This window comes from Syzygium oleosum, unplaced genomic scaffold, assembly GCF_021117445.2.
Source record: "Syzygium oleosum isolate NSW1041296 unplaced genomic scaffold, Sole_v2.1 Sole_v2.07, whole genome shotgun sequence".
NCBI classification, from domain to species: domain Eukaryota; kingdom Viridiplantae; phylum Streptophyta; class Magnoliopsida; order Myrtales; family Myrtaceae; genus Syzygium; species Syzygium oleosum.
The window spans coordinates 11,506,069-11,746,301 of record NW_026607491.1 but is presented as its reverse complement, the minus strand read 5'-3'; the positions used below and the strand labels follow the sequence as shown (position 1 = coordinate 11,746,301).

The 240,233-nt window shown below is 41.2% G+C and overlaps 22 protein-coding genes, 2 long non-coding RNA genes, 1 other non-coding gene and 2 pseudogenes across 49 annotated transcripts; 14 read left to right on the top strand and 13 right to left on the bottom strand.

Moving 5' to 3' along the window:
* Nucleotides 1-1,625: 1,625 nt before the first annotated feature.
* On the bottom strand, nt 1,626-6,434 carry LOC115685426 (staphylococcal-like nuclease CAN1). Its single transcript, XM_056313475.1, has 11 exons — nt 6,135-6,434; nt 5,943-5,998; nt 5,683-5,797; nt 5,436-5,546; nt 4,795-4,982; nt 4,632-4,688; nt 4,393-4,552; nt 3,879-3,947; nt 3,710-3,802; nt 3,036-3,664; nt 1,626-2,954 (listed from the first exon to the last, which is right to left on the bottom strand). The coding sequence occupies exons 1-10, from the start codon at nt 6,294-6,296 to the stop codon at nt 3,449-3,451; spliced, it is 1,227 nt and encodes a 408-aa protein (XP_056169450.1). The 5' UTR covers nt 6,297-6,434; the 3' UTR covers nt 1,626-2,954; nt 3,036-3,448.
* An 8,924-nt stretch (nt 6,435-15,358) lies between these two features.
* LOC115685112 (staphylococcal-like nuclease CAN2) lies at nt 15,359-18,374 on the bottom strand. 4 transcript variants are annotated; one of them, XM_056313476.1, is made up of 9 exons: nt 18,032-18,361; nt 17,841-17,896; nt 17,581-17,695; nt 17,333-17,443; nt 16,674-16,861; nt 16,512-16,568; nt 16,273-16,432; nt 15,763-15,882; nt 15,359-15,686 (listed from the first exon to the last, which is right to left on the bottom strand). In XM_056313476.1, exons 1-9 carry the CDS (start codon nt 18,311-18,313, stop codon nt 15,588-15,590), a joined length of 1,188 nt encoding a protein of 395 aa, XP_056169451.1. In that variant the 5' UTR covers nt 18,314-18,361; the 3' UTR covers nt 15,359-15,587. The 4 variants fall into 4 exon arrangements, with proteins under 4 accessions (XP_056169451.1, XP_030466014.2, XP_056169452.1 ...); XM_030610154.2 differs by having other exon boundaries at nt 15,763-15,831; nt 18,032-18,356; XM_056313477.1 differs by lacking the exon at nt 17,333-17,443 and having other exon boundaries at nt 18,032-18,374.
* An 11,379-nt stretch (nt 18,375-29,753) lies between these two features.
* LOC115685619 (staphylococcal-like nuclease CAN2) lies at nt 29,754-39,878 on the bottom strand (annotated as a pseudogene).
* A 5,318-nt stretch (nt 39,879-45,196) lies between these two features.
* LOC115683370 (cytosolic sulfotransferase 3-like) lies at nt 45,197-45,628 on the top strand. The gene has a single exon (XM_056313378.1). The coding sequence runs from the start codon at nt 45,197-45,199 to the stop codon at nt 45,626-45,628; it is 432 nt and encodes a 143-aa protein (XP_056169353.1).
* Nucleotides 45,629-46,965: 1,337 nt separating this feature from the next.
* Nucleotides 46,966-49,478, top strand: LOC115683708 (arogenate dehydrogenase 1, chloroplastic-like). 3 transcript variants are annotated; one of them, XM_056313178.1, is made up of 7 exons: nt 46,966-47,265; nt 47,393-47,561; nt 47,678-47,833; nt 48,492-48,574; nt 48,677-48,746; nt 48,938-49,074; nt 49,199-49,478. In XM_056313178.1, the coding sequence occupies exons 1-7, from the start codon at nt 47,084-47,086 to the stop codon at nt 49,200-49,202; spliced, it is 801 nt and encodes a 266-aa protein (XP_056169153.1). In that variant the 5' UTR covers nt 46,966-47,083; the 3' UTR covers nt 49,203-49,478. The 3 variants fall into 3 exon arrangements, with proteins under 3 accessions (XP_056169153.1, XP_056169154.1, XP_030464195.1); XM_030608335.2 differs by having other exon boundaries at nt 46,975-47,265; nt 49,000-49,074; XM_056313179.1 differs by lacking the exon at nt 48,938-49,074 and having other exon boundaries at nt 46,967-47,265; nt 49,229-49,478.
* On the bottom strand, nt 49,409-55,217 carry LOC115683118 (protein RETICULATA-RELATED 5, chloroplastic). The gene is made up of 7 exons (XM_056313177.1): nt 54,503-55,217; nt 54,132-54,261; nt 53,123-53,653; nt 52,035-52,142; nt 51,290-51,838; nt 50,279-50,392; nt 49,409-49,851 (listed from the first exon to the last, which is right to left on the bottom strand). The coding sequence occupies exons 1-7, from the start codon at nt 55,159-55,161 to the stop codon at nt 49,705-49,707; spliced, it is 2,238 nt and encodes a 745-aa protein (XP_056169152.1). The 5' UTR covers nt 55,162-55,217; the 3' UTR covers nt 49,409-49,704.
* Nucleotides 55,218-69,743: 14,526 nt separating this feature from the next.
* Nucleotides 69,744-74,904, bottom strand: LOC115683517 (uncharacterized). Of its 4 annotated transcripts, none has more exons than XM_030608145.2 (9): nt 74,781-74,904; nt 74,042-74,242; nt 73,317-73,384; nt 72,938-72,991; nt 71,815-72,066; nt 71,674-71,736; nt 71,018-71,086; nt 70,881-70,926; nt 69,744-70,126 (listed from the first exon to the last, which is right to left on the bottom strand). In XM_030608145.2, the coding sequence occupies exons 1-9, from the start codon at nt 74,812-74,814 to the stop codon at nt 70,065-70,067; spliced, it is 849 nt and encodes a 282-aa protein (XP_030464005.1). In that variant the 5' UTR covers nt 74,815-74,904; the 3' UTR covers nt 69,744-70,064. The 4 variants fall into 4 exon arrangements, with proteins under 4 accessions (XP_030464005.1, XP_056169380.1, XP_056169381.1 ...); XM_056313405.1 differs by having other exon boundaries at nt 71,674-71,742; nt 71,830-72,066; XM_056313406.1 differs by having other exon boundaries at nt 71,830-72,066.
* Nucleotides 74,905-75,704: 800 nt separating this feature from the next.
* LOC115676030 (uncharacterized) lies at nt 75,705-77,528 on the bottom strand. Its single transcript, XM_030598916.2, has 2 exons — nt 76,597-77,528; nt 75,705-76,495 (listed from the first exon to the last, which is right to left on the bottom strand). The coding sequence occupies exons 1-2, from the start codon at nt 77,460-77,462 to the stop codon at nt 75,856-75,858; spliced, it is 1,506 nt and encodes a 501-aa protein (XP_030454776.1). The 5' UTR covers nt 77,463-77,528; the 3' UTR covers nt 75,705-75,855.
* Nucleotides 77,529-79,071: 1,543 nt separating this feature from the next.
* Nucleotides 79,072-79,953, top strand: LOC130138666 (uncharacterized). Its single transcript, XR_008817005.1, has 2 exons — nt 79,072-79,329; nt 79,399-79,953. It is a non-coding gene; the product is annotated as an uncharacterized LOC130138666 (long non-coding RNA).
* A 1,284-nt stretch (nt 79,954-81,237) lies between these two features.
* LOC115671261 (transcription elongation factor SPT5-like) lies at nt 81,238-82,267 on the bottom strand. The gene is made up of 2 exons (XM_030592780.2): nt 81,999-82,267; nt 81,238-81,640 (listed from the first exon to the last, which is right to left on the bottom strand). The coding sequence occupies exons 1-2, from the start codon at nt 82,265-82,267 to the stop codon at nt 81,238-81,240; spliced, it is 672 nt and encodes a 223-aa protein (XP_030448640.2).
* A 2,064-nt stretch (nt 82,268-84,331) lies between these two features.
* On the top strand, nt 84,332-85,388 carry LOC115668141 (PRA1 family protein B3-like). The gene has a single exon (XM_030589643.2). It carries the CDS (start codon nt 84,480-84,482, stop codon nt 85,140-85,142), a length of 663 nt encoding a protein of 220 aa, XP_030445503.2. The 5' UTR covers nt 84,332-84,479; the 3' UTR covers nt 85,143-85,388.
* Nucleotides 85,389-90,517: 5,129 nt separating this feature from the next.
* LOC115666064 (laccase-12-like) lies at nt 90,518-93,713 on the top strand. 2 transcript variants are annotated; one of them, XM_056313324.1, is made up of 6 exons: nt 90,518-90,704; nt 90,835-90,986; nt 91,143-91,387; nt 91,748-91,876; nt 92,140-93,069; nt 93,191-93,713. In XM_056313324.1, exons 1-6 carry the CDS (start codon nt 90,606-90,608, stop codon nt 93,319-93,321), a joined length of 1,686 nt encoding a protein of 561 aa, XP_056169299.1. In that variant the 5' UTR covers nt 90,518-90,605; the 3' UTR covers nt 93,322-93,713. The 2 variants fall into 2 exon arrangements, with proteins under 2 accessions (XP_056169299.1, XP_030443714.1); XM_030587854.2 differs by having other exon boundaries at nt 90,522-90,704; nt 92,113-93,069.
* Nucleotides 93,714-101,531: 7,818 nt separating this feature from the next.
* Nucleotides 101,532-106,744, top strand: LOC115674302 (SNF2 domain-containing protein CLASSY 1-like). 2 transcript variants are annotated; one of them, XM_056313543.1, is made up of 5 exons: nt 101,532-101,715; nt 102,433-102,547; nt 102,856-103,103; nt 103,875-105,386; nt 106,290-106,744. In XM_056313543.1, the coding sequence occupies exons 2-4, from the start codon at nt 102,496-102,498 to the stop codon at nt 105,378-105,380; spliced, it is 1,806 nt and encodes a 601-aa protein (XP_056169518.1). In that variant the 5' UTR covers nt 101,532-101,715; nt 102,433-102,495; the 3' UTR covers nt 105,381-105,386; nt 106,290-106,744. The 2 variants fall into 2 exon arrangements, with proteins under 2 accessions (XP_056169518.1, XP_056169517.1); XM_056313542.1 differs by having other exon boundaries at nt 106,263-106,744.
* A 3,526-nt stretch (nt 106,745-110,270) lies between these two features.
* On the top strand, nt 110,271-114,869 carry LOC115674092 (chorismate mutase 2). Its single transcript, XM_030596459.2, has 6 exons — nt 110,271-110,585; nt 112,147-112,371; nt 113,208-113,294; nt 113,402-113,545; nt 114,123-114,215; nt 114,545-114,869. The coding sequence occupies exons 1-6, from the start codon at nt 110,286-110,288 to the stop codon at nt 114,773-114,775; spliced, it is 1,080 nt and encodes a 359-aa protein (XP_030452319.1). The 5' UTR covers nt 110,271-110,285; the 3' UTR covers nt 114,776-114,869.
* LOC130138687 (uncharacterized) lies at nt 110,478-112,269 on the bottom strand. The gene is made up of 2 exons (XR_008817018.1): nt 112,152-112,269; nt 110,478-110,651 (listed from the first exon to the last, which is right to left on the bottom strand). It is a non-coding gene; the product is annotated as an uncharacterized LOC130138687 (long non-coding RNA).
* Nucleotides 114,870-115,976: 1,107 nt separating the features above from the next.
* Nucleotides 115,977-124,470, top strand: LOC115673604 (SNF2 domain-containing protein CLASSY 1-like). 11 transcript variants are annotated; one of them, XM_056313541.1, is made up of 9 exons: nt 115,977-116,599; nt 116,942-117,072; nt 117,170-117,197; nt 117,812-117,926; nt 118,233-118,480; nt 119,254-120,702; nt 120,871-121,017; nt 121,246-123,165; nt 124,315-124,470. In XM_056313541.1, exons 4-8 carry the CDS (start codon nt 117,875-117,877, stop codon nt 123,157-123,159), a joined length of 3,810 nt encoding a protein of 1,269 aa, XP_056169516.1. In that variant the 5' UTR covers nt 115,977-116,599; nt 116,942-117,072; nt 117,170-117,197; nt 117,812-117,874; the 3' UTR covers nt 123,160-123,165; nt 124,315-124,470. The 11 variants fall into 11 exon arrangements, with proteins under 11 accessions (XP_056169516.1, XP_056169514.1, XP_056169515.1 ...); XM_056313539.1 differs by lacking the exon at nt 124,315-124,470 and adding an exon at nt 124,047-124,124; XM_056313540.1 differs by lacking the exon at nt 124,315-124,470 and adding an exon at nt 123,700-124,124.
* Nucleotides 124,471-130,528: 6,058 nt separating this feature from the next.
* LOC115670434 (abscisic acid receptor PYL4-like) lies at nt 130,529-131,906 on the top strand. Its single transcript, XM_030592079.2, has one exon. The coding sequence runs from the start codon at nt 130,820-130,822 to the stop codon at nt 131,492-131,494; it is 675 nt and encodes a 224-aa protein (XP_030447939.1). The 5' UTR covers nt 130,529-130,819; the 3' UTR covers nt 131,495-131,906.
* A 5,662-nt stretch (nt 131,907-137,568) lies between these two features.
* On the bottom strand, nt 137,569-140,956 carry LOC115665301 (protein trichome birefringence-like 33). Of its 4 annotated transcripts, XM_056312933.1 has the most exons (8): nt 140,884-140,956; nt 140,774-140,809; nt 140,434-140,683; nt 139,852-140,077; nt 138,877-139,048; nt 138,577-138,776; nt 138,293-138,451; nt 137,569-138,088 (listed from the first exon to the last, which is right to left on the bottom strand). In XM_056312933.1, the coding sequence occupies exons 1-8, from the start codon at nt 140,884-140,886 to the stop codon at nt 137,749-137,751; spliced, it is 1,386 nt and encodes a 461-aa protein (XP_056168908.1). In that variant the 5' UTR covers nt 140,887-140,956; the 3' UTR covers nt 137,569-137,748. The 4 variants fall into 4 exon arrangements, with proteins under 4 accessions (XP_056168908.1, XP_056168909.1, XP_056168907.1 ...); XM_056312934.1 differs by having other exon boundaries at nt 140,774-140,954; XM_056312932.1 differs by having other exon boundaries at nt 140,434-140,809; nt 140,884-140,938.
* An 8,155-nt stretch (nt 140,957-149,111) lies between these two features.
* LOC115666014 (protein trichome birefringence-like 33) lies at nt 149,112-153,636 on the bottom strand. Its single transcript, XM_056313454.1, has 6 exons — nt 153,456-153,636; nt 152,739-152,958; nt 151,955-152,126; nt 151,389-151,588; nt 151,124-151,282; nt 149,112-149,575 (listed from the first exon to the last, which is right to left on the bottom strand). The coding sequence occupies exons 1-6, from the start codon at nt 153,634-153,636 to the stop codon at nt 149,236-149,238; spliced, it is 1,272 nt and encodes a 423-aa protein (XP_056169429.1). The 3' UTR covers nt 149,112-149,235.
* Nucleotides 153,637-182,969: 29,333 nt separating this feature from the next.
* Nucleotides 182,970-190,874, top strand: LOC115662235 (cytosolic endo-beta-N-acetylglucosaminidase 1). Of its 2 annotated transcripts, none has more exons than XM_030584434.2 (12): nt 182,970-183,281; nt 183,336-183,875; nt 184,564-184,701; nt 185,223-185,332; nt 185,422-185,533; nt 185,624-185,731; nt 186,935-187,047; nt 187,280-187,361; nt 187,724-187,804; nt 188,784-188,839; nt 189,487-189,622; nt 189,817-190,874. In XM_030584434.2, the coding sequence occupies exons 2-12, from the start codon at nt 183,339-183,341 to the stop codon at nt 190,525-190,527; spliced, it is 2,184 nt and encodes a 727-aa protein (XP_030440294.1). In that variant the 5' UTR covers nt 182,970-183,281; nt 183,336-183,338; the 3' UTR covers nt 190,528-190,874. The 2 variants fall into 2 exon arrangements, with proteins under 2 accessions (XP_030440294.1, XP_056169067.1); XM_056313092.1 differs by having other exon boundaries at nt 183,218-183,234.
* An 8,616-nt stretch (nt 190,875-199,490) lies between these two features.
* Nucleotides 199,491-200,570, bottom strand: LOC115662426 (LOB domain-containing protein 12-like). The gene is made up of 2 exons (XM_030584605.2): nt 200,241-200,570; nt 199,491-199,902 (listed from the first exon to the last, which is right to left on the bottom strand). Exons 1-2 carry the CDS (start codon nt 200,394-200,396, stop codon nt 199,531-199,533), a joined length of 528 nt encoding a protein of 175 aa, XP_030440465.1. The 5' UTR covers nt 200,397-200,570; the 3' UTR covers nt 199,491-199,530.
* Nucleotides 200,571-207,642: 7,072 nt separating this feature from the next.
* On the top strand, nt 207,643-210,164 carry LOC115662336 (ferritin-3, chloroplastic-like). Its single transcript, XM_056313093.1, has 8 exons — nt 207,643-208,074; nt 208,176-208,259; nt 208,361-208,421; nt 208,557-208,644; nt 209,280-209,341; nt 209,455-209,520; nt 209,623-209,686; nt 209,789-210,164. Exons 1-8 carry the CDS (start codon nt 207,755-207,757, stop codon nt 209,839-209,841), a joined length of 798 nt encoding a protein of 265 aa, XP_056169068.1. The 5' UTR covers nt 207,643-207,754; the 3' UTR covers nt 209,842-210,164.
* Nucleotides 210,165-211,092: 928 nt separating this feature from the next.
* TRNAK-CUU (transfer RNA lysine (anticodon CUU)) lies at nt 211,093-211,165 on the top strand. Its single transcript has one exon. It is a non-coding gene; the product is annotated as a tRNA-Lys (tRNA).
* A 328-nt stretch (nt 211,166-211,493) lies between these two features.
* On the top strand, nt 211,494-220,218 carry LOC115671244 (eukaryotic translation initiation factor 2 subunit alpha homolog; annotated as a pseudogene).
* A 241-nt stretch (nt 220,219-220,459) lies between these two features.
* LOC115672161 (peptide-N4-(N-acetyl-beta-glucosaminyl)asparagine amidase A) lies at nt 220,460-222,517 on the bottom strand. Its single transcript, XM_030593932.2, has one exon. The coding sequence runs from the start codon at nt 222,454-222,456 to the stop codon at nt 220,630-220,632; it is 1,827 nt and encodes a 608-aa protein (XP_030449792.1). The 5' UTR covers nt 222,457-222,517; the 3' UTR covers nt 220,460-220,629.
* Nucleotides 222,518-228,183: 5,666 nt separating this feature from the next.
* LOC115682171 (protein VAPYRIN-like) lies at nt 228,184-229,691 on the bottom strand. Its single transcript, XM_030606688.2, has 2 exons — nt 228,850-229,691; nt 228,184-228,740 (listed from the first exon to the last, which is right to left on the bottom strand). Exons 1-2 carry the CDS (start codon nt 229,582-229,584, stop codon nt 228,306-228,308), a joined length of 1,170 nt encoding a protein of 389 aa, XP_030462548.2. The 5' UTR covers nt 229,585-229,691; the 3' UTR covers nt 228,184-228,305.
* A 4,873-nt stretch (nt 229,692-234,564) lies between these two features.
* LOC115670237 (uncharacterized protein At5g39865-like) lies at nt 234,565-236,443 on the top strand. Its single transcript, XM_030591494.2, has 2 exons — nt 234,565-235,224; nt 235,545-236,443. The coding sequence occupies exons 1-2, from the start codon at nt 234,860-234,862 to the stop codon at nt 235,951-235,953; spliced, it is 774 nt and encodes a 257-aa protein (XP_030447354.1). The 5' UTR covers nt 234,565-234,859; the 3' UTR covers nt 235,954-236,443.
* Nucleotides 236,444-240,233: the final 3,790 nt, after the last annotated feature.

Sequence of the window (240,233 nt, the reverse complement as noted above, 5' to 3'; positions counted from 1 at the left end):
TTGTACTTTTTCATGAGATAAAAAAAATTTGGGCCAAAATTGGACCCGATCTAAAGTTAGTGTTTTTTTTATGAGACAATAAAAGTTTAGGCCAAAATTAAAACTTGAACTAAAATTGATGCTTTTTTGTGAGATGAAAAGAATTGGGCAAGAATTTGGATCCAAGCTAAAATTGACGAAAAGAATTAGGTCTATGTTTACGTAATTTGAGGACCGACCCACTTCTTTTCTTCATGGCTGGAGTGGACATCGATTCTCAAAATGATCTTGCCACCCATTTGGGTCTTAATCAAGTTTTGGCCTTGTTTTGGTCTAGGATTTCATGACACCAGGCTTTCTTAATTCACTTGCAGTCTTGTTGATCATTGTTTATCGTTCCCGAGCCACGATTTATCCTCTCTTGCATGTTTTCTCTTAGTATAGTTACCTTCACGAAATCCTAGACTGGCGCACCTTGCACGCTTTTGATATGTAAGGATCCTTTTTGATGCATTGAGTGACTTTGGATCCCTGTGATTTTCTGAGGATTTATTTTCGGCATTATCAATGTTTAATCGTAGCTACACCTTCCACAACCGAATGGAACAAACAGAGCTTCGTACATTAGATCCTTCATGGGTCTTATATGATGATTTGGCTAAGGCTGTTCGAGCTTTTGCATTAGATTAGCATACACACAACAGATGATAAAGCATATTCTTCTCTATATCAGTCGGAAAGCTACGAGTAGATCGTAGTCCCTGTACATCAACACTTGGCCAGCTGCATTTCCCCATAATGCCAAAAGGCTGAATCAGAAGTGGGTGAAGTCATCTCCTCTGTTGACACCTAACTTTTGGCGAGATAGTTAGTCGTTCGTTACATAAAAATTAGGGATCGATCCCGGTCCCTAGAAAAAAAAATAGTTAAATTGCATATAGATTAGGAGCATTTGAATTAGTATTTAGGCTCGTATAGTTGCATTTGTATTGGACCAGCGAATGAATTTAAGTGAATGGTTTTGAGCTTAATTAATTGGACTCAGCCCGAAAGATTGAATGTTTGTCCAAGTCCATTGACTACATATATAGCCGAAATTTGCATTATAGAGCAAGTTGGAATAATTGAATTATCAAATTATTAAATAATATACTTGGAAGATAATTCATATTATTCTATGAATATTCAGCTAGAGGAAGTAATCAGAAAATTGCCTAAGTTGAGTATCAGAATTAGGAAATAATATATCTGGACTCTTGCAAGATAATCCTGGCTAACTCTTATAAATAGATGTGTTAGGGTTCACAATCGGAGAGCCACAAAATTGAAGATACACGATCATAGAGAGAGAGAAAAGGGATAGAGTTATTTCCCCACGGCATTGTCCAAACCAACGACCTCCCATCGTCATCTATCGCTCTGGTCGTTGCTGTCCAAGCTCTCTCCAATGCCAAACAAGCACTGGCGTTAATCCGAATACTCTCTGTTGATCTCAGCTAGTCTTGCTATATATTCCAGTGTTTTGTTTTTGACCTCCCATCACATAGACGGCCACACATGTTGAAAGACACGGCCACAACGAGGTAGAGGGAGCATGTTCAGCAGCATAGACGGTCACAGAAAAAGGGAGCCGCAAGGAAAGGACGTTGAAAGAGATAGAGAAGTGGTGTTGATTTCTCTAAGACAGCATTACACGAAGTAGGAGTCCTCACGGAAAAAATCAGAGAGCTCTTGGCCATCAAAGCACTTGCACAGAAGTCCATTGGCCAAGTGGGACGCACAAAACACAGACAAGGAGACACTTGGCCGTGAAGAGGACTTTTGGAGGCACACGTTGAAAAGCGTCAGTGGAGAGATTCAATCCATTCACGCCACACATCTTCCCGGGCATATCCCAATCTTCACCACCGCCGGTACCGAGCCGAGTCCCATTCGGTCGGCCACCGTCGCCATGATCCGCAAACCCAATCCCGAGTTGAGTTCAAATTTGGAAGTTGTCCGCGAAATTAAGTAAAATTCTCATCCAATACTCTTAAAATATTTGATTTTCTAATTTTTCGGTGTTTGAATATTTCGTGATATCTTTGGTGGATTGTTAGAAATCTTTGGGATAATGTATGCAGTATCCGCAATATTTAAAATACCCTAAATTAGGAATTTTTTCCTAATTTGGCAACTTACCTGGATGATTATCTGATATTGACCCTAAGGTAAGGTATGATACAAGGTGGTGCGGAAATCGTTATCTTATCCATAATCACTCGGATACGATAACGGATTTTATTCCCTTTCCAAATTCAAATGGTCGGCTTTCGATCAATATCCACGATCCTGTGGATATGATCACTAGCCATAGTCGTTTTCCTAATTTGAAGATGATAAAACAAATATTGCGGATCGCGTGGATTAATTTCGATCATGGTGGTTATCTATTTGTTTGATTTTATTTCCTTTAAAAGAAAATCCCAAAAAGATTAGTTAGGATTTGATTCATTTTTTATTATTATTATGCATGCGTAGGATGTGTTTATGTAACTTGCTTTGAATAGAATAGGATAGCCTAGATTTGCTAGAAAGATAGGATAATTTTCCAATGTAAATTAGGATTTAAAGTAATTTATTTTCTAGTTTAATTTAGATATTATCTTAATCTTGATAGTTAATTTAAGGTAATTTCTAATTTCGAATTTTCATTAAAAAAATACCAAAAAGAAGTCACTTTTGAATAAGTTAAACTGTCTTTCTAGAGTAGATCGCATGTTTAATTTAGATAAATTTTAATTCCAAATTTTATTGAAAAAACACCAAAAATACCTCATTTGCCCATCATTAGAATTAGATTCATTTAATCGCATGTCATATAGTTTTCATGCTAGGTTTAATTAATTGCATGTCATACTTTGCACGTCATGGTACGTAGGTTAGTTTTCATTTAATCAAGAGAAAACCAAACAAAAAATATATCGAGTGAAGTGCTTGTTAATTAGAAATCATAATAGGACTGTTTGTGTTATTTTCTAGCTAATAATGCAGATGCTTACGTTGCTAAAGAGTACATTGTTCCCCTAAACTAGTAATTTATTTACTGCTTTCTAGGTGTTAAATTGGTGAATTGCGCACCTACATGGTCATCTCACATGTTAACGACTAGGTAATAAAATGGGCTTGCTTAAACTTTTTTTTTTAAAAGAAAAGGTACCGAAAGGGCGTTAGATTAAATATGGCGTGACCAAGTCCCCGAACTCAAAATCTATAAAACATATCTCCCTATGTTTTATTTGGGTTTATAATCGACCCACCGCAAATAGATTAGTGGCGACTCCAGCATGAAAACATTTGGATGTTGAGAACTTAAACTCTACAACGCGAATTGGTAAAGCTTGGAAGGGCTTGAATTTAGCTTAGACTTAATAATCGCGAATTGGTAGAGCTAATTTGGCTTAGATTATACATTCGTGAATTGGTAGAGCTAATTGGTAGAGCTAAGTTGGCTTACATTATATATTCGAGAATTGGTAGAGCTAAGTTGGCTTACATTATATATTCCCCTAAGTTGGCTTATATGACATATTCGTGAATTGGTAGAGCTAAGTTGGCTTACATTATATATTCCGCTAAGTTGGCTTATATGACATATTCGCGAATTGGTAGACCTTGGGAGGGCGCTTAGACTTAATAATCCATTAGCCGAAGCCTTAGGTGGTGCACCATCGAGGTAAGATCGCGACATCCCCTCTCGTTTATTCTTCCTCCATTCCCATGGCTCCTCAGGGTTTGGTGAAGCCCACAAACCTACGCGCTTTGCCCGTGCATTCTTCTCCCACTGCTCATGCAACATTCAAGACAGATTTCAGATCACATATAGCCGGGTACAGCAATACGAAGAATCAGTAGGCTACCTTTGCAAGCTCTGCACGTTTGTCGTAGGCTGTGTAATGCCACGCCATCCCTTTCTTGAGCATCAACTCCTGTGGTTGGAGATGGAAATGAATCGAGGAATTGCACAGGAAAAAGTGGAACTGACAATAGAGTGCGATTACAGAAGCGGCTCAACAAACATGCTGGTATGTAATCACTAGAAGCCATTGTTGATATGGCAAATTTGCATTTGCTATTCCTGCTCAATGGGCAGGCTTTGGCTCGTCAAGCCTGACCTCCCCCAGAGCATTAAGCTATGGTTCAGTTCAGCTGTCTGCCCGAGTCCAACCATGAAATGAAGTTTCCATTTAGAAAACAAAAGAAAAGAGATTGATTGAGCGTAAAGCCAGTTTGATTCATTAGTCTTTGTTCAAGCATGTTCGGTCATTTAGCTCGTCTTACTCGCCTTGGTCTGATTAAAATTCCTGACTGATGACTCGTAGGCCATTGAATATACTTGTCAAAAAGTAGAGGCTAGGGAGAAGTCGTGTTTACCTGTACAAAGATGCCGTTGCAGTATATATCTACTACACTCCGGTTGTATCGATCTTCTCCATACACAAGAACTCTCAAACACTTTCCTTCAACAATCTTTGCAAGCTCGTCCTTAGCCTCTTTGCCGTATGGCATCTCACCCTCTGGAGCATCTATCCCCCTGTTTCATAAGGCAATAGTACTTGGAAGAATAGACAGAAAAATTTGCCAATTAGAATGCGTCAAATGCCTGGTTTTACCTGAGCCGAATTTGGTACTTCCGAGCAAGGACTTCCTCATTCTGAACATTTATTACCCTACAGATAGACAACTATGATCAACCAGTGAATTACTCGTGCAGGGATAGAAGAAATGTGACAGACGAAAATCGTGACTGTTTATATTGCGATCAGGATAACATACCGATATCCAGCTTCAATAATACTTTCGTGCAGTGCATCTGCACGAGTGAAGTCCCTCCGAGCATGGGCTTCTGATCTTTCGACGGCTGCGATTTGGACTTCTTGTGGGACCAAGCACAATTCTCTCGGATCAGAAGTCCTAACGTACACGGTGATGCCGTCCCCATCTGTCACAGCTCTTGCATCCACCTGGTAAAAGTTTACCGAAGATATTCAGAAGATTGTATCACAGCTGTATTTGTTGTGAGCTTCACTCTGAGTCTAGAGATCATTTCTTCATGGGCTGATGCTTATAGGAGATGTGGTGTTGTTAGATCTGTCCAGAGTTGGGATAGTGAGTTGGAATTAGATATCTTGTCTAGAAGACAAAATGACGTGTTGCATAGATTCAGTGATGTTAAGCTCGCAAATTTTGTGTTGCCTCGATACTTAGAAACTGGAACTTGTTATAGTTGTTGTGCTTGCAGCTGATGATACTGATGTTACACTTGTAGCTGCCGGTGCTATGTTGTAGCAGCTCTTTTAAGTTAATCAATGATTTGCTTGCTTACATAGCAAAAAAATTGTAGATATTCAGAAGATGCCACAGACAAATACACAGAAAGAGATTATGGAGTGTTGAGAAAATTTTGGGTTCATAACTGGAAGTGTGTGAAACTCAAACTTCACTCCTTGAGGCAATGCCACTGGAACTTCACCTGCCGTCTCAACCAGGGTGTGCGGAAGAGGTAGACCATAGAATGCCAATAAACCCTACCACATCAGACAAAGTACAACAGCCTAAAATTAGAAAAAGTGAAAACAATCAGCTCCTTAATTCCCCTGAGGATAATGGGAGTGAAAGCTAATGAAAAAATCCAAGATTTTGACTTGTTTTTGGTTGATTTACCTCAACATCAGCCTTCTGGTGTTTCTTCAGGGTCTGGAGAACAAGCCTTGATGCTTCTTCAGGTGTTTTTGGAGGTGGATTTGATTCTTTCCATGCCACTACTAGCTTTCTATACCTTCATTTTCATTTAAAAGTTGCAGCAACCAAAATATAAATTTTGAACTTTAAGATTGTGATATCAAGCTAATTTCTTCAGGACAGAGCAGAATCCCATTTCAAGAAACTTAAAAGTACTGTAAGTGTAAAGCAAAACAATTTACCAACGAGTTTGAGCTTTGCTGGAAGAAACCACATGGTTGGTTAGCCCTTCAGGAACCTTCAGACACTCAACAGTATTAGAAGAAGAAAACAAAGAACAGGAGAAAAAAGTTGCACACATATTCATCCTACTCCAATCTCAACCCCGAAATGAGAGTATGACTCGGTCACCAGTATCAGGGAAAAGAGCTTGCCTTGGAGGTGATTTCGAAGTTGAGCAGGTCTTGGGCAAGAACCGAGACGCCGACGGTCGTGGCAGAGACGCCGTGAGGGCCAAGGGAGTCGGAGTCGCCGAAGACGGACGGCTCCCAGCAAAGGCCGTTCAGGAATCTGATGTCCTTGCCCAAAAGATTCATCTCCGGCAGCTTGAAGCGCGACGACGATGGAGAAGGAAGAAGAAAGAAAGAAGCTGGGAGAGAGGAGAGAGATGAACTTTGGCAGAGGAGGACAAAGGAGCCGTTGATTGGTGGCGCGTTGACGAAGACTTTGCGCTTCCTTGGGGGGATCCATAGGTAGTTGGCAGTTCCGAGCTTAAATAGAGGATAATCAGACAATCAGTTCCTGAATTTTAACCTAATATATAATGTGATAATTGAAATTTTAATTTGTTCAATATAATCTATAAACTTTAGCTTAATGTTCAATATTATCCCTGCACTTTTAGTACATGTTCAATATAGTCCCGAATTATGTGAAAATGTTTAATATATATTGAATATTTTCACATAGTTCGGGGACTAAATTGAACATATACAAAAAATTCAGGAAAGATATTGAACAAATTAAAAATTCAGGGATTACATTGCACATTGAGTTAAAGTTCAGAGATCACATTATATATTGGGCTAAAATTGAGAAACTATTAATGTTATTTTTCCGCCTAAATTACGAGCATCAAAGGGAAAGAATGACTCTCGTTGTTATTCGCCGGTAGCGTGAAACTTTTACCAAAAGTTTGGTCCAGCTTGACTACGGCGAAGATGCTATTCGATGTTCATCTTTATTATCTTGACAGGTTGACACAATCATGCCTTCCTCAATTTTGCCTTTTTTTTTTAATCCCATTAATGTTGGAGTGTGATTGAATGAGGCATCACATGAACATGTTCCCACCATTGGAGGACTCGACCCGACTCGACCCGTTTTTCTTTTCTCCATGGTTGGAGGTGGGACATCGATTTTCGATACGATCTTCCTACCCTTTGGTGTCTTAATTGCGCTTTGGCCTTGTTAATATGTGCAAATTCACTTTGGGTTTAATCTAGTGTTAGTGAATTTGGTCCGGTGGATGTCTCGCATGTGATCTTTGTGCCCGATGTGGCAGGCGTTTTTTATAAAGGGAAAATGTTAAAAAAAAATCCCTTAGTGAACTTGTTGAGGGTCATTAAATATCTCTGGAAAATAAGCAATTATTTATTAACAATAATTAGCCTTCTTGAACTGTGTATTTCTTTCAATTTTTAGAACATATTGAAATGTGTTTTGCCTTTTCTTTTTTTTTTGGTTAGCTTAATCAGTACCTCAATTACACTTATTAACATTATGCACATAATTGCAATATTTAGTCAACACTAGGCCTATATGACATGACCGATCAGTAGAAATGCTCTAACACTCCACATTTGTCATATATTCCATACATCACACTAGATAGATATCATATTCATGGAATACGATTCACTTTCAAGATGCCTTGGTGGTGAAATGGTAGACACGTGAGACTCAAAGTCTCGTGCTAGAGAGCGTGGAGGTTCGAGTCCTCTTCAAGGCATAATATTGAGAATACTCATTGAATTGGAATAAGTTCGGCAGTGGATCACGAAATCTTGGCGATCTTCTTTATCTAATGAATTGGAATTTTATTTCCCTCCGGAAAAGTCTGAAAAGGTTTTGGTAAGGGTGAGCATGGTGCATGTTGGGCCGGTCCAGCACTTAACCCAAGGATTAACCCACACAGTGTTGGTTTCTAATTTTTGGGATCAGGGACCGACCTTGTTGAGACTAAAACCGAGATTCCAAGGTCAACCCGAGACCAACCGATTCTTTTTTTGTTTTATTTTTTGTATTTTTTGAAAGGACAAACATACTCTTTGAAATTATATATATTAAGCAATTAAACTGCAAAGACCAGTACAAATCAAACAGAAATCTAAGATAAGGCAACAACAAAAATCTCCACTTATCAAAAGCAACAAATCATAAAAGATGAACACGTGAAATAAAATTAAATAATAAAAAGTTCAAAATACGTAACATAAACCATGAATTATATAACTTCATATCTTATTCGTTCTTAAAAGATTGCTTCAAATTTGAATACCCGAAAACAAAACAAACAACATAAATAGTTAATCCTTAACAATAGTTATATGGATTTATCAAGTTCACATAAATATTTAAATACTAACATATAATTAGTAATTGCGAAATCAGTATATCATCATCATCAAAGTCCGCAAAATATAACCTCATTTTCCGATACAAAAATCCAACCAACATTATCACTTAGGACACCTAAAGATATGTGCAACAACCAAAACCACGTTTATCTAGTCAAATGAATGACTAACAAAGCAAAGTCAGGACATGATTTAACACATGCAAATATTAAAGGAAAGAAATTCATTATCTGCTTCAAGGAAAAGCACACAAGCAACAAATATTTAACAATAGTTATCTGAATTTATCAAGTTCACATAAATATTTAAATACTAACATATAATTAGTAATTGCGAAATCAGTATATCATCATCATCAAAGCCCGCAAAACATAACCTCATTTTCCAGTACAAAAATCCAACCAACATTATCACTTAGGACACCTAAAGATATGTGCAACAACCAAAACCACATTTATCTAGTCAAATGAATGACTAATAGAGCAAAGTCAGGACATGATTTAACACATGCAAATATTAAAGGAAAGAGATTCATTATCTGCTTCAAGGAAAAGCACACAAGCAGCATATCATCAGACGACTATTCGAGGTTCAAAAAACATAAAAAGCAAGATTTCTCATGAGCATCATCACCAAATGGACTTTACTCTGTAGATCAAGATGAATTATCATCACCAAGAAAGAAACTTTTCTGGTGAGCTTAAAGCTCTCGGATTAAGCACAAATCGAGAAGCGGAAAGGGAGATATGTTCATTAGAAGTCCTAAAAATTATTACGAAAGTTTAATTAAGTATTAAAACTTGTAAAAAGTGTAATTAAATTCTAAAATTTGTTAATTAGTTCAAATGAGTTCTAAAGTTAATACCGTACCCCCGAGATCACTTCTCCGTTACATTGCACCTCACGGGAATACGGTGGATACGATCCTCCTCATCTGACACGTGCTGGTATGCCAGGTCAGGAGAGAGCGGGCCAGTAGCTTCTCGAAACGTGTCCGCACCGCTATTTTCCACTGTGCACGCATCAACTTCTTCCCGAGTGTACGGACGATGCGTCAAGCCTCGTCCTTAGCAAACCTGTGAGGGCTGGTTCCCTCGCACGTTTCGAGAAAGCGGACCAGTAGCTTCTCGAAATGTGTCCGCACAGCTGCTTCCCCTTTTTTGTTCTTTTCTTTCTCCTTTTTTCGCGTTCGCTTTTAAAAGTCCTTTTCCACGTCCCCTTCCTAAGAATCAGCGTCAGACGACAACATGCCAACTTTAAATAAGATTAGCTTGGCCACATGCAGCTTCTTTATCTTTGCTTCTTTTATATCTTTTGCGACAGTGGAGGCGAGCTCAGCGGTAAAAGCTGTTCGATTCTTAAAGCACTTCATTGCTTTGGGCTAAAGAGGAACATTCTTACTAATGTCTGATTATTGTTATGTATTTACTTTAAAATCAGTGTCCAACGACACTTATTGAACAAATTACCAACACTCATGAACGAGACACAAAATTTTGAACAACTTATAAGCACGTATTTATCATTTACTTTTGAATTAAAATTGAAAACTTTTATCTCGGTTCGGAAAGCAAATCTAAGTCTATGCGAGCGTGTATTTCTGCTTCATAGACGTATTAATAAAGATAAAATGGTATGTTGCATTGTTGGTTTGGGAAGCAATCGACATGCCCTACATTCTACACTAGCATTCCGCACATGACAGCCAGCAAATGAAAGGGATGGGATGATTAGAGAAAGTTATAGTTTAGATCCAACCCAAATGAATCGAATGAATCTCGATCCTAAGTATCATGGAATCCATGTGAGGCCCATTTCACCCAAGACACATGCTTTGTCAGTTCTTCTATGATAGATTGCTCCATACAAAACTTTCACGTTAAGTAGATATGTCATACGGGTGGGTCGGGTCGGGGTTGTGTCAGGTCATAAATAGTTCGACTTAAATTGACCCATTTAACCCATTTATAACCCATTTATCGCAATGCAAATTTTTTGACCCATACCCGATCCGACCTATACTCAACTTATACCAGATCCAACCAATTTAACTAAATCTAAGAAAACTTGTTTGTTATGATTTTTATAAAAAAAAAAATTGTAATTTTAAAACATTTTTATGCAATACAAATCTAATGGACAATTTATATATATTTTTTAAATTGAGATTCCGTTAGTTTCGCAGGAAATGCGACATTTCTGGAAAATATATTCTAAAAAGTCATTTGATTTTCCGATATTTGGCTGAAACCTGAAAATGAATTGAAAAATAATTTCCGCCGTTTGGTATGAAAAATCTAATTTGATTTTCCTCTGTGCACTCATTTTAATAATTTTTATTTTTATTTTTTATAAATCGTGTTTTAATTATTTTTCTTTTCTTTTCTTTGTTTCCTTTTTTTCTTTTCTTTTTTTCTTTTTTGTTCTTCCTTCGTCGATGGCTAGCCACGGCGAGCTCAAGGCTCGCCAGAGGCCGGCAAAGCCGAGGCCTCACCATATCGGCAAGCTCGAGCTTCGCTGACCTCTGGCGAGCTCATCCCTCGCCTGTGGCCGACTGCTGGCTGTCGCCATGGCTGGCCACCGGTAGAGGAAGAAGAAAAAAGAAAAAAAGAAAAGAAAAAAGAAAAAGAAAAAGTATTTAAAAAATAAAAATTAAGAAAATTAAGAAATAAAATAAAATAAAATAATGACTTGTTTATGATTTACTTAAGATTGTTATGTAACCCATTTATGACCAATTTAATACACATTTAAGACCCATTTAGTTAACAAGCAACACATTTATGATCCATTTAAGTTTACTATTAAAACTAAAGCCAACCCATTTATGATCCACAATCATTAAATATGAGTTACTATATGGGCTATTGACCCATTTTGCCACCTCTAATGTTAAGTATTAGAGATAATTAGATACTCATATAAAATATAGCTTTTATAATTCTATATTCGTATGAGTAAAATTTTTATAATTCGATATATCTGCGATGGAATCTCTATCCGTATGAGTAACATTTTTTAATAATTCAGTATATTTGCGATGGTATTGAAGTGTCGTATGGACACTACATTTGGCCAAAAAAGGCACCATAAAAGGTTGTAGTAAACCATGTGAGCTTCCAGATCACATTTCTAGCCCCTAACAATAAAAAAATCTCTGCTATTTATTATATAAAAAAAACAAGTGGCAGCTCTGTTTGGAAAGGCCTCCCTACGGACTTCAACTATTGTGTCCTTTATGAAAGAATTCACTCAAGCATAGGTGAATATCAATGTGAAAATTCATCCCTCAATTTTAGCAAATGTCTAGATTTAATCAGTTCATAAATTTGCAGGGTATTCCACGAGCTTTCCAGTAGTTAGATCTCCACGCCCATGCGTCTGAATTATCAAAAAGAAAGTTTTCACATTTTTCTAAAAATCAAAATATACATTCTTCCAAAACTATCATTGCATGAAAAATTGAAACTACCCACTAGAATCTCTTCATCAACAAATCACTCGATTCACACATCATTAATGACTGGTTATTATATATCCAAAAACCGATTTCTCCCTTCACACGTAACTCGCATGTTGCATTGCCACTAGTCACTCCTAATTTAATTGAAGATACGATCATTCTCTTTTTTTCCATTAAACCGTGGCTATCTTTTCGAAGCACTTGGCTAATTTTAATATTTTCTCTCTCATATGTGGTAATGACGTGACTAAAACGATATCGTTTTGGCCCAAATTTGATTTTTAATACTAATTTTATTTAAATTAAATTAAAAAAAACTAAATAAAAAAAATAAAAAAAAAGGAGGACAGGCGGGGAGGGAGGGCTTCCCCTCCCTGCTGCCATCGCCGCCCCACCATCGTCGGGAAGGGCCAGCGAGGGTGGGGGGATGGCAGGTGTCGCCGAGACCCGGCCAGGGGCCGACGACCCTCGCCAACAGCAGGCGAGGGGTCATGGCCCTCCTCCAGATCGGGCGAGGGGTCGCCGGCCCTCGCTTGTTGTCGATAGGGGTTGTCGACCCCTAGCCGGGACCCGACGACCCCCGCCTACTGTCCCCCTACCCTCACCGGCCCCTCCCTGCGATGGTGGGGCGGCGGCGGAGAGGGCAAGCCCTCCCTCCCAACTTGTCCACCTCCTCCTTTTTTTTTAAAAATTTTAATTTTAGCTTATTTTTTAAATTTAATTTAAATAAAATTAGTATTAAAAATTAAATTTGGACCAAAACGACGTCGTTTTGGTCACGTCATCGCCACGCGAAAGTAAGAAAATATTTAAATAAGCCACATGTGACACTCTGAAATTCGACCATTTTCGAGATATATAAAATGATTATTTCATCAATGCATTGTTAGTTAAATCTGGCTTTGAATTAATCACTCATGAGAGGACTAACCATCAGGTAAAGGCTATTGAGGAATTAAGTATGCACAACCTGAGAACTCGACCATGGATTGACAATTCGACCATAAGGATTGACGAGGGACAATTTTGAGCCATTATAGACCGATCAAGGGATGGCTATGGAATGATTCACCAATAGTATATAATCGGATCGTGGGTGATTCCACTTGACCATTGTATGGATCGCAAACAACCCTAAACTAATTTCTAATGATCGTGTGCTACAAAACTAGCGATTGGCCCTCGCAATTACATGACAACCGAGATCACCCATGACTCGAGAAAGCTTAAATGTGGATTGATATTGAATCAACCACGGGTCGATTACGCGTAACTCCTAAAAGCTGCCCGTTAGTTTAAGATACACTAAAGTTGCAATTGATCGATTTTGATCATAAATTAGAATACAAATTTGGGCGTCGAACTTTCAAGAATTTCAAAACTAAACTATTGGACGTTGCCTCATTAAACCCACCTATTTATCAGTTCACTCGGAATTCTTGAATTAAGTGAAATTCGGACTGGTTTTAGAAACGACCTTTGATGATGGAGTGAAATTGAAGGAGACCTCATGTGATCATTTTTAGGAGTGCAATTCTCTTTCAAAGGTACAAACTTTAATTCGAATTTCCATTTTGAACTAAATATTTTTTTCGTAAAAAAATATCAGTTTTGGTTCGAGTTTGAATTCTAGGCCAAGCCTTTTTTTTTCGGTCTTGTAAAAGAACACAAAATTTAGCTCGGATCTTAATTCTGGCCCTAACTCTTTTTGTCTCATTAAATAGGTCCCGCTTTCGGCCGGTACCCAAATTCGGCACCCGTCAAGCTTCCGTCCAATGACGTGGCAAAAGATCATTCCACGTATATTTGGCTAAAACTTGACATGGCTAGATTTGGGTACCAACTGAAAGTTTGTACTTTTTCATGAGATAAAAAAAAATTGGGTCAAAATTGGTCCATTGCTAAAGTTGATATTTTTCTATGAGACAATAAAATTTTGGGCCAAAATTCAAACTCGAACTAATGTTGATGCTTCTTTTACGAGACAAAAAGAATAAGGCAAGAATTTGGATCCAAGTTAAAATTGATGTTTTTAAAGGGAATTAGGTCGACCGACCCACTTCTTTTTCTCATGGCTGGAGTGGACATCGATTCTCAAAATGATGTTGCCACCCATTTGTGTCTTAATCAAGTCTTGTCCTAGTTAATACGTGCAAATTTACTTTGGGCTTAATCTATCATGAGTAAATTTGGTCCCATGTCAACGGACATCTCACATGCAATATTTGCAACAATGTAGAGCGCATTTTCGAAGCGGAAAATGTTAAAAGTGTCCCTAGTGAACTTATTAAGCATTCGAAATTTTTTTTTTTTTAAGCATCATTAAAAATACTTTGAAAATATAAAGTTATATGACAATATGCACATGATTCCGACATTCAGGGTGTATTTGTTTCACAGAAAATTAATTATCTATAAAAACATTTTTCAAAAAATAATTGCTTGTACAGCTTATAAAAATGAATAAACAAAAATATTTTCATCGTTCAAGAAAATATTTAGAAATAAATTATTATCGACAACTAAAATATTTTCACTTACTAATTGTTTCAAGCAATCATTTTTAGAAAAAAAAAATTCAAATCATTCATTTTGGGTTTCTCTTGTTTTTAAAAGGTTTTAGGCTCGCCTTTACATGATTTGGTGACTAGAGTCTCATGCGCCGAGGCTTGATATTGGGCCTTGGTTAGAGTGTGGGCCCATTTAGATTCTACTCATATTGCTATCGTTTGTGGGATTCTAATTTCTGTAAGTACTTTATTTTCAATCACTTTTGCTAAAGATCATATTTAACCTGAAATGCTCGAGATAAATTGATTGAGGGATAACCCGTAAGACAATCCAACAGCTAGTACCTTCTTTGGTTAATCAGATTAGAAATCCCATTGAGCTGTTTTCCTTTTTTTAATGGCAATGGACGGTACAATGATTCCAATGAGCAAGTTTGCTGTCGAATTAGGTTACGGGTATTGTTAGCTAGTGAGGGCCTGACTGCTCTTTGTCGTTGGTCTATTTGGTCCGAGAGACCTCCGGTGCTAGGACCATTAAGCTTTTCGATGTACTATGCCCGCTCAAGTCATCGATAAATGATCTAATAGCTGTGATCAGTGGAGCTCCGAATTTATGTGACAATTTCTCTGTGTACTGTTCGGGCACCACTATTTGTATCAAAGTTTGGAGCAGTGCATGCCATTGCCAATCAAATTAATGTACCACAGATGCCATTCGGATGCCATTTAAAAACCAAAAGAAAAAAGAAGGCGATATCTCTGTAAAAAGCAGAATTAGTCATCCTTCCACGTGAAACCGGGCTTTCTTTCACTTGCAGTCTTGTTGATCATTGTTCATCTTTCAGTAGCCACGATTTACTCTCTTTAGCAGGTTTTCTCTGAATATAGCTCCCCTTCACGAAATCCTAGACCGGCACCTTGCATGCTTTCGATATGTAACGGCGTCCTTTTTGACGCATTGAGGGACTTTGCATCCCTGCGATTTTCTAAGGATTCATTTTCGGCATTATCAATGTTTAATCATAGCTACACCTTCCACGACCCCGTTGAACAAACAGACCTTCGTACATTAGATCCTTCACTGTTCTTTACATGATGGTTTGGCTAAGGCTGTTCGAGCTTTTGCACTAGATTAGCATACACACACCAGATGATAAAGCACATTCTTCTCTATATCAGTCGGAAAGCTACGAGTAGATTGTAGTCCCAGTACATCACCACTTGGCCAGCTGCATTTCCCCAGAATGCCAAAGGCTGAATCAGATTCGGGTGAAGTCATCTCCCCTCTCGTTTATTCTTCCTCCATTCCCATGGCTCCTCAGGATTTGGTGAAGCCCACAAACCTACGCGCCTTGCCCGTGCATTCTTCTCCCACTGCTCATGCAACATTCAATACAGATTTCATATCACATATAATCGGGTACAGCAATAAGAAGAATCAGTAGGCTACCTTTGCAAGCTCTGCACGTTTGTCGTAGGCTGTGTAATGCCACGCCATCCCTTTCTTGAGCATCAACTCCTGTGGTTGGAGGTGGAAATAAATTGAGGAATTGTCCAGGAAAAATTGGAACTGACAATAGAGTGTGATTACAGAAGCAGCTCAACAAACATGCCGGTATGTAATCCTAGAAGACATTGTTCCTATGGCAAATTTGCATTTGCTATTCCTGCTCATTGGGCGGGCTTTTGCTCGTCCAGCCTGACCTCCCCCAAAGCATTAAGCTATGGTTCAGTTAAGCTGTCCGCCCAAGTCCAACCATGAAATGAAGTTTCAGTTTAGAAAACAAAAGAGGAGATTGATTGAGCGTAAAGCCAGTTTGATTCATTAGTCTTTATCCAAATATGTTCAGTCATTAAACTGTCTTTCTCGCCTTGGCCTGACTAAATTTCCAGACTGATGACTTGAAGGCCGTTGAAATTACTTGTCAAAAAGTCGAGGCTAGGGAGAAGTCGGGTTTACCTGTACAAAGTTGCCCTTGCAGTATACATCTCCTACGCTCCGGCCATATCGATCTTCTCCATACACAAGAACTCTCAAACACTTTCCTTCAACAATCTTTGCAAGCTCGTCCTTAGCCTCTTTGCCATATGGCATCTCACCCTCTGGAGCATCTATCCCCCTGTTTCATAAGGCAATTGTTCTTGGAAGAATAAACAGGGAAATTTGCCAATTGGAATGCATCAAATGCCTAGTTTTACCTGAGCCGAATTCGGTACTTCCGAGCAAGGACTTCCTCATTCTGAACATTTATCACCCTGCAGATAGACAACTATGATCAACCAGTGAATTACTTGTGCTGGGATAGAAGAAGTGTGACAGACGATGAGCGTGACTGTTCATAAGCCATCAGGATAACACACCGATATCCTGTGTCCACAATACTTTTGTGCAGTGCATCTGCACGAGTGAAGTCCCTCTGAGCACGTGCTTCTGATCTTTCGACGACTGCGATCTGGACTTCTTGTGGGACCAAGCATGATTCTCTCGGATCGGAAGTGCTAACGTACACGGTGATGCCGTCCCCATCTGTCACACATCTTGCATCCACCTGGTAAAAGTTTACGGAAGATTTTCAGAAGATTGTATGACAGCTGTATATGTTGTGAACTTCACTCTGAGTCTAGAGATCATTTCTTATGGGCTGATGCTTATAGGAGATGTGGTGTTGTTAGATTTGTCAGAGTTGGGATAGTGAGTTGGAATTTGATATCTTGTCTAGAAGACAAAATGACGTGTTGTATAGATTCAGTGATGTTTAAGCTAGCAAATTTTGTGTTGACTCAATACTTGGAGGTCTGTAGGAACTGGAACTTGTTATAGTTGCTGCACTTGCAGGTGATGATACTGATGTTACACTCGTAGCTTCTGGTGCCATGTAGTAGCAGCTCTGCAGCTTTTTTAAGTTAATCAATGAAATGCTTGCTCACATAGCAAAAAAATTGAAGATATTCAGAAGATGCTACAGAGCAAATATACAGAAAAAGATTATGGAGTGTTGAGGAAGTTTTGGGTTCATAACTGGAAGTGTGTGAAACTCAAACTTCACTCCTTGAGGCAATGCTGCTGGAACTTCGGCTGTGGTCTCAACCAAGGTGGGAGCAAGAGGTAGGCCATAGAATGCCAATAAACCCTACCGCATCAGATGAAGTACAACAGCCAAAAATTAGAGAAAGTGAAGAACAATCACCTCCTTCATTCCCCTGAGGATAATGGGAGCGAAAAGCTAATGAAAAACCCAAGATTGTCACTTATTTTTGGTTGATTTACCTCAACATCAGCCTTGTGGTGTTTCTTCAGGGTCTGGACAACAAGCCTTGATGCTTCTTCAGGTGTTTTTGGAGGTGGATTTGATTCTCTCCATGCCACTGATAGCTTTCTATACCTTCATTTTAATTAAATAGTTGCAGCAGCAAAAACAAAAACTTTGAACTTTAAGATTATGATATCAAGCTAATTTCTTCAGGACAGAGCACAATCCCATTTCAAGAAAGTGAAGAGTGCTGTAAGTGTAAAGCAAAACAATTTACCAACTAGCTTGAGCTTTCCTGGAAGAAACTACATGGCTGCTTAGCCCCTCAGGAACCTTCAGGCACTCAACAGTATAAGAAGAAAAAAGCAAAGAACAGGAGAAAAAAGTTGCGCACATTTTCCATCCTACTCCAATCTCGACCCCGAGATGAGAGTGACCAGGTCACCAATATCAGGGAAAAGAGCTTGCCTTGGAGGTGATGTCGAAGCTGAGCAGGTCTTGGGCGAGAGCCGAGACGCCGACGGTCGCGGCAGAGACGCCGTGAGGGCCGAGGGAGTCGGAATCACCGAAGACGGCCGGCTGCCAGCAATGGGAGTACAGGTACCTGAGGGCCTTGCCCAAAAGATTCATCTCCGGCAGCTTGAAGCGTGACGACGGATGGAGAAGGAAGAAGGAAAGGAAGAAGCTGCGCGAGAGGAGAAAGACGAATTCTTGCAGAGGATGATGACAAATCCCAAGTAGGAGTTGCATTTGGTGGAAGGACCGTTGATTGGTGGTGCGTTGACGCTGACGTTGACGTTGACTTCGCGCTTCCTCTGGGAGGGGGGGGGTCAAAAGGTCGTTTGGCAGCTGCGACTTAAAATTACGAGCATAGAAGGGAAAGAGAGGACACGTGTCTCGTTGTTATTGGCTGGTGGCATGGAATTTTTAACATAGTTTGGTCCAGCTTGGCTACGGCGAAGACGCTCCTCAGGTTGAGGGTAACGCAATCATGCCTTCCTCAATTTTGCCCCCTTTTTTTAAATCCCATTAATGGTGGGGCGAGATTGAATGAGACGTCACATGAACATGTTCCCATAATTGGAGGACTTGACCCGACCGGACCGACTCCTTTTTATTTCTCTATGGTTTGAGGTGGAACATCGATTTTTCAAATCGATCTTCCTACCCATTGGTGTGTTTTAATTTCGCTTCAGCCTTGTTAATATGTGCAAATTCACTTCGGGTTTAATCTAGTGTTAGTGGATTTGGTCCGATGGACTTCTTGTAACATTTGCCTCTTCTTTTTGACCAGGTCAAAAGACTTAGGCTGAAGGAGGATTAAAAAAAAAAAGAGTCAAAAAGTGAAGATAAAAGGAAGAAAGCAGTGGCTGGTCGCGGGAGAACAGAAGAAAAACAGAGGAAAAGAAAAGGAAAAAAAGGAGAGGAGAAAGGGAAGAAGTGAAAGGGAGGGTTTGTGCGCACGGGTCCTTGCCGAGCCGTTCCGACTACGTAACGCAATGACTAGTAAGTACTCGCAACCCTTGTTAGTCCTATCGGAGTAATTTTTTTGTTAGGGCTCGGAAATAAGAGTAATGTGGAATTTGAGCTGCGCAATCCAAGTTTTTGGGTTGCCAAGTCTTAAATATCCATGAAAATGAAAGATTGTGGTGTTGTGGGGTTGTGCGTTTTGACGGATATCGATTCGGAGTTATGGTTTGTCCGGAATCAAATTTTCAAGTTGAGAGCATAATCTGGAATTTTGTGAACAGTACTTTTCAGGGCTTTTTTTTTTTGTCATTTTCAGGCTGTTGTTTGGGTTGGCTGTGTTGGGACATCCATTATATGCTGGATGAGTTTCACTTTGACTATAAGAGCGCGCAAAACGGAGTCCGGTGGAGGAAGTTATGGCGCATGGAAATTTGGCGCGCAAGTTGTTCGTTGTGGTTGGCATTAGATTTTTCCATTGAGCAAGCCGTCATAGGCACGTGGGTGTCGGATTATTGGCTAGTTAGCCTTAGCTTATTCAAGTCACGCGTTAGGGGGAAGTATTACTCGGTTTTGATTTGTTTTCCGTATGTTTGATAGGATTTTGGAACCGTCGGCTCGAGTAACACATATGGGTTAGTTTTTGGATTATCAGGTGAGGGACATCATATCTTCTATGAATTTACAAATTCATATTTTGATAATGAGATATGATTTTTAATACAGTGGAGCATGTTTTCTGCATAAATTGGATCGATCATTTACTACCTTCTGTTGATTGTGAAATGAGTTGAAAAGTCTTATGATGTTATTGAAATGAAGCTTTTGTGAATGCTTATATTAAAGGTTTTGTGAAGAGGATTAGCCGAGGGCTATTCTTGTTGCGAAATGTTTTGTGAAATGGATTTATTGGTGTTGATTATGGATTTCTAGATTGAGTTATAAGATGCTGCTGCTCGTATTCCTATGTTGAGAACCCGTTGAAGGGGGGTGTATGCATACCGTTAGAATATCCTTCTGGGCCAAACCGCCGGCTTATAATAGGTGATAGACCTTGCTCAGAGGGGTAAACTTGGTCGCCTTTGTCACGGCGTTAAACTTGACCATAGTTTGATGACGAGCATGAGATTGGTTGATGGATGAACCATCAACGTGTTATGTGATGAGATTAGTCAATGGATAGACCATTGATGATTGGCTATTGTTGTTAAGTGAGTTTTTATTGAGTAATCTGATACGAATGACTTTTATTGAAAAGTTATTATACCTTTAAGATATTTTTGGCTATATTGTACATTGAGTTTGAGTTATGGGCTGTGATATTTTTTATACTATTGCATGGTGATTGTTCGATCCGCTTAGAAGAAATATGTTACTCACTGAGCCGTGGTAGCTCACCCCTTATCTTACATACCTTTCAGGTTCTTCTGCTGGCCGCAAGTAGGGCGTGAGCGGGCGTTAGTCGGAGGATTTCTTTTTGATTGTGGGATTTTGGGTACGTCGTACATAGTGACGTTGCGCTATTGGAATAGCTTTTTTGTTGGATTTGTATATTATCCTTTTGATGGTTTAGAAAGCTTTGATGTTATTCGGGTTTTGTTTAAGTTGAGGCTGCGTCCTTTGGGTGAAAGGACGGCCGTGTTATGATCCCGTTTTGGTTGTGTTCGGGGTGTGACACTTCTCACATGTGATCTTTGTGCCCGATGTGGCGAGTGTTTTTTATAAAGGGAAAATGTTTAAAAAAAATTCCCTTAGTGAACTTGTTAAGCGTCATTAAATATTTTTGGCAAATATGCAATTATTTATTAACGCTAATTAGCCTTCTTGAACTGTGTATTTCTTTCAATTTTTAGAACATATTGAAATGTGTTATGTCTTTCCTTTGTTCCTTTTTTTTGGTTAGCTTAATCAGTACCTCAATGACACTTATTGACATTATGCGCATAATCGCGATATTTAGTTGACGCTTTGTCATTTCCCTCTGGAAAAGTTTGAAAAAGTTTTGGTAAGGGTAAGCATGGTTTGGATTAGGCTGGGCGAGCACCTAAGCCAATGACCAACTAGCACAATATTAGTCCCTAGTTTTTGGGATCGGGGACCGATCGTATTGAGCCTAGGACTGACGACTGGACTGACCTTGTGGGTCCAGTTTGGTTCTAAAGTCAACCTGGGACCAACTAATTATTTTTTTGTTTCATTTTTAGTATTCCTTAAAAGGACAAACATACTCTTTGAAATTACAGATATTAAGCGACCAAACTGTGAACACCGTTACAAATTAAACAAAAATCTAAGATAAGGCAATTACAGAAATTTCCACTTGCTAAAAGCAACAAACCATAGAAGACGAACACGTGAAATAAAATTAAAAAAATAAAAAGTTCAAAATACGAACATAAACATGAATTATACACTTCATATATTGTTCATTCTTAAAAAATTTCTTCAAATTTTGAGCACCCGAAGAAAAAACAACAAATATAGTTAAAACTTAAATATTTAAGTGCTAGCATGTAATTAATAATTACGAAATCGGTATATCATCATCATCAAAGTCTGCAAAATAGAACCTCATTTTCCAATACAAAAAACCAAACAACATTTATCACTTAGGACACCTAAGAAATGTGCAACAACCGAAACTACATTTATCTAGTCAAATGAATGACTAACGAAGTAAAGTCAAGACATGATTTAACACATGTAAATATTAAAGGAAAGAAATTCACTATTTGATTTAAGGAAAGCACACAAGCGGCATATCATCAGATGAGACTATTCAACGTTCAAAAAACATAAATAGCAACATTTCTCACGAGCATAATCATCAAATGGACTTTACTCCATAGATAAGGAAACATTATCGTCACCAAGAAAGACATTTTTCTGACGAGCTTAAAGCTATCATATCAATCACAAACGAGGAAGCGAAAGAGGAAAAATAAATACACAGCATATACCGGGAAATCGCATGAGCTTGAAGCTCTCTAATAAAGCACAAACCAGGAAGCAAAAGTGGAAAAATAAAAACCCAGCACAAACGGAGAACTCGCACGAGCTTGAAGCTCTCAAATCAAGAACAAGCGGAGAATTCACCAGTTGAGCTGCGTTCATGGGGTGAGGAAAAAGAGGTGAGCAAGCTGCGTTCGTGAAGTGGGCCAAGAGAGGTGAGTGATGTTACCAGCTGAGCTGCGTTCGTGAGGCGAGCGAAGAGATGCCACATGATTTTTATTTAAACAACCCAAATATTCTGCTATTTTCATTATTTATTATTTGCATCCAATCCATTGAAGGCAATCTCATCCTTAACGAAACCCCCAACAAACTCCTCCGTTATCTTTATTCTTACCCAAGCCCTAAGAAAGAAGAGCACAAAGATGACATCCGTAATGGAAAACTCACGCCTTTAAATCTAACAAATTCTTCCATACAGAGTCATCACCTTCGTCACCACTATAAATCAGCAGCCTAGAAGAGGAGGGGCCCAGGACTTGGACCATGTATACACACACAGGATTGGTCCGGGTTGGACCATCCCCAAAGCCCCTAGGTCACTTCTCCGCTACATCGCACCTCACGGGAATACGGTGGATACGATCCTCTCATCTGACACGTGTCGGTATGGTTACTCTTACCAGGTCAGGAGAGAGCGGACCAGTAGCTTCTCGAAACGTGTCCGCACCGCTGTTTTTCACTGTGCACGCATCAACTTCTTCCCAAGTGTTACGGACGATGCGTCAAGCCAAGCCCTTAGCAAACCTGCGAGGTCTGGTTTCCTCGCACGTTTCGAGAAACCGGACCAGTAGCTTCTCGAAAGGTGCCCCGCACAGCTGCTTTCCTTTTTTGTTCTTTTCTTTCTCCTTTGTCGCGTTCTCTTTAAAAATCCTTTTCCACGTCCCCTTCCTAAGAATCAGCGTCCGACGACAACATGCCAACTTTAAATAAGATTAGCTTGGCCAGATGCAGCTTCTTTATCTTTGCTTCTTTTATATCTTTTGCGAAAGAAGAGGCGAGCTCAGCGGTAAAAGCTGTTCGATTCTTAAAGCATTTCATTGCTTTGGGCTAAAGAGGAACATTCTTACTAATGTCTGATCATTGTTATGCATTTACTTTAAAATAAGTGTCCAACGACACTTATTGAACAAATTACCGACACTCATGAACGAGACGCAAAATTTTGAACAACTTATAAGCACGTTGTTGACACCCAAAATTACCCCTGGTGGGAGTGGGCCGTTCATAAGTTACAAAAGATATAAAGTACGGCCCACATAGCATAGAGGTGTCGACAAGTTCAAAATCACGAGCCTTGTACGTGACATCGACGAGTTCAAAGTCACGAGCCTTGCACGTGACGTCGACGAATCCAAAATCACGAGCCTTGCACGTGACGTCAATGAATCCAAGACCATAAGCTTTGCACGTGATGTCGACGAATCCAAGACCACAAGCTTTGCACGTGATGTTGACGAATCTAAGATCACGAGCTTAGCATGTGACGTCGACGAATCCAAGATCACGAGCTTTGCACGGAATCATGGTAATACATGGTGGAAAATTCATTTACACGTGTCAAAAGGTAAAGATATGACCGTGGGCGTGAAGATCAAGGAAGAAATAAAGAAACACGTGGAAGAAAATTAGCTACTATGTGATGCCCAAGGGGCATAAGCAACATCGATAAGTCAGGAAGCGGTTAAAACGCGAAACGTAAGGAGGTGGAAAACGACTTTCAAGGAGAAGTGCGGTCAACAGTTATCAAGCTGCCCTATAAATACTCAAAGATTTCCAACGAAGAAAGGACCTTCTAAAAAAAACAAACACAACACATCTTTTATCTAATTTTTATCCTTAACGCATTAGGAGTAGTTTTAATCGTAGCCTTCAGATTCTTTGTCGTAGATTCAATTCCGACGAGGGTCTTTATCAGGTTCAGCATTGTTGATTAAATTCCAATGTTGTGCCACCAGTTCAGCGTCGTCGATTAAATTCCGGCGTTGTGCTTAGAGTATAGCTGTTGATTAGATTCCAGCCATATTCTCTTAAGCTACGTTATTGATTAAATTCTGGCGTACTTTGAAGTTGTGTCGTTGATTAGATTCCGACAGAGCTTAATTTTAACGTTTGCAAGTTATCGTTTCATTGTTAGTATTGTCGAGTCTAGCATCATATCAAGTCAGGGTGTAAGATCTAAATTGAGATTAATAAACGCATTTGACATTCTCTGTCCAAGCTTGATTCAGGACCCTAGTCTCCCTTAATAAAATCCGAAACGCAGCTTTCGGTGAAAGATTTTCGACGAAGTAAAAATCGGCGAAACACACGTATATATATCATTTACTTTTGAATTGAAAATGAAAACTTTTATATCGGTTCGGAGAGCAAATCTAAGTCTATGCGAGCGTGTATTTCTGCTTCATAGACGTATTAGTAAAGATAAAATGGTATGTCGCATTGTTGGTTGAGGAAGCAATCGACATGCTCTACATTCTGCACTAGCATTCCGTACATGACAGCCAGCAAAAGAAAGGGATGGGATGATTAGAGAAAGTTATAGTTTAGATCCAACCCAAATGAATCGAATGAATCTCGATCCTCAGTATCATGGAATCCATGTGAGGCCCATTTCACCCAAGACACGTGCTTTGTCAGTTCTTCTATGATAGATTGCTCCATACAAAACCTTCACGTTAAGTAGATATGTCATACGGGTGGGTCGGGTCAGGGTTGTGTAGGGTCATAAATAGTTCGACTTAAATTGACCCATTTAACCCGTTTATAACCTATTTATCGCAATGCAAATTTTTTGACCCATACCCGACCCGACCTATACTCAACCTATACCAGATCCGACCAATTTAACTAAATCTAAGAAAATTTGTTTGTTATGATTTTTTTTTAAAAAATTGTAATGTTAAAACATTTTTATGCAATACATATCTAATGGACAATTTATATATATATTTTTTAAAATTGAGGTTCCGTTAGTTTCGCAGGAAATGCGACATTTCTGGAAAATATATTCTAAAAAGTCATTTGATTTTCCGATATTTGGCTGAAACCTGAAAATGAATTGAAAAATAATTTCCGCCGTTTGGTATGAAAAATCTAATTTGATTTTCCTGTGCACTCATTTTAATAATTTTTTTTATAAATCGTGTTTTAATTATTTTTCTTTTCTTTTCTTTGTTTCCTTTTTTTCTTTTTTGTTCTTCCTCCGTCGATGGCTAGCCACGGCGAGCTCAAGGCTCGCTAGAGGCCGGCAAGGCTGAGGGCTCACCATATCGGCAGGCTCGAGCTTCGCTGGCCTTCGGCAAGCTCGTCCCTCGCCCGTGGCCGACTGTTGGCCGTCACCGTGGCCGGCCACCGGCAAAGGAAGAAGAAAAAAGAAAAAAAGAAAAGAAAAAAGAAAAATAAAAAGAAATTAAAAAAATAAAAATTCAGAAAATTTTAAAAAATAAAATAAAATAAAAAATAAAATGTTTATGATTCACTTAAGATTGTTATGTAACCCATTTATGACCCATTAAGTTAACAACCAACACATTTATGATCCATTTAAAGTTTACTATTAAAACTAAAGCCAACCCATTTCTGACCCACAATCATTAAATATGAGTTAATATATGGGTTATTGACCCATTTTGCCACCTCTAACATTAAGTATTAGAGATAATTAGATACTCATATAAAATATAGCTTTTATAATTCTATATTCGTATGAGTAAAATTTTTATAATTCGATATATCTGCGATGGAATCTATATCCGTATGAGTAACATTTTTTAATAATTCAGTATATTTGCGATGGAATTGAAGTGTAGTACGGACACTAAATTTGGCCAAAAAAGGCACCATAAAAGGTTGTAGTAAACCATGTGAGCTTCCAGATCACATTTCTAGCCCCTAACAATAAAAAAATCTCTGCTATTTATTATATATAAAAAACAAGTGGCAGCTCTTTTTGGAAAGGCCTCCCTACGGAATTCAGCTATTGTGTCCTTTATGAAAGAATTCACTCAAGCATAGGTGAATATCAATGTGAAAATTCATCCCTCAATTTTAGCAAATGTCTAGATTTAATCAGTTCATAAAATTGCAGGGTATTCCACGAGCTTCCCAGTAGTTAGGTCTCCACACCCATGCGTCTGAATTATCAAAAAGAAAGTTTTCACATTTTTCTAAAAATCAATATATACATTCTTTGCAAAACTATCATTGCATGAAAAATTGAAACTACCCAGTAGAATCTCTTCATCAACAAATCACTCGATTCACACATCATTAATGACTGGTTATTATATATCCAAAAACCGATTTCTCCCTTCACACGTAACTCGCATGTTGCATTGCCACTAGTCACTCCTAATTTAATTGAAGATACGATCATTCTCTTTTTTTCCATTAAACTGTGGCTATCTTTTCGAAGCACTTGGCTTATTTTAATATTTTCTCTCTCATATGTGGCGATGACGTGACTAAAACAACATCGTTTTGGCCCAAATTTGATTTTTAATACTAATTTTATTTAAATTAATTTTTTTTTAAAAAAAGAGGAGGACAGCGGGGAGGGAGGGCTTCCCCTCCCTGCTTCCACCGCCGCCCCACCATCATCGGGAGGGGCCGGCGAGAGTGGGGGGACGGCAGGCAAGGGTCGTGGCCCTCCTCCAGATCGGGCGAGGGGTCGCCGGTCATCACCCAGACCTGGCCAAGGGTCACCAGTGGCGGCCCTCGCCCGATCTGGGGGAGGGCCTGCAGGCCCTCGCCTACTGTCGACAGGGGTCGCTGACCCCTGGTTGGGGCCCGGCGAGCCCCGCCTGCTATCCCCCCACCCTCGCCGGTCCCTCCTGGCGATGGTGGGGCGGCGGGGAGGGAGGGCTTGCCCTCCCCGCCTGTCCTCCTTTTTTTAAAATTTTTTAAAATTTTAACTTATTTTTTAAATTTAATTTAAATAAAATTAGTATTAAAAATTAAATTTGGACCAAAACGACATCGTTTTAATCACGTCATCGCCACGTAGGAGTAAGAAAATATTTAAATAAGCCATATGTGACATTCTGAAATTCGACCATTTTCGGGATATATGAAATGATTATTTCATTGATGCACTGTTAGTTAAATCTTGCTTTGAATTGATCACTCATAAGAGTACTAACCATTAGGGAAAGGATATTGAGGAATTAAGTGTGCACAACCTGAGAACTCGACCATCGATTAATAATTCGACCATAATGATTGATGAGGGATAATTTTGAGCCATTATAGACCGATCAAGGGATGGTTATGGAATGGTTCGCTAATAGTATACAATCGAATCGCGGGTGATTCCGCTTGATCATTGTATGAATTGCAAACAACCCTAAACTAATTCCTAATGATCGTGTACTTCGGAATTAGCGATTGGCCATCGCAATTATATGATAACTGAGGTCACCCATGACTCGAGAAAGTTTAAACGTGGATTGATATTGAATCAACCACGGGTCGATTACGCATAACTCCTAAAAGCTGCCCGCTAATTTGAGATACACTAAAGTTGCAATTAATCGATTTTGATCATAAATTAGAATACGAATTTGGGTGTCGAATTTTCAAGAATTTCAAGACTAAACTATTGGACGTCTCCTCATTAAACCCACCTATTTATCGATTCGCTCGGAATTCTTGAATTAAGTGAAATTCGGGCCGGTTTTGGAAAAGACCTTTGATGATGGAGTGAAATTGAAGGAGACCTCATGTGATCATTTTTGGGAGTGCAATTCTCTTTCAAAGGTACACACTTTAATTCAAATTTCCATTTTGAACTAAATATTTTTTTCGTAAAAAAATATCAGTTTTGGTTCGAGTTTCAATTCTGGCCCAAGCCTTTTTTTTTAGGTCTCGTAAAAGAACACAAAATTTAGTTCGGGTCTTAATTCTGGTCCTAACTCTTTTTGTCTCATTAAATAGCTCCCTCTTTCGGCCGGTACCCAAATTCGGCACCCGTCAAGCTTCCGTCCAATGAAGTTGTAAAAGATTTAATGTGTCATTCCCCGTATATTTGGCTACAGCTTGACATGGCTAGATTTGGGTACCGACTGAAAGTTTGTACATTTTCATGAGAAAAAAAAAATTGGGTCAAAATTGGACCATAGCTAAAGTTGATGTTTTTCTACGAGACAATAAAATTTTGGGCCAAAATTCAAACTCGAACTAATGTCGATGCTTCTTTTACGAGACAAAAAGAATAAGGTAAGAATTTGGATCCAAGTTAAAATTGATGTTTTTAAAAGGAATTAGGTCGACCGACCCACTTCTTTTTCTCATGGCTGGAGTGGACATCGATTCTCAAAATGATGTTGCCACCCATTTGTGTCTTAATCAAGTCTTGTCCAAGTTAATACGTGCAAATTTACTTCGGGCTTAATCTATCGTGAGTAAATTTGGTCCCGTGTCAACGGACATCTCACATGCAATCTTTGCAGCAATGTAGAGCGCATTTTTGAAGCGGAAAATGTTAAAAGTGTCCCTAGTGAACTTATTAAGCATTCGAAATTTTTTTTTAAGCATCATTAAATATACTTTGAAAATATAAAGTTATATGACATTATGCACATGATCCCGACATTCAGGGTGTATTTGTTTCGCAGAAAATTAATTATCTATAAAAACATTTTTCAAAAAATAATTGCTTGTACAGCTTATAAAAATGAATAAACAAAAAATATTTTCATCGTTCATGAAAATATTTAGAAATAAATTATTATGGACAACTAAAATATTTTCACTAACTAATTGTTTCAAGCAATCATTTTTAGAAAAAAAAAATTCAAATCATTCATTTTGGGCTTCTCTTGTTTTTAAAAGGTTTTAGGCTCGCCTTTACATGATTTGGTGAGTAGAGTCTCATGGGCCGAGGCTTGATATTGGGCCTTGGTTAGAGTGTGGGCCCATTTAGATTCTACTCATATCGCTATCGTTTGTGGGATTCTATTTTCCGTAAATACTTTATTTTCAATCACTTTTGCCAAGGATCATATTTAACTTGAAATGCTCGAGATAAATTGATTGAGGGATAACCCGTAAGACAATCCAACAGCTAGTACCTTCTTTGGTTAATCAGATTAGAAATCCCATTGAGCTGTTTTCCATTTTTTAATGGCAATGGACCGTACAATGATTCCAATGAGCAAGTTTGCTGTCGAATTAGGTTACGGGTATTGTTAGCTAGTGAGGGCCTGACCGCTCTTTGTCGTTGGTCTATTTGGTCTAAGAGAGCCCCAATGTTACTACCATTAAGCTTTTCGATGTACTATGCCCGCTCAAGTCATCGAGAAATGATCTAATAGCTGTGATCAATGGAGCTCCGAGCTTATGTGACAATTTCTCTGTGTACTGTTCGGGCACCGATATTTGTATCAAAGTTTGGAGCAGTGCATGCCATTGCCAATCAAATTAATCTACCACAGATGCCATTCGGATCCCATTTAAAAACCAAAAGAAAAAAAGAAGGCGATATCTCTGTAAAAAGCAGAATTAGTCATCCTTCCACATGAAACCGGGCTTTCTTTCACTTGCAGTATTGTTGATCATTGTTCATCTTTCCCTAGCTACGATTTACTCTCTTTTGCATGTTTTCTCTGAATATAGTTCCCCTTCACGAAATCCTAGACCGGCACCTTGCATGCTTTCGATATGTGACGGCGTCCTTTTTGACGCATTGAGTGACTTTGCATCCCTACGATTTTCTAAGGATTCATTTTCGGCATTATCAATGTTTAATCATAGCTACACCTTCCACGACCCCGTTGAACAAACAGAGCTTCGTACATTAGATCCTTCACTGATCTTTACATGATGATTTGGCTAAGGCTGTTCGAGCTTTTGCACTAGATTAGCACACACACACCAGATGATAAAGCACATTCTTCTCTATATCAGTCGGAAAGCTACGAGTAGACTGTAGTCCCAGTACATCACCACTTGGCCAGCTGCATTTCCCCAGAATGCCAAAGGCTGAATCAGATTCGGGTGAAGTCATCTCCCCTCTCGTTTATTCTTCCTCCATTCCCATGGCTCCTCAGGATTTGGTGAAGCCCACAAACCTACGTGCCTTGCCCGTGCATTCTTCTCCCACTGCTCATGCAACATTCAAGACAGATTTCATATCACATATAATCGGGTACAGCAATAAGAAGAATCTGTTGGGATTTTGGAACCAAAATCCCATAGAATTGAATGAGAAGTGTGTGGTTGAAAGTGTCCCACATAGGGTGAAGAGAGATAGGAGATGGGTTCAAATAGTTGAGCCTCACAAATGGGTTTGGGCCTCAAGGGGTACCCCACTTTTGTGGAAGAGAGAGGACCTACGTCAAGCTAGGTCGGTCCACCCCCCGCGCGCCGCTGCCGCCGTCCGGCCGGCTCGGTTCCGTTCCGCTCTCTATCGGTGTCTGATTGACCGAGTAAGTCTGATAGGTTTCACTAAGGAAAGTTCAAAGTCTCAGACTACTTATCTTGATGCAACGTTTTCTTATGGAATAATCGCACATTGCATTTCATGCATACACGAAGAGTCATGATATCTGAACTTCTCATTCATGTGGGGATTGTTGGGATAGAATTGAATGAGAAGTGTGTGGTTGAAAGTGTCCCACGTAGGGTGAAGAGAGATGGGAGATGGGTTCAAATAGTTGAGCCTCACAAATGGGTTTGGGCCCCAAGGGGTACCCCACTTTTGTGGAAGAGAGAGGACCTACGTCAAGCTAGGTTGGTCCACCCCCCGCACGCGCCGCCGCCGCTGCCCGTCCGGCCGGGTCCACTCTCTATCGATTTTTTATTTTTTCCGAACAGACACGTTGCCCCACTTTTGTGGAAGAGAGAGGACCTACGTCAAGCTAGGTCGGTCCACCCCCCGCGTGCGCGCCGCCGCCGCCGTCCGTCCGTCCGGCCGGCTCGGCTCGGTTCGGTTCGGTTCCGGGTCCACTCTCTATCGGTTTTTTATTTTTTCCGAACATACACGTTGTGTAGAATTTATTTATTTATTTATTTTTTGGACAAATAAACATGTCTATTCGTGAGGTTCGGTTCGCCCGAACGGAAAACCGAAGCCCTTCGCGACTGTTCACGAACCGAACCGGTTCAAGTCAACCTTCGCTACTGTTCACGAAAACTCACAACTCTTCATTTTTCGCCACTTGAATAAGACCTAACAGTTTAGTTCGGAATAGACATCACTTCGTGGCATTCATTTTTCCCGACGCACTCTAGACATTTTTCACTTCATCAACTTGTGCGATTGTTCTGCAAAATTGCCTTCGAAGGAGTCCTCCGGATACGTACCACTTCGGAGGAACGAGATCCGTTCTATCCTGGAAGACGATTGTCCAATATCCTCGGATACTGATTGAGGGGCCAAATTCGTCTTAAGGACACGACGTTATTTCGTTGGGCTCGGATCAACATTTTGCTTATTTGTTTGCACTGCTTTCAGGTTAGTTTTCCTAACGTTTGATTTTAATTTCTGATATACGAACTTAGCTGAACAACAATCTTAAGACGAATTTGCTTCGGTTCTGTTCGTATATTCTTATGTGTTGTTCGTTGAGTTTTTCTGTCCAATATCGGTTTGCCGTTTCTTTAAGTCGAACCTTTGTTTTTTGTATGTTCGCTTAGTTTTTGCCGAATTTCTATCACATCGTTCAATTCTGCTTGTGTCGAAATTCTATTACAATATTCGGAAATTTTCGTATTCAGAATACGATTCTCTTCGTACAATTTTTCGATTCTATTCGTGAACAAATTTTTTCATTTCTGTTCGTATTGAAATTCTCAATTCTGTTCATGACCAATCGATTCTGTTCATAGTCATATATTTCCGATTCTGTTCGTGAATATGTTCTGTGTTTATATTTCAGAAATGGCTTCGGCTTCGACTCCGGTTAATCCTATTCCGAATCACGGAGAAAAGCCAGAAAAGTTCAATGGTAGGAATTTCAAGAGATGGCAACAAAAGATGTTGTTCTATCTCACGACCTTGAACTTGGCTAGATTCCTCAATGAGGATGGTCCTAAATTGGACGTTGGAGAGACAAATAAAGAAAAGCTTGCTGCTGTGGATGCATGGAATCATTCTGACTTCCTGTGTCGCAACTATGTCCTCAACGGTCTGGACAATACTCTCTATAACGTCTATAGTCCGCTAAAAACGGCTAAGGAGTTATGGGATAGTCTGGACAAGAAATACAAAACCGAAGATGCCGGATTGAAGAAATTCATTGTCGGTAAATTTCTGGACTTCAAGATGGTTGATTCAAAGACCGTCTTAAGTCAGGTTCAAGAGCTTCAAGTGATTATGCATGATATTCATGCTGAAGGAATGACTCTAAGTGAGACATTTCAAGTGGCTGCCTTCATTGAAAAACTGTCACCATCCTGGAGAGATTTCAAGAATTATCTCAAACACAAGAGAAAGGAGTTGTCACTTGAAGACTTGATTGTTCGGTTGAGGATAGAGGAAGACAATAGAAATTCCGAGAAGAAAGTTGGCAGCAATTTGGCGGTCTCAAGAGCCAATGTTGTTGAAGAAGGATCAAAACCCAACAAGAAGAGGAAAATGCCTAGCAAGTCTGGAGAGGGATTCACCCAAGGCCTGAAGAAGTTCGTTGGCAAGTGCTTCAACTGTGGCAAGTCTGGATATCGAGCCAAAGACTGCAGAGCCAAGAAAAGACAAAAAACTCAGGCTAATGTGGTGGAAGAAATTTCCAATGGTGTTGATGATATCAATCTAACTGCCATGATATCCAAGTATAATATGGTGGTAAACCCCAAGGAGTGGTGGATTGATACTGGAGCAACTCGTCATATCTGTGCAAACAGATCGATGTTCTCGACCTACACAACTGTGGGGGGTGATGAAAAACTTTATATGGGTAATTCATCAACCTCTAAGGTTGAAGGTGTTGGAAAGGTTGCTCTAAAGATGACATCTGGGAAAGTTGTGACACTAAATAATGTGCTACATGTGCCAGACATACGCAAGAATTTAGTGTCCGGATCTCTTCTTAGCAAGAATGGCTTCAAGTTGGTTTTTGTATCCGATAAGTTTGTACTCTCCAAGAATGAGATGTATGTAGGAAAGGGTTACCTCAGTGATGGTCTTTTCAAGTTGAATGTAATGACTGTTGTACCCAATGATGTTATGAATAAAGTTGTTTCTGCTTATGTGCTTGAGTCTCCTAATTTATGGCATGCTAGATTAGGACACGTTAACTATAAGTCGATAAAGAAATTAATGAATATGGGACTGTTGCCGAAATTTGATTGTTCAAGTGAGAAATGCCAAGTGTGTGTTGAATCTAAATTTTCTAAGCCTCCTTTTCATTCTGTAGACAATAGAGTCTCAGAACCTTTAGATTTGATACACACAGATATATGCGATATGAAATCAATACCGTCAAGAGGTGGTAATAAGTATTTTATCACATTTATAGATGACTGCTCGAGGTATTGTTATGTTTATTTGCTTAGTAGCAAAGATGAGGCTGTGAATGCTTTTAGAATTTATAAGTCCGAAGTTGAAACTCAGTTGAATAAGAAAGTTAAAATGATAAGAAGTGACAGAGGAGGTGAATATGAATTTCCTTTTGAGGAAATTTGTACTGAGTTTGGTATCGTTCACCAAATGACTCCTCCTTATACGCCGCAATCTAATGGAGTGGCAGAAAGGAAAAACCGGTCTTTAAAGGAAACAATGAATGCATTGTTGAATAGTTCCGATTTACCACAGAATTTGTGGGGGGAAGCTGTTTTGACGGCGAATTTTATTTTAAATAGAGTACCCCACAGAAAGACACAACAAACTCCTTATGAGAAATGGAAAGGCAGAATGCCTAACTTGAATTATCTCAAAGTGTGGGGGTGTTTGGCTAAAGTTGCGGTTCCTAAGCCTAAAAAGGTTAAGATAGGACCAAAGACTGTTGACTGTGTCTTTATTGGATATGCTCAGAATAGCAATGCATATCGTTTTCTTGTTCACAAGTCAGAGATCCCAGATATACATGTTAATACGATCATTGAATCAAGGGACGCTTCGTTCTTTGAAAATTTATTTCCGTATAACATAGTATATGAACCAATTGATAATAACAAGAGGCCTCGAGATACTATATCTAGAAGTGATCCAATGGAGGATGAACCTAGACGTAGTAAAAGACAAAGGACTTCCACGTCTTTTGGACCTGATTTCTTAACGTATCTGTTAGAGAATGAGCCTCGGACATTCAAAGAAGTCAGACTTCGCCGTAAGCCCCGTTACGGAAAGAAGCTATCAATAGTGAAGTTGAATCCATATTGTCAAACCATATATGGGAATTGGTTGACCTTCCTCCTGGTAATAAACCACTACAATGTAAGTGGATTTTCAAGAGGAAAATGAAAGCGGATGGTGCTATTGATAAATATAAGACTAGGCTTGTAGTAAAAGGATACAAGCAACGAGAAGGTCTTGATTATTTTGATACTTATTCACCTGTTACTAGAATTACATCTATAAGGATGTTAATTGCCATAGCAGCGGTGTATAAGTTTGAAATCCATCAAATGGATGTTAAGACGGCCTTCTTAAATGGGGATTTGGAAGAAGAAATATATTTGGAACAACCCGAAGGGTTCATTGTTCCAGGACAAGAGAAGAAAGTATGTCGGCTTATCAAGTCACTTTATGGATTGAAACAAGCACCGAAACAATGGCATGCTAAATTCGACCAAGTCATGTTGTCGAATGGTTTTAAGATTAATGAGTGTGATAAATGTGTATATGTTAAGAACACTCATAATGGTTTTGCCATTTTGTGCTTATATGTAGACGACATGCTTATAATGGGCAGCGATAGTGAGGTTGTTAAGGCGACCAAACGCATGCTCACAAGTAAATTTGATATGAAAGATATGGGGGTTGCAGATGTTATTTTAGGAGTTAAAATCCATAAAACATATGGAGGATTAGCTCTATCACAATCCCATTATATTGAGACGATTCTTGGAAAGTGCAAGAATCTAGATATTGTACCAGTAAAGACTCCGATAGATGTTAATTTACATCTTTCAAAGAATACTGGTGAAAGTAAAGCTCAAAATGAGTATGCTAGTATACTAGGCAGTTTAATGTATGTCATGAACTGTACTAGGCCGGACATAGCTTGTGCGGTTAGCAAGCTAAGTCGATTTACAGTTAGTCCAAATGAAAATCATTGGAAAGCTATGAAACGTTTATTGGGCTACTTAAAGCATACTCAAGATTACGCTTTGCATTACACAGAATATCCGGCGGTACTTGAAGGATATTGTGATGCAAATTGGATAACCGGCACTAAAGACACAAAATTGACAAGTGGATATGTATTCACACTTGGGGGAGCGGCAGTGTCTTGGAAATCATCCAAACAAACTTGTATTGCTAGATCCACTATGGAATCAGAATTTATTGCTTTGGATAAAGCAGGTGAAGAAGCAGAGTGGCTTCGAAATTTCTTGGAAGATATTCCTAATTGGCCTAAACCGGTGCCCGCTATTTGTATACATTGTGACAGTCAAGCGGCAATAGGAAGGGCAAGGAATGTCATGTATAACTGTAAGTCTCGACACATACGTCGAAGACATGACACAGTAAGACAACTTCTTTCTAGTGAAATTATCACCGTTGACTATGTGAAGTCAAAAGATAATATTGCAGATCCATTGACAAAAGGCCTAACTAGAGAGATGGTTGCAAAAACATCAAGGGGAATGGGTTTAAGGCCTATAAACAAGTCATCATAGCGGAAACCCTACCTAGTTGACTGGAGATCCCAAGATCTAGGTTCAAAGGGACAACTAAGTTATGAAGACAGTGTAGAGTACTGTCAAATTTTTACTCATTCCCGGATGAAGACAGTACTAATATGTGAAGGTTAAGCAAAAGCTTTTAATGATTCTGAATTGAGTATGTGATATACTATATGTTTAGAAATCACCTATGTGAGTGTGAAGTGAGGGCCGCTTCTGTGAGAATTGAAAAGGCCGAATTCTCTAAAACACTCATGAGACTAGGCGGTGTTCATGGCCAAAACGAACACAACAGTGAGAACCAATTTTGTTCGAGAAACAGTTGTGTGATTTCTATTGTCTAGGCTTACATCAAAGGTCGACAGTTCAAAGACATCAAGTCTACTGATTGACTGAGTAAGTCCGATAGGTTTCACTAAGGAAAGTTCAAAGTCTCAGACTACTTATCTTGATGCAACGTTTTCTCATGGAATAATCGCACATTGCATTTCATGCATACACGAAGAGTCATGATATCTAAACTTCTCATTCATGTGGGGGATTGTTGGGATTTTGAAACCAAAATCCTATAGAATTGAATGAGAAGTGTGTGGTTGAAAGTATCCCACATAAGATGAAGAGAGATGGGAGATGGGTTCAAATAGTTGAGCCTCACAAATGGGTTTGCCCTCCAAGGGGTACCCCACTTTTGTGGAAGAGAGAGGACCTACGTCAAGCTAGGTCGGTCCCACCCCGCGCGCGCGCCGCTGCCGCCGCCCGTCCGTCCGACCGGCTCGGCTCGGTTCGGTTCCGGGTCCACTCTCTATCGGTTTTTTATTTTTTCCGAACAGACACGTTGTTTAGAATTTATTTATTTATTTATTTATTGGACAAATAAACATGTCTGTTCGTGAGGTTCGGTTGGGTTTGGGCCCCAAGGGGTACCCCACTTTTGTGGAAGAGAGAGGACCTACGTCAAGCTAGGTCGGTCCACCCCCCGCGCGCGCGCCGCCGCCGCCGTCCGTCCGTCCGGCCGGCTCGGCTCGGTTCGGTTCGGTTCCGGGTCCACTCTCTATCGGTTTTTTATTTTTTCCGAACAGACACGTTGTTTAGAATTTATTTATTTATTTATTTTTTGGACAAATAAACATGTCTGTTCGTGAGGTTCGGTTCGCCCGAACGAAAAATCGAAGCCCTTCGCGACTGTTCACGAACCGAACCGGTTCAAGTCAACCTTCGCTACTGTTCACGAAAACTCGCAACTCTTCATTTTTCGCCACTTGAATAAGACCTAACAGTTTAGTTCGGAATAGACATCACTTCGTGGCATTCATTTTTCCCGACGCACTCTAGACATTTTTCACTTCATCAACTTGTGCGATTGTTCTGCAAAATTGCCTTCGAAGGAGTCCTTCGGATACGTACCGATTCGGAGGAACGAGATCCGTTCTATCCTGGGAGACGATTGTCCAATATCCTCGGGTACTGATTGAGGGGCCAAATTTGTCTTAAGGACACGACGTTATTTCGTTGGGCTCGGATCAACATTTTGCTTATTTGTTTGCACTGCTTTCAGGTTAGTTTTCCTAACGTTTGATTTTAATTTCTGATATACAAACTTAGCCGAACAACAGAATCAGTAGGCTACCTTTGCAAGCTCTGCACGTTTGTCGTAGGCTGTGTAATGCCACGCCATCCCTTTCTTGAGCATCAACTTCTGTGGTTGGAGGTGGAAATAAATTGAGGAATTGTACAGGAAAAATTGGAACTGACAATAGAGTGCGATTACAGAAGCAGCTCAACAAGCATGCTGGTATGTAATCCTAGAAGACATTGTTCCTATGGCAAATTTGCATTTGCTATTCCTGCTCATTGGGCGGGCTTTTGCTCGTCCAGCCTGACCTCCCCCAAAGCATTAAGCTATGGTTCAGTTAAGCTGTCTGCCCAAGTCCAACCATGAAATGAAGTTTCAGTTTAGAAAACAAAAGAGGAGATTGATTGAGCGTAAAGCCAGTTTGATTCATTAGTCTTTATCCAAATATGTTCAGTCATTAAACTGTCTTTCTCGCCTTGGCCTGATTAAATTTCCTGACTGATGACTCGTAGGCCGTTGAAATTACTTGTCAAAAAGTCGAGGCTAGGGAGAGCTTGGGTTTACCTGTACAAAGTTGCCGTTGCAGTATATATCTCCTACGCTCCGGCCGTATCGATCTTCTCCATACACAAGAACTCTCAAACACTTTCCTTCAACAATCTTTGCAAGCTCGTCCTCAGCCTCTTTGCCGTATGGCATCTCACCCTCTGGAGCATCTATCCGTCTTCCTCATTCTGAACATTTATTACCCTGCAGATAGACAACTATGATCAACCAGTGAATTACTTGTGCTGGGATAGAAGAAGTGTGACAGACGATGAGCGTGACTGTTCATAAGCCATCACGATAACACACCGATATGCTGTATCCACAATACTTTTGTGCAGTGCATCTGCACGAGTGAAGTCCCTCTGAGCACGGGCTTCTGATGTTTCGACGACTGCGATCTGGACTTCTTGTGGGACCAAGCATGATTCTCTCAGATCGGAAGTGCTAACGTACACGGTGATGCCGTCCCCATCTGTCACACATCTTGCATCCACCTTGTAAAAGTTTACTGAAGATATTCAGAAGATTGTATGACAGCTGTATATGTTGTGAACTTCACTCTGAGTCTAGAGATCATTTCTTCATGGGCTGATGCTTATAGGAGATGTGGTGTTGTTAGATTTGTCCAGAGTTGGGATAGTGAGTTGGAATTGGATATCTTGTCTAGAAGACAAAATGGCGTGTTGTATAGATTCAGTGACGTTTAAGCTGGCAAATTTTGTGTTGACTCAATACTTGGAGGTCTGTAGGAACTGGAACTTGTTATAGTTGCTGCACTTGCAGGTGATGATACTGATGTTACAATTGTAGCTTCTGGTGCCATGTAGTAGCAGCTCTGCAGCTCTTTTAAGTTAATCAATGAAATGCTTGCTCACATAGCAAAAAAATTGAAGATATTCAGAAGATGCTACAGAGCAAATATACAGAAAGAGATTATGGAGTGTTGAGGAAGTTTTGGGTTCATAACTGGAAGTGTGTGAAACTCAAACTTCACTCCTTGAGGCAATGCTGCTGGAACTTCGGCTGTGGTCTCAACCAAGGTGGGAGCAAGAGGTAGGCCATAGAATGCCAATAAAGCCTACCGCATCAGATGAAGTACAACAGCCAAAAATTAGAGAAAGTGAAGAACAATCACCTCCTTCATTCCCCTGAGGATAATGGGAGCGAAAAGCTAATGAAAAACCCAAGATTTTCACTTAGTTTTGGTTGATTTACCTCAACATCAGCCTTGTGGTGTTTCTTCAGGGTCTGGACAACAAGCCTTGATGCTTCTTCAGGTGTTTTTGGAGGTGGATTTGATTCTCTCCATGCCACTGATAGCTTTCTATACCTTCATTTTAATTAAATAGTTGCAGCAACAAAAACAAAAACTTTGAACTTTAAGATTATGATATCAAACTAATTTCTTCAGGACAGAGCACAATCCCATTTCAAGAAAGTTAAGAGTACTGTAAGTGTAAAGCAAAACAATTTACCAACTAGCTTGAGCTTTCCTGGAAGAAACCACATGGCTGCTTAGCCCCTCAGGAACCTTCAGGCACTCAACAGTATAAGAAGAAAAAAGCAAAGAACAGGAGAAAAAAGTGGCACACATTTTCCATTCACTCCAATCTCAACCCCGAGATGAGAGTGACCAGGTCACCAATATCAGGGAAAAGAGCTTGCCTTGGAGGTGATGTCGAAGCTGAGCAGGTCTTGGGCGAGAGCCGAGACGCCGACGGTCGCGGCGGAGATGCCGTGAGGGCCGAGGGAGTCGGAGTCGCCGAAGACGGCCGGCTGCCAGCAATGGGAGTACAGGTATCTGAGGGCCTTGCCCAAAAGATCCATCTCCGGCAAGCTTGAAGCGTGTTTACGGATGGAGAAGGAAGAAGGAAAGGAAGGAGCTGCGCTAGAGGAGAGAGATGAATTGCTGCAGAGGATGATGACAAATCCCAAGTAGGAGTTGCATTTGGTGGAAGGACCGTTGATTGGTGGCGCGTTGACGCTGACGTTGACGTTGACCTCGCGCTTCCTCTGGGGGAGGGGGGGTCAAAAGGTCGTTTGGCAGTTGCGACTTAAAATTACGAGCATAGAAGGGAAAGAGCGGACACGTGTCTCGTTGCTATTGGCTGGTGGCATGGAATTTTAACATAGTTTGGTCCAGCTTGGCTACGGCGAAGATGCTCTTCAGTTTGAGGGTAACGCAATCATGCCTTCCTCAATTTTGCCCTTTTTTTAAGAATCCCATTAGTAGTGGAGCGAGATTGAATGAGGCGTCACGTGAACATGCACATGAACATGTTCCCATAATTGGAGGACTTGACCCGACTGGACCCGACCCGTTTCTGTTTCTCTATGGTTTGAGGTGGAACATCGATTTTTCAATTCGATCTTCCTACCCGTTGGTGTGCCTTAATTGCGCTTCGGCCTTGTTAATATGTGCAAATTCACTTCGGGTTTAATCTAGTGTTAGTGAATTTGGTCCGGTGGACTTCTCACATGTGATCTTTGTGCCCGATGCAGCGGGTGTTTTTTTATAAAAGGAAAATGTTTAAAAAAAATTCCCTTAGTGAACTTGTTAAGCGTCATTAAATATTTTTGGCAAATATGCAATTATTTATTAACACTAATTAGCCTTCTTGAACTGTGTATTTCTTTCAATTTTTAGAACATGTTGAAATATGTTATGTCCTTCCTTTGTTCCTTTTTTTGGTTAGCTTCATCAGTACCTCAATGACACCTATTGACATTATGCGAATAATTGCAATATTTAGTTAACGCTTTGTCATTTCCCTCCGGAAAAGTTTGAAAAGGTTTTGGTAAAGGTAAGCATGGTCCGGATTGGGCTGGTCCAGCACCTAATCCAATGACCAACTAGCACAATATTAGTCCCCATTTTTTGGGATCGTGGACCGACCCTATTGAGCCTAGGACTGACGACCAGACTGACCTTGTGGGTTCGGTTTGGTTTCAAGGTCAACCCAGGACCAACTAATTATTCTTTTGTTTCATTTTTTGTTTTCCTTAAATGGACAAACATACTCTTTGAAATTACATATATTAAACTACCAAATTGTGAACATCGTTACAAATTAAACAAAAATCTAAGATAAGGCAATCACAGAAATTTTCATTTGCTAAAAGCAACAAACCATAGAAGACAAACACGCGAAATAAAATTAAAAAATAAAAAGTTCAAAATACGAACATAAACCATGAATTATGCACTTCTTATATTGTTCATTCTTAAAAGATTGTTTCAAATTTTGAACACCCAAAAATAAAATAAACAACAAATATAGTTAAAACTTAAATATTTAAGTGCTAGCATGTAATTAATAATTGCGAAATCGGTATATCATCATCATCAAGGTCTGCAAAATAGAACCTCACTTTCCAGTACAAAAATCCAAACAACATTTATCACTTAGGACAACTAAGAAATGTGCAACAACCGAAACTACATTTATCTAGTCAAATGAATGACTAACGGAGTAAAGTCAAGATATGATTTAACAAGTGCAAATATTAAAGGAAAGAAATTCACTATCTGCTTTAAGGAAAGCACACAAGCGGCATATCATCAGATGACTATTCGAGGTTCAAAAAACATAAATAGCAGCATTTCTCACGAGCATTATCATCAAATGGACTTTACTTCGTAGATTAGGAAACATTATCATCACCAAGAAAGAGATTTTTCTAACGAGCTTAAAGCTATCATATCAATCACAAACGAGGAAGCGAAAGGGGAAAAATACATACCCAGCACATAGCGGGAAATTGCATGAGCTTGAAGCTCTCTAATAAAGCACAAACCAGGAAGCAAAAGTGGAAAAATAAATTCCCAGCACAAATGGAGAACTCGCACGAGCTTGAAGCTCTCAAATCATGCACAAACCGAGAATTCACCAGTTGAGCTGCGTTCACGGGGTGAGGGAAAAGAGGTGAGCAAGCTACGTTCGTGAGGTGGGCCAAGAGAGGCGAGCGATGTTACCAGCTGAGCTGCGTTCATGAGGCGCACGAAGAGATGCCACATGGTTTTTATTTTAAACAGCCGAAATATTCTACTATTTTCATCATTTATTATTGGCATCCATCCCATTGAAGGGCAATCTCGTCCTTAACGAAACCCCCAGTAAACTTCTCCATTATCTTTATTCTTACCCCAAGCCCTATGAAAGAAGAGCACAAAGATGACATCCGTAATGGAGAACTCACGCCGTTAAATCTTTGCAATTCTTCCATACAGAGTCATCACCTTCGTCACCACTATAAATCAACATCCTAGAAGAGGAGGGGCCTAGGACTTGGACTATATATACACACATGTCCAGGTTGGACCAACCCTAAAGCCCCAGGACTGAGGACCAACCCGCATAGTATCGGTTCTAAGGATTGGGCCAGGTTGGGCCGGTTTAGGAATGATGCTCACCCCGAGGTTTTGGGCTCACTTGAGACCACTCGGTGCTGCTACGATCAATAAGCTGCTTGGTGTACTCTTCTCGTTCAAGTTGTCGAGAAATGATTCTGACGGATTCATCCTTTTAAGTCGAGTGTCTTCTAACCATCGATCCACAATGTTCGGGCACCCACGTTTGTAGCGGAGTTTGGACCAGTGCATGCCATTGCCATTAATATAATTCATCTACCCGCATGCCATTGCCATTAATATAATTCATCCACCCGCATGCCATTCGGACCCCATGAAAAGAAAAAAAATACAACAAGAAGGAAGGCAAGATCTCTATAAGAAGCAGAAATGAGCCATCCTTCCGCATAACACCAGGCCTTATACTATTACTGTAATATATGGGTTTTGACCCAGTCAAAACAAAAAAAAATAATCAAAAAGTCAGAAAGTCAAAAGTTGCTACAGTGATGCTTTGTTTTCCTCATTTAAGCCGAGAGCTTGCTCGGCCGAGACAGAGAGAAAGGAAAAGAAAGAAAGAGGAAAAGAGAAAGAAGAAGAAGAAGAAGAAAGAAGAGAGAGAGGGTTTGGTGTCACGGGATCTCGCCAAGCCGATTCGACTTCGTAACGCAACGCCCGGTAAGTGCTCGCGTCTCTCGTTCATTCAATCGGAGTATTTTCCGGGTTAGGGCTCATATTTCGGAGTTATGTGATATTTGAACGGCGAAGTCCGATTTTTGAGTCGTTGAGCTATGAATATATATAGAATTGATAGTTTAGGGTGTTGCGGAGCCGTGGGATTTTACGGAACTCGATTTGGACTTACGGTTTGCCGGATATGAATTTTTGAAGTTGGCCGCGCAAGGTGAACAGTGCGCGACCAGCGGCTTTTAGGCCGATTTTCGTCGGTTTTCGGCTCGATTTTGGGACGGCCACGTTAGGGTTTTTGTAGTGCTCTAAATGGGCTTTCTATTGACTATAAGCTCGCTTGAAACGGGGTTCGGTGGAAGAATTTATGATGCGATCAAACTTCGCGCTCAAGCTCCGCGTTGCGGAAGGTTTTGGATAATCGCTTCGGACAAGCGATTTGTGGGTGCCTTTGAGTTGTCTTGTTAGCGTTTAAGTGCCGTTTAGCCATTTCGTAGTTATCATAGTATTTACTTGATTTTGACATCGATTCTTGTTTAATTATTAGGATTACAAGATCGTCGGTTCGAGTGAGCGTCGTTGTTTGATTTTTGGGGATTCCAGGTGAGTGGTGATATCTCTTCTTTGAGTTTATAAACTCATATTTTGAAAGTGATAAGAATTTGAGTAATCGTACGAGTTGTGAAAGAACATATTTGTTGCATAAAAGTATGGATCGGGCATTTACTACTTTTTAGTATTTGAGAATGATTTGGGAATCGTTTTGGAATTGTATTGTGAAAGGATATATATGTGTATTGCATTACGAACTAGTTTATGAATGAGTTCGGAAATGATTTAAGAAATGCTTTACGAAATGTATTTCCGACAGATGAGCCGTGTTGCGAGAAAGTTATTTATTTGGTTTGTGAAATGTATTCGGGATTGGATTTCTGATATTGGATGATGATTGTTTGATACTCAATATCGCTGTGAGCCCATTGAGGGGCTTTGGGGGTATGCATACCGGATTAGGATATCCTTCTGGGCCGAGCCACCGGCTTTGTAGGTGGAGACCTTGCCAAGGGGGAAATCTTGGTAGCCTTGTCACAAGGCTTTGTGTCGTGACCATGGTTAGATATTGAGCAATAGATTGATCGATGGAATGGACCATCGACGTTTGATGTGATATGAGATTCATCAATGGAATAGACCATTGATGTGTGATTTGAGATTAGTCAACGGAATGGACCATTGACGTGGTTTTTAATAGAGATTGATCAATGGACTTGACCATTGATGTTTATGATGATTTAAATGAGTATTTTATGAATTGTATAAAACTTGTTGAAATGAAACTACTCTTATGTGACTCGATATGTATTTTATATCTTGAGTTTGGCTATTGAAATTCTGGTATGACTTTATGTTTTCATGCATAGTGGTTGCTCGATCTGCTTAGAAGAGATATGCACTGCTTACTGAGCTGTGGTTGCTCACCCCTCTCTTTCCCCAATCTTTTCAGGTTTTTTGGTTAGTAGCAAATAGAGCGAGAGCGATGTCGTGGGGAATTTTAGGTGGTTTGAGGCTGCGTCCTTGGGTTGGAAGGACGGCCGTGTCATCCCCCATCTTGGTAGGTTTCGGGGTGTGACAATTACATAGCTTGCTTGCTTTGCTAGCCAGCTAGCTTTCCATGGCCGAAAGTCACCTTCTTCGTGAACTTGAAATCCTCCAACGTGGTGTCGCATCTGATGTTCAGTGGTGGACTGATGCTGCTCGAATCCATTGGAAAGGCTTTTGGCTCCGGCCGGAGTTTGTTAAAGCTTCTGTGGCCATAGGAAAAGAGTTCCGACCTCTTGCATCGGATGTAATCCTAGCTTCCTTCCCAAAAACCGGCACAACATGGCTCAAAGCTCTAACTATCGCTATCCTAGGTGAGAAATTCCTATCCGAAGATGCCGATCCGTTGTTGTTTCACAACCCTCATGAGCTCGTCCCTTTTCTTGAAGTAGAAACCTTCGGAGAGAATCCAAATCCGTCTCGGAATTACTTTCACGATCTTTGTCCTTCCTCACCGAGAGTCTTTAGCACTCATCTTCCTTGTTCAATCTTGCCCGATCAAATCAACAGCTCGGGCTGTCGAACGATATACATCTGTCGCCATCCCGCCGACACTTTTGTCTCGCTTTGGCACCACCATGAGAAGAGATTCGGAAGGACAACCACCATGGAAACGGCCCTTGATGAGTTCTGTGAAGGAAGGGTCCCTTCTGGTCCATACTTTGATCATGTGCTGGAGTATTGGAACGAGAGGGGGAGAAGCAATAATCTCTTGTTCCTGACATACGAGGAGCTTAAGAGAGATCCTCACGGGCATGTGAAAAAAGTGGCCGAGTTCTTGAATTGCCCACTAAGCTGCGACGAGGCTGAGCGAGTCGTAGAAAAGTGTAGCTTTGAGCGGCTGAGTAAGATGCAGGTTAATAGAAATGATAATGGAAGAGTTCATTGGAGTGGCACAAAGTTCGGATCGTTCTTTCGTAGAGGAGAAATTGGAGATTGGAAGAACCATCTGACTCCGGAAATGGCGGAACGGCTTCATAAGATTGCAAGCGAGAAATGGGTTGGATCTGGTTTAGAGTCGAGGTTACTTGCTGAATAACCCGTGTTAGAATAATTAAATATTAAAGTATGTAATCATCAAATAAATTAAGTTTTTAGAAAAATTTACAGTAGTCCCACAATATGTCACAATTCGAATTGATGTCCAACGATCAACTTGATGATGGGGAAATAAAGAAAATCATGTTCTCTTTTCCTTGTATCAACTATTATACGTGTATGCATTTACATCATAAAATTTGCCTACGTCTCTTCTCTTGATGTTAGTTCATCCGCATCGTTGCCACTGAAAAAGACTGCAGCAGACCATAGCATGTGCTAGTAGGGATATGGATGGAGACAGATGACGACGCGGACGCAAATAGCTAAATATCAAGATCTTTCCACGTTGGACGAGAAACAATCCAAAAGGCCTTTAGGCTCCATTCGTTTAGTAAAAAATATTACATTTCTAAGAAATATTTTTTACGAAATCACTTTCCTGAAAAATGACATAATTTTTAGGAAATTACTTTCCTGAAAAATGATATAATTTTTCGACGTTCGGCTGAAATCTGAAAAAGTTTCAGAAAAATTTTCTGTTGTTAGGCTTGCACTACTTTTAATAATTTTTTTATTTTTTAAAAATATTTTTAATCTTTTTGTTCTTTTTCTTTTTCTTTTTTTTCCTTCTTCTTCTTCCTTAGCCGGTCTCCGGCCACGGCGGCGGACGGCAACCGGCCAGGTCGAGCCTCACCGACCTGTGGCGAGGCTCTGACCTGCTTGATCCGGCGCGACAGAGCTCGCCCAAGGCCGCTTGGGCGAGCTCGGGCCTCACCAGATCCGGCGAGCTGGGCGAGGCTCGAGCCTCACCTAAGGTCGCCAGACGCTAGTGAGGCTTTGGTGACCTCGGGAGAGGCTCGAGCCTTGCTCGACCGGCCTTGGGTGAGCTCAGTCGCGCTGGATCTGGCAAGGCCCGAGCTTGCCCTACCAGCCTTGGGCAAGCTCGGCCGTGCCGGATCAGGCGATTCGGAGCCTCGCCATAGGCTGGCGAGGCTCGACCGGTTGAGGAAGAAGCAGAAGAAGAAAAGAAAAAGAAAAAAATGAATGGTGAAAAAAGGAGGGGGAAAATGTTTTTCTCTTATAAAAAACGAGGAAGTCATTTTCCTCAAAAGTGAAGGTGTTTTGTTCATAGGGGGACAATATTTTCCGTGGGAAGTTATTTTCCGTGAAACGAGTACCGAAAAATCCAGAAAAATATTTTTCGGAAGTTATTTTTCAGTGAAACTATCGGAGCCTTAACGTGGACCTCAGATCTCGAGGGAACAACTTAGCAGTAATTTCAGCAAAAGCACGCAACCGATATCTTGGGATTCTCCAATATATAAAACGGTCAAACGAAAGAAAAACCTCCGCTATCCTTGCTTTGCCCTGGTCAAGAACGGCTCCGTAAGGACACACCCACAAAACAAATTCGTCCTCTGCTACTACCTTCATTGGTTTTGCTCTCCACACAATGTCTGCTTCCGTTTCTGCTCCTGTCTCATCTTCCGGAAACCTCAAAATAGGAATCGTTGGCTTCGGCACGTTCGCGCAGTTCCTGGCGAAGGCCATGATCAAACAAGGCCACTCCCTAAGAGCGACTTCGAGGACTGATTATTCTCAGCTATGTGCTGATTTGGGCATCGCATTTTTCAGGTATTTATGCTCTTGTTTGATATCGATTTTGGGGATACACACACATTATTAGCGAATACATGCGCACGCGAGTTTTCAGTTTTCTGCAGATGTGCAAATGCTTAGTGAATTGGGTGACCTATTGCAGTGATGTGGCTGCATTTCTTGGAGCAGATAATGATGTGATAATGATATGCACATCGATCTTATCTTTCTCCCAAGTTCTGAAGTCGATGCCGTTCCATTCACTGAAGCAGCCAGCACTATTCGTTGATGTACTGTCGGTCAAGGAGCATGCAAGAGACACCCTCTTACGAGTATAAGAGCTACCCTACACATTGGACATGCCTACTTATACATGACAAATTCCTGTGTAAAAACACCAAATACCTGTATATATCACTGTACTCAATTATAAGACTGCAATCTGTAGGTACTTCCAGAAGATTCAGATGTGCTGTGCACTCACCCGATGTTTGGGCCAGAGAGTGGTAAACATGGGTGGAGAGATCTTAACTTCATGTATGACAAAGTTCGAGTGAGGGAGGAGAATACATGCTCAAGCTTCCTCAAGATTTTCGAAATCGAGGTACCCTCTAAAGGCATATCCTCAGCTAGCCTCGTACTTCAGCACGAATAAGAAGATTTCAAACATTTCATCATTACCTTCACAATCTAACTATGAAATACACTTGCAGTGAGATAGATCAATAGAGAACTAAGTTTATGCTCTGCTCTGTGTCCTTCATTCTGCCCAACCAGCATATTCGAGGTCAAAAGCCAAGATTGCTAACCGAACCTTCAATTTTTCTTAATTTTATTTTCTGCTTTTCAAGTAGAACAGATAAGACAAGGTTACTCGCCACAAGTTAAGAAGAACAATTAGTATTGACTAAATTCACTGGTCTGCATAAACGAACTATGTAATCTTTGAAGACCTCATAGTCCATTTAAAATAGTCCTAGATAGATATTTAGTGAAAGGGTCATCAATGTCTAGAACCTGATACAAATTGGTCATAGAGTCATTTATGCAGATCCCCAGCCAGCCTTTCTCTGGGTGAACTGACAATCTATTCAAATCGAAAGTAAGTGGTGTTCTTGATAGTTGATACAAACTAAGCAACGTAATATACTCCATCTCATGCTCAACCCTTGCCAATTGCCATCTAACGATATTTCGGCAGACCAACATGAGGCATATCTTCCAATTACAAAATGAATATCTATTCTTTGTGAATGTGTCAGGGATGTAGGATGCTTGAAATGTCTTGCACAAAGCATGATGAGCTGGCAGCGAAGAGTCAATTCATCACCCACACAATTGGCAGGTATTTTCAATTCCCAACAAACTAATCATCTTACAATTTATTCCCAACTCCTAACTAACTGATGATCTTACAAGAAGCACTGATGTTTTCGTACACGGTTAGAATCTTGTCGGAAATGGACATCGAATCGACACCGATAGATACAAAGGGTTTCGAAGCTCTTGTTCAACTGGTAACGTCAACTAGCAAATTCTCCATTTTCATAGTATTGTAGTCGTCTCTGTTTCTTTGTGTCTTTTCGAATGGACCTATCATAAATGTATCATGCGTAAGGAAGTAAAAGATATCCAAAATGAGAGCAGCAGTGCGTGAAAAGTGAAGTTTGGATTTTTGTAATTCCAAGTCTCCTTTTTCCTCTATCAGCTCCGGCAACAAAAAAACCATTGTCTTTTGATACGACATGCTGACAGTTTTCATAACCGCAGAGGAAGAACACAGAGAGCGATAGTTTTGATCTGTTCAGTGGGTTGTACGTCCAAAACAGATTTGCGAAGCAAGAGGTATGGAGCTGATGCATTTCACTCGGAAATGATACATATCAAGTTTCAGTCTGATCCTACGTTTTCGAAGCAGGAATTTACATTTTACCTCGGATCATTAATGAAATTTGTTTTCGTAACGCAGCTAAAGAACCTAGAGCTTGCCTTTGAGAAGTTGAAACACAAGCTGCCGAAGAGGAATGTTGAGGAACAGGAAGCAAACCAGTAGTGCTAGTATGATGAGGAACAGCTGCTAATAAATTTCTTTTTCACAACAAATTTACTGCTTATGGGAACAGTTTCTTAGCCGTAGAAACTGCAAACAAAGTGCCAGTCGATTCACTCCAGAGAGGTATTATACTGAGAGACATATTGTCAGATTTCTATTTCTGGAGAAATACAAGTTCTACACTGTTTTCAGTACCGTACATTCTAGGCCCGGTGTCAAAACCGTGTTATGTTTACAGGTGCAGTCTTGCATTATCCTCATATGAACTCGTGAATATTTGAAAGAATAAGACTTGGCAATTTACAGTTGGTCAATAGAAGAAAATATCAACTATCATTGTAAATGAATGAGCATTTCTCTGCCACCAGCTCGCAAAAAATAAAGTTCAGAAGACTGCAACAGCATAGCGTCAAGTTATCACCTCACTGGTTCTTGATTTCGTCACTGCCAGCCTCTTCTGTTATGTTGCACTGCAGCGTAGCTGGGTTAGCCGAATCAGGTGTCTGATAAGAAGGCTCTGTACTCTTCCTACTCTGCAGGCCCGTAAAACGAGCAAGATCGACCCATTGCTGCAGTATCCAAACAAAAAACCACGCGTCAACACGGTCCATAATAATAAAACCATCCAACGGCATTATCATATTGGTGGTGGTGGTGGCTAAAAAGCAAAGGTAAGAGGGAAAACATATGAAGGATAAAAGATGCAATAGTCATGATCGCAGTAAACTGAAAGAACCCAATTTCATGACAGAAAAACAGAGATCATCTACATCTATGACACCACTCCTAGGAGTTCCAATAGAGCACAAATCGCTGGGCTTGTTGCATATAATAACAAGCTTTTGTATGTTTGTGGTTGCCCACTTTATACCCAGAGAAATAAATACGGCAAAATCTCCTAGTTACATGGTTTGCAGCAAATACGTTGATAAGATGTGCTTTTGCACTGAACTAATACTTGGGATATCTGTGGGAAAAAAGTATCACGACCCTAACCTGAGTTCCCCAATAAGAGTTGATAGTCCGTGCTATAAAGGAGAGCATATTCACAAGCAAAGTTTGGGAAGAAAATTCCTCTGATATCCGATGCTCCACAATCCCAGCAATAATCTGCATTAAATGGGTCTTTAATGTAAAAATCAAAAGAATATGAAGAGAAGCTTACATTGAACAGGACATAGTACATCACTTTTATTTCACAAATCAAAGGTGCCTGGCACTTGTTGCCATTTCAGTTGCTTCAAGCTAGATTACCTCTTAGTATTGGGAAATGCAGCAAAGCCAAACGATGACAGATCTTGAGGACATTTGAAGCATGCAAATTAAACTATCGGTTTTGGTTGTAACCTCTCAGTTTAGCATGTCAGGATCATAACACGCTCCCTGTACTTTACATCACATAAACATTGATAGCCTAATTAAATAAAATGATAGAAATCAGTGGATGCCCACTAAATTAGTTAATAAAAGTTTTATTTCCCTCCTCACATTTAAGCACTTGATATTGGATATTCAATTGACATTTAAGTTGTTTGGTATTCGTTTTTAAATCACATAACTTGCATGTGCCAAGTACACTAGTCATATTGTCTATATATGTAAAATAATAAAAATGGATATGCATTTGGATGTGTTATTCAGGTACATTATAAGACAATCTGCATACAACTAGTTGCACGGGGTGGAGTTAATGTTCAGTCAAATAAAGACGAAATTTCTAGCTGGTGAAGCCAACTTTGAAGTGCAAGTCACAGCAGTTGCATTTTCAATTATGGTTGAATGCTAAGTGGCAGCGAGATTATTACCCCACACATCAACCATTTACTAACCAACTAAGAACAAACTATGGAAACCTGAGCAAACTAAAGGTGTGAACCTTGTGAAGGTTGATAACCAATTAATGCTCCAAGAGCCGATTTTCCCTCCAAGCACAGTCCCAAAAAGAAATGAGTGAAAACACGCATCTCTTAGAGGAGTGGTTTAAACCTAGAGCAAGCTACCACTGACCTGATACCGGAGATTTGCTGAGGTTCCAAGAAAGCATCCATAGACAATTGCCGTTTTCAAAATTGGCGATCTCTTGTTCTGTTGTCCTGCAGCTAGAGCAGGATTAAGGTATCTCCGGAGCGCATACAAAATGTTTGAGGTTGCCACAGCACCAATACTTGAAATAATTCCCACCGTGCCAAGTTTCAAACCACCAAAAAGCACTGATGCAATCCGATGGCTCACATTCCAGTCCTTCCCAGCAAGGTCCTTTTGAAATGCATTATCTGGAATAGACCCCAAGATACCTCGCAAAGGATCCATACTATCTGGCATATTCATTTCATCGGCATATGAAAGAAAGGAAATAGTTGGGGCAGGAAGCCACACAGTGAAGAAATCAACAACTGATCCTCTCAAAGTGTCAGTGATAACATAGTCTAGCTCTTCAAAGAAATTCTCTTTACGTCTCTCATACTGCGCTAAGAGTGTGGTGGTAATTGATATAGCCTCCTCAATAGCTAATCTATGCAAGAATTTGGGGTCCGCCAATAGTCTCTCCCTAAAACCCTGCATCAAAGTCACTTACCATAATTATCTCATCGTGGTGATGACTGAAGATAATTGTAACTATTTACTATAGTGACATTGTACAAATAAACAACAAGACAATCATACCACAATGTAAATTTATCTACTATAGAGTAAAATCGTGACAAAATCTTACATTGTGAAACCGGAGAAGCAATTTAAGAGAACAGCCTACCTGAAAGCGGTGAGTGAGCTCCGCAATTAGAGGATATTGCTCTAAATCAAAAAAGTTCTGCAAGACCTCTGGTGATACTAGACCAAGATCCAATCCTTTCTGAAGATCCTGATGGCAATATCATATCATCACCATCAGAAAGCAAGGTCTTTCATAAAGCTGAGACACTCGTGCGCAAACACTTGAGAATATGAAATTGTCAAAAAATATCTAGTTAAAGCCAATTACTAAGTACCAGAACAATCTTGAAAATATCAGGTATAGTTAAGTACAAATCAGCTCTAGAAAAAGGATCTAAATCTAGGACTAAGCCAAAGAGAATAAGTTAATCAGTCACTATTCGGTACAGTCAATAAAAAAGTCAAGACAACGAAGTAACTGCGACTATCAATGGTGGCAAATTGGCTCAACATTTTACATGAGGGAACCATCACCTGGGTACTTTTACAGTATTAGTAGGAATTTGCAACCCTTTAGCACAATAGTGTTAAGCCATTTCATTTTTTTTTTTTGTTTTTTTTTTTGGTAACCCAGGAACCCCCCACACGGCCGACAGCCGAGGAGGTAAACCCGGGGTGACGCTAGCGCAGGACCCACCACCACGACGTCACGCTTAAGAATCCCTAACGCCAGCGCTGGGATTCGAACTCCTACCCTTCGTGGGGGGAGGGGAGCCCAAAGCCAGCGCAGCCGCTAAGGGCGGTGGTTAAGCCATTTCATTTTTAGTGAGATATTATAGAAGAATTCTATTAGAATGGCGGCATTGTCAACAACATTCTTGTCCCAAATTGCCTATCCATTTTACAAGCGTGAAATCATCAATCCTTATTTAAATAGTCCAAGAGGTCAAAAGATCCTTTTTCCCCCTTCTTTTGAAGATAAGGACAAAAACCCCATGAAGATTAAAATGATGTGCTCCTAAATAGGACAAAAAAAAAAATAGGACATCAAAATCTCGTGCTTGAAAATGATTCCAGTGCTTTGCCCGAACATTGTACTTAACCTGAAAGCATCATGCATCTAGAAGACCCAAAAACAATACACATACGCTGATCATAAAAATTCAAATGCTCATAGAACAAGCAAACCTGGGGTAAGGCATCTTGCTTCCTGCCTGCCGCATTCATTACTCGGGCAATTTCAGCACGGTCAAAACAATTTCTGCTGCAGGGTCTAGCAGCTGAATACCACAGAAAGTCTGCAACAGGGACTTCTCCTTCTCTTCGTATGTACTGTCTTTCTGGGTCCAGTAATATAACAACTTGGTTTTTCTTTTGCATCTTCCTTGAAATTCTTGCTGGCAGTCCAGTCCCCCTTGGTCCATATGTAACGTGACTTGCCCCAGTCATTACAACCAGAACTTCATTGGATCCCACGTCTCCTATTGCTTGTAAAATTATCTGGGACATGCTATATTCTTCAGCCACTCGTGCTTGTGCAGATAGATACGAACTTGGACCAAAAGGGACTCCTTGATTTGGAAAATTCATGTCGATCGATGATCTCCGTGAGATAGAAGTAAAACCTGTAATGAAGCCTGAACCAGCAGGAGGAGCATATATTTTACGCTCAGCCTTAGAAAGTCCGCGAATGCCTTCAGCTTGAACAGTCCTCAAGATCTATTCAAGGAAAAATCAATAAAGAAGCCTTCTATGAGTATCCAGAACCGTCAAAGTAGGCCAGCACATGATAAAACTCTCATTTGAAGGATGGCAGCACCTAGTATGGTTTATAGATGACAGAGGCGGATGACAAATTAAAGAAATAGTTCTCTCTCCCAATCATTTTATCAAACCGTAAAGCTGAATCCAATGAAAACAGCAAGTTGCTGCAAGCGAAGACTTCCAAAGAACACATTCACACTAAGCTACTTCAGATTTGCATAGAATTCCTAAGATTTGATTAGCAATTGTTTATGGTGGCAAAATGGAAGCATAACATAGCCTCACCTCCAGCATCTCACTGTGTGGAAATGCAAGCAAATATGTTCAAGAATCAATCGCCAGCATGAGATTTAATCTTGGAACTGAGCGCATGCAGAAAATTGTTACTTGGCTATATGCCATGGCCAATATAGCTAGCAAGATATGGTACTACCTTTAGTGGAGTACCACAAGCAACGATGCGAATTCCATTGTCCCGGCAATAACTCAATAGAGGCTCATACTCCTGCCATCGCTGGGGCGGCCAATGCTTCATCAAAGACTTCAACTTTTCCCCATCAGTCCTATCATATGGTTATACCGTCTTCATGATCAGTAAACAAAAGATCACCTCTTGCTAAGTTTTCATGGTAAAGAATAAAACCAAAGAATCTTGAAGTATTCATCCATTGGCTCATCATATTTGAAACAAAAGTATCGACCTTTTCAAAGATTAAACCAGAAAATCACTACAACTGTCAGCTTCAGTTCTGCTAAATAGACAATAATGACAATACCATTCGCATAAATTTGATTAGCACAAACCTCTTATCAAGGAACTGATTGACCTCCTCCTGCAAATTGCTGGGGAACGCCTCCATTGCCACTGAAATCGACTTTTCGCTCTCCAAACACCGCCTCCTCAAATTCTTCACAATCTCAAGCTCCAACACCTTGTCATCGCGAGTCGGCACCTGCTCCGCCTCGCCCAAATACACAATCTGGGCATTCGACAGCTTCTCCCACACCTTGCTCTTATCCTTCCCCACGGCCATCGGCTCCCCAGTCACCGTGGCATCGTATATCCTCGAATTTATCACCTCCTCCTCCTTCTCCGCCGCCGCAGCCAGCGCGGGCGAATTCTCCGCGGGCGCGGGCGGGCCCGCCGCGGGGGAGGCGCTCGCCGGAGGTTCGTTGACCGGGAGCCTCTCCTCCGCCCGGGTGACAGCCGACTGGAGGAACGAGGCCCCGGCGACCAGGAGAGGCGCGACCAGCGCGGCGCGTCTCGTGGTGGCCGGAGCAGCCGCCGCGTCGCCGCGGTCGCCGGCGAGCTCGGAGGCGCTCCGGCGGCAGGAGACGGCGGGGGCGGGGGCGGGGCGGCGGAGGGGCGGCGGGGCGTATCGGGGGCGGCTGGCGGAGGGGATGTGGAGGACGGGCGGATGGGGGCTGAGGGCTCGGTGGATGTGGTGGTGGTGGGCCATCATTTTTGGCGGCGAGGGAGCGGCGGCGGCGGCGGCGGCGGCGGCGGGTACTTATATTATTAGCTGACCGTGGAAAAAATGGATAAAATTTGTTGTTTTTATATTCTATTTTCTTGTGGACATGACTCCAATTTCTTTCTTGTTTTTTTGAAAACCTGATACGACCGTGACGTGGGAGTGTTATCTGTGCCTTGAGGTGTCGTTTTGGGCGACTTGTTTGCATGTGGAACACAAGAATTTGTGCATTTAGATTTGAGGTGTCTTTGCCTCTTTTTCGTTTTCATTTCTTAAATAGAGGTTGTAATGTTGTAATGTGTGTCGCTATCGGGAAAAGAAAAGAAGCTTGATTTCCGAACAATGGTGCATTTTTGCATAAAATAGTGAAAAGCCCCGGACCTTTCCTTGGACTGTCAAATCTAGGAAAGGTAAATGGTACATCCCAAATTTTCCTTCTATTTTTTATGTAAACAATTATCGTGTTATGTTTAAATAAAAGTTCCACACTAAAATTAAAGTAAAACGTTATCGACTTGTCAAAGATGAGTGTTATGTTTTTTTTCCTTGGGTCAGATGACGAGTCTTATGTTATACAGCGCATCATGTGTGCTTTGCATTTTATGATTTTGGCATTAGATTGAGCATACCTTGGATTACATAAATTTAATGAAAGTTTCATTATAATTGTAAAAGTGCCACTAAATTGATGAATGTTAGGATGGTGTGATATTGTCGCATGATTACTATATAGTGAAATTGCCCAAAAATGCCTTTAGTCACACAAATATTAATTTATATATACATAAGGCTCATATGCTTCCTCATAGTCATTGACATTTTTTTCTCTCTCTTTCACAGCTCCTTATTACACATATAAATTGCAACATCAAACTATAGATGGCATGATCCATGACAATCACTTTAACCTTTGTTAGATAATACATTGAGTGTAAGAACTGCGAGAGTTAAATCTCATCTTGATCAACCACTTGTAACTAATTTGGTACGACATATTCCTTAGTTTATCACCTAGTTTATTACTTGCAAATTACATCATTTCTTTTAACATCAGCAAGTTGACATCAGCAACGATGAAGTCAAAGCATGCTTTAATATGGAAACTCTCCAGGTAAAGATAGAAAGGAGTTTGAAAATGCTTTAAACATGGAATTGGCGAGTAACTATTTCAAGGACCAATAGTAGAATGCCATGAGGCCTGAACTAGGACCCAAACTTGGAAACCTGCCCTTGAACAAGCCGTTTCATTGAATCCACACCTGCAAGTAGGGGAAGAAGAGAGACAAGAGGGTTAGGTTTCAATCTCACCGCAGGAAAAGTGCCAAAAAAGTCCTAAACATTTTGCATTTGTGCTAATTTAATCCTAAACCTTTTTTTGGTGCCAATTCAGTCATAAATCTTTTGCATTGGTGCCAATTTAGTCATAAACCTTTTTTTGGTGTCAATTTAGTCATAAACTTTTTGCATTTGTGCCAATTCAGTCCTAAACCTTTTGTCTTTGTGCCAATTCGGTCCTTCCGGTCAATTTTGGCCGGATTTTGCTGACGTGGATGCCGACCGGCCTGCGGTCGGTCACCGGCGCTGATGTGGACAACTTTAATAATATTTTAATATTTTTTTAACTTTTTTCTTTTCTTTTTTTTTCTCTCCCCTCCCTCCAGCCAGTCGCCGGTCCGGCGACCGGCCAAAGGCCAGAGGCCGGCGCCGGCGAGGCTCGCCCACGCCCGCCACTGGTGAGGCTCGCCCTTGCCGGCCACTAGCGAGGGCGGCCTCGCGCTGGGCGAGGCTCGAGCCCTCGCCCGCCCATGGCGAGGCTCGCCGCCGCCGTCCGGCAAGGGCGAGCCTCGCTGGCTGGCCGGGCGAGGCCCGACCTCGCCGAATCTGGGCGGGGTCGAGCCTCGCCGGCCCCGGCCTCTGGCCTCTGGCCACCGGCCGGTTGCCGTTCCGGCGACCGGTTGGAGGAGGGGAGAGAAAAAAAAAAGAAAAGAAAAGAAAAAAATTAATAAAAATTCAAAAAAAATATTAAAATATTATTAAAGTTATCCACGTCAGCGCCGGTGACCGGCCGCCGGCCGGTCGGCGTCCACGTCAGCAAAATCCGGCCAAAATTGACCGAAATGACTGAATTGACACAAAGACAAAAGGTTTAGGACTGAATTGGCACCAATGCAAAAGGTTTAGGACTAAATTGACACCAAAAAAAGGTTTATGACTAAATTGGCACCAATGCAAAAGGTTTAGGACTGAATTGGCACCAAAAAAAGGTTTAGGATTAAATTGGCACCAATGCAAAAGATTTAGGACTGAATTGGCACAAAAAAAGGTTTAGGACTAAATTGACACCAATGCAAAAGGTTTAAAACTTTTTTGGTACTTTTCCCATCTCACTGCCTTTCCTCTTTTCTGTGTGTGGTCAAAGATGAAACGATCTTTTGGCTGTCTTTATGGCTTCTCTACTTACATTGAGATATCCGTTGCTATAAATGATTCTCTTGCGCCTTTTCGGGGCCTGCAGCAGGGCATTATGGGTATAATCTTCATGGCCATTAAATGAGTAGGTTTCGGTTGGGAAAACGAAATAAGCATTTCGGTAATAATTTTCTTAAGAGATGATTTCTTAAAAAATGAACTTGACAGCTAGAATTAATGACTTCATTTTTTGGATTAAGGTAGAAAAAATATTGCATTCTAAACATGATCGAAACAAAGGATTCAAATTTCATGTTTAGATCATATCAAATGAACGGCCTTAATCAGTTGGGTATATCATCTAAGAGTCGCAAGAGCCCATTATATTAAACTCAACGTCTCTCATTTTGCGATTTCCTCTTTCCGAAGAAAAAAAAAACAAATTTATGGCATGTCCTCCCACAAATCTTATTATAAGCCATTAGGTCGTTCAAGGCACATAAGTCTCTTTAGCCGCCATGACGATTGAAGCTTCGGTGCTTCTCCTTCGCGTGAAGTCAAGGAATGCAAAACGAAATAGAAGAGTTTAAGTTCTCAAAAAGCGAAATATTGAGTAATAAATACTACAAGATAGAGTTTAAAATGTTACATCCTAATTTTTTTTCTTTTATCTATTATGTGATCAATTATTATGTTATAATTAAATAAAAGTTCCACACTAAAATTAAAGTAAAACACCACCATTTCCTCTTTCTGAAAGAAAAAAATAATAATAAAGTCATGGCGTGTCCTCTCACAAATCTTTATCCTAGCCACTTATAGGCCGCTCAAGCCAACATAGATTGCTTTAGCCGCCGTGCTAATCGAAACTTTGATGCGCTTAAACTTCTCCCTCACGTGAAGTCAAAGAATGCAAGACAAACTAAAAGAGTTTTAAGTTCTCAAAAAGTGAAATATTAAGTAATAAATGCTATAACATAGAGTTTAAATGTTAGGATAAGTGCATTGGAGGTCCTAAGTTGTCACGAAAGTATAATCAAGTCATAAAACTTTAAAAAAATGCAATTAAGTCCTAAACAAAGTTGCGAAGGTGCAATTGAGTCCTAAAACTCTCAAAAAGTGCACACAAGTCCTAAAACTTATCAAATTTGTTCAATCAAGTCCTTCCGTTAATTGCACTTTTTGAAAGTCTAGAACTTGATTGCACATTTATGACAAGTTTTAAAACTCAATTACACTTTTTGAAAAGTTTTAGGACTTGATTGTACTTTCCTGACAAGTTTTAAAATTTGATTACAAGTTTTAGGACCAATTACACTTTTGTGATAAGTTTTAGGACTTTTAGTGTACTATCCCTTAAATGTTATATCCTAAATTTTTTTCAATTTTTATGTGAGCAATTATTGTATTAAATGTAAAAAAAGTTCCACGGAAAAATCAAAGTCAAACACTATCATTTTCTCTTTCAAAAATAAAAATCGACTTGTACTCTCAAAAATCTTAATCCTAACTAAAGTCAACATAGCCGCTTCAGCCGCCGTGTTAACCGAAACTTCAGTGCACTTAAGCTTCTTCTCCACATAAAGGCAAGGAATGGATGATAGCCAAATTAAAAGTAATTACTGGACACTACAACTTCTCACTTAAAAACATTGTACTCTTCTCTTCTCTCTTCTGCCTTTCTTTTTTGGATAATGACACAAACAGTCCTTGAACTTTGGCTCAATGTGCAATTTGGTTCATGAACTTTTAATTTGTTCAATGTAGTCCCTAAACTTTAACCTAATGTTCAATGTGATCCCTGAACTTTCAATTTGTTCAACTTGATCCCTGAACTTTTAGTAAATGTTCAATTTAGTCCCTGAACTATATGAAAATGTACAATATAGTCCCTGAACTTGAATTAATGGAAGGACTACATTCAACATTTTTATAAAGTTCAGGGACTATCTTAAACATGTACCAAAAGTTCAGGGACCACATTGAACAAATTGAAAGTTCAAGGACCATATTAAATATTGGGTTAAAGTTCAGGGATTACATTGAACAAATTAAAAGTTTATGGACCAAATTGCACATTGAGTCAAAGTTCAGGGATTGTTTGTGTCATTTTCCCTTTCTTTTTCTCTAGTAACGGAGACTAGGATAAGATTTGCAAGAAGAATTGCCTGATTTTGTTTTTGTTTCGGAAAGAGAAAATGATAAAGTGATTTTAACTAAAAGTAGATTGAGCTAAATATAATAGACTTTTATAACTTTTTGGCTGTTGGATAGGCCCAACTAATCGGGTCGTCCACAAAGGTTATAAAACCTAAACCTACTTAATGGCCACGAAGATTATGCACAGAAAGCTCTTTTGATGGTGTCGCTCGGGCTTTATTTGCGATTCTGCCCACAGGCGCCTTTTTAAGGCAAAGAGAACCATTTACGGTAGCGAAAATATCACGATAACTAGACTACAAAGACTATTAAAATCAGTTGGACATATACAATAGCTCAAAAGTCATCAAAGCCCATTCATTATATTAAGCTCAACGTCCTCACTTTGTTATTTCCCCTTTCTAAAAAATAAAACAAACTAGGCCGCATAGGCCGCTTTAGCCGCAATGCTTATCGAAGCTTCGGTTCGCTTAAGCTTCTTTTCCACGTGAAATCAAGGAATCTAATACGAAGTCAGAGAGTTATTTTCAAAAAGCAAAATATCAAGTAATAAATACCACAACATAAAGTTTCAATGTTACATCCTAAATTTTTTTCTAATTTTATATGTAAGCAATTATTTTGTTATATGAATAATTGAAACCCTGCTCTATTTTAGTACAACCGGAGGCCGAGACTCGCTTTTTTGGTTCATGCTTGTGCTGAGTCTGAATGAGCCAGTTCATGTTGCGACTTTGGATGCAAACCTGAGTCTGACTTTTTTTTTTTCCTATTTGTCAACACCTATAGAGTGTTTGATGAAATGCCTCTTAGGTAATGTTTTCAGAACGGTATCTGTTCAAGCAGATTACTGTCGTATGCATATCTTTATTTGTTTTGATGGTCATTAGATATAATTTGGTAGAGTTTTATCATTAAACTCGATTTCGATGGCCTCGATGACCTTTTAGTCATTGGATATGCCCAACTGATCGGAATCGTCCTGTGTAAAATCCATAAAGGCCATTAAAGATCAGTTGGGTATATCCAACTATCAAAAAGTCATCAGAACCCATTATATTAAGCTCAACCTTCCTCACTTTGCCACTTTTATGTTTCCAAATAAATAAATAAACCCGTGTCGTCTTGCAAATCTTATCAAAGGCCATAGGTTTAGCTACCATACTTATCGAAGTTTCAATGCGCTTAAGCTTTTACTCTATATGAAGTTAAGGAATGCAAGACGAAGTAATAGAGTTTAAGCTTTCAAAAAGAAAATATTAAGTAATAAATATAACAACATAAAGTTTCAATGTTACATTCTAATTTTTTTTTCTATCTTTTATGTCAGGAATTATTGTGTTATATGTAAATAAAATCTCCATATTGAAAATAAAGTAAAACACCACCAATCTTAATCCTAGTCAGTTAGGCCCCAACATAGGTCACTTTCGCTGCCATGTTAATCCAAATTTCGGTGCACTAAAACTTTTAAGGAATACAAGATGAAAAAAAAGAGTTGAAGTAATCAAAAAATAAAATATTAAGTAATAAAAACTACAATATAGAGTTAAAATGTTAAATCTTAATTTTTTTCTTCTATTTTTATGTGAGCAATTATTGTGTTATATCTAAATAAAAGTAAAGTAAAACAACATATTTTCCTTTTTTCGAAAAAAAAACCTATGGCGTGTCCTCTCACAAAAATCTTAATTATAGCTAGTTATGTCATTCGAGCCAACAATCCGTATTGTTAATCAAAATTTCGATGCCCTTAAGCTTCTCCTTCACGTAAAATCAATATGTGCAAGATGAAGCAAGAGAATTTGAGTTATCAAAAAGCGAAATATTAAGTAATGAATATCACAACATATAATTTAAATGTTACTTTCTAAATTTTCTTCTATTTTTCATGTGAGCAATTATTGTGTTTTATGAAAATAAAACTTCCATACTAAAATTAAAGTAAAACACCATCATTTCCTCGTTCCGAAAAATAAAAAACAAATCATAACTTATTTTCTCACAAATCTTAATCCTAAACACTTAGGCCGCTCAGGCCAACATAGGCCGCTTTAGCCGTAGTGTTGATCAAAATTTCGATACGCTTAAACTTCTCCTTCATGTGAATTCAAGGAATGCAAAATAGCTAAATTGATACTAACTACTACCCACTACAAATGCCTAGCTAAAATCTCACTCTTCTTCCTCCTCTCAGCCTTTGCGGAATCGGCAGTCATGCATGGGACTATTTTATTTTGAAAAGAGCAAATGAGAAAGTGATTTTAACTTGACGAAGGTTGAGCTTAATATAATTGTTTTGATGACTTTTTGGCCATTTGATATGCTCAACTCATCGGAGCCGTCCATGTAGATTATGAGTCGAAACCTACTCGTTTGTTTGATGGCCATGAATATGCTAGATGTACAAATAAGAGATCTTGTTTGACCATGCAGGGAGAATCGGACACCACCTTGCATTTTCGATCATTCGAGGAGTGATGTTTGGGCATGATCAGCATGTTAATTTGCGCTTGTGTGATGCATTACCTCGTGCGGCGTGTTTGCAAGATCTTAGGAGGTCATTAGAAGAAGAAGCAACCGATATCGTTGAACGTGTGTAGCTTCTTTGTCAAAACCAAAGCTCTGTAGGTAGTAATTGGGAAACATGGTATCGTTTTTTTGTGCCTTTATGCAAAGCAGTCTGCAGTCAAAGAGAACCATTCATGGTATCAAAAACCTCACCGTAAGTAGAATCCATAAAGACTACCAAAATCAGTTTTCAAAAATCATTAGATCCCATTATATTAAAGCTCAACGTCCCTGACTTTGCCATTTCCTCTTTCGAAAAAATAAAAAACAAAAAATAAACCAATGTCGTATCCCCTCATAAATCTTATCCTAGGCCACATAGGCCATTGGCCACGGCGATAATCGAAGGCTCGGTTTGCTTAAACTTCTCCTCCATAAGAAGTCAAAGAAATGCAACACGAAGTGGGAGAGTTTGATTTTTCAAAAAGCGAATTATTAAGTAATAAATATCACAACATAAATTCATTCAATTTTTTTTTTGTAATATTTATGTGAGCAATTATTGTGTTATATGTAAATAAAAGTTCCACAATAAAATTTAAGTAAAGCACCACCATTTCCACATTTCGAAGAAAAAAAAATGATGTGTCCTCATAAATCTTAATCCTAGCCATTTAGGCCAATTTAGCCATCAAAATTTCAATACACTTTCTTCTCCACATGAAGTCAATGAATGTAAGATGGAGTATGAGAGTTTAAGTTATCAAAAAATGAAATATTAAGTAATAAAAACCACAATATATAGTTAAAGTGTTAAATCTTAATTTTTTTCTTCTATTTTTATATGAGCAATTATTGTGTTATATCTAAATAAAAGTAAAGTAAAACAACATATTTTCCTTTTTCCGAAAAAAAAAACCCATGGCGTGTCCTCTCACAAAAATCTTAATTATAGCTAGTTATGCCATTTGGGCCAACAATCCGTATTGTTAATCAAAATTTCGATGCGCTTAAGCTTCTCCTTCACGTAAAATCAATATGTGCAAGATGAAGCAAGAGAATTTGAGTTATCAAAAAGCGAAATATTAAGTAATGAATATCACAACATATAATTTAAATTTACTTTCTAAATTTTCTTCTATTTTTCATGTGAGCAATTATTGTGTTTTATGAAAATAAAACTTCCATACTAAAATTAAAATAAAACACCATCATTTCCTCGTTCCGAAAAATAAAAAACAAATCATAACTTATTTTCTCACAAATCTTAATCCTAAACACTTAGGCCGCTCAGGCCAACATAGGCCGCTTTAGCCGTAGTGTTGATCAAAATTTCGATATGCTTAAACTTCTCCTCCATGTGAATTCAAGGAATGCAAAATAGCTAAATTGATACTAACTACTACCCACTACAAATGCCTAGCTAAAATCTCACTCTTCTTCCTCCTCTCAGCCTTTGCGGAATCGGCAGTCATGCATGGGACTATTTTATTTTGAAAAGAGCAAATGAGAAAGTGATTTTAACTTGACGAAGGTTGAGCTTAATATAATTGTTTTGATGACTTTTTGGCCATTTGATATGCTCAACTCATCGGAGCCGTCCATGTAGATTATGAGTCGAAACCTACTCGTTTGTTTGATGGCCATGAATATGCTAGATGTACAAATAAGAGATCTTGTTTGACCATGCAGGGAGAATCGGACACCACCTTGCATTTTCGATCATTCGAGGAGTAATGTTTGGGCATGATCAGCATGTTAATTTGCGCTTGTGTGATGCATTACCTCGTGCGGCGTGTTTGCAAGATCTTAGGAGGTCATTAGAAGAAGAAGCAACCGATATCGTTGAACGTGTGTAGCTTCTTTGTCAAAACCAAAGCTCTGTAGATAGTAATTGGGAAACATGGTATCGTTTTTTTGTGCCTTTATGCAAACCAGTCTACAGTCAAAGAGAACCATTCATGGTATCAAAAACCTCACCGTAAGTAGAATCCATAAAGACTACCAAAATCAGTTTTCAAAAATCATTAGATCCCATTATATTAAAGCTCAACGTCCCTGACTTTGCCATTTCCTCTTTCGAAAAAACAAAAAACAAAAGATAAACCAATGTCGTATCCCCTCATAAATCTTATCCTAGGCCACATAGGCCATTGGCCACGGCGATAATCGAAGGCTCGGTTTGCTTAAACTTTTCCTCCATAAGAAGTCAAAGAAATGCAACACGAAGTGGGAGAGTTTGATTTTTCAAAAAGCGAATTATTAAATAATAAATATCACAACATAAATTCATTCAATTTTTTTTTGTAATATTTATGTGAGCAATTATTGTGTTATATGTAAATAAAAGTTCCACAATAAAATTTAAGTAAAGCAACACCATTTCCACATTTCGAAGAAAAAAAAATATGGTGTGTCTTCATAAATCTTAATCCTAGCCACTTATGCCAATTTAGCCATCAAAATTTCAATACACTTTCTTCTCCACATGAAGTCAATGAATGTAAGATGGAGTACGAGAGTTTAAGTTATCAAAAAACGAAATATTAAGTAATAAATACCGGAATATAGAGTTTAAATGTTACATCATAATTTTTTTCTATTTTTTATGGAGCAATTATTCAGTTATATGTAAATAAAAGTAAAGTAAAACACTACATTTTCCTCTTTCCAAAAAAAAAAAAAAAACGGTCGTCTCTCCACGACCTCTAAATAGAATCATACCAAGGGACAGACGCTCAACCATCCCAAAACTCCGTCGAATTTTTGTTCGATCTTTCATTTGTGTTTTTTGCAATATCATTCGGTTTGCTTTCAATTTTAACTTTCGTGGTAGGTTTGCATTTGATGATGTATCTTGTGAATATGGCTATGAGTTATTCACAAAAATAGCCTGGTTTTATTTTTGTTTCGGAAAGAGGAAATGATAAAGTGATTTTTAACTAAAAGTAGATTGAGCTAAATATAATGGACTTTTATAACTTTTTGCTTGTTGGATAGGCCCAACTAATCGGGCCATCCACAAAGGTTATGAAACCTAAACCTACTCAATGGCCACGAAGGTTATGCACAGAAAGCTCTTTTGATGGTTTCGTTCGGACTTTATTTGTGATCCTGACTGCAAGCACCCTTTTAAGGCAAAGAGAATCATTTATGGTAGCAAAAATATCATGGTAACTAGAATATAAAGACTATTAAAATCAGTTAGACATATACAATAGCCCAAAAGTCATCAAAGCCCATTCATTATATTAAGCTCAACGTCCTCACTTTGTTATTTCCTCTTTCCAAAAAATAAAACAAACTAAGCCGCATGGGCCGCTTTAGTGGCAATGCTTATCGAAGCTTCGGTTCGTGGAAGCTTCTCTTCCACGTGAAGTTAAGGAATCCAAGACGAAGTAAAAGAGTTGTTTTCAAAAAGCGAAATATTAAGTAATAAATACCACAACATAAAGTTTCAATGTTACATCCTAAATTTTTTTCTAATTTTATATGTAAGCAATTATTTTGTTATATGAATAATTGAAACCCTGCTCTATATTAGTTCAACCGGAGGCCGAGACTCGCTTTTTTGGTTCATGCTTGTGCTGAGTTTGAATGAGCCATTTCATGTTGCAACTTTGGATGCAAACCTGAGTCTGATTTATTTTTTTCCTATTTGTCAACGCCTATCGAGTGTTTGATGAAATACCTCTTAGGCAGGGTTTTGAGAATGATATTTGTTCAAGCAGAGTCCGAAGGCATGTTACTATCGTGTGCATATCTTTATTTGTTTTGATGGTCATTAGATATAATTTGGTAGAGTTTTATCATTAAACTCGATTTCGCTGGCCTCGAGCCTCTCCCTCATATATTCATCTTTCATTTCTCCAAGGGAGTGGAGTGGCATGGATTTGTTTTTGTTTTGTAAATAGGAAATGACAAAAGTAATTTTAACTTGAAGGTGATTGAGCTTATTATAATGGGCTTTGATGACTTTTTAGTCATTGGATATGCCCAACTGAATAGGGACCGTCATTGAAAGTTATGAGCCGAAACATATTCGTTCGTTTAAAAGGTCATCAAGATTAGACCCAGAAAACTCCTTTAATAATGTCACCCTAGCTCTATTTTCAGTCTTGCCCAAGCGTCCTAAAAGGCAAAGAGAACCATTTATGGCAGAGAAAATCTAAAATCCATAAAGACCATTAAGATCAGTTGGGCATATCCAACGATCAAAAAGTCATCAGAACCCATTATATTAAGCTCAACCTCCCTCACTTTGCCACTTTTATCTTTCCAAAAAAATAAAATAATAAACAAACCTGTGTCATCTTACAAATCTTATCAAAGGCCACATGTTTAGCCGCCATACTTATCAAAGTTTCAATGCGCTTAAGCTTTTACTTTATATGAAGTTAAGGAATGCAAGACGAAGTAATAGAGTTTAAGTTTTCAAAGAGCGAAATATTAAGTAATAAATATAACAACATAAAGTTTTAATATTACATCCTAATTTTTTTTTTATCTTTTATGTTAGGAATTATTGTGTTATATGTAAATAAAATCTCCATATTGAAAATAAAGTAAAACACCACCAATCTTAATCCTAATCAGTTAGGCCCCAACATAGGTCACTTTAGCTGCCATGTTGATCGAAATTTTGGTGCACTAAAACTTTTCTTCCACGTGAATTCGAGGAATGCAAGATGAAAAAAGAGAGTTGAAGTTATAAAAAAAATGAAATATTAAGTAATAAAAACCACAATATAGAGTTAAAATGTTAAATCTTAATTTTTTTCTTCTATTTTTATGTGAGCAATTATTGTGTTATATCTACATAAAAGTAAAGTAAAACAACATATTTTCCTTTTTTAGGAAAAAAAACCCATGGCATGTCCTCTCATAAAAATCTTAATCATAGCTAGTTATGCCATTCGGGCCAACAATCCGTATTGTTAATCGAAATTTCGGTGCCCTTAAGCTTCTCCTTCACGTAAAATCAATGAGTTTAAGATCAAGCAAGAGAATTTGAGTTCTCAAAAAGCGAAATATTAAGTAATAACATATAGTTTAAATGTTAGTTTCTAAATTTTCTTCTATTTTTTAAGTGAGCAATGACAGCTTATTTTCTCGCAAATCTTAATCCTAAACACTTAGGCCGCTCAGGCCAACATAGGCCGCTTTAGCCGTAGTGTTGATCAAAATTTCGGCACGCTTAAACTTCTCCTCCATGTGAATTCAAGGAATGCAAAATAATTAAATTGATACTAACTACTACCCACTACAAATGCTTAGCTAAAATCTCACTCTTCTCTTCTCTTCTCTCTTTTATCTTCCTCTTCGCTCTAGTCACCCTTCCCCATTCGGAATGACGTAGGTGTTGCTGCAGATAAATTAAAAATGAAAAGCAAAAAATAAAATAACAGAGCACGCTCTTCCATAAGCTTAAATCGACCGACCTCGAGCATATCCTGTCTTTCATTTATCCAGCGGGGACCACGAACTTTGGGACCGTGGATATTCATCCGGTCATTAAAACTTCTATCTCCTCTAGCAAATGGACGATGGTCCTCCTTTTGTTGAGAACTCTGAATACTTCAGCCAAATAAACTTCCTCCTCTCGACCTTTGCGGAATCGACAATCATGCAGGGGATTATTTTATTTTGAAAAGAGCAAATGAGAAAGTGATTTTAACTTGACGAAAGTTGAGCTTAATATAATGTGTTTTGATGACTTTTTGGCCATTTGATATGCTCAACTCATCAGAGCCGTCCATGAAAATTATGAGCCGAAACCTACTCGTTTGTTTGATGGCCATGAATATGCTAGATGTACAAATAAGAGATCTTGTTTGACCATGCAGGGAGAATTGGACACCAACTTGCGTTTTCGATCATTCGAGGAGTAATGTTTGGGCATGATCAGCATGTTAATTTGCGCTTGTTTGATGCATTACCTCGTGCGGCGTGTCTGCAAAATCTTAGGAGGTCATTAGAAGAAGAAGCAACCGATATCGTTGAACGTGTGTAGCTTCTTTGTCAAAACCAAAGCTCTTTAGGTAGCAATTGGGAAACATGGTATCGCTATTTTGTTCCTTTATGCAAACCAGTCTGCAGTCAAAGAGAACCATTCATGGTAGCAAAAATCTCACCGTAAGTAGAATCCATAAAGACTATCAAAATCAGTTTTCAAAAATCATTAGATCCCATTATATTAAAGCTCAACGTTCTTGACTTTGCCATTTCCTCTTTCGAAATAACAAAAAACAAAAAATAAACCAATGTCGTATCCCCTCATAAATCTTATCCTAGACCACATAGGCCATTGGCTACGGCGATAATCGAAGGCTAGGTGTGCTTAAACTTCTCCTCCATAAGAAGTCAAGAAATGCAACATGAAGTGAGAGAGTTTGATTTTTCAAAAAGCGAATTATTAAGTAATAAATATCACAACATAGATTCATTCAATTTTTTTTGTAATATTTATGTGAGCAATTATTGTGTTATATGTAAATAAAAGTTCCACAATAAAATTTAAGTAAAGCACCACCATTTCCACTTTTCGAAAGAAAAAAAAATATGATGTGTCCTCATAAATCTTAATCCTAGCCACTTAGGCCAATTTAGCCACCTTGTTAATCAAAATTTCAATACACTTTCTTCTCTACATGAAGTCCACGAATGTAAGATAGAGAAAGAGCGTTTAAGTTCTCAAAAAACAAAATATTAAGTAATAAACACCGGAACATAGAGTTTAAATGTTACATCATAATTTTTTTTCTATTTTTTATGGAGCAATTATTCAGTTATATGTAAATAAAAGTCAAGTAAAACGCTACATTTTCCTCTTTCCAAAAAAAAAAAAAACCGGTCCTCTCTCCTAGACCTCTAAATAGAAATCATACCAAGAGAAAGACACGCTCGACCATCCCAAAACTCTTTCTGTTTTTCGCAGTATAGAATCATTCGGTTGCGGTTTCAATTTTAACTTTCGTGGTAGGTTTGCGTTTGATGATCTATCTTGTGAATATGGCTGAGTTATTCACAATAATGCACTCATTTGAGCGTAACTTGTATGTGATTTCAGTTGCAATTGCACCCATGTTTAATTTTCCTATGTCTAATTTCCATTCATTCACTTTTAATTTTCCCCTTTAATTTAGGAATCACGCTGAATTTCCTTGTCATTTCTCGTCTGGCACTTCCATTTCTTTACCGTTTCCTGTGCTACACTTTAGTTTCTTTTTGATTTCCGGTTCCCACACTTAACTTTCAGGCACTTTATTTTCCTTAGAATACGACTGTAATGGTCATTTCTCCGCATCATTCTGGGTGCTGAGAGTGAAGGTTTGAAGCCTCATGTCGCTGTGGTGAACATTTGTTGGACTTTCTAATACTTGTCATGGAAGCTTTTAGATTGGCCTACAGCCGCAAACACAAATTTATTTGCAAACAAGTACTGCTGAAAGTTTCGAGGCAACTTTGGCGAATGGTTACAACGGTACCCGAAAGCGAACTCGGATCGTCATACTTCATTTGGAATCTGGCTAAAGCAGCAGCCATGATTGCCGCGAGAAACATCAACAGCTAGTCTAATGTACCAAAAGGAAATTCACCATCTCACATTCTCCAGGCCTAGTGATTATTTCTGGATCTTTAGCAATTAAGACTGATTTAAAGCATATGGAGAAAAAAAAAATTACATGTCGCCAGCTACATCATTGCACTGAAATGATGCAAAGAATAATGGGACCGGAGAGGAAATAAACTGCAATCCTTAAACCTCTTTAAAAAAAGGTGTGAAACCCAACAGCGGACAGCGCGCCGGCTCACTTGATACTATGAAATGCTGGCAGGACAGCAATGAGAGGATCTCCATAACCAACAGGTTCTGTAAAATCACAAATCCATCACGGGGAATGACATCAGGTACGCACAGGAAAGAACACCCCAAAGCATGCATCATTTCTTGGTACATCTGTGAACTCTTAAAATTAGTCCATGGAATACTACTAACCATGATAATCACTAGTACGGTTCATTTTTCACCAAGTTCAGTTCCCATTGTTGTCAACCAACTCACCCATCCAAACACATGCAAGAAACTTCATGTTCTTGACGTCCTAGACCAAGTCAATTTCCAGCACAAATTCAATCTTCTAGATATGGCTTATTATGCTAAAGCAAGTGGAAAATGTATTCACTGTCCTTACCAAAAAAAAAAAGTATTCACTGTATATATTTCTTTTGGATGTATTACTATCTCAAGTTTATCATATTATCCCAGCTTTTCAAAAGGCATCTAAATGACACGAAGTATATTCAGAGGATGTAATATAGGCCATACGTACTTCGACCTCAGAAAGTAGCAAAATTTACCTTTTCTGGCCCCAAAACAAGGCAACAACTATTCGGAAATAAGGAGAACTCACCATACGTACATTTCACATAATGCTTATACAGGGGGATCTTAACCTACTTAAATTACAATATAACTAATGAAGTAATCAGTATCAGGATGTGCTTGCTAATCCTAGAATTGCTCACTGCTTGCAGATCAAACAGCCTTACAGAAGTACAATTGTGGCATATTAGTCGAGTAGAGAAAGGAAATTGTTGAAACCAAAGATCACAGAAATTCGTACCTCCATCATTAACTAAGAGCTTCAGAACTTCTCCAGACACATCTGACTGCTCAAAGTAAATTACAAAGAGTTAATAGGAGAAAGTATTGCGGATACCGACGACATCATTTAAATATACGTGTTTCACCAGGAGTTACCTTAACCGGAAGTTCAGTTCCAAATTGATCCAACCATCCTATCACCTGTCCTTCCTTAATTACATCACCCTGTGATAAGACACTTGTTAACTTTAAAAAATTGAGGCAAAGGTGACTGAAGACATGGGCAACAAGTGACAAAATTATCTCGGATATGCCACACTGTCATTATTTGATGATTTTTGACATTTCACCGTGAGAGTAAATCTTCACAATATTGTCTGAAAAAGGGATTGATAGCTAGCACAAGCTCAAAGTGCAAAGATTTGAACCCTAAAAGGCTACCAGTTTCCTTTCCTGAGGCGGATTTCCAGAGGATACAAACTCTTCTATATTGCAGGTTAGTAACAAAATGCCAAGATCGGTAACATGGATCTCATCACATGCTGCACCTGCATCTTGGTCATGCATTAATTTTTTTTTTTTTTTTGAAAGGGTATTCCAAGTATTGAGGAAATTAGAACAGATTTTTAAGCCCCGAACAAAAGCTCAAATTGAGAAGTACAGGATCGGAATTTAATTGCTAATCAGTCATATTAGCTTTTGGTCAAACCAACCATAAGGGATTCCATCAAGAAATGGTGAGTTTGTCCGGTTATTATTAAACTTCATAACCCAAAGAAAATAAAGCTACACTACTTTATTGCAAATAATACCTCTTTACAACTAGGAGGCTGCTTTTTCCCTTTCAATGTTCTCCCCCGTCGGAATGAACCAACCTGCAACTAGTAGCATGAGACACATAGCAAATCCCACGTTATCATAGACAATCTCTACGATGCAGATAAAGCACCCACCGTAGGAGAAGATACTAGAACATATCCACTTGATCCTGATGCTTCCAAAGCTGCCAACTTTGCAGAATTTCCGAATAAGACATTTGTAAATGGATTTGTCTTCTCTGGAGAAGGTTTTGGTGGTGGAACAACTGCACCCGATTTCTCCATTGGTTCAGATGGGATAGGCGGTGGTGTTGTGGGTGATGGAATGGAAGTGAATGCTTTTGTGGCCCCTAAATTCCGCTTCACTTGCATTTCAAAGTCTCCAATCTAAGAAGGAGTACAAAGTTAAGTCACAGATTTACTGACCTCATGTGAAAGGCTGTCCTCTGAATTAACTGATATTATTAAGATTCACAGGACTACTCCTCTGCAATTACTGTCGTCATAATTTGAGGAACGCAAGGATTTTATTCTGGATTACAGTACAGATGATATCTGAAAGCAATAATGCTTTCTTTTACTACGCTACCCAACACCCCCCACCAAAAGTAAATAGTAATATGCATGTTTTGTCTGGTCTGTCTGATGATTTTTCCTTTATCATTTGAGATATCTGCTGTCAATTAGGCAACCTGAACATTCTCTGTTTCTATTCAACATCATTTAATCTTTTTCCTATGATCTCTTTTCCCCTGCTTCCCCACCGCCCCAATTTTCGACATAGGTGATTATACATGCCAGGCTCAATAACAATCGAAAACACATGCTGTGAAATCAAAATATTGCCTGCCATCAAAATAGGCACGTGGATTTTTTATAAACCTTCTTTGGGAGTACCTAACAAAATGTCTACGCCTAAAGTGAATTATATTGCTACATCCACGTATCTCCCAGAATACAACCCACCGTCCCAGTTTCAGTATTGAAGGCAACATTCACTAGCATCCAACCAAAGAACGTCAGCATTCAAGGACATTATAACTATAGATGACACATCTTATATGTGACTAGTGCAAAAAAGTAATATTACATTTATTGTTTATCAACATACATGGTACTGCTTCGACCAAAAAAAAAAAACATACATAGTACTGCAAACAACATTGTGTGTCATGAAGAGAACCTTCATGACAATACTTGATCTCAGCATTAAGGCAAGTGTCATACTACCATCTAGCCAAGCAACAATGAGTGTTACCTTTAGTTTTAGTTCAGCAATCTCAGTCTCGTCACAAACCTCCAGTAGCAATTCCTGAAATCAAATTGATTAGCATGGCTCAAAGTTAAAATCAGCTACATTTGTTTCCCCTTTGTGCTTTTTTTTTAAACCTTTTTTGCCCGGGGAGGAGGGGGGGTGGGTGTTATACAGTTTTCAAAGATATTTAGTTTAAAAAATGCACTTCTCTTGCAGTTTGTAATAAGGCTTCAAGTGCAAATCTGAATTGCAAGACACTCTTTTAATTGTCATAGCTAAGCGACTCTTAAAAAGGCGTTAAAGGGACCATATGAGAAGACAAAGCAGTTGAAAATGATACCAAAAAATATAAAACCGAAATGTATGCTTCAATGAGACCCACCTCAAAACCACTAGGAAAAGTTGCCCTTGGCAAAGCAGTCTTGTTCTTTGAGTCTTGAGTGTTGCCTTCTGATGGGGAAAAAGCATCATGCCTCAATATCAATTTAGATGGAAACGTCATCAAATGCTAGGATAATTATGGAGGGAGTTGTTTTGCATGAAATACACAATAGACAGTCAAGAGTTTTGGAAAATCAGAATGCCTTTCGGGTGGAGTTTCTCAGTTCAAACAGGTCAATTCAGAGACATGACAGCATGCTCGATATAAGCAGCAGAAAGAAAACTCAATACAAGTTCAGCCACAAGACAAGTCCATGCTACACTTGGTCAACTCATTCAGTGCTCCAGTACAGTAAATATACTCCCTTTGGAATGCATATTTTGCTAGAGGAGCAAAATTTTCTACTAGCAAAAAGTAGATCTCATTGTTACGTTGTAAGTAAAGTTTCTTACTTAAAGTAGAAACCCATGAACTAAAAACTAGCATGGGAGGATATTACAGGAAACAGTGAGTGGAGATTTCCCTGCAGATAGTAGGTTCAGAGAGCAGGAATATCCCAACCATGTGAATAACAAGGTTTTCATAGTTAACAGACACCTAATTTCATCATGCCAATAACACAAATAGGACATGCCATACCAAGGGAACAGATTCAAATGACACTGGTCAATTTCCCAATCAGATAACTATAAAAGGCAAGTCGACTTGAAACAGATAAATCTAACCACTGGACTTGGCCACGCCAGTAGCTTCCGAAGTCTTCACACAGGATACAATAGCTGCACTCCTTATCCTTAAGGGAGCAATCCCATGCGCGGCAAAACCTTGGATGCACAATTTGTTCGAAGGGGGCGCACATGATTGCACGGGAATCGCTCCAGGCTTATGAGGTAGCGACTCCGCGCGAGATAGAGTCCCCGCAAAATCTGCAATTCCAAACACTCAATAAAAATCGCTACCTGAATATTATCAACTCCTTCACAAATGCTCGATCCCTATTCTAACTTAATTTCATCTGCGCACACAAACGCAAACACCACACAACTATCGCACGGCGAATGCGAAGCGAAACGACGGCCATCCAGTAATATATATATTCACAGAACGGATCGCCAAATCAGATTCACCAACGCCGCGGAAATCACAAGCTTCACGAACATACACAAAATCCGTCACAGGTGCGGATGCTTCGAGCTCGCTCGGCAAAAGGACATCAACGACCACGAAACAAGCTCAGCGCGATCCGAGCTGCGAGCTCCGTTTCAACTTCGGACCGACGAAACCGAGCAAAACAGAAAACACTCCAGAGTCCGCAGCAGCAACAACAACATCGACGAAACACGAGAGCTCAGAATCAATCCGGTCCGGCCCGGCTGCATTCGAAACTCACGGCGGCGCAGCCCAGGAGCCGCTTCGCAAAAGGCGAAAAGGTAAAAAGCGGGAACGGCGGCGGGAGATACGTACCGTGGAAGGATCGCAGAGCGGCGGAGGACTCCATGGAAGGGGGAAGCACGGAGCGACGATCGAATGGACGAGACGCGAATGCGAAATCAAATGCAGCAAAGCGGAAATGCCGGAGATGAGGTGAGATGAGGAATTTATTGGCTTCGATTTTCTTCTTCCTTCCTTTTTTTTTGTTTTTTTGTTTTTTTGGGGGCGTTTGTGTGGGGGGAGTGGGTTGGTTTGCGCAGTTGGAGACTACTGAGCTGTTGTTATTATTAGCTTCGAAGTGTCCGCCCTTCTCCCTTCCCCAGCTTTAGCTCCACCGTCGCTAACGTGCGCCCGGAGGTGCCACGTCACGTTCATTTTCTTTTTGGGAACATGGGATTTAAGGTTCATGAATTTTGATCAATGAGATCATGCCGTTCTTGAATTTTTAATTTATTCAATATAGTTCCTAAATTTTCAGTACGCATTCAATCTAGTCCCTGTTACACCAAAAAATATATATATAATCCCTGGGCTAAATAATTCGAAAACTAAATTGAATCAAGGTATATAATAATTCAATAATTAAGATTGAACATTTATTAAGAGTTCGGGACCATATTGACCAAATGTCCGTTGAGCTAAATTTCAAGGACAGCATTGGATATTGGACCAAAGTTTATAAATTATTTGTGTAATTTTCCCTTTATTTTTTCAATTTATCTATGGAAAATGAGTGGGTTCGGGCTACTAGCGAGTCGGGCCTCATTCTTTTGCCGGGTCCACTGCAATTGCTTACCAACGGTACTCTCTCGTAAAAGTCCAAGGATTCCTTTCGAAATTTTTGTACTTTCGATATTCCTTTCAGAAAAGATCATATTCCTTATTTGATCTCGCCAAACTTATATGCTCTAGTGATTCGAAAGTATTTGTTAAATACTAAGCACTCAAAGACTACAATTAGTAAAAACACTTTTGATATAATTCCTTTTATTTACAGCAATTTCAGCCGAGGTGGAAAAAGGGCATATTGTGAGCGCATTTTCTATTATATAACGAAAAAAGCCAAAAAAGTTCTGCCATAAATTATTCTCGTGCTATTACAAATTGGCTAAGCAATCGTAAGGTGTAGGGTCTCCCTAAATTCCAACCTCCTAGTCTCACTATAGGATGTCCTATGCTTATTTGGCCAATAACTTAACCAAATCCAGCCTCTTATCTCCCACTCCATTGTCTTTCCCATGGCGCTTTTGCATAGCTTCCACTTCACGCCCTCGCCGTACTCGTCGCCGGCAAAAACAACTCCTCCTTGTCGAGTGAACGGCCGATACGCGCTCGAGTATCGGTCTTTGAACCAAGCCTTTGGATTGAGCAAAGCAAGTCTCGAGGGCTTAGAAGAGGAGACCTCTCTTCCATCAATTGGGTCATGGAGAAACCAATTCAAGTTTGCACTGTAGCCCAGGACAGATTCCTCAAACTTCCATGGCTTTAAGCTCGTGGTTATGGTCTCTCCGGCCGAAATCTTGAGACCCAAGTAAGAGTTTGGTGGTTCAAATCCCGCTTCTATGGCTTTCTCCGAGCTGATCTCTCTTGTTGGGTTCTCCGAAGACTTGCCCACCGAAACACTCAGGATGTTGTTCTGAACAGCCGGTGTTAGTTGCAGCGATATTCTTGAAGGGAAGTGCTTTTCAGATGCTCCTACCCCTTGTTCATTCATGAGAGTTTCGGATACAAGTCGAACGATGTCAAACCTAAAGAAAGCACATGAGCATAATTATCACTCTTCTATAGAATCAAAACTGCGTGTAAGAAATCACTACATGATCATCAAAGAGTGTTACTGAAGTAATACCTTATGTTATCCGTGTCCACGAACACATCAACCCAATTCTCTCGGATCGTCAGTTTGTAATTGAACTGGATTACTCCTTCAAGCTGGTTATAGTTCAGAGAGAAAGCAAGCCGTTCATCGATTGAGGGATTGCTCGTATTCACCACGTCCATCGCGATGATCGGACAATAAAGATGAACTTTCCACATCCCGAAAGCCGAAAGCACATAGGAGAAAAGCGGGGACGGTGCTTTGATCATGTGGTTCATAGATTGACGCTCTAGAATCCAGTTGGTGATCGCTAGGTTCACGGATCGCATCCACTGCTCCTCTAGGTTCGGTCCAATGAAATTCATGAGCAGTTTCGACTCGTTTCGCGATCGACAGTTGATCAAGTGACCCTTGAGACTGTCGAGACATGAGGAGCGGAGATTCGCAGGCGCCTCATAGATGCAAATCAAGAGCGAGAGAGTGAGGAAGGCCAGGTTAAAGATGTCGCTGAAGTAGGAATACGAATAGGGTTTCGGGATCTTCGGCGAGGACGTAGAAGAACCGTTCTTGTACGAGCCGTAGCGGAGAACATCTTCGATGAAGTTGCAGAGGAGACCGAACATGGCCTCCTCATCAAGCAATCTGGGAGAGCTAGGGTTGATTCTATACAGCCTCGAGGTCCACAGAGATATGTGGAGGTTGAACTCGAAAGCGATAGAGAAGGTGACGGCGGGCGAATCGGGGTTTCTGGAAATGGAGAGACTGAGGGATGGTTGGGGTTGAGAGGAAGAAGAAGAAGAACACAGGCACAAGGACAGCGATTTCGTCCTCCATTGAGACAGTGGAGGAAGGCTTTGAATCCAAGCATGTACTTCTGGGAAGCTGCAAGAAGCCATTGATGAAGAAAAGAACTTCGTGTTTTTGCGTGGGTGAGTCTTGTGTGTCGATGATCATATTGGATATATAGAGAGAGTGCTGTGCTGTTTTAGGAGTTGTAAAATGTCAAAATACAGGTGATATATGCTATAATTACTCTTATTAAATTATTAAGGGATTAAAAAAAAGGGGGAACGAAGAAAATTTGCACAAATTTAATTAGCAACCTTATAAATTTGGGGGTTAGGGGTGGGGATGTTTAGTTTTAAGTATTAGGTTCGGCTTCCACGCTCTACAAAGAGACAGAACAAAAATCTGAAAGTAAGTTGAAAGTTAGAATATGATAAGACCAAAAAAAAATCTTATAAATTTAAGAGGAATCCGGATTTATTTGAAACTTATGTGGTTTTATAGATTATGATTAGCACAAAACAATGAATTATTCTAATTTAATGCATCCTCTATTAAATAAGTTCCTTGGATTTCTTTTGGACTCTTTTAGCATTTTTGTCAAAGGGCATCGTATTCCCTCTTCTTTTTTTCTGCCTAACTTGGGGTTCGTCTCGCGGGAAACTCCCAATAGGCACTATACTTTTATCCTTAGCGTCTATGACCGATTAACAAAGTCATGGACCGGATTTTGATGAGAAAAGTGTTAAAAAAGTCCTAAACCTTTTTATACAGTGCCAATTTAATCTTTTCTACTAATTTTGATCGGATTTTGCTGACGTGGAAGTCAACTGGCTGACGTGACACGGCCGGCGTTGACGCGGATAATTTTTATTAATATTTTTCGGATCGGCAACCAGCTGGAGTAAAGAGGGAGAAGAGAAAAAAAAAAGAAAAAAATTCAAAAAAAATATTAAAATATTAATAAAATTATCCACGTCAGCACCGGTCGGTGTCTACGTCAGTAAAATCCGGTCAAAATTAGCTGAAAAGACTGAATTGGTACAAAGATAAAAAATTTAAAACTCAATTAACATCAATGTAAAAAATTTAAGACTTTTTTTGTACTTTTGCCTTCCATTTAAGGAGGAAATCGATTGGATAAGGGTGACACAGAGAGGATGAGAGGGATGATTTGATTGATTCCCTGCTTTATCAGCTAATGGACCATAAACAAAACGTGGGGTTTTAAGCTGCTAATTTTTATCATTATTTGATGGGAAAATTTCAAATAAGGCCCCAAAGTGAATGAGTTTTCTCAAAAGAGGACCCAAAGTGAACGTTGTCTCAAATAAGGGTCTGAAGTGATTATTGAGTTTCAAATAGGGGTCTGAAGTGATCATTTGATCTCAAACAGGGGTCTGACTCGCCGGTCGGCGAGCATGTGCTTATTCCGGTGGCACGAGCAAGGGTATTTTTGTCCAAAGCCATTTCTTTTTTTTTTGTTTCTTTTTCTTTTCCTTTTTTTACTGTTCATCTTCTTCAGGGAGCAAGATTGTGAGCATCATCCTCGTCATGGTCATGGTCAGGTCATCAATGGCGGCCACACGACCCATCCTGTCCATGTGGTCTCCCTCACCTCCAGCACTTACGGCATGCTTAGGCTGGACAGCGACGAGCGAGGGTTGCCTTCGCCACCGACGCCCCGGCAACAACAAGAAATCACCGTACAGCGCAGAAGATTGAAGGGAGGGTCGCCGGCTCGCGGCGAGGAAGCCCTAAAGTCATCTATGTGTGGGAGCTCATGGAAGGCCTCGACGCCGGCGAACCAAAATGGGAAGACTTCGAGCCCGAGGCCGCGGGGACTGCTCCGAGGTCTCGCGAGCATCGACGCGAAGACTCCACTAAAGTTCATGAACCAGATTGGTTCTCCGAGGAAGGCAAACACTTAACGGAGGCAAGGAAAACAAGGGGAACGCAGAAAATGGGTCGAATCAGGTACGGGGAGATCCGATGTCATCCCGATTCGTAAACAATCCACGCCTGAATTGCCTTCCCACTCTTTAGATTCAGATCTAGAACTTGAAGTTCTGACGGCGTCGAGCTCGATAGCGAGGAGGTAGTTGAAGAACTGACGTTGCTGGCGTTGAGGAGGCCCAGATATTGGTTGGGCAGGGCTCAGAGGTCCATGGTAGCAAAGACGGCGAAGGTGAGGCCATGGCCGTTGAGATTCGAGTGCTCGGTGACTGCAATGAAGACGAAGGAGGAGACGTCGCCACCCTTTGAGTTTTTGAACTGGAACGGGAGTAGTAGAAAGCGTGGCCCATCAGGCGACTCGCCTCGTTGGTGAGCTTGAGGACGCCATTGTTGTTGAAGAAGAAGATGGAGGTGAACTCAAGAGCTGCAACTTTCCTCCAAGCGCAAGCATGAAGAAGATGAACAGTGAACAGATAAAAAAAGAAATATCTTTGGACGATTATGCCCCTAGTTGTGTCGCCGGAAGATTTGAGGTCCTTATTTGAGACTAAATGATCACCTCGGACCCTTATTTGAGACAACGTTAACTTCAGGTCCTCTTTTGAGAAAACTCATCCACTTTGGGGCCTTATTTGAAATTTTCCCTCTTTATTTTGTCCTAAATAGCTACCAAAATCCTATCCTGACTTTTATTATTTGGATGACCAAACGCATCTTTAGATTGGCAATATTTATGTTCTTGACAACAATTTCTTTTTCAGAATTAGTTTTTTACATTTTAATTCCCCGGATGAGTTTTTGATTAGATGAACGCGTTTGATAATTGCACAAAATTTATATTATCAGAATAGAGAAAAATAGAAAAGCGCTTGGTACGACCCTAAAATATTTTTATGATGTGGATTTTTAATAATTTTTTGAAATTTTTCTAATTTTTTTTTCCTCCCTTCTTCTTCCTCCTCTATTCTATCGCAAGAAAAAATTTTAGGGTCGTACCAAGCGCTTTTCTATTTTTCTCTATTCTGATAATATAAATTTTGTGCAATTATTTCCTTACCAAAAAAAAAAAATTTTTGTGCAATTATCAAACGCGTTCATCTAATCAAAAACTCATCCGGGGAATTAAAATGTAAAAAACTAATTCTGAAAAAGAAATTGTTGTCAAGAACATAAATATTGCCAATCTAAAGATGCGTTTGGTCATCCAAATAATAAAAGTCAGGATAGGATTTTGGTAGCTATTTAGGACAAAATAAAGAGGGAAAATTTCAAATAAGGCCCCAAAGTGGATGAGTTTTCTCAAAAGAGGACCTGAAGTTAACGTTGTCTCAAATAAGGGTCCGAGGTGATCATTTAGTCTCAAATAAGGACCTCAAATCTTCCGGCGACACAACTAGGGGCATAATCGTCCAAAGATATTTCTTTTTTTATCTGTTCACTGTTCATCTTCTTCATGCTTGCGCTTGGAGGAAAGTTGCAGCTCTTGAGTTCACCTCCATCTTCTTCTTCAACAACAATGGCGTCCTCAAGCTCACCAACGAGGCGAGTCGCCTGATGGGCCACGCTTTCTACTACTCCCGTTCCAGTTCAAAAACTCAAAGGGTGGCGACGTCTCCTCCTTCGTCTTCATTGCAGTCACCGAGCACTCGAATCTCAACGGCCATGGCCTCACCTTCGCCGTCTTTGCTACCATGGACCTCTGAGCCCTGCCCAATCAATATCTGGGCCTCCTCAACGCCAGCAACGTCAGTTCTTCAACTACCTCCTCTCTATCGAGCTCGACGCCGTCAGAACTTCAAGTTCTAGATCTGAATCTGAAGAGTGGGAAGGCGATTCAGGCGTGGATTGTTTACGAATCGGGATGACATCGGATCTCCCCGTACCTGATTCGACCCATTTTCTGCGTTCCCATTGTTTTCCTTGCCTCCGTTAAGTGTTTGCCTTCCTCGGAGAACCAATCTGGTTCATGAACTTTAGTGGAGTCTTCGCGTCGATGCTCGCGAGACCTCGGAGCAGTCCCCGCGGCCTCGGGCTCGAAGTCTTCCCATTTTGGTTCGCCGGCGTCGAGGCCTTCCATGAGCTCCCACACATAGATGACTTTAGGGCTTCCTCGCCGCGAGCCGGCGACCCTCCCTTCAATCTTCTGCTCTGTACGGTGATTTCTTGTTGTTGCCGGGGCGTCGGTGGCGAAGGCAACCCTCGCTGTCGCCGTCCGCCTAAGCATGCCGTAAGTCTTGAGGTGAGGGAGACCACATGGACAGGATGGGTCGTGTGGCCGCCATTGATGACCTGACCATGACCATGACGAGGATGATGCTCACAATCTTGCTCCCTGAAGAAGATGAACAGTAAAAAAAGGAAAAGAAAAAGAAACAAAAAAAAAAAAGAAATGGCTTTGGACAAAAATACCCTTGCTCGTGCCACGGAATAGCACATGCTCGCCGACCTGCGAGTCGACTCCGTTTGAGATCAAATGATCACTTCGCACTCCTATTCAAACTCAATAATCACTTCAGACCCTTATTTGAGACAACGTTCACTTTGGGTCCTCTTTTGAGAAAACTCATTCACTTTGGGGCCTTATTTGAAATTTTCCCAAATAAAGAGAAATATAGCTTGGATAAAAAAATTCTAGAGAGGAGTGGGATAGGCCAGATAGAATTTCTCTTATCCAAGAAACGCGCTTTCACATATCAACCTCAGCATCGTCCGCATCCTCATCCTCATCCTCGTCCTCTTGCTCGTCGTTGTCAACCTGAGCCTCTAGATCGAAGAACTCCGACCTCAATCTCCTCTTCGCACGTTGCCTCTTCCTGTCGCCGTCGCTGAAATCCTTGTCCTCCTCGTCGTCTTCCTCTTCCTCCTCCGCGTTCTCATCCACAACGTGGTCTATGAAGTTCGATCTCCCCCGCGTTCTTCCCACCGCCAGTTTTGCCGTGGTCTTCCTCCTCTTCTTCATCTTCCATGTCGTCTTCCGGGACTTTCTTTCCTGTTCTCATAGTCTTCCTCCGTCTCCCGCGACACGCCATGGCCAGCGAAGGATTGGATTAGATTGACGACGAGGGAAGTTGGGTATTGATTGAAGCAATCCAAAGGGAAACATTCAAACAACATACAGGCTCTGAATGAGTTAGGTGTCACTCAGTGATATTGCTGTGTGTGAGTTTACTGCTTCGATTGCAAACGTTGGGTACTGATCTAGATAGAGTCAAGTTGCACATCTGAATTTGAGATAAGTCATATAACCTATTCGATGAAATGTCGATGAGAGTTCTCTTTTCCTCGGTGCTTCGGTTTACTTTGTTCTCTGTGACTTGGATACTAGTTTGGTTATGTAACTGAATTGTGTAACCGAAAGCCTCTGGATTTATTTTTGAGCTTGAGGTGTTCAAATAGCACATGTCACAATTGTTTAGGTGTTGATGTAGAGAAATCTATTATAATTGCAAATTGTTCATCTGTGGAGTCGTAGCTTTTCTTTCGCATAATAACTACTGCTCTGATTCGGATCGAGAATCTATTTCACATGCGATGGACATGTTCGAGTATCGTTTGTATCATGCTCGTGATGTACATGCAAGTACATGGTGGTTTATTTCGGTTATCGCTATTAGCTTGCAAAATATTCATTTCAGGATGTGCTATTTGTTGAATTTGTACACCTGCCACATTGTAGGCTCGCGGAACGTGATTCTTACTGTTCATGGCTCAAATTTACTAGATTCATTGCTGTTCTTGCTGTACCTGTTCAAAAATATGTTAGTTTCTTGGCTATGAGTGCTGTATAAGTTCAGCATATGCTGGATTCTTGGCTATGAATGTTGTGTATGTTTTTAACATGCTGTCTGTGACTTAAATTGGTTGGATTCATGTTCATGTTGTCTTTATATTGATATCTAGTTTTTACCAAATAATGGATATGATAAGATATAAAAATATCCAACTTTAGATCCACGGTTCACCAAACAGTCGATAGGATACGATAAAATTCTTGGACAACCAAATGCAGCCTCAGCCATTTGAAACTCATTCCTAAACGCAGTCATGGACTCGTAACAGTGACATTGTAGTCCAATAGGGGTGTCAAGACCAAACACTATACCCAAATTGAAACACGAACCGACCCCAACCGGCCCAAAATTTTAAGGTATTTTTGGTTCGGTTCTTATTATGTTCGGGTACACAGTAATAAAATGGGTATTGTGATATGTTTCAGTTCGGTTTGGGTCAGAACACGAATCGAACCGAAACACGTTACTTTACCAAAACTGACTTGAAACCCTAAGTTTTAATTTGCGATACGCTCTCTCTCTTACGGAACGATTCGTCTCCATCTACATTTAATACTTTTTTTCTTTATAAGTCTTTATCGCCTGTCTTTGTTATGGAAAATTTCTATTCACTGAATTTGGCAAGGGACTTGGTACGCTTGGATTTCACCGGTTTCACTGAATCTAGCAAGTCTCCAACATGGTCAACAGTTCCATAGCCAGGTTACAAAGTGCAGTTTGAATTTTGACCCATTTGTCGAAAATGCTCTTGTGGAAACATATGCTAAATGCAGAAGTTGCAAGATGCATCTTGTACTAATGTCTTGGTTCACTGGATGCAAATTAATCCTTGTCATTGAAGTTGCGAGATGCGTCCAAACATCTATAAGGAGACTTGAGTCATGAGGAGTTGACGTGATTCTATGGCTTTTAATGTTTTGTTTGAGATCCGACCCGACTTGACCCGGTCAGATCGTGTGGCTATATCTTGTTCGGGTCTTGTCTCGGGTCGAGCCAATCACACATGTTCAATATTTTTGGGTTGGATCGGGTATTATGAAAATCCGACCCGACCCGACCCATTAACACCCAATGAGTCCAACATTTTAAGTGATTTTTCCGATTAAATATCATTTAAGGCCAGAAAATAATTGCAAAACGCCCACCATGAAATTATTGGGAACCCCGTCGGCGTCGCCGCGTCGGTGGCATTCGCTTACATTGAGTCGCCCATACGACGTCGCAACACAGGCCTTTTAGCTTCTCGCTATCATCAGATCTCCCTTCCTCTCTCTCTGTGTCTCTGCTTGCGCGCTTCCCAGAAGATCTCCGTCCATCGCCGTCGCAACTCCTCCCCCTCCGCGCGCGGCCGTCGCCGCCGACGCCCCGCCACGCGCCGCGATGGCCTCAGCCCCGACCCTCCCGATCTCCTCCCAATCCGCCGCCGCGGGGGCGGGGGCGGGGGCTCAGCCCCAGCCGGCCATCGCCACGCACGCCCTCCGCGCGTTCGTCTCCCGCCTCTCCTCCTCCCTCCGGCAGGGCCTCTCCCAGCGCCGCCCCTGGTCCGAGCTCCTCGACCGGTCCGCCATGGCCCGGCCCGACAACCTCACCGAGGCCGCCTCCCGGATCCGCAAGAACGCCTCCTACTTCAAGGTCAACTACATCGCCCTCCTCGCCGTCGTGCTCGCCCTCTCGCTCGTCACTCACCCGTTCTCCCTCCTCGTGCTGCTCTCCCTCCTCGCCGCGTGGATCTTCCTCTACCTGTTCCGATCGTCCGATCAGCCGCTGGTCGTCTACGGCCGCACGTTCTCCGACCGCGAGGTGCTGGGGATTCTCGTCCTCCTGACCATCGTCGTGGTGTTCTTGACCACCGTTGGTTCGCTGTTGATCTCCGCGTTGATGATTGGAGTCGCTATCGTGTGCGCGCACGGTGCGTTCAGGGTTCCTGAGGATCTGTTCTTGGACGATGAGCAGCCTGCAAATGCCGGATTGCTGTCGTTCCTCAGCGGTGCCGCCTCGTCCGCTGCCGCAGCGGCTGCACCGGCAGTTGCCGCACGGGTGTAGAGCTGGGTTGTATAATCGATCTATGGGGTTGGTCAGGTTAATTTGATCTCCCTATCCTTTTAGTATGGTAAAGTGATGATTCATTTGTTGTTAGGGTTTTGGACTTGTTTTGGTTTAGGTCGGTTTGATTCTTGCGTCAGAATTCGGTGTAAGATCTTGTGACTTTTCTTTGATGAAGTTAGATCTATGAATTCTTCTAAATGTGAGATCTTGATTTCTTTTCGAAAATGAATTCTTTAATCCTGATACCTTGAGTTTCTTGATCTGTTATTCTGTCTTCCAATATTTGGAATTCGATTTGTTTATGGTGCATTTCTACTTGGACTCGCTTATTGTGCAACAGTTGGGAATCGGCTTGGATGTTGAAATTCGATCTAGACGAATGATTATTTTAGGTTGATGAGTGAAGAGAACTGTGGGAGCAAAATACTTGTGATGAGCTCTGAAGCTTTCTGTATAGTTTGATGAGTTTTGGAAGTTCCTCTAATCAGAGACTAATTTAAATTGGATATTAGGTACCTATAAGATATGGTGAGCTGCCCAATTTGACTCTTTTTATCCAGGACTGCACATGTAGTTCTTTTTGCGGTTTGAGTTTTGATAGATTTTCTGTATTCGTGGTTACAATGGAAGATTTGGATCATATTGTCCTTTCCAAGAATAACGAGGATGAAGGGAGCTGCCAACACTGCAAGATATACCTGATTATTTTGGAAGATGTTTTGTGAACTGGAGTTTGCTTCAGTGAAGGCCTAGTTAGGTCTATTAGCATATACTTGCTTATTTCTTGTTGGCCCAAAATGTTTGCAGGGTGCTAACAATAGTCATAGGGTTCTTTGTTGGTCTTCTCTCCATTAGACCTCAAGTGAATGACAAATATTGGGCACTGGAGTGCCCATGCATATATATGTACGTTCTTGGTGATCTATCAAAATTGTAAGGAACATGTATGAAGATTAAGAATTCAGATGGCTCTGGAATTACCGGTACTTAATGTGTCAGTCCTGCCAACTTAGTGTTAATGCAGTTCCGGCATCAATTCATTTGGCTTTTAGAATTGTTTCAAGGTAAATTATGATAATCTCAGGTTATTGACATATATAGCACTATGGTTAGGGTGGCGTTGAGATTGAATTGGATTTTGGAGGTTGAGTTGAGCTTTGGGAAGAAAGGGTTTGTTATGCTCTGCCCGGTGTGGGGGGGGGGGGGTGTTTGTTTAGTCATTCATGCTCAATTTAGGAAGCGTGTGGTTAATGATGAGCTAGGTTTATCACAAAGCATTCACTTCAAAGAATTCTCCAATAATTTTGACAGAATGAATATAGGAAGTGGGTGGAGTCATGTTTCAGCAAACATGTGTCTCAACAATATTCTAAAATTGCATTGTATATATATGAGTAATGTAACTATATCCTGCTGGCTGCCTCCGTAAAGGATGTATGATCTAATGTGCATTTGGATGTGGATTCTGCCATAATCAGTTGTACTATTGTTTAGCCAACAAGGAGTCAACATTTGGTGCTGGTTCAGTGAGTTTATGCTTCTAGTTAGTAAGACCATCTTCGTGTCATATAGTTCATTTGTTTTAGTAGATCAGGACCTGTCTGGGAAACAGAATTACTACCCTACTACCATTTTCAAGAGGCTCTCAATGTGCTTGCCAACAAAATGGAAGATCCTGCTGAAGTTCTTTACGTTTTCGGATCACAATGCTAAAGTCGTGGAGATTTAGGAAGTCTTAGATGCATATGTTTTGTTGAGCTATTTCCTGCAGAATCACGTCCTTTGTTGTAATGGTTTATAGCTCATACCTATTTTAATTCTTTCAACTTTAATTGAAGCTGAAGGTTGACATGAAATGGGACTTTGTCCGGCATCATTTGTGGTTGGGTTCAGTAGGAGAGGATGTGCAGATCAATCTTGTGTTTGCTGGAGGATATTGTTAAAATTGTCGAATTTCAGGTCATATCTGTTGCATTGAGGGGTGTGAAAATATTGTCTCTTGCAAATCATGTCTCCTCTCCTGCTTTGTGAGCATTTTGTGGTTCATGCACACTAATTCACCGAATATATCGTAGAGACTCCAAAAGCTGTTGCCTCACTAATGGCACTGGGACATGATGATCGTTTTTGCAATTTCTTTACAAGAGACAATAGCAAATTGGTACTGAGTTCTGGATTTGCCATAGTCTTAGAACTCCGATGTACTGTTTATTCTTCTCAAGTACGACCAAATATTTTGTCGACTGTTGCGTGCTATCTGCTAGGAAAACATTTACTCGTACTGTATTGTCATAATTTATATCAACTACATTAAAGAAGAATGTATGCTGCAGTTGCTTCTGACCATGGCTTTACCATGGCCCTGCACCTATCCGGGAAATTTAACCTTAAAAAAGATTCACTTGGATGGACTTCCAATTGATTTCAGTACATTGAATGAGAGGCGAATCTGAAGCCGGAATTAGGGAGGAGAAGCTAAGGCTGCGCATGACAACTTGCCAAACAGTGTTTGATTCTGTTATTTTGTTTTCAGAATCAGTTTGGGAACAGAAATGCGTTTGTTTAATTTTTTGATTCTGGGCACAATTTTGTCAAAAATTGTTCCCAGAATCAGTTTTGGAGCAGAATCAAGAATAAAAAAAAAGTAGCTTCTTGATTCTGGGAACAATTTTGAGAATCAATTTTTTTTTCTTTTTCCTTTTCTTGGTTTTTAATTTAGCTTCCAATATCCGGCCCGAGGACTGCCCTCGCCGGATCTGACAAGAATAAAAAATTTTAATAAAAAATATTATTAATAAAAAATATTTTACCGGCCATGGCCGGCGACCAGGCCATGGCCATAAAAAAGAAAAAAATATATTTTTAATAAAAATATTTTAATAAAAAAATATTTTACCTGCCATGGCCGGTGACCAAATCATGTCAAAAAAAGAAAAAATATATATTTTTAATAAAAATATTTTAATAAAAAATATTATTAATAAAAAAAATATTTTACCGGTCATGGCCAGCGATCAGGTCATGGCAAAAAAAAATAAAAATGTATATTTTTAATAAAAAAATTTTAATAAAAAAATTATTAATAAAAAAAATATTTTACAGGCCATGGCAAAAAATATATATATATATATTTTTTAATAAAAAAATTTTAATAAAAAAATATTTTATCGGCCATGGCCAGTGATCAGGTCATGGCAAAAAAAAATAAAAATGTATATTTTTAATAAAAAAATTTTAATAAAAAAATTATTATAAAAAAAATATTTTATAGGCCATGGCCGGCGATCAGGCCATGGCAAAAAAAAAGAAAAAAATATATTTTTAATAAAAATATTTTAATAAAAAAAATATTTTACCAGCCATGGCCGGCGACCAGGCCATGGCAAAAAAAAATAAAAATATATATTTTTAATAAAAAAAATTATTTTACCGGCCATGGCCGGCGACCAGGCCATGGCCCAAAAAAATAAAAATGTATATTTTTTAATAAAAAATATTATTAATAAAAAAAATATTTTACCGGCCATGGCCAAAAAAAATAAAAATATTATTAATAAAAAAAATATTTTACCGGTCATGGCCGGCGACTGTGCCATGGCCAAAAAAAAAAAAATACTTTTAATAAAAATATTATTAATAAAAAATATTTTACTAGTCATGGCGGCAGAGCAGGCTATGGCCAAGAAGGAGAAAAAGAAAAAAAGAAAAGAAAAAAAAGAAAGAAATATTAAAATATTTAAAAATATTATTAATAAAAAGAAATTTTGTGGTGTTACCAAACGCATTTCTGTTTTTTTTCTATTCCAGGGATGGAATTTTGGGCCGTTAACAAACGCCTTAAAATGCTCGGATCAATTCCGGCACGTAATCAAAAAGAATCATTTCGAGCAGTAACTGCTCCTGCGCACGTATCAGCATGTCGCGCAGCCTAATAACTGCGCAAAAATTGGATTGGCAAGCCTATGAAGACAGAAGTTTACGAATTCGGTCTGAATTTTGTTTAAGAGCTGGCTCGTGTTACCAGCAGTAGCTAGCCTTTGGATTGTATTGGTGAAAGTTGTACCCAGACTCTATGGTTGTCAATAACTTTCGTGTTATATTACTTCTGTTCTGGCCGACAAGTGGAAAAATGAAACATGATTGGTTCGTTACCCTACCAAGAGTTTCCAACATCTGCATTTCACGAATACGATGTCCTGAAGAAGTTCAATTCCAACAACGATTCTGTCCTCCTTGTCCTGGATTCTCAATATCTCATTCCCCTACGAACTTCTCACCCACCATAACCAACACGTGCAAGGAAAATGAAATATCTGTAACTTACAGTAATAAAATAGCGATGAGCAGACGACTCAACATGCAAAACTTTCTCTCAAATCGTTTGTCTTTCTATTCTGGCATTTCTTTGTGACAAGTATAACTCGTTATGGAGGCTTCTGTCATCTCAAGATTCTCAGAAGTCAATGGCCAACTTTAGTGGCTCTTTCCATTGTTTCGTCTTCACCAATCTAATCTGTCTGTCATTGTCTTTTATCACAAGACTGAAACATTTTCTCACCACGTTCCAGTACCATATTTCTTGCGTTTTCTGTCCCGTCCGCTTGCTATGATCATCAAATGAAGCAAAAATCGTAAGGAAATACCTCGTCTCGACATTATTCTATTTCTGGAAGCTCCACAGAAGAAGAAATGGAAGGGAAGAATTGCAAGAAAGATAGATGAAGCATTATTCTATCAACCAACAGCAGTAATCCCCTGTAAAAAATATTACGGCGATTACTGTCGCTTCATAGAGAACATACCGTGATGCACCGGGTGTGAAAATACTTGTATCCGCCATGCTTAAGGACTATTGAGCCACTTTCCTAATACTGAAGTTAGTTCTTTTATTTTTTATGGTGCATTTTCAGTGAATTAGGACATGTTAATCGTCAAAATGATAATTGAAGACCTTCTCTAACTTGTTGGGTCAAAGGATGTATCAGGCATTATACTTGGTCACTTCTTCTTTTTCTTCTGGTAAGACTCTTGTATTGCTTGTCAAACCTCATAAAAAATTTCAATGGGAAATGAAAAAATTGTAAGAGATCTTTCCCTTGCCGCCGCACGAAGTTATGCTTTGTGGAAATTCAATCCTAAGGGTCACTAGCTTTGCTTAGTGGTGCAAGAAACTCAGCTCGCCTTCTGATAGGCTGATTGGGTGCAACAGATTGGACTGTAGGTTTGATGTATGTGGTAACCCCTTTACATCACCCTGTATTATAAATCAAAACCTAATCTGCCAACCCCCCAAACAACTCTCTTTATCCCTGCATTATCAAAACTGTAGCTAAAGAACAAGTTAGCTTAACTTAAAAGTATCCAGAAAAAGGGAAAAGAAAAGGCTTTATATAAAGAAGAGCCTGCTTTCAATTCAGAATTCCCTCCGCATTCAACAGTTTGTACATGCTAAGCTGAGACATGAAAGTTCTCAAGAAAGGCCTAATGCATCTTGTCATTCTCTTTGCTTCGATAATGGTGTCAACCGTGGTTGCGAAGATCCAATACCATGATTTTGTAGTATGGCTCTGAAAGATATGCCTTCTCTTTTGATTTTTCACTGGTTATGTGGAATGTGCATAAGCATGCTTTTTAGGAACTAAATATTGGTTTCTACTATGTAACTTCGCCTAGTTACTACTAATTTTAGGTTCAAGCAACACCTGTGAAGAGGCTATGCAGGACGCGGAGTACTATCACGGTGAACGGGCAATACCCGGGGCCGACCTTAGAAGTTAATGACGGAGATACTCTTGTGATTAGTGTCGTTAATAGGGCTCGTTACAATCTCACCATCCACTGGTAATTGCAAATTTGACACGCTTATAATACGCATGACAAGTGTGTTATTTTTTACGCTTGCTTTTGTTTGACCCAAAAGAAAGGATTTTCGTGCATGCATCGTCGCTTCTCATAGTAGTTGTTGTTTGAACACGATCTTCCTCGATCCTATTCTAGGCATGGAATAAGGCAGATGAGAACAGGATGGGCCGATGGACCAGAATTTATAACGCAGTGTCCCATTCGACCGGGAGGAAGTTACACCTACAGGTTCACCATTGAAGGACAAGAGGGTACGCTTTGGTGGCATGCGCACAGTTCTTGGCTTAGAGCTACCGTCTATGGTGCTTTGATCATCTATCCAAGAGAAGGATCTACTTATCCTTTCGCAGAGCCAAAGCGTGAGACCCCCATTCTGCTCGGTAAGAGCTTGAACCTCTCTCTTTTCCAAAAGCATTACCATGTAGAAGCAACCTCGAACAGACTCATTGATAGTATATATACTATGAGATGTGACAATTGAGAATCACTAGTATTTAGAAAAGAAAACTATGATACGTGCCGCATTGAGTTCATGAATAAATTTCTCATTTCTGGTGATTCTGGAATAATTTATTAGCTCTAACTGTGATGCATTTTTATTCTAACAAATTCAATGCTACATGTTTGCAAAAGGACATCAAATAAAAACATGAAAAGTTGTCATTCTGTTTTCAGAGTGATCATCTTGATGATGATGATGATTAACTCGATAAGCTAAAATCTGTGTATCATGGAAAAAGGTGAATGGTGGAATGCGAATCCCATCGATGTAGTGAACATGGCAACTCAAATAGGAGGAGCTCCAAATGTATCGGATGCATTTACTATTAACGGTCAGCCTGGAGATCTTTATAGCTGCTCTAGTTCAGGTTTGTTCTCATAATTGAATCCCTTCCTCATTATTTTCAAAAGCATCACCAAATCTATGAAAGATTTTATTTGTCAATGCTTGTGCACTTGCCTTTCTGCCAATTTACTTGTGAGCGAAAATTCGGATACAACCAAAGAAATGTGTCAAATTTTGGACTACATGTGTATGCACTCTCTAAAGTTGCTTTTAGCTTCAAGTATATGACCATGCATGTTGGGTCTAATTGCTATGCAGAAACCATTATAATCCCAATAGATACAGGTGAGACCAACCTCCTCCGGGTCATCAATGCTGCGATGAATCAAGAGCTCTTCTTTGCCGTGGCCAAACACCAGCTCACTGTGGTCGGAGCCGATGCATCCTACTTGAAGCCCTTCACCACGTCGGTGATCATGCTCGGACCAGGCCAGACCACTGACGTCCTGATCACTGGAGACCAATCCCCGGCCCAATACTACATGGCAGCGCGGCCCTACCAAAGCGCCCAAGGTGCCCCGTTCGACAATACGACGACCACGGCCATTCTCGATTACATTTCCGCCCCTTGCCCATCTAGGGGCATGCCAAGTACACCTATAATGCCCACTTTCCCAGCTTTTAATGACACGGCCACGGTCATAGCCTTCACTCAAAACTTGAGGAGCCCCAACAACGTTCCGGTACCCACTGATATTGATGAGAGCCTCTTCATCACCATCGGTCTAGGGCTCTTCAATTGCCCACCGAATTTTAGCACCAACCAATGTCAAGGTCCGAATGGAACCCGCTTCGCATCTAGCATGAACAACGTGTCGTTCATTCTTCCTTCCAGCTACTCCATCCTACAGGCTTACCATCAGGGAATACCTGGGGTGTTCACGACGGATTTCCCTGCGGTCCCGCCTGTGCAGTTCGATTACACAGGTAATGTTAGCCAGTCGCTCTGGCAACCCGTTCCAGGAACCAAAGTGTATAAGTTGGAGTACGGGTCGAACGTGCAGCTCGTGTTACAAGATACTAGTATAGTGTCAGGCGAAAATCACCCAATCCACATTCATGGCTACAACTTTTATGTCATTGCCGAAGGGTTCGGAAACTTTGATTCTGCGACCGATACTGTGAAGTTTAATCTTGTCGACCCTCCCATGAGGAATACGGTTGGAGTACCTGTGAATGGGTGGGCAGTCATCAGATTCCTCGCCGATAATCCGGGTAAAAAAAAGAAGAGACTCTTACATATTTATGGTAATATATGTAGCTTCTTTTAGCAAGTATTATCTACAGTGACAAGACTAACTTGGATCAAAATACATTTTTGGATGGCAAAAAACAGGAGTCTGGATAATGCATTGTCACTTGGATGTACACAACACATGGGGTCTTGCAATGGCCTTCCTGGTAGAGAACGGTTCTGGAGAATTGCAGTCTTTAGAGTCTCCGCCAGTGGATCTACCTCCATGTTAAAGAACAAAATTTCCAGAGGAACAAAATGCCCAAGTTGCGAAGCTTGTTCATAATGAGCTATAACAGGATTGATAAGTAATTTTCCCCCCTTTTTTGGCTATTACTAATTTTTCTGAGGCTAGGGATTAAATTTTTTTCCCATAGATAGATAGTTTCATCTTCTGGGTTCTTTTTAATGTATTTTTTTGCTAATTGATAAAGCAATAGGATTGAATTTGTATATGCGTTTTGCCATTGATAAGACCCCCTATTCAGATGACATTTTTCTTTTCCAAGCTGTCTCTAATTGTATCCTTGCTAAGAAGTCAAAAATGCCAATCTTCATGACAACCTGGTGGAAAATGAATGGAATTCTAATAGTGATGACTTACCAGGTCAATGCACATTCCAATTATTTTCTTGTTTGCATTTCAATATTCTACCGAGAACATCAAGATTTTCCCATGGGCAAATGCGCGCGGAGATGTTTAAAAAACTAAAACATAGCTAACAATTTCTCATCATAAGAGCTGTGAAGTATATATTGCTCTACTTCAACTATAGGAAAAGGAAGAAAAAGCTTACCAGGGGTCTTGATACGAACTTGGGTGGTTGTTTCAAAGGCTGGAGAAGAAAGTACAGAACTTGAGAAATGACGTTTGCTAAGATAATCTGTGCCAGAACACCGAAAAAGTGTGGTCCAAAGGGTTCCCTCCTAACCATATGCCCCTCGAAACTAGGCTATTCTCTAACCTCTAGCAAATCTGGGTTCAGCTCTGCAATATGCTGGCCATTTGGAAGCTTCAGAGACAGGACCCTTTCTCCTGTTAATGCCGCGAAATTGGGAAGTTTCTCAATCCGCCATGCAAACTGTGTTCCTCGGGCCAAATCTTTTATAGTAAGGATCTCATGACAACAGTCCAACAACAACTACGCAGCAACGAATCGAATCGCACCTTTGTCCCTGTTGGTGAATTCCCTAATAGAGAGAACAATCAGAAGTTGCAGCAGCTAAAGGCAGAATGAATTTCCGGGAACAACTTATTAGGAGTTTCATGTTTGATTTCAGTGAGTACGTTTAACTGGAGGCTTGTTGCATTTTTTTTTTGGTCGAAATAGAGATATCATTTTATTAAACCCGAGCCCACCTACAGGAGTAAGGGGCATCAAAACACAGGATTTCCCAAAGAGGGAAAGGGGGTTTACAAACCCAGTTTCGGGAGAGGGTCTTACATCTTGACGCCTTTACAACCCAGTCTGCTAATCTATTTGAGTCACGGGTGCAAAGGATCAATTCTAGACTCTAAAAAAAAGCCAAGAGGCCAATAATCAGTGATAATTGGCTCAACATCCCAATGATAGAGGGAAGAATCTCTCAAACAGCTTATCAACGTTGAACAGCCAGACTCCAGCATTAGTTTTAAATGAGGCCGATCAGCAAAGTGTTTGAGGGCATAGAGATAGGCAAGGGCTTCGATTTGAAGGGCGGAAGATGTTCGAACTGATCGCGCAAGGCCTTCCATCAATCTTCCTTCTGAATCGCGACATACACATGCAATTGCCCCTTCCATGGTCCCTGAGAGGTGAGATCCATTGATGTTTAACTTCAGCAAACTAGGGTCCGGTGGTCTCTCTCTCGGTTTTAAGTTCAGCGGTACTGCTTCACGCTTTAAGTTGCTTCTATTCCACTTTGCGTAATTACAATGCATGTCTAGAGCCGATTCAATTATGTTGATTGGGTTCGTCTGCTCATGATGGAATACTAGGGTGTTATGCGCTAACCAGATTTTCTAGAGGGTGACTGCGATGATCTCGAAAGGTATGTTTTTCTGGGTTATATCATTGTAGTTTTGCAACCACTCCTCAAATCTAGTGACTTGTTGGTGAGAAAAGTGGATGTTGAAATAGGGATTTGACCAAACCTGCTTTGTCTTGTCGCAGAGAAGGAATAGATGCTCGACTGTCTCGGGCTTTTTTTGACACAATGGGCAAAAAGGTTCAAATAATACTTTTCTCTTGAACAAGTTTACCCTTGTAGGTAATGCATCTTGGCAGACGCTCCACATGAAAAGTCTGATTTTTGGGAGTGTTTTTAGCCTCCAAATTTTGCTCCTTAGATCGTTGGGTATTTGGTAGGAAGAAGAGGGCTGCCCAGAGCCATGTGTGGTCTCATTCTTTCGTAGCTCATTGTATCCGCTTTTGATAGAATAACAACCGGACCTATTTGATGACCACACTAGCGAGTCTTCTTTCGGGGTAGATGGTAGTGGAATAGCTAGGATTTCATTCACAACTTCTTTATCGAATAAGTTGTGTAAAAGTTGCTCATTCCAGAGATGTTCCGTTGGGGCAATCAAATCTGCTATCATGTTGGGTTCATGTTGATTTTTTGGTCCTCCTAATTCGCCCCTTTCTAGCCATCTATCTTCCCTGATTCTAATAAGTTGCCCGTTACCCACTTTCCATCTCACCTCCTTCGAAATGGCATCTCTTCCCATAAGAAGGCTCTGCCAGCCCCACATTGGATGAGAACCCTTAACTGCATGCCAGAAATCGATATTTGGAAAGTAACATGCTTTTAGAACTTTGCACCATAATGTACTTGAAGTTTGAGAGACTCTCCAAGCTTGTTTTCCTAGCATTGCTTTGTTAAACATGATGAGGTCTTTGAAGCCCAAACCTCCTTTATCTTTCCTTTGCTTCAGTATCTCCCACCTTCTCCAATGAAGGTCGGCTTTTGATGCATGTGTTTTCCACCAGAATAAAGCTATCTTCCTCTCTATGGCTTTGCAAATGGACACTGGGATTTTGAAAATGGACATCGCATATTGTGGTAAAGCCTGTACGACCACTTTTATCAAGATTTCTTTACCCGCTTTGGAGATAAAACTTTCTTTCCACCCTTCCAACTTCATGTTTACTCTCGCAAAAATCCATGCGAACATCTGTTTTTTTGTTTGACCCCAATCGGAGGGGATTCCTAGGTACTTCCCCATTTTGTCAATCTCCAGAACTCGCAATTCTTGGGCGATATTCCTTCTCAATTGATGCGGGCACCCTGAACTGAAAAAAACTCCTGATTTGTTGAGGTTGATTGCCTGACCAGTTGCAAAGCAGTACTGATGTAGAATGGAGGATAAGTTCTGGCATTCACTAACCTTTCCATCCACAAAGAAAATAGAATCATCTGCAAAAAGTAAATGGGAAAGTGTCGGACAAAACCTGTTGAGCCTAATTCCTCTAACACTCTCATCATCCACAGCTTTCTTCATGAGTGAGGAGAGTACGTTTGCAACAATTATGAATAAGTAAGGAAATAGAAGGTCTCCTCGCCGAAGACCTTTCGAAGGCGCAAAGAAAGGAAGTGGTTCTCCGTTAAACTTGACACTAAGGGAGGTTGTAGTGACACATTGCATAATCCATGAAACCCATCTCGCACTGAAACCCATCTTAATCATGTATGCCTCAAGGAAGTCCCACTCAACCCGATCATAGGCTTTTTTCATGTCCAACTTGAGGATGGCTTGAAATTTCCTTTTCATCTTCCTGATTCTTAGTTGATGTAGGACTTCCTGAACAACTAGGATATTATCTTGTATTTGTCTGCCGCTAACAAAAGCGCTTTGCTCCTCCGCTATCATATTAGGAAGCCAAGGTTTTAGGCAATTTGCGGGATAAGTACAGCGCAAGTGCCATAACTTTTGTACGGAGGACACTTAAGTGCTATAACTTTTTTTTGGCTCACTTGAGTGCCATAACTTTCAAAAATATGATCACTTAAGTGCCACTTACGAGCTGGTCGTGAGGGCCCGAAACCGCGACTTTTCCGGCCGAACAATGACCTTCCCTGTGAGGGGAGCACCGCCAGCTTGAAGAGGGGGTGTCGGTGAATCATTCCATGGCCTCCGTTCATCTCAAAATTTCCGTTTTAGTCTCCGTTGACGAAGGTAAAAATGCTTCGTAGTCACACATTTATCGAGCCGATTTGTGTGACTACAAAGCATTTTTACATTCATCAACGGAGGCTAAAACGGAAATTTTGAGACGAACGGAGGCCATAGAATGATTCACCGACACCCCCTCTTCAATCTGGTGGTGCTCGCCTTGCCGGGCAGGTCACCGTTTGGCTGGAAAAGCCGCGGTTTCGGGCCCTCACGACCAATCCCTTTGACAAGCTGGTCGTGAGGGCCCGAAACCGCGGCTTTTTCGGTCGAACGGTGACCTTCCCGGCGATGCGAGTACTACCAGCTTGAAGAGGGGGTGTCGATAAATCATTCCATGGCCTCCGTTCGTCTTGAAATTTTCGTTTTAGCCTCCGTTGACGAAGGTAAAAATGCTTCGTAGTCACACAATTTATCGAACCGATTTGTGTGACTACGAATCATTTTGACCTTCGTCAACGGAGGCTAAAATAGAAATTTCGAGACGAATGGAGGCCATGGAATGATTCACCGACACCCCCTCTTCAAGCTGGTGGTGCTCGCCTCACCGGGAAGGTAATTGTTTGGCCGGAAAAGCCGCGGTTTCGGGCTCTCACGACCAGCTCGTAAGTGGCACTTAAGTGATCATTTTTTTGAAAGTTACGGCACTCAAGTGAGCCAAAAAAAAGTTATGGCACTTAAGTGTCCTCCGTACAAAAGTTATGGCACTTGTGCTGTACTTAGCCCGGCAATTTGCCAAGACCTTGGAGATAATTTTGTAGCCGAAATTGCATAAGCTAATGGGCCTGAACTAGTCTAGTGTTTTTGGGTTAGGCTTCTTAGGAATCAGAACAATATGGGTTCTGTTCAGGTTGGGGTCAAGATGGCCAGATTCAAAGAAAGTTCTCACCATAGTGAATACATCGTGTTGGATGATGTCCCAATGTTGCTGATAGAATAGCCCATATAAACCATCTGGTCCCGGTGCTTTCTTTGCTCCCAACTGGAAAGTTGCTTCATTTACCTCCTCCATTGGTACACTTCTCAGCAGACTGCAATTCATTTGATCCTCCACTAAGCTAGGACACTGTTCTAGTACTGGGTGAAAGTTTCTTGGGCTCTTGGTGGTGTATAAAGACTTAAAGAACTGCTCCGTCATATCCTGTAGTTGCTTTGGATCTCGACACCATTCCTCATCCGTTAATTTCAGCATGGAGATCTTGTTTCTTTGTCTTCTTTGTACTATGGTTGCATGGAAAAACTTGGTGTTTTTGTCTCCCTATTGCAACCAACTTATCCTTGATCTCATTCCCCAAAATATTTCCTCTTGTTTCCTGAGTTCATCTATTTGCTGGTTCAAGAACTTCACCCTCTCTCTATTGTAGTGCACAGTTGGAGCATTCGTGATCTCCTGTAGCTCCCTTTTCAGAGATTCAATTTGACGTTTCGCATTTGAGAACTTCTCTTTGCTCCATTTCGTTAAAGCTTCTAATACTCTTTGTAATTTCCTCAAGAGTTTCTCATTTTCCAATCCAGGTATGCTCCACATTGACTAAACAACTCTTCTACATTCTTCATCTTCTAGCCAGTATGCTTCAAACTTGAATTCCCTCTTCCTTTTTATGGTTGTTGCTGATAATGAAAGTAATACGGGACTATGATCCGAGCCGACCGCAGGAAGGGCAAGAACTTGTGCATTTGGGTACATTACTCTCCACTCCACATTGCATAGAACTCTATCAAGTCTTGCCTTTAGTTGGCGACAGATGCTCTTCGAAAACCTGAGACAGCAAATGGACGAAAACATTCTCAGCTATGGGAAAGGGCATTCACAATCAGAATGTTACGACAAATCAATTGTTAATCTAGGCTGATGTACTGTGAAGTGATTGTGATTTGTAGCAGTTATCTTAACAAAAAGCCATGTCTAATGTGTTTACAGCCATCCGTAGAAAAATAATTTACTCACAATTTTGTATATGTTAATCTGTTTCTTCTTCGGTGGAATTATCTTCTATTGTTAGATTTTCCATCTCTGGAATTACCACAATTAAAATGTAAGGTTAAAATAAAACGACATACGTTGTGCAAGCCAAAAGCATTGTTGGATTACTTCCCGAAAAGCAACTTGTTTATTGCTTGGGCTTTTAAAAATATGTCTAAACTCTCTCAAATTGATGCCACATTTTTTAAGTGAAAACAGTGGTAACCCAAAGGGCAGCGTTAAATAGGTAATTAGTTTTTTAAGGCATGTTAATCCGTTAAAGATTGACATGACATGACACACTTTTTATAGCAATGATGCTAGTGAAAATTTCAATAAAAAGCCTTAAGTGGAGGTAGTTTCTTTTTTTAAATGGTTTAGAATAGATCTTATCTCAAATAGGAGTCCGAAATGACCAATGACATGACTTACTTTGGCGGCTGGAGCACAAGCATTCTTATTCAAATTATTATATTTTGACCTAGTATTAATGTGTAGGTCGGCCGATGAGTTCGGGCCCTTATTTGAGATTAAGTTGACTACTCCAAGCTTCTATTTAAGATAAGGTCCACCTCATGTCATCTTTTGTGAAAACAGCACTCTTTTTTTCTATGAGGTATAAACGACGAATCTATATATCGCAGAGGTTTCATTACTTGGGTAATGAGAGCTAAACAAAATTGACACCGATTTGATAAATCAGGCGATTACTTCGGAGGCCGGACGTTCATTTCCAAGGCATTCTGCGACAATTTCCTCTTCGGGAGATTTAGATTTTCCATCTACTTCATAAAGCATTTTGAAGTTAACCTGAAATGATATGTCCTCTTGTTAAACAAGTCTCCTGAATCCCACAAAGCGGAGGCATTTCCTCCGACGGTTAACGTGGGACACACGTCGCACGTATTTCGAGCGATCCACGCATTTGTCCTGTCTAGATACTAAGAGTGAGCGGTGCTAGGTTCCGTACAAGTTCCATCTAAAACTTGAAATCTACCTTACATGCTTTGGAACCTGGAACCTATCTTGTCATAAGTTCTAAGGTCGGTTCCAGGGTTTACCTAAGTTTCATTTGTATTATCAATTGAACAATTGCAATGAATCATCACCTTTAATAACTACCACTTGCTGCTACAATCACTGACCACGACTTATATTTAGACACATGAGTATTATGAAACATTAACAAGTCATAAAATGAAAGCTTAAACTAGTGGTTTCGGATTATATACTCATCATCTAACGCTATGGAACATCGTAGGATCACGCGAAGACATAGACAAAAAAAAAAACACAAAAATACTTGTTAAGGTTCTTACCTACCTAAAATCTGGTAACCTACCTATCGAAACATATTTATCAATTTTTGGAACTTAGTCATTGCCCTGCATACCTTGGAACTAGAACCTATAAATTCCTACCAGTCAGGTTCTCAGGTTCTACTTGGAACCATGCTCACCACTACTAGACACGTGAGAAAGATGCTTAAGGTTAATTTACAAGAGTTCTCAATTGAGGGCTAATGGATCCGACCATCTTCTAATTTGGAAAATCTATAAAGTAAGAGGAATCAACATGGAAATTATAGTTGGAGACGACCAAATTAAATTTCTCTTCGACAAGTGAATTACATATGCAACGAGGAATCGAGAAGCTATCGAGTGATGCTGCTGCAGTGAATTTTTTTGTTTTTGTAAATATATATTATAAATTATAAAAGTTCTTCTTCTATTTCACCTTTTTGTAACGAAATTTTTTTCATCCCGCTCCTAAATCTAAATTTGCGAGTCCACCAGCTGGTGTAATTTTCTTATGACTTGTATTTTCCCTTACTGTTGATTCCATCAGTCTGTTCGTCTGCTGTTGGTAATTTATACCGAAAATGATACAAATAATCCATGAACTTTTGATTTGTGCAATGTGGTTTTTGAATTTTAGCACAATATGCAATGTCATCCTTGAACTTTCAATTTGTTTAATGTAATCCCTAAACTATATGTAAATATTCAATGATATCCTTCCATTAATTCAACATCAAGGACAACATTGAATATTTTTATATATTTCAGGGATTAATTTGAATATGTACAAAAAAAATTTAAGGATCACATTGAACATCACATTGCAAATTAAGTTAAAGTTTATGAACTATATCACTATCCCTAATTTATGAAAAAAATTTATAAAAATCTGTTCTGACCTGATCGTCAACTTCACCACTATAGAACGACGTCAAAGTGACGTATATGAGCGATATCTTTGCCTGGAAGAAACTTCATGCGAGTATAAAAATTCCATAAATATATTCTCCCACCCACTGCCTCTGACTTGGTCTGCATAAAAAGTCAGTCTCACTTTGATTTCATGTCATTTCATATCATCGCTCCCACGAAATTCTTCTTCTTCACCCAACTGCTACTCACGGCAATTACACTTTGGTCTCTCTCCCTCTCTTCCTCTCAAGCTCAAGCCAGTGTTGACATTACATCACATTTTTACAGACCAACAAAGGTTCTACACACAAATCTTTAGTTGTAAAAAAGAAGTTTCACGCCGCAGTTTCATATTTGTTTTTGATTTTCGCTATTGTCTTTGCAATCACTTTGCTGGATGCTCTTGAAAGGTGAGAAATCCATGACTTGGTATACAGAAAATTCAGAGTGGCCTGCTTCAGTAATTAGGAAGAAGCTATGCAAGCCAGTGCCTAAATTGACTTTTACAGTTCTTCTTTTTTTCTTTTTCATGTTTTTTATTATTATTATGTATTGTTCTGATCTAGCCTCATCTTGATAATGAAAGTTCATTTGTCAGTATGATCTGATCAATCAAGTTTAGCGTCTCGAGGTCGAAACAAAATTGATAAAGGCAGTGTCAACATATACTTTTGACATATGCCATGGATTGATTTCGTGAGAGTTCCAATTTTTCGTTCATATGGTTCTAACATGGCTCAAATCGATAGTTTGACATTTTCTGTCCTATTTTATCTCTCTTTCCTGAGAGATTAATCCTGTGGGACATATGTTAATCTTCACAAGCAATTATCTTAGGCATAGCATGTTCTGCATTTAAAGAGAAGAGAAAGGTAGATTTATACCACACGGTGTATCTACCGTTATAATGGCAGTGGTTGGCCTAGGGATGATGATGTCCCAATAATTAACGCACATAAGTTGTACTCTCTTTAGTGTTTCAATGTGCTGGGGCTGATGGGGAAACACTTCTCAGGTACATGATTCTTGACCAGTGTTTCGTTGAAAGCTAAAGAAAGCATTTTACTGCTGGAGAATTATGGGAAGGAGAAGGGATTTATATCAGTCCAAGCATCCATTTAATGAATACCGTAACCATTGGCTCTCAATCTCGTTTTCTTCTTTCGTTTTGACAAATCTCCTGATTCAAGATTAATAGCAGACTTGTCTGGCTTCATCCATGCATGATATATAGTTACCGTTGAAGTGCCACACAATTGCGTTAACTGATTTAACCAACTTTTGATACTGCTATAATCGAAAGGGACATATATGTGATTTCATGGCAACCTGATGAGGCTGATATGATTAGTTTCCTTATAGTCCTAGACTTTCTTTTATAATGGCAATAAATTGCAAACGTTTAATTTCTAGTATCCCGTGCTTTTCCCGATGTCAGCTTTTGAGGCTTTGTGCGCGGGATCATGGCAACCTGTGGAATCAATAAGAATTAGCCATGGAAGAATGATCATATGCACTGTTGATGACCGGTATGCAATTGAGGAAAGTGGACCTTTCACTAACGTACGGATAAAGTCACGCCAAGCAACTTTATCTGACTGTACCTGCTTTTTGAGGCCTGGGGTGGACATATGTGTGCTTTCTCCTAGTGAAAAATCAAATGGCTTTGGAGAACTTCAAGAGCCTGTAAGTTTGCCTGCTTGTTTAATAGTGTTCTCTCTTGGAGCATTGTCGCTTGAAGCTTGTGCTTGCTGTGTTTATACAGTGAGCTCAATGGGTTGTTTGTGCATTAGTGCTGTCTCCTTCACTCAAGCAACTCGAAAGGTTTCCTTTTCAATGTTACTATTATGTAGTACTTCTTTCCCTGAAACATAAATTGATTCATATCAGACATGATGACATTCATCCAGATTCAGGGTAGTCTAATTGTACTGCTGGTGTTTCTGCATTAGTTGATTACACATCTGCTTGATATTGGAGGAGAAATTGTTATTTCCTATTTGCAAACAGTGACTTGTTGAATCTGAAGATAAAAACTACTCATTTTTGCCGCCTTCTTCCTCATGGTTAAGCTGTTTTTTTCTGCTAATTCTGCCATTTGAATACTCATATACAAAAGGCTCGACACTCAACATAGCATCCTATTTGAGAGGATTCATATAGGTGACACCACTTAAAAGGCTTAATTTTGTTGTTGCTGTTGTTGCTGTTGTTGTTTTATCATCAAGAACATTGGAAATAATGTTTTCCTCACTGGGTTTGGTGCTTTCATAAAAGGTCTTATTTCAGACTAAGTCTTACAGCACAACAATGTCCGATCCATGATATAATCAAGTATATTCCCTAATTATGGTCATTCGCATTTTAAAATTTTCGATCTTGCTTAAGTTGGAAATTCAGAATATCTAGTGCAATAATTCCTTCCATAAATCTTAAGCATTGTACTTTCTTTTTTAGGGGTGGGTTGATGCACGAATAAGTTCGATTGAGAGGAAGCCTCATGAATCTAGATGCTGCTGTCAGTTCTATGTGAAATTGTACACTTCCAAATGTCCTCTTGGCTCAGAAAAAGGAGTACTTAGTAAAGAGATTACTTTAGTAGGAATAGATGACATCTGCATCCTCCAAAGACTCGATTCTAAAGATTTCAAAAGCCAGCTATATCGGTGGACGTATGCCGAGGACTGCTCTTTATTGCAGAGAAGTAAATTGCTTCTAGGAAGATTCTTAGCCGACATTTCTTGGTTACTTTCCACATCAGCCCTGTATCAGATCATTTTCAATGTAAGGTCACTGCACAATAAGATTGTCTACGAAATATTTGGTCGTGATGGAAGAGTCTCTTTCAATACTGACAATAACTTGAGAACCTTGAACTTCAAAGTCGAAAATGAAGTTATGATTCCTATTGTAGTCCAGCACGTTCCAACGAAAACAAGTGAGGCAGGTATTGCTTTTGGAGAACATGAATCAGTGCTCGAGCTCTTCTCAGATGTTATGGACTTGAGACGCTCCAAACGTAGAAACATTCAGCCAGAGCGTTTCCTCGGATGTGATGCATCCCAGTTAAACATTTCCTCTCATACTACAGGGCTATACAAGGTTGATAAATGGAACAGTATTGAAGAAGATACTCTTCCTGGTTTGCAAAGCTATACTCTAATGATGAACCCTGCAGACATGCAACAACAAGTGCTGTCAAAGCTTTACAAGTCTAGGTACCATGGAGATCCTCGTGAGCTACAGCTTTTGATTACACTTGGCTCCATACATCCTTGGCTGGTCAAAAATGCTTGCTGTGCCAGCAAATTTTTTAGCAGAGATGAACTGATGCCGCTAGAAAAGCACAAGTTTGATATTAAAGAACCAAAAGTGAAGTTCGTCCTTAGCCTTGCGTATCTCGTTTTTCAGAAGGAGAAGGTTTTGATCTTTTGCCACAACATTGCCCCCATACATTTATTTCTCGAAATTTTCGAGAACATTTTTGGGTGGCGGAAGGGAAAAGAAGTTATGGTCCTCACAGAAGGTCTGGACCTTTTCAAGCAAGAGAGAGTGATTAATCAGTTTCAGGAGCCCGGTCATACCTCAAGAATACTTCTTGCCTCTATGGACTGTGCTCAAGGTATCAGTCTGACCGCAGCTTCCCGGGTGATCTTACTGGATTCTGTGTGGAACCCGTCAAAAACCAGGCAGGCCATTACACGGGCCTTTCGGCCTGGTCAGCAGAAGGTGGTTTATGTGTACCAGCTTCTGCTGGTCAACACCCCGGAGGAAGAAATGTATTGGAGGATCGCATGGAAGGAATGCGTGTCAAGCATCATTTTTAGGAAGGCATTTGTGGAGGACCCCTCTTGTTGGCAAAGAAACAAGCTCGAGGACGAGATATTGAGAGAAATGGTGGAGGAAGACAAATCGAAATCCATTCATGCGATTATGAAGAATGAGAAGGCTTCAACAAACTAATGAAAGGTGAGGTGTTGTTTGGCTGCTCAATGCACATTTTCTTGTAGCTATGCAAACTTGGACTTGCATTCACATCCTTTTCTTTCTTTCCTTTGAGGAAAAGTGCTTTCATATGAATGGCTTGGAGAAATAAATGTGTTCACGACGTTGAAGTTGATCTGTTTTCATTTAAAACACCCAAACCAGCTACCGAGTAAGAAAGTAAACTTAACCTGACGAACATGGCAGGTTTCATGGTAGCAGAGCATATGAATTTAGGTGTTCATGTATTCAAGGCCATCAGTTTCCTTTGGTTCGGCGTTATCTTTATTTCTCCAATCTTTGAGTTTCCACCTTTCCTTTGCTTTCATCATGGCAACCGAGAGAAAAGGGACATATTGCGTTTATGTAGTGACCTCCTGTTGTAGTTCTACGATAACATAATCGATTACCTTTTTTATTCACTGCTATAATTTTACCGACTGTATGTCTATACTTAATTCATCAGCCGTTCACATTTTCCTTTGGAAGCATGATGAAATTTATCTTGATTTTTTAAAGGATAATTTGAAGGTGAAAACACTCACACTAACTCAAAACTCAAGGAAGAGAAGAGACGAATAGGCTTTTTCTTTTCTTTTTATTTCACCTTTTGCACCTTATCAGAAATGATCACAAAACTTGCCTTTATATAGGCTTGTAACAGGACTCTTACTCTTGAATGACCCGTAAATATATCTAGCATAGAAACACGAACGGTCAAGATGCATGTATGTAGGAAATTCATGAATTTGGTTTAATTACTAACAATTTTCTGCTTGGAGTGGTTAGTGTCGTTACCATTTCCTCCCTTCTGTCATTTAGCTACTGCTGTGGTTTCCTTATACATTCTTATTCCTGCAGTGAACAAGTGGGAATAATCACAAGTAGGTGCTACTGCTGCTAGTAACCAGCATCAATATTGTATGAATAATCCAGAAGAAGAAGAGGAGGAAAAACAAAGAGAAGACAATCGACGGGTTGCTCAAGGTGTTTTGGCAAGCTCTCTGATGAGAGCTAAGCCTTTGCTTTAATAGATTGCAAAAGCATCGTGTTGTCTGCATTATTGCCGTGTTTTTTAATCTTGTATCTGGAAGAACTTATTGACTGGGAAAATGACAATGTTGTACAGTGTAGGAGTAAAAAGACTTCGGCAAAAGGTGCAGAGGAGGCTTTCTAGGCCCCAGTTTGGCGTTGAATATTATTGATCAATCGTGGGACTATGGTAGCTTTTTGAATTATCTGTGAGTAATTCAGCCTATCAAGGGTATTCTATGATGATGAAACAGGTCTTGAACCTCGGCTCGTTAAATAGATAAACAATCTGAAAAGGAAATGTTTGCTTATGCAGCCACTCTTCCAGGTAACCTTCACTGGGTGGACTTGTCCTCTTTCTGACATCAGGATTAGCGATTTGCGTCGGCATTGTGCTTTTAATTTGCGCAAATCTTTGTTAGCGCAAGATATGACGTGATCCTCATTCTGCATATTGGATAATCGAACTCATGTTGGTTCACGTTAAAATCAACTCAAACGGACAAACGGACATGGTTGCGTCAGTGTTACATCTTCTATTCTCCTCAACACTGATCGACATGCTAAGTTATGGTTTTCCTATTGCGATGCCCTTTCTAGTTAATGGATACCCTATGCTCCTCTTTCGTATCTGGGTTAGGACACTTCGGTACTTTCTTTCCCCCTCCCTTTCCCCAGCTTTCCAAACATAGTGCCGGTGTCTGTGTAAACGCAGTTGTTTCATTTTTTTTAACGACAGTTCATCAAAGCTTTCATTTCCTTGGCCAGAGATTCCTATCTATCAGCTTGATCCGTCAAATCGCAGGCTAGGAGTATTATATTTAGAATTTATTGGGACAAAGCAACACAAGGCCAAAAACAAACAAAAAAGAAAAGGATGAAGAAGGCCTGCAGCAAGTAATTGGAGGATGTCTCTCCATCTGACCCCACAAATTTGCTCTTTTAGCTGTAGTTTTGGAGGATCTTCTTCTCCACTTTGTCACGTCAAGTTTTGGTGGGGTTTTAACAACTATGGAGACTGCTGCGGGTGGGGCTGGGTATGAAATGTCAGTATCAAGATCATCTGAAGATTGGACCAGCAAAGCTGACCCATTCCATCAACTAAAGACCATATACAGAACTATAGAATACGTTGGCCCAATTAGTTCCATTCAACTTATTGCATGTTATCATTAGAAGCTGAATTTCACCCCTAAGATGCTTCTTTAACCGAACCCTAATTCCAAGTTGACAAGTTAGAATTGATTTATTCCACCATGAAGCTATTCATGGATTCTCTTTTTTCTTTGGCTTATAATTACATTCATTTCCTTCACTCTAGTGGGTTTTTTGGAATATTAGGTAAAAGGATCAACATGCCCCATTTTTATATGACATATTAACCACAGGATCTTAATGAGTTGATGATATCTTAATTGCAGACTCTATGGGTTACAATTTTTTTTTTTTTTTGCTTTTCTCTAGATTTTTGGTCATATTATTTTCCCAGTTTTCTCGTCTGTTAGATCACGCATGGAAAGATTTATTGCTATATATATGACCACCTTCAATGTATGTGTATTTCAACAGAAATTTGTGTCATCATTATCTAGTTTCTTTTTCCATGTTGAAGTAAGTGAGTTTTTTTTTTTAATCATGGTTAGGCCTAAAATCACACTAATACTCTCAAAAGTAGTTGCGAAGCATCTTTATGTTTTTTCTGGGAGAAAATTATCAAAAAAGTTCAAAACCTATTGTACTTTTACCAATTCAATCGTAAACATTTAATTGTGTTAAATAAGTCATAAATCTTTTTACATTGTCAAATGAGTCATAAACCTTGTCATATTTTGTCAATTGAACCCATGTGGCCAATTTTGACCGGAAGTCGCTGAGATGAATATCAGCCATCCTATGTGAGATGGACGATGCTAACGTGAATATTTTTTCATTTTTTAATAATTTTCAATTATTTATTTATTTTCTTTTTCCTTTCTTTCTTTCTTCTTATTTGCTTCTTTTTTTTACTGTTTGGCGAGGGCAACGAAGCTCTTGTCGGCCACATTAAACAACAAAACTCTTGTCGATGAATGGAAAAGAGCGTAAGAGGGATGGATTTTGTGTCGTTATCAAACGAATTTCTGTTTCGGGAAAAGAAATTTTATGTCGTTATCAAACGCATATTTCTGTTCATAAACTTATCCGGGAATAGAAACAAAAATTTGGCCAGAAATCTATTTCTGAAACAGAATGATTATCATTCGCGCTCTTAATACGAACTTGAGTTGTTGTTCAAAGGCTAGGGAAGAAATTACAAAACTTGAGAAATGATGTTTCGTAAGATTATATGTGCCATGAACACCGACAAAGTGTGGTCCAAAGGGTTCCTTCTGAACCATATGCCCCTCGAAACTACACTATTTTCTTAGGGCATGAATGATAACATTTTTCTTCCCCGGCCCTATTTCTGGTTGAAAATAGAAAAATCTATGTCCCTTTCCCGAACGAGTTTTTGGGCAAAAAGTAGCGTTTGATAACAATACAAAATTTATGTTTCTGTCGGCCAGTGAGCGACAGTGGCGACGATGGGCAACCGTAGACAAGCGGTGGCGGCGAGCGAGCGGCGGCAGCAGGCAGTGACAGCGGCAAACGACCAGTAAGCGGCGACGGGCGGCAGCCAACGGTGAGTGGGCGGCGGTGAGCGGCAAGGATAAGCAATAAAAGAAAATTGTTAATTATGTTTCTGTTGCAAAACTAAAAAAGTAGAAAATTGTAATGTTTCATTTCTGTTTCAAATCTATTTCAATTCAACCCAAAATTTGTCCCAGAAATATAAAAAATGAAATTATTTACCAAATGGATTTCTGTTCCAAACCTGTTCTTGAGAAAAAAAATAAAAAGAGAGGGAAACATAATAGTTATCATTCGCACTCTTACCAAACGGAGTTTCGTGTTTGATTTCAATCGGTACGATTTACATGTCTAATGTATTTTTAGTCATTGATACAAAATGTTTTCCTCACAATTAATGTGCTGATCAAATTCTATTGTTGGACTTACTAAGAATAAACAAAAATTAAAATGTGAGGTTAAAATGATACATGTTGTGAAAGCTGAAAGCATTTTATGGGTTAATTTCTCAAAAAACATCTTGTTTATAGATCTAGGATTGCTTTTGAGGTTTGACGTTCGTTTCAGTGGCATTTTGCGACGAAACCCACTTCGAGAGATTTGGATTTTGCGTCTACTTCATCAAGCATTTCAAAATTAACCGGTGAATAATGACATAAATGTTTTCCGGACTTTAACCTAATGTGTAATATGGTCCATAAATTTTTAATCTGATTCCCGAACTTTACCCATTTAGTCCCTTAACTATACAAAAATATTCAATATTATCCTTTCATTATTTCACATTTAGGGACAATATCAAACATTTCTATATCGTCTAAGAACTAAATTAAATATGTATCAAAAGTCCAGTGACCATATTGAATAATTTAAAAGTTTAGGGATGACATTACACATTGAGTTAAAGTTCGGAGATCACATTAAATAAATTAAAAGTTCAGGGACTACATTATACACCGAGCCAAAGTTTATGACCATTTGTGTTATTTTTCATATCTTCCTTTTTTTTTTTTTGTTTGGGTCGAATTCCATAACTGCCTTAAACAAGTGTTTTAATCCCACAAAACGGAGGCATTTCCTCGAACAGTTAACGTGCGACCCACAAACTCCGAGTGATCCGCGCGTTTGTCCTTGTCCCAGCTTTGCTTGTACGCGGACGTCTGGCCGACCCCACGAAGACGATGCCCCGGTCGCTTTTTCGTTTATTTTTCTTGTCATCTAAGCCACGCCAAGAAAATTCCCATGTGCATCGTGCAAGAACGTCGAGAAGAGAAGAAAATGCCAAGAAAAGAAACAGCGAAGCCGTTGCACGAATTGATTGGGAATTTATTGCCAAGAAAGTTCGGAGCTTGGTCCACCAACCGTGGCTCCTTTCGGAATTCCTTCGCGACCAAGTTTGCGCCTCTATCACGCGTTTCCATCTCCCATCTTGTGTTGCCGTGTACGCTCTCATTTTTATCGGGAACGCCATCTGGTCGACACCCACATCGTAGCTTGTTCTTCTCCTGGTTCTTGCTCGGGTTCTTCGAGAAAGTTGTCGAGGTTCGTGACTTTTTTGTTCAAACACTGCTGCCATTGAATTGAAGCGCGCGTTGGCAACTGTTTTGACTTAGTTTGGTACGCGATATGCTTTGCCTTGTCTCTGTTTGCTGCTATTTTTCTGTGTCCGAGAATGCCGGAAGAGGCGCTGCTTCATTTTGCATCATGCATTTGTCGGGAGGTTTGATTATCAGCATGATGCAAATTTATCTATATGTTGGTTCTGGTTCGAAACCGCTGTACATTCCGCGGTTTCGAATTTTCTAAAATCTGAGTACTTTGGTCTTTGCTTGTGGTGCTTGTTGGTTAGATTTAAGCATGGAAGCTGCACATTTTATACAGAGTGGCCGAATTGTGCACTCTCAAAGGCAGCATTTTTTCAGCTTTTTTCTTTCTTGTTGTTAAATTGCTAGTCTGTTTTGACATGAGGTATGCGCATGGAGTTTTTCCTTTCATTTCTCTGTGGTGTTTTCCTTTCATTGCGACCAAGTTTATGGAAAATGTGGAGTGATATATGGGATGGAAGCATTCTTGTGTGGTACTGTTCTTGTTAGTTAGCATGTAGCATTAATTCTAGAATATCTGTAGAGTGTCCAATAATACTAGGAAGGGTTCAAGTAACACGTATTGGCAATACATCGAAAAGATTGATTGCAAAACCCAACCTAAGTTTAACTTCATTTTGTTGATGAACTACTTGAAGCCACACAAGTTTGGTGTCCCCAAATTTGGTTCTTTGGGCACATCTTGGTGTACTGACTTAGCTTAGAGATTAATTACTCTTAACATTCTTGGATTACTATGGAGAGAAGTGTTAGAATCAGTTCTCCTCAAAGATATACCTGTGGAGGACTAGGTGTCAACCTCAGCAGAGTTATGAAAACTGTTTCTAGAAGTCATATGACTCTTTAGCCTTTCTTGGCTTTCTCATTGTGGCCTTCTTTATCCTCACCAAGTTCATTCATAAATTTCTATATGGAACTATAGTAGATGAGAATTAAATCCTGCCAAGCTTAATCAGATTTTGATTTCGGTAAACAATTAATGCCTGTGCCGTTGAGATTGTTCGTTATCAAGCTAAGTTGCCAATCTTCTCAATCATTTCATCCAAAATATCTACCCAAAGGTAGTTCCGTTGCAATTTCAAACTTGAGAAGAGCTACTAAGTGATATCATGACTCTGAAAGAAGATGCATCGTGACCCAGAAGGACATTTTGTTATGCAACACCACTTTCCCCTATCAACAGTGTGAAGTTTAGCTATGAGACTGTATTATGAGCACGGACAAGATTTCCTTTAGAGCTTTACTAGTCACAATGAGATTGTTCTAACCATTAAGGATGAAAATCCGACTTCTAGCTCCAGTCATAACATTTGCTGAAAGTTTAGATTTGCTAAGGTGAACTTTTTTAGCAATCTTTACATCCTTTGATTGTTTCTATCATAAAGTCCATCATTTTATTGTTATGTAGCTGAATATTAATTGTAGTATTGTCTAGCATAGCTGCTGCTACTTTGTGTTAATAAGCAGAGTGGTATTCCTTAATTTGTTTTGTCTTACAGTCCACGGCAGACGGCATGGAAGTAGCAGACTCCAATGTAATGACACTTGAAACGGTGAGAGACTCCTTGATCAGAGAAGAAGATACGATCATATTCTCTCTCATTGAGAGAACTAAATACCCCATTAATGTCGGTGCTTACGATAAATCCAAAACTGCAATTTCTGGGTGCTCTGATTCATTAGTAGAGTTCATGGTTAAGGAAACAGAAGCTGCTTATGCTAAGGTAAGATGCATTGTGTTATTGTTGTCTCATCAATTGTATGTCTTTGAGTCATTAATATCGTGATTTCTCATTGAAAGTCTTTTCTTTGGCAGTTTGCCTTTTCGTTTTTTTTTCTCCTTTAAAAAGAAAAAACCTCGTAATTGTTCCTTTTTCAGATCAATAAAAGTTGTATAATGGGCTAGTTGTGATTTCCTTTTCCCCAATTAACTTCCTTTAATGAATTTTGCTTTAGTAGATTTTTAATTAGTGAAATAGCCATTTTGGACATATCATTTGCTTTGATTGTTAGTTCAATATGCTAAAAGAGAGATATTCCCTTTGGCTTCTATTCTGAAATCGCGGATCGGGACTTGTTGCATTGCTTGTTTTCATGTGGAAGTTTTCTATTTTGGGGACAGAGCAGTCCTTTCTGCTTAGGGATGTGGTGTTAGTAGATAACCAAATGTCCAAACAATAAAATTGATTCTATCAGCAACAGCTTATATCCTTTCTTAGTGCCATGTCCATCAAAAGAGAAATTAAAGGTCGCAAGTCTCTGGAAGCCTGTTTAAGGATCTTTAGTTCATTGTCATGTCCATTTTAAGGATCATATTTCTCCTGCAAACATTGCATAGAGAAGCACTTGTAAAATGGCGTATGTCGTATGTGATGCCTCTGCATCCTACTGTCATATGACTTCTGTAGATATGACTATTGCATGATTGCAAATGAAATGTCCACACTGGTGTCTCCTTTTCCAGTTTTCTGAACGTAAAATTGCTTGACTAGCTAGTTATGTATATCATTGTCTAGAATCTAGATGCTTGTTTTACTGAACATGGCCTAGTATGAAACAGTGCGGTCGGTATGAAAACCCAGAAGAACATCCTTTCTTCCCTGATGGCTTGCCAACCTCACTTGTGCCGGCTTTCAACTATCCAAAGGCAATTCTCTTTTCTGCTCTTTGGTTTGCCCTCTCCATCAGACAACTCTGGATAAATGCATTGCTTCTCTATTGTCTTTAGATTTGTTGGACTGATCCCAATTACAGATTTTGCATCCTGCAGCTGCTTCAATTAATGTAAACAGTACTATATGGGAAATGTATTTCACTCAACTGCTTCCACTGATTACTGTCGCTGGGGATGATGGCAACTATGCCTCTACGGCTGTCAGTGATCTTGCATGTTTGCAGGTAAGAGTGCCGATGAAATTATCACAAGTGATTGGAGTACTGAACATATTATATGTAGTCTTAATAAAGGGGATTTTTTTTTCTTTTTTTGACGAGAAACATAAGTTCTTGAAAGGCTGGAGATTTTAAGCTCTCTTTAGGAGGTCCAGAGTTCTTGTTGGAGTAACGAAAAGGATTCTGCAGGGCATTTATGGTCTCCATCCCTCCATAAGTATTTCAAACATATGAATACACCCAATTGGAAGTGGTTAAAGTATTGACCAACATGAAACTAAATTACATGATATTGATTGTACTACTTTTTGTAAGCCAAGGTGTTTCGATTAATTGGTGAAGTAATAACGAAACATCTTGGAAGGCATAATTATCTTATGGGTACTTAGTCTGTAGTTTGTAGATAATGGCTAAATGACTGGAATGTAAAAGGTCGATCTTTGATTGATCCAACTACGTGAAAACAAGATGCTACTACTTGTGCCAAAGAACATGATCACAGACGAAGTTGATCCACCCTAATGGTATTTGGGCTTCAGTACTGCTGGGACTATGTGGACTGATGTTAACAACTGCCTTGCAGGCCCTCTCTAGAAGAATCCATTATGGAAAATTCGTGGCTGAGGTTAAATTTAAGGATGCTCCTCAAGAGTATGAGCCTGCAATTCTTTCCCAGGTATGTCGATCTTTTATGTTTAATTGTTGAGAAAAGTTACTGTCTTTTCCATGTCAAAATACGTCACAGAGAGAAAATTACTGTGTGCCAATATTGTGACCGAATACCTAGTTCCTGTCAAGTTCGGTAATGTTTGTAGGGAACCAAACAATACGCAATTGGCCAGTTTGGTATAGTTTGGTTTTCAGCTTTAAACAAACAGCGAACAGCCATGGAACTACAGAGTCAATAGCTTTTGGATTTACTCTAAACTGCAAATTAGTCCGCATCCTGAACTTACGTTCTCTAAGTCAGCAACAACTCAATGGATTTGGTCTCCCTCTTTCCAGGATAGAGATGCTCTGATGAAGTTGCTGACCTTTGAGAGCGTAGAGGAGATGGTGAAGAAGAGGGTCGCCAAGAAGACAATGCTGTTTGGGCAGGAGGTGAGCCTCGATGACAATTACCATGAGAAGAAGCTAAAGATCAATCCCGTCATTGTTTCTCGCCTCTACGAAGAATGGGTGATGCCTTTAACCAAGCTAGTGGAGGTTGAGTACCTCCTACGCCGCCTAGATTAATGCATACTCTGTACTGCAACTCTGCACTATGGATCAAGATCATACTTATCTTCCTATCTTTTGATATTAAAGAGCTGAGATCATGTGTAAGAAATCGTGGTGGAGAAAGCATTTATCATGGTTATCCCGGCACGATTTGAGTTTTGGCATCTTCGGATTCTTTTCTATCCTGCACATGCATAATCCAAGTTATGCAGAGTTTCTCTGACCCCTTTGTTATATGAGAACCTGGAAGTACAACTTTAAGGTGTATGAAACTCTCTCTCTCTCTCTCTCATGTAAGATAAAGACAAGGTTGTCTGCACCTGAAAAATGCCTTCCAGCACAAAAATCCTGAGCTTTGTTGCCATGCAGGGAGCAACAGCCCGGGTCTCCTGAGGATGTCTGGTCAACTGAGGTAGCAATAATTAGAATCCAATGACAATATTAAGACCATTATATTCTTCAGCAAAAAAATAAAATAAAATAAAACCTAATAAACAAAAACCGTTATATTTTATTTCCAAAGCTTTCATCTTGGCCCAATACAGGCAAAATTGATGCGGTCAAATTAAAGAGAATGCATTTGAGCCTAATATCACATTGGACGCCTATACTGTCCCTTTTTTGTTGTGTCTAGACACATGATAGAACATGGTTCAAGTAAAATTTACAAGAGTTCTCGATCGGGGGCTAATGGATCCGACCATCTTCTAATTTGGGAAATTTATAAAGTAAGAGGAATCAAAATGGAAATTATAGTTATAGATGACAAGAATTAATTTTCTCTCCGACAAGCGAATTACATGTGCAACAACAAATCAAGAAGCCGGAGTGTAATGCTACCCCGTGCTTATAATTTCTAAAATAATTTCTTGTGTTTTTGTCTTTTTTATTGAAAATATTTTTCATCTCGCTCCTAAATCTAAATTTGCGAGTCCACCGGCCGCTGTACTTTTTTTTTTCCCTACTGTTGGTTACATTAGTCTGCTCGTTTGCTGTCATGTTCATCCAGTTAAGATCTAGCATTATCTTTGCCCGAAAGATATTTCATGTGAGGATAAAAATTCCTTTAATATATTCTCCTACCTTTTTCGGAAAAAGGAAAGAAAAAAAGTCTGACAGAGAAAAAGAAAATGACAGAAGAAACCAATACGGCCTCTGACTTGGTCTGCATAAAGTCAGTCTCACTTTCATTTCATCTCATCTCGTCTCATTTCATCACTCATACGGACCTCTCCTTGTTCACCCAACTACCACAGCTCATCAGCGATCACACTTTGGTCCCACCTCTCTCTCTCTCTCTCTCTCTCTCTCTCTCTCTCAAGCTCAAAACAGTGTTGACATTACAGGACATTTCCCAGACCAACGAAAACTTTTACTCACAAATCTTTATCTGCTAAGAAAAGCAAAAACGCCCTCCAGTCCACTTCTCTCTGTTCCTTCATCGTTTTCATATCATCATTGATTGCCCAGTAAACGGAGGCAGCGAGCAAGAGAGAGCATTTACTTTTTCTACCGAAAACAAGAAAAAAAGCAAGACCCTTTAAAGCTTTGCTTTTTAGCAGTCAGAAAAAGAAAATAAAAGTTGTGCAACCTGCACAGAATCCAATTCTCACTGTGTGCATAGATTTCTCCGTTTCACTGTCCCTGTCTCTCTCTGACTTGCCACTCTCTCTCCCTCTCTCTCGGTTTCTACAATTTTTCTTTACTCTCTCTTCAGCTGCCTGAAGACTGAACCTATCAACGCCATTTCAAGACTCTCTCTCTCTCTCTCTCTCTCTCTGTGTTTATTTTGGAGGGGGTCAAACGATCGCCGGAAATCTGTCACAGTCGCCGGTTAAAGTAATTACAGCTCTCTTACTTTCCTGTGAGCTGTTCTTTCATTATCTATTTTTCATTAATTAAAGGTTGCGACTTCTGCATTGCATTTTCTTGCGTGTGTCATGTGTGTTATCAAGCTCAAGCTTCTGAAACGTACTTCGTTTTTGTGACGATCGCGAAGATGTAATCTGCATCATTGCGTTCAAGCTGTCTCCTTACTTTTGTGGGTTGAAGCCAGAATTTTTTCTCTTTTCTTTTCGTGTGAGTGGATACCCGCTTTTACATATGTTGAGCTTTTCTGTATGACATGATTTTTGCTGTAATTTGCTTTTCCGAGTAAGTTTTTTTCTGTCTTTCTTTTAGGCCCCGATATAGATCGATGGCCATGGAAAGAAGGAAAAGGACTGTCATACCATTTTTGCATAGTTAGAAAGTTAATGCTCCTCTTTGAGGGTACAGAGCATCGTGTTCCTTATAAGAGGGAAATGAAAATGGTAAGTGAGTTAGGGCGTGAAGTTTTTCTTTAGTTGTAAAATAGAGTTTCAAGCTGCATTTTCTTTTTTTTTTTTACTTCCGTTATTATCTTCGCAGAATATATTTTGCTGGATGCTCTGGAAAGGTGAGAAATCCATGACTTGGTATACAGAAAATTCAGAGTGGCCTGCTTCAGTAATTAGGAAGAAGCTATGCAAGCCAGTGCCTAAATTGACTTTTACAGTTATTCTTTTTTTGTTTTTCATGTTTTTTATTATTATTATGTATTGTTCTGATCTAGCCTCATCTTGATAATGAAAGTTCATTTGTCAGTATGATCTGATTAATCAAGTTTAGCGTCTCGAGGTCGAAACAAAATTGATAAAGGCAGTGTCAACATATACTTTTGACATATGCCATGGATTGATTTCGTGAGAGTTCCAATTTTTCGTTCATATGGTTCTAACATGGCTCAAATCGATAGTCTGACATTTTCTGTCCTATTTTATCTCTCTTTCCCGAGAGATTAATCCTGTGGGACATATGTTAATCTTCACAAGCAATTATCTTAGGCATAGCATGTTCTGCATTTAAAGAGAAGAGAAAGGTAGATTTATACCACACGGTGTATCTACCATTATAATGGCAGTGGTTGGCCTAGGGATGATGAAGTCCCAATAATTAACGCACATAAGTTGTACTCTCTTTAGTGTTTCAATGTGCTGGGCCTGATGGGGAACCTTTGGCAACACTTCTCAGGTACATGATTCTTGACCAGTGTTTCGTTGAAAGCTAAAGAAAGCATTTTACTGCTGGAGAATTATGGGAAGGAGAAGGGATTTATATCAGTCCAAGCATTCATTTAATGAATACCGTAATCATTGGCTCTCAATCTCGTTTTCTTCTTTCGTTTTGACAAATCTCCTGATTCAAGATTAATAGCAGACTTGTCTGGCTTCATCCATGCATGATATATAGTTACCGTTGAAGTGCCACAATTGCGTTAACTGATTTAACCAACTTTTGATACTGCTATAATCGAAAGGGGCATATATGTGATTTCATGGCAACCTGATGAGGCTAATATGATTAGTTTCCTTATAGTCCTAGACTTTCTTTTATAGTGGCAATAAATTGCAAACGTTTAATTTCTAGTATCCCGTGCTTTTCCCGATGTCAGCTTTTGAGGCTTTGTGCGCGGGATCATGGCAACCTGTGGAATCAATAAGAATTAGCCATGGAAGAATGATCATATGCACTGTTGATGACCGGTATGCAATTGAGGAAAGTGGACCTTTCACTAACGTACGGATAAAGTCACGCCAAGCAACTCTATCTGACTGTACCTGCTTTTTGAGGCCTGGGGTGGACATATGTGTGCTTTCTCCTAGTGAAAAATCAAATGACTTTGGAGAACTTCAAGAGCCTGTAAGTTTGCCTGCTTGTTTAATAGTGTTCTCTCTCGGAGCATTATCGCTTGAAGCTTGTTCTTGCTGTGTTTGTACAGTGAGCTCAATGGGTTGTTTGTGCATTAGTGCTGTCTCCTTCACTCAAGCAACTAGAAAGGTTTCCTTTTCAATGTTACTATTATTTAGTACTTCTTTCCCTGAAACATAAATTGATTCATATCATACATGATGACATTCATCCAGATTCAGGGTAGTCTAATTGTACTGCTGGTGTTTCTGCATTAGTTGATTACACATCTGCTCGATAATGGAGGAGAAATTGTTATTTCCTATTTGCAAACAGTGACTTGTTGAATCTAAATATAAAAACTACTCATTTTTGCCGCCTTCTTCCTCATGGTTAAGCTGTTTTTTTCTGCTAATTCTGCCATTTGAATACTCATATACAAAAGGCTCGACACTCAACATAGCGTCCTATTTGAGAGGATTCATATAGGTGACACCACTTAAAAGGCTTAATTTTGTTGTTGCTGTTGTTGCTGTTGTTGTTTTATCATCAAGAACATTGGAAATAATGTTTTCCTGACTGGGTTTGGTGCTTTCATAAAAGGGTCTTATTTCAGACTGAGTCTTACAGCACAACAATGTCCAATCCATGATATAATCAAGTATATCCCCTAATTATGGTCATTCGCATTTTAAAATTTTCTATCTTGCTTAAGTTGGAAATTCAGAATGTCTAGTGCAAATAATTCGTTCCATAAATCTTAAGCATTGTACTTTCTTTTTTAGGGGTGGGTTGATGCACGAATAAGTTCGATTGAGAGGAAGCCTCATGAATCTAGATGCTGCTGTCAGTTCTATGTGAAATTGTACACTTCCAAATGTCCTCTTGGCTCAGAAAAAGGAGTACTTAGTAAAGAGATTACTTTAGTAGGAATAGATGACATCTCCATCCTCCAAAGAATCGATTCTAAACATTTTGAAAGCCAGCTATATCGGTGGACGTATGCCGAGGACTGCTCTTTATTGCAGAGAAGTAAATTTCTTCTAGGAAGATTCTTGGCTGACATTTCTTGGTTACTTGTCACATCAGCCCTGAAACAGATCATTTTCAATGTAAGGTCATTGCACAATAAGATTGTCTACGAAATATTTGGTCGTGATGGAAGAGTCTCTTTCAATACTGACAATAATAACTTGAGAACCTTGAACTTCAAAGTCGAAAATGAAGTTATGATTCCTATCGTAGTCCAGCACATTCCAACGAAAACAAGTGAGGCAGGTGTTGCTTTTGGAGAACATGAATCAGCGCTTGTGCCCTTCTCAGATGTTATGGACTTGAGACGCTCCAAACGTAGAAACGTTCAGCCAGAGCGTTTCCTCGGATGTGATGCATCCCAGTTAAACATTTCGTTTCATACTACGGGGCTATACAAGGTTGATAAATGGAACAGTATTGATGAAGATGAAGAAATGTCTCTACCGCTCTCTGAGCTATTCGGTTTGCGTGCAAAAAGTTCAGGTGAGCATGCAGGGTTTAAGAGAAGGAAGTGGTCCCGCAAAAGGAAAATCACGAGAGATCTTGTTGTGCATGAGAAGTCATTTGAATCAAGGGAGGAAAAACAGGCCGTTGGTAAGCGAAAAGACTATCGCGCTGAATTAAGCACCAGTAGCCGAAAGGATTACCAAAATCGACTTGCTATTGTTCCTCTGGGTACTGAAAGTGATCCTATTGCCCTCAATCAATATCATCCACGAGCCAAGATCCCGAGAAATCGTTCGCGGGTGAACGATGAAGATCCGTTGTATTATTCTATGCAAAGTTCATTGGTCGACCAGGGTAGGAGTTTTCCTGATCTAGAAGATATGGAATTCGAAACAAGATGGGTCGGGAGTCCTTCAGGCAAGAAAATTCAACGGAGAAAGTACCACCAAGTACAAACCAAAAGAGAGTGTCTGACTGAGGAGAGAATCTATGGCCAAAGAACCTTAAGTGCTGGCATGTACAAGGATCTCATAAAGTCTTACATGAAGAGCATTGATTCCACAGTAACAAACAATGAAGAGCCGCTTTTGGTAGATCAGTGGAACAGGTTGGCCAGCAGAAACCATGTGGATCGCCGATTTGAGGTGGAAATACCCTCACCAGTAGAGGAAGTTGAAGACCCCGAATTAGAGATGTTGTGGAGGGAGATGGAGCTGTCCATGACATCATCATACCTTTTCGAGGAGAACGAGGTACATATTTTTCAGTTGTTATCTGGCATCTCTACCATTTAATGTGGGAATGGTAGGAATAAAGGAAGCTTTATCACTTGAGAACTAAAAACTTCACAGTTTCTTTAGCATACAATGTCAGATGCACTATCAATACGTTTGAGCCTTATTAAGTAAATTTCTTTTCAGGGATTGAAAGCTGAATCATGCAATGAGTATGTGGAAAGAACAATTAATCCCTGCCACCACGAGAATATTCTGGATGAGGAAATCGGGATTTTATGCAGATTGTGTGGTGCTGTGATCTCTGAAATAAGGGATATTTCACCAGCATTTGTAAGTCATTGACATTTCGTTTCATGTACACTTTCTTTATCTGCCACTCCACATTTGGCAGTGCCTTGTCCAAAATTCTTCTAAATGTATCAACTGGTGGCTGTTGCCTTCTAGATGGGGCATTTAGTGAATTCTTGCACCTCAATCCGTCATTGCATGTGATATGTCTACAGTTCCACTTCCTCCTGTTGTCTCTGATGCATTTTTCTCGACTATATGTACCTCTAGCTGCCATCGGCGACCTGGACAACAGACCACAAGACAAACAACGAACAGAACCCCGAACAAGATCAAGCTGAAGATGAAGGTCTAGATGTCTTCTGCAAGAATGATGCTTCGGACCCAAAAGTAGCAGAAGAAAATGAGAACGTATGGACCCTAATTCCCGAACTAAGGAAAAAATTGCACATCCATCAGAAAAAGGCTTTCGAGTTTCTGTGGCAAAATGTGGCAGGATCGCTGCTACCAGCTCAAATGGACACGACGAGCAAGAAGACCGGTGGTTGTGTCATATCTCATACCCCTGGAGCTGGAAAAACTTTTCTTATAATCGCATTTCTTGTCAGCTACTTGAAGTTGTTTCCAGGAAAACGACCATTGGTTCTTGCTCCGAAGACGACACTGTATACCTGGCATAAAGAATTTGTCAAGTGGGAAATCCCAATACCTGTCTATCTTATCCATGGTCGTCGAAGCTACAGAGTATTCAGGCAGAAAAGTATTTCATTTGCAGGAATGCCAAAACCTGGTCAAGATGTTATGCATGTTTTGGATTGCTTAGAGAAGATACAGAAGTGGCATGCTCATCCCAGCGTGCTTGTGATGGGATATACCTCCTTTTTAACTCTAATGCGAGAAGACTCGAAATTTGCGCACAGAAAACACATGGCTAAAGTATTGAGAGAAAGCCCCGGTATCCTCATTCTAGATGAGGGTCACAACCCCAGAAGTACCAAATCCAGGCTGCGGAAAGTTCTGATGAAAGTCGAGACGGACTTGAGAATATTGCTCTCTGGGACGCTCTTTCAGAATAATTTCTGTGAGTACTTCAATACTCTTTGCTTGGCAAGACCAAAGTTTATTAATGAAGTGTTGAGGGAACTGGATCCAAAGTTCAGAAAGAAAAAGAAGAAGAAGAAAGCACAAAACTTGTTGGAATCTCGAGCGAGGAAGTTCTTCATCGATAATATCGGAAACAAAATCAATTCCAGCAATGGCGAAGAAAGGATACAGGGCCTAAACATGCTGAGGAATATGACAAGTGGATTCATTGATAATTATGAAGCCGGAAATTCAGATACTCTTCCCGGTTTACAAAGCTATACTCTATTGATGAACCCAACAGACATTCAACAACATGTGCTGTTGAAGCTTCACAGGATTATGTCCAAGTACCATGGATATCCTCTTGAGCTAGAGCTTTTGATTACACTCGGCTCCATACATCCTTGGCTCGTCAAAACTGCTTGCTGTGCCAGCAAATTTTTTAACAGGGAGGAATTGATGCAGCTCGAAAAGCACAAGTTCGATATTAAGAAAGGGTCAAAAGTGAAGTTCGTCCTTAGCCTCGTGTATCGCGTTTTTCAGAAGGAGAAGGTTTTGATCTTTTGCCACAACATTGCCCCCATACATTTATTTCTCGAACTTTTCGAGAATATTTTTGGTTGGCGGAAGGGAAAAGAAGTTATGGTCCTTACAGGGGACCTAGAGCTTTTTGAGCGAGGGAGAGTGATGGATCAGTTTGAGGAGCCCGGTCATCCCTCAAGAATACTTCTTGCCTCTATAACAGCCTGTGCTGAAGGTATCAGTCTGACCGCAGCTTCCCGAGTGATCTTACTGGATTCTGAGTGGAACCCGTCAAAAACCAAGCAGGCCATTGCACGGGCCTTTCGGCCCGGTCAGCAGAAGATGGTTTATGTGTACCAGCTTCTGGCGGCAAACACCCTGGAGGAAGATAAGTATCGGAGGACCACATGGAAAGAATGGGTGTCGAGCATGATTTTTAGTGAGGCGTTCGTGGAGGACCCCTCTTGTTGGCAAAGAAACAAGCTCGAGGACGAGATATTGAGAGAAATGGTGGAGGAAGACAAATCGAAATCCATTCATGCAATTATGAAGAATGAGAAGGCTTCAACAAACTAATGAAAGGTGAGGTGTTGTTTGGCTGCTCAATGCACATTTTCTTGTAGCTATGCAAACTTGGACTTGCATTCGCATCCTTTTCTTTCTTTCCTTTGAGGAAAAGTGCTTTCATATGAATGGCTTGGAGAAATAGATGTGTTCACGACGTTGAAGTTGATCTGTTTCCATTTAAAACACCCAAACTAGCTACCAAGTAAGAAAGTAAACTTAACCGGACGAACATGGCAGGTTTCATGGTAGCAGAGCATATGAATTTAGGGGTTCATGTATTCAAAGCCATCGGTTCCCTTTGGTTCGGCGTTATCTTTATTTGTCCAATCTTTGAGTTTCCACCTTTCCTTTGCTTTCATCATGGCAACCAAGAGAAAAGGAAAATATTGCTCTTATGTAGTGACCTCCTGTTGTAGTTCTACGATAACATAATTGATTACCTTTTTTATTCACTGCTATAATGTCACCGACTGTATGTCTATACTTAATTCATCAGCCGTTCACATTTTCCTTTGGAAGCATGATTAATTTTATCTTGATTTTTTATAGGATAATTTGAAGGTGAAAACACTCATTAACTCACAACTCAAGGAAGAGAAGGAGAAGAATAGGCTTTTTCTTTTCTTTTTATTTCACCTTTTTCACCTTATCAGAAATGATCACAAAACTTGCCTTTATATAGGCTTGTAACATGACTCTTACTCTTAAATGACTTATAAATATATCTAGCATAGAAACACGAACAGTCAAGATGCATGTATGTAGGAAATTCATGAATTTGGTTTAATTACTAACAATTTTCTGCTTAGAGTGGTAAGTGTCATCACCATTTCCTTCCTTGTCATTTAGCTACTGCTTTGGTTTCCTCATACATTTTTATTGCTGCATTGAACAAGTGGGAATAATCACAAATAGGTGCTGCTGCTGCTAGTAACCAGCATCAATCCTGTATGAATAATCCAGAAGAAGAAGAAGAGGAGGAAAAACAAAGAGAAGACAATCGAGAGGTTGCTCAAGGTGTTTTGGCAAGCTCTCTGATGAGAGCTAAGCCTTTGCTTTAATAGATTGCAAAAGCATTCTGTTGTCTGCATTATTGCCGTGTTTTTTAATCTTGTATCTGGAAGAACTTATTGACTGGGATAATGACAATGTTGTACCGTGTAGGAGTAACTTGAAAAGACTTTGGCAAAAGGTGCAGAGGAGGCTTTGTAGGCCCCAGTTTGGCATTGAATATTATTGATCAATCGCGTGACTATGGTAGCTTTTTGAATTATCTGTGAGTAATTCAGCCTATCAAGGGTATTCTATGGTTACGAAACAGGTCTTGGACCTCAGCTCGTTAAATTGATCAACAAGCTGATAAGGAAATGTTTGCTCATGCAGCCGCTCTTCCAGGTAACCTCCACTGGGTGGACTTTTCCTCTTTCTGACATCAGGATTAGTGATTTGCGCCGGCATTGTGCTTTAAATTTGCGCAAATCCTTGTTAGCGTAAGACATGACGTGATCCTCATTCTGCATATTGGATAATCGAACTCATGTTGGTTTACGTTAAAATCAACTCAAACGGACAAAAGGACAAGGTTGCATTGGCGTCGCATCTTCTATCCTCAACATTAATTGACATGCTAAGTTATGGTTTTCCTAATGTGATGCCCTTTCTAGTTAGTGGTTATCCTATGCTTCTCTTTCCTGTCTGGGTTGGGACACTAAGGTACTTTCTTTCCCCCACCCTTTCCCCAGCTTTCCAAACATAGTGCTGGTGTCTGTGTAAACGCAGTTGTTTCATTTTTTTTAACGACAGTTCATCAAAACTTTCATTTCCTTGGCCAGAGATTCCTATCTATCAGCTTGCATATCCGTCAAACCGCAGACTAGGAGTATTATATTTAGAATTTATTGGGACGAAGCAACGCTAGGCCAAAAAAAGAAAAGAAAAGAAAAGGATGGAGAAGGCCTGCAGCAAGTAATTGGAGGATGTCTCTCCATCTGACCCCACAAATTTGCTCTTTAGCTCTAATTTTGGAGGATCTTCTTCTCCACTTTGTCACGTCAAGTTTAGGTGGGGTTTTAACAACTATGGAGACTGCTGCGGGTGGGGTTGGGAATGAAATGTCAGTATCAAGATCGTCTGAAGATTGGACCAGCAAAGCTTACCCATTCCATCAACTAAAGACCATATACGGAACTATAGAATACGTTGGTCCAATTAGTTCCATTTAACTTGTTGCATGATATCATTAAAAGATGAATTTGCCCTCCTTAGAAACTTCTTTAACCAAACCCCAATTCCAAGTTTTTCTTCTTCTTCTTTTTTGGGTCTGTAACCCTAATTCCAAGATTCGACCCCCAAAAAAAAACCCTAATTCCAAGTTGACAAGTTAGAATTGATCTATTCCACCATGAATCTATTAATGGATTATCTACTTTCTTTGGCTCACAACCACATTCATTTCCTCGACTTTAGTTGGGTTTTTTTGGAATATTAGGTAAAAGGGTCAACATGCCCATTTTTTAATGACATATTATTAACCACGGGATCTTGATGAGTTGATATTTTAATTACAGAATCTATGAATGACAATTTTTTTTCTTTTCTCTAGATTTTCTGTCTGATTATTTCCCATTTTTCCCGTCTGTTAGATCACGCATGAAGAGATGCATTGCTATTGCTATGGCCACCTTCGATGTATATGCATTTCAACAGAAATTTGAGTCACCATTATCTATTTTCTTTTTCCATGTTGAAGTACGTGAGTTTTTTTTTTTTAAATCATGGTTAGGCCTAAAATCACGCTGATATCCTCAAAAGTAGTTGCGAAGCATCTTTATGTTTTTCTAGGAATATACCCTTTTACACAAATTTCGTTAAAGGGAAAATACATACATACATACATACATACATACATATATCAAGCGTTCTATTTTAATCTGTTTCCTTACCAGGCAAGTGTTGATAAAGATCTATAGCCAATAATTCATTTGGATGGACTAATTAAGAAGGAATCAATCAACACTCCAATATTATAAACCTTAGAGAATTTTCAGTTTGAAAGACTAATTGATTAACTAAATGGATGTGAGAATGTAGCAACCCTAGATTACTGTACTTGTCTTTTATCTCAACTTAAAAATAACTTTTCCAAAATGTCACGAATTAAATGTAGTTTATACGTGTTCATCACAAATAACGGTAATAGATTTGACGTCAGTGATGCTCCAAAATGGAAAAAAAATTAAAACATATATTGCTAGAGTAAATAAAACTTCACACGAGTCGTCTAATCCACTATTGATTTGAGGATTTAACTATTCAGTGTTTCATTAATCATCAAATCAAGAGTGGAAATGGTCGCCCGGGGAAAATTATATTCATACTGGCATTCTATGCTACTATTCATTCAAATGAAAAATTGCCAGAAGGATACCAAAGGATTTCTGAGGACTATTAATATTGGAATATATATATATATATATATATATATTAAATATATACATATATTTATTCAATTTTTGTTTTCGTTTTAAGCATTCACGAACCACAAGTGGCTCTTTGCAACTAGCAAAGATAGGCTCCAAAGGAAGATAAGGGCGCGTTTAGCAATCGGCCAAACAGTAGCTATTTATATTCTTTTGTTCCCAGATTCAATTTTGGAACAAAATTTTGTTTGGTAAATTTTTTATTCCCGGGCACAAATTTGCAAAAAATTGTTCTCAGAATCAGTTTTGGAACAGAATCAAGAAGCAAAAAAAAGTTGTTTCTTGATTTTGGGAACAAGAATCAGAAATGAAAAAGAAATTTTTTTTTCTTTTTTTTCTTGGTTTTCTTCTCTTTCTTCTTCTTCTTCTTCTTCTTCTTCCTGGCCTGTGGCCAATCGCCAGCCGTCGGTCGCCGGCGATCGGCCACAGGTCAGGGCTGGCGAGGGCGTCGCGGCCCTCGCCAGATCTAGCGTGGGCAACCCTCACCACGGCCCTTGCCCAGGCCGTTAGCCACCCTCGCCCAAGCCGCGAGCCACCCTCGCCGAATCTGGCGAGAGCGGCCCTCACCCAAGTGGCAAGGGCCGCGATGCCCTCGCCAGCCCTAGCATGTGGCCGATCGCCAGCGCCGGCGACCTGGCCATGGCCAAGGAAGGGGAAGAAAAAAAAAAAGAAATATTAAAAAATTCAAAATATTATTAAAATATTATTAATAAAAAGAAATTTTGTGGAGTTACCAAATGTATTTTTATTCTTTTTTTACTCCAAGAATATAAATTTTGGGTTGTCATCAAACACTTTCAAATGCTTAGAAATTATTCCTGGGCACAAAATAAAAAAGAATCATTTCTGAATAGAAATTATTTTTGAGAACAGAATGGTTACCCACTGCACCCTAAATGTCTTAATGTCGGGTCAAAATCAAGAAGAGAAATGGGTGTCTGCTGCCCATACGGCTGAATTATGAACTTGTCGATGCTAGCTAGGATTCTTTGGTGGGGCCCAAACTACCACCACCTCTACTAATATGTTTTGCCCCGTACACATATGACCCTCAAATTACTTATATGTGAAGAAGAATGTTAAATTGTCACACCATTTGATTAATTTAATAATTAGAGACACCCCTCTCTTCCCGTCTCTCGCAAATCCATTTAATAATACGCCGCGTATCAAAATTGATCAGCGTAACGCTTAGTCGGCGCATGTCGATTATTGGTAAATTTACTCGAGAGAAGATGAAAGTACACGATATGGGTCGAGACTTTGAAAGACGAGCTTGATGATGGAAATGGTCGTGACTTGTGAGGGGAGTTATCATGTGAAGAAGTAGGTTCCAATCAGCAAAGAACTCATCAAGTTGTCTCACCAAACAGCAAAAAGAAGAAGAATAAGAGGGGGGCAAAAGAAACCCATCAAGTTGATCGAAGTTGGTGGGGGTTAGAAATTCGAGGGAAAGGACAAATGAGAAGGGGTTCATCCGAGAGGAATCATTATGTTAAAAGCTGTGGGAGAAGTTGATTAAACGGCAAAGCCAACTACCATTCGAGAGAGATGGATAGATAGATAGAGAGAGGGATGAATAGTAGAGTAAGATTAGAGGGTGAAGTGACCAAACGGGACGTGCAAACTGAGGCTAATTAAATTAAAGACATGGGGAAAGGTTTCAGAAGAAACTAGGGCAAATTTTCTGCATTAAATTTGATGTGTTGGGTGCACGTTATTGATGCTGCTACGAGATGCAAATGTTGGTGCTATGGTCCCGTCGAGAAAGTACGTGCGCGTGCATGCACGCTTGCACTGAAAGTTGTTGCATGCGGCTACGATTAAATGATCCTAACCTTAATAATTCAGTCGAGAAATCTAACTTTGTGCCTCACAGCCTCTCGACAGACCGATGAATTACGACGGCTCCATTGTCGAACAGAAAACTACAGCTTGTGAGGGGGAACATTGCTCGTTTTGTCATCTGCTGGAGACATAGGAACAACCAACGTCTCAACTTGTTACATTATTTCAGCAGGAAACGATGGGCCTATCTTAGCTTAGGGTTCCACGCACGCTTAAAGATAGTCCACTTGCCAGTATTTTCTTTTTTTTTGAATTTGTGCTAACTTTGGATGGATCTTGAGACCCCCAGAAATCAAATCAGCGTCATTTTTTTTAATATAAGTTATTAACTATATCAAATTGGTCTCTGAGCCAGAGGTACAATCAGTCAATAAACCTAAGCACCTAATTAAAGTGACCGTGACTAAAAAAAAAATGACATACACATATAAAAAATATAGCCTTATTGGCAATTTGGTACATATCCACCATTCCCAAGTTGCTCACCGGTTGGAGTGGGATGTGCTTTTTTTGAGCTCTAATTTAGGCTGCACTAAGCCCAAGTATATATACTATTCAAAATTTTAGACTTCAAAAATGCCGGATTGACTTTCGTTTTTCTTTTTCTTTCACTTATCTCTTTTCGCCTTTTCTATAATCTAATCTTGAAACTCCCGTATTATGACTTTTTCTAAATTTGAAACGCCCGAAATTTCGTGATAGTCGAATGTACACACGTATATTTATTCCGTAATTCTTTTCCATAGTTCTCTTAAATCTAAAAAAATGCTTTCGATTTCGGCAGAGTAAAAAATGTATTATCTTTTGCTTTTGTTTAACTGTAAATAAACAGGCCCGGTTTCGAGGATTAAATAAGGTTATGGCAATTTTTATCACGGTCGCAGAAGGTCTTGACCGCAAGTTACACGGTTGAACTTTACGCCCAAATCGTGAAGTGTTCATAAGCAACAAGCAAAAAGGAACTCATGTTTGCAAGACTACGCAACACATGGAAGATTTTTCACGAGTTATACTTATTACTCGTCAACCTTGTCACCGTTTTTCTCCAAATAAAATCTTAGTCAAAATAATTTATGATTGCAATTATATTTAATTATTTGAGAATATTATGTGCGCATTTTTTTTTTTTACTTTTGCCAATTTTTAGGACAAAGGGTCACTCGTTAGAGCACTAGACGGCTATCGTTGGATGGCTTGACCGAGGAAAATTTGATTTTGTTTGACCTGGCTGCACGTAAACTTCTCTATCGAATGTACACTAATGGCTTTGTTGCCGGCCTAAGTCGCCAAATCGAAGGTAAATACAATAACACAGAACAGGAACATTATCTGGGAAAGTTCGGGACCACACGCCGAATTTTCTCACGCGACATGGTCAAACCCCAAACCTTAATTAGCGGCAGAAAGTACCGTATTCAAAGCTTAGACTATAATCTTTTCAATTTTACATAATGCTTATGTAAGAGATGATGTTTCTCTCCCTCTCTCCCTCTCTGTGATATTACTTCACATCAAGAAATTCCTATATGACCCGTAAAAGTAGCTAGATCGACGCGATAATGTTTCCAATGTTGCATATTTCTCGTAGATTTGTAATATTGTATTAGGGTTTTTTGTTGCTTTAGTATCTGCTGACACACAGTTAACCGGTCGCTAAATTCGAACCAGTGCATATGTTAACGGTCAAACAATGCTTAGGGGAAAGTTGTTGTGTTTCTTAACTATGAAATTCTCAATTTATTAATATGGTCTATCCTTGAAAAGAGAGAGTATCGACAATCGAAACGCGCGGTTAATAGCGAATGCACCAGAAGCACACCCGGTCTTTACTCAAGTTTCGTCCACCATATCCCAATAATAAAATGGGAAAACTTGTATTTGAATAAGAACAGATGGTCTTGAATAATGAACCGGGTAGGGTGGCAATATGGTAGTTTCAAGTGGAGACGTGGATAATTCACGTGAACTAAGTCCAAAAGCAATATGCAAGTTGACGATCAAGTTGCTTGGTCCGTCGTAAGTTGATTGATAGGATCACACACAACACACACACATTGGCATTAATCTCGAAGCCCAAAAGGCTTTAATTTCGTCTCCTTGTCTTATTTATTCATTTCTTTTATATCCCCCAGTTGAAGAGCAAAACCAGTGCAAGTGGACAAGAAATAAAATGAAACCCCTCTTTCTTTTCCTTTCCTCTTTACTTACTCCCATAAATACACCTACATGCATATATTTTCCTCAGAATTTTTCATGTATTCATCATTCTGCTATAAACCCTAAATTTGCTTCTCCATTCGCATACAGAGAGGGAGCCCAGAGAGATCGAAGAAATCCAGAAAATGCCTTCATCACTACAACTACATCGAATCAACCCCTCCCATCCCACCACTGTGACCGCCTCCACCGCCGCCATTGCTGCGAACTTCCACAAGCAAATTAAAGTAGTTGATGTCACGAGCCGAGCTGACGGGCTTCCTTGGTTTGAGCCGGTACCGGAATCTGTGGCCCAGTACCACACCCACGCGGTAGCCCCGAACCAGTGCTGCTCCGCTGTGGTCCAGACTGTCGACGCGCCTGTCTCCGCCGTGTGGTCCATGGTCCGCCGCTTTGACAACCCGCAGGCGTACAAGCACTTCCTCAAGAGCTGCCACGTGATAGACGGCGACGGCGATGTGGGAAGCCTCAGGGAGGTGCACGTGGTGTCGGGCCTCCCAGCGGTTTCGAGCATGGAGAGGCTCGAGATCCTTGACGACGAGCAGCATGTGATGAGTTTTAGCATTGTCGGGGGCGACCATCGGCTTGCGAACTACCGGTCGGTGACCACACTCCACTCCACGTCGGATGGGTCGGGTACGGTGGTGATCGAGTCCTATGTGGTAGATGTGCCTCACGGTAACACAAAGGAAGACGCATGCGTTTTTGTGGAAACGATCGTTAGGTGCAATTTGCAGTCTTTGGCACAGATCTTTGAGAGCTCAGCCAAGAGAAGCCAGCTAAAAGAGTCAGGATCATGATCATCATTTAAAGTTTTAATTGGTGGTCGCTTTGTTTTTGCTTCTGATACGGTTCAGGTACGCAGATCTCGGGTACCCGGCTTTGGGAATTCGGTTAGCTTATTAAGCTATCTCAGGTTGCACATGGTAGAAGAAGATAGAATATTATCACTGGTTTCTTTTCTTTTTTCCGGTCCTGTGTCAATTTGTTTCTTCTCTCTCTCTCTCTCTCTCTCTCTCTCTCTCTCTCTTTGTAGAGCGTTTCTTCATTATAATTTACCCATAGAAGAAGGGTAAGAACTCATCCTTTTATTTTTATTTTTATTTTTTTGTGGACATTACATGTCTTCTCGCTTTTACTTTTGACTTCGGGGTAATTACTAGGTTGTATTACTTTTGTAGTTTTTTGTGGATTTTAAATGGACATTGTGAATTTTCTTGCTGTTGGTAAGTTTATACTTTGCTCCCTTCTCTAAACAAACGTTATACAGACTTGGGAAAATCAATAAAACCTAGTTCTTGCATGAGGCTCTATATAAAGGAGCCAAGGGACTTGCTACTATTGCCCTTACAAACGAATGAAGATATTGTTTAGAGATAGTGCCAATATATAACTTAAACAGTCGTCCAATTGATTGCTCTCAGTGCATAGTACTAAGTAAAGGTAATAGACCTGCAGTTGCAATATCAATGCGTATGCCGACACAGTCAATAACGTCGGTAGCAAGAAACGAAGCTATGAGCCCAGGTCCAACATTAAAAATCAAAACAATCTCAGCAACACATTAACCCATAAGTATAATACTTCAATATGTATTAAGAACTCTTATTCCATAGATAGCATTTGGAGAGTTTAATATATACATGCTGAGGTTGCTCGCTAGAAGCGCGAGAGACATATGAACGAACTGTTTTCTAAAATCGAGAAAAAGATCGATGTTTCCGTTCAGATATTATTCTGTACGAACAGTCAGTTTACATCGGTGATATATATAATATATCTTCACCGGTTTTTGAAATGTTAGATACATACGACGCGAGCATTCCGGACATACGGTCCATTAAAATAAAATATATAATGCAGGTGTAAAAAAAGAAAATCCAATGTATTTACAAGCCACACGTCCTTTTGAGTTCTTTAAAGGGTGAATCCCCTAAAAAAACGCCAAACTTTAGGTCAAGTCATAAATCTGCTTCGAACTTTTTTTTGTTTCAGAAAAAATCCCAAACTTTAGGTCCAGTCCCAAATTTGCGCCGAACCTTTTTTTTGTCTCAGAAAAAACCCTAAACTTTAAGTTCAGTCCTAAATTTGACCCGAATTTTGTTTTATGTAAAAAAAAAAAGCAAATTTCAATTTTTTTTCAAAAAGTACCCCCGTGATCCAGTCTCAACTTGACGTGGCACTTCCACGTCGATAACAAATCCCCATCAACAAAGTAATGGGGCAATAGGTACAGACCGATGTCGCATTTCCACTTCAATAACAAATCAAATCAAATAAAAATTGTTGAAATTCTCCAAAATAAAACTATTCTAGGATATGAAAGTTAGGGACGATAACAAATCCATCCCAAATTTTTTTTAATTTAAAAAAAAACATAATTTTTAGGTTCAGTCCAAATTTACTCGGAACTTTTTTTTATCTAAAAAAAGCCCCATTATTTTGTTGATGTGGATTTGTTATCGACATGAAAGTGCCATGTCAAGTTGGGACTAGATAACGAGAGTATTTTTTGAAAATAAATTGAATTTTGGTGATTTTTTTTTACACAACAAAATTCGAGGCAGATTTGGGACTGGACTTAAAGTTTGGGGTTTTTTCTAAGACAAAAAAAAGTTCATGACAGATTTGAGACTAGACCTAAAGTTTGAGGTTTTTTCGGAGACAAAAAGAAAGTTCAGGGTAGATTTGGGACTTGACCTAAAATTTGAGGTTTTTTTGGGGAATTAGGTCATTCTTTAAAGCATAAATGAAAGAGCAAAGAGCCAGGGTGGCGGGATATTTTCATGGAGTCGGCAATGATATTTCTGTAGGCAAATCTGGGAAGCACAGTCATCAACAGCTGTGGAAGGAGAGAGAAAGAGCTAAAGGCAGAGAGAGGGAGGACCAAAAGAAAAACCCTGGTAGGAACTTTCCGTGCAAGTGCATGCGAGGCCATGTTGGGGTTTCATTAATGGTGTAAGGAAGAATACCAGTCTATTTATAAAAAATGAATGGGGAGGAAAGGAATCGACATCTTGCATGCAACTTGACCTCCTTAAGATAACCCAAGTTGATGTACGAAACAAGAGCAAGTTGCTTGATTTCGCTTTGCCCTTTTCCTTTCTTTATAAATATTCTCTAAGTGTTGGGGGTGGTTTTGGCAAGTGGGGGGCAAGGAGGCCTCCCCATCAATCGAGTGGTGTGGTTCCTCGTTTTTCTCTCGCGAGAATATGACCGATTCCAACCCATATTTCGTTTTTGTGTGCGCTCCACGAATGAGTTGACAACTCGAGACTTTTCGTGGAGAGAGGGAGAAAACAACTCACGAAATTTCTACCAAGAGTAATGGTCGGAATCTAACATATTCTTGTTATTGTTTGGTGCCTACTTGATTGGAGTTTCAACATTTATTGGAGCAAATTGCGTGGTCGTCGACTAGGGAGAAGAATTAATTAGATGGGAGATGCATGCCATCTCCAATCAGACAGTTTTCCAAATTTACTTCTCTTTATTGTGTGCTTCAGTAGAAAAGAAAATTGTTGCGGCGCTTTAAAATTTACTACTGATACGGGCATACAATTGAATATCGAAAAGTCCAAGATTGGCGCAGTTGGGTAGGGGCGTGAGGGATTTCCAGCGCAAGAAGTGGGCTTCGGGCCTGTTTGGTTCGGCTTTGGGGGAATGCATTTGGCAAAATGCAAATACCTTTGAGTTAAAGGGGTTTTCCGAAATGCAAGTAGTGTTTGGTAACGTGTCTTTTAAAATCACATTTGAAAACAACTTTGGTCTAAATACCGTTTGGTAAAATCTTAATTTTGTAAAGGACTTTTGCTAATATTTTTTTAAAAAAATTTTTTGGCCTGAACCAGCACCGCCGGCGACTGTCCGGCGACTGTCCGGCAGGCCAAAACGGCCGCCGGCCAACCTCCGGCGGCCAGATCTGGCCGCCGCCAGCCTCGCCTGAGGTCGGCCGACCTCCGGCGACCACCGCCTGGGGGTCGCCCGACCCCGGCGACCACCGCCTGGGGTCGCCCGACCTCACGCAGCGCTTGGGTCGCGCGATCCAGATCTGGGTCGCGACCCGAGCGCCGCCTGAGGCCGAGCGACCCCAGGCAGTGGTCGCCGGGGTCGAGCGACCTCGGCGACTGCCACCTGGGGGTCGGGCGACCTCCGGCGACCGCCGCCTGGGATCGCTGACCCCGGCGACCGCCGCTGGATCCGCTGACCTCGTGCGGTGCTGGGTCGCGCGACCCGCATCCGGGTCGCGCGACCCGAGCGCCGCTCGAGGTCGGGCGACCCTGAGCGCGGTCGCCGGGCCTCAGCGACCCAGGCGTGGTCGCCGGAGGTCGGCCGACCTCAGGCGGCGGTCGCCGGACCCTCGAGCGGCCTCCGGTGTGGCTCCTTGGGCGCGATGAACAAGAGCGGAATGAACAGTGCCACTTGCATTCCGAAAATGCTACTTCCCCAATGCTCCTTCAACCCTCCATTTAGCCAAAGGCCCTTAGGAAGCTTTGGAGATGCAATTGCATCTCCTCAAAGCTTGCAAAAAAAATTGCCAAACAAGTTTGCATTTGCCCAAGGGCCTTTAGAGCCCCAAAGCAGCATTTGAATGCTAAACCAAACAGGCCCTTCATCTGTTTGAGTCTCACCAACTACGTGCAAATTGCTACCGGTTAAGGCTAAGAGTTTGGACCTTTACCAATTTAGAGACAATTGTTGAAAAAGTCATAAGCTTATATTGTACGACGCCCAATTCAATTATAAACATTTCAATTTAGACCAAATTAAATCCAAATCTTTATGACGATTTGTCAATGTAGTCCTCCTGACCAATTTTGGCCTCAAATCGCTAATGTGGACGCCGACCATTTTACGTGGCACGACTGGCTCTGACGTGAATAGTTTTTTGTAATTTTTAGAAAAGAATTCTGAATTTTTTTATGCATTTTTATTTTTTCGTTTCTTTTCTTTTCTTTTTCTTTCACTGTTCATCTTCCCGAAAGGGCCAGTAGTGATCAATCAACTACCGGCCTTGTATATCCCCTATTTTTTTAGGAAAACAATAAAAAACAAAATATTCATAAAATTTTAAAATATATATTAATCGTCCACGTCAGCACCAGCCATGCCACATAGGTAACTAACGATGACTAGACCGCCACATCAGCTATTTCCATTCAAAATTGGCCAGAAAGATCGAATTGGTAAATCTTCAAAATGTTCCGAACTAAACTGGCCAAATTGAAAATTTTAAGACTGAATTGATAGTTATACAATAGATTTAGGACTTTTTGGATAATTTTTCTACCAATTCATGAGATTTGTAAGGTGTTTTAGGAGCTTTCAAGTAACCAGGTCTCAATTCCCGTGCCCTATATTATAAAAGAAGAATCTCAAAAATTAATAATCATTCCATTAATTGGTACCAATGGAACAAGCTCAAACACCAATCTACAAGAGCCACTTGAGGTAATTACCCTTTCACTCGGAGTGAACAAAAATAAGCTGAAACATAAGTTCATTTTTGCCATATTTGAAATATTTTGTCTGTCAAACAGATTGAGTTAGTATACACAATACTAGCAAATGTGTACATGCATTGCGCATGTAAGAAATTGACATTTAAAATATTTATAAAAAAAAACACCGGTCGAGAAATATTTCAATCATCGAATAATTGAACGAAATTAGTGATGAAAATACACAATACAAAGACATTGTACGAACATACGTGGAAAGAGAAAATTGTTTCAAAATTTAAGATCTTTGTAGGAATGTTGTCGTGGGATAGAAAAATCTTCCGATCTCAATATCACTACACGCGAGGATAAAATAAAATCATGTATTTACGCATTCGCTCACGTACACAATGCTTATAAAAATAAATAATTAAAGACAATTAGTTGAAGAAAAAAGCGACTGAGATTAATTAAAAATAAGAGTTTCCTTTTGCTTTATATAATCAATAATTATTAGACCATTGAAGCATAGTAAAAGGAAGCACTTTGGTAGCATTTGGTGGAGAGCAGCCCAAAACATCTAATCTCAGACGTGGATTGTCGACTTCATTCCTTTCTCTTTTTGCTCTCTTTTCTCTATCCCTCTTGTTTTTTCCCACATATTTTTATTTATTATTTTTATTCACATTTCTTACTTCCAAAATGTATTTTCGTGAGAAATTTACCTTCCAGCCGGGAACCCATCGTTGACGTTTCTGATATCAATTACTTGAGATCATGTCGCTTCAAATGTTAGTAGTTTGCACCACCATCCATATATTGAAAGGATAATTTCTTTGTATTGTCTAGACATGACCGAATGTTTCTGTAATTTACATTAAAGTGAAACTTCCTTTATCTGCGTAGCGATGTATACATAGCTGTACGAATTCGATCGTTAAATAGTTACTCAGAACATATCTACATTCTTCAAGTTAAGTTATGTAGATCTAATGGCGAAGTCCACCATGACCATATATCCATAGACACAATGAAATACGTAATTTCCGACGATATGCGTGTATTGGAAATATTTTTCGATAGAATCGTGATGATTTAAATAAAAGTTTGGACTCGTGATTTCCGTGCTAGTATTTACGTGACCCAGAGAAACATTTATCTCTTAGCAATCTCTAACACACCAAATTCCAATTGGTAGTATAAGAAAGAAGTGATTGACTTGAAGTCTCTTAGCAAAGTCGACTTCGATCACCCAATTGAACGGTGGGATGGTCCAAACGGAATATTCAACAAAGCCCATGAGATTGGACTTCGTGTTTTGGTCTATTAGGCCGAGCAGGGCCCATTCTAAAAAAAACCAATAGTAACCATAAAAATTAAAAATTTAAAGAAAAACTTATTTTGGAACTCGTGAATCGTGACCTCCTACCATATCTTAAAAAATAAATTCAATACTTTCAAAAAATTTCAAATTTACTATACATGAAAGCCAATTGCTGGTAGCTGCCCTTCCATTCCTTTGTCTATAGTGTTTTCCAGAAAAATAAGGAAGAAGATCAAGAACATATTCATTTGATGACAGAACCCCATTTTCTGGGCACTCCCCATGATCATCAAGGATAAAAGAGCTTAGTGAAGAGAAGCTCGTTCCAAGTATCTTGAAGGCCGGGCAAGCACCAATGCACGCAATCGGCATAGCTCGCGGGGTTGGCCAGTTGCTCGGCCGTGAGCGGATTCCACTGCTTCTTGTAGATGGAGGTGTGCGCGTCTCTGCGATAGCTTGAGAGCTGAGTGATGTTGAGGAGCGTGATGGGGACTTTGGTCTTGCTGAACACCTCCCCGATCACCCGCATCACGCTCTTCCGGCAATCCGAGCCCCAGTAGTTCGGGTCCTCGATCATCGTCGTCTCGTTGTAGCAGTTGCCGCCTGGTTCGCCGCCCCAGTCGATGCTCCTGCATACCACCACAGCGTTTGCAGAAATCGTCATCAAGATTTAGTTTGACAGATACATCGTTACATGCTACAGAAAAACGCATCGTCATGTGTATGTGCAGAATTAATACGGATTCCATTTAGTTTGTGCCAACTTTGTATTCTTATTGAATCAAATTCTGTTAGCTGAATGAAATGGAAGAAGATAGGGAATCAGAACTCACTTTCCATGTGAAGGTGACATGCTAACAAAGAAGACCCTTGTCTTTTTCGGGTCCATATTCATTTGAGCCCATCTCAACATGCTATTCATTCCCATTCTGTAAGCATCCTCTGTTGACAGCTCCACCACATCCTTCACCTCATCATCGAATGAACCTTTCCTACAGAGAAGTAAAAGTAAAACCACAATTAGATCTCCCATTTCAATTTGATTGGGTCACAAGGAAAGTCAAAAGAATGAAAAGCAAAGTCGAGACATATTAGACGAGAGACGTAGAGATATTACAGGACTTTCATCGTCAGCCCGGTCATCCACCATAGGTAGGTATTGAACACCATCATGTCGGCTCCTTTCCAATGCTTCCCATGCGTGTTGATCGACCCTTTCCTCACGATCCGATCGGATATCCTGTGAACTACTGCGTCATCTGAATTCGACTCCAGAAGAAACGGTGCCCAGTAGAATTCGATCGTCGCATTGTAATCCTATAACCGAAAGCGGATAATATGTCACAAATAAGAACGTGCCTTAATGTGAGAACATTAGTGGTTTTATGTTGGAGATCCGCAGAAACCAGTTTCGCACCTTCGCAGTGAAAACAGTGAGCGAACCGAACGTTTCCATCGATTTGGCGCCTTCAGGGATGGCTGATTGGAGAAGACAAACCATGGACACAAACTGTCCCCTATTTAGCGAATCTCCGACGAACATCATCTTCTTCCCTCTCAGTGTCTCAAGCATTAGTGTGGCATTAAAGCTGCAATCATTATTTTGGTGACAAAGTCATGAAATTTGATCATGGGAATCATAAGATGATACTGGACAATTCTGTTCACGAATCAAGTGATCTCAAACGTCGAATGATGTAGTGCCCCATTAGACACGGGCAATCAATGCCTAAGATTTTGGCCTGGATTACAATTGATCGAGTTTATGCAGGAAAAATCTTCCCAAAAAGAAAAAGTCAAGGCCTAAAAAAAGTCCGGACTTTCTTTCCTTATAAGCGAGGACTTTGACCCTCCCAAAAGGATCAAAACAAAGAAGCAAAAAGGTGGGAATAGTATAAGAAAAAAAATAGAACAAGAGATGCCTAGACGTGCAATGTGCTCAGCCTGCAGATCTTCAATACTCTCTTGGGTCCAATGCGCCATTTAATTAAAATAAGGACTTCGACGCACTATGCACGCATGTTCGATGATTCTCACAAAATTGTAAGTGGAATTTTTGCAAAATTTTCCGGCGATATCCAGATAATTATTAAAAAAAAAAACTTAGACAACAAAGGAAAGTAGGACGTATGTGAAAATCAAGAAGAAACTGGAATCTAGAGATGTTAAGTGAAGTGAATATGGTCAATTTCGTGAGAGACCACTCCTCACATCTTTCCTTTTAGAGTAGTATAGATAGGCGGAGTAGAACAATGCAAAGTCGCCAAACAAATTAATTGGCTTGGAATTGCTAAACAGAATTTGTTTTGTGGACTATGAACAAATATAACGAGGTGAGATTTAAGTTCATATGGACTTTTTAGGCATATATTCTTTGAGTAATGGAATTTACCTGGGAAGATTACAGCCATCAGGTTGCCATCTCCAGAACTGATACTCCTTATCAGGCCTTCCATGTTCTTGGCAAGTCAACTGAGGCTGGATGTACGGACAATCCGATTCTTCATAATGGGGTCGCGTCGACTTGTCCCTCACCCACCTCCCTCTGAAGATATCGCAACCTTCCTCTGTCTTCCCAATGGCAAACGGCAACGAACCTGCCTCGCCACTCTTCCTCTCTATTTAGGAAGAAAGAAAAAACATTGCCAATACAATTTGGTGAAGAACTTTTTGAACGTAAATAACTCTTATGCAAGATATATGTTAAACCGCGGCATCTAAAAGTTGTAATCTGACCCTGATGCCTCAAATGATGCAAATAAAGTTTCAAACAATGCCACGCTTAAAGTCGGAATGATCTGACGACCGAATCCTTGGTGATCGAAATGATCGTGGCTGATGGCAAACCAAGTTTTTGTACTCTACGTATACTCCAATTCTAAAGAATCTTTTGATTTTTGCAACTACTAAGAATTAATAACATGGACGAAGATGATGCAACAGTTGAATTCGGTCAGCAAACATGTGAGCTCACCGGCTGTGGACAGAAGCCAGGTCGAGACGGAGCCGAGCTGGAGCTCTTGGTTGAACATGCACATGAAGTCTTCGCCATATAGGACCGTGACGAAGAGGATGAAGGCCAATAATGTGAAGAGGTACGGAGAGAGACGTGCTTTTCTCAGCACAGAAGGAGAAGAAGATGGAGATATAGAGATGGGCGGCTTCATTATCTTAGGTCGTGTCTCTCTCAGACTCTGTGATGGAAAGCTTCTACTCAAATACAGCTGTGGATGATGAGTTGTCGCATGTTCATTACTTGGGATTTTTGAACGAGTATAGGAATGATACAAGCAATGCCAAAGGGTAATGTTCACCTGACGTGGATATGGTTGAATCTTCACGTTGATCATCTGGGAATTGAACTGGGGTCAGAGGTGTTTTCAAGTTATCTAGGGTTATGATGGAGAGGTTAAGTAAATCTCACCATCAAGTTCACATTTTCTCGCTAGAAGAAATCCTTCCACTGAACCATGCTCTCATACAGTGATTAGCCTTACTTCTATTTCCATAGCTTATACTTATAGCTGATATAATATATGCTTACATCAAGTTGATGACAGGTGAAGTGGAATGAATAGTTGCCATCACAAAAGAGGAGGGCGTGATGATGAAGAATAGCACTGACCATCAAGCTTAAAGGAAAACTATGATGTCGCTTGGCTGCTAAGGCAAGGTCACCGGAAAAGATTGCACATCATTATCATTACTTTATATATGCAACTATGTAAATACAAGCGTGTGATGTTCAAATAAAGATGAAAAGCTTTGGGACAAGTTAGGGTTTTTTATATTATATTTAATCTTCTTTCTAGAGGTTGTAGGTGAAGAAAAAAACATTTGGTGATGTTTCAGCATTAAAATGATTGGTCACTCTTTTAACTTGCTTCCTCACTCCAATAGTCATTCCCCATTAGTCAATATTCAGATCTCAAGCCACGTATATATTAAAAGGCTTAATAGCGAGATATCAACCAAAATCATAGTATAGAATTCAATGATGTTGACGTTAATAATGCACATTGAATCTTCAATTGATTCACGGAATCATTAGGAGCTCTTTAATCTATTTATGGTGCGTCGTTTGTTTTGCTAATGAGTGGTTGCACATTCATGATCGACGAGTTCTAATGATGGGACTCGGTCTCGCACAATCGACTGGTGAGATTTAGGCTGATTTTTATCTCCCTTTCATTCGCATAATCTTTTTGGTCGTTGGGTTTTCATTGTGCTCAACTACAAAAGAATTTTTTAAGTTGGATATCTAGCTCGTGACCACAAGAAAGAGTTTACCACAAGCTAGACACTACAAAAAAACCAAAATTTTGCCACGGAAAATTAGCGACGAAAAATTTTTCGTCGCTAATTTACGACAAAATTTGCGACAAAAAATAAACTCGTCGCTGATTTGCGACGAAAAAAAAAATTCGTCACTAATTTGCGACGGAATTTGCCACGAAAAATATATTCGTCGCTAATTTGCGACAGAAAAAAAAATCCGTTGCTAATTTGCGACGGAAATAACTTTGGCGGGACGTTCCTGACTATTTTTATAGTTCGTCGCTAATTAGCGATGAAAATAAACTTTCGCCGCATATTTCCAATTATTTTTATAGTTCGTCGCTAATTAGCGACGAATTCAAATTCATTGCTAATCCCATCACAAATTAGCGACGAATTTGAATCTGTCGCTAATTAGCAATGAAATTAGCGACGAACTATAAAAATAGTTGGGAATGTGCGGCGGAAGTTTATTTTCGTCGCTAAATTCGTCGCAAATTAGCGACGGAATTAGCGATGAAGTATAAAATTCGCAGCACTTTCCCAACTATTTTATTTTCGTCGCTAATTCCGTCGCTAATTAGCGATGAAATTTGCGGCTAATATTTTTTCGTCGCAAATTAGTGACGGAATTTGCGACGAAAAGTAAATTCGTCGCTAATTTGTGACGGAATTTGCCACGAAAAATATATTCGTCCCTAATTTGCGGCGGGAAAAAAAATTCGTCGCTAATTTGCGACGGAATTAGCGATGAAAATAACTTTGGCGGGACATTCCGGACTATTTTATAGTTCATCGCTAATTCCATCGCTAATTAGCGACGAAAATAAACTTTCGCCGCACATTCCCAACTATTTTTATAGTTCGTCGCTAATTAGCGACGAATTCAAATTCATCGCTAATTCCATCGCAAATTAGCGACAAATTTGATTCCGTCGCTAATTAGCGACGAAATTAGCGACAAACTATAAAAATAGTTGCGAATGTGTGGCGAAAGTTTATTTTCGTCGTTAAAGTCGTTCCAAATTAGCGATAGAATTAGCGATGAACTATAAAATTCGCGGCACGTTCCCAACTATTTTATTTTCGTCACTAATTCCGTCGCTAATTAGCGACGAATTCAAATACGTCGCTAATTTGCGACGAATTAATAAAAATTCGTCGCTAAATTCGTTCCAGAACAATGTTCGTGGCAAAAGTAAAAAAATTTTGTGCAAATTAGCGATGAATTTTGCCACGAATAAGTTCGTCGCAAATTACTAACCAAAAAAAAATTTGGTGGCAAATTAGCAACGAATTTTGCCACAAATACAGTTCGTGGCTAATTAGCCACGAATAATTAGCGACGAATTTTGCCACGAAAAATTAACGACGAATTTTGCCACGAATAATTAGCGACGAATTTTGTCACGAATACAGTTTGTGGCTAATTAGCGACGAATTTTGCCGCGAATATATTTCGTCGCAATTTAGCGACAAAAATTGAAATTTTTCGTCGCTAAATTTTTCGACGCCGAATTGGCAACGAAATTTTTTTTGTCGCAAATTCGTTTACCTACGAATTTTTCCATTTTTTTCATGGCAAAATTCGTCGCTAAAACCTACTTTTTTGTAGTGAGAATGCTAGATAATAATCAACGAACCTTATAATTTATATCATCCTAATCTAGGTTAAAATTTCTCAATTGTCGGTCCTTGGTGTGATTATAGTATTCTCTACTGTCCAGGGCCAAAAAGAAAATATATCGTAAAGAAAAATTACAAAAAAAGTCATAAACATATTGCAATTGTGCAATATCAAACACAAACATTTTTTAATGCCAATTTAGTCCTAAACCTTTTGCATTTGTACCAATTCAGTGTATCTGGCTAATTTGACTGGCCGGAGCTAACATGGACGCCGGATGTCCTACGTGGCGCAGCTAATGCTGACGTGAATAATTTTTAATAATAATTTTAATTTTTTTTCTTTTCTTTCTCTTTTTTTTCTTCCCTTCTTTATCTAGCCGATCGCCGGACCTCAGCGATCAGCTAGAGGCGAGGGTCGGGAGGTCAACCTTGTCGACCTCTGGCGAATCTTGTCCCACCGGCCACTGGCGAGGTCGACGAGGCTGACCTCGCTAGATCTAGCGAGTTCACGCCTCGCCCAGCCATGGCGAGGCTCAACTAGTGAGGGCATGGCGAGACTCCGTCACCTCATCATTGCTTGCAATGTATGTTGCCTCTCTCTCTCTCTCTCTCTCTCTCTCTCTCTCTCTCTCTCTCCATTTTTCAATTTGCTCTTGTTCGAATTGATCGTTTGAGGAATTGGTAATCAGATGTGACTGACTCTTCTTGATTAGGGCATCTGGAGTTCATTTGTTGATTCTTTCAATCTGTCAACCTCACCCTCACCCTTGCTGGTGGTTGACGAGGGCAAGCTTTGCTAGAGGCTGGTGAGCCTTGCCTTTGGCCGGTCGCCGAGGTCCAGTGACAGATTAGAGGAAGAAGGGAAGAAAAAAAAAGAGAGAAAGAAAAGAAAAAAAGGAAAAAATAATTCAAAAAAATATTAACATGTTATTAAAAATTATCCATGCCAACGTCAGTTGCGCTACGTATGATAGCCAGCTTCCATGTTAGCGTTGGCCAATCAAAATTGGTTGAATGGACCGAATTGACACAAATACAAAAAATTTAGGACTCAATTGATAAAAAAAAATAGATTTAAAATTGAATTGACATAATTGCAATAAATTTTGGACTTTTTGTTAATTTTCCCTATATCATACGCACAACAATCAATTATCTATTGTCAGAAAACTGAATAATAATAATTATTGCCAACACTTACCAAGAAAAAAGAAAAGAGGTAAATATTACCAACAGGTAGAGGTGTCAAAATGGGTCTTAAACCCATATATGACCCATTTAAAAATAAATGGGTCATATATGGGTCACTTTAATTTTAAAGAGTCAACCTTAAATGGGTTTTAAATTTTAAAGCTTAAAGATAAATGGGTCTAAATGGGTTGAGTTTGGAACCCATGTCCAACCCATCTACTAGACCCATCCACACTCTCTCTCTTTACAAAAATATTTAAAAAAATCGAAATTTAATTATTTTTATTTTTTCTCTTTTTCTTTTATTTTTTCTTTTTTCTTTTCTCTTCTTTCTTTTTCTTTTTTTTTTATTTGGCCGACCACCGGCCACCGGGACGGGACAACCTCGCCGATCTGGCGAGCCTCGAGCTCGCCCGATTCCGGCGACCTCGAGGCTCGCCCTATCCCGGCGAGGCTCCAGCCTCGCCGATCTAGCGAGACTCGAGCTCGCTGGCCTCGGGCGAGCTCTACCTCGCCGGATCTGGCGAGGTGGAGCCTCGGCTGAGGCCGGCGAGACTCGAGCTCGCCCGAGGCTGGCGAGCTCGAGCTTCGCCGGCCTTGGCCGAGGCTCAAGCCTCGCCGATATGGTGAGCCTCGAGCTCGCCTGATTCCGGCGACCTCGAGGCTCGCCCGATCCCGGCGAGGCTGGAGCCTCGGCCTCGCCAGATCGGCGAGAACGAGCTTCGCCGGCCTCCGGCGAGCTCGTCCTCGCCTGGCCGGCGACCGGTGATCGGCCAAAAATAAAGGAAAAAGAAAAAAATAAAAATAATTAAAAATTCGATTTAAAAAATAAAAAATATTAATTTTTTTTATTTTCTTAGATAATGACTTTATGAAATATATTTTCTAGAAATGTCGCATTTTTCGTAAAACAAATAGAACCTCAATTTTAAAAAAAATTATAAAAATTTTTTACTAACTTTGTATTGCATAAAATGTTTTAGCAGTATAATTTAAAAAAAAATCATAAGAAACAAGTATTCCTAGATTAGGTTAAATATAAAAGTATTTTAGCAATATGGGTCGGATCGGGTATGGGTGGGGTATGGGTCGAGTCGGGTATGGGTCGAGATATTTACACTATGAATAAATGGGTCATAAACGGGTTAATGGGTCAATTTGGGTCGGACCATTTATGACCCGACCCAAACTCGACCCGACCCACCCGTTTAACAGATCTAGCAACAGGCAACCATCAGATCTATTAAACTATAAGAGAAATGTAAATATCCTTATCTATCATCCTACGTTCGGATGAACAAGCATGTGTAACAAGTGATCCCTACTCATCAATTTGATGAGCGATGCTGTTCAATTATGCATGTGCTCAATTCATACATGTGTTACAAGCAATCACTTTAAAAAATATATTTTTTAAATAGTTCATTTTTGGTGATGGTAAATTTGCCCCTTTGCACAAAGGTGAAAGACTGAATATTTAAGCCCAACGAGTATCCATTGGACGAACGTGCTTGGATTTAAAAATTATTCTAGCCTTTTGTTGGCCAAATAACCCTAGCTTATTTTTATTTTTATTTACCCTAGCTTATTTGAGTGTTGGACAAAAGAAGGTTCTTTTTCTGTCGCAATGTATCTGGTGCAAAGTCTAAGGACATAGTTGCCGGGACCAGAGCCTCTAGATCTGGGGCGATGAAAGGGGCGCAATGCTCCTTTACAGGAATATATAGTATATATCGTTTTCGTGATGCATTTTTCTTTTGAAATAGAAAAAGTTTGAATCGAAAGAAAATGGGAAATTACTTGCATGGACTTGGATTCCCAAGATCTAATTGATCTTGTGGGACTCACGTGAGACTCACAAAATCAACGATTGTGATCTACCCGGCCTAATGGACCCATGTCCAGGAAGAAGTTCCCAAGAAAATGAGGTCCAACCTTAAACAAGCAAAACCTCAAGCTTCTAATATCAGAATGCATGAAGAATGTTACATTAACTCTCTCTCTCCCCCTCCCTGAGTTACGACCTTTTTTCATCTCTTCAACTTATGAAGGGAATGGATTTGACCTAGATCTCTCCCTCCCCTCCCTTAATGCTTTTATTTTTATTTCCTCTTGTTTATTTCCTTACTCTCCCAATCTAATTTTAGATCTGGGAGCTTTGCTCTTCCGATCTGAGATTTGTGAGCTTTTCTCTCCAATCTATTTCTAGATTTAGCATTTTTAATGCATAAGTACTTCACTTTCAGTTTTAATGGTGTTCACAGCAACTTTGGAATCAAATTTGTGCTCATTCAATGTATTTTTTGTTAAAAGTTTGGCGTCTCGTACTTGCTAAATGCCTTGCTCTAACAGGTGTTAGATCTGAGTTTGTTCAATATGTTTATGTTGTCTCCATGCGGTGATGGTATTGAGGACGCCGAACCTAGGCGCACACCGTCGAAAGACAAAGCCATAAATACATATGGTGATCTCGATGTGTGCTCATCACTGATGATACTATGTGATTCGGCGATCGGCCGCTGATGCTTTCGCTTGGATACAGTTACAGATCTATTCATGAATCACAAGCATTTGATTATCTCTACCAACTATGCTCTTATGGTGTACCTTGATTTTTGGTTCTTAGTTTGTTTTGGAGCTTTATGGGCTTGCCTTGTTATTGTGACTTTTGATATTTCCTATAAATCCCATAATGTATCATTTTGGTAAGGGAAAATTTCAATTTAGTACCCAAAGTGGGGTCATTTTCTCAAAAAGGGGTCAAAAGTAGACAAAGTGTCAAATAAGGGTCTGAAGTGCCCAATCAGTCTCAAATAGGGGCCCGAAGTGCCCAATTAGTCTCAAATAAAGGCTTGGGTTCGCCGGCCAGTCAAATGCTCACCGGCCGGCTAGCACGTCACTGTTCCGGCGATTGGAACAGGGGCAATTTCGTCTTTTACTCTCTCTTTTTTTCTCTTTTCCTTTTCCTTTTCTTCTTCTTCTTTTTTTTTTTTCTCTTTTCACACAGCCTCAGGTGGAGGCCGCCCTCGCCAGCAAGGGTCGGGCGAGGGTCGCCCGATGCCGGCGGGGGCCTCCCTCGCCCGCCCAGCCCAGGCGAGGGCGGCCCTCGCCCGCCCAGCCTAGGCGAGGGCGGCCCTCGCCCGCCCAGCCTAGGCGAGGGCGGCCTCCACCTAAGGCCAGCCACCTTTGCCGGCCACGGGGCCGGCGGAGGGAAAAGAGAAAAAAAAAAAAGAAGAAGAAAAGGAAAAGGAAAAGTGAAAAAAAAAAAAAAAAAGACGAAATTGCCCATTTTCCGATCGCCAGAACAGTGACGTGCTCGCCGGCCAGTGAGCATTTGACCGGCCGGCGAACCCAGGCCCTTACTTAACACTAATTGGGCACTTCGGGCCCCTATTTAAGACTGATTGGGCACTTTAGGCCATTATTTGATACTTTGTCCACTTTGAACCCCTTTTTGAGAAAATGACCCCACTTTGGATACTAAATTGAAATTTTCCCTTTTGGTAATGGATGGAAGTTTTTTTTGACAAAAAAAAATATCCGAATGCATGTGCTAATATGAGTTAACGAAATGGGCAATCTAGATCTAAGGTTCCGTTCATTTCACGGAAAATAACTTTCGGGAAAACGTTTTTCGATTTTTAGGCGTTCGTTTCATGGAAAATGAACTAACCATGGAAGACATTTTTCCTCAATGGACAAAACACCTTCAAAAGTGTGGAAAATGTTTTCCTTTTTTTCCCCCTCCTTCTTTTTAATTATTTTAATTTTCTTTTTTTTTAAATTATAATTTTAAATTATTTTTTCTTTTTCTTTTTTTTTCTTTTCTTTGTATCTTTTCTTTTCCCTTTTTTTTTTTACCTTCTTCTCCAGCCAGTCGCTGGCCACAGCAAAGGTCGGCGATCGGCCACAGGCGCCACTCTAGCATCGCCGGTTAGGCTCGAGCATTGCCTAAGGGAGGCAAGGCTTGGGCCTGCCAGATCGGCACCGCTCAAGCATCGCTAAAGGCAAGTGAGCTCGCCGTCACCTCGCGAGCTCAAGGTCTGGCGAGTCTGGCGAGCTCGAGGCGGCAGCGAGTTCGCTCGCCAACCTCTAGCGACGCTCGAGCATCGCTAATCTGGCGGCCGCCCTCAGGCGACACTCGAACGTCACTGATCTGACTAACTCAAGCCTCACCGCCCTCTGGCAACGCTCGAGCTCGCCTGTGGCCGGCGACTGGCTAGAGAAGAAGATTAAAAAAAATGAAATGAAAAAAAGACAGAAAAAAGTTAATTAAAAATAATTAAAAATCGATTTTAAAAAAAAATTAAAAGTAGTGTATGGAAGATTTGATTTTTCATACCAAACGGCGGAAAATATTTTCCGAGGTTTTTTTAGATGTCAGCCGAACACTAAAAAATCGTATCATTTTCCTGAAAAATAGCTTTCCGGAAAATGTTTTTCAGAAACGTTATATTTTCCGCAAAACGAACGGACCCTAAATTTTACTTTTTCTCCCTCCCATCATACCAAAAATAGTTCGAATTTTCTCCGAGACTTACATGGGAACCCCCCAAAAAATCGAACTTTACAAACTTCAAAGCAAATTCAACAGCTACCCCTTCCATATAAGTCTCCCCAAAAGTCTAACTATACATAAAAACCCATTTCACTCCACGTTTCCTACTACTCGGCACCATCAAGGATAGAAGAGCTTCGTGAAGAGGAGCTCGTTCCAAGTATCTTGAAGGCCAGGCAAGCACCAATGCACGCAATCGGCATAGCTCACTGGGTTGGCCAGTTGCTCTGGAGTGAGTGGATTCCATTGCTTCTTGTGGATGGAGGTGTGCGCGTCTTTGCGGTAGCTCGAGAGCTGAGTGATGTTGAGGAGCGTGATGGGGACGTCAGCCTTGCTGAACACTTCTCCGATCACCCGCATTATGCTTTTCGAGCAATCCGGACCCCAGTAGTTCGGATCCTCGATCATCGTCGTCTCGTTATAGCAGTTGCCGCCCGGTGCGCCGCTCCATTCGACACTCCTGCAATTTTACATATTGTTTTGAGAAATCATTGCGGAGATTTGGTCTTATCCAATGTTTATACAACGACGTAAGAAGAATGATGATTTTGATTATTTCCTCGGCTTCGTAGATCCAATGGGCATGTGTGGATAGAAAATGCAAGTCGCGAAAATGCGGACGGAGAAATTATAGAGCAAGTCCTAAAATTTATCACAATAATAAATTTTAATCGTAAAACTTTAATCTTGTTTGCGTAAGTCTTAAAAGTTACAACTTTGATGCACTTGAATTCTTGGCTAGAAAATGCCACGTGACTTTTTTCAATCCTACGTGGCTTTTATTAAAAAAAAAATGCTACTTAGATTTTCTGTTCTCGAAAACCTAACAAAATTAACGGAATGACTAAAAGGGACGATCATGGCAAGTTTTATAACTTAAATAGACACAAAAAATTTAGGACTCAATAACAATGACAAGTTTTTAGACTCCTATCAAAAAATTGAAAAAATTAAGGGAAAGTACAAAAACCCACCTCACTTTTAGCCCAATAATTACTTGCATATCTGTTGTTGCAATATCATTTCCATACCTCTAAGAAAAACCCCTTATTGAAAAGACCAAATTGCCTCTCCTTGCAAACTCATTCTAAGCATCTTGCTTAGAATTTGGGTGGTTTGGTTTTTAGTTGGTTTTGAGCGGTTTGGGGTGGGTGAGAATATACAATTTGAGGATAGGTATTTATTGAAAGAAAATGTGTTTTCGTAAATAGTGACACAAGGACAATAGCTGTGAAGGTGCAAAGTTGTCTCCAAAGGTGAATTTAAGCGTGCATTTGGTATTTTAAAAAAGGGAAAAAATCACCAAAAACCCCAAACTTTTTCACTTGTGACACATTTACCCCGAACTTTTTTTTGTGACACCAAAAACCCCAAACTTTGTTATTTGTGACACATTTACCCCAATATACATTGTCCATGGGCATTTTCGTCTTTTTAGCTTTTTCTTTTTCTTTTTACTTTTTTTTTTCTTTCCGGCGAGGGCTGCCCTCGCCGGAGTCGGGCGAGCCTCGCCCTCGCCCTCGCCCGGGCGCCGGAGGGCGAGCCTCGCCCTCGCCCGGGCGAGCGAGGGCGAGGCTCGCCGGCGTCGGGCGAGCCTCGCCCTTGCCTGGGCGAGGAGGGCGAGCTTCGCCCGACGCCGACGAGGCTCGCCCGGGCGAGGGCGAGGCTCGCCCGACGCCGGCGAGCCTCGCCCTCGCTCGCCCGGCAAGGACGAGCCTCGCCGGAAAGAAAAAAAAAAGTAAAAAGAAAAAGAAAAAGCTAAAAAGACGAAAATGCCCATGGACAATGTATATTGAGGTAAATGTGTCACAAATAACAAAATTTGGGGTTTTTGATGTCACAAAAAAAAGTTCGGGGTAAATGTGTCACAAATGGAAAAGTTTGGGATTTTTGGTGGCTTTTTCCCTTTAAAAAATAGAGGTATGTAAGCGATCGTTGGTAAAAGGTGAGGTATGCTTTTGGTATTTTCCAATAATTAATGGAGATTGTAGAGAGAATTAGAACTCACTTTGTGTGTAAAGGAGACATGGTAACAAAGAAGACCCTCGTTTTCTTGGGGTCCATATTCATTTGAGCCCATCTCAACATGCTTTTCATCGCCAATCTATAAACATCCTCAGTCGACAGCTCCACAAAATCTTTCACCTCATCATCAAATGAACCTCTCCTACAAAAAGAGGGAAAAAAACAACAACAATCAGATCACTTAAACATATGTCAAAATCAGTAGAAACAATGGAAAGATCTTGATGCAAAAGAGAGGGAGAAATTACAAGACTTTCATCTTCATGCCAGTCATCCACCATAGGTAGGTATTGAACACTATTATATCAACTCCTTTCCAGTGTTGCCCATGCTTGTTGATCGAACCTTTTCGCACCATCCTATCCGGTACTCGGTGCACTATTGCATTGTCTGAATTCGACTCCAGAAGAAATGGCGCCCAATAGAATTCAATGGTTGCATTGTAGTCCTATACATATAAGCGAAAATGAAAAGGTGATTGAACAAATGCTTCATGCATAAATATCACTTGAATTTCTTCTTTTTATCAAACTACAGACCTGAATGGATCAGTAGGTCTTATTGCCGAAGTGATTATCTATGTTTAGGATGAAAATTACCATCACATACTTGAGAGTGAAACATGCGAAAATCATTTCAGGGAATTCAATCGACTTGTTGCGTACACTCTATCGCAATCAACAACCCTCAAGTTAAAACACTTCCTCACTATAGTCTATTGACTCCATCTTAAGTAACTTCTTAGCACTAAACCGCTCTAATTTCTATCATTAATCAAACTGTGCGGCAGGCGAAGGAGGGTTTCCCTTCTCACCTTGGCAGTGAAAACAGTGAGTGACCCAAAAGTTTCCATTGATTTGGCACCTTCAGGAATGACTGTTTGGAGAAGACAGACCATTGACACGAATTGTCCCCTGTTTAATGAATCTCCAACAAACATCATCCTCTTCCCTCTCAGTGTCTCGAGCATTAGTGTGGCGTTAAAGCTGCGCCATGAAATTTCATTCTATCATAAGATCTATAGCCATGAGGTCATGTTAAGATTCTGTTGAAAAAGTAATAATGAACATGGATAATTCGCATGAAGCTCTAATCTTATTAGAATGATCTTTGGTTAGACATTAGACTCCTTACGTCCAATGGTGAAGCTTGCACATGTAAGAAGGTCAAATGTACATGCACGGAAATGATCGTCGTGAACAGATGGTGGCAGCCAATTTCAAAGTTTTCAAGAAGAATATATAACAAAATCATGCCTAGACGTGCAATGTGGCCAGCTTGGCATGCATAGTCCACCTTTCTGAGGTCAGAACAACAATTCAACGAATAAATAATATTCAATGGGCAAATAATGCAGACCAATTATTAAATTTGCATGAAAACTCAGTAATTGAAATGCTCACGGTATAATAACCAGCTCTAATGCACACTCGTCACGCCTCAATCATAGATAGTACTTTATGAATTAACAATTAAATAGATGAATATGTATATATCTCCAAAAGAGACAAACAAGAAACTCCTAGAGCCTTATGCAATGTATAATGAATTAGCGTGGCACAAAGAAAGACCTAAACAAGGGCGATTAATGAGTTTACCTAGGAAGAGAGCAACCGTGAGGTTGCCATCTCCAGAACTGATACCCCCTATCGGGCCTTCCATGAGCTTGGCAAGTCAACTGGGGCTGAATGTACGGACACTGCGATTCCTCGTAATGCGGCCGAGTTGACTCATCCCTCACCCACCTCCCTCTGAATATGTCGCAACCTTCTGCCGCCTCACCGATTGCGAACGGCAACGCCTCATCATGCTTCTTCTCTGTTTAATTAATCCCGCCGAAAGCATGAGAAGAAAAATGTCATCAGTAGGTTCGTTGGAAAGCTTCTCGCAAGAGTTTAAACTATCTGGTGGACGTGTATTAACGTGAAGTAGGAGTAAATCCCATAAACAAGAGCAATATGAGAGCAATACATCAGCGACAAGAACACAAGATAAATTAAGATGAATGAAAATATGCTGCATTAGCTGACTCATTGAAAAAAACTCGAAAGTCGACTCTACATACATGTTACACCACCAAGTACTGATGATTTTAACCATCTCATGCTTAGTCGGGATGGTTTAACGACCGAAACCTTGTACTTTGAGCGACAAAAACACACGGCCATCGCTGAGATGACCCTGAACAAGTGTTTTTGTTCTTAAAAAGACTACTATCTTTCTTTGTTCACTGGCTACGATAAGATAAACGCATGACAAATTGACAAAGACGATGGAGAGGTTCTTAGGTACAACAAAAGCGTATGAAAACTCACCAGTTCTTGATAGGGGTCGGGTCAGTTGGAGTTGTTGGCCAAACATGCACAAGTTCTCGCCGTAGAGAACCGCGACGAACAGAAGGAAGGCTAGTGAGATGAAGAGATATGGGGAAAGAGGAGCTTTTCTCAGAACAGAAGAAGGTGAAGATGAAGATGATGCTGTGATCAGTGGCTTCATTCTTGTGTTCTCTTCTGTCTCTCTCCTTCTGTCTCAGTCTCTCTCTCTCTTTACGACTGACGGAGAGATGAGTTGTAATAACATGTGACGTGTGTGTTTGGATAAACGTAGCAATAGTATATACTGGCGAATGAGGTGGAGGAAATAAAATTAATAAAGTAAGGAATTTTATATTATGGAAAAGGTGGTTGGTTTCATTTTCTGCGCCAACTCAAAGAGAGTAATATATTGAATTGATGTGAGAGTTGGCGACCCAAGGGAATTTTACTCATTAAGTTTATGAATTATGAGGCAATTAGGGGGAAACGACTAGAAAAGTCATAAGCCTATTTTACGGATATCAATTTAATCTCAAATCTTTTGATTTGACCAATTTTTTTTGGCCGAGTTAGTCCTAAACAAATTGATAATTTGTCAATGTGGTCTTTCCGACCAAAATAAATTGCTAACGTGGACGCCGGTTATCTTACGTGGCACGGTTGGCACTAACACTGACAATTTTGAAATTTTTTGAACATATTTCTGAATTTTTTATTTTATTTTATTTTTTTCATTATGGCTAGCGAGTGTCGCCGGCTACCCTCACCGATCGCAGACGAGGGCTGCGATGCCCTTGCCTAGGCAAGCCTTCACTAGATCCAACGAGGGCGGCCCTCATTCGAGGCCGACAACCTCTGTCGACCATCGCAAAGGCCCAGAGACCAGTGGAGGGAAATAGAAAAAAAAAAGAAAGGAAAACAAGAAAAAAAATTTAAAAAAAATTGCAAAAACTATCCACGTCAGCGTCAGTCATACCACATAGGACAACCAGCGTCCACATCAGTGATTTCCAGCCAAAATTGGGTGGAAGAACTATATTGGCAAATAGTCAAAAGGTTTAGAACTAAATTGACACAATTGAAAGCTTTATGACTGAATTACCAGCTTATAATAGATTTAAGACTTTTTAAACAATTTTCTCAACAATTAGGAGGTAAATATAAAGTCTCACATGAGTCTCCTGTTCTGTTTGCTAAAAACCGGATGTAGATTTGTGAAGGTAAATTTTAAGTAAAGTTAGTAAATCTTCAATTTTCACAGTAATTAAAATTGACTGGCATTTTTTTATCCAATCAACCATTAGTAGCTTACTAAAAAAATAATGATTTGATCATCCTCAAATTTAGTATCTTGTAGTACGTTACCAAGTGCATTTAGATATGACAATTGGACCCGTCGATTAGTTAGTTACTTACCAATATAATGATTTTATGACACTCACGTCCAATAGAAGATTACCATGTGTTTTAAAATTTTATGAATGAGCTCCATCAATTAATTAAAAATTTATCAAGTAAATAGCAATTTTACCATCTTCATAGTAGATTACCAAGTATTACAAAGTTTTACAATATCGATCCGTCAAGCGGTTAGTAACTTATCAATGAAACAATGATTTATCACCTCACATCCTGTAGTGAAATGCCAAGCACTTCAAAATTTTACAATCTGGCCTCGTCAATCAGTTTGTAACTTATTAATGAAATAACAATCTTAACATCTTCAATCTAGCATCTACTAACGGATTACCATTTTTTTTTTATTTTACAAATGGGTCTTGCAAGCGGGTCAGCCAATTAATTATTAATTTAGCAATGAAATGATAATTTTACTATCCTCAATTCTAGTACCAAGTAGAAAACTACCAAATGCTTTAAGATTTTACAAGTGGGCCTGTCAAGCAATAATTTACCAGCAAAATAATAATGTTACCGCCCCATATCTCCAATAGTAGATTACCAAGTGTTTTAAAATTTTACTAGTTCGTCCATCTACTAAGTGGTAAAATTCAAAAGAAGTTGGTAACTTACTATTCGACTTGAAGTTGATAAATTCCTCATATTCTATTGGTAACTTACAAAACTATAAGTGGGCATTCATTGGTAATTACTACTTTTCACTGGTAAGATTTCATCTCGAGTGACAACTTCCTAAAGAGGATGATAAACTTTGATCAATCTCATATATCATATCGTATTTCGTTGCCCTAAAATCGAGCATACATTGGTCGATTACTAGTTTCACTTGTACTTTACTAACTTCAATGGTGGAATCGTACAACTTCACATCAAATTTGGCATTGCTAAGTTCCTCAAATGTTAGATAACTTGCTATTCTAAAAGTGGTCTGTATTACCTCTTAAGTTTTTGCTTGAGTCATAAATTTTGTTAAAAAAAATTGATAACTTGCTAGTGCATCTAACATGTGTAAATTGCTAAATTGTCAGTAAATTAACATCAAGGTATTTGACCAACATGTTGCTAGCGAAAATTATTCAAAAAGTCCTAAACCTATTTCACTTTTGCCAATTCAGTCATAAACCTTTCAAGTTTGCCAATTGAGTCCTAAACATTTTCACTTCTTGCCAATTGAATCTATCCAGCCAATTTTGGCTGCTCGGAGCTGACGTGAACGCGGGCCATCCGGCCACCACTGACGTGGCAATTTTCAATATTTTTTTTCGCATTTTTTAATATTTTTCTCCTTTTATTTTTTTTTTCTGGCCTTCTTCCCTCTGGCCAGTCCGGCGACCAGCCAGAGGCGAGGGCCAACGAGGTCGACCTAGCGGTCATGACCCAGGCGACGGTGAGGTCGGCCTCGCCCAGCCAAGGCGAGACCAACCTCGCCGTCGCCTAGGTTGCCCTTGCCTGGCTCACGAGCCTCACCCAGCCAAGGCGAGGTCGGGCGAGGTTTGACCTCGCCCCACCAAGGGCCAACGAGGCTCGCCCTCGCCAGTGGCCGGCGGGGGCGAGCTTCGCCAGAGACCGGCGAGGTCGACCTCGCTGGCCCTCACCTCTGGCCGGTTCGACCTTGCTGGCCTCTAGCTGATCGCCGGACCAGCCAAAGGGAAGAAGGCCAGAAAAAAAAAATAAAAGGAAAAAAATAAAAATATCTTAAATTTTTCAAAAAAAAATATTAAAAATTACCACGTCAGCGTTGGCCGGACAACCAACGTCCATGTCAGCTCCGAACGGCCAAAATTGGCCCAATGGACTCAATTAGCAAGAAGTGAAAAGGTTTAGGACTCAATTGGCAAATTTGAAAGGTTTAGAACTAAATTACTAAAAATACAATAGGTTTAAAACTTTTTGGACAATTTTCCCCATGTTGCCAGCTATACTATATTGCCGACGAGATTTAGAATTTACTAACCATATTACAAAGAAGGAAAAAAAAAACATATTAGAAAATCACTATGCAGGGAAAGGAAAAATGACACAAACAATCCCTGAACTTTGGTCCAATAAGGAATGTGGTCCCTGAACTTTTAATTTGATCAATATGGTCCCTAAACTTTAATCTGATGTGCAATGTAATCCCTGAATTTTTAATATGTTCAATGTCATTCTTAAACTTTTAGTACATGTTCAATTTAATCTCTGAACTATATGAAAATATTCAATGTAGTCTTTCCATTAATTCAAATTCAGGGACTACATTGAACAGATTAAAAGTTTAAATCACGTTACACATTAGACCAAAGTCCAGGGACCGTTTGGGTCATTATCTCTGTAAAGAAACTCGTTCCTTTTTTGGTAAACTGAATATAAGAATTCTGCACATAGTGCACATAATCTAAGAACAGATAAATTAGTAGATTTTAATATATTCGCACATCACAAGAAATCAAAACATAATACATTACATTTTAACAGTAGCCTCAATATTTAGATACCCGCCAAACCCCTAATGAAACGGTTGCAATAATGCATAATTTAAATCTAGGGAAAATTCCAAATGAGGGTCTAAAATACCTTCATTTTCTCAAACAAAGACCTGAAGTGGGCATTGTCTCAAATAAGGACCTGAAGTAGACTAATCGTCTCAAATAAGGGCATGAAGTGGCCAAATCATCTCAAATAAGAACCTTTGGCCGGCCAGTGATTATTCCGTTGTTGGAGAAAGGGTATTTTAGTCAAAAAATTATAAGTATGTTTTTTTTACTTTACTTTTCTTTTCCTTTTCTTTTTTCTTTTTTCTTTTTTCTTTTTTCTTTTTTCCTCTTCCCTCCCCAGCCGTCACTACGCCTAGCCGGCAAACTCCACCGGCCTCAGGCAAGGGCTGCCCGGCCCGCATCGGGCGAGGTTGCCTCACCTGGGCTAGGTGGGCAAGGACGGCCCTCGCTAAATCTAGTGAGGACAACCTCGCCAGACCCGGCGAGGGCGGCATCAAGCAAGGGCCGCCCTCGCCGACGTAGGGCAAGAGTCGCCCAGCCCGCGTTGGGCGAGGCCAGCGGAGGTCGTTGACCCAAGCCAAGAGAGGAAAAAAAAAAAGAAAAGCAAAAGGAAAAGGAAAAGGAAAAAAAAGAAAAAAATTCAAAAAAGTAAAAGACGAAAATACCCTTTGGTTGGTGAGGTCAGGTCCTTATTTGAGACTAATATGGTTACTTCATATCTTTATTTGAGACAAGATCCACTTTAGGTCTTTATTTGAGAAAATAAGAGTACTTCGTGCCCTTATTTGAGATAAGGTCCACTTCAAGCCTTATTTGAGAAAATGAATGCATTTCATGTGCTTGTTTGGAATTTTCCCTTAAATCTATAATACTCGCTTAAATGATTTGCAAAATTAGGAGAACGCCAAAAAAAAAATTGTTGGTTACGGGGTCTCGTGACTCCCGTAACGAGTGGTTAAACATTCATAATCAGCTCCTTGTATCACATTTGTCACGGAGGACAGTCCACATGTGCTAACAATTATAGAATTAGTAACGTGGCCATTTTGTTAAAGAATCCCACGAGGCTGACAACAGAAAGGACAGCTTGTAATTAGAGACCATAATGTTACTTAACATATTCTTGTACCTACTATTATTATTAAATCGATTTGTGACTGTTATGGCTTATGAATTTGTCTCTAAAATGTCATGGCGTGCCCTGTTTTTATTATATAGGATTCGAGTATGCTTCGGTATGCACGCGGCTTGGACCTTGAACTTTTATTTTATGCAATCAAATCCTCTATTGTTAAGCGATCCGGCTCAATAAGTTTTATTTGCTCATTTAAGTCATCCGATGTTCTTGATTTGTGCAATCGAGTGCTTTCTTTACACGTTGTAACTAAAATTATCGAATTAGAATTATTTTTCCTTTTTCCCAAATTTGTTTTTTGCTAATTTGACGCTCGTTGGGTGCCACCTTACCGTTGTGTGACGTTCTTTTGCCGCAATAATAATGCCATGTCGTTAATTAATACGACAATTTGAAGGGACGTATCGAGAACCGAAACAGAACGATCACGCAGAAAACAGAGAAAATAGACGATGCACGAATTTACCCAGGTTCACCCTCAATTAGGGCTAAGTCCTGCAAAGAGATTTCACTATGTTTTCGGTTTACAGCCACTCAACTCGTTACAATGATAAGAAAAACGAGCAAAATATATATATGCCCCAAACGGGCCCAAAACCTAAACCTATATGAAATCTCTTAATCTCGCACTATACGGGCCAGCCCAAACCCGTTGAGGTTTCGGGGGCGCTACCCCCGAGCCCCCGCCCGCTCACCGGCGAGCGGGCAGCCGTCCCGCCACGGGCAGCGGAACCCCCGTCGGGGCGCCCCCGAACCCCGCCACTGACCGGCCAGCTGGGGCACCGTGTCGGGCGCTGCCCCGAACCCCCGCATTCCGCACGCATGGGTCGCATGTCGTCGGACAACACTTCAGTTTCCCTAAGCTCACGTGGGCGTACCCGGTGTGAGAAACAAGGGTCCCCGAAGTATTCGCCAACTCCAACATTCTCCCACTTGGTGGATACTTCGTGCAAATGAGGGCCTTTCCAATATCATTCTTCTTCAATCCAATCGCAGTAGAGCACCATTCAAACTTCGCACCTGTGACGGCTTTAGTAAGGAAGTCAGAACTATTTTCTACCGTGTCGACCTTTACAAGCCGAACCTCTTTCTTCTCTACCTTTTCTCGGATGAAATGATATTGTATATCAATGTGCTTTGTGCGTGAGTGAAATGCTGGATTCTTAGCTAAATAAATAGCCCCTTGATTATCACATCTCACCTCTATGGCACCTTGCTCAAAACCGAGCTCCAAGCACAACCGCCGTAACCATACGGCCTCTTTTCCAGCATGAGTAAGAGCCATATACTCAGCCTCAGTAGAAGAAAGCGCTACCACGCTTTGCCTCCTGCTCATCCAACTCAATGCAGCACCAAACAATGTGAAAACATATCCGCTAGTGGACCGTCTACTATCAATATCTCCACCCCAATCAGCATCTACATGGCCTACGATATCAAACATGTTTCCATTCCCTGTACCTTCAAAACATAAAGAAAAATTCAAAGTTCCACGAAGATACCTGAAAACTCTTTTGATCGCATTCCAGTGTTCTCTACCTGGGTTAGACATGTATCGACTCAAGACTCCCACTGCTTGGGCTATATCCGGACGCGTGCACACCATAGCATACATCAAGCTACCCACTGCACTCGCGTATGGAATTCGGGCCATCTCTTCAGCTTCTTCATCCGTTTTTGGACATTGTTCCGCAGATAGCTTGGTCCCTAAAGGTATAGGGGTACCAACAGGCTTGCAGTCTATCATATTGAATTTCTTCAATATTTCTTTTATGTATTTCTCCTGCCCTAGCCACAGCTTCCGTTTCTCACGGTCCCTCCTAATCTGCATGCCCAAAATAAAATTTGCAGGCCCCAAGTCTTTCATTTCGAACTTTTTGGCCAGCAAACTCTTCACAGAATTCACCATCTTCACATTATTCCCGATCAACAACATATCATCCACATATAGCGTGAGAATGACAAACTGATCGCCAGTTCTCTTCACATAAACACAATGGTCAGAATTTGAACGCACAAAATTAAGCTGGTGCATGTACGTGTCAAACTTCTGGTACCACATCCTCGGTGACTGCTTCAGCCCATATAAAGACTTTTTCAATTTGCACACCAAATTCTCCTTTCCTCTTACTTCAAAGCCTTCTGGTTGCCTCATATATATCTCCTCCTCCAAGTTCCCATGAAGGAATGCCGTCTTTACATCCATCTGTTCTACCTCAAGATCATATGCAGCTGCTATAGACAGAACAAACCGTATCGAGGTCAACTTCGCCACGGGAGAGAAAATCTCGTCATAGTCAACTCCCTCAATCTGAGAGTACCCCTTGGCTACAAGCCTAGCCTTGTACTTCTCTACAGTCCCATCCGGTTTCAGCTTTCGCTTGAACACCCATTTACACCCAATTGCCTTTCTATCCTTAGGCAATTTACACAAGCTCCATGTTTCATTTTTATCAAGCGACTGCATCTCATCTATCATTGCGAGCTCCCACTGATTCGCATCATCCATAGATCTCGCCTCTTTTACAGAACTAGGATCATCTCCGGTAATGCTCAAAGCATGAAACGTACTTAAAGCACTAAGTGAGTATCGAAGTGGTACCTTTCTTTCCCGCGTCGATCTCCTGAGAGCCGGCATGCTATCTGTATCCAGGTCTTCATCTGAATATGCATCCTCGACTTCATTAACCGAGTCCCCTTGCTCCGATTCAGAATCAGACTCTACTAGCGTGCCTTGTGGAACCATCTCCACAGTTTCAGTTTTAGGACTTTCTTCAAGCACTACCACTTTCTTGGGCTCATCACCTTTCGTGTGCCGGCTGGGGTTGTGATTCACGAAAGACAACATCCTGCTTGTATACAATGGTCTTTGATTCGGATTCCACAGCTTATAGCCCTTGACCCCTTCCTTGTATCCGACAAATATGTTCTTCTCAGACTTGTTGTCAAGCTTACCCCGCTTCTCCTTGGGTACATGAACATATGCGTCACACCCGAACACCCGAACATGGGACAGATTCGGCTTCTTCCCAAACACTGCCTCATATGGTGTACGATCCTTCACTGATGAGGTCGGTGACCGGTTCTTCAAATAACTGGCTGTGGCTACAGCTTCTGCCCAAAATTCTGACCCTAAACTTGCCCAACTCAGCATGCATCTTGCCTTTTCTATGAGTGACCGATTTAATCTTTCGGCTACCCCATTCTGTTGAGGCGTATATGGAGTCGTCTTCTGCCTTGCAATACCATTATCCACACAAAATTGCTCGAACTTATCCGAACAGAATTCACCTCCGTTATCTGTACGAAGGACCTTGATTTTCCTGCCCAATTGGTTTTCAAACAAAACCTTAAATTCTCGAAATTTGTCGAATACATCTGATTTACTTTTAATAAAATAAATCCAACTATATCTCGAAAAATCATCTATGAACGATACATAGTACCTGGATCCTCCAATAGATGGAGTCGGAGTAGGTCCAAAGACATCGCTGTGAATCAGCTCGAGAACCTCAGTTGCTCTTGTACCAGTGTGTTGGAAGCTAACTCGGTTCTGTTTTCCATGGAGACAGTGTTCACAGAACCCGAAACCCATAGAGCATTTTGGAATTCCTTCTACCATCTGACTTGAAGCTAAGGTAGACAGTCCCTTTTCACCGATATGCCCTAACCTCTGATGCCACAGCATGGACGTTTCATGTCCATCTTCCTTGGCCTCTTCAGAAACGAACCCGCTACCAACAGTCACTGTTTCCCCGAGCAGCTTGTATAATGTCCCGTAACGGACTCCTCGTGCAATCACAATAGAACCTCGAGTCATCTTGCACGAATCCTTATCACAGCTGAAAATAACCCCTGAATCAGCCATCGTACCGACTGATAACAAATTTCTACTCATCAAAGGTATGTGCATCACGTCTGGAATAGTCTTCACCGTGCCATTACTCATCCTCAGCTTCACCCTGCCACGCCCGACAATTTGAACTGTAGTATCATCTCCGAGCATGACATCCCCACCATTATATTGCTCATATTCACAAAACCAGTGTCTATGAGGCGTCATGTGGTATGAAGCACCGGTATCGATCAACCATATATCCTTGTCTGACTGCGCCATACATGCAGCAGCCAAATACATATCTCCTGCATCGACCTCCTTTTTACCCGAGGATGATTCAGCTTCTTTCTTAAAAACTGGCTTGTTTTTACAGTCCCGCTTCACATGGCCCCACTCTTGACATTTCCAGCACTGTACCCTTCTCTCCCTACTCTTCGATCGCCCACGAGATTTGGATCTGGATCCTCTCGGATTCAGAGTCTTATCTGCTGGCCTTCCCCTGGCCGCCAATGCCTCTTTACCGGAATTTCCCGATCCCTTTCTTCGTGTCTCCTCCGATAACAAGGCAGAACACACACTTTCATACGATAATTCCTTATCCCCACCACCGATCACCACAATCAGGTTATCCCATGAATCCGGCAGTGAACAGAGCAGTGTTATTGCCTTATCATCATCTTGGAACTTAACACCGATTGATACGAGTTGACTAATCAATGTGTTAAAGTTATACAGATGTGCAGAAAACGAGTCGCCCTCATGCATCCGAAGATTATACAGCTTTTTCCTCAAAAACAGCTTATTAACCAGCGACTTACTTTGATACAATGACGACTCGGTTTACGCCATAGGTCCCCGGGCGTAGGTTCCCCCATCACGTTTGTCGAATCGAGTCTGCGAGACAAAGCCGAATCAAACCCTTTGCTCTTCGATCAATCCGATTCCGGTCTTCAATCTCCTTTGGATCTGCCGGTTTGGAAGTTGAATCCGTTTCCCTCACCGCTTCCTTGCCTATCACGACACCAGGTTGCGCAGCAACAGGCCTTTCCGTTTCGATTGCCGACCAAAGATCTCGATCACAGAGAAGATCCTCCATCTTCATCTTCCACAGATCAAACCGCGTTCCGTCGAATTTTTCTATCTCAATTCGTGATCCTCCTGACATCTCGAATAAACCCTAATTCCTCGAACAACTCCGGCTCTGATACCAATTGAAGGGACGTATCGAGAACCGAAACAGAACGATCACGCAGAAAACAGAGAAAATAGACGATGCACGAATTTACCCAGGTTCACCCTCAATTAGGGCTAAGTCCTGCAAAGAGATTTCACTATGTTTTCGGTTTACAGCCACTCAACTCGTTACAATGATAAGAAAAACGAGCAAAATATATATATGCCCCAAACGGGCCCAAAACCTAAACCTATATGAAATCTCTTAATCTCGCACTATACGGGCCAGCCCAAACCCGTTGAGGTTTCGGGGGCGCTGCCCCCGAGCCCCCGCCCGCTCACCGGCGAGCGGGGCGGCAAATCCGCTGACCGGGCAAATGGGAACCCCGTCCGGGGCGCCGCCCGAACCCCCGCCCGTCACGACCGGGCAACGGGGCACCTGGCGATGTCGGCTGGCGCCCCCGAACCCCCGCATTCCGCACGCATGGGTCGCATGTCGTCGGACAACACTTCAGTTTCCCTAAGCTCACGTGGGCGTACCCGGTGTGAGAAACAAGGGTCCCCGAAGTATTCGCCAACTCCAACACAATTTAGGTAAGAGCAATTGATCAAAGGATTTGATTGTACGGATAGAGAAAGTTAGAGGACTTCATTGTAAAAAGAAACTTAGAGGACCAAATTGCACAAATCAAGAAGCTTGGAGGACCTAATTGAACAAAATAAAAACCAGAGGATCAAATTACACAAACACTGAAATTTAGAGGACTAAAATCGCACTTAACCCCGTTTTATATATTGGATTCTTTAGTAATGAACATACTAGAAAGTTATCAACCTATCAAAAAGAAAACAAAAACTAGAAATTTATCTCACACCAAGTCCATTTCATGAATGAAAAATTTACGTTGTTTGCACATGCTTCCCCGTTTACTAGCAACTATATTAACGATTTTCCTATGGTGACCATAATCAATTAGGTTCTCAACCTTCATCTTGTTTGTGACCATGTTGGAAGTGATATATTATAACATCTGGAAGAAGACCACCATTGATCGTTCATGTTGCAGAAAATTTGATTGATAATGTTCCTTGAAGATGATCCTTTGGTAGATGGCCAGAAGCTAATATGATCTCAGCATTTGGCATCTCTCAGGGGCTTTATTGAGACTACTGTTTTTGTTCTTTCCGTTTTCGACTGACCCAGATGATGGAAAAGGCAATTAACTATGAATCACTACAGAATTTCAATTGATTCATGTGTCGTGACGAGAGATTCTTTACCAGATTGGTATTATGAAATATGCAGCTTAACGGATGAGCATGTCCAGTGGAGGCAAGCGATACTGAAAAAATGTTAAACCATAGCGCAGCTGTGAAGTATATATCTTAGTTGGGATATTACATTTGACCCGCTTAATCCATTGAGCCAACTATCAGGTGTAGTTGCATATCTGCTTTGAAAAAGAAGTTATCGATGATCTTTATGGAGTAAGTTTCATAATCTATCCATTTCAGCCAATTTTGATTCCTAGTAACAGATGGACAGAATATAGAGATTTCAAGCAATCTAACTCTAGGAACGAGTATTCAGCATCATGAATATGCAGTGACCTGCCTGCCATGTGAACAATGAACACTCAATTCATACTCATTTGCAACAGACGCCACTTTGGAACACTCAATGTTGTGCATAAGTAGGCATCTGTGTCTGCGTGCGCGTGCGCGTGGGGGTGAGGCAGATTCAGACGGACAGAATCGTCACTTGCCATTGCCTCGTCAACTAGTACAATACACTACTCTCAAGCAACGCCACCCAATGACACTCCACCTCTGTCTTTCACTCCCCCTTCAACTGACAACGAACAAGACAAGAATTTTTGTACAAGGTATAGGTATAATGTCCAGAGGTCAAGAATCAAGAAAATGTACCTCAGCTGACTCTTAGAAGCCTGGACAATAGTCCCTGAATTTTCTGTAGTTCATTGAAAAGTAAGATTGGAATATAACGAAGTACATCCACACCTGAAAAGAACATTGTGTCAGCAACGAAATTTCAATCTTCTGCATATGTCCTTGACTTCATCTGCAAGCAATCTCTTCCCTTCACTAGTCAAATTCCCAAAGGAAGCTCTTACTGAAAATATAAGGACAGCAACCACTCTGTTTGTTTGAGGGGCACATTGTTCACGAAGCACGTGATTTCTCACTTTCGAAATGTGATAAATTGTGGAATGCCAAGCTAGTTTGATTAACACGGCATTCATACTTTTCCTTTTTTAAATGTTGAAGAGCCCAAGCAAGCTCCTGAGTCTAGTCTCCAGCTGACCTGTTCAGATTTCATAAAACCAGAATCCTTTCCCGTATCAATTTCGAAAAGGAGCATTAAGAGAGCACATGTTCTCTTGCTTCAGCTTCTTGCTTGCACAACAAACATTTCTCATCAACAGAGCACCACTTCCTCATTCTATCTTTAGTTTGCAGCCCATCATGAATAACCAACCAAACAACAGGTCTGTGCACTGGACCTTACTTCTTTGAGGGTTAAGCAGTTTCAAGCTTCCTGTTGAGGAAACTTCCCATAATAGAGAACCTTAAGTTGATAAACCTTCTGTTTTTTTTTTTATCTATGGTAGGTTCAGTTATGAAATTACAGTTTCTTTCTACAGTATGGCGACCTCTCTGGCTTTTCTTTTGGGTATAAATCCGTTCTGCTGACTTTACCTTCCATAACAACTTCCAGTCTGAACAAAAGAAAATTTAGTGAAGAAATCATGCTGTCCAGCCAACTAGTGCACCAGCCATATATCTAGGACATTCTGCATTTTCTCTTCAAAAGTTCTTTCTTGTTTCGATCAATATATCTACTCCCTAGTTTTTAGTTTCGGTGCCTGAGTTTTGTGATTATTATGGAAATTTAATCTTTGTTTGGATGCTTTGCCTAATATGACAGTGGACAAGTTGCCGGTTGAAAGGAAGGGATTTACAGTTCGATTCTTAAAACCCTTGGGATACCTTTGTAATGTTCATTTCATCCACATGTAGCGTTTGGTGGTTTCTGGTCATGTGGTCAACCTGGAAGGATGTAATTCTTTGAAAAAGAAAGCGATAACAATAATGTCATAATGCGCAACACAAGTAGAACTGGGAAGAGATGTTAACCCACGATCCGTCAACATTCATCGTCAGAAGGCCTTTTCCCGGCGGCATCCACCCAATTGGTAAATCACCGCTCTTCGTTGTTAAACTCTTGGGTGTTTGGGACTGCAGCGCGAAACTCTTATGTAGGGCAAGGGCATCATCCACGATTGTACCTGGATTTGGGTTGCGACCTTGAAAAACATAGGAATTTCGAGCTTTCCATATCAACCAAAGTATACCAGCAACCAATTCTCTCGAAGGTGCGTTAATTCCTACTGTCATAGGCTCAAGAATCCATTTGTCCATTCTTGTGATGTTTCTCAGGAATGTATTGATGTTTATTCTTGGATCTGTCCATATAGCCTTGGTCCACTCGCACAAAATGAACCGATGTTCAACTGTTTCTAGAGCTTGTCGACATAATGGTCAAATCTGATCAGGTAACAGCTTACGTTTATGCAAATTCTCCTTTGTGGGTAGTGCGTTTGGACACACACTCCACAAAAAGAATCATATTTTAGGAAAAGAACGCAGCTGCCAAATAGCATTCCATAGAGCACAGGGAGGCTGATAGGATGATGTAGCTTGTATTGTGTTTGGTGCTTTGCTGGTTGACTGAATGATATTGTATCTGCTCTTAACCGTGAAGGATCCATCCCTGTTTCCTGTCCAAATAAGCTGCTTGAATTGGAGTAAAGAGGGATAGTTAAAATTTCCTATACTATGCGTTCTTCAAAGAGCCCTTCCAACTTTTGTACTTTCCAGACCTTTGCTTCATGATCAATAAGCTCCATCACCATTTTAGGATCTTTCCTAGTCGCCGGGCCACTAACGACACCAGCTGAAAGCCACCTGTCCTCGCGAATATTGATACTCTTCCCATCACCAATCACCCATTTTATATTCTAGCTAACTGCATCTCTTCCCAATATCAAGCTTTGCCACCCCCAAGACGGACGAGAACCTTTACTAGCATTCCAGAAATTAACTTCAGGAAAGTAAATTCCTTTTAGGATCTGACTCCACAATGTTGAAGGGGATTGTCCTAGTCTCCAAGCCTGCTTACCCAGCGTGGCCCTATTGAAATCAATGAGATCTTTGAAGCCAAGTCCACCATTATCCTTCCTTATTTTCAATACTTCCCATCTCTTCCGATGAACTCCCGATTTAGAGGCATTTTGTTTCCACCAAAAGAAAGCAACTTTCCATTCAATTGCTTTACAAATAGAAATAGGAATTTTAAATATAGACATGGCATATTTTGGTAGCACCTAAACCACCATTTTGATCAACACCTCTTTGCCAGCTTTCATCAACAACTTCTCTTTCCATCCCTTTAACTTCATATTGACTCTTGCTAGGATCCAAGCAAACATTTCTTTCTTTGACCGATCCCAATCCGAAAGAATTCCTAAATATTTCCCCGTCTTCTCAATGATTGGAAGTCTCAATTCGCCATGTTACTTTTTAGATTCTGAGGACAACCATTCCTGAAGTAAATTCCGGACTTGTTTAGATTAATGGCTTGACCTGAGGCAAAGCAATATTGATTCAACAAATTTGCCATATTTTGACACTCTCTGATAGTACCATCCAAGAAGAAAATCGCATCATCCGCGAACAACAGATGAGAAAGTATAGGGCAATGTCTATTCAATTTTATCCCCTTTAAACTCCCATCCGCAATTGCTTGGCTCAATAAATAGGAAAGCACATTCGCCATGATTATGAACAAGTACGGTGATAATGGATCTCCTTGCCTAATGCCTCGGGTTGGGTGGAAGTAAGGCAACGGTTCCCCATTAACCTTCACACTAAAAGTAACTGTGGAGATACATTGTTTTACCGAAGAAACCCATCTTTCACATAATCCCATCCTCAGCATACATGCACATAGAAAATCTCATTCCACCCGGTCATATGCCTTCTGCATATCCAATTTAAGAAGCACCTGGAATTTTCTTTTCCTTTTACGAATTCTCGGAGGCTTCAATCGCTGGGATATGTTGAGACGCTCATGGAGTGTCGATTGCTGGATTCGCGAAGAAAATTCAAGCTGATTTGGCCGAGTTCGCTGAAACCCTAGCTCTGCGAGAAGCACTTCGGTTTTTGACTGAAGAAAGGAAGTTAGGCGCATGTTGACACCTATTTTTAATTTGCCCAAAATTAATTACACAAAATTTAGGAATTAATTTTCTTTAATTCCTAAAACAAAAAAATATTTCTATTTAAATGCATTGCATATAGACATTAGGCATATGTGCATTAATAGGGCCTATTAGAGCATATTTTCTTAAATTTTAAACTAAAATTTAAAAAAAAAAAAAAACGAAATCGATTCGGGCCGGGTCGGGGCTGGGCCAACCCGGCCCTTTTCTTCCTTTTTCTTTTTTTTCTTTTTCCTCCTGCGCGGGCCCAGCCCGTTTCCTTTTTTTCCTCCGCGCGGACTGGGCTTGGCCCGGCCCAACCCCTTCCTCTCTTCCTTCTCCCTCGCCGGTCGCTCTCTCCTCCCCTGTTCTCCCCTGTGCGCAACCGAAGCGTGACGCACGGCGGCGCCGCTCCTCATCGTCGTCATCCGGTCAGAGGAGGCCCAGGCGAGCACGCCACGGGGACCGGCCATTAAGGCCGATCCCGTCTTCCCCGTTTCCCCAGTGCTTTCTCTCCTCTTCTGCCCTGTCTCTCTGCACCCTCTCTGCACCGGCCCCCCCTTTTGCTCTGCTCTGCACCGGCCTGCCATGGCCGCGAAAGTCGCGGGGCAGATAGGCCGGTGCAGGCCGTCGTCATTGCAGACGTAACGAAGCCGGGGGACGCCGTCGTTCGCCTATAAAATCGAGAGAGAGAGAGAGAGAGAGAGAGAGAGAGAGAGAGAGAGAGAGCCAGGGTCGGCCGTTTCAAAAAGACAGAGAGAAAGAGAGACTGAGCAAGACAGAGAGACCGAGAGCTCTTCCGGCGACCGCCGTACTCGCACCGCGCCTCAGCCATCCATCCCCGCCGCCGAGCCGACGGCGGCGACACAGTGAAAGAGAGAGAGAGCCCCCGGTCGGCGAAACACAGAGAGAGACTGAGAGAGACAAAAGAGAGAATAGAGGGAGAGAGAGGGAGCCGAGAACCAGCCGGAGCTAAAGAAGAACCAGCAACGGTCGTCGACGCCGCCAGACTAGCCGGAAGCCGCCCAGACGCGCCGTCGACCGGTGAGCCCCCCTCGGCCGCGAAGCTCCCCTGTTTTCCCCTGATTTTTGGCTCGGTTTGGCCGGGACTCGCGCCGGCCGTTTCGCGCGAATCCCGGCCCATACCGTCGTCAGTCCCGACTCCTAGTCGCCGTCGGAGGTGAACCCAAGCCGCTGGAGTCGACCGGATCGCCGGAGGAGGTCGGAATCCCCCGTTTTTCCACGCGCCCGCCAGGCGTTCGACGAAATGCCTCAACCACGCCGGTTTTTGTTTCATCGCCGGCCGGCGAACGGTGGTCCGACGGCGGCTCAGGTGAGTGGCACAGCCCACAGGCGGTCCTAGTCGGGCGATTTGGGGGCGGCGCTGGCCTGGGTCAGCCGGCGGACGGCCAATTTTGGCCTCTCCGGCGCCCCCCTCCCCGCGAGTCTGTTTGTTCGGGTCGGATTCGACCCGAATCAACAGATCCGACCCGGGTCAACGCCCGGGTCGGATCCGTTGACTCGGGTCGGTTCCGACCGACCCGGATTGACAGTTCCGACCCGAGTCAACGCCCGGGTCGGATCCGTTGACCCGGGTCGGTTCCGACCGACCCGGATTGACCGATCTGACCCGGGTCAACGCCCGGGTCGGATCCGTTGACCCGGGTCGGATCCGACCCGACCCGGTTAATATTATATTATATTTTATTTTATTTAAAAAACATTTAAAAAAACATTTTTTTAAAAAAAATTTAAATTTTTTTTTCTTTTCGAAAAAAAAAATTAAAAATTAAAAATTAAAATTTTTTAAATTATGTTATATCTAAGTTTTTAATCTAATGTGATATTATTTTGTAAGTTTTTGTCTTATTTAAATTAGACAAGCCTGAGGTTGCGCGGTAGTATTTTGCATGTTAGTTTTATTACCGTTGTATTGTTATGCATGTTTTTAATACAATTGCATGAGTGTTGTATTTTTGAATGTCATCTGACTTAGTTAAGGTTAGAACCTTAGGATGCATGCATTGTTGTGTTCCTGACTGCTAATCGTTTCTGATTATGCACTCGCTTGATCACCTCGCATGTTAGGAGAAAGGTCCTAAAATCAATCCAAATTGCCTGACAAATGTTTTTAGAAATGAACAGGGTAAAATGGTACCGAAAGGGCATTAGTTATCCAACTAGTGTAACCAAGTCCCCGAACTCATTTAACCTCTGGTTTGTAGGAATAGGGTGATTCTCCCATCACCCTATTTGGATTTCTAATCGACCCACCCCAAATCGATTAGTGGCGACTCCTTGATATAAACCACTTGCATGTTTAAAAAAAACTTAAACCCTAAGTCGCGATATGGTATGGGCTTGGGAGAGCCCGAGTTAAGTCCCAAACCTAGACTTAGCACGTACCAGGTGAGCCTCCCTTTTCTGCATGTCGTTTAAAAAGGGCTCAGGAGTTCGGTCGCGATAGACTGGCGACTCCGCTGGGGACTTGCATTTTTTTCAAAGTGGACTTAAGCCAAAAATTTTTATCTTGTTCAAAATAATTTTTGTTTGGCAGCAAGGACTCCAGGTATGATCCCGACATTAAGGTGTTATTTGTCTTGCAGGTTCAAATTGATTGTTTATAATTTGTTGTGCATGCTTTAATGATTTAGCACTACACCGTTGCACACACAACCACGCTGCCGGACCTGGGCCGCGATAGGGCATGTTAGGATGGTGTTAAGAAAGATACGACCTCGAACGCGAGCCCGCGATGTAGAGGTTGCCTTTCTTTTCCCCGAAATTTATTTCTAAAAATCGTAAAGAAGTATCTTTAGCCGCTATTCGCGTGACTATAAGATATTCCTTTCGATTTGGCCGAGGTTAAAAGGACTTGACACCAACGCGAGACTGCGACGGTCGGGCACTCTTTAACTTCATGTTGCTTGAGCTGAGTCTAGATAGAAATCGAACCTCACTCCTCATGTGCATGTTGTTGCGATTGCCATGGTTCAAGGAAAGGTATATATTCTATCCCTTCTCATTTTTTTTTATATATATACGGCCTACTTATTCAATTGATTTGTTACTATTAGGCCACCCGTTGATTGCAGTCTATATACCAGGGATACGCTTATTGCGGAGCTTGTCCGTAAAAATAAGCGCCTCCGAGAGACCGTGATTTCCCCATCGTTTATAAAATGAGTATCCGGGAAGGGCACCCTTTTGTTAAAAGCCTCTGTCTTTTATATTTCCTAGTAATTATGTTCAGGGATTTTGGTTATCTCCTGTAAAAATGTTTATGGGTTGTACAAATGTTAATATAGCTCGGGCCGTTTTTTTTTATGCTTTAAATAAAATTTTTTGCGCCCTAATGACACCACCGCGGCCTTCGGCCCAGTGGTATCCGGGGATGTAGCGCAAACGGTCCGAGGCGACCGGGGTTCGAACCCTGGGGACGCCGCCTGTAATGTTGATATTAATAAAAACCCTTTTTTCTCATTTTTTTTCTTTGCAAATAAAGAAAATATGCAATAATAATATGACTAATTCATAGAATGATTCTTTATTAAGCATTATACTCATGCATATATGCGTTTTCGCAGGTAGCTACAAAAAATGGCCGAAGAAAACGTCCGTCTCAACAACATGGAGGACGAGATAAAGATGGTCTTCAATGCGATCCAAAATCTCACAAAGCAGGTGGAATCCATTCAGGGCAAACTCACACCCACGCCTGCAGCAATTGAAGTGGTGTTACCACCACCGTCTACTGAAAAAGACAAGACCTCCGCCAGCGATAGCAACATGCCCCTGCTAGAGGACGATCCGCTTCCCATTGCCGTCGGAAGCCCGAACTTGAAGTCGCACCGATGACGTATCAGACAAACGCCTTGCAAAGGTCGAGGAGATGCTTGAAACAGCTACAAGGCCCGCAGAATGCTGTCCCATTTGACCTGTCTATATACAAACGCGTCAAAGTACCAGAAAAATTCAAGATGCCGGAATTCGAGAAGTATGACGGTACCTCATGCCCCAGACATCATTTGCACATGTATCATGTGCGGATGACCCAGTACGTTGACAACGAACCCCTCATGATTCAGACCTTTCAAGCGAGTTTGACGGGGTCAGCCCTGACATGGTATATGTCGAAGGATGTAGATACTTTTAAGTCTTGGGATGATGCCGCTGATGCATTCCTCAAGCATTATCAATTCAACCTCGACGTCACCTTTACTCGTGACGATCTGGAACGCACTGAGAAGAAGAAGAGTGAGTCCTTCAAAGAGTATGCCGCCAGATGGAGAAACTTGGCCGCCCAGGTTACCCCACAACTCACTGATCATGAACAAGTGAAATTGTTCATAAAGTCTCTTCCATATGAATACAGACACCGTCTGGTTGGTGCCACTGCTGAATCCCTTAATCATCTTGTTCCTGTGGGTGAACTAATCGAAATGGGATTGCGGAGGGGTGGTTTACAGACCCCACTTCCACAAGCAAGAAACTCGGCATGAAGAAGGAGAAAGAACCCCTGACAGATGCGGATGTTGCATACACCCAAATCGTTCGTCCTTCCCTAATGATTCAGATGAGCAGTGGACAACAACCGGCCTCAGGCCGCAAACCGCCCCAAAGGCGAAATAACAAAAAGCAGTTTACGCCACTCCCTTTGCCTATGTCTCAGATCCTGCCTATTCTCCTGGAAAAGAGGTTGCTTGCTAAAGAGCCAAAGCGTGAAAATCCTGAGCGTTTCCCCAACTACGATCCCTCCAAGGCATGTGACTATCATTTGGGTGAAATGGGACATTCTGTCAATGACTGTGCTGTCTTGAAAAATAAGGTCCAGAAATTGCTGGATGCAAAGATATTTTCATTCCGCAACGCACCACCCAATCAAGCAGGAGGCACGGATGTCGTCATTGAGTAAACTGTAGACTCAATTTCCCTCCTTTAGAATAGAGGCATATTTAATAGTTTGAATCCTCCTATGTATGAGCTTTTCTTGCTTTCTAAAGTCCCAGTTGTTTTCTAAGATTCCCAGTTTTCTGAATTTGTAATTATGCTTGGAATTTTAGTATTGCAATTTCCATTCCAACAAATGTAATTCGCCTGAACTATTCAAAAGAATTACAAATGTTTTGTTTTGAGGGCCTGAGGAAGTATCCCAAACCGGCCCGTTGATGATATCCAGCCATGTAAAGGAAAGTGTTCTGAGGCCCGGGCTTCCTCATGCTTCCTTGTTTCTAAGCTTTTGAAAATAAAACAAATGTTTTATCATTTTTCAAAAGGACAAAAAAGAATAGTGGAAAAGCATGCGTGCTCATAGCCCTGTTTGTTTTTCTAACGCGCTCACTTCGTGTCTCAGAGCATACTCCTTTTTGATTTATTATTACGAAAGGGACATTTGGAAATGACACAAACTGAAGAGCACATCAGCCCCTGGTAATGATCGCGGACCAACTCATCTGATAGGAGCAGTCCAAGCGAAGATCATCCAACCTTCAAATAAAGCATGGGGCAAATCTCATTACTATCAGTGGGTGATATCAGCCCCAGAAAGTCAAAGAGAATGCTAAGCATTCCTTGACTCCATGCTGAGCGGAACATCATTTCGTATAAAAGTCGGGGGCAGATCAAGAAAAGATTATCCCTTTTGAAAGAAAAGGTATGTCTTATTCCTTAACAAATTTTGGAAATGACATTCCATCCCTTTTCTTTTGCAGATAATGAACTGGGGAACATGCTAGACTCTGACTTGCTAGCGAGCCGGATAGAGCACCAATGCCGGGACCTCTCGAATGAAACATGACGAAGAAGTGCTTAATTGGAAGAGTAGACTAGGGGGCATGCGATCTCCCAGTCCATCAAAAAGGGTGTATTTCGTTCCTAAAGTTCATCCACTTTAGCATAGAAATGACATATCTCTTCCTTTTACATAGGACAAAATTGAGTAAAGAATACTCATGGTACAAGCAGCTGGAAAGGACTTTACATATGACAAAATGGCGTCAAGGCAGATCCTGACAACCACAGAAGTCTCGATGGTAGTCATGCCCATGTTCGTCAAAGACCTTTAAAGTAGAGATTAGCTTTGCTGCGAAGATCCCCATGCAAGCAATTGCACATACCCTGTGCATGTCAGGAATCCTATGATTCCCGAGAAACTCCCCGACGTACCGGAGCCGCATTGACACAGCATCCGCTGACAATAGAACCCTCTATTCGGGAGCACCCCTAATTATAGAGGATCTCATTCGAGATTCATGACCAAGAATATGGAGGAGCAGACTGACCAACAAAGTAAAGAGGAGAAAAGACTCTGCTAGCTTTGAAGGCAAAATGGAAGAAGGGTAATTTGTATCGTTCTCAATTTACCCTCAATTATCTCATTTCTAACATAAGCTCATGTTTTTGTCAGAAAAGAATTATCGACATCCGAGGAAACTCAAAGAGTTGTCAATATAATTTCAAATGAAGGGAATCACGAAGGGTAATGTTGTATCGTTCCTAATTCCTATTCCCTCAAAGAGCCGTTCATTAACACGGTCTTTCTTATTGCTTTACAGGTTTACCTCGTCGCCGCTGCAGCGTAGGTAAGTATTTCTTTCCCTTAAAACTTTAAGAGTTGAAAGAATCAAAAGAAAGAGGAAACATGTTAAAGCAAATAAATGCTTAACCTTCCCCCAAGTGCATTGCATGTCTTTTGGAAGGAATTTTGCATGGTAATTTTACCTGTTTAATTCACCAATTCCCTGTGAAAATCTTGACAAGTCGACGAATGGTGTCGAACTGCTCCGATGTATTGAACGAGGTGTGTCAGGATGATGAGAGGCAATTCTTAGCCTAAACACATTCTCAAGTACCAAACCCTTGCAAGATAAGCGAAAAGGTTTCACTTCTACAAGGTAAAGAGATTTCTCGCATAAGGTACGGTAGCCAAAATGACGAGAGGCAGTTCATTTCTCTGCCCCATACACTACCATTAATCCTTTGCTTGACCATTTGAGCCCATACACTTGGAGGTTCTTTTTAAATCACCCCTGTCAAGAACCACCCCATATTGGGGCAGCTTGAGGTAAACCAGCATCACAGGGAGAATTTAAATTCAGAGGGAGCAAGAGGAGCGTCCCTCCCTTTCGATCACCACTCCCGTGGTTTCGGCCTCGTCGTCTTTACGGATCAGAGGTCCTCGACAGAGTCCTCCAAGACAAGCACACCATCGACGGCTGAACAGTCGAGACTAAGAGGGCTTTGTCAAGAGAGAAACAGCAAACTAAAGCTTGTCCAAAATGCCAACATCTTATTGATAACAGTGATGAGCAAGACAAGAAGGATGAGGAGTTTGTAATATCTAAAATTTTCTATGATCATCAGCTGCAACAGCTCTCACAAGGTGACAAAGATGAATAGAAATTTTCTTGCTCTCATTTGCATTAATCTTTGAGTGTTTTTATTGCAGATGAACTTTCACAATAATTTAAGTGCCTTAGGATGACGAAGAGCGGTTCTTCTTCTATCCCATACACTCATATCCCTTGCTAGCCCAATTGAGCCGGCGATTTCATTTCGTACCAACCCAGTTGGTGATCATCCCCTACACCGGGGCAAGGCAAAAGTCACCACAGCTTGAACATCAGGGTCCAAAGTACCGAATCAAGATGAAGACTCCAAGAGCCTAATAACATTATTCTGCTCAAACTTGTTTAGGCTAGTCCTGACAACACCAAAAGAGCAGCAAAGAATGCTGAAAACTAGGGGCATGAAAAAGCAGTGTGCCTGGTAAAAGCAAGGCCAATGCCCATGAATAAACAAACAAAGAAAAAGAAAAAGAGAAGAAGAAAAACGATGAAAAGACAACCCCAAAGGTTTAAACTCGAGTTCTTCTTCGATACAAATTCCTACTTTAGGAACTCTGTCTTGACAAAGATCTGTCACATGATAGATGAAGACAGGCCTATTCTTGATAAAGCAATTGGAACAGAGATAGAATGGTATCCAGGAAAATGCTGGACGCAGAAGCTTCTCAAGAAAAAGTTGTCAAAGAAGCTAAAACACGGGATTACCCAGGGAGTTTTCCAAAAGAGTCCCGACGGTGGAGAAAAATGCTGGTGACAACGCTAAGATGATCACCAATTTTCACCCTTACACACATTTTTGAGCCTAACGATCCTTTCGTTTCTCAACCCGTGAACTGAGACCACGTTACATCCCTCATGAAGTCTCTTCTGATTAGGGCACTTGATTTAACGTGGAATTTCAAATGTTTATAAACAACGCTCGAGGAAGTGCGAGCAAGACTATTTCTATCTCGTTTTGCAGGGTTCTTGACTTGTAAACCCGGAGATAATTGCAGAATATTTTCTTCCATGGCCTTGACTCGGACAGTGTCCTTCGTTAAGCCATTGACCAAGCCTACATTACGACCCTGAAGAAGACCTCTCAGATTGGCAGCGTCGTACCACTTGCGAGAAAACTCAGACCCTTGTTGATGTGATGACGGTCAGATTGAGTGTTTTCGATGTTCCCGCATTAATGGACGGGACAAATAGCCCTTTTCAATGAGAGCGAGTGAAAAGTCCTTTCTGACTGAGGATCCCTCGTTCAGCATCTCGAGAAGTCCACCTTGCGAGCGAATACTGTCTTGATTGATAATTACCCTCGGTGGATGTTTGGTGATGCAAACATGGCAAAATCATCATGCATGAACTTTCAAATACACATTCTAGGATAGCCTAGCTTGTCTATCCTCGATGAATGCATGCATGTTTGCGCTAACCCTCTTTGACAGGTAAAATATCCTCAAAGACTCAAAGAACATATGACCTTTGGAGCGTCTCCAAAGATGTCACGTAAAAATTTCTTCCGCTCCCCAAGTGGAATTGACACAAAGATGCTTTTTTCGCTCGTAGTTCTAATCCCAAGTGATAGAACACGAAAATTCGGGCGCTGGAAAAGCCCTCATTATCATCACGAAGAGATGCCCCGAAAAGGTCGGGTATTCAAAGCAGATGATACATCAAACCTCCGGTAAGAAATCCCAGGTATTTCATCGATTTCTTTTCAAACTACCCAGAAGGTAAACGGGGTGTTTCTTTGAAAAAGAAAAGCATCTTGACTAGCTGGTCAAGATATTTCATACGATATTCAAGAATAGCCTCAATTGTCTATTTCTCCGATGAATACGTATGTCTTTGCACAAAAAAAACTTGTCTGACAGGAGACACGCCCTTAAGAGGCAGGAACGTGCCCAGGTAAGTACATTTTACCCATGCCGGTTCTAAAAATCTAGGTACCTATGATTGTTATGGTACCCCCCTCTGAACATCGGATTGACCCTGTTGTTCACCCTCTGAACATCGGATTGACCCCGTTGTTCACCCTCCTGAGCATGGGACTGACCCCCATGTTCACATCAAATCCTCGGGCGAGGACCCCCAGGTGCTCATCGTTTGAGCCTTTTCAAGACCTGCTGGCGAGGACCCACCAGGCAAACCATCAAATCCTCGGGTAAGGACCCCCAGGTGCTCATTGTTTGAGCCTTTTCAAGACCTGCTGGCGAGGACCCACCAGGCAAACAATCAAATTCTCGGGCGAGGACCCCCAGGTGCTCATCATTTGAGCTTTTTCAAGACCTGCTGGCGAGGACCCACCAGGCGAACAATCAAATCCTCGAGCGAGGACCCCCAGGTGCTCATCGTTTGAGCCTTTTCAAGACCTGCTGGCGAGGACCCACCAGGCAAACCATCAAATCCTCGGGTAAGGACCCCCAGGTGCTCATCGTTTGAGCCTTTTCAAGACCTGCTGGCGAGGACCCACCAGGCAAACCATCAAATCCTCGGGTAAGGACCCCCAGGTGCTCATCGTTTGAGCCTTTTCAAGACCTGCTGGTGAGGACCCACCAGGTAAACAATCAAATCCTCGGGCGAGGACCCCCAGGTGCTCATCGTTTGAGCTTTTTCAAGACCTGCTGGCGAGGACCCACCAGGCGAACAATCAAATCCTCGGGCGAGGACCCCCAGGTGCTCATCGTTTGAGCCTTTTCAAGATCTGCTGGCGATGACCCACCAGGCGAACAATCAAATCCTCAGGCGAGGACCCCTAGGTGCTCATCGTTTGAGCCTTTTCAAGACCTGCTGGCGAGGACCCACCAGGCAAACCATCAAATCCTCGAGCGAGGACCCCCAGGTACTTTGTCAAAACAAAATCCAGTCAGTCAAGGCGACCGAAGAAAGGTTCGGGTCCTAGGCAGACAAAATCCAGTCAGTCAAGGCGACCGAAGAAAGGTTCGGATCCTAGACAAAAGCAATCCCCGTCAAGGCGACCGAAGAAAGGTTCGGGTCCTAGACAAACCATTTCCCCCCCGTCAAGGCGACCGAAGACAGGTTCGGGTCCTTGACACACAATATCAACTATCTGGAATTACTCTACCCTTCGGCAAGGTAAGTAGCCCCAAGTATGTTTTTATTTGCTTTAGCACGCATCATCTTATCGCATCATAAAAAATGGGACTCCGGTCTCGCCAAAAATAACATTTATTGAACATGCATGGGCCAAATTTAGGTGCCATTTTATCTTTGAACGTAACCTCTGCGAGCTCAATCTCTGCGAGCTCACCTTCAAAGAGGGGCAGCTGTTGACACCTATTTTTAATTTGCCCAAAATTAATTACACAAAATTTAGGAATTAATTTTCTTTAATTCCTAAAACAAAAAATATTTCTATTTAAATGCATTGCATATAGACATTAGGCATATGTGCATTAATAGGGCCTATTAGAGCATATTTTCTTAAATTTTAAACAAAAATTTAAAAAAAAAAAAAAACGAAATCGATTCGGGCCGGGTCGGGGCTGGGCTGGGCCGACTCGGCCCTTTTATTCCTTTTTCTTTTTTTTCTTTTTCCTCCTGCGCGGGCCCAGCCCCGTTTCCTTTTTTTCCTCCGCGCGGACTGGGCTTGGCCCGGCCCAACCCCTTCCTCTCTTCCTTCTCCCTCGCCGGTCGCTCTCTCCTCCCCTGTTCTCCCCTGTGCGCAACCGAAGCGTGACGCACGGCGGCGCCGCTCCTCATCGTCGTCATCCGGTCAGAGGAGGCCCAGGCGAGCACGCCACAGGGACTGGCCATTAAGGCCAGTCCCGTCTTCCCCGTTTCCCAGGCTTTCTCTCCCTCTCTGCCCCGTCTCTCTGCACCGGCCCCCCCCCCCCTTTTGCTCTGCTCTGCACCGGCCTGCCATGGCCGCGAAAGTCGCGGGGCAGATAGGCCGGTGCAGGCCGTCGTCATTGCAGACGTAACGAAGCCGGGGGACGCCGTCGTTCGCCTATAAAATCGAGAGAGAGAGAGAGAGAGAGAGAGAGAGAGCCAGGGTCGGCCGTTTCAAAAAGACAGAGAGAAAGAGAGACTGAGCAAGACAGAGAGACCGAGAGCTCTTCCGGCGACCGCCGTACTCGCACCGCGCCTCAGCCATCCATCCCCGCCGCCGAGCCGACGGCGGCGACACAGTGAAAGAGAGAGAGCCCCCGGTCGGCGAAACACAGAGAGAGACTGAGAGAGACAAAAGAGAGAATAGAGGGAGAGAGAGGGAGCCGAGAACCAGCCGGAGCTAAAGAAGAACCAGCAACGGTCGTCGACGCCGCCAGACTAGCCGGAAGCCGCCCAGACGCGCCGTCGACCGGTGAGCCCCCCTCGGCCGCGAAGCTCCCCTGTTTTCCCCTGATTTTTGGCTCGGTTTGGCCGGGACTCGCGCCGGCCGTTTCGCGCGAATCCCGGCCCATACCGTCGTCGGTCCCGACTCCTAGTCGCCGTCGGAGGTGAACCCAAGCCGCTGGAGTCGACCGGATCGCCGGAGGAGGTCGGAATCCCCCGTTTTTCCACGCGCCCGCCAGGCGTTCGACGAAATGCCTCAACCACGCTGGTTTTTGTTTCATCGCCGGCCGGCGAACGTTGGTCCGACGGCGGCTCAGGTGAGTGACACAGCCCACAGGTGGTCCTAGTCGGGCGATTTGGGGGCGGCGCTGGCCTGGGTCAGCCGGCGGACGGCCAATTTTGGCCTCTCCGCGCCTCCCGCGGTCTGTTTGTTCGGGTCGGATTCGACCCGAATCAACAGATCCGACCGGATCAACGCCCGGGTCGGATCCGTTGACTCGGGTCGGTTCCGACCGACCCGGATTAACAGTTCCAACCCGGGTCAACGCCCGGGTCGGATCCGACCCGACCCGGTTAATATTATATTATATTATATTTTATTTAAAAAAAATTTTAAAAAAACTTTTTTTAAAAAAAAATTAATTTTTTTTTGTATTATTTTTTTTTCTTTTCGAAAAAAAAAATTAAAAATTAAAAATTAAATTTTTTTAAATTATGTTATATCTAAGTTTTTAATCTAATGTGATATTATTTTGTAAGTTTTTGTCTTATTTAAATTAGACAAGCCTGAGGTTGCACGGTAGTATTTTGCATGTTAGTTTTATTACCGTTGTATTGTTATGCATGTTTTTAATACAATTGCATGAGTGTTGTATTTTTGAATGTCATCTGACTTAGTTAAGGTTAGAACCTTAGGATGCATGCATTGTTGTGTTCCTGACTGCTAATCGTTTCTGATTATGCACTCGCTTGATCACCTCGCATGTTAGGAGAAAGGTCCTAAAATCAATCCAAATTGCCTGACAAATGTTTTCAGAAATGAACAGGGTAAAATGGTACCGAAAGGGCATTAGTTATCCAACTAGTGTAACCAAGTCCCCGAACTCATTTAACCTCTGGTTCGTAGGAATAGGGTGATTCTCCCATCACCCTATTTGGGTTTCTAATCGACCCACCCCAAATCGATTAGTGGCGACTCCTTGATATAAACCACTTGCATGTTTAAAAAAAACTTAAACCCTAAGTCGCGATATGATATGGGCTTGGGAGAGCCCGAGTTAAGTCCCAAATCTAGACTTAACACGTACCAGGCGAGCCCCCCTTTTTTGCATGTTGTTTAAAAAGGGCTCGGGAGTTCGGTCGCGACAGCGCACGTTCTATTCTGAACAAAAGTGGAAGTGATCTGCGGGAAGGTACTCTTGATCTACAAGTGGTCCTACAAAGTGATAGCTTATCAACAGTTGACTCCATATCAGGTTGAATCCAAAGCCCGTGGACTACTCGTCTCTTAATTAGTGAATGTAGGGGCCTCTGGGCCCATCTCAAAGGAGTTGTTGCGGAAGTTTGTCCAAGAGAAGCTAATTACTGTGCCGATTAGACTGCTAAAGCTCATAGAATAGGGTCTCTCCGTATTAATTGGCTCTCTAAACCCCCAACCCCTTTTTGGGATTTATTATACTTAGATGCCCAACTATGTTGTTCTTCAAGTTCTAATACTTAATGAGAATGTTTCGCAAAAAAAAAAAAAAGTAGAACTGGGAAGAGTGCAGCTTGTATAGCACGACCCTGGTTGTCCCTTCTCTATTCAGCTAAAGTTTTTTTTTTTTTTTTTGGTCGGAATTCAGCTAAAGTTGTTTTGTTGACATTGCTTCGTGTTGTGGAGGGAAAGCACGAAGTCCTGACTAAGGAAGGCATCATGTCCTGACAAAGGAAAGAATCGTGTCCTGACTCTTTTCTCTCGCCGTTACAAGTGCTGCCAAAAATTCCCGAAAAGAAATTTCATGGATTAATCATTCAAAATGTTGTCAGATCATCTCATTACCATATGCGTTTAAACTCCCGAAATATAGTAGAGGTTTGAACTGTGGAATTGAAAGAGAAGGCATTATGTCGACTGTTTCAAAATCGTCGATGAATCCCTCTATCGCAATGGAAGATCGCCCATAGCACCATATGACTTTGTATTTTACCAGTTTTAGTGGCAGTCTTTATGAACATTTTTATATTTTTGTGACAGGGGAGATGAGGGAAAATTTAATCTTTTGAGCATTTTCTACTCTCTCATTTTGCCCACCTAGACTTCCCAAACAAAGCCTTCAACATGCCTGGATACTGCTATTGCTTTTGTTCGTTAGCCTCATCCTGTGAAAGTATCCTGAAGATATTAAACGTTATGACCCATGATGTGACTAAGGCTGAATCATAAGTGCGTATAAGCTCATTTTCGCTTTGGTTTGTAATTCAGCAATTATGACTGAAAATATAGTCATCCTCACCGACAAATATGAGCTCATTTTCACTTTGAGCCGTTTGAGGGGCACCGGCAGATATACCATCTTCTCAGATTTTGGCGATGTGTAATCCGGAAAATGAAACGACAGAGCAAACTTTGCAACTAATACCATCGCGGAAACGTCCTTCTCTAATCGAGAGATTTCGAAGAAAAGTTAAGGCTGCACTGTAACTGATGAGAAACTAAAAATTAGAGGTGGGAACCCAAAAATTTGAGGGAAAAAGCAGAGACGGATTCGCACCGTGCGCTTCATTCCAACGCAAAGGGGCAAAGCCCACGACGCCTTGCGCGATACGGGGAATGGTGAAGTCAAGTCGTCGTCCCCTCGCAAACGGCTTGTACGGGGAATGGTGAAGTCAAGTTGTTGTCCCCTCGCAAACTGCTTTACAAGTCAATCCTCAAAAATATCTAAAGACCATGAACCGAGTCAAGAGCATCCAAAGACGAACAAGGCACCGCCCTCCTATGTTCCCTCTTCAGTTCTTACTCGTCTTCCTCAGCACCATCTTCCAAAGAATCAAGATCTTCGTTTTTTCTCTCATCATGTCGGAAAACCTCAAGAACCACGACGAACAAGAAGAGCCACTGTCCACTGCGCAGGACCCTGATCCGTTCAACCCGGTCTCGCCATCGACCCCCATATCCTACCCGATGAAGACCCTTGAAGAGCTCGAATCTCGCTCCTACTTCGAATCTTTTCACTACCCTTTTAACTGCGCCTCTGTTTCTCTCCAGACAAGGCATGGTGATTTGCCCGACAGGCCGAGGATCCTGGTTTGCCATGATATGGAAGGTGGGTATGTGGATGATAAGTGGGTACAAGGTGGGGACAACCCAGACGCTTATGCAATATGGCATTGGTACCTCATGGATGTCTTCGTCTACTTCTCTCATAATCTTGTCACTCTGCCTCCTCCTTGTTGGACTAATGCTGCTCACAGACATGGCGTTCGGGTAATCATACTTCGTTCATTTGCTGATGTTGAGAACATGGTTTGGATTTTCTTTTTTGATGGATTAAACTTTCTTTCTGGTGGGGTTCCCAAAAAGTTTATTCTTTGCGTTGCTTTTAGGGGATGGGATTGTGATGAGGTTGAAAAGAGCTGCCTGTTTCAGTGTCAATAGTAAGTTTGGGTAAATGAATGATTGCGATTTGCAAAGAGTTGGACCAATTTGTGCTTCTAGGTGCTCTGCTGTATGAGGCCCATAAGGGGAAAAGTTTTAAGATATTTCCACAAAGCTTCGCAGGAGTACATGAGTGAATATCCAATCTAGCTAACTTCTACTGTTCAGATTTTCATTTTGTGTCTAGTGAGAATAGGAAGACTCTGCCCCTCCTTAGTCTTCTGCTTTTATATCTAGGCTCTTCCATTGATGAATTCCATGGCACTTGGTTTTCCTTTTTCATGAGGAGGCTTTGGCAAATGATGATTGTGCTATCTTAGCTATCGCCACACTTACAAAAATCAATTGAAAACTTATACTTGTGTTGATGTAGATTTTCCTTTTTTTGCCTTGACATTAACTGGTTGGGGGTAAAGAAGTAGGTAAGTGGGAGTGTATATACTTTCTTACAGTCTATGTGTTGAGTAAGGTGATGGTAATTTCACTTTTACTTTACAAATTCTGTCAATGGCATTAGGTATTGGGAACATTCATTGCAGAATGGGAAGAGGGACGACTTACTTGCAACAAGCTGCTTTCAACAAAGGATTCTGCTCGGATGTATGCTGAGCGCTTGGCAGAACTTGCGGTTGCATTGGGCTTTGATGGATGGCTGGTATGTTGCCCATAGAATAAATATGTCTCGGACCAAATACATCTTTCTTTGCCAGTTTTTTTTGGTCATGAAAGTTTATGTACTTTTAGTCTCATATAGGGAAGGTTGGATGATAGTGCCATAGCATTCAGCAAATCTATACGGTTTATGCATGTGATTTTGATAGAATCATGAAATCTCACTTTGAGAGCACAAAATCTTGGCTTTAATCTGCACTGAGAGTGTTTTCTTGTGTGTGTGTGTGTGTGTGTGGAGTTTCAGCTTTGAGGAGATCGGAGCAGAATAACTGACATTAGGATGATAAATCACCACTTTCTCCTAAATATTCTGCCAGGGAATATGCTATGCAGACGGAACTTGTCTGTAGATTTTTTTAGGGAACTATGCCTTTTAAGAGATATCATATCATGTCAACAAGAAAGCGAGGAATAATTGAGTGTCATTGTACCTTCTTACTTATGGTAGAGAGCCAAGAATGGCCTTTCCTTTACAAAGCTGACTGAGTAATCCTTTGTTTACAGATCAACATGGAGGTCGACTTAAAATTAGAGCAAATCCCCAATATGCTAGAATTTGTTGGCCATTTGACCCAGACAATGCACTCCGCAGTGCCTGGATCTTTAGTTATTTGGTCGGTTTTGGAAATCCCTTTTTGGCTTACCTTATACTCCTTTTTTATATCTGTAAAAACGAATAGTTATATTTATTGTTTTTATGCAGGTATGACAGCATAACCATCAATGGCAATCTTAGCTGGCAAAATCAACTGAACAACTACAATAAACCTTTCTTTGATCTTTGCGATGGCATTTTTGTAAATTACTCATGGCAGGTACACCTCATTCCTTTCTTTTGACTATGAACTATTTTTTGTTTTCGTCTTGACTTTAGTTGTATGGAAATTCTCATATGCATTATGCAGGAAAACTATCCGAGGCTTTCAGCTGCTGCTGCAGGTGATAGGAAGTATGATGTTTACATGGGCATTGATGTATTTGGAAGGAGCACTTACGGTGGGGGACAATGGCAGGTGTGTAATATTTTAGTCTCTCCACACACATTGTTTTTTCCTCCTCGTGCCATAACTTTTTGGATGCTTACTGTTTTCTAGTTTATAAGGCAGAAGATAGTCAGATAAAGTTGCAACCTTTGCATATGCTCGTTAGTCAGATAAAGTTGCAACCTTTGCATCTGCTCTATACTTTTACGGTTTTAAGCTTTATATATGTAGTTGATCTTCTCTGAAAATTATAAGTTTCCCTTTAATCGGATTCTTTTATCTGATCATGGAGAAGGAACTAGTCTGTGTAGAAGAAACAAGCTGTAAAATTTTAAGGCCTCTTGGCCACATGATTTCTAAAAGGATGAATGAACAGATCAAGCAGTTCAAAAGGACCAAAGGAGATCGAGTAATGTAATAAGAGAAACTCTGAACTGTATCAAGTAGGTAATCTTTGAACAGCAGACAACGGTGAGCATTGTCATGGTATTTAAATGGAATACATGATGCTAACGAAGCCCCCACTTCCTTTTGTGAGATTTCGTGGGACTACCGCCAATTGTTCTAAAAACTTAAGCTGTTAGAGGAAGGTGTGGTTTAAATTATAATTATTCTAACACTCCCCCTCACGCGTAGGTTGGACTTTTGCCTGAGCCTAAAGCATGAAAATATGTAATTGGAGAGGCAAATAGGGACCCGATAAGATTTGAACTCGGGACTTCCTGCTCTGATACTAAGTGAGATTTCGTGGAACCACTGCCAACTATTCTAAGAGTTTAAGTTATTAGAGGAAGGTGTGGTTTAATATTTAATTATTCTAACACCTTTTTAGACCCCTACCACATTGTCACTGCTAACTCATGAGTATGGCAAATTAAAAATGTTTATGACGTTCAGCTTAGAAGACTTGAACTTATAGTTTTGGAATGTCAGGGACCTTTAGTCTTGTTGAAACCGTTTTGGTTCTTCCAGTCCTTGATTCTTGAGTTATCTCATGGGCATTTTCTTGTTTTTTATGAGCTTGACCTCTAAATCCTTCAAAATACCAGATGCATTCTAAATAGTGTAGCAACGGTATTAGCTTGTCATTCAAAAAAGGTTAGATCATATTCTTTTTTACACAGTATAATATGAGGTATTAAATTTAAATTTTCTGGATATGATCTCTTTGCAAGTCTTGTAACCATTGGCTGTGGAAGCATTCTACTACATAGGATTCCTTTGCTCATACAGGCAAATGTTGCACTAGATGTGCTGAAGAAGGACAAGGTTTCAGCAGCTATATTTGCTCCAGGATGGGTCTATGAGACTAAGCAGCCCCCTAATTTTGAGACTGCTCAAAATCAGTATGCTTTCTACTTCATAATTTCCTTCTAAGCCCTTATAAACTTGCATCAAGCTCAAAGTGCATCAGTTTGTCAATTACAGCTTTAGATGCTAAGTTCTCTCCCAGTTCATATGTGTAAATGTTGCTACATCATAGATTGGAAGCTTCTAATCATAGGTTGAACTTTTCATTATACGACAAGTTTCATCATCTTTTCTTTCCTTTTCTTTGTCATACCTTGCAATTGGCAGTTGGTGGAGTCTTGTTGAAAACTCATGGGGAGTACTGCAAAGATATCCAAAATCACTACCATTTCACTCCAATTTTGATCAGGTTCTGACTACATTTGACTCATGTCTAGTCGATACATTTGCTTGTTGCTCCTATGCAAATCTCGTTCTGCAATGACAACTAGAACTCTGGCTGGAATCTAGTAATAGTTTTCCAAGGTTAATAATTGATTTGTACAAAAGTTACTTTTTTTTCTGCTCTTTCTTCAACTTCGGATCATGATAAGTCATTTGATTATAATGGGTTCTAGAAAGATGCTGTCATGAGATTGCACTTTCCTTCTAGTATAATCAAAGTTGAGGCATACTCAATGATTCAACATACCAACATGCAGCAGGAGCCTGGGTTTTATAACTGATTTATTTTTCTGAAAAAGTTTTCTTCTCTTCTTTTAAATGATGCAGGGTCGTGGCTATCATTATTCTGTTGATGGGAGTCAGATATCTGAGGCATCTTGGTGTAACATTTCTTGCCAAAGTTTTCAGGTACCTATGATTTCAGGAAAAGTTTAAAATTATATGAATCTTCTTTCATGTGTAACTAAAATTAACTTCGTTCTTATCTCATGAAGAACAACAAGATCTTGCCTTAATTTGTATGCTAATCAGCTATTAATTGGTGTTACAAGTGATGTCTAGATTGGATTAAGGCAGAAATAAGCGAGACTATTGAGACTGTAATGTCACAAGGATGATATATATTCAAAAAGCTGAAATATCTGGATCCTGAAATTCTTTCTGAATTCTATGACCCTTGTTCATCATAGTACTATGTTTAAAAGACGGTCGAAGTTCAATTGTCCTTTTTATGGCATAGTGGAATCAGTATAACATGGTGTTGTGGCCACTAGGCTAAAATGCCTAAACCAGTTACATCACATGAAAAGCAGCAAGAAAAGCTCCATTACACAGTTGCGTTAGAGGTCCACAGAAGTTTGGTCGAAACTTGATGGCCTGATGAAAATTTTACGTCATGGGTATCACCACCGATGTCTCAGTCTCACCTGCGTTCTTCTGGCTGAAAAAGTGCAAGTTCTAATTAACTCCTTTGGAATTGAAATGTCCACCAGTTTGCTGAACATGCTTAATACAAGCTCTCAGCGTTGGCTCTTGCATCTGTCTTAATGACTTGACTAATGCACGCCAGAGCAATCTCATATTATTGTCTTGTAGTCAGGAGATGAATTAGAAAATAGCTATGAAGTTGTTTAATTCAACTTGTGAGATATGATGTTTCTACACATCAACGTAAGCTCAACCCGAAGAACTCGGTGACAACCAGAAAATTTGGAATTCGTCTATTGCTAATGATCTGAGTCTGAACTTGACATTGATTCTACTCTTTCCACTGTAGGCTTTGTAGAAATATGCTTATTTGAGTTGAGTCCTTAGGCCACGGTATATACTGAATTAAACTCGTGCTTTCTTTCTTCTCATGTTCATTTATGTGATTGATATTTGGCAGCCTTTTCTTGAATTCCATGGAGATGGTACCGTCAATCCCATTGACGTCAGTGTGAAGTAAGTTCTAATGGTCTTAACAAAAATTTGCCAATAATTTCTGCACGGTTAATCGCTTCGAATGCAAGGGTAGGGCAAATGACAAATATGCACTTACTGTTAGGGGGTTGTTAAGTTTGCGAGTCGCTCTTTGTATAGGAAATCACTAGTTTACCTACGCAGTTAAGGCTTCATTTATTGATCAAAATAGGTGTATATCAGGCAAAAGAGGTTCTGGGTATTGAATTGTTATGATGTCCGGGCTGAAATCGAGGATGAGATCTGGATATGTGAAAATAACTCGAAAATCCGCATGTATGCAAGCTTTGGACATTCCATGTATCTTTCTTCTTTCTCATTATTTTCCTTTTTTATAGATCTTTTTAGTCACATCTGTTTCCCACATTAGTTATTACTTTGTCATCCTAAAGCATTATATTGCAGAAAGCCGACATCCAGTAGAATAATATAAGAGGATCATGACCTTGAAAGAAGTGATTGGATGAATACAAAGAGAGCTGATCTCAAAAAGAATAATCAAAGATCTTTCTTCTGTTTCCCTTTCTTGCTATCTATTGATGTCAGTTCTGCGGTCTTATTATAGCTAGATTTTCAGTATATATGTATTAAGAGGGACCTCTAATCGAACAAATTGTGCAAATGTTAAGTCTTAAGGAAGCATCCTTCAGCGGAGGAGGGAATATCACGTTTAAAGGAACTCTCGAAGGCAATGCTTATTTCACGACGAGGCTTTTTGAGGCAGACCTTCCTTTAGGAAATTTACCGATCTACTTCGCTTATTCGGTAAGCCATCCCTCTCGTTGAAATTCTAGTGCTCGAAGAAGTTTGCAGCTTTCATCCTCAAAAGGAGGTCCATATATCATTGTGATAGTGATTGCCAACCGAAATGCAAAAACCACTCGGATCTTTTAGTGTCTGAAGCAGCTAAAATTATGAGCAAGGTTCTCTTCATGTTACAATCGTTTCTGCTTTTGCAGGTAAAATCGGAGGGCAGTTCCCTGGTGGGCCTTTCCCTGGAATTTTCCTCGGAAAAGAATGAGAAGAACACTGTACTTCTCGCATCCCATGGAGATGCTTTAGATACGATGACTCAGTTCGTCAGTAGATTCAATGAAGTGATCATGCCACATCGGGTTATGAAGCTAGAGAGCTCCCCGGGATGGGTCATACTAGAGAGTAGCATATTGATGGACGGATACACCTTGACAGGAATCCGCGCTTTATGCTACAGGCCATTGAGTATGACATCTGGATCAGATGACCGATCAGCGGAGTTTTATGCAGTTCTCGGTCACATTACTATCAAGACTGAGGAGCACAAGTCGTTCCTTCCGCCCTCTAGCTCGTGGCTAGTCGAGGGTCAAGATATCAAGTGGTCCTCTAGTTCTCAGGGTTCGAAGATAGTCAGTCTCAAGATTACATGGAAATGGAGAGACGGTGATTCTCCATATTTCAGTTATAATGTGTACGTAGAGGAAATAACCAAAGTGAAAGGTACAGGCCCGAACAGAGTCATGTCAGAGGGTGCACCGAAATACCTCGGAGCAGCACAAGTTAGGTCCTTCTATGTGTCCGATCATGTTGTGCCGCCAAGCGTCGCAAGTCTCAAATTCATCATCCAAGTATGCGGTGTCGATGGGGCTTGTCAGAAGCTGGACGAGTCTCCATCTTTTGCTCTCGAGTGTTGAGGCTCTTTCCGCTTCTATCAGACAGCATATTCATTCTCGATCTCCTCTTTGTTGCGGGAAGGACGATTTACTTCGTTCCCGTCGATTTCAGCCGCCCGATGACTACAAATCGACTGTCTGCGATGACTAAGTAATATACGAATTCTACGTCCATGTCGGACGCGCTTTCAAGTGTCATAATGACTCGTTAGCAATGCGTTGTATCAAATTGTATGTTCATTATTAACGAGAACAATATAATAAGGATGATACGCCTAGCTCTTAAAGTATGGATCGATTCCGGTAATGTGAACAATCATGTCATAGGAGAGAATGGAAGTGCAATTTCGACTGTTTTCTGACTTTAATTGATCGGGCTGACACAAAACATATTGCATACCATATTTATAAGGGAAAATGACATAAACAATCCCTGAACTTCGGCTCAATAAGAAATGTGATTTTTGAATTTTTAATTTGTTCAAAGTGATCCTTAAACTTTAACCTAATGTGCAATGTGATCCTTGAACTTTTAATTTGTTCAATGTAGTTCTGAACTTTTGGTATATGTTCAATTTAGTGTATGAACTATATGAAAATATTCAATGTAATCCTTTCATTAATTCAAGTTTACTGATTACATCGAACATTTTTATATGGTTAAAGGACCACATTGAACATTAAGCTAAAGTTCAAGGACTACATTAAACAAATTAAAAATTTAGGGATCACGTTACACATCGAGCCAAAGTTCAGGGACTGCTTGCGTAATTATCCTTATTTATAATGCTGATGGTACTTAGATTGTAGTGATTCAAGAAAAGTAGTTATTCTAATTATACCAAGAAAGGTTGACATTATGCAACAGATTCAGCCCAAGAGTTGGACAAACGAGAAGACTTCGTGGTCCATAGACATTGAATCGTCTCAATTGCTTTCTGTTTTTAGTCTTTTGATCTGACGCATAATTTGACTGTTGCCTCTTAGCTTTTTGTTTTAGGGTTCATACCGTGTTCATTATTTTCAGCTCGCAAGAAAGGAATTTTGATATCGCAAATCAAATTAGAGGCGCCGGAAGGAGGAGAAGAATTTAAAGCGGGGTGGGGTCCAACGGGACAAAGATATATGGTTAATCTAGGTGCTAAAAACCAATAGCTGCCGCAGTCATGTACAATTTTGGCATGTCCTTGTGGACTTTGAACTAAGGAGTCTGCTTGTCGGGGGCTCCCATTTGACCCTGTTGTGGCCACTTGGTGAAGATTCAAAGTAGGGTTGTTGCCAATGATCAAAGGGAAGGTGGACTTGCCATCATCCAACTCGAATGAATGATTTGGGGTTTCTTTTTACAGTCGTTTGTCCCGGTTGCTTTGAAACTTGATTTTACGATTATCGCGTTATGATACAATTGAAATCCTCTCATTAGGACGTCACGGTATATGTCGGCGCATGCTTGAAACCTGGTCGACGTGCAAGTTCACTCACGGTGTTGATATTGTATAGCTGCGACAACATCGATGAGCAAGTATCGACGGTAGGAAAAGGAGCGATTAAGAGAAATCAACAATCGGAGGGGAAATTGTCCAAATAGTCCTAAAGCTATTGTACGGAGACCAATTTAATCTTAAACCTTTTAATCGTGCCAATTTAGTCCTAAACCTTTCAATTGTGTCAATTTAGCCATAAACATTTTTTATTGATTTCCCAATGTAATCTTTCTAGCCAAATATCCAAATAATAGGTTTAGGACTAAATGAGCAAATCTTCAAAGGTTTAGGACTAAATTGACACAAAAAAAAGTTTATGACTAAATTGGCAAATCGTCAAAAGGTCTGAGACTATAAATTGGTTGCCGTACAATAGGTTCAGGACTTTTCAAACAATTATCCCAACGATCGAAATTCTGAAATTTTGTCGTTACATTAGGCAATCATTTTTCCAAACGTTAAGCAGGTAGCAATAATAATCGAATCACTCGGTACGATTCAAAAGTTGTATACATTTAAATGAAGTTAAGCAAGATCACGGGCTTCATTTAAATAAGTATATGAACACTATGCTAGGGCAACAAAAGTGAGTGTGGACATTAAGATTCATTTTAAAATGACTCGAGAAAGAAGGAAAAAGGAAGAACGACAAGAAAGGGGAACAAAGTAAACAAAGTGAAGTGGACTAAATAATATATAATCAAAAGAAACCAAGATTTGCTTTGGAAGTATATTACATTCGACCTCGAGCACTCAAGAGCTAGAGAAATAATAAAGAAAAAACAAAGACATATCCCCCATGTCAATAAAGAAGCAACCTCGAGGTTGATTGCTGAAAAAAGGAGGATGCATGCCTTTGTCTTCTTATGCTGACTTTCCATATGATTTCGCCTCTCCTTTTGTCACCTATTTTCAACTTTGTTTGACACTTGCTTAACCTCTCCAATCAACTTACCTGATATTTCCATGTCCAAGAGATGCAATTGGGCATGTCAAGATGAGCACGTGAACTTGAAAGACAAAGCTACCTGAGATCATCTTTGGCATGTCACCATACAAACCCTAGCTAACCCCAATACGGAAGACGAAGACTTGAGATTATTAAAGATGGTCGTTCTACCATTGACGATGATATTAGTCTAAGCCAATGACCGGACGAATGATTTGGGTTGATCGTTTACCTAGGGTTCTCCAACCCGATAATAGACAATCAGGGTTTTAGAATAGGAGTAAGGATTGCTTTCAGAGGGTTTATATGGGCGATGCAATCAAGCACTAATCACAGCTCGCACTTTCGAGTTGCAACATTGGTCGAACATCTTTTACTGTCGCCATGCAATACTTTTTCCGTTTTCTAAACCATAGTTACATGTCACATCGATCGAATGTTCTACTTTCAATACTTTTTCCATGTACAAATGATTTGAGACGGTACGATGTACTGTTGATCATTTACCTAAGGTTCTCTGACTCAATAATAAGCAACCGGGGTTTAGGATAGGAGTAAGGATCGCTTTTAGAGGATTCTATGGGCGATGAAATCAGGCACTGATCACAGGTCGCACTTTCGAGTTGCGACACTGTCCAAGCACCTTTTGCTGTCCCCGCGCAATTCTTTTTTCCGTTTTATAAACCATAGTTGCACATCACGTCGACCGAATGTTCTACTTTCTATTTCTCCACTCCGACTTTCTCTAACATGTTGATATTATAAAAGTAGAATTATTATCGCGGTATTAATTTCTTTGACGTGTTGATATTTTAACCATAGCTTCACCTCAACCGCATCTAATCAAGATGGATAGTGGATGCTGCACTTTGTCTCGATTCAAGCCAATTATTTCGTTGCTCATCAACTGTGCTCTTGTCGTCAAATCACTCAGACGCCACCATCTCCTCTTTTGAAACGTCGCATGATCTCATTATCTGTGTTTTTCCTGTGCTTTGGAAGACTAACAACAATGTTTTGCATTGAAATCCCAGGTTGCTTCGACTGCTCTCTGAACCTCTCGCCATTGTTCTCAGCTTGCAGCATATAATAATGCAACTCCATTGTCCTGACTCACCCAGACGTTTGGGTCAAAATTCAAAAAGCTTACGCACAAAATACTGATGGATACGTCCATGATAAGAACCTGACAGTTTCCAATGAAGGTAGACCGAAAGCTGCTCTGCGCATAGTCATGCACAATAAATTTCACCGATCCAGCAGGAGGATTCTACTGTTCCTGTTCCTAAAACAGCAGATTTTTTTTTTATACATGGTGGTAAATTTCTAAAAGAGTTTACCAGTATTAGGAACGGTTGCTAAAACAAAAAGTTAGTAGTCATCTGATTTTTTATTGATAGCTTATCAATACTTTTGTAAAAATTATCAACTTTTCTTATATCTTTTACTAACTTTTTTTTAATCTTCTTACCGACACATTAATTTTATTAACTACTATATGAATTTACCAATCTTTGTTTAGGTGATCTACAGATTTATTTTTATTAAGTTGTCAACTAATTTTGAGTGAGTAACTCTTGTTTGAGTTACTTACCAATGTTTATTTGGTTTTTTTATAATTTACCAATTTTTGTTATCGTTTATCATCTTATATTTGTCTCTTTCACAAATGCCTTAAATCTATCTACCTTATATAAATTTCACAAACTTTATTTATGAGATTTACCATTTTCTTCCTGTTAGGTTACCAACTAGTTTTGCCTTACCAAGTCTCATTTTAGTTCCTTAAGAATCTGTTGTATATATGGTTTTTGTTTAAAATTTACCAACTTTTCAGACCAATTTTAATTTGTCTTGATTACGGATCTTTTAAATTTATTAGCTCTTTTTAAAAGTTGCCGACCTTAATTAGAGTGTTACCAACTTTCATCATATTAAGTCAACAAGTAGTTTTGCGTCACCAATTCTTATTGAAATTAGTTACCATTATTAATTTCCAACTTCTCTGATCCTTAACAAAATAAAAATTCTCTAATTTTTACAACTTTATTTACCTTACTTACCAAAGCCTATCATTTACATGAAATTGCCCAACTTTATTTGAGTGACTTATTCATTTTCTCTGATTAAGTTGATAATTAATTTTGAGTTACCAAATTTCATTTGAAATATTGCCCTGCGTTATCAAGAACATCTCTCAAAACATGTATATGTGAAATTGCTTATTAATAATTTCTTTTCGTATTATATCCAATTTGCCAACTTTTTTACTTTAGTTACCAATTTTTTTTATTCTCATTTGCCAACATTTAAAATTTACCAACTCTTTTTAGAAATTATTGATCTCCAAGTTAAAATGATTACAACTTTTCTCAATTAATTTATCATTAATTTGCGGTTTATCAACTCTTATTTAAGTTAGTTACCAAGGTTTATTTGATTATTTAAAATGCAAGTCTCTCTTTTCTTTGACCAAACAAGGCTTCTCTTATCATTATTAATTAGCTTTTATTTACATTTCTGACCCACGAATTAAATGTTCTAACTATTATGTGAAATTATCAAACTTCATTTGCGCGACTTACAAATATTTCTCCAATCAAATTACTAACTAGCTATGGGCGATCAACTTTCATTTGAATTATTTACCATCGGTCCCAATATAGCAACCAAGCGGGGGCAAATTGGTTGACACGTAACCAAGTGTGATTTTTCAAACTCTTTTTGCGCAGGTACAGATTTTGAAACTTCTACAAGCTGCAGATTTTGAATCTTCTGCACAACTGTGTGAGCGCAACGAAAGCAACAATTGCAGTTCAACTTCTGCAATACAAGTTCCACTGTTGCTGCCCCCACAGCAGAATTAATAACCATTTCTTTCTGCTGATGCCCCCACAACAATGCTAGAGTTCTCGCACCCTCCATTGGCCCCATAGTGACTTTTACTAATCCCTTTGGCCAAGCACGTTAGGCAAAACCACAATCTCATGCGTTTGCTGAACAAACAGCTTGTTAGAACACTTACAATGACAACCCTTATTTTTCTCTCAAACTCTCCTGAGTGTATACAAAAGAATAACAAGTATTTAAAGAAGATCTACAAATAAACTTTCAAATAATAATTGCAAATTTGAGCCCTTGAGAATGAATGTGTATTCGAACATTTGCATGTGCAGTAATTCGTCCTCCTATTTTCACACCTTTATTTCTCAATTTTCATTATATGAATCTCGAGTTTCCTTCAATGATATTGTTTCTAATCCACGAAATCAGCTGTAAAAAATATCTTCCAATCTATCTAGGTGACCCGCCTGCAGAGAATCTTCTACTTATGGCAATGTCACTTATGATCTTTGATCAGCAATCAACTCGATAAATAATAGAACATCTTTGCCAAAGTTAGATATGCTGCGATGAATGATACACCAAGATCATATCCACAAGCTGGGTCTTGAATATTTATATCTCCACGAGCTTGATTTATATATGGAAACTCTTATATACGATTTTCTACGACAGTTATACAAAGTAAATATGGATGGAGCTTAAACTCGATTTTATTGAGATTTGTTTGAGATGATGGTAGAAACATGAATGGCACTCCTTTGTTGACTTATAACCAAAAAGCTAATCTAGAATCTTTGAGTCAGTCTGTTTAATCTCTTTCTTCTTGTAATTTTCTCTGACCTTCTAAAACTATTCTACTTAGATACCGACACGGAATAGTGTCGGGCGACGGACAATGAAAAAGATCATCACCACGAATTCTTTTTTTTAAAATGAAGTTTGCTTTTTTAATTGTACTACATGAACTGAGCACTTTCTTGCACTGCCTCCCACGTGAATAAAGTATAGCAAAGGAGAGGTCGCTATCTGCATGTTGACTTGTAACGTAGAAAAATGTCTTTGCCTTTTCCTAGAAAGTTCCGCACAATTCAAAAGCTTCACAAATCTTATTCACCGTGAAGCTAGAAAATTAAACCAGCACAAACTGCTCATTTACGTAAGAATTGTTAACATGGAGGAATGAGAGATTGTTATACTTCATAAACGCTTTTATTGGTATGAAATACCAAATATATTATATTATTGTCAAGTTCTTAAATACTCATTGATCATATTTTAAACGGATGACATATCAATCCAAAACGTTTATCTCTATAAACATAATGCGAGTGACAAAGCTATGTTAGTCTGCACGGTTACATGTCGGTATCCGGCTTCACATCACTAACGGTGGGTTTAGCCATATACATAATCTAGTTAATACCTAAGTAGTTTTCGAGATGATGAAATCAGCCGATATCTATATATATATTTCATCCTTTGATTTTTCTTTTTTTTTTTTTTTGAGACTATGAGTTTTTAGTTTGACAATTTCAATACCCTACTTTTCTCGGAACCCCACCTAAGGAACTTTTACATTTTACTTTATCTCGCTTATGTGGCGATAAAGAGGGAGAGCGAGGTAGGGGCCATCCTCTTGTCTTTAAAGAATTGACAGTTCGAGTCTTGAATCCATCATCTCTTGCCATTTATGCTCCTGGGGGGGATTCACAGATGTAGGGGCCTTCCTCAACTCTGCGTAGTTTGAGGCTTGCTCGAGTGGTGGAGACAAGGCACCACGTTCTTGTCTTCCAGATATTGACAGTTCAGGTCTCGAGTACATTCATCTCTTGCCATTTATACTTAATGGAGATTGATAGATGTAGGGGCCTTTCCTTATTTGCTCCAGTGGAAGAGATCGCACCATCCTTCTGTCTTCACTTAACTTTTTTGGGTCCCGAAGTGGAGAACTTCCATATTATCAGATAGAATACCACCACCAATGTCTCCTCATGGATAATCTACACATTTTCCTTACTCTTTGTGGTTGTACATTCATTAGCTAAGCCTCTTCTTAATCGCAATTATGAGTTCGAAATCATTTTCATCCGAGACTCATTGACGCATAATGTGACATGATCATCTTGCTGCAAGATTGGATTAGGGGATAATCATCCGAAATGTCCTAATCATATTGTGCGGCACTCAACTCAATTATTAACTTTTCAATTGTGCCAATTTAATCTTAGGGTTTTGACGATTTGCCGATGTAGTCATTTCGGCCAATTTTGGCCAAAAATCGCTGACGTGAAAGCTGGCCGTTCTATGTGGCGCGGCCGGCGCTGAAACGGATGATTTTTAGATTTATTTTCTTAATTTTTTGAATTTTTCCTTCCCTTTCTTTTTTTTCCCTTTTCTTTTACTTTCACCTATGGCCGGTAATCGACGAGAGCTGCCCTCGCCCACACTATTTGGGGGAGGGGTGGCTGGCAACCTCACCTAGCTAGTCCCCAGCCATTGCTGAGACTGATCATCAATGAAATGAAAGGAAAAAAAAAGGAAAAAAATTAGAAAATCTAAAATAAATTGAAAAACTATCTACATCAGCGCCGGCCACGTCACGTGGGACAGTTGGCGCTGAATGGACCGCCACTATATTGGCAATTTCATAAAAAGTTTAGGACTAAATAGATACAATGGAAAAGTTTAGAACTGAATTAATCGCCGTACAACATGTTTAGGATTTTTTGGACAATTTTTTCATAGAATTAGTGATATTAAGTCTTGTAACTTCGTGAATTGTAATTATTAGAAAAGTATTTTTGCATAAAGGCCCCCATTATTTTCGGAAACACAATATTTAGTCCTTCGAAATCAAAAATTTATGGCAGTCTTCGCTAATAAAAGAATTTCTTGTCCCAACATGTTCAGCTACCTTCGAAATCAAAACTTTTATGTGCGTGAACCAAATATATTTGGACTATTCAGTTTACTTGGGTTCACTAAGATCTGCTCTGAAATAATGACTTCATAAATAATTTTCCCCAACCACCCACCGCCCACTCAGACTAAGATTTGCTCCGAAACCACCACCAAACCATTTGCCACTATTCACACGTTGATTTATATATATAGACAGAACGTACAAACACTATGGTTATTTTTATTTTTTATTTGGTATGACTTAGACTTCAGAAATTTGTTTTATACTTTTTAGCAATTTATATAACGTACACCCACCGTATAAAATATGTTTTTATACAAGCAGTCGCGAAATTGGAAATTCTCACCTACTCATGAAATGAATACACCTGTACACGTATCAACGCCTAAACACCGCTTGTGTAGTTTTTGATTTTTACACCGCCGGTCTTACTTTTTGGAATTATACGTGAGTTTATCTTAGTATACCATACTAAAACTAGTTATTGAGAGGCTCTTATATTTTAGGATCTGTAGAATTGATTGCTTGCTTGCTTTCTTCTCACATGCTGTCGTTGGCACACTTTGCATTTGATTACACTTGCTTCATGAACAACAAAGTAAACGAAAGTTACACTTTGAACTTTCCCCTCTTCTTCGCGGTGTCTTAGTAAATTTGTCAACATCGAGTAATGCGAGTGGGAGTGTGAAAAAGACAGCTGAACAGTTTATGTATCAGCGGGGATCATGCTGGTCTTTATGCATACAAACAGTTGAGCACAGACTCGCTAGGGAGGGATCACTTAAGAAATACTTCTTCATTATATATCAGAATATCATATGCTAAGAGACCACGTCGTGTCCGAGAATGGTCTCTCTCCTGAGAGAGTGGTCCTGGGTTACATTGCCTGAAGAGGCCGGGGAGAAGCTAAGGAAGTGGGCGAGGTTATTTGGGAGAAGGAACGACGACGACGATGACTTGTCGTCGTCGGGGGCGTCCATCATGCGCGGGAGCTGCATCACTGACGAGTCTTGTTGCATCTGGATGCACAGGATCTCTGCTTGAGCCACCGCGAGCTGCATCTGCAGCTGAGACACCTGGTTCTGCAAGAAGGAGATGGCGCCCACGCATCCGTAGACCGGGTCACGGACCCTCGCGCTCGCTTCGTACACCAGGCTGCTCACCGCGTCGGCCCTCTGGTGAACCGGAAGCTCCTGCTTTTTATGGCAGATCAAAAGGGAAATCTTCGTTACATAGACATTCGCAGGAATTGATCCAAGACTAGATAAGGTTCGAAGTCACGTCATAGATGTTGATAGATGCATGTTGTCAAGTGTTAGTTACAGAAAGGAGACTTTTTGACTGACAAATTTTCAAGCTTTTTGTGGTCTACCGTTTCTAATAGCAGTACATGTCCCTAGGTATCTATGGAAAAGACTATTTTGTAGTTGCATAATTGTTCGTTGTCATGAGATTCGAAAGCTAATAATACATGTTCCTAGAGAGCTGTAGTGCAACAAGATGTGTGAGAGAGAGAAAGAGAGAGAGAGACCTGCAACATCTTGCTAATGTTGCTAGCACCAAAGACCTTGTGAACGATGGCGAACTTGTGGGGGTCGTCGGACGGGAAGTAAGGAGCGAAGATACAGTCCTTCGCGCACCGGCGCCTCAGCAACTTGCACGACGCGCACGGCGAATGCCCTCCCATTTTTTTTCCTCTCTCTCTCTTTTCTTATCTCTTCTTCCTACGAAGAAGAAGATAGACACATAGATAGATAGATCGACAGACAGATCTTGGAGAGTTGTTGCTTCTGAAGATGGAAAGGAGGCCGAGCTAGTGGTGTGGAGATCTGTCTTTTGCTTAGGAGAGGCACACACGTTGATACACAGAGTCTTTGTTAATTCAGGAAGATGGTAGAGGAAGAGCGACATATATTTATAGAAAAATGCCTGAGGCCAAAAGGATTGCATGTGGGAGAGCCTGAACTTTCCACTACTGATGTTGACAATGATGTGAGGGAATGACTGCATATTGTGTATATGACATCATTATCATGTTTCATACAAGGAGTAAGGTCGGCCCGGAAAATACCACACTAATGCCGAACTTTTTAAACATTCTTAAAACCGGCGGAGGATTCACAAGAAATTACCCAACTCGATGCATCCATATCCGGCTCTGAATACTTCCAAACAGTCAGAATGAATCAACTTTTGTATCGTCTTCATCTTGCGTGCTTTCGTTCTCTCTCCCTCTCCTTCTCTAAGCAACTCATCCCCGTAATATTTATTACCGAGAAACGAGATAAATTCACCGTTTCGACCGAGCGATTTTTTCTATCATTGCCCATAACCTTCTTATTCAGGTCATATCACAGACAATGGACGTACGTTGCAACGTTCATGCGCCGCTTCGAATTTGACGTTGCAAACGCGCCTCGTAATTTCACTAATTAATTAAGGAAAACACCTTGTTTTTTATTTAAAGAAATGCCCTTTCCTTTGCCAATCAAGCTGCAGCATTTACTAGAGCGTTCCTGCTGGCAAAAAAACACACCATAGGTTTGAACGCGGCCGCATGGCTACGCCAAAAGACAAACTTAAGTCGTCGCCTACAAATCTTCCCACGGCCTTGAAACATCGTGGCCAAAAGCCAGCGTCGCGGATAATCTTAATTTATTATCACGATATTAACCCTGTCTTGTCTGAGAAAAAACCAAAAGAGGAAAAACACAAGTTCGAATTCGAGAAGAAGGATCTGAAAAAGCCCGAGGAGAAGGAGAAGCAGTGGGCTCCCTCCCCCGGCGCATAGAAAAGCTGGGCCGCCCCTCTGGCGGCTAACCCCCGACACGTGTCGCCCCCGAACGGCCACCTTTGACCGATGCCTCTCGGCCGAGTGAGTTGTGATTGGTTGGTGTTTTTATTTCTTTTGGCTCTTTTTTTTTTTACCTTTTTATTTGCTTGTCTTTTTGCTCTGTTTTACTGTTTTTTTGGGGGGGGCTCCTATTTGGTTGCATGGTTTCCACGTCCCTCTCCTCAAATTCTTGCATTGGCGGCAATCTTCTTCAGCTGGATAAAGAGGTCCAAATTGAGTGGCGATTGTTTCGCTGATAATTTCGTGATAAGGAATGAAAACCATTTTCAAGAAGGAAAGTTTATTTTCGCCTGTTTAGTAGCTCACGAAAAGTGAATTTCTTTCTTGTCATCATAAGGGTAAGTTGTTTTCTTCAATCTAAACTTATTATTTTCAAATCGATAATTTCCATAAAAAAAAACAGTCACGTTCCCGATTCCAATTATTGGAACCGGTGAGTGCTGGTCCGGTTTACCGGCCATCCGAACCACACGGATCGGACCAGCGTGTAAGTATATTTCGACTCGGGAGGGGGCTCTCTCGGTCCACAATAAAGGGAAAACGTGAGGGGAAAAAAAGTCAAGAGAGAAAAGAGGGAGGAGAGCAGCTTCTAAAGTGGGGTCCTTTACAGAAAAAGAAAAAGGGGCAGGATAGACAACAGTCAAAAGAAAAGGTGCAAAAAAGGGAGGGCTTCTTCTTCCTTTTGGTGTTTCGCCCGTGCTTCAACCTACAATGCTCGGCCGCAACCTTGAGCCGCCGCCCAGCATTTTTCCAAGCACCGCCACCTGAACCAGCTGAGTCGCACTTCTCTCCGGCGAGTGCATGAACCGACTAACTCTCCAGTTTGCTTCGTTGTACCCAACCGTGTCACGCCTCTCTCCGGCAAGCATTGGAACCAACCCGACGAGATATCTATATTTTTTTTTTAATTTATATGTTTTCAAAACCCCTTTCTAGCCCATTTCATGAACCCTCCTGGGAACTGGACCGATAGTCTAGGAACCGGTGGCGGTTCCCAGTTTTCATTTTGTGGAACCGGCCCGTGCGAATCACCGACTCTGAAACCGATCACCCATAATTTTCTATAAATCGAATAGTTTTTCATCATCCAAGCACCGGAAAGTCTGAAAACAATTTCCTAATAACAGTTTTCCTTCCAACAAACGGATACTAAAACTCATGAAGATGAGGAGTTTTGAGCATTAAATTCCACATAAATGAAATTTTAACCGTGAATCCGGACGGTATTTTGTAACAAACAAATAAATACATATTTTATATGTATGAGACCTTCAAAAACTATAAATAAAAAAAAGACACGTCAATATTTCCGTTTAACCAAGTTGGACAGAATTAATCGAATGACTTGATTTCACCAATTTGATAAATTTTAGGACTTAATTACACTGTTTTTAAAATTTTTGGACTCAATTATACTTCCGTGATAAGTTTTAGGACTTTCAGTGTGCTTATTCCTAAAAATTTGCACATAGTCAAGTTCCTACAATACAGGGGGCTGGCTTTCGGTGCATTTCTTTTTTAACCTTTGGGTAAATAGTACATACTTACAGATTTTTCATTTAGACATTGATATTCGCTTTTTCTAGCTTGACTAGCTTGATAATTCGGGATATGTAGCACGTGTTGTTGCCAATTGGGCTTGTCAAGATTGGATCCCGACATCGCACAAGTTGTATGATTAGTTGGCGATGATGATGACCATAGGGCGAGTGGATGGGACCTGCATGAGTACCGTGCGAGTGATACAAAAAGCTTTAATCCATCACCAAGCGAATTAATTAAGATAATTTCTTGCCGACCAAATTAAAACAAAAAACAAAAGATTAGAACATTAATTACACCTGACAAGGAAAATTATGTTTTGAGAACATTTGAAGTATAGTATTCCAAACTATGAAAAATGTCAAACTTACCCTTTCCATCAAAATTGTTGACAATTACATCTTGCAAAACCCCAAGTCCTAGCTGAAACCCCTTGGCATTTATGGCCCGTCGCGTGATTCCAAGCTAATTCTTGTAGTCTTCCAAAAGGAAAACAGCAGATTGGGACTTGGGGGGAGCGTGTGTTTGTCGAAATTCATATTCGACTGGTTCTTTACCGATTGTTCGACTCTTTGCTCGCACAGCCTGTTTGTATCGGCGCCCATGCAGTGCTTTGTGAGCCGAGAACACCGAACCAGCCTTCTTTCTATAGTTGTTCCTAAAAATAATGTAGCAAATAACATATTCGTATCGGATCGTATAATACTCAGTTTAGTTCGGGCGTCTAGTTCTTTCAGTGAGACACGCAGAACACTTTGGCACAACTGATTTCGGTCTCCCATGATCTCATTAGAAGAGCAGCATCAGCTTCCAACTAATTTATGCACACAAAACCAACCCCACCATCAGAACTCCTCAGAATTATAAAATTCCTAGCACAAAAGAAGTCACTCCTACAAACCAATTGTATCATTCCTTATGCATCACTCACTCTTCATCCCAACGCCATAAAAGCTCCACTCACAAGGATACGAGAGTACGGGAGAATTTGGTTCATGAGACAAGCGTCTTTCGAAATGCGATCACGAACCATGCGCATCACGTGTTTGCGTTCGGGTCCATTGCTACCACTTTGGTACCAATCTGGTGGCCCAAGGCCTTGTTGAAATGGGCTCCTGCTGATGCCGATGCCGTTGCAGGCCCATTTTAGTTTAACGAATGAACGTCGGACAGCCCATTCCCATAGTTCTCATGGGAAGAGCCGTTTGCCTTTTACCACTAGGTCCGCCCTGCCATGCACCTTCGGAAGCTGGTCACGACCATTTACGTCCGGGACCATGCACGGGATGTTGCCACGAATCGGCTCTTTTCCTTTTTGATGTAGGTATGTCATGGCAACCGGCAAGAGCTACGGCGCGGAGACTCGAACCCGCCCCTCGGGCCCCTTGGTGACATTGGGCCATTTTCCACTCCCATTTTGTTGCTCTTTAGCTCGACCCTTATACATCCTCCTTTGATGCGCTTCATGTAAACTCGCACGATACAATTTCTGGCAATTGTTGTTATATAAACTCGCGCTTGGATTAGGTGGGAACGGGCCTTGGAGTCTGGTCGACATGAAATGAACTTTTATTACGCTACTTTTGTATTTCTTCGTGCGTTACGATAATGTTATGATATGAACGTGCTCAATGTGACCGAGCATCTCAGTTATAATCTACGTTTCAATTTCTTCACCATCCGAACAAGTGCACACCATGATTTCGTTTCTGGGCCTTTGTGTCTTTTAGACTCCATTTGTTACGCGGAAAAATATTTTTTGGAAAAACATTTTCCTCATTTTCTGATGTTTGGATTGCTTAGGAAGATAAGTCAACAAAAAATATTGTCCTGATCAACGGAAACCTATGCTTAAATTTGGAAAAGTGATTTCCACGTTAAAAAATTAGAAATCATTTTCTAAATATATGACTAGATATTGAATCTTTAATCAGAAACTCTACAGTTGGGTACAAGAACTCTAACGCTTATTCCCAAATCCTCAGCATCTAGGACGCGGTCCTGAGTGCCTGGGTCCATCAAGGCACCGAGGCCTTGCCCAAGGCCTCGGTATGCCCCTGCACTAGGGCTCGGGTCCACATAGGCCAAGCACAATACCTCGATACCCGTGCATGGATCCCCTACCCCAGGGTCTAGTCCACAAAGGCAATGCTCGGGTCCCAATGCCCGTGCCCGTGCCCGGATCTCCAACGCCAAAGCCCGGGTCTATCGAAACCTAGGCTCGGGACCCCAGTGCCCGTGCCCGGGTCCCTAACGCCCAGATCTAGGACCCCAGTGGGCGCGCCCGGGCCTGGGTCCCCTACACCCAAGTCCACAAAGGCCTGGCCCAGGTCCATCGAGGCCAGGCCTGAGATACCACTACCCGTGCATGTGCCCAGATCCCTCGCGCCCAAGCTTGGGTCCAACAAGGCTGCGGCCTAAGACCTTGATGCATGTGCCCATTGATGTCAAGCCTGAGTTCCGACAACCAAGGGTCCTGTGCTTGGCCTTGATGGACCCGGGCACAGGCACCAACATCCTCGGGTCAGCCCCAATAAACCAAGGCTAGAGTGTTTGGCACTCGAGCCTAAGCACTGGGACTCGAGTCACTGGGTTCCCATGCTTAGCGTTTGTGGACCGCCTTAAGTCTGGCCTTTGTAGACTCGAGCCGGGGCCCCAAGAAGCCATTCGCAGGCAATGGGTTCTCAGTTTCAGCTTCTGCGGACGTATGATCGGTGCCTATGCTCTCGCTCAAGACCCAAGTGCCCTTGCTCGGGTCTTGGTCCATTAAGGCTTGACTTAGGATCGTGGTGCTCATGCCTAGTCCCCCAACTGCCCATATGCAAGTTACTAGAGTCTGAATAGTGTATGTATATTTCAAAAAATTAAATCAAATTTCCTTTCCAAAAAATGGAAAAATATTTTCCAATTCATTTTTAGATTTCAACCCAATATCGGAAACACAATTTTCCATGAAAACAAACGCATCTCTTAAGTTCTTTTTTTCGCCAACACAATTTTCTTTAATTCGCCGCGCCCGAATTTTTTTGAAACATACAAATAATCATGGGAAAAGTACAAAAAAATGTCATAAATCTATTGCGTTGGTACTAATTCGGTTATAAACCTTTCAAATTGACCAATTTAGTCCTAAACATTTTTACATTGGTACTAATTCAATTCTTCTAGCCAATTTAGGCTATAAATTGCTGACATGGACATTGGTCGTCATACGTGGCATGGAGCGGCGCTGATGAGGATATTTTTTAATAATATTTTGAATTTTTTTTAATAATTTTTTGTGATAAGTGCACTGTAAGTCCTAAATCTTGTCATGAAAGTACAATTGAGTCCTAAAACTTCAAAAAGTGCAATGAAGTCCTAAAACTTGCCAAGGTGGTGCAATTAAAGTCCTAAAACTTGTTAGCATTTTCCGTTTGTCATGTTGGATGGAGTTACTAGAAGGATTTGATTGTACCAACTTGACAAGTTTTAGGATTTGATTGCACTTTTTAAAAGTTTAATGACTCGATTGTACTTTCGTTACAAGTTTTAGGCTGATTGCACTTTTGAAATTTTTAGGACTCAATTACACTTTCTTAATAAGTTTTAGAACTTATTGTACACTTATCCCTAATTTTTTTGTTTTCTCTTATTATTATTATTTTTTCTTTTTTCTTTCTTTTTTTTCCCTTCATTTTGGCTGGCACATAAAAATAAGAAAAGAGAAGAAAAGAACAGAAAATTTATTACAAAATTAAAATATTATTAAAAATGTATATATTAGCGCCGGCTGCGTCACCACATAAAGCACCTGACACACTAGGGAATTTTTGCTCGCCGTGTTGCCTTCCTTCCAAATAATCCCGAGTAGACATCGAACGATTAATTTCTATTTCTTATAATTGAGGAATACGTCATCAAGATGGATCGCCCTTCCACGGTCAACGAACTCATACTAATGCTAGGACTCTTTGAAAATGAAGTTAGAGTCGCTTTCTTTATGCCTTACAGCGAAAGGATAGATGGATATGTTTTATAAGATAGCTTGAAAATTTCTTTCCGGCTTAAATTGGCTGAATGGAACGAATTGGCACCAATGAGAAAAAAAAGAAATAATTAAAATGTTGAGAACTGAATTTGTACCAATGCAATAAATGTAATACTTTTCGCAGATAATCACATCTAGATATACAAGTGATTCTTAGATTTGGAAAAAATCTAAGCGATCAAAATTCGAAAAAAAAAAAAAGGGGAGAAGAAGAGGGTGAGATTTGCTCCCCTCCATAATAAATATAAAAATAAAAATGAAGACGACAACGGCCTAATCTCTTTGATTAGCCCCACTTGCGATTTAGATGTGGCCCCAAAAAAATGCGGATATTTCGAAGCCATGGATCCCACCAGAACCACCCAGCTCGCCACGAGCTCGCCACGCGCCCATCCCCCACCACGCGATCCCACCCGTCCACGTCCCCTCCATCCGACGGCCCGAAGGCCACCCCCTCCCGCATCTTTATCTCCTCCTCCTCCTCACCGCGAATCCATCCACAGTCGTTCTTCCTCTGCAAACTCCTCCGCTCATTTCTCTCCTCGTAAAGTTTCCAACTTTTGCAGTCCCCGTCGCCGGATCCTCCTCCTCCTCCTCCGCCGCCGCCGCAGCCGCCGCCATGTCGCTCCGAGCCGCCGCCGCCGCCGCCTCCTTCTCCCTCCTCGGCTCCCCCGGCGACGGCCTCTCAGGGCCGCTGACCTCCCCGGCTCCCCCGGCGGGCCCGCTGGCGCTCCGGTTCCAGCCGGGCGGCGGGAACGGGGCCTCGCTGGTGGCCCGCGCGAGCAAGGAGTCGAACAGCCGGCCGCTCACCGGCGTCGTGTTCCAGCCGTTCGAGGAGGTGAAGAAGGAGCTCGACCTCGTGCCCACCGTGCCCCAGGCCTCGCTCGCGCGCCAGAAGTTCGCCGACGAGTGCGAGGCCGCCATTAACGAGCAGATCAAGTACGGTTTTGCTCGTATTTGAAGTTTGTTTCGGGTTGTGGTTTCTTATTGTTTCTGACTGTTTTGCCTCGATGCCTATCTTTCGTGCGTTGTCGTTCCAGTGTGGAGTACAACGTCTCGTACGTTTACCATGCCCTGTATGCCTACTTTGATCGGGATAATGTTGCGCTCAAGGGACTTGCCAAGTAAATCCTTATTCCCCCTCGAACGATTTAAGCGCCTAATAATTGGAATTTTCTCCGCATGAATTCATTTTGATTCATGATTTGATATCGTTGCTGATTAGATTTTTCAAGGAGTCAAGCGAGGAGGAGAGAGAGCATGCTGAGAAGCTGATGGAATATCAGGTATTGAAAAGTTTTGCTAACTTTAAACGCTTCTTTACTTGGTTGTGTGGTTTGGATAATGTGGTCTTTATGATTGTGTCGATTAACATTAGAAAGATGACTTTTTGGGTTGCTTTTCATGGTCTAATTGCACAGAACAAACGAGGTGGGAAGGTGAAGCTGCAATCCATCCTGATGCCCCTTTCCGAGTATGATCATGTGGAGAAGGGCGATGCACTTTATGGTGAGTTTGATGGCCCTCTTCCATTGTTAATGTTGTGAACTACACATTGTAGGACGATCATCTTGTTATTGTGATTTTCTTGTGATAGTTCTTGACTTTTATGTGTATGGATCTGATATCATTTTCTCTTGGGTTTGCTTGCAATGAAATTATGTGTGGTATAGTTTGCGTGATACTTTTGGGAATTGGGCGTTCTTTTTGTAATTTTCATGCTAATCGCAATGAATTTGAAAATTGGAAGTGACATTGCACAGCTCAAGATTCCACTCCTACATAGATACCCATTACTTGACAGCATTTATACAATTTGACTTGCTTACCTTATGAAATGAAGGGCTACCGATGTATGAGAATCATTGGACTTCTTTGCCGTATTCATGTAATTTTCACTGCGAATATTTAGCTAGAACGCGGTAACTTATGAGATATGTCTAGACGTTCTTTCATATGTACACCTCTGTTCTGAGAAACATATAATGCAGCGGAAATGGCTAAATATTGATGTAATGCTTCTTTTTCCCATGGCAAAGTCTTTTTATCAAATGCGTTTGGTGTCCTTGCTAATCACCTTTAGTTTGCTTCTGGTGCAAATTGATTGCCATATGTACCTGACCACATTTATTCTTTTGATCCAGCAATGGAGCTCTCATTGTCTCTGGAGAAGCTAAATAATGAAAAGCTTCTGAATTTACACGGTGTACGACCCTTGATTTAGTTGGCATTTTATAAGCTCATAAATCCATGATGACTCTTGCTTTCAATTGGCTAATCAAAATTTCACCTTCATGGGTATTTTCCTTTTACAAATAGGTGGCTGAGCGTAACCATGATGTGCAATTGACAGATTTTGTTGAAAGTGAATTCTTGGCTGAACAAGTGAGAACAAAGTTCCAAATTCCTTCTACATTTAAGTTCTGAACGTGTTTGTTATTTCAGACAGTGTATGACTAATTTTGCCCCATCTTATATTACTGGAAGGTGGAAGCTATAAAAAAGATCTCAGAATATGTTGCTCAACTTAGAAGGGTGGGCAAAGGACATGGTACAATCTCAGATGCTGCTTTTTATTTCTCATCATGTCGTTTTGTTTCCTATCTTCTCCAGTCCTAGTTTCACTGATGTTTTACAAAATTGGGAATTTCAGGAGTTTGGCACTTCGACCAGATGCTCCTACGTGAGGAAGAAGCAGTGGCATGATGAGGTTGCTTTCTCGATGTGGCCTCGGAGAAGGGTGATGCGTGCTCCTTTTGTACTCTTAGATTTTCAATTGACATTCTTGGGTGGTTTATGAATCGTGTGATAGTTCTCATGTTAAAGACAGACAGTGCAGCTTTTTCTTATGAAACAGTTGATACGAATAAAAGAATTTTCTGTGGTTCTTTGAACATCTCTGGCCCTTCTTTATTGGAGATTTTCAGAGTCAGCACAAGTCTTAAAGACGTGATAACGAATTGCACAGACACGTGGGATTTCGATTTCCTTCTAAAACAGAGAATGCAGAGTGTGTTTTCGGTACAGTTGGTGTCATTAGTAGCTTTTTCAATCCGAGGGACCATGACATACTGGTGGCTAACATTTGCCTGGATATCACGGTTCAAGAACCTCAACGTGGCTATTACACATGTCCTGTTGGGTATACTTCATGGGGCCAACGTCGAGTTGCTGCTATTCGCTTGTGGCTGTGGATGTCCAGCATGTCATAAGATTGCGATTCTGTGGACGAGAACCTCGGATGTCACTGTTCGTTACCTTCTGCGTCGTGCTTCTTTTGAAATGTTTTCGCGGTACTCTCTATCCAGGCATGATGCAAAATCGACCCATTTCCTAAAAGCCATAGCTCGAGTCTGGTCTTTCGATTCTAAACGCATGTTGATGCAGCCATTGTCTCATCTGCACTGCCTATGATCTTCCGGTCAAGTAATAGCCAACAAAAACTCGTAGCACACTCGTTGCTGCTTTTGTGCATTTGCATGAACTGCTGCTGAAACATGATAAAGAGTGTGCTATGATCGCTGATCCCTTGCTTCTACTTCTCAAATAACTATTTTGCTAGCCAGCTTAACTGGTCCTTGATGATACCAGATAATATGAATGGCCCAAAGGCCAAAGCAATTAAGCCTCTCATCTTGGCAAGATATCTTCCTAGTCGCTTGCGCGCTTTCGCTAAGTCAACCGCTTGTATGGTTCTCTTAAACATTTAGCAAAAACCTCTTCCCGAGTTGAAAGAAACTACATAGAATGTACGATCGAGCAGAACGGCCGGCCTGTCAGTGAAGCCGAACAAGCCAATCGCAAGTCGTGCAAACGAAGAGTCACGATGCACCCAAGAAGTCAAACCAGCAATCGGTCCAACTAAAGGTTCTCTAAGAAGCCCGGAGACTCTAGGATGGTAGAACAAGAAAATATACTTTTATATTTATATATCTTTTGAGGGCAGGCCAACGTGAGGCCCGTCTAGCTCAGTCGGTAGAGCGCAAGGCTCTTAACCTTGTGGTCGTGGGTTCGAGCCCCACGGTGGGCGCATTTCCTTTTCCTTTTGCTTTTTCATGTTGGAGTCAAGAGCAAAAGGAGTTCGAGCTCAGACTTGTTCAGACGGTAGCAGACAAAACAATGCGTCTCGAGACATATTTGGAAATCTCTTTTCTAAAATAGGAAGCAAAACGTTTCTTGTTTTCTTTTTGAGATCATCCGAGAGAGGTAAACATCATCATGTAAATTCGCATGAAATCTTTCTAAGATCACGTAGCACCGCCAATCCTTGGACAAAACTCCAATAAGGATCTCTCTCTCTCTCTCTCTCTCTCTCTCTCTCTCTCTCTCTCTCTCTCTGTGTAATCCGAACAAAAGCAATGGCGGCTCGCTCACCAAACCTGGAGTGCCGCATGTATGAGGCGCAGTATCCGGAGGCCGGCAGAATGCCATGAAGGAAGCCATAGCTGCCGGAAACGACGAGTGTCCTGTCAAGATCAAGCTAGTTGCATCTGTTGTTCGGCTAAGTTCGTATATCAGAGATTAAAATCAAACGTTAGGAAAACTAACCTGAAAGCAGTACAATCAAATAAGCAGAATGTTGATCCGAGCCCAACGAATTAACGTCGTGTCCTTAAGACGAATTTGGCCCCTCAATTAGTACTCGAGGATATTGGACAATCGTCTCCCAAGATAGAACGGATCTCGTTCCTCCGAAGCGGTACGTATTCGGAGGACTCCAACGAATGCAATTTTGCAGAACAATCGCACCAAATGACAATGATAAAGTGAATATGCGTAGAGTGCGTCGGGAAAAAATGAATTCTACGAAGTGATGTCTATTCCGAACTAAACTGTTCGGTCTTAAAGTGGCGAAAAATGAAGAGTTGCGAATTTTCGTGAACAGTAGCGAAGGTTCACTTGAACCGGTTCGGTTCGTGAACAGTCGCGAAGGGCTTCGATTTTCCGTTCGGGCGAACCGAACCTCATGAACATACATGTTTATTTGTCCAATAAATAAATAAATAAATAAATTCTAAACAACGTGTCTGTTCGGAAAAAATAAAAAACCGATAGAGAGTGGACCCGGCCGGACGGACGGCGGCGGCGGCGCGCGCGCGGGGGGTAGACCGACCTAGCTTGACGTAGGTCCTCTCTCTTCGACAAAAGTGAGGTACCCCTTGGGGCCCAAACCCATTTGTGAGGCTCAACTATTTGAACCCATCTCTCATCTCCCATCTCTCTTCACCCTATGTGGGACACTTTCAACCACACACTTCTCATTCAATTCTATGGGATTTTGATTCCAAAATCCCAACAATGCCCCACATGAATGAGAAGTTCAGATATCATGACTCTTCGTGTATGCATGAGATGCAATGTGCGATTATTCCATGAGAAAACGTTGCATCAGGATAAGTAGTCTGAGACCTTGAACTTTCCTTAGTGAAACCTATCGGATTTACTCAGTCAATCAGGATAAGATGTCTTTGAACTGTCGACCTTTGGTGTAAGCCTAGACAATAGAAATCACACAACTATTTCTCGAACAAAATTGGTTCTCACTGTTGTGTTCGTTTGGCCATGAACACCGCCTGGTCTCATGAGTGTTTTAGAGAATTCGGCCTTTTCAATTCTCACAGAAGCGGCCCTCACTTCACACTCACATAGGTGATTTCTGAACATATAGTATATCACATACTCAATTCAGAATCATTAAAAGCTTTTGCTTAACCTTCACATATTAGTACTGTCTGCATCCGGGAATAAGTAAAAATTTGACAATTCTCTACACTGTATTCATAACTTAGTTGTCCCTTTGAACCTAGATCTTGGGATCTCCAGTCAACTAGGTAGGGTTTCCGCTATGATGACTTGTTTACAGGCCTTAAACCCATTCCCCTTGATGTTTTCGTAACCATCTCTCTAGTTAGGCCTTTTGTCAATGGATCCGCAATATTATCTTTTGACTTCACATAGTCAATGGTGATAATTCCACTAGAAAGAAGTTGTCTTATTGTGTCATGTCTTCGACGTATGTGTCGAGACTTACCGTTATACATGACATTCCTTGCCCTTCCTATTGCCGCTTGACTGTCACAATGTATACAAACAGCGGGCACTGGTTTAGGCCAATTAGGAATATCTTCCAAGAAATTTCGAAGCCACTCTGCTTCTTCACCGGCTTTATCCAAAGCAATAAATTCTGATTCCATAGTGGATCTAGCAATACAAGTTTGTTTGGATGATTTCCAAGACACTGCTGCTCCCCCAAGTGTGAATACATATCCACTTGTCGATTTTGTGTCTTTAGTGCCGGTTATCCAATTTGCATTACAGTATCCTTCAAGTACCGACGGATATTCTGTGTAATGCAAAGCATAATCTTGAGTATGCTTTAAGTAGCCCAATAAACGTTTCATTGCTTTCCAATGATTTTCATTTGGACTAACTGTAAATCGACTTAGCTTGCTAACCGTACAAGCTATGTCCGGCCTAGTACAGTTCATGACATACATTAAACTGCCTAGTATACTAGCATACTCATTTTGATCCTTACTTTCACCAGTATTCTTCGAAAGATGTAAATTAACATCTATCGGAGTCTTTACTGGTACAATATCTAGATTCTTGCACTTTCCAAGAATCGTCTCAATATAATGGGATTGTGATAGAGCTAATCCTCCATATGTTTTATGGATTTTAACTCCTAAAATAACATCTGCAACCCCCATATCTTTCATATCAAATTTACTTGTGAGCATGCGTTTGGTCGCCTTAACAACCTCACTATCGCTGCCCATTATAAGCATGTCGTCTACATATAAGCACAAAATGGCAAAACCATTATAAGTGTTATTAACATATACATATTCATCACACTCATTGATCTTGAAACCATTCGACAACATGACTTGGTCGAATTTAGCATGCCATTGTTTCGGTGCTTGTTTCAATCCATAGTGTGACTTGATAAGCCGACATACTTTCTTCTCTTGACTTGGAACAATGAACCCTTCGGGTTGTTCCAAATATATTTCTTCTTCCAAATCCCCGTTTAAGAATGCCGTCTTAACATCCATTTGATGGATTTCAAGCTTATACACCGCTGCTATGGCAATTAGCATCCTTATGGATGTAATTCTAGTAACAGGTGAATAAGTATCAAAATAATCAAGACCTTCTCGTTGCTTGTATCCTTTTACTACAAGCCTAGCCTTATATTTATCAATAGCACCATCCGCTTTCATTTTCCTCTTGAAAATCCACTTACATTGTAGTGGTTTATTACCAGGAGGAAGGTCAACCAATTCCCATGTATGGTTTGACAAGATGGATTCAACTTCACTATTGATAGCTTCTTTCCAGAACGGGGCTTCTGGCGAAGTCACAGCTTCTTTGAATGTCCGAGGCTCATTCTCTAACAGATACGTTAAGAAATCAGGTCCAAAAGACGTGGAAGTCCTTTGTCTTTTACTACGTCTAGGTTCATCCTCAATTGGATCATTTCTAGATATAGTATCTCGAGACCTCTTATTATTATCAATTGGCTCATATACTATGTTATACGGAAATATATTTTCAAAGAACGAAGAGTCCCTTGATTCAATTATCGTATTAACATGTATATCTGGGATCTCTGACTTGTGAACAAGAAAACGATATGCATTGCTATTCTGAGCATATCCGATAAAAACACAATCAACAGTCTTTGGTCCTATCTTAACCTTTTTAGGCTTAGGAACCGCAACCTTAGCCAAACACCCCCACACTTTGAGATAATTCAGGTTAGGCATTTTGCCTTTCCATTTCTCATAGGGAGTTTGTTGTATTTTTCTGTGGGGCACTTTATTTAAAATAAAATTCGCCGTCAAAACAGCTTCCCCCCCACAAATTCTGTGGTAAACCGGAACTATTCAACAATGCATTCATTGTTTCCTTTAAAGACCGGTTTTTCCTTTCTGTCACTCCATTAGATTGCGGCGTATAAGGAGGAGTCATTTGGTGAATGATACCAAACTCAGTACAAATTTCCTCAAAAGGAAATTCATATTCACCTCCTCTGTCACTTCTTATCATTTTAACTTTCTTATTCAACTGAGTTTCAACTTCGGACTTATAAATTCTAAAAGCATTCACAGCCTCATCTTTGCTGCTAAGCAAATAAACATAACAATACCTCGAGCAGTCATCTATAAATGTGATAAAATACTTATTACCACCTCTTGACGGTATTGATTTCATATCACATATATCTGTGTGTATTAAATCTAAAGGTTCTGAGACTCTTTTGTCTATAGAATGAAACGGAGGCTTAGAAAATTTAGATTCAACACACACTTGGCATTTCTCACTTGAACAATCGAATTTTGGCAATAATCCCATGTTCATTAATTTCTTTATCGACTTATAGTTAACGTGTCATAATCTAGCATGCCATAAATTAGGAGACTCAAGCACATAAGCAGAAACAACTTTATTCATAACATCATTGGGTACAACAGTCATTACATTCAACTTGAAAAGACCATCACTAAGGTAACCCTTTCCTACATACATCTCATTCTTGGAGAGTACAAACTTATCGGATACAAAAACCAACTTGAAGCCATTCTTGCTAAGAAGAGATCCGGACACTAAATTCTTGCGTATGTTTGGCACATGTAACACATTATTTAGTGTCACAACTTTCCCAGATGTCATCTTTAGAGCAACCTTTCCAATACCTTCAACCTTAGAGGTCGATGAATTACCCATGTAGAGTTTTTCATCACCTTCCATAGGCATGTAAGATGAGAACATTGATTTATTGGCGCAAATATGACGAGTTGCTCCAGTATCAATCCACCACTCCTTGGGGTTTCCCACCATATTACACTCGGATATCATAGCAGTTAGATTGATATCATCAACACCATTGGAAATTTGTTCCACCACATTCGCCTGAGTCACCTTCTTTTTCTTGGCTCTACAGTCTTTGGCACGATGTCCAGACTTTCCACAATTGTACCATTTGCCAATGAATTTTTTCAAGCCTTGGGTGGATCCTTGTCCATAGGTTTTCCTCTTCTTGTTGGGTTTTGATCCTTCTTCAACAACATTGGCTCTTGGTACCGCCAGATTGCTGCCAACTTTCTTCTCGGAATTCCTATTGTCTTCCTCTATCCTCAACCGAACAATCAAGTCTTCAAGTGACAACTCCTTTCTCTTGTGTTTGAGATAATTCTTGAAATCTCTCCAGGATGGTGGCAATTTTTCAATGAATGCAGCCACTTGAAATGTCTCACTTAGAGTCATTCCTTCAGCATGAATATCATGCATAATCACTTGAAGCTCTTGAACCTGACTTAAGACGGTCTTTGAATCAACCATCTTGAAGTCCAGAAATTTACCGACAATGAATTTCTTCAATCCGGCATCTTCGGTTTTGTATTTCTTGTCCAGACTATCCCATAACTCTTTAGCCATTTTTAGCGGACTATATACGTTATAGAGAGTATTGTCCAGACCGTTGAGGACATAATTGCGACACAGGAAGTCAGAATGATTCCATGCATCCACAGCAGCCAACTTTTCTTTATTTGTCTCTCCAATGTCCAATTTAGGACCATCCTCATTGAGGAATCTTGCCAAGTTCAAGGTTGTAACATAGAACAACATCTTTTGTTGCCATCTCTTGAAATCCGTACCATTGAACTTTTCTGGCTTTTCTCCGTGATTCGGAATAGGATTAACTGGAGTCGAAGCCGAAGCCATTTCTGAAATATAAACACAGAACATATTCACGAACAGAATCGGAAATATATGACTACGAACAGAATTGAAAATTTCTAATATGAACAGAAACGAAAAATTTGTAACAAGAACAGAATGTGTGAAAAGAATGTCCGAACAGAATCGTATTCTATACGACTATGACAAGGAACATACGAACTATACAAAAGTTCGAATTAAAGAAACGGCAATATGATATATGATAGAAAAACTCAATGAACAACGCATAAGAATATACGAACAGAACCGAAGTAAATTCGAAAACAGAATAACAATTCAACGTAAATTCGTCTTAAGATTGTTGTTCGGCTAAGTTCGTATATCAGAGATTAAAATCAAACGTTAGGAAAACTAACCTGAAAGCAGTACAACCAAATAAGCAGAATGTTGATCCGAGCCCAACGAATTAACGTCGTGTCCTTAAGACGAATTTGGCCCCTCAATCGCACCCGAGGATATTGGACAATCGTCTCCCGGGATAGAACGGATCTCGTTCCTCCGGCGGTACGTATTCGGAGGACTCCAACGAACGCAATTTTGCGGAACAATCGCACCAAATGACAATGATGAAGTGAATATGCGTAGAGTGCGTCGGGAAAAAATGAATGCCACGAAGTGATGTCTATTCCGAACTAAACTGTTCGGTCTTATTCAAGTGGCGAAAAATGAAGAGTTGCGAATTTTCGTGAACAGTAGCGAAGGTTCACTTGAACCGGTTCGGTTCGTGAACAGTCGCGAAGGGCTTCGATTTTCCGTTCGGGCGAACCGAACCTCACGAACAGACATGTTTATTTGTCCAAAAAATAAATAAATAAATAAATTCTAAACAACGTGTCTGTTCGGAAAAAATAAAAAACCGATAGAGAGTGGACCCGGAATCGAACCGAGCCGGAAGGCGGCGGCGGGCGCGCGGGGGGTGGACCGACCTAGCTTGACGTAGGTCATCTCTCTTCCACAAAAGTGGGGTACCCCTTGGGGCCCAAACCCATTTGTGAGGCTCAACTATTTGAACCTATCTCCCATCTCTCTTCACCCTATGTGGGACACTTTCAACCACACACTTCTCATTCAATTCTATGGGATTTTGGTTCCAAAATCCCAACGGCATCTCCACTGTATGTCCTCACGACCCAGGCTCCCGACAAGGTGCTGCGTGTATCACAGCGTTTGAGAATTTTACTTTTCATGCAAAAAGTCAATTCATTGGACTCCTCATGTTCTCCTCCTCCTTGTCAGGAACAAGGGCTGGCTGTCCTAAACGAGGCCATTGAAGCCTGCGCCGAAGCTATAGAGCGCCACAAGGGCAAGCTCGTGGTGAAGAAGGCGCCCGCAGCAGTGAGTAATACTATCTCTGTTCATGTGTCTCTCTCGTCGGTGAAAATTCTGCACACGTTTTACTTCAAATGTCTGATATCATACGTACGTCAATCTAGGTGAGTGTACAGGACAACGGATTGCTCGCCGTCGCCGGGCGCATGGGTCATGAGCTAGGCCTCAATGACAAGGAGGACAGCATTGACGACGAGGCCGGCGAAGGAGAAGGAAAATAGGGCGGCTCGTGGCCTCCGTGGCCCTGAATGATCAGCCACTTCCTCGCGGCCTTCGATTGCGGCAGCATGTGAAGATTAAACACGGGATCATAGTTGTAGGGAGATCCATTTGTAGTAACTCCTCAATTTTCTACTTTCTCATTTCCCATCAATGCCAAATGCCTATTTTACCTCGATGCTCGATTTGAATTTTAAGTTTTTGGTCGGAAGAAAAATAAAAAAAATTGTACGGTCATTTGAGAATCAAAGCGAAGAGAGGAAATGATGTGATTTTTGTCTATATTTAAACTAAGAAAATATAAGCGCATAATTGAATAGTGAATACTCTTTTAGTGCGCAACCCGGGCCGGGAATCCGAAGACCGATCCGAATTGTCCTTCCAAACCCGACTCCGAAAATTTTTTCTCCCTCCAAAAATGAAAAACTCTCTCTGTCTCTGCAATGGCAACTCATGGTCCGAACCTGGAGTGCCGGATGTGCGAGGCGAAGTACCTGGAGATCGATCGATATGGCGGTGATGATACAAGTGAAGAACATGGCCGAAGATGGGCCCGTACTTGTCCCTTCTTGAGTACAACAATGTCGAGGGCATTGATCCTCTTCTCGGAACTCTCCCCCCACCGCATCCGCTCTGTCAGCAGCCACATCAAGGCCGGCCACATCGGAGTCATCATGGTCCTCCGTGTCGACCGCGGCAAGAGGGCTACATCGACCTCAGCAAGTGCCGCATCGCCGAGGAGGGACATCCTCGTCTGCAAGGAGCGCTACAACAAGAGCAAGCTCGTCCCACTCCATCATGCGCCACGTCTCCGAAACGCTCAGCGCCGACCTCGAGGTAGTGTTTTTTTTTTGGGATTCTAAACTGTTTTGTGTGTAATCTGCTGCAAAATGTGGTTGCAATGGCATTGAGTGTGGAACTCGGAGGCGATTCGAATTGAACTTTGCATAGGCTAGCGCTAATCTGTTCAGCACATTGCTGTGCTTGAATGTTCCCTTAGCAAGTCATGTTATTGCGGTAGCAATTTGGGTCAGTTTCGCAAGGGTTGCTATTTAGTTGTCTTAGCTGTACGTTGGCTGAGGAGGAGTTTCGCACAACGTTTTCGTGCGGCAACAGCAAGGCAACAGCAGATAAGTACTTTGAAATTTCTGGTTGGTTGTGGTCTTCATTTGATTTCTTTAAATTCGTGTTGTCAAGGGTATAGATAGCTTTGCTGCAAGCATCCCACTCAATGGCAGTCATTAAGCAAATCAGGATGCTGGAGATGGATCGAGCAAAATTGCAGTTGAAAGCTCGGTCTTTCTCCCTCCAAAATTGCAGTTGAAATGCATCTCAAGAACAGTTAAGTGATGCAGATGGTTATAGCTAGCTCATTGGCAGACGGGCAGGCCTGTGCGGTTGCAGATTTTGCCTGTGTGCAAATTCAAACGAGACAGGCTACTCATGTGGGTTTGTATTGTATTGTCTCCGATGCAATGTTCCATACCGCACGTTTAGGTCTGTCTCGCGAATTCTAATTTTATGTTTAGTGTCTGCTCCTCGAATTCTCCGACACCCTGCTCACCTGATCAAACTGTACTTCTTTGGCTAATGTTTCCCCTGATCCGATGTTAGTCTGATTCGCTATAGCAGGATTTGTATGTCCATATCGGATGGCCCCTGTACAGGAAATATGGTCTTGCTTTTGAGGTAGCATTTGGGCACAAGTTTGGGGGTGGTGTTTTCATGGTTTACTCTTTAAAATATGAGCTTGGAAACACTTCATTTGTGGGCAGCAAATAAACCGGAAGCCATGCTTGCAATGCTTTTAATGAGACTACATTGCGAGATTCACAAGTAGCAGTCGTACGAGACTTTTAAAGCGCTCTGATAATTAACTTCACGGGTCGGTCTGACGATGCCGTGTATCGTGGCCAATCCAACAGCCGGCAATAGAGGAACTCGATCCGACGGCTCGCGTTATCATGTAATCCGACGGTCGACATTGATTGGCGAGCGTCCGACGGCCCATAACTCGCACGACTACACTCAAAAAGTGTTTGAAATTCTACACCAAATTCAACCCAGAAGGCTTTGATTTATGTACAGGCCAATTTCATACATATTTAACCTATGGGCAGGGGACAGACATCAATCTTACCTAATCTCCAGAAACTACAGAGGACATATATAAGCGTGGAACAATAAGCATAGTCACAACGACGACGCGCAAGATAACGTCGAATTGTCTCCGACGAGCTTGCCATCGGCGGCTTCCGCCTTCCTGGAGTAGCAGAAGAATTCATCTCTGTAGCTATAGACCTGCCTAGTGTCGGCCGTACCTGAGAGGACATTGTGATCCCTCACCTCCATCCAGCCCCTAGAATCCTGCACATTGCGAACCGAGCTCGTTGAATCCCCGTCGGAATACCTCTCCACCTGCGCGTGCGTAACGTTGGTCACGACCACGTAAGTGTCTTTCTTAGACCCCGGTAGCGTCGAGGTGATCACGCGAAGCGGGTAGCTCCTCCTGACGATCGCCCGGGCGAGCGAGACGCCGGCCTCGTCCTTGATCCTGACCCCTCTCCTTGCCTTCATCTTCTGCCTAACAAGCTTATCGGTTCCGTTCCTAGTGAAGGTGATCGAGTTCTTGACTCTGTACTCCGTCGACACTATCGTCGTCAAATTGCCGGCGCTCGACTTGACCCACCCGGCGAACTGCTCCCTCCTCTTCGCCTTCACCTTGAACGATCCATCGAGCTCTTTGAACTGCGATTCGCGCTCCACGCTATGCGCGGGAGGGGCGTACGCCACGGACTTCGCCTGAACCCTTTTCGAGCCGTGATCTAGCCACAGGTGCAGGTTCGCGTTGACGAGCCAATACGAAATCCCGTCGGCCACCCCGATCGCGAATTCGTGCGCCTTGCAATCCAAAAGCGTGCCGAGGAAAGGCGTCAGCTCGATGTCGTAGGAAGGCAGGACGAACGCGCCGATCGCGACGATGGGCTCCCAGAACAAGGGATTGATGCCTCCGGTGAACACGACCGGGAACGGGACCTCCGAGCCGACCAAGTTCCCGTCGATCATCACCAGGACCTCCCTGTAAGCTCCGTTGCCGCGCCCCGTCGTCAGATTGTTCTCCCTGATGTACGAGTCCGGAGGGTTGGAGTACCAGAACTCGTCGTTCCCGTGGAACGACACGCAGAGCTCGAGCACCGCGCGCACCGTGTTCGCCGGAATCCGAATCCGCTTCGAATGCAGGTCCGACGCCCTCTCGATCCGAAACCAAGAACCTCTGTCCCCATCGTCCGACACGGGAAAGATCAGATCGGCCGGCGACGAAGTAGCTGAATTGACACTATCTTCGGCTGCAGCTCCGCCATTTCCACCAAATTCCTCCAACCCAAGCCCTAAATTCGAGGCCGACCCTCGATCGGAGAGCTGATTCACCGGAACCCCCGGCCTATCGCCGCCCCCCTCGTTGGAGTAGAACAAGAGAGTGACGTTGACGTGGTAGATTCCGGTGAACTCGTCGTTGATGATGTTCTCCAGCATCATGGTGACCTCGAGGTTGGACCGGGACAGGAGGGAGGAGTACCTGGTGACGTCCTTGCGGACCGTCCAGAAGACGCCGCCGTCGTTGGGCTCGGCGGTGCTGGTGCGGAGGAGCTCGGCGCCGCCGAGCCAGACGGCGGCGATGCGGTCGTACTGGTCGCCGCGGGAGGAGGCGGAGAGCTCGAGGACGACGGCGGACCAGGGCGGGGAGGGGCAGAGCGGGGAGGGCGGGGGCGGGGAGTAGGGGGCGGAGAAGGGAGGGGAGCCGATGGTGTGGGCGAAGGAGTGGGCGACGATGCGGTGGGCGCAGGCGGCGGGGAGGAGGGAGGAGGGGAGTGGGCGGGTGAGCTCGATGTACTGCTGCGGCGAGCGGCCGGGGAGAGAGGGCCGCTTGCGGAAGCGGTCGGGGAAGGAGGCGGCGGCGGCGGCAGCGGCGAGGAGGAAGAGGAGGAGGAGGAGGACGGCGGTGGCGGCGGGCGGCTGCATCGTCGAGGTGACTTTGGTACGGACGGTCTTGGATGCTTCTATGTGATGATATACCGTGTGGCTTTTAGTTTCACCTTTTAAGTTGCTTGTTGATTTGGAAAATTTTAATTTAACGTCTTGCACGTACCCGCACTGAGTTCATAGACATTAGTACACATATAGTCCGGATCAATAACGTAAATGTAATCCATTAAACTTGTGTGGCACGTCTAGTCCGCCGGACAATAAAGAGAGCGGGACATGAGGGGATTATTATAAGGGCTAGTGATAATTTAAGACCGGTATATTATCTCACGACAACGGCTTTTGTCGCCGCTCCAAATGCCTTTGAATCCTTATTTTAAGAAACTCGGTACATTTCTTTTCTCTTTTAACTGTAAAGGCCAATGTAGTAATTCGATATAAGTTCACTTTCTCCGTTGACTCCCCTCTCTCTCTCCCCGGGAAAATATTCAATGGTTTGTGAATGTCGTTTTAATAGCTGATGTGGTGTATATTTTTTTTCCACCCTGAATTTACTACAAATGGATGCGGATTTAGTTGAACAAAATATAAAAATCTCAATCCACCTTACTTTTCTTCCTCCATCCACACTTCCTCCTTCATCTCCGGCCACCTCGAGCCCATCCTCCCGGCCTCCCTCTCTCGTCGCCACCAGCGGAGTTGTTGGCGCCATGTCCAAGGCGACCATTATCGGGCGTCCAACCCTCTCTATTGTCTTTGTGGTTAGTGTTTGTCACGTCCCGAACCAACTCACGATCGATACGATGTGACCGACCATGACCGGAACAAGCCCGTGACGCAAGGAAAATCGTTAGAACGTCCCGTTTCGTTTTAAATTAAAGCGCAAGCGGAAGCAAAACAAACGAGACAAATCCAAGCAAGATAAGCAAACTTCGTACGTTGTATTTACATGATGGACTCGTGCTTATTTTACATGCCCTATCTCGGGCCAAGCAAGCCGCACACTAGATTTTTCATATGCCTATTTCAAAGGCACCTCCAAGTACAAGCCATATAAACAACAAAATTTGGCTTGGGTCCCTAGCTTCTTTGCGGCTACTAGCTTCTCGCTCTCGCTCGCTCCTCGCTTCTCGCTCGCTCCTCCCCGCCCTCGTCCGTACGGCCGTCCTCACGCCCCGCCCATGGCTGATCCCGGAGCCGACTCGCCCGTGCCATCAAAGGGACCGCTAAACCCACGAAGGGGTCCGACCCAGTCCCCGTTGGCTAGGCGGTACCAAGCCACGTACGGGTGCGGGACAAGGTCTTCCCGGCCTTCGTCAACCATTACGTACGTCGTAATCCGGCGGTATGCACGGTTCTCATGGGCATCAATCACCGTCAGTAGCTCGGCTCTCATCTCGATGGGATTACCGAACCGGGTCGGAGGAGGCGCCATGTTACGGACCTAAAAAAAAGAGGAAAACAACGGGGAGTGAGTCGAGGAGACTCAGCAAGTAAAAACCTTAATAACGAGCGAGAGCATATCGATCGTCATAACATGCGTTGATTCTTACCGTACCGGCCTCAATGGTTACTCAAACAGACGTGCATGCCAAGTATAACAAGAAAACTTCAAGCATGGCTATTTCATGGTCATCTCGCCTCGGTTTAAAGTTTGGAAACGAACGTCATGCAAAACATGAAACAAAACAAGCAAGCCATCTAAATTCGACATCGAATCACCAAAGGAACAAGAAACGGGTCGAATAACCACGATACGACGTATCTCAACGTCCTTTCCCGGCATTAGGGAATTTACTTACTCAACAGGGTAAAACAAGAATAGGAAAGGGAACGGCGGAACGGGGGCCGAGGGGTCTCGGGTGGTTCTGGGCTCACGGCGATCTCACGGCTCACGGGTTTTCGAGTGTGAATTGAAGTGGCCGAGCACTCTCTCTCTCTTTCTCGGTTAGCTCTCTCTCTCTCTTGCTTGTGAAAAAGTGTGGCAAATTTCTCCTGATGGCATCTATTTAGGGATAAGTACAGCGCAAGTGCCATAACTTTTGTACGGAGGACACTTAAATGCCATAACTTTTTTTTGGCTCACTTAAGTGCCATAACTTTCAAAAAAATGATCGCTTAAGTGCCACTTACGAGCTGGTCGTGAGGGCCTGAAACCGCGACTTTTCCGGCCGAACAATGACCTTCCCGATGAGGCGAGCACCACCAGCTTGAAGAGGGGGTGTCGGTGAATCATTCCATGGCCTCCGTTCGTCTCGAAATTTCCGTTTTAGCCTCCGTTGACGAAGGTAAAAATGCTTCGTAGTCGCACAATTTATCGAGCCGATTTGTGTGACTACGAATCATTTTTACCTTCGTCAATGGAGGTTAAAACGGAAATTTCGAGACGAACGGAGGCCATAGAATGATTCACCGACACCCCCTCTTCAGTTTAGTGGTGCTCGCCTCGCCAGGAAGGTCACCGTTTGGCTGGAAAATCCGAGGTTTCGGGCCCTCACAACCAACTCCTTTGACAAGCTGGTCGTGAGGGCCCGAAACCGCGACTTTTCCGGTTGAACGGTGACCTTCCCGGCGAGGCGAGCACCACCAGCTTGAAGAGGGGGTGTCGGTGAATCATTCCATGGCCTCCGTTCGTCTCGAAATTTCCGTTTTAGCTTCCGTTGACGAAGGTAAAAATGCTTCGTAGTCACACAAATCGGCTCGATAAATTGTGTAACTACGAAGCATTTTTACCTTCGTCAACGGAGGCTAAAACGGAAATTTCGAGACGAACGGAGGCCATAGAATGATTCACCGACACCCCCTCTTCAAGCTGGTGGTGCTCGCCTCCCCGGAAAGGTCATTATTCGGCCGGAAAAGCCGCGATTTCGGGCCCTCACGACCAGCTCGTAAGTGGCACTTAAGTGATCATTTTTTTGAAAGTTATGGCACTCAAGTGAGCCAAAAAAAAGTTATTGCACTTAAGTTTCCTCCGTACAAAAGTTATAGCACTTGCGCTTACTTACCCCCATCTATTTATAGAGAGGCAAAACTTGGGGCCAAAGTTTGGATGAAGTAAGCGCACGTGTCATTGGAACATGAGGTAAGCGCACGTGTCATTTGGGCATTGAGGTCATCACTTACCTCGCAGCTTCATTAATAACAAGGGACAAAATTTCATGATGAAGAATCAATAATTCTCTCTCTCTCTCTCTCTCTCTCTCTCTCTCTCTCTCTCTCTCTCTCTCTCTCTCTCTCTCTCTCTCTCTCTCTCTCGGCTCCCCTCTTCCCTTGGCCGAAACTCACTATTTGTTTGGGCAAATAATTAGTGCCTTGGTGACTCAAGGGCTTCATAAATGGGATCATAAATGGCTGGTCAGAAAATTATTACATGGGGACACTAAGTCAAGCAAGCATTAATGAAGGCAATAATGGAGAAGATAAGCTTGGACTTGGTCAAAGGCTTCTAGGTTCTTCTTTGCAGCTCACGTGAGCTCCTATGCTGCTTATCTAAGGGCTGGTTTCTGTCCAAAATCACTCGGATCAAGAGGCTCTCGCAAAAACATGCAAATAACGCCTAAAACGAACCCCGCATCATACTTAGATTAATCACTTTCCGAGATTTTCCACGACAAAACATGTATAATAATCTCGTTCATCCCGAGGTTCGGCGCGGGAATGTCCTCCAATATCACCAAAAGACATCAAGTCGAGATTCCAACGTTCTCATATAGAAATTGATAAATCTTTGAAATTTGATAAAACCGGATAGTTTTGCACTGTTCACGAAATCGGACTTGTAAACATAGTAAATGGACTCCGAAAATTCTCAAATTTGAATATGTCATAAACAAGACCTTAACAAACATTTTTCATGAAGAACATGAAATCTGAATCTCTCTGTAAACACCACTGTTTTGTAGCTCAAAGACAGACTAAAAACAGTTTACTAAAAACAGTTTACTGGAACAGAATTCTTATTTCTCAAAATAAGCTCTGCCCATAATCCAGATCATCTCGAAAATTTCCCAAATTTATATACGTTATAGAAAAGGAAGTTCTCAACAACTTTTGTGAAGGAAACTTTTCCAAAATCGGCCCAGAAAAGCTTGTAGAAAATAAAGAAAGGGGGAACATCACCGAAATACCCATCCTGGGCAGTTTTACACGGTCCGAAAATCAGGCCATCGTATCACTCATATCAACTCCAAAAATTCTGAAATTAAAGTATGTAAAACTTCAAGATGTTTGGAGAAACTTTCAAGAAGAAAGTGTTTGGAAATTTGGATCACAAAAGTCTCCCCAAAAATAACAAAATGAAGGCGTACAAAGGATCCGAAATTGGGTTTTCCAAAATAAGAGTAAAAAATTTAGTTCCAATTGGAAAACCACTAAACTTAAACCATAGCCATTTTCCAGGGAATGAAATTGAGGATGTTACAGTATTTCTTCCCTTAACTTCGTTGCCACAGATCAGGACGGAGTTGCAAATCTAGAAGCCGACCACCGTCGCTCACGGCCATGGATGAGTTGCTGTCGTCGAACCTATGGTTGCAAATCTGGAAGTCCCGTCGCGGCCATGGATGAGCCGATATGGTCAAATTTGGAAGGAAGTTTGCTCAAATATGGAAGCTCAACGATGGCGATGGTGGCCGTGGCGAGGTTGTCCGGATCTGAAGGCATCTCGAAGTTCACCGTCGGGATCTCGACCACAACCATCGCTGTCATGGACGAGCCTTTCTCGTGTTCGGAGAAGACGAAGACGAAGAAAAGCTTCATGATTCATTCTCACTTTTTCCTTTTCTCTGTTTTTTTTATATTTCAAGCTGCATTGTCTAAAGCAAGCGACACGAGACTTCAAGAGTAGCGTCGGCCAAACTTTTAGATTGTGCTCGCGGCCATGGATCTAAATCTGGAATTCATGGCCGTGAGCTCCAAATCAGGAGCCAGGCTGCAAGCAACGATGGTTGTTTGGTGTCAGCGGCCATGGACCGTCAGATCTCAAGAGTCGGCCAAAATGACGCCAACGCAATGCCGATGGCCATGAATGCTGAATGCTAGGGGTATCGGTTTCTGAGTGGTCTAATTCCCGCCCAGGAGCCAGGAAACAGTTCCCAATTTTTGGAACCACAAACCGGACTAATGCCCCCTAAAACTGGCGGCATATTCAATTTTATTTTTTTGATTCGTTGTTAATGTTGAAATTAAAGATATTCTTGATAATCAAAACATTTCTACAATCAATGAGTTATGTGTAACATTATAGGTTTCACGGAGATTTTTCTAATTTGTGGCAAAATTTGATTGGAATGAGCAACTAATGTTATATTTTGGTTTGATCTTGTCATTTTACTTACTTGGATAAGTAAACGTAATCGCTCCAGTTTTGAAGGACCTTCTTTTATGAAATGGAAGATACATTATGGTTTTCTTTACAAATTTTTAATAAAATAAAAAAAATCTCTAATCCAGGTGGGCCAAAATTCATCGGTTCTAATTTTATGGAATCGGGAACCGGACCAATATCCCCGGAAACTGCCCAAAACCGATCGATCCAGTCCAATCTAGGCGGTTTTTTTTGCTCACCCCTTGGACGACGACTAGAATTGGAGAACAATAGTGGGTGAAGGAGGAAGGAGAGAAAATTTAGATTTTTATTTTATTGATCCAACTCAACAAACACATGTCAATCAATTATTGAACATATAAATAAATAAAAAAACGTACGCCATCGATGCAATTGACATGACACTTTACAATCCCTGAATAGTTTATGCATATGAAGCTAACTCATATTTTTCCCTCCATAATCTTTCAGTCGCTTTTACATGCGTATCTTTTCTCTACCACGTTATGACATAGTTTACCAAAATGATCATGCTTCTTTTCGCAAGAGCTATTCTGTGCTAGTTCATTGATGTAGAAGTAGTACAAACCATTTCTAAGGAAACGGCCCCTCTCCTCAAAAGCAGCTCCTCAATCTCTTGGTATCCCATGGTTCTTGCTACATATAGCGGCGTCGCCCCGCTCTCGCTCGCTGCATTGACGTCCGCGCCCTTGTCGATCAACGCCTCCGCCGTCTCGATGCTACCGCGCTCCACCGCCAGATGCAAGGGGGTGTGGCCTTCGTTGTCCCGGCACTCGACGTCCAACCCGTAATTGAGGAGCAGGCCCATGGCTTCCTCGTGGCCTTTGATGGCCGCCGCGTGGAGCGGTGCGAGACCGTACTGGTCACGGTAATCCGTGGTCGCGCCACCGCGCAACAGCGACGATAGTCCCGCTACGTCGCCACGTCTCGCCGCCATTAACACCGCTTCTCCCTGCTTTTGAACTTCCTGTTTCTACAGACACAAGACGAGATGGAATCATAAAGACATTGCTTTATTATAGTCTATCATATGAAAAAGGCATGTAACATGTAATACTTCCAACGAAACTTCGTGTACTCACATGTTGTCCCTTATCGTGAACCAATCGAATGGCTGAACGGCCACGATCATCTTTGGCTGTTTCCCCGTTCTGACTCAGCAGCTCCAACGGCCCATGATCCTTCTCACTCCAAAGACATCTCCCGTTCGCCGCCGTCCGATCGTCAGACTCCACCGGCGAGTCAACTTTAAGCCCCGCTTCCACGAGCAAACTGACCATCCTCGCCGAGTTCTCCGACGCCTCCGCGGCCCGGAGCAGCGACTCCGCATCCTCGACCGGCAGCTCGGCGGCAATTCCCTTCTGCCGCTTGATCAAGCCCCTCACGGCGTCGACATCCCCGCACTCCACTGCGTGGCGGAGAAGCAACCGACCCCCGAAAGCGACCTTGAGCTTCACGTCCCGAGTCGGCCGAGACGACAGCCACGAGCCGACCGAGTCGGGGCCAGCGGGCTCGGCCGACTCGGGACCGAGCTCCGCGGTCCTGATGAGGAAGCGGTCGGCGGGCGACCGGGGGAAAGAGGAGGGGAGGTGGGCTTGAGGCCTGAGGACGATCTGGAGGGTGAGGGAGGACGAGGGAGGGATGACCCCGCTCGGCGGGTTCACTAGGAACTTGTGAGGGGACGAGGTCTGGACCTTGAAGGCGACGGGGGAGGCGGCGGAGAGGGAGGTGAGGAGGACATTGGCGCGGCACTTGCGGCGGAGCGCGAAGTCGATGACGACCTCGTGGACCGACACATCGATCAATTTTTCCAGCATCAATGTCGCGGAAGAATAGGAAGGAACTAGCGATTGGCAAAAGACGAGAACGACAAGAAGCGAAAACTCTAATGCGTTTGCCTCTGAACGATGATGGTGTTGGATATGACAATGCGGGGGGCGGCTTGGCGTCCTTTGTGTGGATTGCACGTGAAATTCTCTCGTCTTGCTGTAGGGGAAGTGGGGTGATTCTTGAAATGGCATTTTTTTTCCTTTAAAATTTTTAATTCACTCTCGATAGGTGCGGTGTCGTTTTTCGATTGGTCCAAATGGGATTTCGAAAGGATGAAGTTACGCCGTCGTTGGATGGTGTGGGACTTATGGGAAGATGGAAGAAAGTGCAAGGCACTTTTCGTTGTCGAGGAGGGAGGGAATCTGCAAAAGAGTTCAAAGCTTGCTGAGGGGGAAAAAGACATTGGCACGTCATGACTTGTTATAGATTTCGAGAATTGATTTACCAAGCATAGGGTCACCCCAATATATTTTTACGGATGTATCAAGTTCGGAGTTCATGGCCCTTTAGACTAGCGTTTTCGAAGAAATATCAAAGGACCGGAGCAGAGTGCGAAGCTAAAGTAAGTTTGTATTTCCATACATAAGGTTTTGATGTACATTAGTTTAGGTGAAATTAGTTATTGATCGGAGGATTGAAGTAAAGCTAAATTGTTTATTCAGTCGAGGTTCGAATGATATGGAAATTCAAGTTGTGACATAATGTGATAGTATTGACACCTATAATTAATTAGGTTGTCGACAACAAAAATAAATAAAGTAACGGAGACAAATGCGTGAAGGTCATCGAGGAAAGACGTAGCCCATAGAAGGTTGTTTAAGTAAATGGACAGTTGGCAAGCACTGGAATATCCTAATGGGAAATTTGAGAATTTGAAATCGAAAAGGCCGGAATTGTAGAGGAAGCAAGCGCCACCTGAGATTTCGTACCGAAAGTCGTCGATGAAAACTGCTATATGGAGCCCAAGTCATCGAAGCTCTCGACGTGAAAAAGAGGAAGGACAGGTGTCAAGATGGAAAGAGATCAACAACAATTATCACCTTGAGAGGGATAGGTGTCAAGACGGAAAGAGATCGATGACAGTTATCGCATAATGGAAGAACAGGTGTCAAGACGAAAAGAGATCAATGACGGTTATTGCCTCAGGAAGGACAGGTGTTAAGATGAAAAGAGATCGATGACGGTTATCACCTCAGGAAGGACAAGTGTCAAGATCAAAAGAGATCGACGACGGTTATTGCCTCAAGAAGAAAAGGTGTCAAGATGGAAAGAGATCGATAACGGTTATTGTCTCGGGAGGGATAGGTGTCGAGACGGAAAGAGATCGATGACGGGTATCGCATAAAAAAGGACAGGTGTCAAAATGAAAAGATAAGATTGATGGTAGTTTATGGACATGTGTCATCAGATGAACAGCAAAGATGAGATCAATGGTGGCTATTGAATGTGGTATCAAAAGGCGGTTATTAGACCCACAGTATAAATATTACCCGACAACTTGAAAAAGTCCCCGCGAATACACATCAAAATACTGTCTTTCAATTATATTTACTTTTCAGTACTGCACTTTTAGTTTTCATAGCTGTAGTTATCTACGTTTTAAGCCTAGTAGCTTTGTAATGTTGCATCGATAGAGTTTGGATGCCGCCAGTCCGTAGATGGATGGATTTGTCCGAATTGTTTATAAAGTTCAAAGTTTTATTAGCTAAATTTCGTCACGGTACGAAACCTGTGTTGATGATCAAAATAAACAAGCTCTTTGTTCACGTATGGGTATCTCCTGTCCGAAATTAGTCACAGAACTCGGTCTCCTCGAAGAACGAATTTCGGTGAATTATATTTCGTCGCGGAAGTATTTCCAGCAAAATAGACAGATAGAATCAATCAACTCCTAATATAGTAATTACATCAGAATTTGCATTTTCTAGTAAGCTAGTTTAGTGTTAGTCACATTGGTTCTTATCTCGCTATATCGATCCCAATGATTCAATCCAAGCGACATCTTCTCGATTGCACCCACATCGTAATGTACTTCTAACAAGGATTTTGTTCTTGGTTACTTTGTAAACATTTAATAGAGAAAAAAGCATTTTCGTCACTTCCGATACTTTCAATCGCTTCGGCGTATATAAAGTAAAAAATTTTAAAATGTTGCAATGAATTGGGGTGTTAGGGAATTTCCAATTTGAAAATTGAAAGTGTTTCGTTCGTCCGTTTAAATTCCACAAACTGCGTATAAATTACCCTATGTCGTCAATGTTTGTACGGGTTAGAGGCGTACACTTGCTCGGTTTACGAAGACCGCATGCGGGTCAGGTCGGGTCGGGTCCGTGTGTCGTGAAATGTGAAAAGCAAAGAAGCTTTCAGAAAGTATATTCTCTGAACAAACGTGGGATTCAACGTCGGAGAAAAGAAAAGAGGTCACGAGAAGACAGCACATCTTCGCGCTCATGAACAGCTCATCTTGCACATGCGATCAAACAGTAAACTGATACAAATCTTGAAATGTCCTCACGTGCTTTGACTCGGTCGTATCAGGAACCCCTTTTCCTCTTGCAAATCGAGCGCAGTCAGTGATGTTACTAGGGTTTCGCGCGCAACTTGGATTAAAAGAAAGGATTAATAATATGAAAAACCTCAAATTGATACGTTTATGATAAATTTACCTTGAATTATTTTTTATCACCAAAAACTCCAAACTGATATACCTGTAACAGTTTTACCTCAAACCAATTTTTTGACCTCCAAAAATCCCAAACTAGTACACATGTGACAAATTTACCTCCCGTTAGTTTCTTTTAAATTTTACTGTCAAATTGCTAAGTTTGATGACACAGGATAGTTGACGGGTGGACCAATTTAAGGTTTTACCCCACTGTTTATCACAAGTTTTATCAATTTGTGATTTTTCGTGATATTAATCCAATTTAATGGACACTAACGGAGAGTAAATTTGTCACAAATGTATTAGTTTAGAGTTTTTACTGGTCAAAAAATTAGTTTGGGGTAAAATTGTCAAAGGTGTACCAGTTTGGAATTTTTAGTGGTCAAAAAATTAGTTCATGATAAATTTGTCACGGGTGTACCAGTTTGGGGTTTTTGGAGGTCAAAAAATTAGTTTTGAGTAAAATTGTCACAGGTGTACCAGTTTTGGGTTTTTCATGGTATTAACCTTAAAAAATATCCTTTAGCAACCGAGAAAATCATTGTCTAGGTTGATGTCTATTAGACCCGTCAAACGAAGTGAGAGCCGGGTTGGGTTTGGACCTAGTAAAAAATAATTCGATTTAAATAGATATATTTAATCCGTTTCGGCTCATTTCCACTCATTTTCATACAATGCAAATCTAGTCACCCATATCCAATCTGATATGTACCCGACTCGACTCATATTGACAAAACATTTTCGAAACTCTTATTCAAATTGAGATAAGAGTGCACAGTGGGTGGGCACGAGACGGAGTGAAAGTGAGAGAGAATGAAGAGAGAGCCGTAAAAGTGAGTTATGTCTAAATAAGCTATAAATTCATTTAACATCAATGTTACGTTTACACCCATTTATAATATATTTATTGAATATAACCAATCCATATAAAAAATTAGCCTATCATACATGGATTAACAAATAGTTTATGACCCATTTTGACAGGTCTGGTGTCTACAAAATCGTGTTAGCCTGATCAAACCAGATTACTCTCCAAAGTTATCATATGAATTTAGGCTTAATTCCAAAAAAAAGAACCAACCTTATCTCGAGTGACAATTCTGGCCCGAACATTTTTTTGTCTCATAAAAATTACCAACTTTCACTTAAATCTCAAATCTGACGAACAATTTGAAAATTTCATATCACGAGGCCAGATTGTTTACTCGAGTAAAAGTTGGTGCTTTTTTATTGAGACAAAAAAAATTCGGATTAGAATTGTCACTTAAGGCAAAGTTAATGTTTCTTTTTTTTTTAAATTAGCCTTGTGAATTTAATGTGGACTCCATATACGTATCTCAAGAAATCAATAGTTGTGATAGCATGACCTAGATCTGGGTAATGATTTCCCGAATTTCACTATCGACAAAAAAACACTTGTTCCCTAGAGTCGAATTTTTTTTTTTGTAAATTAAAAAATCATGACAAAAAAATCGGCTATTGATTTTGAATGACTCCAACTATTAATTGTATATCATTAAGTCTTTGGTTATTTATTCGAATATTTCCTAAGCAAAGCGAAAGTCGTAGGTCAAATGTTAATAAGTGAAAATCAGGTCAAGCGGATCTTTCAACCATGCCAAATCTCATTGACGATTGACCACCACCTCATTAGCGAATCAGCAGCTGGTGTTGTTAATAAGAATTTTATTTTGAAACTTTGATTTTTTTGCCTTTATTTTTGAGATAAGTGCCTTAAAAATACTAAAATTCATCATGAAAATCTTAAAAAATGTCATTAAGTCCTAAAATTGTCACGAAATGCAATCGAGTCCTCAAACTTGTGGAATCGGACCAATTAAGTCATTTCGTTAATTGCACTCAAGCCACAAAAAATACTCCAAATTATACCCATTGTAGCACATTTATTATACACTTTCTTTGTGACAAAAAAAAATCCAAACTTGTATCCACGTGACACATATACCCTCCTCCCTTTGTCGAGGTTGCGTAAGATGACTTTTCAGCCAAAATAACATCGTTTTTTTATTTCACTCAAGCCACGTGGGGCTTTATATCGACACTGTTTGCTTTCTGGCGTCTATGCAGATAAATTTTTAACGGTTGTCATTGACAGTAACAAAGGGTACAAGGTTGTGATTTTCCCTAGGATAACCGTGTTCCTAACGGGCATAATTTAAGGCTTTTGATAACTTTTACCCCCTAACGGATCAAAAGAAGAAGGTTCAAACGCTCCCCCCAAATTTTTGAAAAACTTGGGGTGAGAGATGGGACGGTTTAGTTTATTCTTGGGAAGCAACCGGGAAAGGAATCTCTATCCTCTAGGGGCTGGCTTCGGTGGGGAAAATTCATGTTCCTGCTCTGATTACATTAATACCAATTTGCCACATAATTTCATTTATTTAATTACCCACTTAATCACCCCTTCCTAATCTCACTTGCTGTGTAATACCACTCCCCTCCCTACGCTACCGCCATCGCCCATCCTCCGCCGCTTGCCTCCTCCTCCCCTCTCTCTCTCTCTCAAGAGAAACACCCCCTCCGCCTCCGCCGCCGCCGCCGCCCCCCTTTTTCTCTCCTCGCCGCGACGACCATTCATGTGGCCGCCGTCGTGGCTGAGCTCGCGCCGAACTCCGAGAATCGCCGCCGCCGTGCCCAGATCCCCGAGCTCCCGGAGCTTCTCCTGCTCCTCCTTCAAGGACGTCCAGACCCTCCTCGCCGACGAGCAGCCCGAGTCCGGATCCGGGTCCGCGCCCCGCAGCCCCTCCTCCGTCTTCCACCGGGTCCGGGTGTCCACCTCCGTCCTCCGCGCCTGGGCCCACGCCCACCGCTCCCCGTGCCAGCCGCCGCCGCCGCCGCCGGCCCCCGCCGCCAAGCAGCAGCCCTCCTGCGGCTCCGATCTGACCGTGGTCCTCTACTTCACCAGCCTCCGGATCGTCCGCAAGACCTTCGAGGACTGCAGGTAGAGCTGCTAATTCTCACGTTGCGGTCGTCAGTGATTTCCTGCCATCGTCGAACTGCCGTGATAAATCAAGAAACGGGTCGAGTCGAGTCGAAACACGTTGAATTGCGTCGCTAGTGTCGAATTCCATATCTTTCTAGCAAAGATTGAAAGCTGTTTACTTCGGTTTTGGCTTGTCATTCACGAGGTAAACAATAAGTTCGTGAACTCGGCTTACTAATTTAGATGCTCTGTCGTCGTAGAAGCTAGAAAGTCAAATCTGTATTGAAAACCGGTTGAAGCGCTGAATGTCGTTCTCGCTACGAGTTGATTAACTGCAGAGCTGTGCGATCGATCCTCCGCGGGTTCCGCGTCGCGATCGACGAGCGAGATCTGTCCATGGACGCGTCCTACCTCGGGGAGCTGCAGGGGATAACCGGGCGCCGGAGGGTGAGCCTCCCCTGCCTCTTCGTGGGCGGGCGGCTCGTGGGGGGGCTCGAGGAGGTGAGGCAGCTCCACGAGAGCGGCGAGCTCACGCGGATGATGGCGGGGATGCCGGCGGCGGCGGCGGCGGCGGCGTGCGGCGCCTGCGGGGGGCTGAGGTTCGCGGTGTGCGAGGAGTGCAGCGGGAGCCGCAAGATCTACAGCGAGAAGGCGGGGTTCAGGGCTTGCCCGGCTTGCAACGTGAACGGCCTCATCAGGTGCCCCTCCTGCTGCTCATCCCCATGCTTGCGAAGCTTCAAGACATAGCCATTAAAAGGACGCATTTTTATCTTCTTCTTTGGTTGTCTCTTTCTTCTCTGCATTGCTTCTTTCTAAGGGCTTGAGTTTTGGAAAAAGGTCAGCGCCTTTTGTGTCCTTTTTCTCTTCAATTGGGTAAGAAGGAAAAGAGCTTAAACTTGTAATTATTGAAAGCTTTTTAAGATGACGTTTATGGACAGGGTTCTCTTTTGAATGTTCGGATGAATGAAGGTGCAATCAAATCAGTCGACTTCTGATGTCTGTTTTGTTACACGAGTCGTGTGTCCGTAATTGGTAAAATTGAGTTCAGCTGGCCTCGGTCAATGGGTGACCAAGAAGCAAAGTGCGGTCAGAAACGGCCCAAATTGCACTGTCCCAAAATTTCTCCTTGTGAAATGTAATCATAGAGAAAAAAAAAAAATTTGAATCATAGGGTGTGAAAAATACCCGAATCAAAATTAAAATTTCCGAGATTTTTCGAATCAGGTCTCCTTTGTAATAGGTTGAAAAAGGGGTCATGGCAACAATTTCGAAACACATCAAACCGTACGCTCTCTTGCTCCAAGAGAATGCGAAGCCCTCCAAGAAAGTCTCCATCCCCAGTTTGCCGTCTGCAGCTCGATCGCCGGGGGAAGACGCACTCGACTCCGTCCTCCTCGTGTGTACCTCGATCAATGTACTTGTGCTCCTTCCTTCTCTTTCCACTTATGATGCTTTCTCCCACCGACGCGTTCGGCTTCAACTGCTTCAAATCCGCCTCGCGAAACTTAAGCTTCGACAGGCCGTATCTGATCGCCCCGAACGGAGCTCGCCAACTCACCCACACCTCCAACAATCTCTCCGGCTACGCCTTTTACAAGACCCCATTTCACATGCTCGACTTTGAGGACACCTCCGCAGCTCTCTCTTACGCCACCACCTTCATCTTTGCCATCCTCACCGGCGGCCACGGCCTCACATTTTGTGATCTCTCGAACCACGTGTTTGCCATCGTGTTCGACACCGTCCAGTCGCTCGCGCTCATGGGGGACTCGGACGATAACCACTTCTGAATTGGCATCAATGTCGTGAGGTCTATCGTGTCACGGGCTGCCTCTTATTACGACGAGGCCACCCAGTCGTTCAGGGACTTACAGCTCAAGAGCGTCGACCGAATCCGAGCATGGATGAGTACGACGGGCCATGAAAGTCGTGAACGTGACCATTGGTCCGGTGAACCTCAGCCTCCCGAAGCCAAGTGCGGCGCTCTTGTCCAAAGCTCTCGACTTGTCGCAGGTCATTAGAGAGTCCATGTTCGTGGGCTTCCCTGCATCAACCGAGAAACTCGCCGGCGCTCACTGCATCTTGGGTTGGAGCTTCGAGACGGGTCGGACTCGGACTCTACCGCTTGATCTCAGAAACGTCACTAACCCACACCAAAGAGAACAGGGTTCGCGCAGAGCTTCAGGAAGAGAGGTTTGGCAATCGGGTTGAGCTCGTTTTTCAGCGCTTTCGCACTCTTCGTCTGTGCGGTCGCCATTTTGGCCACCTTCATTAGGAGGGCAAAGATTAGCCGAATCGATTGAGGATTGGGAATTAGACTTCCGCAACAGGGCATTAAGGAGTTCGTGGCCAAGGCCGCGAGCTTGGGGCAGCTGAGGCATCGGAACTTGGTGCACCTCCTAGGATGGTGCAGGAGGGACCGTGACCTCCTCCTTGTCTATGACTGCATGTCCAATGGGAGTCTCGACAGTTCCTGTTCGAAGACGAGAGCCGAGAGCCGAGACAAAGAGCCTCAGTTGGGGAGAGAGGTTCAGAATCCTGAAGGAGGTCGCCGCTGGTCTGCTCTATCTCCGCGAGGAGTGGGACAAGGTGGTGGTGCACCAGGACATCGAGGCCAGCAACGTGTTGCTCCGAGTCTGAAATGACCTCAAAGTTAGGTGATTTTGGGCTTGCAAACTCCGGCAGAATCCAAGCACTACCTGTGCGGTGGGCACAATCAGGTACATCGCTCCGGTGTTCTCCATTACCAGAAAGGCCACGGAAAGTCCCGACGTCTTTGCGTTTGGGGCGCTTTTGCTCGAAGCGGCAGGAGAAGGCCTCCAGTGTTGGGAAAAATGTGTTCGTAGGAAATGGAAATCGGAATCGGAACGCAGTTGGACTTTGAGGTGTGTAATCACTCTCTTTTAGGATCAATTTGCGCCACGAAGTTGCTATAAGTTACTGGCAAATTCCCTTTAGGATACAACAAAATCACGGTGAGAATACTGGATAGCAATTCCAGTAAATCTCATAAAATTCTCTGCGAAATAATTCAGAAAATGACCGTCTCGTTTTTCTCTTAAGGAAGACGAAAATGAAGGGAGTTCTGAATCTGTGACAATTGAACAGAATTGTCCAATATATATAAGCAAAATAGAACACACCTCTTGGTGTCTAACTGCCAATACGGACACACCCATTTATGTCCGAAAAGTTGCAATTCGGACATAACCCATCGAGCATGAAAACCGTCAATTTTGGACATATCTTTTCGTGCCCTAAAGTGGACAGTATTGTCCGAATAGTCATTAGAAAAAAAATAAATAAATAGAATAAAAATAGATTATTGATCGAGGCTTATTTTGGTCCGCGGCGAGCACGCGTTAAAATCGCGCACCCGCACACGGATATTATGGGGTCTAGCACATTCACCCATTTTCTCCATTTACAATAAAGGATAATACCTTAACTTATAAATGGACCAAAACTTTCCTCTGTGTCCTGTGTGGGTCAAGGAAATAGCCTTTTTTTTTTTGTTTGTTTTACAAACAAACACCAACATCCAGACCCAAGCCCGAATCACGCCTCCTGCAGGGACCAAGTAATTTTGCGGGATCAGGTCGCAGAGTGCTAACAAAATGATCGGATTCTCGAAGCGGTTGATCCGAAGTTGGGGAGTCTGTACAATAAGGAGGAGACGGAGCTGGCTCTGAAGCTCGGCCTCTTGTGTTCCCTACACCGCGCCTGAAGCTCCGCCAGCGATGCTCCAAGCGACCCGGTACTCGACCTTTTCGGACCCACTTCCCAGGGTCGATGCTACAAATGCCGTCTCGAATTCGTACGCCGCAAGCTCAGCTAGCTCCTTGTATCGGTCATTGTCTTCTCGGGGCATGATCTCTACCGGGCCTTCCAAGTCCAGCAGAAGATCGTGGAGTCGAATGGGTCAAGACTTTCCGCGCATGAGGCAGTATATGCAGATGAATTCTCTATATCAATATTAGATTATTCAGCTTGATCTTGGGTTTGGATTCACGAATGGTATGATCTTTTAATTGCTTATAAATCTTGAAATTTGTAGAGGAGTTGCTAGCATTTCTTAATCAAGTACCGAGGGATAGGCTCAAAATCAGCCACAACTGGCAATATCATGTCTACGGACGACTTATGCGAGAAAAGACATTGGCCCCGTTTGGTTCAGCATCTGAAATGAACATTTGGGCTCTAAAGTCCCTTGGCCAAATGCAAATGAGTTTGGCAATTTTTTTGGAGCACTTTGGGGAACTGCAATTGCATTTTCAAAGGATTCTAAAGGCCTTTAGCCCAAGGCAGGTCTGGAAGTACTTTGGCAAGTTGGATTTTCGGAATGCGAGTTTACTGTTAATCGCATTGTTCATCGCACTATTCATAGAACTGTTCATCTTCCCCAAACAGCAGATCCGGCGGCCGGCGACTGCTGCCTGGGGGTCGCTCGAACCCAGGCGGTGGTCGCCGAGGTCGCGTGACCTTAGGCTGCCTCGCCGGAGGTCAACCGAGTCTGGCTGGTGGTGGTGGTCCGTGGCTGAGCTCCACCTCAAGCTTTGTTTTTTTTTTTTTTTAAATATCAGCAAAAGCCCTTTACAAAATATAGTTTTTACCAAACGGTATTTAGACTAAAATTGCTTTCAAATGTGATTTTAAAATACTCTTACCAAACACTACTTGCATTTTAAAAAACCCATTTAACCTAAAGGCCTTTGCATTTTGCCAAAGGGATTCCTCCAAAGTCGAACCAAACGGGCCCATTGACTAACATCTTGTCTATACCAAAGACAAACAATTAGGGGCCATTTCCTTACCAAAAAAAAAAACAATTAGGGGCCATCTGAATTGATTGAATCGTCATGTTCGCTATGCTTTTAATGAGAACTACCTAGCAAAGTGGGCAAAGCGACGGGGCCGCCACCCCAATGCAGCGGTTGAAGAGGACGGAAGGTGTTCGAGTCTTTTGGAACACTTGGACTATTGAGATCGAACGGCGAATCTTCTCTCTTGGTGGCGATTTACAAATA

Coding starts and splice junctions, on each gene's coding strand:
- LOC115685426 (XM_056313475.1), bottom strand. CDS start 6,296: ATGAATCTTTTGGGCAAGGACATCAGATTCCTGAACGGCCTTTGCTGG. Junction 5,999..6,134: donor ACTTCGAAATCACCTCCAAG/GCAAGCTCTTTT, acceptor GAGTGTCTGAAG/GTTCCTGAAGGGCTAACCAA. Junction 3,803..3,878: donor AACGTGCAGAGCTTGCAAAG/GTAGCCTACTGA, acceptor TTGCATGAGCAG/TGGGAGAAGAATGCACGGGC.
- LOC115685112 (XM_056313476.1), bottom strand. CDS start 18,313: ATGCAACTCCTACTTGGGATTTGTCATCATCCTCTGCAAGAATTCGTC. Junction 17,696..17,840: donor AGGAAAGCTCAAGCTAGTTG/GTAAATTGTTTT, acceptor ATTAAAATGAAG/GTATAGAAAGCTATCAGTGG. Junction 16,433..16,511: donor AAGTACCGAATTCGGCTCAG/GTAAAACTAGGC, acceptor CTTATGAAACAG/GGGGATAGATGCTCCAGAGG.
- LOC115683370 (XM_056313378.1), top strand. CDS start 45,197: ATGGAAACGGCCCTTGATGAGTTCTGTGAAGGAAGGGTCCCTTCTGGT.
- LOC115683708 (XM_030608335.2), top strand. CDS start 47,084: ATGTCTGCTTCCGTTTCTGCTCCTGTCTCATCTTCCGGAAACCTCAAA. Junction 47,266..47,392: donor TTGGGCATCGCATTTTTCAG/GTATTTATGCTC, acceptor GACCTATTGCAG/TGATGTGGCTGCATTTCTTG. Junction 49,075..49,198: donor ACAGATTTGCGAAGCAAGAG/GTATGGAGCTGA, acceptor TTCGTAACGCAG/CTAAAGAACCTAGAGCTTGC.
- LOC115683118 (XM_056313177.1), bottom strand. CDS start 55,161: ATGATGGCCCACCACCACCACATCCACCGAGCCCTCAGCCCCCATCCG. Junction 53,654..54,131: donor CTTGTGGTACTCCACTAAAG/GTAGTACCATAT, acceptor TTCCTTGAATAG/ATCTTGAGGACTGTTCAAGC. Junction 49,852..50,278: donor ACTCTTATTGGGGAACTCAG/GTTAGGGTCGTG, acceptor TGGATACTGCAG/CAATGGGTCGATCTTGCTCG.
- LOC115683517 (XM_030608145.2), bottom strand. CDS start 74,814: ATGGAGTCCTCCGCCGCTCTGCGATCCTTCCACG. Junction 71,087..71,673: donor AGCCTCCTAGTTGTAAAGAG/GTATTATTTGCA, acceptor GTCTTATCACAG/GGTGATGTAATTAAGGAAGG. Junction 70,127..70,880: donor GCTCTTAGTTAATGATGGAG/GTACGAATTTCT, acceptor GTGATTTTACAG/AACCTGTTGGTTATGGAGAT.
- LOC115676030 (XM_030598916.2), bottom strand. CDS start 77,462: ATGGCTTCTTGCAGCTTCCCAGAAGTACATGCTTGGATTCAAAGCCTT. Junction 76,496..76,596: donor GTGGACACGGATAACATAAG/GTATTACTTCAG, acceptor TGCTTTCTTTAG/GTTTGACATCGTTCGACTTG.
- LOC115671261 (XM_030592780.2), bottom strand. CDS start 82,267: ATGAAGAAGAGGAGGAAGACCACGGCAAAACTGGCGGTGGGAAGAACG. Junction 81,641..81,998: donor GACGATGCTGAGGTTGATAT/GTGAAAGCGCGT, acceptor CATCTTCTTCAG/GGAGCAAGATTGTGAGCATC.
- LOC115668141 (XM_030589643.2), top strand. CDS start 84,480: ATGGCCTCAGCCCCGACCCTCCCGATCTCCTCCCAATCCGCCGCCGCG.
- LOC115666064 (XM_030587854.2), top strand. CDS start 90,606: ATGAAAGTTCTCAAGAAAGGCCTAATGCATCTTGTCATTCTCTTTGCT. Junction 90,705..90,834: donor TCCAATACCATGATTTTGTA/GTATGGCTCTGA, acceptor TACTAATTTTAG/GTTCAAGCAACACCTGTGAA. Junction 91,388..91,747: donor TGAGACCCCCATTCTGCTCG/GTAAGAGCTTGA, acceptor TCATGGAAAAAG/GTGAATGGTGGAATGCGAAT.
- LOC115674302 (XM_056313543.1), top strand. CDS start 102,496: ATGGGAAGGAGAAGGGATTTATATCAGTCCAAGCATCCATTTAATGAA. Junction 102,548..102,855: donor GCATCCATTTAATGAATACC/GTAACCATTGGC, acceptor TCCCGATGTCAG/CTTTTGAGGCTTTGTGCGCG. Junction 103,104..103,874: donor TTGGAGAACTTCAAGAGCCT/GTAAGTTTGCCT, acceptor TTTCTTTTTTAG/GGGTGGGTTGATGCACGAAT.
- LOC115674092 (XM_030596459.2), top strand. CDS start 110,286: ATGTGCATCGTGCAAGAACGTCGAGAAGAGAAGAAAATGCCAAGAAAA. Junction 110,586..112,146: donor TCTTCGAGAAAGTTGTCGAG/GTTCGTGACTTT, acceptor TTTGTCTTACAG/TCCACGGCAGACGGCATGGA. Junction 112,372..113,207: donor CAGAAGCTGCTTATGCTAAG/GTAAGATGCATT, acceptor AGTATGAAACAG/TGCGGTCGGTATGAAAACCC.
- LOC115673604 (XM_056313541.1), top strand. CDS start 117,875: ATGGGAAGGAGAAGGGATTTATATCAGTCCAAGCATTCATTTAATGAA. Junction 117,927..118,232: donor GCATTCATTTAATGAATACC/GTAATCATTGGC, acceptor TCCCGATGTCAG/CTTTTGAGGCTTTGTGCGCG. Junction 121,018..121,245: donor GGGATATTTCACCAGCATTT/GTAAGTCATTGA, acceptor ATGTACCTCTAG/CTGCCATCGGCGACCTGGAC.
- LOC115670434 (XM_030592079.2), top strand. CDS start 130,820: ATGCCTTCATCACTACAACTACATCGAATCAACCCCTCCCATCCCACC.
- LOC115665301 (XM_056312932.1), bottom strand. Junction 138,452..138,576: donor GGGCTGACGATGAAAGTCCT/GTAATATCTCTA, acceptor ACTTCTCTGTAG/GAAAGGTTCATTCGATGATG. Junction 138,089..138,292: donor ATGTCACCTTCACATGGAAA/GTGAGTTCTGAT, acceptor GGTGGTATGCAG/GAGCATCGACTGGGGCGGCG.
- LOC115666014 (XM_056313454.1), bottom strand. CDS start 153,636: ATGAAGCCACTGATCACAGCATCATCTTCATCTTCACCTTCTTCTGTT. Junction 151,283..151,388: donor GGCATGAAGATGAAAGTCTT/GTAATTTCTCCC, acceptor CTCTTTTTGTAG/GAGAGGTTCATTTGATGATG. Junction 149,576..151,123: donor ATGTCTCCTTTACACACAAA/GTGAGTTCTAAT, acceptor GTAAAATTGCAG/GAGTGTCGAATGGAGCGGCG.
- LOC115662235 (XM_030584434.2), top strand. CDS start 183,339: ATGAACCGAGTCAAGAGCATCCAAAGACGAACAAGGCACCGCCCTCCT. Junction 188,840..189,486: donor CCCATTGACGTCAGTGTGAA/GTAAGTTCTAAT, acceptor GCAAATGTTAAG/TCTTAAGGAAGCATCCTTCA. Junction 189,623..189,816: donor CGATCTACTTCGCTTATTCG/GTAAGCCATCCC, acceptor CTGCTTTTGCAG/GTAAAATCGGAGGGCAGTTC.
- LOC115662426 (XM_030584605.2), bottom strand. CDS start 200,396: ATGGGAGGGCATTCGCCGTGCGCGTCGTGCAAGTTGCTGAGGCGCCGG. Junction 199,903..200,240: donor ACATTAGCAAGATGTTGCAG/GTCTCTCTCTCT, acceptor CATAAAAAGCAG/GAGCTTCCGGTTCACCAGAG.
- LOC115662336 (XM_056313093.1), top strand. CDS start 207,755: ATGTCGCTCCGAGCCGCCGCCGCCGCCGCCTCCTTCTCCCTCCTCGGC. Junction 208,422..208,556: donor AGAAGCTGATGGAATATCAG/GTATTGAAAAGT, acceptor CTAATTGCACAG/AACAAACGAGGTGGGAAGGT. Junction 209,521..209,622: donor GTGAATTCTTGGCTGAACAA/GTGAGAACAAAG, acceptor TATTACTGGAAG/GTGGAAGCTATAAAAAAGAT.
- LOC115672161 (XM_030593932.2), bottom strand. CDS start 222,456: ATGCAGCCGCCCGCCGCCACCGCCGTCCTCCTCCTCCTCCTCTTCCTC.
- LOC115682171 (XM_030606688.2), bottom strand. CDS start 229,584: ATGCTGGAAAAATTGATCGATGTGTCGGTCCACGAGGTCGTCATCGAC. Junction 228,741..228,849: donor TTCACGATAAGGGACAACAT/GTGAGTACACGA, acceptor TTGTGTCTGTAG/AAACAGGAAGTTCAAAAGCA.
- LOC115670237 (XM_030591494.2), top strand. CDS start 234,860: ATGTGGCCGCCGTCGTGGCTGAGCTCGCGCCGAACTCCGAGAATCGCC. Junction 235,225..235,544: donor AAGACCTTCGAGGACTGCAG/GTAGAGCTGCTA, acceptor GATTAACTGCAG/AGCTGTGCGATCGATCCTCC.